General features: G+C 43.3%; 1 protein-coding gene across 1 annotated transcript; it reads right to left on the bottom strand.

Moving 5' to 3' along the window:
• Window positions 1-29,103: 29,103 nt before the first annotated feature.
• SPSB4 (splA/ryanodine receptor domain and SOCS box containing 4) lies at window positions 29,104-195,538 on the bottom strand. The gene is made up of 3 exons (XM_066599076.1): window positions 195,163-195,538; window positions 121,788-122,653; window positions 29,104-31,034 (listed from the first exon to the last, which is right to left on the bottom strand). The coding sequence occupies exons 2-3, from the start codon at window positions 122,479-122,481 to the stop codon at window positions 30,907-30,909; spliced, it is 822 nt and encodes a 273-aa protein (XP_066455173.1). The 5' UTR covers window positions 122,482-122,653; window positions 195,163-195,538; the 3' UTR covers window positions 29,104-30,906.
• Window positions 195,539-288,358: the final 92,820 nt, after the last annotated feature.

A 288,358-nucleotide genomic window follows, 5' to 3' on the forward strand; every position in this document is an offset into this window, starting at 1 on the left:
CTTCTTTACTACTTACACCTCTCCTCAACACAGCCCGAACCCGCCGTCTCCACCATGATCTATACAATTCAAACCCCTCCCTGTCCTCCATCCTCACAGTTCATTTGCTGTATGTTAGAAGCAGAACCAAAAAACGGCAACAGCACTCATATTTACTATCCGAGATATACATACCTATAATCAATACTCTAACCACATTAAATAATGCAAGGTTCTTGTTATATAATTTGATCAAATTATATTGGCTCATCTACCAACGTCCAGATGACCAACTTGTCAGATGGGTCCTAACGCCAATATCAGGTGGTTTAATCTTAACCAGGGAAAGTTGGCTACCTATCTCTCAGAATGCCCCTCTCTTGAGACTAAGCCTACAGGTAGAACCAGGGAGGGTAGGATACCATTTATATGCTCCTGTAGGCTGAGAGGAAGAAGACCAGGCAAGGAGGGAGAGGTATTTTAGTCACATGATGCTGTGACGTGCCACCACTAGGGGTCTGTTCAGCTCTGTGATTTAAGAGACTGGTGCATGTTACCAATGATGACCAGATTAAGTTGCAACACTGATTTGGTTACATGACTAGTGGGGAAATGATTGAATAACACGAATGATTACCACAATGTTCATTTGGAAGTACACTGGATAATACTTCTTAAACAAAAGTTTTTTTGGTGGAAAAACCAAAAGTCAGGAACAAGTCACACGGGGGCGGATCGGACCCGGTGCTTGGGCGGTGACCCGAGCATTACCTGCCCTAGCATTTTCTCCTCTGCTGTGATGTGCCGGCCGATGCACTGTCACACATGTGCAGTACAGAGGACGCCACGCCGTCACTATGGCAATGACGATTGCAGAATGGCCAGGGGATTGACTTCAATGGAAGCAGGACGTGCGCAGCATGCTGTGATTTCTTCCCTACGAGCAGAAAATTGCAATCGATTTCCACTCGTGAGCAGTAAATCACATATTCCCATTGCATGCTACGGGCTGGATTTGCTGCGGAGTCCAGAGGCGGAATCCTGCTCCAGATTTCGCAATGCAAATACGCCCGTGTGCAGGAGGCCTAAACCTATAATGTATAGGGCTGCTTTAACTATAGGGAAAATGGTGTTGCTGCATCGGGCCCCACTAAAGCACATCATGTGACCTACCAGTGCGGGACCACTGAAGCTGTTCAATGTTGCATGCTGAGGTATTGGGGAATTATGGATCCTTTCTGATCAGATGTGTGCTCCAGGCAACAGCCAGCAACACATAGGAGGGGCAGCACTGTGGCAAAGAATGTTCATAAGTTCACTACTACTTTAATAAAAAAGTATTTTTTGATGCAGATCTGAGCAGATTTCACCCTTCCAATTCAAGGAGTGAAATCTGCCGTGGATCCGCATCAAAAACTGATAAATTTCGCAACAATGGCATGGATTTTGATGAGCGTTTTGATGCAGATTTTGTTGCTAATTTTCCACTGTAGAAAATTGGCTCCATATTCTGCTACAGTATTGTTGTATCTTGTCTCCACCATAGGAATGGGTGGAGACTAGATGCACGCCTACGACAAACGCCCCCCACTGGATTGGCTGGGCTGGAGAATGGGTGGGCATAATCTTCTCTGCCGGCTGCTGTCAATTCCCCCTCCTCTGCTCTGCCTTGTCCCCTTGACGGCTCCAGCACTGTAAGTCTCGTCGCCCTCGCTGACATCACTGATGGCTGGCCAAATGCGAGGTCGGCAAGGAGACTCACAGCGGCAGAGCGACTGCGGCAGAGCATGGAGGACTGAAGGCAGAGCAGCAGGGTGAGTGACAGCGGAGCCCAGGGAAGTCTGTAAGCGTCGGAGACCTTGTAGCGCTGATGGCAGGCTGTCATAGACAGTCTGCATGGGATACGCATTGTGCCGAAGCTTGTATGGAGGGGACAGGTGGTGGGGAAAGACAGAAAATGACAGCAGCGGACGCTCTCTCCATGGCTGGAGGAAAGGGATGGGGGGGAGGCTGGAGGGGAGATGATGTTAGATGGGCGGCAAGCTCCTAACAGCGTCGGGAATGAGTTTTGGCTGGGATGGAGGGTTAGGGTTAGGCTTAGTTTCAGTGTTACGCTTAGATTATTAGCTGTTAATGCTTCCATGTTAATGCCGCCCAGGCTCTCACATGGAAGCATTTATATCTAATAATATAAGCCTAACACTGAGACTGACGCTAACCCTCCATCACAGCCATAAGTAAATCTCCACGCTGCTAGGACCTTGCTGCAGGCAGCCAATCAGTAGCTGCTGAACGTACAGTGGGCAGGTACAGCCCATCACTAGGTCTCCACTCATACTTGTGGTGGAGAAATGATACAATTGTACCTTCTGCTACATGTTAACAAACCTTTAGACTTCCTTCAGAGGTAAATTAAAGAGCACCAGAAAAATCGCATGTAATTTTTTCTAGATATCTGTATTTCTGTTTTTTATAGCACATAGATTTTTTAGTGTTTATTCCTATAAATTAACCTATAGGAAAATACCAGAAAAAAATGCCAGACTTATGAAAAAATATCACAGACCCAAAAAAGGCAGCAAAGTGATACAGATTTTCCATTTAATTCAAAGTAGAAAGCACATTGCTAAGGGACCACAATAGTTTCAGTAGGTTCATTAATCTATTTTAAGTACTTCATGTGATTGGGAATACTTTATATTATTGTTTTAAGACTAGTTGCCATTAAAATACATAAAGAGCTATTACTGTTACTATATTATGTGCATGCTGTCCATAATTGACGCCATAATCCGCACCCGTTAAAGGAGGTAAACTGTGACCATCACCTATCGTAAATGGTGGATCCAGTGATAGGGGTCAATCATATTTTTAATAACCTAACATAAGAAAGATAAGGAAACAGTGTAATAAATGTGACATTAGTTATTTGGTTGTATAATGTTATGTAATATGGAAATGAAAAATATGTAAAACATTCCGGAAGTTGCTAATAGAATTTGGATATAGAATCATATGTCAAAAGGTATATTCAAGCGTTTAATTGAATATTGATTTTAAAATACTAAATGTATGATTAATTAGATTTCATTCAGCCATCTTGACTACAAGTCTGAACTTTTGACAATGTACTGAATACTAAGTAGGTGGCTAAAACCAGTTTTATGTGCAAACTAGAAACAATGCCCCCTCTTTTGATGTACAAATTGTTGAACACAATGGACTTTATGATTACATTCTGGTCTGGGAAGAGGTGTAATTAAGTATATACTCAGACAGTATGGAGTCATCTTTATGATCGTATGTAACTGTTTGATGTCCACTTCACACAGTTTTGCTGATACCTTTTGTTTAGAAGGCTTTTGATTTACAGCCATATTGTAATCTGTTGGAATGAGGACTTGGTCAGCAAAGTAGATTGAAACTTGGTATCAGGTAACATTTGGAAAAACCTTCTTTCCATCTTGCATAAAAACTAGCAAATGTTCAAAAATAAACTAGAACTCATTCTGATTCACTAGACTGTCTGTGTGTAGTGGCTTATTATGGTTCTCACCTATGAGTACTCATAATTCTCCTTTGAATTTGGACTCAGGCAACATTCGCACTGGTCTGCGTTGACAGACCCCCAACAGTTTATTTGGCGCCCGACACGTGGGGCAGAGGCTAACTCCTTACCTGCAGCCGATACCTAACGACACTACCTGCCGACCAGCCGGACCAGAGGCCACGGGACCCCAGATCTACAAAACACCAGTGTACGGTAAGCCCTTGACTTGCCACTCCAGCTCTGGGCTCTCCTGACTTCAGTCCCGTGTTGACAGGAGGTGAGTTGCTGCATGTTATATAGGACGCTTCTGCCTGTTATTTACGGTGTTCTTAGTAACCGTGCTAGACGGAAGAACCCTTGTGTGTATATTGCCATGTTGCCTGTAGTAATTGTTGAAATCTGTACGTTGATAGTCTGTGTCATGTTAGCCATAATTTGCTTTTACTGAATCTGTTATAATATCACCAGAAGTTCCCTTAGAAGAGAGGTCTGGTCTCCCCTAAACCCCCCTAAGTAGTGTAAGAGACTGCTGTAGTAGTTCCGTAAAACTATTCCAGGACCAGGGACTAGGGGTCCTTAGTGTACTGTGTGAAATAAGGTCCTGTATACTTAGTGATGAATAGTGGGAAATAGAGGTCTGTGTGAGAAATAAATGTCCTGCCAGTTACGGACTTGGCAGAAGGGACTGGCCTGATTTACCCGAAGGTAGCTGTATGCATCCTTATTAGAGATGAGCGAACGTACTCGTCCGAGCTTGATATTCATGCGAATATTAGGGTGTTCGGGATGCTCGTTACTCGTAACGAGTACCACGCGGTGTTCCGGTTACTTTCAGTTTCCTCTCTGAGACGTTAGCGCGCTTTTCTGGCCAATTGAAAGACAGGGAAGGCATTACAACTTCCCCCTGTGACGTTAAAGCCCTATACCACCCCCCTGCTGTGAGTGGCTGGGGAGATCTGATGTCACCCGAGTATAAAAATCGGCCCCTCCCGCGGCTCGGCTCAGATGCCTTGTGAGTTAGCTGAGGGACAGTGGTATCGTGCTGGAGCTGCTGTAGGGAGAGCGTTAGGAGTTAGTGTAGGCTTCAAGAACCCCAACGGTCCTTCTCAGGGCTACATCTAATAGTGTGCAGTACTGTGTTAGCACTGTATTTTTTTTTTTTTTTTCAAAATTGGATCTGCAGAGCATTGCGCCCTGCAATAGGGACAGAAGTGGTGGTTAGGCAGGGAGAGTGTTAGCAGTGAGTGTAGGCTTCAAGAACCCCAACGGTCCTTTCTAGGGCCACATCTATCCGGGTGCAGTACTGTGCTGGCTGCTGTTAGCAGTGTTGCATATTTTTTTTCTTTTCTCAAAACCGGCTGTGCAGACCATTGCACCCGGCATTAATACTACATGGATAGAATTGTGTAGGCAGGGCCAGAAGACATACATTATTCATTGAATAGACGCAGTGTGGCTTGTCCTTTGAAAAACAAGGGAAAAAATTCTATTTCGCCTGCCTTTGACAGTCCTCAGGGCTCTGGGTACGTGTGTGCTGCGTGCAGAACGTTAAAAAAAATCAGACGCAGCCAGCTACGTTTTACTGCAGGCTTGCGCCATTTTTTTTCCTGCATGGGAAATCCCTGATCTGCTGGAGCCAATAACTTTGCATCACTGCAGTTCTCTGACACATTTGCAGGGCCACAACACAGTTATTAAACTTAGTAGTATTCATTGAATACACGCAGTGTGGCTTGTCCTTTGAAAAACAAGGGAAAAAATTCTATTTCGCCTGCCTCTGACAGTCCTCAGGGCTCTGGGTACGTGTGTGCTGCGTGCAGAACGTTAAAAAAAATCAGACGCAGCCAGCTACGTTTTACTGCAGGCTTGCGCCAATTTTTTTCCTGCATGGGAAATCCCTGATCTGCTGGAGCCAATAACTTTGCATCACTGCAGTTCTCTGACACATTTGCAGGGCCACAACACAGTTATTAAACTTAGTAGTATTATTCATTGAATACACGCAGTGTGGCTTGTCCTTTGAAAAACAAGGGAAAAAATTCTATTTCGCCTGCCTCTGACAGTCCTCAGGGCCCTGGGTACGTGTGTGCTGCGTGCAGAACGTTAAAAAAAATCAGACGCAGCCAGCTACGTTTTACTGCAGGCTTGCGCCAATTTTTTTCCTGCATGGGAAATCCCTGATCTGCTGGAGCCAATAACTTTGCATCACTGCAGTTCTCTGACACATTTGCAGGGCCACAACACAGTTATTAAACTTAGTAGTATTCATTGAATAGACGCAGTGTGGCTTGTCCTTTGAAAAACAAGGGAAAAAATTCTATTTCGCCTGCCTTTGACAGTCCTCAGGGCTCTGGGTACGTGTGTGCTGCGTGCAGAACGTTAAAAAAAATCAGACGCAGCCAGCTACGTTTTACTGCAGGCTTGCGCCATTTTTTTTCCTGCATGGGAAATCCCTGATCTGCTGGAGCCAATAACTTTGCATCACTGCAGTTCTCTGACACATTTGCAGGGCCACAACACAGTTATTAAACTTAGTAGTATTCATTGAATACACGCAGTGTGGCTTGTCCTTTGAAAAACAAGGGAAAAAATTCTATTTCGCCTGCCTCTGACAGTCCTCAGGGCTCTGGGTACGTGTGTGCTGCGTGCAGAACGTTAAAAAAAATCAGACGCAGCCAGCTACGTTTTACTGCAGGCTTGCGCCAATTTTTTTCCTGCATGGGAAATCCCTGATCTGCTGGAGCCAATAACTTTGCATCACTGCAGTTCTCTGACACATTTGCAGGGCCACAACACAGTTATTAAACTTAGTAGTATTATTCATTGAATACACGCAGTGTGGCTTGTCCTTTGAAAAACAAGGGAAAAAATTCTATTTCGCCTGCCTCTGACAGTCCTCAGGGCCCTGGGTACGTGTGTGCTGCGTGCAGAACGTTAAAAAAAATCAGACGCAGCCAGCTACGTTTTACTGCAGGCTTGCGCCAATTTTTTTCCTGCATGGGAAATCCCTGATCTGCTGGAGCCAATAACTTTGCATCACTGCAGTTCTCTGACACATTTGCAGGGCCACAACACAGTTATTAAACTTAGTAGTATTCATTGAATAGACGCAGTGTGGCTTGTCCTTTGAAAAACAAGGGAAAAAATTCTATTTCGCCTGCCTTTGACAGTCCTCAGGGCTCTGGGTACGTGTGTGCTGCGTGCAGAACGTTAAAAAAAATCAGACGCAGCCAGCTACGTTTTACTGCAGGCTTGCGCCATTTTTTTTCCTGCATGGGAAATCCCTGATCTGCTGAAGCCAATAACTTTGCATCACTGCAGTTCTCTGACACATTTGCAGGGCCACAACACAGTTATTAAACTTAGTAGTATTCATTGAATACACGCAGTGTGGCTTGTCCTTTGAAAAACAAGGGAAAAAATTCTATTTCGCCTGCCTCTGACAGTCCTCAGGGCTCTGGGTACGTGTGTGCTGCGTGCAGAACGTTAAAAAAAATCAGACGCAGCCAGCTACGTTTTACTGCAGGCTTGCGCCAATTTTTTTCCTGCATGGGAAATCCCTGATCTGCTGGAGCCAATAACTTTGCATCACTGCAGTTCTCTGACACATTTGCAGGGCCACAACACAGTTATTAAACTTAGTAGTATTCATTGAATACACGCAGTGTTGCTTGTCCTTTGAAAAACAAGGGAAAAAATTCTATTTCGCCTGCCTCTGACAGTCCTCAGGGCCCTGGGTACGTGTGTGCTGCGTGCAGAACGTTAAAAAAAATCAGACGCAGCCAGCTACGTTTTACTGCAGGCTTGCGCCAATTTTTTTCCTGCATAGGAAATCCCTGATCTGCTGGAGCCAATAACTTTGCATCACTGCAGTTCTCTGACACATTTGCAGGGCCACAACACAGTTATTAAACTTAGTAGTATTCATTGAATACACGCAGTGTGGCTTGTCCTTTGAAAAACAAGGGAAAAAATTCTATTTCGCCTGCCTCTGACAGTCCTCAGGGCTCTGGGTACGTGTGTGCTGCGTGCAGAACGTTAAAAAAAATCAGACGCAGCCAGCTACGTTTTACTGCAGGCTTGCGCCAATTTTTTTCCTGCGTGGGAAATCCCTGATCTGCTGGAGCCAATAACTTTGCATCACTGCAGTTCTCTGACACATTTGCAGGGCCACAACACAGTTATTAAACTTAGTAGTATTATTCATTGAATACACGCAGTGTGGCTTGTCCTTTGAAAACAAGGGAAAATATTCTATTTTGGCTGCAGGCTTGCGCCACTTTCTTTCCTGCCTGGGAAATCAAATCACTGGTAATACACCATGCTGAGGGGTAGGGGTAGGCCTTTAGGACGTGGACGTGGGCGAGGACGCGGAGGCCCAAGTCAGGGTGTGGGCACAGGCCGAGCCAGTGTGGTGGCCAGGGGTAGAGGCAGGGCCAGACCGAATAATCCACCAACTGTTTCCCAAAGCGCCCCCTCGCGCCATGCCACCCTGCACAGGTCAAGGTGCTCTACGGTGTGGCAGTTTTTCACAGAGACGCCTGACGACCGACGAACAGTGGTGTGCAACCTTTGTCGCGCCAAGATCAGCTGGGGAGGCACCACCAACAGCATGCGCAGGCATATGATGGCCAAGCACCCCACAAGGTGGGACGATGCCCGTTCACCGCCTCCGGTTTGCACCACTGCCTCTCCCCCTGTACCCCAACCTGCCACTGAGATCCAACCCCCCTCTGAGGACACAGGCACTACCGTCTCCTGGCCTGCACCCACACCCTCACCTCCGCTGTCCTCGGCCCCATCCAGCAATGTCTCTCAGCGTAGCGTCCAGACGTCGCTAGCGCCACAGTTTGAGCGCAAGCGCAAGTACGACGCCACGCACCCGCACGCTCAAGCGTTAAACGTGCACATTGCAAAATTGATCAGCCTAGAGATGCTGCCGTATAGGCTTGTGGAAACGGAGGCTTTCAAAAGCATGATGGCGGCGGCGGCCCTGCGCTACTCAGTTCCCAGTCGCCACTACTTTTCCTGATGTGCCGTCCCAGGCCTGCACGACCATGTCTCCTGCAACATTGTACGCGGCCTCACCAACGCGGTTACTGCCAAGGTCCACTTAACAACAGACACGTGGACAAGCACAGGCGGGCAGGGCCACTATATCTCCCTGACGGCACATTGGGTGAATTTAGTGGAGGCTGGGACAGAGTCAGAGCCTGGGACCTCTCACGTCCTACCCACCCCCAGAATTACGGGCCACAGCTCGGTGGTGGTATCTGCGGCGGTATATGCTTCCTCCACTAAAGCACCTTCCTCCTCCTCCAACGCAACCTCTGTCTCGCAATCAAGATGTGTCAGCAGCACGTCGCCAGCAGTCGGTGTAACGCGGCGTGGCAGCACAGCGGTGGGCAAGCGTCAGCAGGCCGTGCTGAAACTACTCAGCTTAGGAGAGAAGAGGCACACGGCCCACGAACTGCTGCAGGGTCTGACAGAGCAGACCGACCGCTGGCTTGAGCCGCTGAGCCTCCAACCGGGCATGGTCGTGTGTGACAACGGCCGTAAGCTGGTGGCGGCTCTGCAGCTCGGCAGCCTCACGCACGTGCCATGCCTGGCCCATGTGTTTAATTTGGTGGTTCAGCGCTTTCTGAAAAGCTACCCCCACTTGTCATACCTGCTCGGAAAGGTGCGCCAGCTCTGCGCACATTTCCGCAAATCCCACACGCACGCTGCCACCCTGCGGACACTGCAACATCGGTTTAATCTGCCAGTGCACCGACTGCTGTGCGACGTGCCCACACAGTGGAACTCTACGCTCCACATGTTGGCCAGGCTCTATGAGCAGCGTAGAGCTATAGTGGAATACCAACTCCAACTTGCGCGGCGCAGTGTGAGTCAGCCTCCTCAATTATTTACAGAAGAGTGGCCCTGGTTGGCAGCCATCTGCCAGGTCCTTGGAAAATTTGAGGAGTCTACCCAGGTGGTGAGCGGCAATGCTGCAATCATTAGCGTCACCATTCCTCTGCTATGCATCTTGAGAAGTTCCCTGCAAAGCATAAAGGCAGACGCTTTGCGCTCGGAAACAGAGCCGGGGGAAGACAGTATGTCGCTGGATAGTCAGAGCACCCTCCTGTCTATATCTCAGCGCGTTCAGGAGGAGGAGGAGGAGCATGAGGAGGATGAGGAGGAGGGGGAAGAGACAGCTTGGCCCACTGCTGATGGTACCCATGCTGCTTGCCTGTCATCCTTTCAGCGTGTATGGCCTGAGGAGGAGGAAGAGGAGGAGGAGGAGGATCCTGAAAGTGATCTTCCTAGTGAAGACAGCCATGTGTTGCGTACAGGTACCCTGGCACACATGGCTGACTTCATGTTAGGATGCCTTTCTCGTGACCCTCGCGTTACACGCATTCTGGCCACTACGGATTACTGGGTGTACACACTGCTCGACCCACGGTATAAGGAGAGCCTTTGCACTCTCATTCCCGAAGAGGAAAGGGGTTCGAGAATGATGCAATACCACAGGGCGCTGGTGGACAAACTGATGGTAAACTTCCCATCCGACAGCGCTAGTGGCAGAAGGCGCAGTTCCGAGGGCCAGGTAGCAGGGGAGGCGCAGAGATCATGCAGCATGTACAGCGCAGGCAGGGGAACATTCTCCAAGGCCTTTGCCAGCTTTATGGCTCCCCAGCAAGACTGTGTCACCGCTCCCCAGTCAAGGCTGAGTCGGCGGGAGCACTGTAAAAGGATGGTGAGGGAGTACGTAGCCGATCGCACGACCGTCCTCGGTGACGCCTCTGCCCCCTACAACTACTGGGTGTCGAAGCTGGACACGTGGCCTGAACTCGCGCTGTATGCCCTGGAGGTGCTTGCTTGTCCTGCGGCTAGCGTCTTGTCAGAGAGTGTGTTTAGTGTGGCTGGGGGAATCATCACGGATAAGCGTACCCACCTGTCAACCGACAGTGCCGACAGGCTTACACTCATCAAGATGAACAAAGCCTGGATTTCCCCAGACTTCTCTTCTGCACCAGCGGACAGCAGCGATACCTAAGCAATACGTATTATGCACCCGCGGATGGAAGCATCGTTCTCTCTCACCATCCAAAGCGGGGACATTTCTGCTTCATCAATCTGTGTATAATATTCCTCCTCCTCCTCCTCCTGCTCCTCCTCCTGAAACCTCACGTAATCACGCCGAACGGGCAATTTTTCTTAGGGCCACAAGGCTCACTCATATAATTTTTGTAAACAATTTTTATACGTTTCAATGCTCTTAAAAGCGTTGAAACTTTAACTTGAACCAATTTTTCGTTAAACTGGGCTGCCTCCAGGCCTAGTTACCACTTAAGCCACATTAACCAAAGCGATTAATAGGTTTCACCTGCCCTCTTGGTTGGCCATGGCCAATTTTTTGGATGTACATTAGTACTGTTGATACAGCAATTTTTGTGGCCCCTCGCCTACAGTGTAATCATAGTCATTTCTATGTTCTTCGCCTGCACTCATGGTACAGAAAGGTGTGTGGGGTTGGCCTACACTTTAGCTACATAAATGTAACTTGTGCCTTGTCTATACTGCAGCTACTGAAATGGAACGAAGACTGCGCTCCCACTATACTGCTGCTTCGGAATTGTTACTGGGGCCTGTCTTGAGTGCTACTATTACTGAAATGGAACGCATACTGTGCTCCCCCTATAATGCTGGTAGTGATATGTTAGTGGGGCCTGTCCTAATGCTACGGCTGAAATGTTACTAATTATGGGCTCTGCCTATACCGCTGCTAATGGTATGTCTCTGGGGTGTGGAAACAGAGGCTTCCCAAAGACATGATGGCGGCGAGGCCATTTCCCACCAATGCTGTTACTGTTAAGGTGCATATAACCACGGACACGTGGAGAGGACACGTAGTGCCTCAAAAACATCCCCCGCCACAGCCCACTTAATCCTGACCACATTCCGAAAACCAACAAAATAAAACCGCACTACTAGGTCCGCAGTCACCAACACATTACCACCAACGCGGTTACTGTTAAGGTACATATTACCAGTCTGACTGGGGCATGCAGTGTGGGCCGAAGCCCACCTGCATTAAGCACGACATTACTACCTCAGCTGTGTTGGGCAATGCAATGGGATATTTTTATGTACCGCCGGTGGGTTCCAGGGAGCCACCCATGCTGTAGGTGCACACGGAGTTTAACCTACCTGTGTCCACTTGTAAAGAACCCCAGTCTGACTGGGGCATGCAGTGTGGGCCGAAGCCCACCTGCATTAAGCACGACATTACTACCTCAGCTGTGTTGGGCAATGCAATGGGATATTTTTGTGTATCGCCGGTGGGTTCCAGGGAGCCACCCATGCTGTCGGTCGACAGGGACTTCACAATAGGGAGTTGTACCTGCCTGTGTCTATGAATTAAAAAGCCCGGTCTGACTGGGGCATGCAGAGACACCTTGACAGAATGAATAGTGTGTGGCACATAGGTTCCCCATTGCTATGCCCACGTCTGCAGCTCCTGATGGCGGTGGCACAGGATTCTATTTCTCATTGCTTCTGTACAGCATTGTGGGCTATCGCCCCGCCCCTTTTAAAGAGGGTCGCTGCCTAGCCGTGCCAACCCTCTGCAGTGTGTGCCTGCGGTTCCTCGTCATGGCAGACGCACTTCTAAATAGACATGAGGGTGGTGTGGCATGAGGGCAGCTGAAGGCTGGGCAGGGACACTTTGGTGTGCGCTGTGGGGGGAGGGGGGGCGGTTGGGCAGCATGTAACCCAGGAGAAGTGGCAGTGGAGTGTCATGCAGGCAGTGATTGTGCTTTGTTGGAGGTAGTGTGGTGCTTAGCAAAGGTATGCCATGCTAATGAGGGCTTTTCAGAAGTAAAAGTTGTGGGGAGGGGTGGGGCCCCACTCTTGCCGCTATTGTGGCTTAATAGTGGGACCTGTGAACTTGAGATGCAGCCCAACATTTAGCCCCTCGCCTGCCCTATCCGTTGCTGTGTCGTTCCCATTACTTTCTTGAATTGCCCAGATTTTCACACAAGGAAACCTTAGCGAGCATCGGCGAAATACAAAAATGCTCGGGTCGCCCATTGACTTCAATGGGGTTCGTTACTCGAAACGAACCCTCGAGCATTGCGAAAAGTTCGTCCCAAGTAACGAGCACCCGAGCATTTTGGTGCTCGCTCATCTCTAATCCTTATAGTGTGTGATTGAGGTAAAAACAGAGGAACAAGTCCATAGTTGTCCTGCCAGCTGCGGGCTTGGCAGAAGGGACCGCCAGATTTACCAGAGAAAGCTGTGTGCAAAGCTGTGTGCAAAGCTGTGTGCATCCTCAATACTGTGTGATAGTGGTAAATCAAGAGGTAAGTCCATAAGCTGTGTGAGAAAGGGAAGGGGGAGACGTATGCAGACAAGCGTATAAAATATAGAAAGATAGGACTTAGAAAAGCGGGAACCTTTAACTATGAGTTCTGGTAACAGTACAGGAAAAAGCATATGAAAGATATCAGAGACGCCGGTTTAGATAAATGAACAGACAATATGGGAAACGTACAGGGCAAGGAGTATGCCTATATGGAAATCAGCTAGAGAAATAGTAAAAGACAAAGAAGGCACGTTGGCTGTGGGAAGAAGAATGTAGTAAGGTGTTTAGAATTTTGGGAGTCTTAGACCAGCAAGCTTGGGAAAGATTCAGAGATAGTCAAAAGGTTGGATAAAAATATGTTAGACAGATGGATTGAGGCAAGTGTAGATACGGCAGTAAGGGGTTATCAGAGAAAGGGAATCCTTTTAGTCTGTGACATAAAGCAAGTTCATGCAAAATCTGTGGACAATTATGTGTCAAATAACCACTATTGTTTGTCTTGTATGTCTTGATATGTAAACTAATGTTTGTTGTACGTCTTAGTGTTCTTGTAATGTCTAATTTCTAAGTGTAAGAAAGTTATACCCCATTCACATCTGTGGGGGCTTTTAAGGATATAAGGGTTAAAAATGCAGAAAATGTTGCGCTGTTAAAAGCGCTTAGCAGGTTTTCTTTTCTATGTGTTTAACTAGTCGTATCCTCAGAAAAGTATACCTCTTGTCATTACTAATGATTAATGTTGTTTAAAGTCTGAATGTTCTAGCTGCTTATTAATATCTTAGTTATTGTTCTGTTTCATAGAGAGATAAAATTCAGGGTCATAGAAAGGAAGACAGACGCTGATGAAATAAGAAACTTGTAATGAATTATGTGAATTATACGGTCTTAAAAATAGAGAATATAGGGATTTTAAGGTATATTTTTGCTTTTTGTGTAAATATCAGTTCTGTGATTGGTTGGACGTCTATATCACTGCTAAATGCTGTTAGTACTGCACTGTCTCTGAGAGAATGTTCTGTAGGAGAGACATGCAAACGACCAGCATCGAAGGGGTGGAGCTAGATGATATAAAAGTACATAATGTTTCATCCTTCTTTTGTCTACAAAGGAGGGGGTGAGGAGCTTGGGCAGTTAGGAAAAGTTTTTTGTTTTTCCTTCTCAAATTTGATGAGACATTGCAGGCAGGATCAGATTAATAATGAATTTGCTTAAAGAATATCATATTTCAATGTGGATAGATGTTTGAGGATTATTCTGCCTTGTTGTAATTCATGTCTCTGTTATTTGTACTAATATTTTACAAGCCTTATCTGCATCCATCAAATTCTCATCAGATGGATCGGTACGGGTTGAGACCTCAAGTGACAGTTCAGAAGAGGTTTGTAAACTAACTGCTCTCTTGGTGGATCCGGCTCATGTGTTTGTCTTGATAGCCACTGCAGAAACTCAGCTTTCCGCAGGTCCTGACAAATAGTAAGCCACCTCCAAGACAAACTCCAATTCTGCAAAACAAAGGTTGTTTTCCTGGGTCATTGCTTAGCCCAAGGAACTGGACATCTGACATAGGTGATCCAGGTATTGCAGGTCAGCAATTTTTAAATTTTTAATTTGTTTTTTGCAACAAGGTTCTGATCTATCTTAAATAGAATACCAGCCTGATTGTCTAGCAGTAATCGGTGCAAGGGGTTTCAGGAGTGCCGATTCAGCTGGCAGAAACTGAACCGCTAGAGGTAATGTTTAAAGGGTCGCGATGCCTCATGCGCTTCCTTGTGCTGGAAAGTCCTGAAAGCATATTGGGAACCGATGTGATGGGACCCTTGGGATGTCGTATCGAACTTCACCCGTCCGGTGAGGCTCGTATGCACCCCAGGTCTGAAAGTCACCCGACCTTCGGTCGGATGGCAGCAGACCTAGCGACACCTCTCCCTGTCTTCACTCTTACGCACGCAGAGAAACAAGTTCTTAGTGTCATTCCTTCGAGCCTTTGGGCTATCAGTCAGATGGACATCGACAGACTGTCAGTATTTGTTTGCATTTACTTTCAGAGGAAAGCAGTACTGTTGGATAGTGCTGCCACAAGGGGCTCAGAATAGCCCAAAACTAGTTCACCAGATGCATGAAGCTGGTATTAGATGCCTAGCCAATTCCTGAGGGCACCGCCCTCTTGTAATATGTTGATGATTTATTTTTCTTTTCTTTTATGTACTGCTGACACAAATCGTTACCTCAATGCATCACTAAGCCTTTTGTGTTTCCTCCATCAGAGTAGAATGGCTGCAAAGCCAGCAAAGAGAAACTTCTTAGATCACACCATGGTGATCTACACCCCACATGACATACATGGAATCCTGACACAGGTAAGCCGTAGACATCTGTCCCTTGCTAGACAGATCAAAATGGAACTTGCAGTACACTCTTCATCCAATGTCTCATTTCAACGTAGCACCACTTTGAATCCGGCCACCTTATTACCATTAGGTGACACTGATTCAAATGGGGGAGTAAGTACAGAGGACCAGCTTTTTGCAAATTCTCTGACTGATGATGATGAGGAGGCTTTTGACGCAGAACACCAGCATGATTGTGCAGCGCTCATGGAGCAGGAGACAGCTGGGTTCGCACATGTCACTGACAAACCCCTCCTAAACCCCCACCTTGAAATGAGTTGTGGCTGGATCTAGATACCTGAATGACGAAGGAAGGTTTGTAACAGGTTTTGAAGTAGTCACACTGAATGAGATGCTTGTACAAAAACCACTGCCGCCATACATGTCAGCGCAGGAGGCTGAGCTCCGTGCTCCAACTGAGGCCTGTACGATTGCGAAAGGTACCACTGCTAACATCTCCACTGATTCCAGGTACGCCTTTGGTACTGCACACGATTATGGACCCATCTGGCGGTCCAGGAGCTTTTTCACGGCACAAGGCAGAACAGGTGGCCATAATAAAGGTTAAAGCACACACGCAGGGGCAGTCACCGGAGAGCAAGGGAAATTATATAGCGGATAGGGCAGCCAAGGCTGCAGCTCTCCTGGACAGGACGCAAGACCCCTTGTGCTGATCAGTAGGAGCCAGGTACGTCGATGATGTACCAGCGGCTGCCTACCCCCACCTCGCCGTCCTAGCTCATGGGAAAGTGCATGCCTCTCGGAAATGCCATGGTTTCTGTTGTGGACAAGGTATGGTATGCTCCATGGTTCGACAGGTTGGCGAAGGCATATGTGAAGGCATGTGAAGTGTGCACCCTGCCCCCGGAAGTGCACACCCAGACCATTGACCCCTTTCAGAGTTTACAAATCGACTACATCCAGCTTCCCAAATCAGGCAGGTATGAGTACGTCCTTGTGTGCGTGGACCTGTTCAAAGCCACCGCACAATGTACAGCGACTAAACGTGTGTCAGAACTTGTATGTAGATTTGGGGTACTAGAGACAATTGAGAGTGACAGAGGTACACATTTTACAGGTGAAGTGATGCGAGAGGTGATGTCAGCCCTTGGAGTGGAACAAGCATTTCACACTTCATACCACCCGCAGAGTTTAGACAAAGTTGAAAGAACTAAAATGGTACGCATAAGATAAAAGAAGTGTTGTTTGGCTCTATGCCAAGATTAGGCCTGTACCATCCACAGGCCCTACAGCAGGGGTGTGATAAGGTTATTGAATATGTACAAGAACTATGTCGTAAACTGAAAATAACACACGATCTAGTATTTTCCCCAATTCCAGACCCTCACAACCTAGAGGGAACTCACTCCTTGCAGCCTGGAGACTGGGTGGTTGTAAAAAGACACGTAAGAAAGGCCTTGGACCCAAGGTTTGACAGACCATACCAAGTTCTGTTGTCAACGCCTACTTCTGTAAAAGTGGATACACGCCTCCCACTGCAAGAAAGTTCCCGAGCCAGAGGAAAAGTGATGGGTGGGATCCCGGCGTTGTTTGGGTGGGGGGTACTGGACATTTTGACTTTGACATCTACATCTTGTCTTATTGGACTGTCCTCTTATTGGGAACACCACTACAAACGATCCACATTGAGAAGCGATGGACTGGATGGGCAAATATTTCCCACATGTGTATGCCCAACCTCAGGAGTGCAGAGGACATTTTGCAGACTTGTCTATTATCTGTCCCCACTCCTGTAGAGACTCTTCGAGACATATACTCAATAGTACACGATGATAGTGATATAGTAGATGACAATGTTGTTCAGGAAAACACCTTCCCTAATATATATGAATATTGTCCCCATTGCGTTACCGTTGAACATACACATGGGAGGAATATGACTCGGTTTTAGGTGAGAAATGTTGCGTTGGCTGAAGAGTGTTATAATTTTACTTGTGACCCTAATGAAATCGGGAAATGTCAACAAATTAAGGCAACAGAAGTAACAGCTACTAAAGATTCTCAAATACTCTGCAATCGTCCGACTAGTATAATCTTATGTGTATATATTGCAATAAAAGTAATAATTTCATGCGTAGCTAAATGTAATGAATGCCGATTTTCTACACCCATTTAAGTGTCTACTATGACGATGATGATATTGATGTTGATAAATCTAAGATTACTGTATCGTAAACTTGATTGCCTTGCAATATTTGATATTATGTCGTTTGTTTAAATGTCTTGATATCCTAGATGGACATAGAGTGCACCATTCCTACCTGGGGACCCGGCTGAAGCCGGCACCAACGTGTGACAGGACCAGGAGATAATGGTGGCTCTGATGTCCAAATGGGGGATTGATAGGGGTCAATCATATTTTTAATAACCTAACATAAGAAAGATAAGGAAACAGTGTAATAAATGTGACATTAGTTATTTGGTTGTATAATGTTATGTAATATGGAAATGAAAAATATGTAAAACATTCCGGAAGTTGCTAATAGAATTTGGATATAGAATCATATGTCAAAAGGTATATTCAAGCGTTTAATTGAATATTGATTTTAAAATACTAAATGTATGATTAATTAGATTTCATTCAGCCATCTTGACTACAAGTCTGAACTTTTGACAATGTACTGAATACTAAGTAGGTGGCTAAAACCAGTTTTATGTGCAAACTAGAAACAATGCCCTCTCTTTTGATGTACAAATTGTTGAACACAATGGACTTTAAGATTACATTCTGGTCTGGGAAGAGGTGTAATTAAGTATGTACTCAGACAGTATGGAGTCATCTTTATGATCGTATGTAACTGTTTGATGTCCACTTCACACAGTTTTGCTGATACCTTTTGTTTAGAAGGCTTTTGATTTACAGCCATATTGTAATCTGTTGGAATGAGGACTTGGTCAGCAAAGTAGATTGAAACTTGGTATCAGGTAACATTTGGAAACGCCTTCTTTCCATCTTGCATAAAAACTAGCAAATGTTCAAAAATAAACTAGAACTCATTCTGATTCACTAGACTGTCTGTGTGTAGTGGTTTATTATGGTTCTCACCTATGAGTACTCATAATTCTCCTTTGAATTTGGACTCAGGCAACATTCGCACTGGTCTGCGTTGACAGACCCCCAACACCATTAATATCTACATACAGTATATTACCTATCGTAATCCTGAATGTGAGGATCATTAGGTGACTGCTGAGTCAGTCTCTTCCTGCTGAACAGAGCAGGAAGTGTCAGACTATTACTAAGTTTAGGGGTCAGTGCAGGGGCGTACCTAAAGGCTAAGAGGCCCAGGTGCAAAAGTTCAGCTGGGCCCCCCCCTCCATCTGTACCCGTACCTATACCTAAACCATGCTAATTTACAAACATGATCTAGCCCCTTGGCGTAAGCCTTCTCATAAGGACTCCTTTCCTTGACTACGTAAAAACCTGTTGGTAATGTCTTAGGCTGCTTTCACACGGCTGCGAAAATTGTGCGAGATTTGTGCGTTACAAGACGCACAGATCACACATGAATATGAACACCATTGTTTTGAACACGATCATACACAGAAGCAATTTTTTATTTTGTTTGTTTTTTCTTTTTTCTCTGCCTCACACGAGAATATGATGATGTGATGTGAGCTGGTTTTAACACAACAACCCCTCACATCCGTGTGCACAGCACACGTTGGCGAGTGTTATATGGGGCATAGTTTCATGGCCCAATATCAGACTCACTCGTGTGAAATTAGCCTAAGGCCGGCTGTACACAGCAGGATTTGCATTGCAGAATATGGAGCCGGCATACGCCTACGGATTCCGCAGCATGTACCGCCCATAGCAAGCTATGGAAAAGCATTTTTCCTCTACACGAGCGGAAATCAATTGCAGTTTTCCGCTCACGGAGAAAAAATTATGGCATGCTGTATTTTAGTGCAGATTCTGCACGGACGGCCTCCATTGAACTCAATGCAAGCCGTGCGACCCGCTGCCCTGACATTGCGGAAAAGTCGCAGGCACCCGCGTCATCTTCTAGCGACGGCGCTGGAAAGTCAGTGATTAAAAGAAAAAAAACTGTACTGCGCGGGTCCGACGGCTTGCCTTGTGGACCATACGCAGTACAGGGAAAAGAAAGAAATTACAGGTACACGCGGATGCCAGTGGGGCACAGGGTGGGATTCCGCCGTGGGCTCACACATGCAGAATCCGACCCAGTTGTGCGCAGCCGGCCTAACACTGTGTTCATGGATTTTGTTGCATTTTTGAACCACAATTAAAATCACATCCAAAAGCCGCATGCTCTATTATAAACCGCACGTGGATTCAAACAATACATGCGGTTTTTAAACTGCATGCAGGTCTATGATGTGTTTTTAAGTTGTGTGTAAAGTGTTCAAATATACAGTATATACCCAGGTTATACCAGCTGTACATATATAATTATATACAGTATATACCCAGGTTATACCAGCTGTACATATATAATTATATAGAGTATATATCCAGGCTATACCAGGTGTACATATATAATTATATACAGTATATACCCAGGTTATACCAGCTGTACGTATATAATTATATACAGTATATACACAGGTTATACCAGCATGGTCTATATCATTATATACAGGAGATGTATAACTTATACCAACTGTACATATATAATTATATACAGTATTAGAGATGAGCGAGTATACTCGCTAAAGGCAATTGCTCGAGCGAGCATTGCCTTTAGCGAGTACCTGCCCGCTCGAGACGAAAGGTTCAGGTGCCGGCGGCGGACAGGGAGCTGCGGGGGAGAGCGGGGCGGAATGGAGGGGAGATCTCTCTCTCCCTCTCTCACCCCCGCTCCCTCCTGCTGACAGCCGCTACTCACCGCTCCCCCGCGCCGCCACCCGAACCTTTCGTCTCGAGCGGGCAGGTACTCGATAAAGGCAATGCTCGCTCGAGCAATTGCCTTTACCGAGTATACTCGCTCATCTCTATACAGTATATATCCAGGATATAACAACTGTACATATATAATTATATACAGGAGATGTATAAGTATATACATCTCCTGTATACAGTGATATCGGCCAAAATTGGATATCTTTTGTATATACGTATACATGTACAGCTGATATAAGTTATACATTCTGTATATAGTAATATAGAGCATGCTGATATAAACTGGGCCAGGTTATACCGGCATGGTCTATATCACTATATACAGGCTGTAGAGCTTCTACCAGCTGTATATATATATAATTATATACAGGAGATACACAGGTTACACCAGCATGGTACATATCACTATATACAGGATGTATATCCCCCTGTATCCCTGTATATAGTGGTATGTCCCATGCTGGTGTAACCTGTGTGTCTCCTGTATATAATTATATATATACAGCTGGTATAACTTATACCAGCTATACATATATAATTACAATGCCTTCTCTACTCACCTCTGCAGCAGTCTCTGGGTAGCCTGTATTGGGAAGTCCCGCGTACTTTGATTACATGACTAGAGCCTGGTCATGTGATCTGCAGCCACAGGTCCTCTCTCAGGTCCTGTGCATCCAGCTCTCCGGAGGTGAGTAGAGCCGCACTAGCCCCTCCCCCTGGTAATCGCTGGCTGGCAGAGACTGATAGACTGCAGCTGTGACCACTCACAGCTGCAGCCTATCAGTGGGAGGGCCGCACGCCATGGGAGTCTGCAGCCTGTAATTGGCTGCCGACTCCAGTTGTAACAGCCCTCCCCTCTGTGAGTGCCGACCTGCCAAGCTGCCTCCCGTCCCTCTCCTCTTCTCTCCCTCCTCTCTCCCTCCTCTTCTCTCCCTCCTCTCTCCCTCCTCTTCTCTCCCTTCTCAGCCATCATGTGGCTGACAGCGCTGGTCCCCTGGGCCCCCTCAGCTCAAGGGCCGAGTTGCCGTTGCGACCCCTGCTTCCCCTCACCGTACGCCAGTGGGTCAGTGTGAAAACTGTAGAAGTTTAAAATATTTGAAAACATAGTGACATGGGGAATTTTTTTTTAAATACCAAAAATTCTTCAAATAACATATTTATTAACATAAAAACCAGATTTACTCAATAGGTCATTTTCTGATGACACATTTTCTTTAAACACAAAGATGAATTGACAGTGTGCTTATAATAGAAAAGCGGAAAGGTATGATGAAGGTCGCATGCATTGCACACAGGCTGTATGGATTCTGCATGCGGAATCCTGTAGCTGAATTCGGCTCGCCATCGGACATGCGCGGTACAGGTTCTTTTTCTAAACTCCTGCTTTTCCATCGAAATATGTGACCCATCCGCAATGCCAATTGTGGACAGACCGCGGGTCGGACAGTTTCCATTGACTTCAATAGAAGCCATCCTTGCCCTTCATCAAATCAGTGTGTATTAACAACAGGATTATTCTAAAAAATGTAAAAAAAACCCCATTAATTGTCGTAGGGAGAAATTAAAAAAAAATCAATTGTGTAATTTTTTTGAGCGGAGGGGCTTAGTTTTTACAGCATACACTGTGCAGTAAAAATTACATATGAACTTTGTTCTATGGGTCAATATGATTATGACGATAACAAATTTACATCGTTTTTTTTTAAATTGCTTTTCTAGCTTTAAAAAGTAAGTACATTTTTTCCTTAACTAAAAATTGCTTTCCGTCGCCTTATTCTGAGACCAGTACCTTTTTTATTTTTCGTCAATTAGGGCATATTCACAGGAGCGTGTATCTGCCGGAGTTTTCACAGCCGGACGATATACGCTTCCATCTAAGCAGTTTCCCCCCTCTCTCCCACTCACCGACTCTCTGCCTTTCTCTTCCCCTCCAAGCGGCTTGCAATGGGAGTGGGCAGGACGGGGGTGGAGCTAAGCTCCCGCCCTATGTCCATAGCCAGCAATGGGAGTGGGCAGGACAGAGCGGGGCTTAGCTCCGCCCCATCCTCTCCCATTGCAGATGCCATAGTGGAGGAGAGAGGTAGAGAGCCGGTGAGAGGGGGGAACTGCTTAGATGGAAGCGTATATCGGCCGGCCGTGAAAACGCCAACCTATATACGCTCGTGTAAATAAACCCTTAGGCTGTGTGAGGGCTTGTATTTTGTGGGGTGAGCTGCAGTTTTTATTAGTATCTTTTTTGATCTTTCTGATCACCTTTTATTCAAATTTTTTTGTAGCCTAGATACCTAAAAATTGCATTTCTGGCATTCCATCCTTTTTTGACATGTTTTAACAGCCTCTACTATACAGGATAAATATTGTGATATCTTAATAGTTAGGACTCTTACACACACGACGATACCCAATATGTGGGATTTTTAAATTGTTTAGATTTTGTATGGGAAAAGTGGGCAAAGTTTTTCTTTAACATTTAGTATTTTTTATTTTATTTTACTGTTTAACAATTTTTATTGAAATAATTTTTTTACACATTTATTTTATTTCATCGCTTTTACTATATACTGCATTAATTTAGTATTGCAGTATATAGTATGACAGTGCAGTTAGCAGAGTGACCAGTAGAGGGCTCCAAAGCAGTCATTCTGCTAAACTGATAAGAGAGAACACCTGTGTGGGTGTGGGAGGAAGGAAAGAAAAGCTTTGATTCCTGCCACACTCAAACTCCTGAGTCTCCTCAATGCTGGAGGAGACTATCCTCTCTGGGATGAGGGCATGTTAGATCGCAGAGAGGGGCATATAGAGACCTACTGGCATGAGATAGTGATGAACTGTGCATAACGTATATGCTATGAAGGGAATAATTGCATGAAGCCTGTACTAATACTGTCTTGTGTTCAAAATTAAATGGACTTGCTTTATTTTTACCATAAACCAGCCAGAATGTGGGTTTTCTGAGTGCTGCCAACCAATTCAGAGTGAAAAGGTTTGATGGCAAACCTGAGCGGCTGATAAGCCCCCTGATTGTCACAATATGGTTTTTAAATATTGTATATGAAGCCTTGCCACGGGTAGAGCTTGATAGGCAACTATGCATGGCAGCCTTCAGTAGGCTCCAAGCTCCCATATGGATCCATCGACACCCCCCAATTGTGTTGCATTAGGCAAGAAAAGGGGTTTCTTCTCCTCTGACTGTTTAGATGTACAGTAATCTTTGACTACGGCATTTAAACATTTAAATGCCGCGATCAGAGCTAACATTAATCGTGATAGTTACTGGAAGATGTCAGCTGTCAGAGACAGCCAAGAGCTGCCAGGTATGGAGCAGACTCCGCTCCCGAGCCCGCTTCATACATCCTTCAAAATCGCATGACATAAATTTACATTAGGAGGCCATGAAGTGGTTAAACTGTATAAAAAGTATTTCCTTAAAATAAAAACTGACAGGCATCTCATTCAAAATTGAAGAAAGAGAAACGGTGTCCTTAAATCTCAAGTGAGTTCTTTGAAACCAAAATCGTCCCACAGAAATCTGCTTTGCTTTTCTTTCCAAATAAACTGGAATCAGAAGAACGGGAGACAAAAGGAGACTTTCATCATACAATAAAACAGTCAACATAGATTTCATGCTTTTTTCCTTTTCCATGTTAGCACATTAGCTAATGCAGTCAATTTCTCTGCCAGAGCACACTGCTGTGGAACATCCCGCAGACTCCTACTTAAGCTAAAGAACACATATTATATAATATGTTCATATAACACACATACTTATGTGAGGTGAGTCAGATGTCACAAATCCCAGTAGTAAAACTGCATTTATAGGGGTATTGGCACTTTATAAGGTGTTGTCATATCACTAGGATATGTCATCACTTTATGATCACTGGGACTCAACCTCTGAGCCCCACACCGCTCCTGAGAATGTAGGAGCCACAGCGCTGGTTTGGGACTGAAGCTCCTTTATTCTCAGGATCATTGTGGGTCCATCTAAGATTAAAGAGTTTATCAGGGATGTTAACATTGATAGCTTAAGATCCTTCAAGTAGGAACATATGTTCTGACGTAGCAAAGTTTAACTTAACTTTTAGTATGTTAAGAAAATATTCCTGCTACCGTTCTTTTGCTCTTTCAATAGCTTTTCAATGGTCATTGTTCTGTTAGGATAAAAATATAATAGCCCCTCAGAAAGCAAAAGGGGTATTCTTGTCAGTTAAAGTGGTAACTGATGACCTATCCCCAGGATGTTGTCATCGATGGTCAGAGGAAGCTTCACTCCCATTGGAATCAACCAAAGTTCTGCGCTACTTCCTGCTCCTTTGATGGTCAGGATGTCATATCCTCACCTGAGCAGCAAGTGTAGGGACACCGTGGTGATCCTATTGATTTGGATTGAAGTAAAGGCAGCACTCTCCCAGCTTTCTCTGACCATTGATGACAACGTCCAGCTGCTACACTCTGATTAGTTGATGAACGGGGGTCCTGCAATAGAACCGGCCATCGAGATTCACAAAAATAATTATGAATTGGGACGGATGATTCAGACTCCCGTTAAAATCAACAGGGGTAAAAATCAGGTTCACTTTTCCCTCCAAAAAAGGTCTCCAATACAGCTAAAGGCCCCCAAATTGTATAGGACAACAGCCACACATCTGAGGAATACTGTGCTCCTCTCAAAAAATGGTCAAAATAGTGATGTAGGGGTCAATCGTAGGAGTCACTTAAAACAAAATAAGGCCCACATAGGGTCTCCTAGATCAATATTGCACCAATGTAGACAGCAGGTGTGCAGCTTATTATTGTAAAAGCAAATTCAAAAATGTTACAAGGCCAAATTCTGCCAGATTAAAACAACACTTAAGCATGGGCCTCCTCCAAGGAACATGTAAGACAGCAGGTAACATAGTAACATAGTATGTAAGGCAGAATGAAGACAATGTCCATCTAGTCCAGCCTGTCTAGCCTCCTGTGTTGTTGATCCAAAGGAAGGTATGTGGCTTGTTTTAAAAGCAATGTTGTAGAGTTTGCAAAGGACAAATTCTACCAGGAGAACAGACCAGCCAAGCACGGACCTTCTCCAAGGAAAAGCTGTAGAGCAACAGTTGTTTATTGTGCTTTTGAAAATGTTGGGAAACATGGCGGAAGCAGGAAAAGGAGAACAGCAGCAGTTTTCACCACTAGCAGCAACAGCACCTTTAGGGTAGAATGTGCTCCTCGTGGGAACATGGGAGCTGTAACTTCATATTTCCATATTGACAGTTTGAAGAGGAAACATGAGGAAGCAAGAGAAGGAGAGCAGCAGCACCATTGACTACCATCGACTCATAGGCTACCCCTTGCTTTCTTCATGTTTCCTTATTGTTATTATTTCTTTACTTAAATCTTTTACTTGGTTTACATTTTAGTGTAGTTTTATGTAACTTTGTAGCTAACTTTGTAGCTTGCAGAAAACCACTGCTAGCTGCATAAGGCCTGCAAATAATTCGTATTAGCCGTACTTGTGACTGAACAACATCTGAGGCCGCTGACACGCACTGTGTGTATTAGCTGTTTTCCTGCTTGGTTTTCTTTTTGTTTTATAATTGTACAAAAAAACACCACTAACTAAATAAGCTGCAATCTCTGGGAGGCACGGGCACGAAATGTGAGACCAGAAGGCCACAGAGCACAGCTTGTATATTTGTGTACTGTCCCTGTGTGGTGCAGCATAATTGAATTCCCTAAACCCCATTGCTAGCTGTGTAAGGTCAGTTTATAATTCTTAGTGGCTGGATTGGCGACTTTGAACAACGTCTGAGGCCACAAAGAGAGAACTGCAATATTCCCCAAGCATAGTTTGTCTATCTGCTTTGCTGCTATATATGTGGACAGCAGCGGAAATATACCCTCTCCCAGTGTACAGACCACGTTTCATATAGGCATACAAAACATGATGCGGCGTCTTTCTCTGCTTCCTTCAATAGAACTCTGCTGGTATACAAGCTTTCACACCAGCTGGCTATATATCCATTGTAGAATATCTGGCACTAACAACAGACCATGTTGTATAGGCATATAAACATGATGCGGCTTCTGCTTAGTGCTAACCAGGGTTGGACTGGCTCAGTAGAGTACCAGAGAGTCCTAGGCTCTGAATCAATAGTAGACCCCTGATAGCATCCAAAAGGTCCAGCAGACATTGATTCACAAATAACCTATGAAATCTAATTGATGATGTCCTGTGTGTGCAATGATAACAACAAGGATAACTAAGGACAGGCCATCATTAGTAGATGCCCAGAAATAACATTCTACACTCTTTCAAATAAAGTTGACAATCCAATTCATGCTACCCTGGTCAAAGCCAACTTGACAGTGCTGAAGGCGTAACAAAGGAGCTTAGGGCTAGTTCACACTAGCACTAGGGGTTTCTGTATTCCTGCTCTTTTCGGGGAGCAAGAAAACAGCAACCCCTGGCTGAATGGATGCATCTCATGATGGAACCGAATGGACCCCATTGACTATAATAGGGTCTGTTCTGTTTCTGTTGGCCGTCTGTCATTGTATAAGTCAAAATAGTGCAGCATGCTATGCTATTTTGGTATATTTATTAACAGAAATCAGCGATAGAGGTTCCAAATGGATCCTTCGCTGTTGATGTGAACAAGCCATTGGCTGTATGCAAAGTGCCTTATATTATTTGATTTTGGTGGAGAACTTTTTACATTTTACACTTTTTTCATACATTGTAGTAAATTGTTCGTTGGACTAAAATGTAGTGTTTTTCCTGGGCAATAAAAGGTGTTAATAAATGCAGCTGACCCAGGAGATTGGGGACAGCTGGCCAGGTTACGTAGATGTTTGGGAGAGAGAAATAGGTAGAAGTTTTTCTATGGAACTTTGGCAAAAGACCTTTTTCCTATCACACAAATTGGCAGTAGCCTGTAGGCTGCAGAAGATTAACTTTGAAATTTTAACCAGGTGGTCCCAGAGAAACTACATAAAATGTATAATAAGCTTCCCCCCATGTTGGGGGTGCTCTGCTGAGGTGGGCAACATGCTTCACATATGGTGGGAGTGTCCTTCGGCAGCCAGTCTTTGGAGAGATATTAGGTTCCTCTCTAATCTCACTTTTGGTCTGTCTGCTGACTTGACTCCAGAGGCGGCCCTATTGTTAATGTCTATCTATCTCTAAAACTAAAAAGAGTCTGTTACGCTTCTTTGTCTTGGCAGCTAAACAGATTATTCCCCGATTGTGGCGCAACACGACTTCTCCCTCTAGTGCGACATGGGTGGAAACCCTGAACACCCTTATGAGATATGACGAAATGAGAGCTGATGCAGAAAACTTTTTCTCTGCACCCACGGCTGCACTCCATGTGGCAGCCGTGGGTGCAGATTCAAACCTTACAGAGATTTTGAAGTTGGATAAGTCAGGGAGCATATGATCTATAATGATTATACTCCATCTTAGATTAAGAAATGTTAGATATGTCTAGATCAAAGGTGTAACTCGAAGCTGCAAAATCTGGAACGGGGCCCCCAACTATAAAGCTTCATTGACAGTATTGGTTTGCAATATGGGGAAGAGAGACTTTAGGGGTCCCATAGGGCTCCTGAGCCCAGGTGCGACCGCACCCCTTATACGTACGCCCTAGATACTCTCCACATCTCCTTATTTGCTTCCCCCCTTCCCTCTTATTATAACAGCACTTATTTTATACAAAACCAACAGCAGTGTTTATTTCTGTTCGGAACGGTCCAGGTGGATGTGTTATTATTGTATGGTTTATATGCTTAATATATACTGTACATGCTTATATCAAATCTGATGTTGTCTGTCTAATAAAATACTTTTGAACATAAAAGCAGCTGATGAACCAGATACAAAATGTGTCAATATGAAAAGTCGGAAAGGTAAGGCCGCCTGCAGACGGGCGGAAATTCCGCGGCGGGATTGCCCGCAGAATTTCCGCCCTTACACGCCTGCATAGGATTGCATTACAGCACTCAATCCTATGCAGATGGCCGCGGTTTGTCTGCCCGAAATCATGCGTAGCAAACAAACTGCGGCATGTTCTAATTCTGTGCGGGCCGGCACATGAAAGAGCCGGAGCTGCGGGAGCGGGTGAGTCCGCGGTGTTCTCTGCAGGTGCTTGGGTCGGGTCCCGCTGCGAGAATTCTTGCAGCCGGATCTGACCGGCTGTCTGCAGGTGGCCTAAGGCTGGGTCCACTCATGGCTGATTTCTAGCGGAATGCATTCCGCAGCAGGCATTTCATTACAGATCAGCCACAGAAAGCTTGCTCCAAACTCACATAATTTGGTTTACATTTTGAAGCGGGTATTATCGCAAATTTCTGTGCGAATTCACCCCCCAGTGATAAAATTGACATGCTGTGAAATTGAATTTCGCACCACAAGTCAATTTCCACACTGGTTTTGTGCGGGTTATTTCTGCAGCTTGTGGAAAAGGTTTTTGAAATCCCATACACTTAGCTGCTCCTGTAAATGCCGTGGAATTTCCATGGGAGGGTCCGCATGGAAATTCAGCAGCAATTCCGCCCTGTGTGGACTCCACCTTATATTGATACACCAATAGAGATGAGCGAGTATACTCGCTAAGGCAAACTACTCGAGCGAGTAGTGCCTTATTCGAGTACCTGCCCGCTCGTCTCTAAAGATTCGGCTGCCGGCACGGGTGAGAGGTGAGTTGCAACGGTGAGCAGGGGGGAGCGGGGGGGGGGGGAGAGAGATCTCCCCTCCGTTCCTCCCCGCTCTCCCCCGCCGCTCCCTGCCCCCTGCCGGCAGCCGAATCTTTAGAGACGAGCGGGCAGGTACTCTAATAAGGCACTACTCACTCGAGTAGTTTGCCTTAGCGAGTATGCTCGCTCATCTCTATACACCAATCAACATGAAAAAGATACGTTATTGATAATAAAGGAGAAAAAAAACATATTTGAAGTAATTCTCTTTTTTTATTTATACTTTTTTCAGCAAATCCTCCAAAAATCTCAAGCATCACTGTCCAAATCCAGACAGTTCCCAAAAATGACAAACCAAAAAGATATGCATTCATACAGATGTGGAATCAGTTGGTTCCAACAATAGCCATACTAGGGTAGTGTTCTGAGTAGAGAAATTAAAAGCCATATTATACCTTAATAACATGGCTGCAGGGCATGAAAGGTAAATGTGATTTCATTGACAACAATCTAAAAATGATATCCAAGCTGTGTTTGATGCAAGTGAAGCTCTTTACAATGTCATTGTGGAACATATATGATGTCATAAAGGGAGCGGAGCCTGTTTACCGAGTACCCACAGACTGGTGAATCATTCAGGTGGTTATTGCCTTTTTAAAAATACACCTGAAATGCTCCCAACCATCCCAACAGACGTAACACCAGTGAGGGATGTAGACGTTATTCATTTACAGAATAAATTTGATATTCAGGGGTCAAAATTCAGTAGTTGTGTTTAGTATCAGTTCTAGTGGGATTTCATATGGGAAAGGCTGTACATAGATGTGATAGTGCCTCACAATAAAAATATATTATTTCCGACTGATTAGTGATGAGCAAATTTTTGAAAAGCTCGGTTTGGCCGGTTCACCGAACTTTTGCAAAAATCTTGGTTCCATGTGAATTATTTGGAACAGAACCAGAGCTTCATCAATACTCCTAAAATTAATGAATAACACTGTCTAAGAGCCATAAAAAGGCTGTATAACACTCTGAGAGAGTTATGCAGGGCTTTTATGGTCTTTACACAGTGTTATACAGCAGTGTTTAGGACTAGTGTTGAGTGAACCGAACCAGTAGAACCTTGTTCCAGGTAGAACTTTGTCAAAAGCCTGGTTTGGATTTGAGCTGAATTGAACTTTTAGCAAAGTTTGACCTGAAACAGGGTTCTACTGGTTCAGTTCGCTCAACACTACTCCCTATGTTGCTTGGTGCTACTACACTTCACGTACTGGTAGAGGAAGGCCTGATCACTGTTTTCTTCAGTATGAGACCATCCAAGTGTTAAAGGTATGTGATCCTTGGGGATACTCTCTCCTTACTTTCATTACATTATGATGCTCTTGGAGATGCAGAGCCCTGGTAAGGTTCACACCACTTATTGGTAAGACTGGCAGGACCACCTGAGCTGCGTTCCACTTCTCCACGAGCCGAATCTCTGCTATGTATGGACATTTGGGCTTCAACAAAATATCCTCAACAGAACAAAGGTTAGTATTCTAGTTGCCTCGTAATTCCTTGTGTTCATGTAGGGATAGAATAGGATCCTGTATCATAAGCTATGTCGTGCTAGTGTTCTACTAGCAACACATGAATGTCCCCACCTTGATACACAAATGTTTTCGACCCCTTGTTTATTTCCTAGGCATTCCTCATTCTGTTTTAATAGCATAAATATATGTGCCTTTTAGATGTGGAAAATGCTATAATTTTACTACATCTGATTTTTATATAGGCTATATGGAAAAAGTAAATGGCTGGACAAAGATTGGGAATCTTTTTGAGACGACAGTACTGGATGGAACATCAGACAAGATTTTTCCAGTGGTCCATTAATGCTCTGTGGCACTGCATCCAGACAAAAAAAGAACACAATATATATATATATATATATTAAAAATTAAATAATGTGTAAATATCCATCGTAAAGGAATTTTGTTTCCATGTAAACAATATCTGCTGTGTTGCATTATTTCTTCTTTTCGTTCTTTCTTGTCTTGTTGTCCGGCTGAGGATTCGAGGCGCAGTGATGATGTCACTGGTATTGTAAATAGTTCTTTAACGCCTGAGGCAAAGGTAAAGACTCGATTTGGTGCAAACGTTCTCTGCCAATGGCAAACCGAACTGATCTCCGGCACAAGTCCATCAAAGGCAACGGCTCCGCTGAAATAAAACAAGACAAACATAAATTACTACATGTCATGTGGGGATTTCATATTGGCAACATATTCGGAAGCAAGAAATGAACTGTCTGACATGAAGTTTACCCACACTATAATGTTACCAAGAACATCCCAATAATTGTACATTTCCATTGTAAGTATGATAAAAAAAGATGTTGGTTGGTGATTTTGGGTGGAAAGAGCTATTACATCGGCACACGGGCCTAAATATGCCGATACAAGACACTTAATAGTTAATGGAAACAGGAATAACAGATATAATTGAATACGTTATTAAGTCCACCCTTATGTGCTCCATGCACGACTGCAGCAATTGTTGTATATACAGTGTAGTACATTTACTGATATTGTCTAACAGTTATACAGTGCAAACTAAGCCAGAGGAGAAAGTTTACTAAGACCGGCATTCCAAATGCCGACCCAGCGCATGATGCATTTAATATATGAAGAGCTGAATGCCTCATCAAATATTAGGCGCATCGTAACACCTCCATGTGCCTTCCTAAAAATGTATGCAGGTCCAATTAGGCATAATTTTTGGTATAATTTACACCAGTTTCTAGCGTAATTTATACATAAATGCATCGGTCCAAGGTGGTCATGCCCCTCCCTCCACAAGCAATGCCCCTTTTCAGAAAAGTGGAATGATTGGCATTAAAAAAAAGGAGTTGCAAATGTTTGCACAAGTGGGACTTGCACCAAAATTTGTGACTTTTTAATGCCAGGATTCTGGCGTAAAATCCTTCCCCCAGACGATCTTAACTGCGCCAGATTTATCACAGCACTTCATGCTGGATGGTAAATGTGGAGCATCTCTAGACTGTCTAGTTCATGTTTATACCACCTATTAGTTGACTTAGATCACACCAAAAATTTGCCAAAATTTTCGTGCAATTTGGCACAATTTTGTAAAGCAATTTAGGCCATGCCCCTTTTCAGATAAACAGGAAAAAGTATCCAAAAATGTCTAAAATGCATAATAAATGTGGCGCAAAACATGTAAAACAATTTTCTGACTCAACTTCGCCACAAAAAACTTGTGTTTTGAATAGTAATTCTGGCCCAGGATGTGTTCACCCAAGGTGTTTTTAGTTTTTTTTTAAACTATGGCTAACTGAAAGGGAGTATTATATATGTGCATACACGTAGACCTAAACACACAGCGCGGTCAATATATACAGCCCCTCGGATCTGCTCTTGGGAACAAGATTACCACACAGACTATGTTACAGAATTGGGGCAAAAACAATGGCCTTTGAATTAAATTACTTGTTAAAGATGAACAACACCTTTATGAACAGATAAAAATATAAATTGCAATTCCCTAATATAATGGTATTATCAGAGTGGGTCCTTTTAGGACCAGGATAAACAGATAATACAGCGGGATGAAGAAGTGCGGTGATGGTTGGGGGTCAATGAGGTTCATCCTCCCTCGCCCATCTCTCATCTGAGAGGCAATTTCAGCATTGCACAGATGGCCTGTGGATGTCAATACGAAGTGCCTAATGATTCAAATTATCAGTCAGTGATGAATGCTCCCTCTCGAGGTTCCCAGGGGTGATACATCAGCTTGTCATTGATAGAACAGGCATTGTGCAAGATGTAAACCCCCTTTAAAGTTTTTAAGCTGGACCCTGGGCCAAGGCTTTCCTGCATATCTTTGCTGGAATATGTCTGCTTGCTCAACATAATTTCCATGGAGAATGAGGTGCTATGAGATATACAGTTGTAAGAAAAAGTAAGTGACCCCCTTATTATTACCTGGATGGAAGTTTGTTCCTGATCTACCTGTGCAGAAGGTCCTAAACCCATATTGTGGATGTACTCAATAAAAGACTTGAGCAGTACAATTGTTCGTGTGCTATTAGATTAGTAACATTGTGTTTGTTCATAAGGGTATGTTTAGACAGTAGATTTTGTCATGAAATTTGATGGTAGATTTCCGCGCCAATTCTGTGTCAAATTCTGGGGCACATCTGAATTTTTTGCCTTTAGTTGGAATCTTTTTTTCCTTTCAGATTTCAAATCTGTGTGCGGAAAAGAAATGGAAAAAAATGGGAAATCCTTGTTTGGAATTTTGCACATGGATTTGCTCATTTTTAGAAGTGAAATTCGCGTTGAATTTTGATTCCGCCATCTGAATACCAATTAAAATCAATGACATGCTGTCTGTAGTACATCTGTAATAATTACGGATGCACTGTAAGGCGAACAGATAATAAGCCAGGAGCCATTCACATGGGCGTATTTTCTGTCCGCATGCAGTCCTTATTTTTTAGGTATTCTTCGTATGGGCGTGTTTTTGTTCCGTTATGCGGCAGTGATAATCATGGCCGCATAACAGGACATAACGAGACCATTGATTTCAGTGGTTTCATTTTCATTTGCGATATAAGATAGGACTTGCCCTATACTACAGTGCGGGAAAGATAAGGCAGGACTTATCTCCCCGATGTTTCTTTCAAACTTACATGTACTAGTGCGGAGTTTGAAAAGCTAGAAAAGAAAAAAAAAACGTCCATGTACAACTGCACTCTGTAGCAGCGAGCATAGTTGCGCATAATCCTGTGTGTTTAAGCCCTTACTTACTGAAAATGGACTGAATATGGATCCATTGAATTAAATGTGTGTATTCATCCATCCGTTTTTTATGCATGCAAAAAAATTAGAGCATGTCTTATTTTAGTCCGAATCATGGACCAAAATCACCCATGTGCTGTATGTGCAACTATGCTCGCTGGTACAGAGTGTATTTGCCCATGAATTAGATTTTTTTTTCTTCGGCCATTCAAACGCTGCTGCCCTATCTTTCCAGCACAAAATTAATACTGTGGAAAAGATAGGGTTAATTGTACAGGCGAGAATCCTGAAAAAGAAACCTTTGAAAACAGTGGTTTTGTTTTGTCCCGTTATCACGACCGCATAACGGGAGAGAAACCTGCCCATGTGTTTAAGCCCTGAGAACAGTGCATTTTTCACGAACCAAAACTACATGCGCAGTTTGAATAAGGTGTAATTGTACCTTATGGCTCCTTTCGATGGCCATTTTTGCTCATGCTAAACACAGAGAATAGAACCCATTGATTTCAATGGGTTCGTTCTCATAAGTGCATTTTGCGTGCAAAAAATAAATGTCCTGCTCTATTTCCCTGTGTTTTGCGTAGCGAAACTCCTATAGAAGTAACTATTAGGCTTTAACCCTTTCCAATACACTGTCTGACGTCTGAAGACATTATGATTTAAGGCTGTACAGCTCAGATGTTGGAAGACGTCCGTCGGGGTTCTCTTACTGTATATTGCCAGCCTCTCTGCTGTCAGAGCCTATCCAACGTGTCACCTCATGCAGTACTGGCTTTAGCCAGCAGATAGCGCCGTTGTATAAGCGCAGAAAAAGAGTAAGCCCCCTAGGAAAACCAGAATATGAATTGGATTGGAAAGGATTAATAGCCAATCAATCCCATGGAAAGGGAGTGTAACGTGTGTGCATCAACTTTCCCTGCACGCGCAAAAAAGTAATATGCGCTGACACGTCCGCAAAAAGCTGATTGCCTGGCTCTTCAAACATCATTCATGCACAAATACTCTACACTGCGGCAAGCGTATTTGCGCTGACTCTCGTCTGCTGTCCTTATAACAATCAGACCACGTTTTATTAATAATCAATGCAGAAATCCAGGTGATTCCAAGGGGTTCACTTACTTCTTCTTCCAACTGAACATAGCATATATATCAAACGACCTGTTTGTCTGCTTGCATTCCCCTCCACCTCCCACCGCCGCTGGTTGGGCTATACATTTCATGTTTTATTAGGAGATGTGCCAGTCTAGGATGCGATGCAAAGGTCAGATCTCCAAACCTCTAATAATGTTCTAAGCCTCGCTGCCAAGTCAGTGTGGCAGAATGCTTTAAGGGATTTGGAAGCGGCTCCTTAAGGCTTTTGTGTGTTGGGCTGAGTACAGCGCAGACGTTGCAGCGCGGTGTGGAATTTCTACTTTCCACAGGAAACCATAGGTTTCCTTATAGGCTATGAAAATACTAGTCATGCAGATTTGTACAGTAACACTCTGTGTGCAGCTCCGAAGCTCTCCAAGGCCGGCTATGCAGCGCGACTGCAAGGACAAACTATGTGCGAATTCATGGAGACGGCCGTCTACACTTGTCATCTGTTACACACCATTCCGAATTCTCAGGTCTCGGACCTATTTGGCATTCATTACCTTTAATAAGTAATTATTTAAATTGAATCTGCAACGGGTAATAAGATTATTTACAAATTATCCTCATTAGCTCTTCTGCTGCCCTCTAGTGAGAAAATAGCCATTAAATTCATTACTTTACTTGCCTGGAGACTAATGAATGTTTTGCTTGAATTTGTAAAGACGGCTGTCTTCTGTACACGGGCGGATAACCTGCCGATGGTAGGGCTTCTTCACACCACCGTGTTTCTGCAGGTATTTGCGCACGCAAAATCTGTGCGCGTTAAACACACAGAACAGAACCCATTGATTTCAATGGGTTTGTTATCATAAGCGTTTCCCGCGCACCTGAAAAAGTAGGACCTGCTCTATTTTCCTTTTTTTCCCTGCATAGCAAAAGTCCCATAGAAGTCTATAGGAAGTGCAAAAATAGGCAGAGGAAAGGGTGTGACACTGCGGAAAACGCAGAGAAAAGACTAAATCTAGAGCTCAAATAGTAATGAAATCCACGGAAAGGGAGGGTCTAGCCATTAAATCCACGGAAAGAGTGTGTCACACACGTGTGAATTGGCCTTGCTTGTGCAAAAAGTAAAGTGCTATGCTCAAACACGTGCGCAACACACAGATTATGTACCTCTTCAAGCCTCGCTCATGCATAAATACGCTGTAGTGAGCGTTTTTGCGCATAGCCTTGTGAGAAGCCGCCCATAACAAGCGATGACTGACAAAGCAAGTTGGTCGGTGCGCGTGAACATTGGGCAGGTTATCTGTAGTATTCGGGATGAACGATCATTACTATAGCTGTTTGTCTCCATGCAGAATGCACTTGTTGAGCAGCACATCTCTCTAATTACACATGGAGATGTGCTGCCCAACAGCGGCCATTTTTTGCATGAATTACCAGATGAGTCGATGAATGAGCATTTGCTCGATCGTTGGCTGATTGCAAGGAAATCCACAAGGCTTGATGTGGATGTTTGTGCCAATTCATTGGGCAGTGTAAAATAGGCTTTAGTAATACAGCTTACCAAGACACCAGTTTTACATTTGTTGAAACTTTCTCGCATTCTACAGATATAGTTGTCAACAATATGTTCATATGTCTTAGATTTTCCACCACAGATTTTGCCAAAGCCATGACAAATATGTGGCAAAATCCACTTATGTTAAATAGATTTCACCACATATATGGAATATGCAAAAGGGAAATGAAACAATGTCTGTACAATGACGCCTATTAGAAGGCAGCTTTCCTGTAAATCAGTATCAGGTCTTTTGACATACCTTACAACAATGACTGGGCATATAAGCCAAAGCCAGAGTCTTCTCCTCAAGGAAAAGATAACCATGCACAGACAGCTGTTTCAGGGCTTTTACCTCTCATCAGTGTGGAGTAGGTTACTGGCTTGGCTGGGTGAAAGGCCTATGATGTAGATCAGGAAAGGTATAGTTTCTCCTTAGGGAAAGCACCTAAACGGTTTGAGCAACCTATTACACACTTAAAAGGGGCTGAAACCCTGAACCCAACTGTCTGTACATGGTTATCTTTTCCTCTGGCTTTGGCTTATATTCCAAGTCATTGTTACAAGGCTTGTTAAAAGATTTGATATTGACTTGCAAGAATGCTGCCTTCCAATAGATGGCACTGTACAGGCATTGTACCAACTGTATTTTGCATGGCCTTCTACGATAAAAGTCTTCTCACACCTTATAGGTGCTATCTCTAAGGTGAAATTACTAGATTTCCTGACCTACCATATACATCGCAAAGAATGAAATCCATCTGAATATTCACAACGTTGATGCACACCCTGCGGATTTAGAATCCATACCACATGTCAATTTCTACATTCAGTTTTTCCCATAAAATATCATCCACTTTGGTGTTACTGTTCTTTTTAACATACTTTTACATACAGGGCTAACTAAACACAAATACGGGGAATAATGCAGGCACAATAGGGGAGATTTTCTCATTCTAATCTCACAGACAAATTTCTGTCTATTAGGCCACTGAATCATAGGCTTTATTTCATATATTAAAACCGGGAACACAATTAAACCCTAATAGACACTAACCTCAGATAGTTTAGAGAGCACCCATCCCGAAAAAGGCAACCTTGTGAGGAACCTAACCCTAACTCGCCCTATTACATCCTATATGAGAGGAGGGCAAGGTTGAATACAGGATTTGGTTAGCAACAATTAAATATAGTACCCTTAGAGCAGTAGCATTTCTAATATTACAGTCAAATCAATAACGCAGTGACACTATTATATGTAGGTTATCCCAATTCATGTAAAAAAAACCTTCACGTTTCACCTTTGATTTTCAACGGCGCATCAAGGAACTGAATATACATGTTCCATGACAAAAATAATACACTTCAAATAGTAGTTACATATTTTAGCTATCCCGAATCCAAAGGAAACAGAAAATGATGTTCCCACTGCAAAGCCAAATAACTGGTACACATAATAGATATGTCATACAAAAATGAGTCCACAATAGGAACACTATTTACAAAAAAATTTAATTATCACAGAACATCCATCAAAAACTAAACAACCCTAATTATGGAGGTGCTGGTTGCATATAAAAACAGGTCCTTGTTTATGATAAAGACACAGATCAGAAACAGAGCAGCATGTCTGGAAGTGAGCTAGGTTTAAAGGAGATGTCCCGCGCCGAAACGGGTTTTTTTTTTTTTAAACCCCCCCCCCGTTCGGCGCGAGACAACCCCGATGCAGGGGTTAAAAAAACCACCCGCACAGCGCTTACCTGAATCCCGGCGGTCCGGTGACTTCAATACTTACCGCTGAAGATGGCCGCCGGGATCCTCTATCTTCGTGGACCGCAGCTCTTCTGTGCGGTCCACTGCCGATTCCAGCCTCCTGATTGGCTGGAATCGGCACGTGACGGGGCGGAGCTACACGGAGCCCCATAGAGAACAGCAGAAGACCCGGACTGCGCAAGCGCGGCTAATTTGGCCATCGGAGGCCAAAAATTAGTCGGCACCATGGAGACGAGGACGCTAGCAACGGAGCAGGTAAGTAAAAAACTTTTTATAACTTCTGTATGGCTCATAATTAATGCACAATGTATATTACAAAGTGCATTATTATGGCCATACAGAAGTGTATAACCCCACTTGCTGCCTCGGGACATCTCCTTTAAAGTTCTGGACAGGATCGCATTTTTCAGGGCAGATACTCTATTTGTCTATAGGGTTTATTAGGATGTAATAGTATTCCTAATTCTAAAATAATTAAATAAAGGTTATGTTTTAATGGAGTAATAAACAGTAATTTGTCTGTGAGATTTTTTTCTAAGGCTATTGGGTGTTATAGGAGTTGCCCTGGGGCTCTTATACCCTGGTTTGTCTGTGAGACAGATTTACAAATTCTGCCTAATATTTAGACAGTTTAAACGTAGAGCAAGCAGTCTAAATATGTGCCAAATGTATCACAGTGACCCACAGTGTATGATAAATATGGTTCATGTTGTTAGACACTTTTGTCTAATGTCACAGTATTTATTAGTCAGCTTACATTGTGCCAAAATTTTGTAGCACATTGTTGCATTTTAAGCCACACCTTTCTAGCTAAGCTACATTTCCATTTCTATCTAAGCCTCACCCCTTGTCTGGTGAGGCTTGGAAAGTATCTAGAACACATAATAAATGGGATGCAAGGTATGTACATGTTTTTGGAGCACATTGAACCAGAATTTTGATGCATTTAGGTTAGTAAATCACCCCATTATGTATTTTCTGAAGGTCATGTCCGGTATAGACCATGTTCTGCCAACCAAAGACCAGGTATCTGTGGAAAGTTGGTATAGAATACATTTACAGCTGCTGCCTGGTGCAGTCATTGGAATATTGGAAAGGTGTTCATTAATAGTAACAGATATGTACCATGGTGCTTGTGTAGAAACCCACACTGCAGGAATGTATGAAGAGAATACAGGTAGACTGAAATGAGAAAATTGGTGTTGTAATGACCTTTAATGACTATCTTGTAAAATTGCACCGAGATATTGACTTCTGTGACATGTGCTACTATTGGCTGTCTGGGGGTCATATATTGTAAGATGGTCGAGCGGGAAGATGGAGTGGTGCAGTAGTGTAAGGGGACTGACAACAAGCTCTAAAGGCTCTCCACTATATGTGGAATGCAGGACTCTAGAGAAATTAAGAGTAGTTGTAGCGTTCAGTGAGAAGCACCCTTGACAAAAGAGACAACAGCGGAGCAACCATGGCCAGGAACCACTATAAAAAAGAGGAAGCAGTCCCATTGTTAGCAGTCCTATCAATGAATTAGTTATTGACTATGAACACTGAAGGTTTGTGAAACGCGGCCACCAACTGTAAGTAGAGATCGGTTAGTCCAATGGCATTAAATTATGCACACTAGAGACTAACAGGACTTAAATGGTAACATTAACCATACTCAATGCTACTATTTCACTACTACTTGGTCATAAATTTACAGCCGAAGACACAGCATGAGCTTCCTTCAATGAGAGAATGAGGAGTAAAGATGTAATAGCCCTTACAATAACGAAGACTGAGAATTGAGGGCTGGCTGAATTGAGACAGGGCATTATAAGTAACTTGTGTTATTGTTGAGAGGGTTGTTGGACTGTACAGCCATTGGGGCTAAGGGAAAATTATTATAATTGTTTCTGGATACTGTGAAACTCAATTCTGTCAAAAGATCATGTGTCCTAGAAATATCTGTGTAGTTCTGATAAGTATTGTTTTGCTAAACCTATTGCTTTGCTGTGGTCCATTTTAAAACAATATATACATTGTCAACCGTTTGTGTCCATCTCCCTTTCCTCTGTCGTACCCCGATACCTACCGAGAATAGCCAGCAGCCACTACACATGCGGAAAATCGAGTGAGGAGGAGCCGACAAACTAAATGTGAAAAGCAAATTGTTCAAAAAGTTGCCATCAAATATCTTTAGTGTATGGCAAGCTTTATAGCAAATTGCATCCGTATCTGGGGCTGAATCATGATGCACCTCTGCACATAGTATAATATAAAACGGCAATCAAATAACGGCCACTTATTCACTATATGGTTGCAAATTCTGCCAGGTTTATAGGCCACTGACTTTTTTTAACTTCCACAGTCACTATAACTATAGCACAGAAAGACCTGTAAAGTATTTCTCTATTGTAGGGATGACTAGACTGCTGTCTCTATATAATGTCAATATTTCTCACAGGTCTTGTGTATTTTCTACTATATAAAGTGTGAGATGCCATGCCGAATCTTTAACAAAACCGAAACTTTATTAGCTGCGCATAGATTATGTGAAATCTCCTAATGGATTGCAGTTGGAAGACTTTGATCAGTGTAGTGTGTGGATAGTAGAAGGTTTTTAGATCTTTCGGATTCCTTTTTTCTTTCCTTAGTTGAGGATTTCTTTCATCTTCTCTAAGCATTTATTAAACTGTAAACGGAGTCGTTACCATCTGTGCCAGGCATGATCTTACTAAACTCACTTAATACTGCCTCGCTTCTTCAAGCAGCACAGTTAAAGGCAGACACACCACTTTACAGAATGAATAAGCATCAAAGTAAATGCAAGTAGACTTAAAGATAACTCGTTTACTAATTTTGTCCCAACAGACACATGGAGCAAGTACATGGTAAATAAGTCGCATGGACGGTCACTAAACTTATCAACATGCTGAACCGTTCTTGCCACCAAATAACAGCTTTGACCATTCCAGCAGAATTTTGATGCCAGCTAAGGACTACAAGATAAGCAATGCAATGTAATAACAAAGATACAAAGTTTTTAACGTAGACTACATCTATGTATCAATTATACAATGCCGTTCAAAGATGGAAATGTCATTTATACAAAGCCAAGAACAAGCACTCATTTGTGGCATATAATAGAAGTATATATCATTACTTCATCCAACCCTTTGCACCATCTCTCTGTACATGATATATACCCAACATGTCACTTAAACCCAGATTTATAATAGAAAGCTCTTTATTATCCATAGCAATTAAGTCAATAGTTTCAGGATAGGTCATTTGTAGTTGATCTGCTGGGGTCTACTGCTGCAGAACCCCAATGATTACCTGATCTTAGCCCTCGCACTCTCTGCAGCAAGACAGATTTTTATGGGGTCCGAGATGGAAGTCTAACAGAAGAGTTTGCTCCCATTGAAATCAATGGAAGCTATACTTTCTATAGCACAGACCCCACTGTAGACCGAACTGTCAAAATCTAGACCCCCGCCGATCAATTGCTGATGACCTATCTTGAGGATAGGTTATCAATACTGAATGGAATTAAATGCCCAGAATACCCCTTTAAGTATTAACTCTTCACTGGGAAAATGTAACAATAACCCAATACCCTGGGCTAGTAAACAGTAAATGCGTATATAATAGACCTTTTAGGCCCAATATCCACGGGTGGATTTGATTTGCAGAACCCACGAGGGGGAACCGCACGGGAGATCTGCAAATCAATATAGGGATGCATTAGCATTAGAGATGAGCGAGCATACTCGCTGAGGACAATTGTTTGATCAAGCATTGTCCTTAGCGAGTATCTCCCCGCTCGGAAGAAAAGATTCGGCTGCTGGCGCGGCTGCTGACAGGTGAGTTGTGGCCATGAGCAGGGAGGAGCGGGGGGAAGAGAGGGAGAGAGAGATTTGCCCTCCGTTCCGAATCTTTGCTCCCGAGCGGGCAGGTACTCGATCGAGCAATTGCTCTTAGCGAGTATGCTCGCTCATCTCTAATTAGCATCCGCAAAACAATTTAAAGCATGCGGATGTGATTTTTTTCCCCCGGTGTGCGGATCACGCATGTGGGAGAAAATCGCAACATGCTCCATTTTCTGCGGATTCCCATACGAATGACTTTGATTGAAGTCAATGGAAGCCATCCAATCCACAGCACAGCCACAGCTATGGCGGGAAAGCAAGAGAATTTGAAAGAAAAAAAAAACGCACTGGGCATGACGCATTTGCCGTGCAGAAGAAAGAAGACCCAGCCACTACGGAGGAGACCCGCGCTGGATCTGGACAGGTAAGAAGATGTCTTTTTCTGTCCATCTCTGCGGGCACGTCTGGATTCCGCTGCGGGATTCAGCAGATGGAATCTGTGTGTTACGGTTTAATTTCTGATATAATATGCATTTAATTTATTGTCAAGAAAGCCTAAATTTATACCAAGTCAAGCAGATGTTAATGAAATCTCCTAGCAGTCACACTACACAGCAACAAAAGACGGCAACCACACGCAGGTAAAGGCTGCCGCATGACAAACAGCCTCAGTAATGTCTCCCATTGTGATAATGCATGATAAATACCTGCAATTTCGCTGCCTTTTTTATTGTAATATGCTCATCTGGCTTTATCTGTGGCAGGAATGATTTAGGGAGCACTACTTAACAGTTTACGTAGGCGCTGACGACATGGCCTCTGTTCTCAGCCTATACATTGAGAATTAAAATAACATCTTGTCCCTGCAGCAGCTCGCTACGCCGTGTTCATTTATCTTCAGAGCTCCCCATGGATGGCTCAGATCCTCTGCAGACTAAACAATCTCTGGGTCATGACAGGAGTAGAAACTGCAGTGACGGCAGCTTGCATTCTAGCAGATTAAAGGTAGGGGTCTGGGAAATAGTCCTAGGTGCTGCTGGTGTGTAAGGTAGATTATTAGATTAAGTCATATGTTTTGCTTCTCCATGCGGTACATTTCCTGCCTTGAGCCAGCAATTTCCCTTGTTTAAAAAGCTGTAGATGTAAAGGAACATTGTGGCTTTCCAGATTGTAGCTGTTCGTTCTCTTAGGGCTTAAACAGATGGACGTGATTTTGTCCCGTTATGCAGTCGTGATAATCACGGCCGCACAACGGGACGAAACAAAACCATTGATTTGACTAGGGGTATTCTCGGTGTTAATACTGCGCCTGAGAAAACATAGGATTGGTCCTATCGTTCTCGCACGTAGTTAATACTACATGCAGGAAAGATAGGGAAGGATATATCTTTTTTCAAACTTGCGCGCAATAGCGCAGATTTTGAATGGTCAGAGAAAAAAAAAGAACCTGGTTCACGCGGAACTACACTCCGTAGCGGCGAGCGTAGTTGCACATGCAACTATCTGTTTAAGTTTTTAACTATACTTGCTATAGTATATAATATGTATTGGAGATAATATGAACAAGAGTAGAAGAAAAAATAAGTGTATTGCCTTAAAGGGGTTGTCCAAGGTTAGAAAAACATGGCTGCTTTCTTCCACAACGCAACGCCACCCTTGTCTGTGGGGTTGTCTTGTATTGTAGCTCAGCTCCATTGATGTGAATGAGAGATGAGCTGCAATACCAGACATGACCCATGGAGAAAGGTGGCAGTGTGTTTGGAAAAAAGCAGCCATGATTTTCTAACCCTGGACAACCCCTTTAAAGGACTTGCCACTTACAGTGTACTACAACCTGTCAGCGTTCCTGATGTAAATACTTGTACTCACCACAATATAATTTTGGAGCATCTTTTTTAGAGCTATGTTGTACCATTCCTCTGTTATTCCTCCTGAGGGCTCAGTCAGCGCTCCACGCTTTAGCAAAATGCACTTGACCGTTGCTCCACGCCCATTAGTTTCAATGGGCCAGCACTGCTGCCGCCAGCCCCATTGGAAGCAGTGGTCTGCCGACAACCCCTACAGTGATTTTAGGGGAAGGGCTTTAAATATAAGCCCTTCCCTGAAAATCATCCCTAGGTGTAGAAAAAAAAACATTACTCACCTAGCAGCACTGTCCAGGCTCCGGCGTGTCTTCTCTCTGCAATCCCGGCACTGATCTAAAGCACTTTCAAGAGGCGGGGATTCAAAAATCCCTGCCTCTTGAAAGTGCTGGTCTGATTGGCTGAGCGCTCAGCCAATCACAGCAGTGCTAAACCATTCATTGAATTCAAAATACTCAACAAAATCCACATAATGTCCTCTAGCTTTCTTAGAGTGGGAGCACGGTTCATGGCTGTCAGACAACTCTGGTGGCACTTAGCTCAACAGTTACAATAGTTTTTAATTTTTTTTTTAAATTACAAAAATTTCTAACATTCTGTTTTCACTTTGTCATTATGGGGTATTGAGAGCAGAATGATGGGGAAAACGTGAAACTTTTTTTCAGATGTGAACAAAGCCAAAACATAACAAAACGTAAAAGGGTAAAAGTTTCTGAAAACTTTCCAAATGCAGAAAAAAAACTTATGAAGAAAACACAAGCTACTGTATCGGTAAATGACAAAAAAAATATCAGGATGCAATCTAACAAATATGGATACAGATTAGTTACAAAAACTAGTATACAAAGCATATTGAAATATTTTGTCAGAGTTTTCAGCCTAGACGCTGTCAAGGACAGCCTGAACATCTGTATGCTAATTGAGTCAAGAAGTGTGGCTAACCATGACTCAAATGAATCACAGCTCAGTAAATGCTACCAGCTGTAGCCGCCACAATGTACCATATACACACAATGTGCCGAGATGGAGAAAGAAGCAGATGAAACTTTTTAACATAATGTTGCTTTTTCATATTTGTCTGGTCTCACTAATGAGTAATTATTGTCATTTGCATACAAGAGCTATACTGTACGTAAAGGATCTCTAAATAGAAATATTGGAATTTTAAGTTGTTTCCTAATTTTTAGGTTAAATCGCTGCAAAATTTCACCTGAGGTCATTCAACAAGTAGATCAAAGAATTTGCCTGGTCTATTTCCTCAAGTCCAGCAAAGGGTACATTTTTCATGCAGACAATAAGGCTGCTTGCGCACATGCGTTCAGAAAATGCAGCGCAAAACCGCAAATTTGTGCAGCGTTTTTGAGCAACTTACAGCATTTGACAGCGTTTTTAATGCACCCCATCACTGTGATGAGGTGTGATAAAAAGCACTAAAACACGTGAAAATAGAGCAAACTGTGCGAGAAAATTATGGTGTTACAAACACTGCATTCAAGCGCTGGTCTGCGAGGCCCCATTGAAATGAATGGCAGCATTGTACCACGCTGTGCTGATCGCAGTAAAAAGTGTCCTGTGTGAGAACAGCGGCCTAAGGGCTTAAACAGACGAATGTGCTTAAGCACATTTTTGCACACATGAAACTCACACCCACAAAGTATGACAAAGCAAACCCACTGATTTCAATGGGTTGGTTCTCGCACTAAAAAAGATAGGACCTGCCCTATCTTTCTGCATATTACACAGAAGGCTTTAAATAGAAGTCTATGGCAGGTTAAAAAAATCAACGCAAAGGGTGTAACTCTGCGGTCAACCCTTATTTTTGGCATCAAAATTCAAACACCCATAACTTTTTTTCCTTCGCCATAGCTCTGTAAAGGCTTGTTTTTTTCAGGACAAGCTGTAGTTTTCATTGGTACCATTTCGGGGTACATATGACTTTTTCGATCACTTTCATTGCGTTTTTTGGGAGGCAAAATAATTAAAAAAAAGAAGCATTTTGGCTCAGTATTTTAATAGCATTTGCTATACAGGACAGAAAGCGTGTTCAACTTATTGTATATTACGGTTGTTACAGATGTGGTGATATCAAATGTATTTTTTTATTCTTTTAAAGAAAAAGTGCACAAAACCTTATTCTCTATCTTTTTTTATGTCCCTGCAGGGGACTTGAACCTGTGATTCTATAATCATCCAGCTAGTATATTATGCTTTATCTTTGTCATCAGAAGCCATAGCAGAGCAGGACCTATTGGATGGTGGAAGACTGGTGATGCTTACATGTCACGATCAACGTAAGGGGTTAACGGCGGGGATTGGAGTTCTTTACACCATCAGTTAAAGCCGCCTCCCACTGCAGATAGTGCAGACTAAGTTCTGAACCTGCGCCATCTACATAAAATACATACATAGCTTTTAACCCAAACCCCTTCCCTCTAATGACACATCATGTTGCAGGAAGGGGTTAAACACATTAACAACATGCTATGCAAGTTTTGTGCATAAATGATTTGCTCATATCTTTCCATGTACAGTGAAAGCACTTTGGAAAAAAACACCAGAAATTGCATTGAGAGTGTTTTTTAAGAGAGGTGGTCATCCTAAGGGCGCCCACCCACTGGCGATTTTTTTTTCTTTGCGTTTTGCGTTTTTTCTGCAGAGCAATTAGAATTGAATGTACTCCTGTCCACTGGCGTTTTGCGTTGCGTTGCGTTTTTTAACATAGGAACTGTCAGTTGCATATGTGTCCTTATTTTTCTCCTAATGCACCCATGAAAGTCAATGGAAATTAATGGAAAAGCCGCGAAGACGCCGCGAAAACGCGGCAAAAAACGCCGCGAAAAACGCTGCGGAAAAAGCGGCGTTTTTCACGCACGAAAGTCGCAAACGCCAGTGGGTGGGCGCCCTTAAGAAGATAGTACCATAATATGTGTCATGGGAAGTCAGGTCTCGAAGGGTGGGTGGTCTTCTCACAGAGGTGGTCTTTTGGAGAGTTCACAGTATGTGGCTCAGACTTTCCATCTCCAGTAGTCACGTCTTTACCTTCCAGTTGTAATAAAAAGGTAACTGCGGTGTCGGAACGTTTAATCTTGTCATCTACTTGTTAAATGTTGAAATGGTTTTCAATCACAGACATTGAAGCATGTGAGGGTTTTTTTTCCAGCCAACTTCAGTAATTTCATCCAAATTCTGCCGTGCCGCTCCGTTTAGTTCTACAGTTTATGGGTTTTGGCTATATTAAAATGTCATGAAATTAATAGAATAGAACATTTTTATTTGCTTTTTGATTGAAACATTTCAAAAGACAGTTTTTGCTAGACTGAAACCTAAGGGTGAGTTCATTGGCGGTATTTTTTTGCGCAGAGTCTGATTAGTTCCCATCACATCTAGTGATAATTATGGCATATGAAGTTGTAATCATTTACAATCATAATCACTGCCACTGTAATTGAAGATCAATTCACACTGTAAATGTGTTCTATTGACTATGTATGCCGTAAACGAAGGGCATCCACATAGAAGAAGGCAACCCCTGTTGTTACCCTTACCTTGAAGAAGTTTGCTCAGGGGGGGTAACTATTCTATTACTCTAGGTCAGTGATACTAATAATTATCTATCTAAATTTACATCAAATCAATTAACATCATAAAATCAATGTTGCGTGCGCCAACCCATCGTCTTGATTTTAGACTTCGCTTGCCATCTGCAAGGCTGTGTGTTAATTCTACACTTTACTGTCACAGTATGATACTTCTTAATAAGCTGTATTGACTTTGACTTTGCCTCACTCTTCTGTATAAAGTCTTCAACTGTAGCCCTTCTCGCTGTCTACAGATAAATCACTATGAATCCTATTCTTGCGGCTTCCAAGCTTTTATCAGAATTGGTGTAGGAGTATTGTTCCGGGCGAAGGCTACATTCATTATAGCGTGTGAAAGTGACCAAAGTAGAAGGTCAACCTTTGAGGAAATAGTGGTATAAAATCATTTTTGAACCCTATATAGTTCATGCATTGTGATGAAGTATTGAGCGGGGCTTCCTTATGTGATCAGGTTATATCTCCTTATTTTGGTCTATTCATTAGTCCCATACAACTCACCTAGAAATGGCCTGTATCATAGGGTTTGAGCTTGTATAATATATGGACTATTATAACTCTGCTCTTCGCCTATGGCCAAAAATAGAGACACGGTGAATGTAAATTTCACGGTGTTAACTTCAGCCATAGCAACTGAAATATTTGTGAATCTCCTCCAAGTGCTTCATGTATGTGCTTATGTACATGTATGTGTAGAATTTTAATCAGAATTGGTAATTTTAAGTTGGTATGTGGTCATGAGAATACAACATCATACAATATTGACACACGGAGGGTTACAAGTCACTGCCATCTTCTTTCCTCACCGGTTTCCACTGGCAGCCACGGCATACTCTCTGTCCATGGCAGGCGCCATTCTCTGGCTTCCTGTGTGCCCTTTTTCTACTGCCTGAAGGGCGTGTGTGTTCACATGTCCTCAGACTCAAAGATAGCATGCATCCTGTACTTATGTCCCCCTTCAATCCCAAAGCGCCTCGGGCAATAGCAAGCATCTTTCCCCTAAGGAAGATGTCTTAGCTTTTGGTCTCTTAGGGCCCTTTTACATGGAACGCTAATCATAACCACTGCCAGGAACTAAATGACAAACAATGATTCCTTTGCTTATTGTTTGTTGTTCTGTTTACGCAGGCATCAATATCAAGCAAGGATTGGTCTGTGTAAATAGGTGCAACTCCGGACCCTTGTGTACCGCATTGAACTTCCTCTGTGTACCCTGACATCTGGACTGTTTCTCGTGTTGAAGTATACACCTTCTGCATCGATCCTGGACTTGCCTCTGTTCATACACTCAAGTATTACACATTGGTCTCTAGTTGTGTCAGCCACCACGTAACTGGAACTGCTTCTAGTGGAACACCCTGCAGACCCCACAGCAGAGCCCAAATTCTAACTTATGAGGTGAAAAGGTGTGACACATATCTAATAAGAAGCTAAGGCAGAGATGGCGAACCTTTTAGAGACCGAGTGCCCAAACTGCAACCCAAAACTCACTTATTTATCACAAAGTGCCAACACTTCAGGGGGCGGGGCTTATAATGACATATGATTTTTACCTCCTTCGTTATAAAAAGGAAAGGGCTGTTTTAAAGTACACATCGTGCAGATTTTGACTGCTTTTTTGAAGGCATAGTAAAAGTGAGATCCCACAGTGGCTTTAGTAGTAATAATGACATCCCATAGTGGCCCCATTAGTACTAGTGACCCCCCACAGCGGCCCCAGTAGTAATAGCTATACGCCACAGCAGCCCCAGTAGTAATAGTGACACCCCACATCGGCCCCAGTAGTAATAGTGACATCCCATAGTGGCCCCAGTAGTAATAGTGACATTCCACAGTGGACCCTGTAGTAGTAGTGACACCGCACAACGGCCCCAGCAGTAATAGTGACATCCCACTGTGGCCCCAGTAGTAATAGTGACACCCCACAGCAGCCCCAGTAGTAATAGTGAAATACCACTGTGGCCCCAGTAGTAATAGTGACATCCCACAGCAGCCCCAGTAGTAATAGTGACATCTCACCTCAGCCCCAGTAGTAATAGTGCCCCCCTGAGACCCATATACTCCCCCCCCCCCCCCCCTACTCGTGGAATCGCCGCTGCTCGGCACTGCTGCTGACGCTGATCCCAGGTGCACACTGTGACGTCAGTGTGTGCTCCTGGACGCTTCCTCCCACTGCTCTCGCGGAACCTAAGAGGAGATGTCAGGGGAGCGGGGAGGAGGATCCTGGCTGCACACTGAAGTCACAGTGTGCACCAAGTTCAGCGCAGCCGAGTGAATACCGTCAGGGAAGCTGCGGCCCCTACCGGTATTCACTAACGTGGTGAGCAGGTGATGGGGGCTCGTGTCAGCAGGGAGGGCTCTGCGTGCCACCTCTGGCACGCGTGCCATAGGTTCACCACCACTGAGCTAAGGCTTTTACCAAACCAATATCTGCATGGGGTTAGTATATGTGCTCCCCATATTTGTGAGAGTTCCCTCTTACAGTCCAAAACCAAATTATTGGCTCATGTAAATGGTCCTATCTGTGTGTGAGATATGAGACTGGGAAATTAGCCCATAAGCATCCCTTGGGATAGAGAACCATTTGGGGTAAATTAAACTTAGATGTACAGATGTAGTCTGCTACATCATTTTATGTAACACGGTAAATGTCGAGTTAAAGTTTGCTACATCTGTACATGAAGATAAGGGCCTCATGCACATAATAGGACTTTGCATATGGAACTTGTGTGGAGCTACTGCTGACATATGGTGTATCTGCAAGAACTATTTCACCCTAGCAACAAAGTTAATATGAAGAATACAACCATAATAAGGCTTGTGATTAACCAGGCCATATTTTTTTGTCAATTCATATGGAGTCCAAGAAAGAAGACCTCTGTGTACTATCTTATGAATCTGGTAGCAATTGGAGGTACACTAAGGCCTTACAGATCTTGGTACACTAAGGCCTTGTAGGACCTGTCACATCCTCTGATGAGCAGGATGGGCTGCATATCTCCTGGCTGATTCCTCCAATGGCTTGATTTCTCTTCTATTACCCCCCTGCTCATGCGCAATCACTCCTGTTACTTTCTGTCCCTGAAACCAGTCTACTGTCAAGTGGGCGGTCTCCACCGCCCAGTGTCAATGGATGATGTGACAATTGATTGACAACGGGCAGTGGAGGCTGTCCACTTGACAACAGTGTATGGGAGGAACAATAAGGATATACAGGCATGCTGAACATGAGGACCTAAAATGTGGAAGAAGATAAGCTTTATTGTTGACAGGCAATGCTTTTCTGTGCCAGATCGGCACTTTGTAGATTACAAGAAGAAAGGGAAGACATTTAAAATTCATGGTGTAATGTACAAAAAGCCAGACGAGGGTGCTGGTCCGTTCCCTGCCCATAATAAAGGTTATCTGCTTCTACGTTCCTGGTCCTTCTGTGCAGGACGTCTGTATATCCTTATTGCTGCTTTTACCATACATCCCATATGGAAATCGGGCCTGGTCCGTGGTTGTTGGCTGCTGTGGTGTTCTGTTTACACCAGTGTTGTGCTGGAGCCCAACCACTGGAGGTACCAGTATTCCAGAATTATCACTTTCTAGCCATTTTTAAAAATCTCTCTGCATTATGAAGTACTGTTCTTCCAATTCTCTTTCTAATTCTTTCACCTGACAACAGTAACTGGGGCGATTGTGGACCAACTGGGAGGAATAGATAAAAGACAGATAAAACTACTGGAGGACTGAGCGGACACATGGCTGAAAAAATTATGCAGCCTATCCCACTGGTCAGATTACATGACAGGTCCTCCTTAAAGGGGTATTTCCATCAGTTTAAGGGCGCCCACCCACTGGCGATTTTTTTTTCTGCGAAATTCGCAGCATTTTTTTCTCTGCAGGGGTCTATGGGACTTGTAATTCGCGCAAAATCGCAATTTACCGCGAAATCGCGATTTTGCGTGATCGCGATTTTAACATTACAAGTCCCATAGACCCCTGCAGAGAAAAAAATGCTGCGAATTTCGCAGGGAAAAAAAATCGCCAGTGGGTGGGCGCCCTAAAGCAGTTGTCCAGTTGTAAACTACTGAAAGCCTATCCTATAGATTGGTGGGAGTGTGCTCCTTAGAAACCCCTTTGATAAGCTGTTTGTGTTTGTACACTGAGCTGATTTCTGCAGGAAGCAGACAGCTCCATTCTCTCAGCAGTTGCAAGGTGTGGTATTGCAATCCAAGTTCCCACTGAAGTGAGTGGCCTGCAATATCAAGACTGACACCTACAGAGTGAACTGAGCTGTTTGCTTCCTGCAGAAATCAAATCAGTTCACAAGCACACTGACCTGGTGAACAGCTAATTAGCGCAGGTCCTAGATGTTAGACCTTTGCTGATTTACTATTAATGGCCCATCCTTAAAATAAGTCATCAGACGTTTACAATTGGACAATGTCTTTAAGTGATATGCCTTAACTTTATGATTGGTGGGGGTTTGACCTCTGGGACACCCAATGATCCTGAGATTGAAGGGATCCATTAGGAAATGCAGTTGACGACATTCACATCAATGTATCTGTGCTGAATCACCACTGTGACCACATCACTTTTCAGCATTGGTGGAGTCCCCAGAAGTTGGATCACCACTGTTCATAAGGTTCTGGTATATCCTACTGATATATAATCACTTAAAGGGGTATTCCCAAGATAGACTTTTATCACCTATCCATAGGATAGGTGATGAATGTCTGATTGGTGGGGGTCTCAGCAGCATTGATTCCGAGAACGGAGAACCGATGTTCCCCCTTCGGCTTGCTGTACCCACACACAGTGATATCAGATTGAATGAAGAGGCTCTTGTGCATGCACAGCACTGCTCCATTCATTAGCTGAGTACAAGCACTTGCCTACCTCTGTCAGTCCCATTGAAGCTGAATGGAGTGGTATCACACATGCGAGACTGTCACTTCATTCAATACCCTCCGGGGTGTGTGGTGAGCCTGCTGTCAGGATGAGAGAGGGACAGGGGATCTCCATTCTTGTGATCAGTGGGGCTCTCAGTGGGAAGACATCCATGCTATCACCTATCCTACAGACAAGTGATAACAGTCTATCTTGAGATAACCCCTTCAATGAGATGGGAATAACCCTTTAAATCCTAAATTGGCTTTTTGGTTTTACTCTTGTCATATATGGACATCCAGCTCAATAAATGAACCACCAAATACTTGCAAAAATCATTTACCACGTCTCTTGTGTGATGGTCTAAATATTTGACTCCGAGCAAGTATTAGTAGATTAAATTGCTTTTCTTAGAGACAGATGACTAAGGCATATTGGTATCTCAGGATTTTGGTAATGGCGCAGAAGCTTCATCTGACCTTTAGATTTCACCCTTTCGGTTTTTTTGCCTGAATTATAATAACATGTCAGTCCTCGGAAAAATTCATCCATTTCCTCTTCATGACACTCTCAGCAAGGATTTGTTGACAGGAAATGGTTCAATTTGACAAACACCAATTAATTTATGGCATAGCTCATAGGATTTTAGTTTTACATTAAGGCAGCTCTTTGCTTATTAGTTTGTGGTGGTGTTCATCAATTTCAGTAGTGAAAGGTTGACTTTTACATGCCTCAACTCCCTAACAGACTAAACAATTTATGGGTCGCTGAACACAAGGGGAAAGCACATAGAAAAGAATGCCATATTCTTTTGTAAATACAGCGCTGTTTAACCTTCCTTTCTTGTGGACGACCCTAAGAAAATCCTGACTACTAGTTATACCATCTGCAGGTCACCTCACCGTGGAGAACATTTGCAGTCTACAAAGAAAGTTTAGCAAGAAACATGGCTTTGTTAATTATTGATTTTCCTCCTACTCAAAACAAAGATTTTAGAGTTTTTTATAGATACATTACAACCATTTGCTACAATTATTTTCAGCTCATGTACTCTAGGCGGTTTTCCTTAAGTAGAGCCATGTAAGGTTGTCATTAGAAATGTCATAACTGTATCTTATCTCTTGAGTACATCTTTGAACCACTATTTAAAATCAGATAGTGATACATTTTGCCTTTTTCTAATCTGTTTTTATTTGCTGAGTATAGATTGTGTATTCTATTGTCTGTACATAACAATGGGGAGGGCTCATCTGCGTAGGAACCTCTGGCTGGAGGTTCAGTCACAGATCTGGCTCAAAATGCTTTTCTTCTGTTCCAAAGTCGGGCAGCTGGGTGGAAAGCGGATGGACCCCACTATAGTCCAATGAGGTCTATCTGGTGCTGTTTGGTTCTGTCCAGATGTGGGAATTCCCCTTTCCTGCTCCTCGAATGGAACAGGAAGGCAGAATCCCCAACACTGGTATGAAGCTGCCCTTAACAACAGCTTTTGGAAGTATGCTTTACTGCAGAAATCATGGGCAATTCACACAATGGACAAGACAAGAAGACCCATTGGCTTCTATGGGAGACTGTTCTAGGCATGCTCTGTGACCTGTGCAGAGAGGGAAGGAGGTGAGCTGTGATCATCACCTCTCGTGAATAGTGGATCCTCTATCTGTATACAAGTGTTACCTTTCATTGTAATCCTGCCTGTGGTGATAATGAGATGAAGGCTGAGTTTTCTCTAAAGAACTAGAAGTGTCAGAATATTATTAGACTTGGGGTCCTTTTAGATGGAATAACTATTGGGCGCTAGAGTCGTCCCAGTGATAGTCGCTTCTGTGCTTTCACACAGGAGTGATAATCATTTAGTGAATGGAGGCAGGCTGGATATGACAGCCTGTTTACAGAGGCTGATTGGCATTTGATTTTTATGCTTGCCTAAACTGAACGACAAATGATAAGCGAATGAATTAATGTTCGTCATTCAGTCGCTGTCAGCATTGGCACTGAACAATTACCATTCAGTTTGCTGCCTGATCCAGCGAGAAACTCAACGACAATCATGCCATGTAAAAGAGCCCTTAGTGGTCAGTATGAAAATTGCAGGATTTTAGGATTTATTTTAAGATGTAGATCATGACAATGAAAATGTAAAAAAAATCCTTAAAACTGACGTTCAACAGAAGAAATTGATTTTTACAACAGGTCATTTTCTGATGACACATTCCCTTTAAAGTATGTTCTTAGTACAAGATAATACCTACTTATTTTACAATCCATGAGCACAGGGTTATTCTGACCTCCCAGAGGATCCTCATAATGGACCAGCGGAAGATAATGCAATATGAAGGTAATTTGGAGCCCACCACTTGCTACTAGCGGATTGATTCACAAGTAACTTAAATGGTTGTGCAATGTGCGACAAGCAGGGAGAGGCCTGCACTCTCTTAGTGGTTCCTAAGATGTGGCTGAGGAGCTGTGTCACGGTGGCAATGAGTGCAGCACGCTTTTTGTAATCTTGCGCGCCATTGAAGGTATACAAAAGGAACTGGATGACTAATGGAATTGAGTGATCGTGACGCCAGTGCCTGGATTAAAAGTGCTTGGTAGTGAAATAAGACTAACACACCTATGTAGATAAATGACAGGCACACCATTTACATTCAGTGCATTAATTGTAAGCACTAGAAATTGCATATACAATGCTTACCACTTTATACAGGGATAAACAAACTTTGAGGGGTCAGCATCTGAGCTAAGGAAGAGCTATAGAGCGAGAACTCACAAGAAAATACCCCTTATCAGCCCTACTAACAGTTTTGACATTCCTGAAATACTGTGCTCAGGTTTTCTTTAGTACTCACAAACTTCTATGAAGATTCTCCACTGCTTGTCTGAAGCTGTTGTCCAGTAGACAATAGGTTACAAGCTTGAAATAGGTGACACACTAAATCCGGGGATATAAGTTTCATACAGCACTTACCTTTCCTGCTGTTCCCCTCTACGCCCAAACCTGCCACTGCAGTACGTTGAGTTACGGCGAGTACCTCAATGCATTCAGTGACGAGTTTCAGTGTTGACAATGGGGGAATGGCGGAGAAGGTAAGTATAAAACTTACATCCCCGTACTTAGCGGGTCACCTATTTCGAGCCTATAGGCTCAGCTTGTAGGACACAAAGTAGCTAACAGAGTCTCTTTGAAAGAACAGTAAACTATATTAACATTTGATGGTATTTGGAGGCTCGGCACAAGACTTTTTGTTCCTGTAACTTCAAAGCATGTTCTATCTCCTGGCGTTTACAGTTTACACGCACACATAAAGAGGAAATGAAGATGTAATTGCTTATTGATTCGTGCAACTTCTTGAAATCGTCTATTTTTAAAAGACCTTTGCTGGAAGAAGGTTATTGCTCTTCTGTGCACATTGGTCTATGATCGGAGTTACAAGATATCATTTGGATTGAATGGTGTAAGTTAAATTTTATAGTTGAGTCACAAGGAAGCAATGACTAAATGATGTTCAGTGAAACAGACCAGAGATACAATGTAACATTACACAGAATGGCCACTGTATTAGAGTCACCCATCTAATAGCGCGTTGGACCTCCTTTGGCCTTCAGAACCACAACGATTCCTTGTGGCATAGATTCTACTAAGTATAGAAATCCTTCTGCAGGAATATTGACCCATGTAGACAGGAAGCTTCTTGCAGTTGCTGCAAATTAGATGGAAGTACTGTCATTCTCTGAACAGCTGACATGAAGGGGTTATCGATTCATGCTGCTTTTACTGAGGAATATTGTATGTTAACACGATAGATTACAGATGACTATGATTACTGATTATGCTTTCCATAATATTCTAGTGTTTGATAAAAATTGGCTGAATCCACCATGCACTTTTATAGTGGAGTCAGGAGAAACCGCTGTTAACTAACAGCTATTGGATGATTATTTCCACCATAGGTAAGGGAAAACAGATTGATGGTCATCGCAATGCTCTAACACTGTCATCAGCAGGGACATATAAAGCAGCTCTATAGTATAAGGACCCTAATAACTCTTTGTAGTCACCCCACAGTATTACATAGGGTATATAAATAAACTCTTATCCAGGAGGAACAAAGCTAACTCCCTAGCAAACCCATAACTCAATCTCCAACCCTTTAACAGGACACTAAGTTATGGGTTTGCTATCCAAGAGGTGACACTTGAGAACTAACTTTCTTGTAGTATGAGAGCTTATTTGCATACCATTTTCCCAAGGAGCATTGCCTGGCCTATATGTCTCCCTAAGCTAACTTGGTAGTCTCCACTAGCAGAAACAATATTCCCCTACTTTAGACTTCTGACACCCTTGCTGGGTGTCTGATTTGTCCCCGAGAGGCTTGGGCGCAACTCACATCAGTCACGACACGGACACTTGCCGGTGTGCTGTCTGATGTACGGACGGCCGGTGCATTGACATGCATTTGCAAGTCCTAAGTTTCACGAATGATAATGGACAACAATAGGACATGCGTTGAGTTTTTTTCACATACCCCATCGATCAGCGTGAAAAAACAACAGTGTGCATAGCCCCATAAGCTATAATGGGTCAGTGTGCCATTGGTGAATTAATACGGACAACACACGGACTCAAATACACTAGTGTGCCGGAGTAAATTAATATCCGCCCCAAAATAAAATATCTTACATAATACCGCTTTCTACCGCATCATTGTCTAGCCTGCATTACTGTCTACTTTCCAACTTCAACATGAACTTGAAATGGTGAGATCAATGTGTCTTGACAGCTCTACTGCTGCTGTTTCACAGGTTTCTGATGCCTGTATGGATTTAGTATTAGATTTCTGAAACAACAGGCCTCTCAATTCAGAAGTCTGGAATGGTTAAATTATTCATGAGATGTACCCACGGCAACCTCAACGGCTGCAGAAAGGTCAGTGGTTTTTGTACACGCCAAAGGAAAGACATATATTATTAACTGCTCCCTTTGAGTTATTTGAAAGAAGTGCAATTATGCCCCTGTTTGCATTCACTCTCCAAATCTACTTTATTAAAGAAACATGACTGATTAAAATGTCCAGAAATTAATCAATTTACTTTATGTGAAAAATTATTTTTGCTTCAGAAGGGTCGACTTTGCTAAAACCGTCAGCAATCAATTTGACCTTGAATGTTCTCCTGATGTTATAACGCCTTAGAAAGTAGTCCTCTTAATGCCGCTTACCTTACAAAATTTGCTGGTGCGGATACAGCCTCAAGCCGGTAGAGAAATCAATTCATGACATGGGCTCTACCTACGGGCTGAACAAAACCGCACCTTAGGCCCATTCAGACAGGTGTATGCAAGTTGTGAATGAGATTCCTGGGTGCAACTTGCATTGGCTGTCTGAGCGTTGGGGACAGTCAACAGTGTATGTTCTACTCTCATCTGTTATATGGCCAAAAATAGGATATGCTGTGATTTTCTTACATGGACTGTAGATACGTGAAAAAAAACTCATGTCCGAAAAGGCCCATTAAAGTCAATAGTTACGTGAATACGCCCTTAAGCAACATTCACAACTGTGTCAAAGGCTCCATTCAGTTCCTCCAGTGCAGATGCGGCATGAAATCTCGGACAAAATAGTGTAGCATGCTGTGCTATTTCGTTTGGGGAAATTTCAGACAGCATGCTGAAAGCTAGATTGACCCCGTTGTAGTCCATATGGTCCATCTTGTGCCATTATGGTACGGTATGTAACAGATCCAGTGCTTCCAGTATTTTTGTTGTTACATTGGAAGACAAAAGCAGGTATTTGTATGACCTTAAGGGGCCACTCAGATTATTATTTTTTCATTCATTATATAGCTCTCCCCTGAGTATATATATATATATATATATATATATATATATATATATATATATATATATATATATATATACTTCGGTTAGTTATTAACTTATTAGATCCCAATTCTGAGCAGACTTAGGTTTATCTATTAGGTTTCTAGTCAGTTTCTCAGTCCATGTACCACATAAATTACCTAGAGGGGAACACAGATGCTCCTGTCACAAATCACATAGTTCCTGTCACATAGTTATATTAGAGGCGATCACAGCTCATTCTCCTGTGTACTTATGTTCTGTAGTTTATTTAGAAGAAAATAGAAAAGTAATGATAATTAAACTGTCCACCCAGCAGGCAGGAATGGTATAACCTCTAGCTAATGCTGCGCTGTTACATCATGAGATTGCTGAAGTGAAAACAAAAGTTTCACCATCGAGATGGTGCCTGATAAGCATCAGAGAGGTGGCTGCACTGCATGGAAGTAGCTCTGATACACAAAGGAAACCTCTAGAGTGTTGGGAGGCAGGGATGGGAAAATGTGTTTTCATTGGAGTGATCCTTTAAGCGTAGAGTTTGCATTCAAAACACTGTTGTATATTTAGCAACCATATAGTTTTTTTTTCATAGGATACCTTATTTTCAATTTGACTCCTTAGGTTACTTAATTTCAGGATTTCTAAACTACTGATTTAACGGCAGAATAGGCCATCAATAGTAAAATCAGGGGTTTGCTGCCTGGGACCGCCTCCGATTAGCTGTTGACCACTTCAGTTAAAACAGAGTGGTCTGCTTCCTGCAGAAATCAGAGTGACCTAACAGCTAAGCAGTGGGGGTCCCGGATGGCAGACCCCGCTGATCTACTATTGCTGACCTAAACTGAGCATAGGCTATCAATAGTCTACAACTGGACAACCCCTTTAATTATAGTTTTTATGGTTTTGGCACTGCAGTAAATTATCAGATGTTACATTGTAGTGAACAGGGTCTTATAAAATCTCCTGCAAACAGAAACTGCGGTTCTTAGGAATTGCAGGTTTTGCTTTTTTCCAATAAATAAAAACCACAATACAAAACTGGATGTAAAAAAATGTTGTATTTCAAAGTTTTCATATATGCAGTTCTGATAACATTTAATAGACATGATGCCTTAAGAAAAAAAAATGTGTGGGAAAACCAAAAAGCAACTCTTTGTATTTAACCTTTCTTATGGGTTTTCCTTTGTGTTCCCTTAATGGTCAGTGTCATTGTAGAGATTTAACAACCATGAAATGTTCACCTTTTTTGTGTGAAACTGATACAACAGTTTCTGGCCCCCTTAGGACGGGTATATTGTTTCATGGATTGTGGTTCGCAAGTTCAGGATGACGCAGCAGTGGACAGACGGAGGCAGCACATTTTTACAAAAATATGCTTTACTGAGCATTAACCAAATAAACATTATTTTTCTCCATAGGAGGGTTTAGGGTAGTTTAATGGTATGTAACGACTCTATGTAAACTGTGTTAAAGCACCAGTACTCTATATATCGACTCTGATAATTTTCATCACTTGGTGTCTTTCCCGACATATACATCTCCTTCTTGTCTTTATTGATCGCAGAAAGGCACATGACTTCCCTTGACTATCCAACATCGCTAAACTGCGGCATAACCGTTATATACGTACATCATACCCTGCCATAAGCCTTGACCTCAAACGCTCTGAAGGAGCGACGTCCTTCCATGCAGAAGCCTTAAACACATTGTAGACATCACTTCCATATACAAAGGACGTCACCCATTGGGGTCAATCCCTGCGTCACATTTTATTCGAGTCCGTACTACCACTCAGGCTTATGTGCCTTACTTCGCCATTACATATCCTGTGTCATAAACATGTCATATACATTACACATCATAACACTTTACATCCTAACCATTTTAATACCCAGCAAGGCCTTGCATCAACCAATACCATGGCACCATTACTACATTATGCCCTGTAAGTCCTTATATCCCACCCTGGCCACATATTTAATTGTATACAGTCCTGGGTTCATAGTCCACTCACATTCGATTGATACCCCTTTTGCTGCTCACTTTCTTTTCTTTCCCCATCTGTGCCATTTTCATAAAACAGATCTTTCAGAGGAAAAATGGCGTATCTTTGGCACTGACATCACAGCATTAGGCACCATAGGAAGGGAGGCTCCCTCTCCTCCATTGTGCTGTGGGGTGCTTCATCCCAAGTGTCTACTTGGTCTTCCATTTTTGGTCCCCAGGTCTTCAGGGCCCTTTGATTGCTCTCACTAGGCAGCTCCCCAGCATTGGGAAACTCCTCACTGTGTGGTCCCTCTGAATGGCCACCACCATATCTCGCCAGGCGCCTGTTTCGCTGGTCTCTCTCTGGCTATGTTGTGACCACACTCAGCACTGGAGTGTAACGCAGCTTTTTATCTATTTATAGTAAACTAGGAGCAGGCTCCAGATTGTTCAAGGCCTTGGGACAGCACTTAGACGAGACTCAGCCTCATCCTATCTTTAGTCCCTATCATGGGGCACTCTTCTGGTGGTGACATGCTATCTGCGTCACAGTTGTGTCAGGGAGAGGACAAGCCTCCTCCTTGCCTTACATGAGGCTCCAAGGGAATGGCACATTGTACCCTTGACACTTCCCTGATTCCTGCCACTGGTGCTGGCAGGGGAGCGGGGCATCACACTGCCGGCCATAAAACTGCGCTGGCACACAAACAGTGCTGACCACTACAGTGCTAGCAAGCACAGATTTATGGCTCAGCGACCCTCTGTACTGGCTGCATCATGGACCGGGAGGGGGCGGGGCTTCTCATCGCGGCTGTAAGACGCATCGCTCTAAGAGGGAACGCTGCAGCATTACCCCCTTGCATATTGTACCATATATTACTGATGTATTGTGGTGCGAATGTCAGTAGCAATAATATTTTCTTCTACTGGTTAACAAGGCCCCAAACTTTTTGCTTTTTATCAGTTTAAATATTACATTATTTCTACAATTCATTGCAGACCCTTTTCTCATCAGCTCTGCCGTCTTTATCCCCTTTGGTATCTTTAGGAAAACTGCTCAGCAATCATTTACAGGACATGACCTCTCTTTGGCCAACAGAGTTATTTACAGTCCTATCAAGAAACTGCCGTAAAGCCGCCCTGCGCACAAGAGATGCTATTCATGAAGCGTGACTTTAAAGTGACAGAAGTGCACATGTGAATTATATTATCCACTATAGAACAAAGGTCATAAAAGTTAGTTTGTAAAAACACAAAATGCTTGAGTAGGCAGTGTCACTCTTTATATGCTGTGCACTATGCCCTTATCTACTGGAATGTTGCTGTCCAATGTAATTGTTCCCTTCTCCCAGTGTAAACCTACCATTGGCATCCTTTTGAAGACCTCACTACATAATGCCCTGAGTTTCCATTCTCTGCCTTTTTCTATATAATTTCATAAAAGGCTACTTAACTTTTAAAAGGACTTGCTATTTTTATGCTGTTCCCTACCTGGGGCAAGTTGTTTTTAAAGGTCAGAAAACCCCGTTAATAAACAGTTGAAACACTTTAAGTTATTTGTTTATACAATTTATTTATTTATTTATTTATTTAATGGTGGCCTTGTAGAAAAATAATAAAACAGACTATATTTAACTGTCCCCACAGCTCCGGCACCACCTCTCCATTCACCCTGCTAGGTCTATTTACAAGCTTTAGAGTCAGTCTGTGAACAGGATATCACAGGCTGCTGCAGCCAATCACAGAGCCTGAACGGTTGCTGCAGCAGCCGGTAACGTCCCTTCAACAGCCTAACGTTGGCCTGTAAACAGAGCACCAGTGGGGTGAACTGAGAGGTGATGCTGAAGCTGTGGGTAATTGGGACAGGTTGGGTATAGTCTATTTTATTTTTTTTTTTACACATGAAAGTCATTTTTTTAATCACTCAAAAAACCCATTTAAGTATACTTTTATTGCACTGGTATCTATGGCAAAAAAATAAGCAACTTTGCAAATAAGTCCTCATTAAAAATTCTCTGCTGTTTTGTGTTTATAGTTCCAATTCAAAATATTGTGACACTATTGTAACCGTCTACAAATATACTCTGTGTAGTCTGATCCTGTAATCCTTCTCACCTAGAGTTATAACCTACTTCTTTCCAACCTACACAAACACACGCAAGAGCTGTGCCTTGCAAGATTCACGAATATGAACCCCATTTTGGATGGAGTCATATACATGAGCGATGCACTGTGGGAAAAAACTGCTGCATGTCTTATCATTTCGGATTCCTCGGAACCCCTCGCTTATTGTTTGCGATGGGTCAGTAAAACACATGACACAGCGTGTGAGGTGCATCTCAGTGTGATGCGAGGGTTCCTATTGAAAACAATGGGAAACACTTGCCGATCCTCTGATATGGCTGAAAGATGCGAGGTGAGCAAAAATGATGCGAGGTGAGAGAAAAATCGCACTCGTATCATATTCGGATGTCCACGCATGTGCGACGTGAATTTCAAAGAGAAGGAAGTGGCAGCATCCGTTGAGGGTTTTAAGTTAAAATATTGAAATGTTATTGCTCCATATCTAACAAACAGGTACAGGCAACGTTTCGACTAAAGGTAGTCTTTATCAAGCCTCCTTTAGCTGCCACTTCCTTCTCTTTGATGTTCGTCCTAGGGACTGGCGGTCCATAGTCCCATTGGTGGCTTGGCATATACTCATCTAATACCTCTGCGCTTCTGCGCATTTTTTGGTGTGCTGCGGGACTTTACTTTGGATGATATTGTGCAACGTGAATTGTCATTCTTTCTATTGAAAACACGTGATTTTAATGCACGTGAATAGCAGATGCTCAGCAGTGCAATTTTCTTCCAAATCGCAATGCATTTGCAGTGAACATCTCAATTTTACAAGTGTCCAGACAAGTGTATCAAACCGGGTTTCTCAGACTGATATGGCACTCACCCGCGTGAATGCACCCTAAATCAGCAATGTATGTTTAATAAAGCATTAACAAGCTTAGGAGTCTTTTTTCTTTGCCGAATGGAGGTTACATGTTATCATGAAACACACACGGGGCGGAATTGCCGTTGGAATGTCCACAGCAAACATCCCACTGCAGATCAGCTGCAGAATGCCTTGCGGAATTTGCCCCCTCATTGAGTGGGAATGAATTCTGCAGAAGAAACGGTGATACAATTTACATGTCGCGGATTTGAAGTCCGCGCCACAATGAATTTTTCCGCACGGGCTTCATTGCCGGTCATGTGTTCTTTCTTCAGCGCTGCAGAGAGATGTCTGTCTTGAGGTACGGCCGTCTTCTTCCTGCAGTGAGGGCTCAGTCACACGGGCGCATCGGGGCCTGTATACGGGTGCAGATGCACCCGTGTGACTGAGCCCTGAGGTTGAGATTTTCAAAATCTTGTCCACTTTGCTGCTACTGTAAATGCAGTGGAATTTCCATGATGAACACTGATCGACGATATCAGTGTTTAAATGGCTTACACACAGGCGATGCAGACCGTATGCGGACGAACGTCGTTAATACATTCATTCCTCCCCATACACTGTCACCATGGTCGGCAGCACATCCTCTGTTTTACAAGTTGCTCACAGCGTTGTGCTGACAACAGTGATTTTTGGCGCCACGTAAAAAATTCAATCACCCGACAAACTAGCTTGTTTGTTGATTGATCACTGCAACCTTCACACGAGACAGTGATCAAGAGCACGCACATTTCTTTCTGATCATTGGCCCCTGTTAGGGTCAATGCCCACGGACGGATTTCTGCCGCGTTCCCCGCGGCGGAATAACTCAGCTATTAGGTTCTATTGAACCTAATAACTTTTCTGCCTGTCAGTGCTCACATGCGTGATTCTGCCACGGATTTCCGCTGCGGGAAAAAAATCGCGGCATATTCTATTTCACCGTGGAGGTCTCCATTAATATAGCATTAATGGAGACCACGGAAAAACGTGCATTTTTCCGCGATCACCAGCGGGGACCTTTTTGTTTTCCATCGCGGTACTCCCGCAGCCTAAATCTGCGGGCATATCCTGCTCCGTCCATGTAGTGAGCCCTTAAAGATCCTTTCCTCACACAGAAAAGTATTGGATGCCTGCCATTTACATGCTACTATTTAATGATATTGATCGACAACAAAGCAACATTTTTCAACATGTTTCTTCAGTTAATGTAAATAGGAGATGGTATAATGCCTCTGCAGCGCCACCTACTGGAAGCATTGCATGACTTACAAGGAGAAACAGTATGCCCCATGGCTCTCTTCAGTTAAAGGGGTTGTACCAAGATTGACTTTTATCACCTATCCATAGCATTGATGATAGAAGTCTAATTTGTGGGAGATGCCCCCCAGTGATCCCAAGAATGGAAGTGCTGTGATTTCCCCCCATTTCACATCACTTTTGGTTCACTGAACCCACATACTGTGACATGGAGATTGAATAGAGTGCCAGTTGCACATACACAGTGCCACTCAATTCATTTCAATGGGGCTGGAGGAAATAGCTTGGCCATCTCCGGTAGACCGCCACTCCATTTGATCTCCTTCTTACTGCGGAATGTGTGTGTATAGTGAACTTAAGAAATGTGGAGAGGGGTACCAGGACCCCTATTTTCAGAATCAGTGGGGGCTTCAGTGGTGAGACCCCCACCGATTAGACTCTTATCACCTATTCTGCGGATAAGGTTTATTTACAACCATTGTTTTTGTATTATATACACTTCATCCGTGTATTCACAATCCTGTATGGTTGGGGCAGATCGGAAGCTGATTAAGCAATAAAATGGCGGGGTCACAATATTTTGATTATCCTTTACATTTTATATGTGCCATAATTACAGTAGTCTGTACAAACCAGATAATAGGGCGCAGATTACTTTAGTCATCACCTGCCATTTCTACCACTGGTGTCCTATGTAGAAAAGAAACCTTACGGAAAGTCAACAAGACCATGTGGAACTGCAACCAAAATGTTCCTCAAGCCCATATGAGAAGACCAGTGATATATTGTAGCTGAAGGCCGTATTATATACATTGCACTAGGGCCCAGGAGGTTTAAGTGTACCCCTCTGATCTTACTATGTGCGTTGGAAGCGATATTCATGAAAGGTAGATAGAAATACATCTTTTCATGTACTCAGGCACATTGTGTATAAGTACATTCCCAGCTTGAGATGATTGCAAATTCACCTCACTAAGAAATAGGAAGCAATCTTTTTAATGATATCTCATTATAGCCTGTTGAGATGCAATATTTCCATATGCAAACATGGAGGAGACGTGATCTGCCCAGTGATGCTTCAGCGTCTTGTGTGCAACTTCACTTTATTACTCATAGGTATAATAAGAAAACAGGCAAGGATTCCAGCATACAAAACATCTAAAGTGCTTCTTTTTACCCACTTTCTGTAGTATTTGAAGAAAACTACGCTGGTGGCAAACTAAGCCACCGAGAGTACTTTGACCCCTTAAGGACATGGCCTATTTTGGGTTTAAGGCCGCAACAATTTTTTGCGGATTTTCATCTCCATTTTCAAAAGCCATAACTTTTTAATTTTTCCGTCAACACGGCCGTATAAGGGCTTGTTTTTTTGTGTTGCGAACTGTAGTTCTTATCGGTGCCATTTTTGGGTACATAGACTATATTGTAAAACTTTTATTATTTTTTTTATGATAACAGGGAGAGAAAACGCATCAATTCTGCCATAGATTTTTGGTGTTTTTTTTACAGCGTTAATCATGCAGCATAAATGATACAATACATTTTTTTCTGCGGGTCGGTACAGTTACGATACCAAAATTCTTTTTTTTTTAGGTTTTTCCACTTTTCTGCAATAAAAACCCTTTTTTTGGAAATCTTTTTTTTTTCTATGTCGCTGCATTCAATGTCCTGTAACTTTTTTATTTTTCTATGTATGGAGCTCAATGAGGGACTTTTTTGTGAGATGAGCTGTAGTTTTTCTTTGGTACCATTTTGGGGAATATACGGCTTTTTTGATCACTTTTATTGCATTTTTTTGGGAGGCAAAATGCTAAAAATTAGCATTTTGCCTCTGTTTTTTTGCATTTTGTTAACACTTTTTGCCGAGCAGAATAAAAAGTGTGTTCAACTTTTTGTACACTTCGTTACAGACGCATCAATAGCAAAGATGTGCCATTTTAAATTTTTTTTTTATGCTAATATGAGAAAAATCACAAAAAAGGGTTTTTTAAACATTTTTCTTTTTGTACATTTTTATTATTTTTTTTTTAATACAATGTATGTCCCACTGAGGGATTTAAAGCACAGCACTGGTGATCGCTGTGATAAGGCATGGCAGGACATCTGTCCTGCCATGCCTTATCGCTTATACAGCGATCCCAGGCACTGGCAACACAGGACGCCAGTATCTGGTGTCCTGTTGGCATGGCAACAAGCCGGGCTCTCTGCGATTATATCGTGAGAGATTCACAGAGGGAGCACGCTCCCTCTGTGAACCCTTCCCATGCCGCAATCTATATAGATCGCGGCAGGGAAATGGTTAACAGTGGGGGGCGCATCTCCGATGCACCCCCGCTGCTGCAGCCGGAGGCCGGCTATGACTGATAGCCGGTTCCCGCTGCGGGATAGCGCGAAATCAGTCATGATCTCGCGCTATTCCTATGATGTAAGGGTATGACATTTTGCGGGAAGTACCCCGCTCCCATGACGTACCCTTATGTCATGGGGAGGGAAGGGGTTAAAGGGATTCTGTCATCAGAAGCATGTTCCCCGAACCATGGTCAACATGAGCCCAAGACATAAATGCCTATTAGCCGTGAATAGTCTATTGTGAAAGGCTACAGGGTTTTCAAATAAATACACTTTAAAGTTTGACTTGGAGCAGAGCTCCGAGTCACTGGTGCGGGTGGCACCGGCTTCTCCCCACCTGCTACATGCAGAGTAACAGCTCTCTCCCCATACACAAACAGTGAGAGGAGCTGTTAAAGGGGTATTCCGGTTATGAAGCGAATTTTCAAAAATTCCACATATGAGAGGTATTTGCGCCATGCACGGCTGTTTATTGGTATAAATCGCACAGCCATTACCTGCTTATCCGGCCCTCCATTTGTGATGTTTTTCCATATTGCTATTTTCCAAGGTAGCCTATGCATTGCTGCTGATATACAGCTTGAAACTACATTTCAATCAATTCTCCACTCTATACTTCCTTTCTGTGTGTGTCCTGACTACGTGCTGCCCTGCTATTGGTCAGTAATCCGGTCCCGGGACCTGAATAGAAAAACGTTGTCCCTGAGCGTTCTTCCTGAGCAAGCCTGACCTGTAATGTTGGAATGTCTACAGGACGTATCCAAGGCAACCCGTAAACAAACATTTCTGGAGTGCCAGGAGATAGTTATGGTTTATAGAGCTACAGACACAAAATCCAAAGCAGAACCTCATTGCAAACTTTAATAATATTTGATTAGCATTCATCTGACAGCAACTTTGAGTAACTGGAATACCTCTTTAATCTTTATGCATCAAGTGGAGAGAGGCCGGTGAGGCCTGCCTCCGTGACTCAGAGCTCAGCTCCGAGTCAAACTTTGAAGAGTATTTAAAAGCTGCAGCATTTAAGGTGAAAACACTCAGAGGGGCAATAGGTATCCCTGTCTCAAGTTCATGCTGTCTGTGGTTTGGGCACTATGAGTCTGATGAAAGAAAACCCTTTAAATTAGGGCTTTTGATAAATAACATACATACTGTAAGACAAGCCAACCGCTAAGTGCCATTTGGGAGTACTTTAATAGTCCATGGTATATATGATCATTTTGTGACCGGCCGAGAGGGTTAATGAGGTGTTGCAATGTTTTCTGCTATGACCAATAAGCCAAAGGAACCACAATATTTGGACCACATTGGCTTATCCAAGAATCTAATGGACACAGTAACTTAAAGACTTCCTACACCAACTTGGTGCTCTCTACAAGGAGAAACTCTATTCCCCCAGACCTATATGTGAGTGAATATGATGAACTCACACTATTATGCATATGTCCCTCCATAAAATAGATCATATACATCTTGTAGAGGCTTTTTGCTAAGAGACTTTAGTATTTTCTCAAAACAAATTCTAAGACTACTCAGCCGACACTCTTATCCTGACGCTTGAGTAGTCTTTGGCAATTACAGTGCACCGATATTCAGCTAATAAGAGCTGATACTTTAATATTCGTCTAATTAAACTTTCATTAAACAAAATGAGCATGATTAAATCTTTACCGATAATCTCATTTTAGTGGATATTTGCAGCTAATCTCGTGAACACAACAGATAAGATGGAAGCAGCACAACCTCCTGTACGACCGTATAATAGGGTTATGCCCCGAACAATAGATTTTCAATACAACGTACTAGAATAATTGATCATTTTCTTCCTTGCAGTTTGACTAGAAGAAGAACTCAACAAACAAGACTTTTTGTAGAAGGACTTTTCCCTTCTACTCCTTGCCGTATTTCATCCATACAGAGCTGACATATCATTCTGTCCTCACACCACTAATGAGGAAAATAGTTAATAGTGAGGCAGACACAAGGCCGGTCATATTGACAGCTCTCTAATGCTCGTTGTCATGCTTTACAATAGCAGGCTCTTAATGCGCTAGCAGAGTCATAAACTATACAACAGCAATGCGGGGAAATAGCCAAATCCGGGCCCATAAAATATAAAAGAATCACCCCAGACATTGTAAAATGAGTAAATGAGATCTGTAATGCAGCTCATCTCAGTTGTAGCAGACACGCATCTGTGGTCAACCAGCTCGGATGTTCTGGATCCAAAAATGAAATGAATTATGATAATTTTTTTCTTCTAAATTGCATTTAAACTGCAACGGCCAGCTGTCCTATACAAAGTACTAATATCCATATTATGACATTGGGAAAGTGGTGTTTTTACTTACACATTTTATGTTATTTATGCATTTAGTATATGCTTCAGACCGTGAAATTGTAAGACTCCTTTCTATAAATGAATTGTGAGTACTGTGGCTTAAAAGAACGACTAACATAGAAAACACATTCAAAAATAATCCTAGCGATTCCTTCCTTAATTTCCTCCTCTCTTTTAATCCTAATTTCTTCTCTTTATATTACAAATACATTTGAGAAATCTTTTATATGTGTCCCAGGAGATCAGCCATGCCCTCTCCTCCCCACAATGTGAGACAAGACAACTGGCTGAAGAGCTTGTTCCATCCTCTGTAAATGTCTGCATTAGGACACAAAGGTGCCCTTACACCTTCAACAACTGTTTCTGTCAGCTCCCCCATACACATGAATGTTTGGCTTGGTTGAGTGCTTAGGGAGGTAAGTCGCAACCAGAAAGCTCTAGTGCCTTAATTTCTGGGAAACAAAAGGATTTGGGGTTGAAATTTAATGTCCCTGAGTTAAGCTGCCCCCATACACATCAGAGAGTTGTTGGCCCCATCGACTAAAACCACTTCTGCCTTCTCCTCTGGGTTCTCGGCAGTGACGAACAGCCGAGGTCCCGACCTGCTCCTGTACACTGCAGGAGCTTTAATCCCATGCCGAATTTTTACTATCAGCTATGATTAAAGCCCAGCACCAAGCGCCGTAAATTTACTCTGCTCGGTCCTTAAGGTGTTAAAAAAGAACCGAAGAAGATAATGCAAAAAATCCTGGATAAAGAATATAAAGACTTTAGACAAGATGAGCCGTCAGACTTCTTATTCCAGGAACCTTTCTGTGCAGGAAATACTCTTTACTGGAATTCAATCCATTCCCCAAGGATGACATATTTTGTTTACAGCAGGTGCAGGGGGCATATGTGTATACGGCATTGCCCGTCATAGCCTGCAGGTGGCATCTACAAAGAATCGCTTCTACTACACTCAATCTACACATTAAATATTGAACCAGTAGGAGGTCTCACCGCTATGGTATTATGCTTCTGAGAATCTTTTTTTGTGTACTGGCAGGATTAATTTGGCACACTAATTTCCCTCGACTCTATCTGCACTGAACGTTTTGACAGGCTGCCCTTGGGCTTGAGACCAGCTTGTTTTAAAAGGGATGATGCTGAGTGATCTTTCATTTTCGCATGTACCCATTACTGGCCTCAGACTTTCCTTGTGAAGAACAAGCTGATGTGTTGAGACAGGAAAGAGGGCAGTGATGATCGTTTCCCACTCACAGCTGCCATTTATCACAGCTTTGATCAGAATATGAGTGTGTTATAGGCCAATAATAAGAGAGGAAACAAGCAGCTTCCAGAACGGTAGAGAAAAGGTCAGGTTGTCCCTTCTATAATCAACACCTTCTTACGCAGGTCCTTTAAGACCTTCATTAGCAGTGTACATTGCCTGTCTTTTTAAATAACAAATTAAAGGGCATCTCCAGCAAAAACACATTTTTCCATCCCTGTCCCCCTCACCTGATTGATTGTCACACTCTGAGAGGTCTCCTGCGTGTATTCCAGTCACTTCCTTGTATGACACCCCCAGTCTGATGCTTATCAGGCCCCATATTGAGGCTGAGATTTTTTACTTTCTGTTTTACATCTATGCCATGATGCATACCTTTTTGCCTACTAGGTGGGGGGCAGTTTAATTATCATTACCTTCTATATTCAACTAAATAAGCTACGGACCTTAAGTATATAGACAGAAAGATGAGCTGTGATCTCCTCTACTATAACTGTGTGACAGGAGCTGCGCGATCATCATCAGTAACTGTGATAGGAGTGTATAGGTCCCCCTCTAGGCAGTTTCTGTGGTGGGGATCATGTAATAACATTACACAGCCTGAGAAACTGTCTAGAAACTGAACACAAAAAACTAAGTAGATTTGAACTGGTCGGAATTAAGATCTCATGATCATCCGAGGCAGAAAGAAATAACTAACCAAGGTAACACTAGCTGACATATATACTGGGAAAAGCTGCATAATGAATGAAAAATAATCACCAAAATGGCCCTTTAAGTTTAAGGAATGCTCCTCTTCTAGCGCCTATAAGTTATAAAACTTTTATAATGGAATGAACAGGATTCCTGAAAGGATGAACTTAAGTTTACAAGTGAAGTTCTGCAAATCCTGAAGAACATCAAATACAATTGCAATCACCATTATTCAACCCCCATTGCAAAGGAGGTTTATTTGCCAAATAAAGTCTTCAGAGGGATTTAAAGAAGGTGATTTCAACATGCAAAACTCAAGCATATTAGTGAACTTGAGGCCATTACCCATAAGGAATGCGCTAAGACTCCTCAGGAATGCTGTCAAAAGCTGCTGTCTGGCTATGCATCAGGTTTAAAGCAGATTATAACAGCAGAAGGTGCTCTACTAAGGTACCTTTCACACAGGATGGAATTGTCCTCAGGATGCAGCGCAGATGTGGATTTTGTCAATTACTGTGGATTTCGTGTTTTTAACAGTGGAATCCATTCTGCAGAACGTCTCACGAAATGACTTGCAATTTCTACGCAGACGTACGAAGTTACATTTCTTGTATGTTAGAAATCCGCAACAACAATTCAGCAAGATGTCCCTAATTCAGCAGGAGAATTAAATCTTGCGGTTTTGATGTAAGAATGTGCAGATTTTAACAGGGGCGGAATTCAAGGGATAACATTGTGACGCAGAAATGTCTAATTCCGTCCCGTGAGAAAGGTCCCTAAGTGCTAAAGACACTTGTCTTGCATTGAAGCCAAGCATATGCTGGGGCCCAATGAGGCTGTGGGGCCCACTCAGTGGCGAGATCAACCCGGTCCTAGTTCTTTACCATCAACTGTATCCATATCTTTAAGGTTCTGATAAACTGACTATGACAGGAAGCCAAATGTTTCCTGTTCCACTACTCAGCACCTTCCCTGTAATGAAGGTGATGCAATTATGTAATCGTGTCACCTGCATCATTCCAGACAATCCTGGCTGAAACAGAGTATGGAGGACGCCGTGGGAGCATGATGGAGGTGAGCAGGGGCATTATTTTATTGCTGGGGTACAGTGATGTCTTATTAATTGTTTAGGGTGCACAATGGGGCCTGTAAGTGACTTGGGGCACAATGGGGCTTCTAAATTACTCTAGGTGCACAGTGGGGCCTATCAATTAGTTGTGGGTACAGCTAGTCCTATAAATGACTCAAGGGGTACTGGTCCTATAAATTACTAATAGGGATGAATGCTGTTAAAGGGGCAGAATGGTGCCTATAAATTAGTAATGTGACATTATAAATTCCTAAGAGGGCACAGAGGGACCTATAAATTACTACGTGGCCCCACTATGACTCTGTTAGCTAAGGGCCCATGCAAACCTAGGGCTAGCCCCTATTGGAGCCCATCCTTGGGACGACCATCTAAAATTGCATTGAAAATTGGTCTTGTAGTGGGGTGGTCTTCTCAAAGAATAAAGCCAGGATGCATATAGCGGTTGGAACCACAACTCTGTCACAGGAAATCTGGTCTAGATAAGAAGGTGGTCTTCTCAAAGAGGTGGTCTTTTGGAGTGGTTTCACTGTATGGCTTTTCTCTGTCTCCTATGAAATACCTGACCCAATCTTTGCCTACAATTACGTGAATTTGTGTGATCTTAAACAAGTCTGTGCAGTATTTGAGATGAAGACTGTTTTACGGGAGACAGAACGTTTTATGACCACTTCTGAATGTGTTTAGCCAGCAAGAAGAGAAATATAGCTTCTGCAAAGTATGTAAAATTAACTATGTATATGTACAAATATATAAACTGGCAACCAAATCATGAAAAGCTAGCTAACCGCAAAGCTGGACTGTGAGACACGGTTCAATTGGTTAATTGGTTTTCGGCTAAATAAGCCTATAACACAAGAAACCATTTAACTCTTGAACAAGTAGGAAAACTACAAGTGTGTAAGCCATTGTGACATCAAATAAATGTTATTGCTGTATGAAAGAAAGAAGCACTTGTACCCAAGATATTTCGTTCTCAAGAAGTGCGAAACACCTTACATCCTATTCACGTAAGTAAACAATGAGATGCCTCCTGGCGCCAGAACCTGTCTTGCGAAACAACGCTGCTTAGAAAACATGGGCTAAAATCATGCTCCTATTACAAAGGTTTGCAGTTGTAGGTTGGAAACAAGCCGACGGGCCTTTCTTCTTTTGCCAGTGCTGTTTAGCTAATGTAATCACAGTTTGGGCACAGGAAGCTACAGTCATTTTTCAGAAATACTACACTGCCTCTGTATTTGTCTGGCTCCAACATAAGCAGACTATGAAATACTGTACTATGTGACTGCTGTTTGCTTGCTTTATAAGATGCTTCCTTGGAGCATCCAATAAATGCCCAGGTACTATTCTAAATGGCGTAACTATAGGGGATGCAGGGGATGCGGTTGCACCCGGGCCCAGAGGCCTTAAGGGGCCCATAAGGCCTCTCCTCTCTATATAGGGAGCCCAGTACTATGGATAAAGCATTATAGTTGGGGACCCTGTTACAGATTTCGCATTAGGGCCCAGAAGCTTCAAGTTACGCCTCTGATCATAACTATTGTCATCGAGCAGCACACAATCATTGCAGAGAATGCTGTTGCCAACCCCAAATTGAGTATAGTTCCCCCCAGAATTGCTGAAAAGTGACTAAATAAACATGAAACAATATAAATGTGATTTGCAATGAAGCCCAGTCTCAGGAGCTAAGCTATGGGACGTACAGAGATAATAGTCACACACATGGACCTTGGTGCCTAAGGGGACACCAAGGTCCCTCTACTACATAAGAAGGCACCAGTATTATAAATGGCACATGGTCATATGCTAGGAGGCCATATTGCAGATTTTCCATTAGAGAGTAGGGGCTTCAATTACACCTTTGCCCTGTCTTACTGGTTCTACTTTTGAGTCTGAAAGGGCAAAACCTGCGTGGAGTCTTTATGTTCTTTTGGTTCTCCGTGGGTATTTCAGTATCCTACCACATGTTAAAATCATACTCTGTTTATTTTTCACAGGACCCAGGGTGTGCCAAGAAGACATTTCCCACAACATTACTCCACCTGCAACTGCATCCACTGTTGACATCTGGCAGGAAGGTTCATCGATTCATGCTGCTTGTGCCAAATTGTGCCCTCCCATCAGTATGGTAGAATAGAAACCTGGATTCATCTGACCATTTGAGTCTTGCCTTCCTCTTTCTCTTAGACAGCAATGGCATTCGAATTGGTTGTCTTCTAGTGTAGCCCATCCGTGCTAAGGAACCACAAGTTGTGCGTTTAGACATGTTAGTTAGATCACCAGTGTTGTATTCAGCTGCGGTTTGACACAGGCGCCGATAGACCCGTGTGACCAAGCCCTCACTGCAGGAAGAAGACAGCCGTACCTCAAGACGGACGACTCCACGCAGCACTGAATATTGAAGGTGGTCACATGTTCTTTCTCCCGGCGCTGCAGAGAGACGTCCGTCTCCTTCCTGCAGTAAAATGGGCACCGATGCGCCCATGTGACTGAGCCCTGACTGTGCACTGCCTGTTCATCGAAAGGTTTTTTTGACATCTTCCTGTGGCCCCTTAAATCAACGAATTGCTTAAAGGAGATGTCCCGAGGCAGCAAGTGGGTCTATACACTTCTGTATGGCCATAATAATGCACTTTGTAATGTACATTGTGCATTAATTATGAGCCATACAGAAGTTATAAAAAGTTTTTTACTTACCTGCTCCGTTGCTGGCGTCCTCGTCTCCATGGAGCCGACTAATTTTTGGCCTCCGATGGCCAAATTAGCCGCGCTTGCGCAGTCCGGGTCTTCTGCTGTTCTCTATGGGGCTCCGTGCAGCTCCGTGTAGCTCCGCCCCGTCACGTGCCGATTCCAGCCAATCAGGAGGCTGGAATCGGCAGTGGACCGCACAGAAGAGCTGCGGTCCACGAAGGTAGAAGATCCCGGCGGCCATCTTCAGCGGTAAGTATTGAAGTCACCGGACCGCCGGGATTCAGGTAAGCGCTGTGCGGGTGGTTTTTTTAACCCCTGCATCGGGGTTGTCTCGCGCCGAACGGGGGGGGGGTTTAAAAAAAAAAAAACCCGTTTCGGCGCGGGACATCTCCTTTAAGTCTCCTTTCACTGGATGTTTTACCTCAATAGCACCATTCTTGGTAGATTCTTGACACTGTTGCATGAGAAAACCCAATAAAGTTGTCAGTTTCTGTAATAATGGCCCAGCTTGTCTAGCACCAATGAACAGGGTTCATTTGAAATCACTCAGATCACTCGACTTTTTCACTCTAAAGTGTATTCACACTGAAATTGGTCCACAGAAAGCTTGCTCACTTGATTTTATGCAGCACTCTGGGGTCATGTGACTAATTTTCGCATATGGAGGCTCCAATAATGAAAAGGCAGATGTCTCTAATAAAGTAGCCATTTAGTGTGTATTTATTACATCATTCTAAAATATAGAAAAAATTGCATTTTGATGACAAATTAAAAACAGAATGCTTGGGGGCCATTACGAGTTTATTCGACGTAGTAAATGTGCTGGGATTTTATAGCTCTGTTGGCTCTATGCAACTGAGGGAAAATGAATGCATCATTAGTGTACTTATGTTTTATATGCAAATGGAGCATGTATTAATTAATAAGTGACTTTCTATATCCATAGACCCAATCCTAGGGTTATATTTGATTTATCGAAAACAGGAATTGATGGAACCTCGGAACAGAACTTTAGACTACCATTGCTTAACCCTTTCCAACCCAATTTGTATTCTGGTTTTCCTAGAGGGCTTACTCTTTTTCTGCCGATATACAACGGCGCTATCTGCTGGCTAAAGCCAGTACTGCATGAGGTGACACGTTGGATAGGCTCCCACATCAGAGAGGCTGGCAATATACAGTAAGAGAACCCCGATGGACGTCTTCCAACATCACAGCTGTACAGCCTTAAATCATATTGTCTTCAGAGGTCAGACAGTGGATTGGAAAGGGTTAAACTGAGACCAAAAAGTTCTGTGGTCGGTCATGCTATTCAATCTAGCACAAATGCAGAGAGTGATCAGAAGTTGTGCAACGTATTGGTTTCTGTTTAAGCAGTGAAAGTCTATGCTTCCATCCTGGGGTTCCATCTGAATCCCCTAAAATGGGATTTAGATGGAGGTGAAGGACAAAGACCACAGCGTGGTGTTAACATACCATACTTTGGTTTAATCAGTGACCTAGCGTAAGTGTAATCAAAGCTTAGAGTATAAGAAGGTTCCTTGAGGAACTCAAGGTTAGGATGGTTGCTATGTAATTTGGGTGGAGACCACCTCCATCCTATATTATAAGGGCAAATCCATAATGTTGTATTTCAATGTAAAGACTGATATAGGCTTAGTAGTTGGCATACATATCAATGAGCTCTAGTGTACAAGCTTTTATTGAGGAACACACCTAGCTGAAGATATGATGCCATTTCCAGCAGTGCATGAGTGATGGAGATATAAAAGAACATGTGGCTTGTTTGCAAAACTACTGCTGAGCGATGTGTCCTCTCTTGAGGCTGGCAGCTATTTTACAGAGATTACTGGAATGAAGTCTCCAGACAGGATACACACAGCACCGTCCTTTCTCGGAGCTGATTCATCCTGTCGCCTCCCTGCGCTTGCAGAAGGAAAGGATAAAGTCAAAGATTCGTGCAACGCCAGAGTGATGTGTCTTTTTTCTGCTCATAAAAAATGCATTTTCCTCTTTTAGCCTTTTGTCTCTTAGGCAGAAATCCTCCCCTCTATTTGGTAATCAAATATGTGCACGCCATTACGTAATTCAATTTAACTATTTCTTTAATTATCAATTTACATGAAAAATTGTGTTGTTAATTTAATTGAGACAACAGATCTAAGTGTGCCTAATCTATTTAATTAAATCAATGGAATTTGTTTTCTCTTGTTAACTCCTCTAAGTGCAAAATCACCCGATGCGGCAGGCTTCAAATGGCCAAACCACGCTTACCCCCGCAGTGGCCAATGGATGCACGACTTGCCAGCATGCAATGGCTGTGATTGGTTCATCGAGCGCTGCATTAATTGGCTAAGCAGTGCTGTATGAACCAATCAGAGACATCGCTTCCTGGAGGCGGAGTTTATGAATCCAGCAACCAGGAAGTGATCTTCTGTGGGTGAACGAGGACTCCAGGTCCTCCCACTACTCCACAGAGTAGTGGGTGAACCTAGAGCAAGCCTTTTAGATAACTATTCCCTTTTTTTGGAGTGCAGCTAGGGCTTAGCTTCGGGGTAGGACTTATTTTGGAATGGTAAAGTCGCATTGCACAAAAAACGCAATCTTGTGTGTTGCAATGCGACAAAAACAAAGGCTCCATAGGGAAACATGGTCTGCCAAAAAGTATGAATCGCGGCAATATAGAGTATATCTATACTGTAGAACAAACAATGTCTGGGAGCCAGGCAGCCAAATACATTTTTAAGCAAATTAGTGAACTCTTTAATGCAAATCTATTGCTCAGACCCAAGGCTTATGAAACGTATTAATGAAGAATGAAGGTATCATTAAAACAATACAATGGAAGAATCTAAGAATTGTATTTCATGCATGTTCTTATTGTTATTTGTACTATATAAGCAATGTGGAACAGTATAAAACATGCGTTTGTTCTCATATTCCAGATATAAATGGAAGCTGCTATGTAGAGCTATGAGGAGTCGTTGCACCATGATAAGCCCAGCGTAGGGTTGTCACCACTTTTCCTGATAGGTCTAGCAGATCCTTCGGAAAATAGAGGGCAACGACAACACCAACTCCAGTAAGAGATATATCTGTCATTCTGCCGTCACTTCATGTATAAGCCAGCTCAGTTAGTAAAGAGTGAACTTAACTATTAACATGAGTGCATGTGTCTGGGAATATGAAGGAGATTAATTCTTTAGTGCTTTTACTAAGTGATTTTATCACCTTTGCTAGGATTTAACTGCATTGGGACCACTGCCAAATCTTCTTTCTCACGGCAAATAGTTGCATGGAACGTCAGGTGACGGACTGTCTTTAAATCAGCAAATACATAATTGTCCTTTAATGTGTGTACGAATCGATATCATGTTCCAAATATCATAATAAGGAGACAGAGTTGTAAAGTTTGCGCCAGTAGAAACTCTTCAGTTTATTTGTAGGTTTGTAGAGATTCACTGGATATCACTGTTATCTAAAGCCCCCTGTTTAGGGGAAATGTTGGCACTATTTATGGGGTAAGTCTATTTCGCAATGTTTAAGAAGAAGCTATGGCTGCCGTTGTATTTAGAGAACTTTGGTGGCATTCTTTAAAAAGGCGTTCCCATCTTCTGATTGGTGCTAGTCCGACCTTGGTTATCCTCACAAAGCAGATGCAGTGTTGTATTGGCTTTGCATCTTCATTTGTCTTCCATGCACAGTGGCACTTCTGACCCCTTGGATGTACAGGAAATTATTTTGGGCCATGTGCTGGCCCCATAGTAATCTATGAGGCTACTAACACAAATGTTTTTTCAAACAGACCGATGGACCATGCGGAACAAATTGTGGCATGTGCTATTCTTATCCTTTTTTACAGACGAGAATGGCACATGTTTAGAATCCATGAATATCGGAAAGCACATGGATGTGTGTCTGATGCCTGTTACGTCCTAGCTGGATGTACGTTTTAGTGACCAGAAAGGATGGGTAAACACACAAAGTATAGATGCAGAGAACAAAAAATAGTTTACAAGGAAGCTAAATAGTGAGGAACAGGGGAACTGACCATAACCTACCGATACAAGGAAACCCTACCTAAAGCAGAGCGGTCGCCCTGATGAGGGCAATCCAACATCAGGAACTTGAGGCAACCCTTACTTTCCCTAGATTGCAACAGAGAATGTGACAACACTTAGATGTTACACAAAAATAAGAACCACAAGTAAACAAGGAATAAGATGCAACAACACCCCAGATAATATATAACGCCAAGCAAACTTATCTGAACTGAGACACTGAACTGGACTGCGAGCCTCTGACAGGACCTGATACACCTTCAGACAGAGTAAAACCAGTGTCCACTGTGGGAAGTAGCTCAGAATAAATGTACACAAACTAATGTTGATTGGTTGGCTGGGTCACACACCTCCCAGCCAACCAATGTATCCACACACCTTTAGAGCAGTGTCCACGTCTGCGTCCAGTGCTGGAATAACAATGAGCATTCACTGGCGTGAGGGTCAAGTGGGCCAGGGTTGACACTGTGACATCACCCCAGTCCCAATTCTCCAACATAGTCGGCGAGCCGTGACAGTGTCGTAACTTTTTTGATACAACACTCATACAGCTGTCTGAATATGGCCTAAAGGGAAACATTTGACAAACAAGGTATATAGTAGTATTTAGTTTGCTCAACCAGCTAATAGAAAATCTGGAGATCTGCTGGAACTGGCAATACAATCCTACATATTTTTAGAACAACTGCCTTGCAACACTGTGGTCCTGGGTTTGAATCCAACCATGGCAACTTCTGCACAGAGTTTATATGTTCTTAAAATTCTTGTGTGGACTTCCTCCAAGAACTCAGATTCCCTCCAGCACTCCAATAACATACTAATAGGTTAACTGGCCTCTTATAAAATTAGCCCTAAAATGAGCTTGCATTATATAGTTCTTTTTACATTTGAAATATATGTGTTAACAGAGATGGGATCCAGACAGTCTCTCCAAATCTCCCATTACAATAACAGCTGGTTGGGGAACTGGGAAGAAGAGGCATCCCCTATCCAGTTCTCCTTAATACAATTGAGTGATACTACTGAGTGGTCAGATACTGCTGAGTGCAAGGGAGTAGACTGCTTCCTTCCCTGACATTCATGGCTTCCTATGAAATGCAGGTGGCAAAATGACACCATCGTGTCACCTCTTTGCCTCCACGGGAGCCAGGTCTGTAGGAGACTGACCATGACACTTTGACAGGATAGGTCATCAATAGTTGATAGGCGGGGGTCCACCGTTCAGGATCCCTGCCGATTATCTGATTCTCCAGTCAATGCAGCCAAGTTGGATATCCACATTGGAGTCGGAGCAGGAAGTGTAATTGAAATCAGTGGGAACTAAGCCTTCTGTTACATTTTTGGCTCCGAACCCAATATGGACGTACGGCTCCAATGCGCTGACAGAAGGCTGAAGGAATCAGATGATTTGCTGGAACCCCAAGCAGCAGCCCTCCTGTTGATCAACTACCAATTTCCTATCCTGATTGTAGGTCATCAGTTGTAAATGCCTGGAAAACTCCTTTAAGCGAATGAGGATTGCTTTGGAAAGGTACACTCCGTTAACTCTGGTCTCATTAAATACTATTTTTGGAAAGCACTAAAAATATCCAATAATTCCCAGGCTTATTGAAAGTTACTGGGGTTAAATATTCATTAATAATGAAGGAAACAGGAAGCAGACCTTCAGGACCCAAGCTCGAAAAAAAATGTATTATTAAAGAAGTCAACGTCTCCAAAAACATTTGCCATCTGCTGACGTAATGTCGTTGTACATAATGCTTCTGTATAATGTGGAACATCATATTATTTCCAGCATAAAGTCTACAATACTATAGGAAGCAAGAAGGAAGCAAATGGTTAATTTAAAAAGACTAGACGGAAAAGTGAATGGAAGAAGGAATGGCTGCAGGAGACGCCTGTCTAAAAGCTGATTATTATTTGTCCGGTTCTTGCTAAATGAGGCAGATGTTCTATTCAGAGCTAATTTTGGTAGGCACCTGGACTTCATCACTACCGCACAGAGCTTAAAAGGTTTTTCCAATCTGCCAGTGCCACTTTACCATATCGTTCTGGGCACATTGTTCAGCCCACCAGGGTTTTATAAGATTGGCTCAAGGACAATACAAAACTGGGCTTGTGTAGTTATTTGAATGTATTGGCCATGGTCTGTGAAAATCACAGCTATCTGCAGCCAACAAACTTCATTAAAACAGAGCTTTGAAATACCTGCTGAGCTAAAGAGTTTTTCCTCCAGTTAGTTTTCGGTCTTTTAAGTATTAGTTTGCTTGAAGGGAGCGTAATAACAGGGTCATCAATATTTAATTGGTGAGGGTCTGACCTCCAGATCAGCAGAATTAAAGTGCCATGGCCCTTCCATTATTGACCTGGGTAAAATAGTTCATCTGTAACTGTGGCTGTGCCTGGTACTGCAGCTCAGCCTCTATTACTTAAATGGGGTTGAGCTTCAGTACCAGGAACACCCACATGTACTGAGGAGTCGCTGTGGATAGGTAACCACTAAAGGTGCCATATCACTCAAGTTCCTCATTCTGATGATCTACATGGGCTCTGGAGTCAGCCCACTGTGATAAAGCATTGACTGTCTACCTTAAATGGGTTTTTCCAACTTCACACAAACTAAGGCTATTCAATGACGTACCGTAGTACACGGCAGTTCTCTTTTAAATATAATGTCCTACCTGTTTGTTGGTACAGCACTCCCAGATATAGTCACGTGACTTGGAGCAATATCGATTTTGGGACTCCCTGTGACATTGCATTTATTCTAATCTTTAGTTCCAGCCAGGGCAATGTGTGTCACGTCACTAGTAATGTTACGTTCCTTGCCTGCTTAGCTGGATGATCAAATGGGGTCTGTAAAAATCCTTTTTCAATATGACCCCATTGTGCCCGCGCCTGGCCAACGCTAGGAATCATGGTCAGAAGCTGGAAACTGGTGTTGGAGAAAGTAAGGAACCACAACAAACCTGGTGATCGGTGGAAATAATGGAACAGGTAGGAAAAGCGATGGAGAGGTAATGGAACTATTCAAATACTATACTTAAGTAATGATATATTAGCAACTTAGAAAAAAAAAGAAATTTAAGGGGGAAAACCTCCTTTAAGGATAAGTCATCGATCTTTTAATCCCAGAAAATCTGTTTTAATAAATTAGGAAATTACACGAATCCCCCTTGGCTTTCCTGTTAGCTCATCATCATGGACCAGCCAGACAATGCCTTTTCATATGCTCTTTTAGGGTATTTAAAGCTAATAGAGGGGATCCCATACTTGAGTCCTCCTTCTGTTAGCTTGTCATAGCATATGTATGGTATGGCTCTTCATTTCAATGGTCACTTCATCTTTGTTTTCCTTAGATGCTTTCTACGCTGGGTATGCTGCGTACGTTTACCGTATGTGCCAGAATAGCTCCCGATGCATACGGTAAATGAATCGATAGGTACCCATTCCCCCAACAGAGGCCAATTTGGCCTCATTCAGGTGGTATTTGTCTGGACTGCTACCTTTTTACTGCTGGAATAGCAGAACAGACTGTGTTATTCCATTCCTTCGGTAAGGATTTCTAACAGAAACCTTGGCTGCCTGCGTAGTGTGAAAGGGGCCCTACAAAAGTAATGCAGATTAACAGTCAATTTTGTTGGTCCACTTTTGCCTTACAGCAGTGAGACCTTCCCCTGAAGAAGCAGAATATGCTTGATTCATATGGTGCAACTGACTCATGCAAACAGGCAACGGTGGTTTCACATTTGCGTCGGGGATTCTGGTTTCCTGGATGGAACCGAATAGTGCCGGACAGACCCCATTGACTATAATGGGGTGCATCCACCTTCCGCCTAGCTGCCCAGCATGCAGCACGTTTATTTCTGGCATTCTGAGCCGGATCTGTGACGGAACCTCTGGACGGATTTTTCGATGAAGATGTAAAACCGGCCTTACCCTTATAACTGTGCATGAGATACACAGAGAGATGCCAGGGGTTGTACCAAGACTGACTTTTATTCCCTATCCACTGGATAGGTAATACAAATCTGATTGGTAGGAGTCTCAGGGGGAGGAGATTGAATGGAGCACGTGCAGTGCTGCCCCATTCATCTTCAATGAGACTGCTGGAGATAGTTGAGCACATGTACTCCGCTATTTCCACCAGCCTCATTGAAATTACTAGAGCAGCGCCGCACATGTGCGATCACCGCGCCATTCAATTTCCACTTTACTGCAGGTGAGTGCTGCGAGCCAGAAGTAAACCGAAGAAGGGGAAACAGGATCCCTATTCTTGGGATGGTTGGTGGTCTCAGCGGTGAAACTCCTTCCAACCAGGCACCTATCTTCTATCCTATAGATAGGTCATAAACGTTTGGTATAACCCCTCTAAGTTACTGTAACCATTTTTTCTACTGAAGCAAAGAAGAGAATATTGGATCCCCCCATAAATTCACCCCACTTTTACTACTAGAAACTAAACCAAAAGGCTTCCTACTCACAAGGTTATAAGAAGGATGTGGATTAGCAGAAAAAGCCAATTCTCTAGCGGTAAGGAGCATCTACAGGCTGCTTTCTGGTTTCCTCCCACAGACGCACAAAAATAACATAATCAATGAATGGAGTAGCTCAGTCTGCATTATTAATGTGAATATGGCACACAATATCTATAATTCCATTAGTTGACCTCTAAGAGGGATCTTAGTGAACTCGTGTACTGTAGGTATAAAACCTCTTTACTGCCAAAAGAATCTTTAGTAGTCAATAACTGTTATGACATTTAATGAAGAAAGAGACAGAATTCAGTCCTTGCGTCAGATCATATATTCTGATTAAAAATGGCAGTAAAGAAAAAAAAAAACAGCTGTGAGTCAGCCGGTCATATATTATTCAGCTCCTCGCAGTCCCAAAATTTCCAGTAACTTCTTTTGTGCGCTGGGTGGCTGAGAACCTCCCAGGTTACGTAGCAGCATATGCCACGGGAAGCCCTTAGCTGCCATATGGTGCTCATTACATTGCAGTTTCTGCACTGCTGCCATTTAATATCCCGTCTAATCTGTCCCACAATACATGGATCCTACGGATAAACAGAAATGACTTTGCAAGTGACTTTATAGCCATAGCTAAAATGGTTCTAAACATTTGTGTTTCTCTAGGATTCCCCTGCTGCAATCCTGCTATCATAAAAGTGATTTCCTAACAATGTGAAGCTGCAAATAATGCCCAGTTGTAGGATCCATAGCTATAGGATTATTATACATTTCAGTGCAGCAAAAATATCATCAAGTAAAGTTATGTGCTGAGTAGTGTTGGGCAAACCAAAAACAATTCAACCCTGTTTTGGGTCAAACTTGGTGCAAACCCGAACCTCGGACCATTTGTCCCAACTGAACCCACTGTTTCTTCTTCCTAAAGGTGATTATTATTAAGAAGGAAGCAACACAGGGAGAACATCCAATTCCCATACAGATGTTGTCCTGGATCAGATGTGAACCTAGGACCCCAGAGCTGCAAGGCAACAGTGCTAACCACTGAACCGCCATGCTTCTTCCTCTCTCTCCTCCTTGGAAGGAGGAAGAGGTAGAAGACCCATAGTGGCTCAGTGGTTAGCACTGTTACATTGCAGCGCTGGGGTCCTAGTGTCAAATCTGACCAAGGACAACATCTACATGGAGTTTGTATGTTCTCCTCATGTTTCTGTGGGTTTCTTTATTTATATAGTGCATACATTTATTTAGATGGTGGAAGAAGATTCATGGTGACTTCATGGTTAGCACCGTTACATTGCAGTGCCGGAGTCCTGGGGTCAAATCTGACCAAGGACAACATCTACATGGAGTTTGTATGTTCTCCTCATGTTTGTGTGGGTTTCTTTATTTATATAGTGCATACATTTATTTAGATGGTGGAAGAAGATTCATGGTGACTCCATTGTTAGCACTGTTACATTGCAGTGCCGGAGTCCTGGGGTCAAATCTGACCAAGGACAACATCTGCGTGGAGTTTGTGTTTTTTTCCTGTCTTTGCATGGGTTTATTCTCCATAATTCACCTTTATTTATATAGTGCATAGATTTCTTAAGGAGGAGGAGGTGAAGAACTACTACTTTCCTGGCTCTGAGACAGTGTTATAAAACGGGTTTAGGGGTATTGGTGAAGTTCCAGTTCGATTCAAACTAATGTGGACTGAACCAATCTTTTAGCTGAAATTCGGCGAAATGGCTATGCTGAAATTTTTAAACGTTTGTTCAACACTAGGGCTGAGCAGATTTGCATTGCAAGTGAGATTATATATGACATCAAAGACAGAAGATACTATAGCTCTATAATGTGTTAGAAAGACTACAAAGGAGAGAGAAAAAATATAAAGTTCTCATTTGTTTTTTCATCCTGAATGTACAGTGCAATGATGACCTTATCAAGGAATTTATGCTAAACCAAAACCATATTTTGGGGAACTGGGCGACAATAAAAGCCCTTTACTGACCACTTAGTTTATCTCTGAGAAATGCTTTCTCCATAAAACAGTTTATTTTTCTGAAGACAGACATAACCCTTCAGGTTAAATGACATAATTGCACTAGTTAAAGGAGATGTCTCGAGGAAGCAGTTAATTTTTTTTTTTTGCCCAGTCCCCCCCATTAAGTACACATTACTAAGCCCCCCTGTAAATGACATTTCTAGCTGGTTCGTACTTACCGTTCCAGCGTTTCAGCAAGTTATAAAAGTTTCCTCAAGATGGCCGCCGGCTCTTTCCCAGTCGCTCGCTGCAGCCCGACGTGCGCGCTCCCGAGACGCTGCCAGCTGTGTCTCCATGGCAACCGGACGCATCGCAGCCGCCGACCAGACGCCCCGCAGCCGCCGACCAGACAGCAGGTAACCGGCGCTAGCCCCCGGCTCCCCAGCGCTAGCTCCCCCGGCGCAGCGACAGCCCCCCCCATCGCAGCGACAGCCCCCCCGGCCTAGCGCTAGCTCCCCCGGCCTAGCGACAGCCCCCCCGGCCTAGCGACAGCCCCCCCCGGCCTAGCGCTAGCTCCCCCGGCCTAGCGACAGCCCCCCCGGCCTAGCGCTAGCTCCCCCGGCGCAGCGACAGCCCCCCCGGCCTAGCGACAGCCCCCCCGGCCTAGCGACAGCCCCCCCCGGCCTAGCGCAAGCGCGTCTAAAAAAGCAAGCTGCCAGCGAATTTAGACGGAACCATGGAGACGAGGACGCTAGCAACGGAGCAGGTAAGTGGAATAACTTCTGTATGGCTCATATTTAATGCACAATGTACATTACAAAGTGCATTAATATGGCCATACGGAAGTGTATAACCCCACTTGGTTTCGCGAGACCACCCCTTTAATGTGGTAATGGTAAGAAAGAATCTGTTATGCATCCTAGTGGTTGTAGATGGTAATTACATAACAGTGGTCGCTAACTAGTCCGATCCAGCACTCTGCCTATAAGTGGTTCATTCAGTGAATGAACCAAATCAAGGGACAAACAGTTGCCTTCCCTGAGTTAATGGCTGGACATGGTCATTCTTCTGTACTTCATCCTGTGGATTGCATGGACAGGTGCAGGTACACAAAGATGAATGTGATCGGAGAGATTACATTTAGCTTCCTGTCACCATGGTTATAGAACTGCCGTAAGATGATCTCTTAGCTGATCTGTTGAATTGTGTCCCGCTAGACATCAGGATTTTAAATATTAAACAAGAGGATGCCAGGGATCTAAATATTAAGTTGGTTGTCTGCTTGGTGATTGTTGACCTAATATGGGTCTCTGTTAGAGATGAGCGAGCACGCTTGGATAAAGCAGTTACTCGAGCGAGCATCGCTTTTCTCGAGTAACTGCTTACTGGTCCGAGCGTGCTCGGGGGAAGGGGGGGGGGGGGGGAGCGGCGGGCGGTGGGGTGGGTGGGAGAGAGAGAGATCTCTCTCTCACTCTCCCCACCGCTACACCCCCCCCCCCCTGAGCACGCTCGGACCAGTAAGCAGTTACTCGAGAAGAGTGATGCTTGCTCGAGTAACTGCTTAACCCAAGCATGCTCGCTCATCTCTAGTCTCTATCTTTAAAGAGAACCCGTCATAAACTATAGTTTAGGTGATATGGAGTCTGGGGAATCTCTTTTCATACACCCCCAGTTCCCCGTTCCTGTGGTGTCCCCCTATGCACAGGAGCTTGACTCTTTTCAGAAGGCAACGCACAGCCTTCTACAAAGTGTCAAGCTGCTGTGCATGTGCTGACTACGTCAGGGAACACCACCGGATAAGACACAGCTTCCTGGACTCCCCATCATCTAAAGGATAAAGGCTCCTTCACACTGGCGATTGCCGTATTGCCACGAGAAAATAGCGACAAAATAGCAATTGTGTCCATGCAATTTTTGAGCGGCAGCGATGCTTTTTCCTGAGAATAATCTCACATCGCATCGCTGCGGCCCATGATTTTTTCGTATGAAAGTCAATAAGAGTTTCTAATGTTAAAAACTCGACGCACGAAAATTGCAAGTTTATGCGTTGCGATAAAAAGGAGGCTCCATAGGGAAACATGGGCTTAAAAAAACGCAGAAAGATAGGACATGCCATGATTTTTTTTCACGCTGCATCGCAAATAGGAATGAAACCATTGAAAATCATTGGTTTCATAATTCTGCGTTTTCATTCACTAATGCATCACATGATTTTATCGCCAGTGTGAAGGCGGCCTAAGAACCATAACTTAGTTTATAGTGCTTGTATTTGATGGCAAGTTCCCTTAATATAGCGCTCAGTACGAATATACAAAAACCTATTTTAACCCATGAAATTTAAGAAAATTAAAAAATATATAATTACTTAAAATGTTGATACGTTCCCTTAGGCCGCCTGCACACGGGCGGAAATCCCGCGGGATTTCCACCGCTCAAAGCCTGCATAGGAGTGCATTACAATACGCACTCCTATGCAGACGGCCGCGGTTTGGCCGCGCGAAATGTCGCGCGGCAAACAAACCACGGCATGTCCTATTTTTGTGCGGGGCTCGCAGAGCCTCACACAGAAACGTCACTCACCCGGCCGCCGGCTCCGGTCTGCGCATGCGCTGGCTGCCCGGCAGCCGGCACATGAAAGAGCCGGGGCCGCCGGGCGCGGGTGAGTACGCGCTGCTCTCTGCAGGCGCTCGGGTCGGGTCCCGCGGCGAGAATTCTCGCCGCCGGATCCGACCTGCTTGTCTGCAGGCGGCCTTACAGAAGTCCTTACTGTTCACCATGACAGCATATCATATAAAAGCAAGCAAGTTTCCTGTAGCTACCAGACCATCACTAATCTTCACATTCTGAAAACACTTCCGTCTTCTTCATTATGACAAGTGTGCATAATAGATAAAGAATCTAAGTAGCGCTACTGTTTTCCGAGTTGCTGTGGATGTTACTGCATTGTCACTTAAGCCCCATTAACAATATAAGACCTACAAATTAGTCAGCGTTCTTTGCAGCATCAGGATGGAATGACATCAGTGCTAAAAAATAAGGCAGCGCTGCATTCTGCTAAGCAATCTCCAATCAATACACATTAACGTTGTCAGATATTACACAGATCATGGATTTTATCTCTGCATACTCTGTGTAAAGTGAGATCCAGGCATTTTGCTAGATGTCACATAACAACAATAAAATTGAAGTGGCACAAAAAAAACTGACTGGAACAAAAGAGACCAAGTTCAGCATCCCCGCTTTAGCTGAACTACATTTCTCAAGGCAACCAGTCACGCTATCACATTTAGCTGGCGAAGCCTGCAGGTTACTGTGGTTAAACTAAGTATAATGCATGCTCTTTGTTGCTAGATTACAGCTTTTTTTTTTTCGTAGAATGGTAGTAGCAGTTCAACCCTCAAGACAAGGTAGAGGCTGCATCCAGAGAACAAAGGTATGAAATTATGCATTTGGCGAGCAGCGGCAATGGTTGTGTTGTGCTATGGCTCAATAAATGATATTATGGGAGCGAAGTATATGATATGTAACAAATCATTGTGGTTGTGAGGTTAACTGACTGGGGACTAGGTGACATCTTGGGCATTTAAAAAAAGGTAAATTTAGTACATTTTAAACTATTCGGAGCCTCCTCATCCATTTTATTAATGCTTGGACAACTCCCAAGGTGTGTTCACACCTAGCTGATTTACTGCGGATTTTGGTGCAGGTTTTGGTGTGAATCTTCAGTGGGTTTCACCCTTTCAATTGAACTCAAATTCAAGGGGTGAAATCTATTACAGATTGGAACAAAAATCGTCTGGAAATGGGCTAAGGCTATGTTAAGAAAAGGTGGATTTGCTGGGTATTAGTGTACCTTGACGCCACTGGAAGCTAGGGGTTTGACAGGAGGAACGCCCCTCTCACACCCCCAGCTCCCGATAGGCTGAAGGCACAAAGGTCCTTAGCCTGAGGATTATAATACTTCTTAGGCTTACATTCTTACCGATGTAACATGGCAGCATTTACATGTGAGAATGTGGGCCAAAGAACGATAGTAACCCTTAGGCTAAGGCTGCAGCACTGGGACCAATCAATGGAGACGCTGCAGCCTCTGTGCTCTGTGCCGCCTGGGATTTTGTACATGCGCGGTACACGGCCGCCCGCTCACCTCTTTTTTGTGTCCGCTGCCATCTCCCTGATGGCCGCCGGCTGTGGAGTCCATTACGGCGGACGCATCAGTGCTGTGTGAGGGCCTCAGCTCTCCTTTTTGTCTCCCGCGATCTCCCTCCAACCCGTCGGGTGTCAGGTCCCTTCCGCCGGCCACATCACTGCAGTGTGACGGCCGCTGCTGGTAAAGCTGTGTAACTTTGCTTTGCTGACCACCATTTCTACTGTGAGGGGGTTGATGACTTGTGGCCCGCCGCCGCAGCCGGGTAAGGCACTTGCTCCGGGAGGTTTGCGGCTACAGCGCCGGTGGCCACTGTATGCTTTTTGGGTTTATGTTTAGTGGGCTTGCAAGACATGCAGCCTAACACCATGTCCAGCCAATCACGTTCAGGGGGTGTCAACCCCCTGTCAATCTTGACTCCACCAGGAATTCTAATACTGAATACTAATACCGATTTGCTGTTGACCCTCTACAGCAAAGAATTTGCAACACATCCACAGGGCAAAATCTGCGTTAGAATTTCATGTGGATTTTGGTGTCAATTTTACCCTTTCATTTGAAAGTTGAAATCTGCATCACAAATCCGCTTTTGTAATTGACATGATGCAGATTTTAATTCTGCACCACATTTCAATTTCTGCATGGATTTTGTGTGGTTTCTTCTGCAAAATGTGGACAAGACTTTACTGCTACTGTAAATGCCGCAGATTTTCCATGCAGATGGTCCGCACAGAAAATCTGTGGTTTCGCCCTGTGTGAACATAGCCTGTGTGCTGAAAATAAATTTGGTACATATCCACAGCAGATTTCGCCTCTTCAATTTGAATTCAATTGAAGGATTGAAATCTACATCAAAATCCAAACTAAAATCAACATCAAATGGTGGTGATTTTGACATAGATTTTGGTGTGGATTTGCTGTGGATTTTTTCAACTGCAGCAAATCATCTACTTATTGACACACCCTTAGAGAACTGTTTGTATTGTAAGCTCTGAAGTCATGCAGAAGGACTAATTCAAGAAAGTATATTTAACAAATAGCTATGACTGAGTTTCGATAGAGCAGCTTATAAAAGGTTAAAGGGTTAAATGGTCAATTGTCAGCAGATGGACTCGGGAAAGATGAGTAGGGACCGGAGAATGCTGGAAAGCGGTGAAGAGCCAGGAAGACCCCAGGAGGAAGAAAGGGGAGGCATCTTGTTCAGTCCACCCATGTCTGAAGCTGGAAGAAGTCCACCCACCCGCCCACCTCCGGACATGGGTGAGGGTTTTCCTGAGTTGTTGACCTTTACAAAGCAGCCAGTAGAAAGTTGGTCTTTGTAGGCAGGTAGTAAAAGAGTTTTGGGTCCCATTATAGGTATGACAACCACTCGGAGTGTGGATGATTTGGTGTTGTTCTGGTAATTGCAGACTCGGGGAACAGATGTGTATGATGAGGTGGAAATGTAGTGCAACTGGGGATTACGCAATTGGGTATTGCCTAGATAGTGATTTACCAAGGCCTCCTTTCAAAGTTTTTCAGAATTTTCTTAGAAATGTTTATAATTTTGCAATGAAGACTTCATTTAAATTGCAATATTATTTACAATATTTATAGTTCAATGAAGAGGTTCTTATTATTTTCTACTACCATGCAACATGTTGGCCAGTCCACCTCTTCACCACACTAGCCAAGCAGGGCAAAAGCTCTATACTTGCACTATATGCATGTTGTGTAACTGTCCACCACCTTCAATGTGGCTACTCACCTCAGTTGTCCCATCCACCATCACCCGTTGTTGTTCTGAATTATTTAGATACTTTTTGAAAACTTTTTTAATGCTCACTTTAAACATTTCAATTAAATTACTTTCCTTTGCAAGAGAGAAGTGGAAGCATGCAAAGCAAGTGTGAATTATCTTGGTGTTAAAGAAGATGTTTCAAAAGCCAGAGGAGAAAAAACTGTGTACACAACTCTACACAATACGTCTGCACCGTGAATGAAAGGGAATTAAATAATTAATAAGTTTGTACTAAGAAATAAAAGTACGAGCATGTTACTCTAAAGGGACTTGTGTATTGTCTTTCAAATACCGAAGAAGAAGCCTCCCAAACCGATGCTAAGGCTCCATGCTGTTCCCAGCAGCTGCTGCTGAGTTTGGCAGCAGAGCATAAAAGACCTCAAGATTGAGAAAGCCATAGGAATTGTTAATAATGCAGCTGAACAAAGGCTTAACTTGAAATTTTAGACATATGCATCTGCCTGCATAAATAACAAACAATGATTTACTGCCATTTCAACAGTACGAAGCAGAGCTTAAATAAATTGGAGATGAAAACTATAAAGGGAATGGAATAGGCGCTTTGATGATGCTACAGGAAGTCAACCAGAGGGAAACATCTGGCTGTTACTTTGAATTCTTTATAAGTGTTTAATGCAGACCTGCTAAGATACAGAATGTTATTTACTGCGTTATGGTCACACCCTCCGTTACCAAGAATGAGCTTCTGGAGGTATGTTGGAGAGTGATACCCCGAGAACAAGGGAGGTGGTGGTGGGGTTACCTTTTCGACTTCACAGCTGACTAGAAATAAAATCAAAATTCAAAATTATTGGACCACAAATATAGACTACACGGTCATGAGAGACACTAAGTACACCCTCTTTGAATGCTATGGTATTACCTACCAGGACATTACAAAAAATCTGCTCCTTAGCAGGTCTTAAAACTGGGTAACTACATCCTCAGATGAATGATAAACTACACTGCGTCATTATTTAACAAAAACTAGACCAAAACGCAGAAGCAGTGTGTGAAAACACTGCTTCAATAGGAATTAAGAGGGTAAGTAGGAACCAAGTATTGCTAATCAAATGCCCTTGATTAAATAATAATCAAACCTGATGACTTCTATAAAAGCAGACATGTTGGCTGTTTGTCTGTCTGGAGCATTGAGGAGTGTGTTAAAACAATACCAAGGAGAAGAGACATCAGCATTGATACTAGAGAAGCAATTGTTGCTGCCCCTCAATGGCAGGGTTATAAGGCCATTTCCAAACAATTACCAATCTACAGTGAGAAAGATTACTCACAAGTGGAAAACATTCAAACCAGTTGATAATATTCCAAACCATGAAAGTCCTAGCAAATTCAGCCCAAGGTCAGACTATGCAATGCTCAGGGAAATTGCAAAAAGACAAGAGTTACATCCCAAACTCCAAAGGCCTCAGTTAGCATGTTAAATATTCAAGTTCATGACAATTCAATTAGAAAGAGATGGAAGAAGTATGGCTTGTTTGGAAGAGTTGTCAGGAGAAAGCCTATTGTTTCCAAAAATAAAATGGCAACATGGCTAAAGATTGAAAAGTTGCATCTGGACAAACCATAAGACTTCTGGAACAATGTCCTTTAGACAGACGAGAGCAAAGTGGAGATGTTTGACCGTAATGCCCAGTGCCATGTTTGGTGAAAACAAAACACAGCATATTAGCACAAGTCACAGTGGTGGAAGGGTGAAGATTTTGGCTTGCTTTGATAAATCCTCATCCCATGTTTGCTAATATAAACAACCCTCTTCAGGTTCTTAATAGTTATGGGTAAGAGCAATGAGACCCTGGGACCCATAAGTGCCTCAAGAGAACTTTCATGGTCTTTAAGAAGATTAAAAAGTCTTTTAATGCTAAATGAAAGAGTGCAAATTCTTATTTAGTGATGTATATAGATGGAATCAGACTCCCTTATGTTGCTGGGTAATCCCAAACTAGATAGAAGGACGTGGTGCTTGTCTTGCCCTAACTAGAGGCCCATTTAGACACAATGATTATCACTCAAAATTCGCTCAAAAGCCATATTTTGAGCGATAATTGTTGTGTCTAAATGCACGGCCATCGTGCACTGTTCATGCACTATTCGTTCACAGGTGATTTCTAGCGAGCTAGAAAACACCAATGACTGTTATCAGCGTCGCACCCTGATTTTTTCAGCGGGCGGAGCTGATAGTATTCTTTCAGCTGGTATCCAGCTGGTAGTTCTCAGCGAGACACTAGCTAAAAGCCCTGAGAACAATGCAGCTGTTTGCATATACAAAACAGCTGCTTTGTTCTCGGAGGTATCGTGGCCATATCCCGCTCTGCCCGCATTAACTCTTAAGTAGCTAATTAGCTGCTTAGAGTTATGTAAAGATGATCGCTCAAAACTGTCCCTCAAACTGTCGTTTGAGCAATTTTTGAGCAATTATCTTTCAGTGTAAATGGGCCTTAACCTCTTTCCATGATGCATGCACAATGTAAATAAAGGTAATTAGGTGATTATTATGACTCTTGTGTTGTTTCCTTCAGTGCCTATGGAGAATGGAACCCTTTAAAGGTTCTTACCATTCAATAGTGTATCCAAACCCCATGGGTTTCCTTAATATTTTTTAGTTTATAAATAACCTGCTTTACGAAATGTTGAAAACCTCTCTATTGTAATCTTCCATGTTCTTATCGAAGCCTCGTAGCAAATTAATAGCTTGTATACTTAAATATATCCTTTACTTATACTAAAAATAATTTCCCAGTAATGAGTATTTGGCAATAATTGTGGATAAGCGTATCCTAAATGATAGATCTTACTGAAGTAACTTTAAGTATTACACTCAATTTAATAATGTCTCCAGAGCTTTCCAACATAGCAGATGCAAGGAGAAACCTCATTTATTCAAGCATGCCAATAACGCTCCAGACTAAATGAACTGATAATATACACACTAAATTACATTTTTGTTTTATCCTATTCAAAAATTCAAAAACATCTTATCCCTATAGATATAAGCATTGTATTGCAAGATATTGCAAGCAGACCGGCAATACCATGCCAGATGTTTGCAGACTAAATAGGCAGACTATCTGCATGTGTGTAAGGACATATCAGTTTACCTAGCAGGCCAAGGTCTGTTTCTTGTTATATTTGCTCTTCTCTGACATCTTGTGAACTTTTTTCCCTAATGTGTTTATAAGACATCAGACAAAGGTCAAACCTTACTCCATCATCTATATTATGAATGGCAACTGGGAAATATGCGGACTGAATGTCTACACGAATGGTCATGAAGTATTATTAGGTTTTCTGGAAATGCCTGCAATCTTACGGCCTATTCGCATCTGCGTTGGAGGTTCCATTTGGAGCCCCCAAAGAAGATCTGGCTGACAAAACAGTGCAGCATGTTGTGCTATTTTATCTTTGAAAATACTAAAACCCAGGTGAACCCCATTATAGTCAATGTGGTTTGTTTGGTGCCGTTTGGCTCCAGCATGCGTTGGATCCAGCAGTTCCAATATTTTCATTATTTGGTTCCGAGGATGGAGCCGAACTGTGGAAATCTGATGACGTCCCAGGCGCAGATGTGAATGGGGCCTTATATGAAACACTTTAAGTTTATGTACTTTTTAAAAACACAAAACATAAAGCAGTAAAGATTCAGACATAATGGCATGTTCACTACAAAAACTTCAATTATTTTTATAGTCCTAAAGTCCTGAATCATTGGAAGTATTTCGGAGATTTAAAAAAAAAAAAAAAAAACATTACAGGGGGCAGATAAAGGTATAAAATGAAGAAAAAAGCCAAACATGTTTTACAGGTTAATGTAGAATGACAGTGTGATTCAAAAAGAATGCTGCAAAGCCAAAGCTCATTTATTCATACATGAATAGACATACACAAGCTACAATGATACAAAAAGATAGAAGAACTCCAACTTTTTAATGCATCTTACAGATGTTCAATGTTGGCGCCGTTGGTGACATGGCAGATGCCAATCCAGTACTCCAGTTTTGTCCAGAAGCATTTTGGCATAGCCTTTGTTATCGATTCCAATGTAACAGAGATGCATTGCTTTAGGACATCTTGGTTCTGTGGTTAACATTTGTAAAGGCCCATTTATACACAAAGACAATCTTTCAAACCATTGAAAGATTGACGGTTTTCGCAATCGTTTTACATAAAGTGTTAATGGACACTAATGTCCTTTAGCACTTTACTTGCCTCATTTGCATGTACAAGGGCCTCCGGGGGGTGTTTGCAGAGCACAGAATGTGGTCTGAGCTCTGCACACAATTCCATTGTTCTTGCACGGGATGTTGGCAGAATACAATGTAATCCTCAACTCTCGTGCAGAACACAGTGTGCGGTCCCTGCTATCTTTCTCCGGCTGAACGATGGACTTTAAGCTCATCTTAAAATCATTGTTCAGCCAAAGAGTGAGCGATGGCAGCGTTTACACGCAACGATTATCACTCATATGCCATTGTTTAAACAAATTGTGAGCGATAAATCGTTGCATATAAATGGGCCTTAAGTTGCATTAATAACTTGATGAGCTCTTCTTTCTTTTCATGTCATGATGGCTGCCGATTGTCATTTCATGTAACAATAAATCGGCTTTACTTTTACTCCCTTCTTTTTGAATCACCTTGAATATGAAAAAGTTAAAAAAATGTAACAAAAGGAAACTTGGATGCAGAGATTCTCTTAAGGATCCCCAAGTCCCACATCTTGTCTTTTTTTCCAGTAAGTGACATGCCCCTATCCTGTATACACCTGATAACCCCATATGAACAGGACATGCGGGAGACATATAGGTGTTTTCTGTATGTCATGAACAGTGTTTTGTGGAGTCACCATAGGTGACATGTGCATCCATTCTGCAATACAATGTAAAATTACGGGAATTCTAGACAAGGCACATACGTCTTAATCTGTATTACAGGAATGAAGCAAACAGCAGTCACAAATCAATGCATCCAGCAAAAGGTCTTTGTCAAACAGTTCTTCAATTTGTCTTGTGTGACAGAGTAAACATCGGTAAACATGCTCAAATGTTCACAGATAAAAAAAAATCGTCTTTCACTAAGCCGGAATTTGACATTACGTCTTGTGATATTTATCAGAAGTGCAAAGATACTTAAGGCGTGCTTTACATTTAATGTACAAAATATATGGTTGTGCTCTGCTATTCCGCTTTTACTCATTTACATGTGCATACATATTCCATAGTGCACCTTTAAGCGCCAAAGATACAAAATGAGATTGTAGGCCTGTTGGGGAAAGAGACTGATGTTAATGAACTCCCTGCACATTGCTACATGCTGTATAATGAGGACTACATAAATGAATATGTAACCAGCAGCAGTTTGTTCACACAATTGTACATTCAAGAAATAAGGCTTCATCTTCCACATGTGGATTCTAATACTGATAAAACAGAAGTTAGTTGGTTTGCTCTTTGTCAGAGATGGGTGGCCCAATTTGCAAACTTGTCACTCTGAACCGGACTTCTAAGACCGCTTTCACACGGCCGAGAAAATTGCATAAGATTTGTGCATTGCGAGACACACAAATCTCACACGAGTATGAACCCCAATCTTTTGAATAGGGTCATATACATGAAAGAATTTTTCCTGCATAGTTTTCAATTGGGGGGGGAGCATGACTCGGCGTGTGAGGTGCACGCAAATGTGATGCGATGTTTGCCATTGAAAACAATGTGGAACACTTTTCTATGGTTTGGCACGAAAAGGATTCATGAAGTGATGGGAGGCATGTTCCTGAGCGTGATATTGGGCCTAGTTTCATGGCCCAATATCGTGCTCGCCCATGTGAAATTAGCCTAAGGGTATGCTCACACAGAGGAATCCAACGCAGAATTTTCTGCATGCGCTCTACCTCTAAAATGTCAGATTCACACACAGATTTAGCCTTATTTGCAAGGATCCAAACAGATCTACATGAAAAAGTGACACGTCAAAATCTTCACCCGGAATCACGTCAGAAATTCTGCATGCAGATCCGAGGTAAAGTACACAACAGGAATATGTGGCATGGAAAATCCTGCATCGGATTACACTATGTGAACCCTTATTATTTCCTCTTTGAATAGAAAATGAACAAGCTTGCGGCTTTGTGGAAAGTCTACTTCTTCAGTCATTGGTTTTCACTACATTTGCCTTCCTCGTGGGTGGTGTGAACCTTAATAGTTACTTAGTCGATTAGGTTGAAATAGACATGGGTTCTACAAGTCCAACCTACGATCCTACTGTGTTGATCCAGAGGAAGGCAAAAACCCTCCATGAGGTGAATGCCGATTGCCCCATATTAGGGGGAAATAAACTTCTTTCCAACTCCAAAAATAGTAATCAGAATAAATCCTAGGATCAACAGCTCATCTTCAGAAATCTAGTCCCCATAACTTGTAATATTATATTTTTCGAAAAAAAAGGAAACCAGAGCTCTCTTGGATGGGACTTGAATAAGGCTCTATCTCTTAACAAGCACCATGATATGCGCCACCAAGTATAGAGCTAATGCCCATATCATTTCTAAAATATGTAGCAAAAAGGGTTGCCCAACTTATTCCAAATCATTGACGTCAATATTTTTACAAACATATTGGAAAAATTAAAAATGAATCATCATATCGACTATTACTAATATATGTTTATAGCTCAAAATGCTTAAATGATGAAATCAGCATCTTTAATTGTGACCTGGTGATAATTACAACCACAATAACCTGTACAAGTACTGCCCAACAGTGGAACCATGTCGGGGACGGAGTACACATGGCACTACTCATATCACTAGTAGGATAAATGTAACTGCCCATGCTGGTATATTGTGAGTCATGTCTAAGAGCTCTCAAAAATAGACAGTCAATTGCTGAAATTTCCAATCTGATAGCAACCAATCCATTTACTTCTTTATTTCCAAAAAGGAGCTTGGAAAATGCCACCTTTTCAGAAATGTCCTCAAAAAAAAAAAGTGGGCACATGTACTACTCCATATGGGCAATGATTTCTTTGTGCATGGCGCACAACTTTAGTTAGTAGACCCTGACTTTAATCAGCACCAGACCTCAGCACCTTGATCTCAGCATCCAGACCTTAGATCTGAGATGGTGAACCTACACACTCCACAACACTTACCACCGCTTAACAGCAACACCTATCAGCTGAGTGTTTCTTTTGACTGCCCACAGTGGTGTGGACAATTAAAGAAAGCCCCTGTACAGAAGATAAGCCTAGTTTTCCAGGAGTCCCAGGTTTCTCTTTTATGGTGGTCCCACAGACATTCCAGCACAGTAGGCAACATGGAAATCTAAGTAGTTGCTTTAGGCATCACTTATAGTTCGCCTTGCAGTAGTTTTGATAGCCCTTCCCTTTTAAGCATATTCCAAATATTGGTCTATCGACAGTTCCTAATAGAGGTCTGCTACATCTGTTGAACCGTAAAACCTTTTATTTTGTATATAACGAAAACTAAAGAAAAAAAAAACACCTCTTTTTGTATTTCCCATATGTAAAATATTTTTATGACCTGGAGGCTGGAAGCGTGAGAGTAAAGTTGGAAAATAATTTACTACCACATAAAAAGTTAACGTCTTCCTGTAGACCCTGTAACCCAGTTCATGTAATCAAAGTTAAGCCAAGGCAGACTAAATCACACAAACTTTTCAGATATTTGAGGAACGCTTTCCGGAGGAGAGAATGGATGGATAATAGCCTTTGAAACCAACTGATCCTTATGTGATTAGCAAGGCCATGAAGCATGGAATACGATTAACCTTCCTGGTGTGCACATATAAAGCTTTGCCACCCACATTTAAAACTTCAATAGCCCTCTCTAGAAACAGCAAAACAACTCAATTGCCTGTATTTGCAAATGAAAAGGGCATACTTTCTACCTGTCCTTTACAACCGATACTGAAGTGGTAATCTTATTACCAGCATTTCATTGTTTCACAATTGGAAAATGACATGGTATTAGAAATAAGACAGCCTACAGTTTCATTCTAAAGTTTTCATGGGTTGGAGGGGAAGAAGCAAACCTCCTAGACCTTGTCTATCTTAAAGGGGTTATCCCACTAAGAACATCCATCACCTATCCACAGGATTGCTGATCATTGTATGATCACTGGGAGTCTAAGTGGCGGGACCCCTAACAATAGGAAGAATGGTGCACCACATGTCCCCCCCTAGAGAATGGAGTAGTGGAGCACATGCATGACCATTGCCCTACTCTCTTCTATGGAACAGAGGGAGATCCTAATAGACAGTGATTGGAGCGGCGATCATGCATTTAGACCGCTGCTCCATTGACTAATGGGATATGCTAATCTTGTGATCCCTTGGGGTCCTCTTGGTCAAACCCTCTGTGATCATACATTTATCCCCTAATGCTTAAAAAAATATGGACAAAGAATGAAAAACTGATTAAAATATGCACATTTAAGTTGGCCATGCACTTTTTGACCATAGCTGTCAGCTATTTCTCCCGTCCCCACATATATATTCACACTCAGCTGAGCCTGCATGTGTTTTTAATACGAAGAGAGAGAAACAAGCTGCTGATAGACACCTCTGCTGATGGCTTAAAGGTACTTTTATATGGGATAAATGTTGGGCGCATAAGTGCCCGGCAGCCGTTCTATGGAATACACAGGTGCAATAGTCATTCTAAACAGGCAGTCGTTCATAGTTGAACAACTACCTGTTTACACAGCCCAACAGTCACTTGGTTTTTAGTTTTGCACAAAACCAAGTGACACCGACAGGCGAGTGATCTCTCGCTCAGAGACCTGTCAGCATGTACACAGGACAATTATTGCCCAAATTTGCCATTTCCAGCGATAAGTTGGGTTATAATCACCCTGTGCAATCGTATCTTTACTCTTATGAGAACAAAGGATTGGGCAATTTGAAATCCAACATGCCTGACCCTTCTTTCCTGTCATCAGGGGAGTGTTTGACAGTTTCATTTGGTGTTCATCCTAAGTGTAAAGCTACTTTAAAGGACTCTGTACACATTAGGCTAAAGTTGATGAAAATGGACAATATCAACCAAAATGGTAGTTTCTCAGGTGAGATTAAGCAACATGATCGTTCACCCGACAAATAATAGACAGTCATCATCTGGAAAGAAATTGGGCGCCTTTGATGCTTTCATTTCACAGACATCTTTATTCAACCAAAGATCTTTTTAAGAAAGACTTTTTTCACCCTTTTTCTTTGAAAGAAGGTTCTCAGAAAGATCTTTTGCCCCTTGGTCAGTTTAAACAACTATTACAGCCAATATTGACTAAAATGTGGAGGGCTGCATCTTTTCACGATTGCTCATTCAACAGTTATTCAACTATCAACCTACTTCTACCTAATATGTATAGTCAACTATATCTTGTACAAGTGAAAAGGTTTTGTCATTCCACACTGAATACCAATGACGTGATGACAGTATTTCAACGGATAGATTTGTGGAGTCATACCATAAAGCCACCTCCATACCTCTTTAAACCCAATACCACTGTTTGTATGACCGGCTCTTCTTCCATAGTTCAATGTAATGAAATCTTATTGAAAAGAGTAAGGGGCTTACCCCATTGCCGTATTTTGCCTCCATTTTACATATGAAGTAAGGAAGTGTTTCCTGGCCTGACTGTGGGTTAATACATTTTTGAAATCATGACAATAGCATTGGAATATAACCTAACTAGAGATGAGCGAGCGTACTCGCTAAGGCAAATTACTTGAGCGAGCATTGCCTTTCGAGAGTACCTGCCTGCTTATCTCAAAAGATTCGGATGCAGGCGGGGGTGAGCGGTGAGTTGTGCAGGGGTGAGCGGGGATGGGGGGAGGGGGAAGGGGGCGGGGGGGGGGGGGGGGAGAGAGAAAGATCTTCCCCCCGTTCCTACCCGCTCTCCCCTGCCGCTCCCCGTCCCCGCCGGCACCCGTATCTTTTGAGACGAGCGGGCAGGTACTTGCAAAACGCAATACTCCCACAACTAATTTGCCTTAGCGAGTACACTCGCTCATCTCTAAACCTAAAGTGTCACATCACTGTATATATGTATACAGATGCTTTAGTTTTATGTTCCGATAACTTCACACATTTCAAGTCTATAACAAAAACAGCGAATAAATTATTCTTCCCATACAAGAAGAAGTTTGGTTGAGTCAGACAAGAGGCACAGACTGTTTAGTAAAGCAAAAAGGGGTTGTCTCAGCTCTTATCGCAGGGAAAAGCCACAATCAGCCACACATTTTAAGAGGGGTATAGTTTCTCCTTGTGGAGACTGTCATGTGGACGTAAGAAGAGTTATAAGGCCATGCAATGCTCACTGGGAAATTTGGTATGCAAATGAGAGATGGTACAATGCCTCTACATAAGGCATGTAGACAAGGGTTGTCCAGATGGAACAAACCTTTTAATACTTGATAAATCATAGGGAATTAATAGCTGTGGGCTTACCATAGTCGTGCAGCTTCTGGCCGGATGCACACAGGTGTAAGGGCATTTGCGCTGTGTACTTATACATCAACCATTGTGTGTTTGTGCCCATCTCTGCTTTTTTTACTTTACTAGTTGCGCGCACAAATTGCGGGCAAAAACGCATATAAAAACAGGCAAGCAACAGTCGCAGCCATTGAAATGGCCAATTAATGTAATAACTTTCATATGTTCTATTTCCTTGCACAAATGAACAGGAAAATGGGACATACTGCATATTTTTTTGTGCAACAGAATACTTACTGCATGCAAAATAAGCTTGTGAATGAACCAATAGAAATGCAAATATGATCCTGTAACTCCAACCCAGTCCTCAGTCAAATAACTGATTTTGCTGGATAACGTTGTTGCCACCTAATTTAATGTAGTATTACAAGGCGGCCATTTATGTGAAGTCTAAAGTCTGCAAGGACAAGAATTGCTGCATGTTAGCAGCTGTTACCACCAGCTCATAGAATGGGGTTCCGAGCAAGGGATACTCTCAATGACCATAGCCATAAGCTATAATGGTGCATTAGCACAGGGTTTTCCGGATGAGACAACCCTATAAATTTTCAATGGGTGGGCAGAGTTTCTGCCCTCTTGCAGTTCAGGGAAGTAGACAAAAGTGTTCATTTGCAATCATGGATGGTGAGCCCATGTGTAAAACCATACATTTTGGACAAAATATATTTAGATCACTTAAAACTAAAGGGTTTTACTTTTCCCCACAAACAAAACTTAAAATCTATCCACAAATACGTATAAAATATAAATCAGTAATTACTATGCTGAATCAATACGGTTTTTACTTGTACCAGGTTCGGAATAATCCATCAGAAATGGAAGTATTAGTAAATGCTGCCACAGGCAACACTTGACTGGTTTGGAGTGCAAATGAAGTGGCAGCTGGTGCACAACGGAAATTCTTTTAGAAGTCATTTCAGAAAATGTAGAAGGAATGCTCCAGTGCCCTTCCTTCATTAGATCTGTAAATCTTTACTATGCAGATACTAATACAATCACAGGTCACGCATCTCATTTGTAAAAGATCTTAGCCTTTCCAGATAATTTAATGCGATTAATACATATCATTAGCTGTCCCGTGTACATTTGTAAAAAGCTTGGCAGAATGCTTATGAAATATGCATCATATGATTATTACCTGCTGTGATTGGAGCTATTAGAGCTATGAGCGGCTATTAAAAGGTCTACAAACAATGACTCAAAAGATCTCCATTAAGGGTGTACTATGGAGGGTGGTGTTATAGGGTTAAAACATCATCCTTACCCCCCCCCCCCCCCCCCATCCCCTGGTCATTACTGCAGCTTTCCTCCTTCCTGTTTAGACCAGGGCTTTCTACCAGCCAGAAAATGATGATGCTTGGACCCCAAGATTGGTCATACTATAAGGCAAAATTAAAGCTATAGCTCAAAGTATCTTTCCGTTGTCTCCTCAATCAAATATGACATTAAATAAAGTACACAATGAGTCAACATTCAACAACGTCACTAAACCTAAGTAGGCAGCGTTCATAGAAAGACCTGTAAAGCTTGTGATCACTCTTGTCGAAAATGCCTTCCCAGTTGCCCCTCACCAATAACTTAAAGGTACCTCACCAGTACAGCTTGCCTTACAATATAAGAAGCACTTGTTTAGACAGTCTGTATGCTTAGTAATAAACCCTACTGTGCAAACTAAACATCTCCGATTGTAAGTGTCAACATCGAGGTCCAGCATACCCCCATTGTTAACTGCCAAAGTGGAGGTCTGAGGACACCCCACAACAGCAATCACATGATCCCTAGAACACCAGTAATGTCAGATCTACTAAATTAAACGTCTTAGACTCCTTGACCTACTAAAAGAAATGAATGATACCAGTTGTCTACCATCAAGGCTGCTGGCTTTTTCATCATTTATTTTCTATTTTATTGATTTTGCCATCTAGATAGCTTCTTAGTGTAGGCCACGGGCCCGCACAGTTTTCCTGTGCAGAATCACACAGCGGATTCAACCTAGCTCGCAGACATGAGGCCAAAAAATACATTTTACTCACCTGTCAGGGCTTTCCTCCGTCGTGGACGGATCTTCTTTCTTCTGCGTGGCATATACGCTCGGGCTGCCGGCGACATGCCTTGTGCCTTCTTTTATTTTTTTTTAAACTCCTGCTTTTTCATAGTCCACGGCATAGACACAGCGACAGCAAAAGCTGGTGGCCCCTCACTATCTAACGGAGGTGGTTTCTGGTACGTCTATCAGTCCCGATTCTGCAGGAACTGGTTTGAACTGCCTGGTGTGGCCTTCTGCGGCAACCAGAACTCGAGTGCAATCGGTTTTGCACTTTTTGGAAAGTACTCTCTGTGTTGTCACTTCTCTCTCTCCAACTACTGCACATGAATGCACCCCTCTCTCTATTTATATGCCGCAGCCTAGCAGGACCTACTAGGGTCTCTAATACTAAACCAAAGGGATGCTAACAGTGCCATGAGCTATGCCATTATATGGGTGTATTTACAAGGGCGAGAAACCCATACAAGTTCCGTCTAATGCTATACGGTAGGAACTAGCACACAAGCGGCGATTTTTCTCTCGGATTGAAAGTCCAAGATAGAAAAATCGCTGTACATCCTATTTTTGGGCGATTCTTGTTCAATAATCATCCATTATTTCCTATGGGTGCATGAAGGAAAAAAAAATCGCATCACACTTGCATGCCATGCGATTTGCATTCAAGTGTGGTGCAATTTTTAAAATTATTTAATTTAATTGAATGCGTAATTTTAACTGTTGGAACAACCTGCAATTTTTTCACGTACATGAAAAACGCATGTGAAACGTGCATGTACAGCCATGTAATTTTAAAGCTGAAATGTATTGCAATCGCTGATAAACCATAGGTTTACAAGAGCAATACCAATTCAATGGATTTCGATAGGGTTTCGAAAAAAAGGAAAGCAAACAGAAGGGCTTCAATTTGCTTCAATTCCGTCAGGTTTCTGTTTTTTGGACAGAAAAATAACACTGCAGACTGCATTAAAATGCGCTATGTATGGCTAGCTGACGAAAGTTGGATCTTGTACAACTTGGCTGCTTTTGGTTCCAGTTGGCAGTCTGCCAAAAGACACTACAACAAACTTGGCTGAGCTCCAACAAGGTTATACAATGCTGTAGTACATTTTGCGAGAGTGACATTTTTTTTACATAAGAGTACCTGGCATATTACGCTACCTGTCACTTCACCAGCTGCTTGTAGCCAGATTATAGGGTCTTTCCAGCTATGAATAATGATAACCTATCCTCAGGATAGGTCATCAATAGCTGCCTGGCACCATTGTTTGCTGGGGGCCAGCAAGGTATTGCTCCCATGCACTGACAAGTGGCGTAAGGATAGGTCATCAATTTGCAGAGCTGGCTAATAACTTTAATAACTGAATAAAGGTACCTTTACATGGGCCAACAGGTCACTGAGTGGGAAATCATTCAGTTGTCACTAGTCATTCCGTTTCAACTCCCTGACCTTGGTATAGTGGCCGCCCGGTGCCGTTGACGTCATAGGTGAGGGGCGGGCTGTTGGTTCATTACCACCAATGCAGTGATAGAAAGAGGGACTTGGCTCATTTTAATATTTAGGCAAGTCCCTCTTTCTATCACTGCATTGGTGGTAACGCGGGACAGCCCATCCCTCACCTACAATGTCACCCACATCGGATGGCTGCAATACCACGTGACACACCAATTGCTGGTTTGATTCTGGGGTGTCGGTAAGTAATTTAAATCCCCAGATAGACCTTTTAAATGTAGTACATCACATAACCTCTCCATGGCACATAGCACCTCCGTGAAGCACCCTGCCGAATCGGTACATCTTACACAGCACATCATTAACTCCTGCATACTCAGTACACTATAATATCCTAATGTATACTCAAAACTAACAGCCAGTAAACCCCCACAGAACCAGTACACATACCCTTTTGGAGCAAAAATTAATATAAGACACTGTCTTATTTTCGGGGAAACAGGGTATCAACTAACCATGCCCGTCCATCATAGCGCAATAGTCCATCAAGTGTGCATCCACTTAGTTACAAGAGGCTAGCCTCATGTGTCTGGCAGCTTTTGATGTTCAGGATCCATTTCGCCATCATCTACTTCCAGACCAAGTCCGAGCACGAAAGAAGCCTCTTTCGACATAGTCTGTTTCATTCTCATTTTTTCCATGTTCATTGGGCCCTTTCGTTATCCTCAGAATCTGCCCTCTGATCACCAGGGCTATTCCGTTGACCCCCTTTTGCGCTGCTTCCCAAGCCTAGTGGCAACAGTCCGGTCACAGTTCTTAATTGCTGCCGCCACGTGGCCTATCTCACTATATCAGCTGCTGCTTCTCTAGTCTGCTGCGTCACCTAACACTGTTCTGTGACGCAGCTACAAATGTATTTGTAGTCCTGCAGGTCTGCTATTCACCTTGAGGGACATGGGGGCTGGTGGAGGGCTTAGCCCTTCACTATGTAATAATATGGAGAGCGTGTGCTCAACAGTCCTTCTCCACACACACAACCTCTAGAAGAGCGATACAATATGACGCTGTCCAGCTTTTGTACCCCAGCATTTTGTGCCTCCTCGCTGTCTCCCCTCCCCAGTCGTGGCTCTGTCCAGCACAGGGGACCACTACATAGAGCCGCTCCACTCACCAGATTAGCACTGGCAGGCACCGGTGTCCCGTCTACCCACTCCCCTTCCCTGCTGGGCACCGGACTGTAGGGAGCAGGGCTTATGGTGCAGCTGTCCGCCGCAGATTCTGAGCAGCTGAGCTGCTTACGTTGTAAGGGATGGTGCAGGACACCCCCTTACACCTAAGCTTTCACACAGCAGTGATGATCAGTCACTGAATGGAGGCAGATCACTCTGAAAAACTCTTCTGGCCACCAGCATTCTTTCAGAATGTACATAACTACCTGCTTAAATGGGATGATAGTAGTGTGGGTTTTAGGTGAGCTAAAAACCAAGCAACTCCATGTGTGAACATTTCATCCTATTAAACCTCACACAGTTAATGCAGCAATGAGTGACCAATGTTCATCACATTTCATCATTACTGCTTTATGATACTGGAGATAATGTTTTTAGGGAACCGGGGATACAATTAGAATAATAGTTGATGCTACCAGCTTATTGCCCTGCTGCTCTCTACTCAGCTGACACTTATATGTCATTTTGCAGGGAGCAATTTTCCATAACATCACTGGTTTTTAAATCTACTGCTTTCAGACTGTGCCGTTCAGAAAGAACACAGTAATGCTGACATTATGGTAAATCCACAGTCATTGCTGTCTGGAGGGAGAAACAACACAAAATGAAAAAAATCATTGAATGGAATTGGCTATTAGTGTTATCAGAGAGGACGTGCACTTTGCTTAGAGGCATACAGATGTTAATGGGAGAACACAGTCAAATGCGAGCGATGTTTAGTTCTTGGTATCAGTATGTATGTATTGATCACAGTCTGATCGATCTATCTGTCTCATATCTATCTATCTATCTAGCTATCTATCTATCTCATATCTATCTATCTCATATCTATCTATCCCATATCTATCTATCCCATATCTATCTATCCCATATCTATCTATCTATCTATCTATCTATCTATCTATCTATCTATCTATCTATCTATCTATCTATCTATCTATCTGTCTCATATCTCTCTATCTCTCTATCTATCTGTCTCATATCTATCTATTTCTCTATCTATCTCTTTATCTATCTGTCTCATATCTATCTAGCTCTATCTGTCTCATATCTATCTATCTCTATCTGTCTCATATCTATCTATCTATCTATCTATCTGTCTGTCTCATATCTCTCTATCTATCTATCTATCTATCTATCTATCTATCTATCTATCTATCTATCTATCTATCTATCCATCTATGTATTTCTATCTGTTTCATATCTATCTATCTCTCTGTCTCATATCTCTCTATCTCTCTATCTATCTGTCTCATATCTATCTATTTCTCTATCTATCTCTTTATCTATCTGTCTCATATCTATCTATCTCTATCTGTCTCATATCTATCTATCTCTATCTGTCTCATATCTATCTATCTATCTATCTATCTATCTATCTATCTATCTATCTATCTATCTATCTATCCATCCATCCATCCATCTATCCATCCATCTATCTATCCATCTATCTATCTCTATCTGTTTCATATCTATCTATCTGTCTCATATCTATCTATCTATCTATCTATCTATCTCTCTATCTCATATCTATCTATCTATCTATCTATCTATCTATCTATCTATCTATCTATCTATCTATCTATCTCTCTATCTCATATCTATCTATCTATCTATCTATCTATCTATCTATCTATCTATCTATCTATCTATCTATCTATCTATCTCATCTATCTATCTATTTCAGAGGAAGCCAGTTGTGGTAAAATTGGAAAAACCTTTCCGAAAATGGCACTGTTTTAATTGTAGATTTTAAAATTACATCTCATGTAAATATATTTAACGCAGAATTCAGTCGCCTTAAATACGTTTTTAGCCCCTTAGTGACATAATTAATTTTAGCCTTATGAGCCTATAAATCGTTTCCCCTTATGTGTTGCAGGCGTCATAACTGTTTTATTTTTCTGTTAAGTGTACCTGTATGACGAATTGTACTTTACGGGATGAATTCTAGTTTTTATAGGAACCAATTTCGGGTACATGTAATGTATTGAATAACTTTTATTATTATTTTTTTTGCTGGGGGCAATGGAAAATAGCAATTTCACAGTTGTGTTTTTGTGATTTATTTTTATGGCATTCGCAGTGTGGTATAAATATAATGTTACCTTTTTTCTATAGGTCATTATGATTATGACAACACCAAATTTATATCTTTTACCACTTTCATGTAATATAAATAAGAAAACATCTATTTTGGATTATCAAAAAAACTTTTCAATGGAATTGTATGTGCTTGATAAACAATCTAATATTTTATTGTATACGTTGTTATGGATGTAGACATACCAGTTATGTGTAGTTTTTTTTTTGTTCTTTTTTTTTCAATATTGAAAGCCTTATGTAATAGGAAAAAGTTTTTACATTTTATTCTATAAAATGTTTAAGATGCCACAGTCAGCAATGACTACAGCAACATTTCACTCATTTCCTCATCATTTCTTTCCTTTCCTGGGAAAAAACCCATATGTGACAATCAGGCCTTAGTCACACGGGCGTTTTTTGCAGTGATTTGCGGATCGCATGACGGATGCGCATCTGCAAATCGCGTGACCAGGGCCGAAAAATCGCCCGAAAAAACTGCTCCTAGCCGCGTTTCAATAGAAACGGGCCGGAGCTGTCCAGCGCATTGAATTCAATGGAGGCGGCAATACAGCCGGCTCCATTGAAAGCAATGCGCTGCGGGCGATCGTGGGATGAATTGTCGGGAAGGGCTTAAATATATAAGCCCTTCCCTGCAATTCATCCAGAAATGTGTAAAAATAAAAAAAATATATATACTCACCTTGTCCCGGCAGACGAAGTTCAGCGCGGCCGGCCTGCAGTGGGTCTGAGTGGGTGTGAGTGAGAGCTTCCCCTGATTGGCTCAGTGCTGAGCCAATCAGAGGCAGCTCTCACTCACACCCATTCATGAATTCATGTCACCCCTTTCCTGTGACAGGGAGATATATATTAGAATCACAGATCTTCTTTCTGTACGCTTGCCCCTCCTCACCGCATTATTCCCTTCCACACACACCGACTAAAAAATTATAGCTGTAAATTCAATATTCCAGACTCCACTTCAAACAGCTGTAGCTGCGGTTCTATAAGGGCTATGAACATGCTTTTGGTGTCATTTTAAAGAATCTTATTATTAAAATGTCACTAAAAGCATGTTGGCAGCCCTGATAAAACCGGAGCTATAGCTGTTTAATCTTGAATGACCTCTGTCAATCCAAAACTGAAATATCCTTTTCCTGCAGAAGGAACAGAGCTCCTTCTAAACTGCTGGTTAGAAAAAGTAACAAAAGTAATCACGCAAATACACTGGCCTGGTCTCTCTCTCCACTAGATCTGGTTCTAGTTGATTGCAGTGCCCATGGACTACAACTACCTTGCAGAGGCCAAGGCAGAACAAGGACCGAAGTCAGACTACCAGGCCTGCCTCTAGAATGCTGGTATGTTCTTCCCTCAGGTATATACCCATCCTGAACCGCTGACTGAGGTGCCGTTACAAATCCATCACAATAACCCCCCCCTTCAGTGTGGCATGGAAATAGTATTCATCTCATCGTTTTACTATATGGGTAGAGTATGTTAACACAGAAGTTTCTGTAACTCCATTCTGTGCATCTGAATGGGGCTGTTTCTGCAGCATGTGCCTGGATTTTTACAATCCCCATTTACTTAACTCACAACCATCCTGTTTTGTGTGAGACTGTCTGGTGAATACGGCAATGAAGTGGGCAGGGCTTACAGAACTTGGCATAAAAGTAGGCTTTCTGGGGTGTTTTGCGGTAGTTCTTGGGTGGATCGGGGACATCCCAAAAGTGGACATACAAATGTTGAAAGGTGTGTATTGGAATCTATGGAAGAATTGCGGAAATTTGTGCAATAATTCTGCCACAGATGAGCAAACCCTAATTGTGGTGCAGTAATTCAAGTGGGTGAAAGTATTCCGATCATACAGAAAAACAGCTCTACATAAAACACTGATGGAATGTTTAATAATTAGAAAATGACGAGTAATTAAATACTGTACATACTATATACCCATGGACAGTTCCAAGTTCTGTCTATTCTTCTTGGATCTGAATCTCACTTCAGGACTCCCCTAAGCTATTCATAAACGGACTATATCACCAACATTTTTATTAATTAAAAGCAGATAAGAGAAACATATTACATTTTTCTAATCTGTTTTAATTTTCGATTGGAAAACTTTTTATTCTGCTCTCTGTACATGACTATGGGGGCGGCCATCTTACATTGACTTGTATGGGAAACTGTTCTAGAAATGCTCTGTGACCTGCGCAGAGATCATTTTCCAGGGAGGGGCAGTAGATAGACACAGCTTATTGTGAATGGTGAATCCTATGGTATCTACATGTAGGTGTTGCCTTTCAGTGTAATACTGTGATGTTAGTGAGATGACTGCTATAAAACTTTCTCTATAGATCGGGAAGTGTCAGTCTATTATTAGGCTCATTGGTCTGTGTAAAAATGCTTTTTTCTTTAAAATACAAATTATGACCGAAAGTTTACAAAAAACACCAAAAATTCTTTAAAAATGTTTAACACAAAAATGTGATTTATGTAATAAGACATTTTCTGATGACACATTCCATTTATTGTACCATTGTTGGCCTTGCATGTTACTCCCATAGGGCATAATGTAAACCTGCTGTAGGCGAGGGGTCAGGGAAGCAGTGTATTGCTTGTCTAGTCCTAAGGGGAAACTATGAGAAAACTGAAGATTTGAGCTATTTCCACCACAGCTGTGTAATATAATTTATAATATAATTCCTTTGCTTTGAGCACTTAAATGAATATACAGAGAAGACCTTTAGCACTGCTCCGGTGACACAGCAGGATCTGGTAGTAATACAATGAATATTTGGTAAAATTGTCAATTCTTCTGCAAAACCTTCTTTTTTTTAAGTAAACCCCTATCATTCTTGTTCTGCAAAAAGGGGAATTTTATTGCAAACATTTCTTTTTGTTTCATTTCACAAAAATGCGATTAAGGGCAAAAGTACTGCACCTGAAATGAGGGAAATTTTCTGTCCCTCACTAGCAGTTCAAACTCTGCGCCAGAGTGCAGGAGTTTGAAAAAAGAGGCAGGAAGATAGCGGCTGCCCGATCTTCCTCACACTATGTATTCACTACATGCAGGGAAGATAGGGCAGGTCCCATCCTTTCTCGGTCGTAGTATTCATGGCTGGGAAATCCCAACAGTAAAGAAGAAACCACTGAAATCCTATAGAGATCAGTGGTTTTACTTTAGCCCGTTATACGGCCGTGATTATCACAGCTATATAAAGGGAAAAAAACACATCCATGTAGTTTTTGCCCTAAAAGGGGTTGTGCCTAGATAGAGAGTTATCCCCCGTTCATACGATAGGACATAGCTTTTTGATTGGTGGCGGTTCAACTGCTGAGACCCCCACCAATCCTGAGAATTTGGATCCCAAAGGTTCCCACATGAATGAGCCAGCGATCGCACATGCACACTGCTGCTCCATTCATTTCAATGCTCCTCTGCAAAGTCAACATCTAAACTGAAAAAAACAGAAGCTGACATAGTTTCCAGTACAGAGACAGCCAAAGATGCGCCAAATGTATTACGAAGTGTACATCTGAAATGTCAGTCTCAGACTCGAGTCACATGGGGCAGTTCGGCTACAATAAAAACCGTACCAAAAAGTGCATTGGTGAAACCATGTGTGTTTTTACTATATTTGTAGTAAAAGTGGGCAAAAAACGCACATAGTTTTGTAAAGGCACTTTTTGGTGCGGTTTATATTGCAACCCAACTGCCCCGTATGAATGGAGCTTTAGCCTGGATTCACACGAGCCTAAACGTATTTGCGTGCGTTTTTGTGGCGCATTCTTGCGGAATGGGTGTTTCGTATTTTCTTGCACATTGAAATGGCCAATAGCTTCATAGGTTAAAAAAAAAAACTGTTCATGCGCTACTACGCTACGTTGCAGTGAGCGTAGTTGCGCATATGCCCATGTGTTTTTGCCCTAACTGATAGCCGTCTTTTTGCAATCTGGATGATCACTTAGATAAAATCACCCATGTTGTTGTTTTTTCCCTGCAATTAGGTCACAAAACTCCCTCTAATTGAATGAGAATCTCCCCAATACATTCTTTTGGATGGCTCTCATTATACTAGTTGCCATTGGGACAAATTGACCCATTCCGACATGACATAGAAGTGTTAATTAAGAGCACTTAAGGAAGTTACTCATAACATCCATAATGTTTCTAAACGTTAGGACATTTATGAGTCAGACCAGAGAGAAGCAAATGAATTGTGAATCACTGAATACTCGCTGTAATACTTGGCAAGAACAGCTGACCGCACAGAGAGTACTGTACCTAGCATACCCTACTCCGTAACACTGCGCAGGAATGTCAAGCCTTGTTTAACACCATGGTCTCTATGGTGATTATTTGATTGGTTGAAGTCAAATTGTTACCGTATGACTCATTTTCCAGATTTTTGAAAATGTATCTCAGAGTCATTTTTATGCAATTTCTCTGTACAAGGAGATTTCGTGATACATCACAATGTGAAAATCAGAACATTGCACAGCACTAGCCTCTGTACTCGCAGAGTACAGGCTGTAATACACAGTGCGTATATTCTGCTGTCAGCACCTACAATCCGCTAGACGTAGAGGCAGTCTATAGACATAAATGTAGTGTAATATACAGTTTGCATCTTATGGAATGGATGTATATTTCTGGTGCAGAAAATACCTTCCATTGAAGTAAATGGGATTTTGAGGTCCTATCCAGACCTCTTGGGAAAAATGATCATTGAGTTTAAGATACAGTATGTCCTAGTTGTGATTTTCACTTGGAGATTTTGCGTAATTTATCCATTTCGTCGTAATGGAGATATCACCCTTACAATAAATAGGTTCCGTCAAGAGCTGTTCTTTTTTTTTCTTCTTAATTGCAAAATGATTAGAGTGAACCCAGCTTTCCAAGTAACCCCTTGATGAGGTCTCTATTACTGCAATGCAGCTGTGGGTCACATAACACTGACAGCCTAGAGAGGAGGGGGCGATCGCTGATACTCATCCCATGACATTCTAGCTGATCTAGCAGCTATGGGAGAATGTGCATGCACATGGCTCTCAATGCATATCCTGCTCCTTTTATCACTGGACTTAGATGTTTCCAAGTACAGCGAATTCCTGTATTTGTAAGCAGTTGTGGATGAGTCCACTACACCAGAAGTTCAACAATATGGCATACTTAAAGATAACCTGTCAAGTTGAACCTGCAATTTGATCAGCCAGCAGCACACTAAAGAGCAGGAGTAGCTAAATAAATTGATATATAGTTTTGTTGCAACTGATATAGTATAACTTGTCATCTACTGATTGAAATCCCTGCTTATTTTAAGCTTAAGGGGCCTTATGTGGTGCAAAGAGGCCTTGTGTGGCGCAGAGTGTTAAGGTTCTCGTTCACGACCTGAAGGTTGGTGCTATACAAATAACAAGTCCCTTTCCACACTGTTTAGGAGTCCAGTGGGTGGTCCTTCTCAGTGATTGAAAACCATCTTAGGCATGCTCCTGCAGGTTCTTATACTGATTAGGACATTCCGCTAGACTCCTAAGCATAAAATAAGTAGGGATTTCAATCAATAAATGACAAGTTATACTGAATTATTCCCAACAAAACTATATCGTCAGTCCTGGCCTATTTGATCCTCAAGCCAGCTCACTGTCATCTCAGTAGTAGGTGCCGACGGGGACACTTCTCTGCCGGTTAATGGATTGGTTGGGTGAGAGGTGGCATTCCAACTGGTTAATCAGCTGTAGTTTGCATATATTTATTTTGGCTTTTCCTCACAGAGGACACCGGTTACACTCCTGGTCTGAACATGTTTCTGGTCCTGTCAATGGCTTCTTTTTCCTGACCTGTGTCTTGGTTCAGACTTAAGTCTGCTGATCATTTACTTATTCATCTATTGCTTGAACCCTATACTTTAGTGTTTAATGATTTATTGAGTGTCATCTTATCCTTGCCACTATTCCCTATCAAGATCTAGGGAAAGTCAGGGTTGCCCCAATTTCCTGATGTGGGGTCGCGCTCATCAGGGTGAGTGCTCTGCTGGTAGGCAGGGTCTTTTCGTATCAAAGGGTTTCAGGTCAGTTTCCCCATATCACTGCCTTTTACATTTTTGTGTTACCTGTGTTTATAGTTAAGGTGTATATACTCATTCGTTTAGGATGCAATTATACATGCAGGTTGTTTGATGCATAGGTTACAATCTGCTCGGCTCTTCGTGCTCTGTAATATAATGCTGGTAGAGTGGACTGCAATTTCATTGTGACCGATTCCCTTTAATGCTAAGGCATTGCTTGCCAATCTATATCTATGGATGGTTTACCACTTGTAATACCCTATTGTGGAGATAGGCTTAAAGGGCTTCTGCCACCAGGTTCATAAAGCTTAACTCAGAGCTGAGCTCTGAGTCATGAAGGTGGGCTGTGTCAGCTTCTCCCTGCCTGCATTACGCCGGATGACAGCTCTCTTCCCTTTTGTATATCTTGCAACAATCTGTATGTTGTAGGCGGGGATAGGCCAGCTAGGTCCGCCTCCATGACTTGGAGCTTAATTCTGAGTCAAACTTCATGGACCTGGTGACAGAACCTCTTTAATTAATATTATAGACAGGAAACACTTTACATGTTTTACATAAACCCAAGTGCAAATAATGTGTACCATAGCCAATGGCAAAATCAATTAGCTTCTAGTTGTTACTTTGCAAGTGAAGAAAGTATCTGATTAGTAGCTATAGCCAACAACACTATTTTTCCATAAGCCGCATGCCTATTTAGTCCCTAAACTGACAGATACAATGCCTTTTATAGTTAGCAGTAGATGTCATAGGAATAACTATTGTAATAGCATTGTCATGGTAAAAACTTGAAATGCAATAGTGCACATTGTTATAGTGCGAAGCATTGTGTGTTTTGCATCAGCAATTAACCTATTCTCCATACTGCATTGTATACAAGACGAAATGGTTATCATCCTGTACTGTTCTGCAGGCTATAATTCTATTCTGCTTAAATAACATACAACCCTTTAGAGATAATGTGAACTTGGTTGTAGATAAAAAATACTGCAATACGAGAAAAGCAGAATTCACATGCAAATGGACATCCAAATTGAGCTCCAACTGGTGCAGTGACTTCCTACGACTATGTCCTCCCCGCACATTCTGGCATGCAGCTTGATTACTCCATTAAAGCCTGAATACAGAAACAGTATCTATGTGCTAATGCTCCAGGGGCTGCATCAGATCACTGAGCTAAAAATAAAGCGTTCAGAAGGGACCTGGGACTAGTGGTTTATTCACTGTACTGCAAACAGTTTAAGGGCTCATCAGCAGATCAGGACCGAGTGCTATAATGTATCTACCCAGTATATTCTGTAGTGGAACAGCCTGGATTAGGCTGCAGAAAACAACTGCATGCAAATGAGAGCTATTATAATGCCTCGGCAGCACCACTTTGCCTTTTAAATGGGTTTTCTGGGAAAAAACTATTGATGACCTATATTATTACATTTCTGTGTCCATCCCCCATACGCAATAAATAATGCATTACTTTGATAGATCGGACTTTTACGGATTCAATGATACCAAATATGTTTTGTTTGTTTTTAAATTATAATTATGGGAAACTTTTTTTTTTTTTAAGTTGTATTACCCCTTTTTTCTAAGTAATAAAACCTTTTTTTAGTCATTTTACATTTATTTTTTTTTAATCCCCATAAGAGACTAGAACTTACTGATCATTTGATCACACCTGCAGTATAATGTAATAGGCAATCTGGGAGCCTTCAGAAGGCCCCTGGCTGCCATGGCAACCGAATGGCATCCCGCGAATGCATTGCAAGGGATAGGAGGGTAGGCGTTCGAGTTCCCTAAACTCTGATTGGGGCATTTAAATGCCACTGTCAGAATTGCTGTCACCCATGTTATATGGAGTTGGATTGACTCTCGATCCCGTTCCACACAAACCTCAAATGTCTATGACGTAATTGTACATCATGGAGTGTTAAGGGATTAAAGGGGTCTTCTGGGGCATAAAATAAGTTAAAAGGGATTAAAATAAACCAAAATTAATACTCATTTATCTTGGTCACTCCCTGTCCAGCGCTGTAGCCCAAGGGCTCGCTGAACAGAACCCAGAAGAAGCGGCATGACTGCTAAGCCACTCACAGGCTTCAGCAGGCAGCGGGGTTGCAGCACTAGACAAGGAGCGGCCTGGATAGATGAGCATTCAATTTTAATTCAGTTTAAGAACCTTTTACTTTTTTTTAAACCCGGGAAACCCTCTTTAAATTTATGCATAAATATATTCAATAAAAATTAAAGTACATACTCAATCATATATGCAAAGATGGGTGAACTGAGAACTACTGTGGTCTGGTCCAAGGCAGCTAAAAAGTTCTTTATGCACCTTGTATAAAGAAAACCAATTCAAACTCCTAATGACTCAGTACCAGAACCGTTCCATAAACTCAATCCAAGCATCCCAAATGTCTATTGGCCTTATTATTATCCAGGTGGCTCATTATACAATATGCTTTAGAATTGTCCACTAATAATTCCCATCTGGGAGGAGGTCAACACTTACATTTAGGGGCATTTTTTTCCATTTCCCTAGATCCATTAACTTCCCTTTTTAAATATGTCCCCCTAAACCAGACTGCTCCTCCATATACTGACTGTATCCAAGTGCCTTATTGCTTTAATCTGAAGACACCCACCTCCACCCTCCAGGTCAGATCTTTACACATGCATTAAGGACGTTTGCAGTATGAACTATTTAACTACTCTTATCTGCAACCCCATGGATAAATTTCTAGAAACTTTTTAGGACTCATAAAGTCTTATGACTCGTCTCTAAAATATACAGCTATGTACTTTCTATGGTAGATTCCTGTGAGAGCTGTTTTCCTCATCCCATCTGTCTTTCCTTTTTCTCTAATATATGCAGACAAATTGTCTACACAAAATAAACTGAATGATGTTCCCTTCCTCCCTCCTTCTCTTCCGTACCCCTAAAATTTATTATCCAAAAGATGAATAAATATATTGTATATAAAAAAGCACACTTTAATGCTATATATATATATATTTATTTATTTTATTTTTTTACATCCGACAAGGATGCAATAATAATGTCCTATATAAACTTTAGTACAAGCGCAGATAACACACAAAAAACAGATAAGGAAACATGAAGGGGGGGGGGGGGGGGATGGGGAACTGACCCTGATCTTACAGATAAGAAATTACCCTACTTATAAGTGGGGTTATCGCACTGATAAGGGCGGCCCCACATCAGGAATCAGGAACTTGGTGTGACCTTGGCTCTGCCTAGATGGTAACAGGAATGTGGTAAATAAAGGTGATTATTATTATCTGGCAACAGTTGGATGCTAAGCAAATGTATGAAGCACAATTATCCAGGAGATAAGATGTAACAACACCCCAGATGAAGAGTAATAGTAAATGAACAGCAGACTTAGCATTCACTTGAGACTCAGATCAGGCAGAGAACTGTAGACCAGATCAGATATACCTTCAGACTTAGAGTCTACAGCAGAGTCATACAGGAGTCAATCAGACAGGGAGTCACAGACCAGACCAAATCTTCACTAGTGTGATCAGACAGGGTGTCAGACCAGACCACGTGAATAACCTGCGCCCTTTGTGAGGGGGAGCTAGAATAAATGTATGTAAACTAATGCCATTTGCTTGGTTGGGTTGTCCCACTCCTCACCCAACTAATCTGCCCACACACAGGAGGAGAAGTATCCCTGTCAGTATCTAACGCCAAAAATGACAGTGAGCATGTGCCAGTATGACAGTTCCGTAGGGTGGGGCTGACATAGTGATGTCATCTCAGTCCCAATCCTCAGTCGTGGCCAGTACACCATGACATATACAAATGGGTATGTTGTGCAGCAAGGCCACCAAATGGAACGACTCATGGCAGCATCATGCACCTATGGTCACCTTACCACCTCAGATACTCTTTTCTACAGTTCCACACTGGGGTCAAGAGACTCTATTTCACCAATACTTAAAGGTCCTAGAAATGGCCACCCAATGCACCATTAGCACTTACCCATCTCTGCTCCCGTACTATACGCCATTTCCCTTTGACATATGGAAAATACATGTGTGCAGACACAGACAAGCATGTCTGTAACCAGATCTTTGGAGCCACAGAGTATGGCACCTTGAGTCACATGTTCTGCATTACCCTCCACCATCCCAGGCAAAAAAGTCCAGTGGTTAAAGTCTTTTGTGCAACCCAATGCAGGGTCTCACAGGCAATAAGGGGTATCTATAGTAGTATTAAATGGGTTGTCCAGTTGTAAACTACTGAAGGTTTATCATTAGCATAGGTGATCAATAGTAAATCAGCAGGTGTCTAGTGCCTGGATTTCCCACCAATCAGCTGTTTCCTGGGCCAGTATGTGTGTTAACTGAGTTGATTGCTGTCAGAAGCAGACAGCCCCATTCTCAGTGCAGTGGCTAGGCTTGGTATTACAGGCAAAGTTCCCATTGAAGTGAATGCAAACTTTGCCTGCAATACCTAGCCTGACCACTGCGCTGAGAACGGAACTGTCTACTTCTTGTAGAAATCAGATCAGCGCGTGATCACAATGAGCAGCTAATTTGCAGGGATACTGGGTGAAGGATCTCTGATAGGCCCACAGATAGGCCATCAATTGTATTGTTTACAATTTCTCCTCTCCTTTCTCATAGGCCCATAGAAACTGCAAGGCATGTACCCCTTTTTATAAATACTCTGTGCACTGAATCCACTGCATAGAGAAAGCTTTCTGCACTTGCTATGACTGACATAAGGGTTGATTACTGCAATTAAGAAAGGGCATACCTCTGCATTACAAACACAAACCCCTTAAATGAGACAGTGCTGAGGACAGCCTTCCAGGCATTACAAATATAAACTACTTTAGCAATCAACCTTACTGAAAATGCAGCATAAACAACCATGAAATTAGTCACTTGTTAAATCAATCAATCTTTCCGCTGGCCTAGAGATATAATTCAGGTACAGGACAGGTTATTTCCAGCCCTGTCCAACATTAATAATAGATCTCCTACAAGCAAGCTGGGTGTATCTTTTACAGAAACCTGAATGGAAACTCTTAAGATAAGGAACTGGAGCCTAAATTGTTTTCCCTTTATAAAACAGGTGCCTAAATATAAAGCAACGTGTATTTTAAATATAGTTGGTTAACGCATAATGCCCACAATACATGGTATATACACATGATAAGTCTGAGATCGTGCAAGGTCTAACAGGAGCACAAGTTACATTCACAGGGAGGATTAAGCACAGCATCATTCAGTTCATTAAATATTAAGCCTCCGGGTAGATTTGACTATGTTCAATACCTTAGTTAGCTAGTTCTGTCTTCTGGCTAATACCAATGTGTTATCAGATCTGGATAATAATATTTTACTGCAGTAATTCTTGATTACAATTCAAGATCTCTTTTATTACGAGAAAGCCTGGCACCTTCCCTGGTAACCATTCGAATCCATCATAAAATCTGCTAAACGCTAATCCTTCTAGAAACACACATGGAAATACATTTTGTTCAAGAGCAAACAGAGGATAAAAAAATTGGCGTCTGTAAAGTAGCACAATCCTTCAGAATAAAGTAACTGCAAAATAATCTTAACTTTCCACAGTGCAGCAGCATTCAGGAATTTTGTTTACTGGCAAATGAGATTAAACTAAAAGCCAAAAAAAGGGTAACCTTGCAAACCCGACACTATTCCGGTCACTGCCTCCACAATCAACCTGTGCGGGGTTAATTTAGGGGAACTAGAGAACAGATAACAGTGTTTTGCCGACTTGCTTAATGTACCTACCCCACCACAGAGTTCTTTGTGTATTCACAGCATGCAATGCAGAAAGCTGACAAAAAAACGGTGTGGTGTGCGTGTGTGGGACTAAAGGACTTTCTAAGAACAGGCTCTTTGTACATTCGTAGTTCTCTATTATTCCCAAAGCAACTGTGGAGCGTCTTGCGGATTCATATAGTACCATGTTTGCAGTAGCCCAGCGGTTGGACATACCGGAGTACTGAGATGCCAACATGTTACTGGAACTATAAAATGCTTTAGGGCCATTATTAGTTATTCTTGCTTTTCAGTTACCTTTAAATTTCGGAATGCATTGGGCATGGATTTCGAAGCTCACTTCTCAGCTGTAGAGATATTAAGGGCTGATTCACATGGGTGTTTTTTCTATGCAAGTAAAAATCGGACCATACTTGGACAGAAATAGAACATTGATTTCAATGATTCTGTTCACATGAGTGTTTCTTTACTTGGATGGGTAGTCCGAGTAAAAAAAGTACACCATGTCCTGTCTTGGGCTAATTTTTGGATCACCCATTCAACTCAACCCGGTGCATTAGAAAAAAATGGATTGTAATCGCATGATGTGAGTTTGATCCATTTTTAACGCATGAAGCTATGGGAACAGTATAAAAAAAACAAAACCACAGGAGTGAAGAGGCTCTGTATATGCTGCATCACAGTATATTATCTGTCCATCTAGTCCAGGCTAAAAGATTAGCACTAGAGATGAGCAAGCATACTCGCTAAGGGCAATTGCTCGAGCGAGCATTGCCCTTAGCGAGTACCTGCCCGCTCGAGAGAAAAGGTTCGGCTGCCGGCGTGGGTGACAGGTGAGTTGCGGCAATGAGCAGGGAGAGCGTGGGGGGGGGGGGGGGGGAGGGAGAGAGAGATCTCCCCTCCATTCCTCCCCGCTCCCCCCCACCGCACCCTGTCCGCTGTCGGCAGCTGAACCTTTTCTCTCGAGCAGGCAGGTACTCGCTAAGGGCAATGCTCGCTCGAGCAATTGCCCTTAGCGAGTATGCTCGCTTATCACTAATTAGCACCAAAAAGCTAAGGTGCCACAACATGTGGACGAAGAGCGTCTCATTGCTGTAGTGTAAGATCAGCCTATTCTCTGGGATCCCCATACAGAGGACATAAAAAACATCATTTGGGCCACCTTCCTTTTTTTTAACATGTAGAAGAACACGGATGACGCTCAAGTGTGAAAAATGCATGAAAATGCATAAAAATCAGCCCATTTTTTCACAGATTGCATTCGCTCGAATACCAATATTAGCAATATCAATATAACAAGGTAAATTGTGTTCACATTCAGGAACAGTTAAGAAAAGCTTGTGAATGTTGCTATAGTACATTAACCATTTGAAAACATAGAACTGTTTTATATGTATATTACTACAGTATTAGATTAGTACTTACGATCAAGTCCATTGATGTATCGCATTGTAATTTCACAGTGACCCCATACAGCGCTGACAATAGGGTAAAGTTTTTTCCCTTTGAGTCCTCTGAAGGCAACTCCTAAATATTGTCCATCAACTATGAAGCTAAGAGTCCCCTCATCCATATCTAACACTACCAGCAAAGAGTCTGGGAGTACAAATGATTCATCCGGTTCCAGAAAAGCTGGATACGTTACACCAGGTTGGTTTTTACAGTTGTGATAGAGTTTGTTTCGTCCCAGGTCCCAGCCCCAAGACTCACTATTGCTTCCTACCAATGAAGTATATCCAACTGAATGTAAAGGGGCATCTGCGGTTGATACCCCCACAACAGCATGTGTTCCTCTTTGTCTAGTAGGCCAATGAATTTGCCAAACATGAAGGCCTCTTGTGTAGCCAACTTTCCCTCTGATGCAGTCCGTACTTTGCGCAACGGGGTGCCGATGGAACGTCATACGGTCGTCCTCCTTCACAAAGATATTCAAAGACCGGTCCTCATTGTTCCATGCGTGTTTGTGCTGGACGTCCATATTAACCATTGGCATATCCAGTAGCATATCTAGTCTAGCAGGCTTACAAAAGTCAGGACCCCTTAGTTCTCTTTTGACTGGTCTATAGGGGGGGTCCCGAACATCCACAGACTTTATACTCCCTGAGATCTTTTGACCCATTTCTTGTCTGTGGGTTGATAAAAAGGGGATAGGGTAGGGGAAAGGGAAGATGTTCCTTTGTTTCCTTCTGTTACCTCATTAAAAAAAATGTATATTGAGGCCAATTACTTGTGCACCACAAGCAACCTACGAAGACCAGTCAGCAGATCAGCAATCTTCTGGAAAGCTTTTCCTGGAAGAAAGGAGAACAATATATTAGCTCAGAATCAGTGACATAAGTGGGTTTGTACCGTACAGAAAATCTTAAATCAAGTTTCTCAGCCTTGGACCTTATGTTCCTAAACATTGTTTATCTGATATGTGTATAATGTGTTGCTAATTAATTCTTCCTTTCGCATTTGTCGCATAAAACTTTCATTCCACGCTTTATTCAGGAAGCCTAGAAAGAAGGAATTTTAAAAAACTTCATAGCAAAGAATTCTCAGGCAACATGTAAAAAGTTTAAGATATAATTGCTGTAGTTTAGGTATGTTATAAACATTGTACAAAAAGTTTCTACTCGGCAAGGTCATGTTCTGGGATACCTTGTAGCTGCTAGGTTTGAAATTCTACACAAGCTATAAAGACTTCATTGGCCTATTCTATAGACATAGTTCCATATATTTCCGAGGCATCAGTAGTAGCAACTGACAGGTTTAGACACCCTGCACAGACTCTGACTAACTAAAAACAAAATGTGCCTGAGAATGTACAGAGCTCACAGTGTGCTACACAGACAATAACTTCCTCTGATTCATAATGGGATACAGACACACACCGCTTTCCTTCCCTCCACCCCTCCACATAAGTCTAGCCAAAGCCTCGCCTTTGGATGTAAGAACATTATTCACATTCTTTTAACTAACGGTCCTGCACAGGAGATCAGAGGACATATCTCTCTGACTCATTGTCAGATATCATACTTTGCTTATAAATCCTGTACGTCAGAACATGGAGGGATTTTTATTTTTCCATATAAGATGTGGCTAAAATGTGTAACCTTTCCAAAATTAAAATACCTCTCTGCAAGTTCCATCAGTTAGTTTGAAATGTAGATTTTTTATATCACCCAAATGTCCCACTTTATAAATCACTTATTTAGCTCCTTATTTATATTCTCTGATCTAATATAGGGGCCATAATAGATAAGGAGTCCTTATCTATTATGGCCCCTATATTAGATCAGAGAATATAAATTATAATGAAAAAAACACACAAGGGGAAAGGGACTTGTTATTTGTATAGCGCCAACTTATTCCACAGTGCTTTTAGGTAATTTATTTATTTATTACCCCCAAATAAGCTGGGTACTCATTTTACCGAGCTCAGAAGGATGAGTCAACCTTGAGCCAGCTATCTGAACCACGCGGGGATTGAACTCGCAACCTTCAAGTCGTGAGCGTGAGTTTAGGACTGCATACTGCTGACTTAACACTCTGCGTCATAAGGCTTCATTCACATCTCGTTTTTGACTCTATCCAGGGGTCCTTTCAGGCTGTTTCTTTAAAATCCCGAAAACAGGATTGCTTTTTAGAAGTTTCCTGATTTCCAATCTCTTTGCATTTAACCTCCCCTTTTTTGTACCCTCCTATCCTATTTACTTCCCATCTTCTGCTTACTGTCTTGAGCGATACAATATTACATGTTATAATCAATGACTTCAGAAGGGTCGGTGATCCGGGGATTATTCTGATAGGCTGAACGGAATGAATTTATGTCTTTTTTCGGCCTTACATACTATGTTACTCTTTTTCTCTCTCTCTCTTTTCTTTGTATTCCTCTTTTCCTTCTTTTCATCTCCTCTGTTTTTCTGAGGGCTCTGCTTATCCTACAACATGTATAACAATAAAAGGAATAAGCAAAGCTTTGCCTTTCTCCTTGGACTTTTCTTGGTCTTATTATGTTACTCCCAATCTCTCAGATATATTATAACTGAGTGGGACTATAGTTTTTGACATATATTTGCCTTGACTTTTTATTTTCTTTGTCTAGTAACGTTTTTAATTTCTTATAATCAATTTCTTAAAACCATTAAAAAATGATTAAGCATAAAATCCGGAAAACAGAACCCCTGACCTAAGCCTGGATGGAACCCATCTCAGCCATTATATCAAACTACTAAATCGAAGAGCTCTACTTCTTTGTTTCGGTAGGTTTCTGTTCATTTCTGACATTCTGAGCCGGAACAAAAACGTGGTGGAATGCGGTTTTCTTTCCGGCACACAATGCTTAAAGTGAACAGAAACCTGTCAAAACCGGTAACTTTTGGTCTCTATTTCTACAGGTTTTTTTGATAGCTCAGATAGGTTCTATCCAGACTCCATCTAGGGGTTGCGTTTTGGGGATTTAAAACTGACAACCTGATGAGATCCATGGATGAGGCCAAAAACAAGATATGAATGGAGTCTAAGACTTCTAACATCCATATGTAAAAAAAAATACTATTTTTTTTTTAGATGGGACCGATACCTCTTCTTCTACAAACCCATTCACTGCAAGTGCATGTAGGAAACTGATTGCATAAAGATCAGCTATTACAGCTAGAGATGAGCGAACGTACTCGTTTAGGACATTTTCGCAATCGAGCACCACTTTTTTCGAGTAACTGACTACTCGGGCGAAAAGATTCGGGGGTGCCGGGGGTGAGCGGGGGGTTGCAAAGGGGAGTGGGGGGGGGGGGGGAGAGAGAGCTCCCCCTGTTCCACACTGCTACCCCCTGCTCCACCACGCCGCCCCCCGAATCTTTTCGCCCGAGTAGTCAGTTACTCCAAAAAAGCGGTGCTCGATTGCGAAATTGCCCTAAACGAGTACGTTCGCTCATCTCTAATTACAACCTAGATAATAAATGGGTTATCAAGACAAAATAAATTTTTGGACATCTGCTAAACTTGCTGGAAAGACATAACAGAAGTCATACTCACCTCACCCTGTCCTCCACTGCTCTCATTCCTCATTCCCGCTGTTCTCTATTTCCTGCTGCAGTAGAAAAGACCTCTTGACAATAGAAGATATAACCACTGCAATTAATCACTGGTCGAAGTGAGCTGGTGATTGACTGATGTAGTCACATGTTCCTGTATCAGTGATGTCATTGCTGCAGGAGGAAGTAGAGAGCAGCAGGGGATCGGACCACGTCAGAACGGGAGCAGCAGAGAATGAGGTAAGGAGAGTATGACTTCTTTTATGTTTTTCCAGCAAGCTGAGCAAATTGCCAAAAAAATATGTTGCCTGGATAAACCATTTAAAGGGGTTGTCCCGAGGCAGCAAGTGGGTCTATACACTTCTGTATGGCCATAATAATGCACTTTGTAATATACATTGTGCATTAATTATGAGCCATACAGAAGTTATAAAAAGTTTTTTACTTACCTGCTCCGTTGCTAGCGTCCTCGTCTCCATGGTGCCGACTAATTTTTGGCCTCCGATGGCCAAATTAGCCGCGCTTGCGCAGTCCGGGTCTTCAGCAGTCTTCTATGGAGCCGCTCGTGCCAGAGAGCGGCTCCGTGTAGCTCCGCCCCGTCACGTGCCGATTCCAGCCAATCAGGAGGCTGGAATCGGCAGTGGACCGCACAGAAGAGCTGCGGTCCACGAAGACAGAGGATCCCGGCGGCCATCTTCAGCGGTAAGTATTGAAGTCACCGGAGCGCGGGGATTAAGGTAAGCGCTCCGGTAAACTTTCTTTACTTCCCTGCATCGGGGTTGTCTCGCGCCGAACGGGGGGGGGGGTTGAAAAAAAAAAAAACCCGTTTCGGCGCGGGACAACCCCTTTAAAGCATTATTACTAGTGATGAGCGAACGTGTCCGTTACGGACACATCCGCACCCGGACACCGGCTTTGCCGAACACTGCAGTGTTCGCGCGTAAAGGTCCGGGTGCCGCCGGGGGGCGGGGAGATGCGCGGCGGCGCGGGCGGCAGTAGCGGGGAACAGGGGGGAGCCCTCTCTCTCTCCCTCTCCCCCCCACTCCCCGCCGCACCCCCCCGCGCTGCCACGGCGGCCCCCGAACTTTTTCGCCCGAACACTGAAGTGTTCGCAAAGTTCGGTGTTCGGGCGAAAAAGGGGCGGGGCCGAACGTGTTCGCTCATCTCTAATTATAAATTGAGATGAGCGAACACGTTCGGCCCCGCCCCTTTTTCGCTCCGAACACCGAACTTTGCGAACACTTCAGTGTTCGGGCGAAAAAGTTCGGGGGCCGCCGTGGCAGCGCGGGGGGATGCGGCGGGGAGTGGGGGGGAGAGGGAGAGAGAGAGGGCTCCCCCCTGTTCCCCGCTACTGCCGCCCGCGCCGCCGCGCATCTCCCCGCCCCCCGGCGGCACCCGGACCTTTACGCGCGAACACTGCAGTGTTCGGCAAAGCCGGTGTCCGGGTGCGGATGTGTCCGTAACGGACACGTTCGCTCATCTCTAATTATTACCCATCTTCAGGAATGGCTAATGGGGTTAATTTTTTCAGGGGATAGTGTTGAAAAAAAAAAAGAGCCGGGCAGCTGAGTAGCTCTATTGAGTTATTTTTGTTTTAATTTACATTTTGTCTCGTGGCATCTCAAGAACGAATGCTTATATGGAAGCATTCTGCTAAGAGTTGTCTTACAGCCTTAGGTTTCTTCACACCTCTGTCAGAAGCTTCCAACAGGAAATTCAGTCATAAATTCCAGAAAAGAAGAGCACAGCATGCAGCATTATTTTTTCCAGTAAAATGACGGACACGATGATGGAAATCTGACAGAATACATTATAGTCAATAAAGTCTGTAGGGCACCATTACTGTCACATTATAGATGCAACATTCCATTATTTCAGTTTTTCTGCTTCTATGATAGAACATAAAAACGGAAATCTTGAAGGAAGTGTAAACAGAGCTGCAGTAGGTATTATTTGATGTTGTGTTTGGTTTTTTAATAGCGAAACAACAACACAAAATAGGTATTGGTAAAAAATAACAACTGCAGATTGTAAAGACTCTTAAAGGCGCAATGTCCGCTTGCACGCACGGATGGCATCTGCTCTATGCCGCAGCGGAATCCAGCCATGCCCGCAGACTTAGACAGAAAAATACATTTTCTTATCTGTCCAGATCTAGCGCGGGTCTCCTCCGTGCCAGCCGGATCTTCTTTCTTCAGCGCGGCGGATGCGTCCTGACTCACTGGCCAACGTGCCGGACGCATGCGCAGTGCAATTTTCCTTTTTTAAATCTCCTGATTTTCCGTGGATCTGTGCCACGTCCACAGTGACAGCTGTGGCTGTGCTGCAGAATCGGACGGCTTCCATTGACTTCAATGGAAGCCGTCCTTGCGGAATCTGCAGAACAATGGAGCATGCTGCGATTTCTTCCCACGCGTGCAACCTGCACGCTGGGAAAAAAAATCTTATTCGCATGCTTTGCATTGTTTTGCAGATGCTAATTCATCCCTATGGGCGGCTTGATTTGTGGATCTCCAGTGTGGGGCCACAAATCAAATCCGCCAATGGACATTGGGCCTAAAGGCTATAGAAACCTTTGTGCGTGAAAAATCAATACATATATCTTACTAAGTCCCTACAGAAAAAAATGCTACACTTATCTGTATTGATCTTTTATTTTGCATTGAGATGTCCTTCTAGTGCATTTGAAAACATCATTCCTGGTTTTCATGCTGTCCTACGTTCAAGTTTCTGTGGGCATTCCCAGCACTGATTAGCTGGTCTCTCTCACGAATGCACACAAGCTCAGCTCCCCCTCCCCTCTCCTCTTTCAGAGGCTGTGTAGTATAGCCATGCCCACTCAACACTACACAGCTATCTCTCATGCTCTCTCTCTGAGTAGTTGCCAGTCCCATTTCCTCATCTGCTGTGAATTATAGTCCGTTGCTTTCTCTGCTCTCTGTCCTCCTAATCTTGTCTACTGTTTCCCAGCATACTGCCCTCTGTAATAGCTCAATGGAAAGGCAGTGAATTTACATTCACAACAAGGGACCAGGCTGAGACCCACACAAATTATTCATGTCTGATGTGCAAAGGTGTACATAGCCTTTACCTCCTTAACATCACAGGATGTAAGTTTAATGTCCTAGGCACATAGTACCTAATGCAACAATCCCCACTGTTGACCCTTTTAAAATAGGTTGGGGCTTGTAAAAGGTTCATGCAGGGAGCACGCTCCCTCTATGGCACTGTGCAATCATGGAGGGCTGATGGGTTGCTATGGCAACTGGATGCCAGGCAATAGTGTCCTGCCATGGTCTCCAATTGCTACTATAAGCATTAATGCAAAAAAAAAAAAAGTAAAAAACACGTAACAACCCTAAAAAATGGAGCCGAACTGCTTATGTTGTTCCTTTTGTCTCTCAAAAAACTCAATAAAAGTGATCCAAAAGGCAGTATGTACCCCAATATGGTACCAACAAAAACTATAGCTCGTCACCCAAAAAAGAAGCCCTCACAGAGCTCTGTTCATGTAAAAATAAAAAAGTTATGGGAATTTGAATTTGTGATACAGAAAGAATTATATTTAAAAAAAAGGGGGGGGGGGGGCTTTTGAAAAGTGGAGATGAAAACCCTTCCAAAAATTGTTGTGTCCTTAGGCCCAAGATCCACGGGCAAAATAGAATTAGTAAATCTGCGTGGCTGTCCCACACGTGTATTCTGCACCCATAGGGAATCGTTGGACACCCACAGGTAATTAAATACCTGCGGATGTCATTTTTCCCTGGCGTGTGGATCACATGTGCGGGAAAGCACCCGCAGAATGCTCCATTTTGTGCCGTCCAGTCCCGCAGCACCCCCGCCACTGTTTTGTGCTATGTGGTAGAACTGCAGGAAAGCAGGAGTTAAAAAAAAAAGTGTGCATGGCTCATACGCACGATGGGCTACCAGTGTGCCGAGCACATCCGCCGGGCAGAAAAAAGGAGATCCGGCCGTGATGGAGGGAAGACCTGCAGCTTTTGGACAGGTGAGTATTATCTATTTCTTGGCATCATGTCTGCGGGCCAGGAGGGACCCGCTGCGGGAATCCGCATGGGTCCAAATTTCCCCATGGACATGAGGCTTTATGGTAAAAATAGGCCGTGTCCTAAAGGGGTAAACATGACCATAACACTACATACTGCAAAACTATGGTAAATATTGCCAGATGTAACCACAGTGCTTTTCCTACTTCTAAAACATCTTTTTTCGGAAACTTTGTGGTCCCCATTTATTTGCAAGTCATTGGAGATGCAGCTTGTGGCATCGTCACATTACAGTTACCGTCTTGTCCACGGACAGGCTGGCCATGTGGACCACCAATATTGTCACATGACTGTCACCTACTGTATACAGCCATATGCTACAATGAGGCCCGGACAGCAGGTTAGAAGAATATGATCTGATGTGTGATAATCACTCTCTGGGTTACAGTAAACAGGGAGGGAGTCATTCCGAAAACATGTTACTCAGTATTACACACAAGGATAAGAAACATTAGTAACATTTACTACTGTACATCATAAGGAGACATTCGCTTCTGACACATCATGTCATTTCAACACTGCCAAGGATTGTTGCCGCGTTTGTCATAAGTGAAAACAGAGCCTGTACTTGGTGTACTCTTCACCTGATATCCTTCCCTCTCACTTCATCTGCTGAACATATTTGTGACAATAGTGCATTCTTGCAGTGATCTGATAGAACTTTGCTGCCAGATATTATGTAACAGTTTCAATAGTTTACAGTTTGAAACATCAGTGTTTGGGTTCTGTCTCACTGATTTACCAACAGTGACGCAACACTGTTACATGCAGGGCACATGATGTGATTAAACGGTTTATGGCAAGTCACCTAATGAAAGGCAGAGGAAAGGATTTTTTTTTCTTTGCAGCTATTTTCTAATTATTACTGGCAAGTCATGCAATACAGTCATTTATAACACAAGGCGTATATAGAAGAAATGGAGACCCATAGCAAAGAACCACATTATGGTGTCGAATTTTGCCACCCACCCCACCCAGGACAGGAGGCCTGGTGATTGTTTCCCATTCCATGCACTTTAAAATGACCCTTAGGCCAATTCTCCCCTAGCTCCCTGTTTGCCAACAACACAGTTCCTCTTTGGAGTCAAGTCCTGATTCTATATATCTCTTCAGTACCCAGTAGCAAAAGGGATAGAGCTGGGGCCCCCTCTCTCTATGGACCCCATAGCAGTCGCATGGTCTGCCTCTATGATAGATACGCTCTTTTATGAGGCTATATCCATCGGTTATAGGAATGGGTGAGGAGGGGTAATGTTTCTGCTTAGGGAGAGCAACTAGTAGGTGTGAGCAGACTTATAAGGCCATGTATGCTCCTCTGGGAAATTTATGCAAATTGCACAGCACCACCTATTAGGAGGCAGCATTCCTGCAAGTCAATGTTTGACCTTTTTACAGGCTTTGTAACAATGACTGTGAATATAAACCAGAATCTTCTCCAGAAGGAAAAAATAACATGTGTAGACAGACTGGAGTTTTTTGCCCCTCATCAGTGTACGGTAGGTTGCTGGCTGGCTGGGTGAGAAGCCCATGATTTAAGTCATAAAGGGTAAAGTTTCTTCTTAGGGAGAGCACCTAGTAGGTGTGAGAGAACTTATAATGCCATGCATGCTCCTCTGGCTTTGGAAAATATTCCTAGTTAAAGCCTGTTAAAGGTCAGACATTATTATTTGGCTTTGTTAAGAACTATGTCCAACCCAGAACAACTAAAGTAAATTCCAGAAGCTTCTTTTACCTACAGGAAAATTAGTTTAGATACATTCTTGACAAATAAAATGTGCCTTTGCTGTGCAGGCTAATTAGTAGTGAAGAACAGTATAGAAGATCTAAACTTTAAAAAAACATTAATTTTAAAGGATTTGTAGGTCCTGCTTTTCCTTAAATGGGTTATCCAGGAACAAAACATTTTTGCAATGCTGCTCAACAGGCTATACAAATATAAAAGAAGCCCCAATCCAATGCTGCTCCCATTCAGTCAATGCCTGTTCCCCAACTGCTCTCCACTCCATGCTGTGCCAGCAGTCCTTACACAGAGACATGTGACCACTGCAGCTAATCACTGGCTGAAGTCAGCTGGTGAGTGGCTAGAGTTATCACATGTCCCTTGTGTTGGTGACATCATCACTGCTTAGGGAAGTGCATCGGTGCCAGTAGAACAGGAGCAGCTGGGGAACGGGTGAGGTGGAGTATCAGTTCTTTTATGTTTGTACTGCCTGGTGGGCAGCTATTGAAAACTTTTTTTTGTACCTGGATAAACTCTTTAAATGCTATAGGTACATCTGAATATTTTTTTAAAATTTAATTCCTTGTATTTTGTTAAAAAAAACTACTACTTTTTTCTAATTGGTTTTAATTAAAAATGCTGTTTTGCTCAGCTTCAGCAGCTTGCCAGTATGCTAATATATTGCAACTGCAGAATGCCACTCACAGTTATTCCATGAGACAGGCTTTCTTACGACTTGTCTCCAGCCCTTCTCTCTGCTCCCCTGAATGCTCATTAATCTGAATTTTGATCAAATCAATCAGTGTTCTCCAATCAATGAACCATCAGTCAAAAATGGCTTTAGGACTCCCTCTATGTAACTTCCTACTTGTTGGTGGTTCCAGATACTACTGTGCACTAGTGGCACCACACCAGGGAGATTATAGCCTAATGAGCACCAACGCTAAAACCATATCATTGGTATTTAACACTAGGGATACAGTTATATAACTTCGGTATAACAGGCTTGGCTAATGGTAGGATCTAGAATGAACACCAATAACCAAAACGTATGACGGAAAGAAGAAAATAGAAATGAAAGTACAGCTCAAGAATTTTTTAAATATATTTCTTACTTCCAGGAAACTTTTGAGTTTTGTATTTAGTAAGATAAGTTGCATGTTTCACCTAGCTAAGAACAATGTAAAAGGACATTTTCTATATGGCCTATGTAAGATATTGAAGAACTGTGGGGAGCTCCCTGTATAGCATTAATACATTTAGTAAATAAGTATATGGCCAATTTACAATAAAGATCCTCGATTAAATTTTTGTTCCCGATCATTTGAAAGAAAATCATGTCTTCAAAAACAGGCCTAGATTCATGGCGCAAGAACCTTCCAAAACATTTTTATCTGCCAAAAAGAGAATATTTTCCACAGTGAGTATACTGTGCTGACAAAACAGAGACACTGTCCAATATCCAGCTCAACACTAAGAACATTATGTAGTTATCCTTGAAGACAAACTTTCACACCATATTGTGACATCTCAGTTGACTAACAATTATTAATAGTAATTACTAATATAAGATCATGGGAAATCTTTGAAATATTTACCCAAATGTTTTCTTTGACTATAAATGGTTTGTGCAAACAGCGGCTGATGTAAGCGATGTACTCTCTCTATACTGAATGAATTGTTTAGTTTTAGGTAAATATTGATGATCAAATTATTATTCATTCATATGGACCAGTAACTAGTTATGGGTCAAAAAAACATCAAACTACTAATGACCACTTGTCTTAATGTATGTGTGAGTGGTTCTCATGCTTCGCCCCCTGGTGATGCCATCGAAGGTCCTACAACATATATAAAACACAGAGTCTGACCGACCGAAGAACAACACAGTTAGGGCTCTTGGAAGGGGAGGACAAAAATAACACACTGAGAATACAACTAAGCCGTTATTATCTCAGAAGACACAACTCAACAGTGCTGTCAGAAGACAACAACCTACCACCACCACAGAGATCCAGTGGGCTGAAGGGCCTGCGGTGATGTCACTGCTGTGGGAGGAGCCAAGCTGTGTGTGCGATGTAGTAGAGCTGTGTGTGTGCACATACTATGTAGCAGAGCTGTGTGGCACATTGCACCACCAGAAACACTGGCACTATAATTTCCTACACAACTCAGCAGTCCTGACAGAACACACTGACCTACCACCAACACAGAGATCTGGTGGGCTGAAGGACAGTGGTGATGTCAGTGCTGCGGGAGGAGCCAGGCTGTGTTTGTCTTTTGTGTAACCAAGCTACTGTGACTGTGTGTGCCACCAGAAACACTGCTACTATAATCTCCTAATACTTACTAGTTGTCTTTTAAATTGCACCTGGCACTGGATAAAGTTAGAGGAGTTGGCTTCAGAGGACTAACTTAAGGCTTCTGGGCCCTATTGCAAAACCTGTAACAGGGCCCCCAAATATAATGTTTTATTCATAGTATTGGGCTCTCCATATGGAGAAGAAAGGCCTATGGGCCCCCTAAGACTCATGGCCCCGGGCTGACTGCAGCACTTGTGCTGTCCCACTGGCTTCCCAAGGCAGCCCCAACACCCAGCAAGGCAGTTGTTGGCAGTGTGGACCATCAAAGGAGGCAGAGTGGCACTTCCACAAGGGCAGTTAAGAGATAGTGCTTCACCAGCAGTCTGGCCAATTTTGACAGTCTACTGCTCCCGCCCAAGACATCAAAGGGCGCCACTTTTCTATAGAAGTCATATAAATCACAAAGCTTTGTTATACCACAGGACATCTAGCCAAACCTAGCCAGACCAAATCACCACCCAGCACCACCTCACAAAAGCTGAAATAAAGAAAATGATAAAGAGGCAAGAGAAGTATATTAGTGACTGCAGGAATGCCATAAGAGCATCCTGAAATCTGACAATATACCAAAGGTTGCAGAGGTAATACACATTACTATAAACTGGCACTATAGCTGAAAATCCTACCAGACTTCAGAGAACACCACATCCTGAGCCGCTATAGAGAAAGTAGACACAGCCTAGCCATCAAATCAAGATGGCACAGGTAGAACTACAAGTCAAGGGAAAGCAGACTGTGCCAATAGTGCCACCAGAGCGCCATGGAGGATGAGGCCCACTTCCTGTTTTGATACTCTAGATACTCAGTGGTGGGGCACACTCACTTCAGCAGACTCTCTGATCTCTGCCCTAACTTCAGCAGAATGGAGGAGGAAGAAAAACTCCACATCCTGCTGGGGAAAGAGGAAGATACAGCAGGCATAGCAGCACAATATGTCAATACCTGCATAGACTGAAAGGAGCATGCTATGCCATGGACTCCTATACCCCCTATATGATATACCATTAACCTCTATAAGCCCCCACTCCAGAAGTATACCAAACGAATCCTTATTTTCTAATTACCTCGGCAATACTGATGTCTATTTAGTCCTGCCAGTTAAGCTTATTTGAATCTTGATGTTAAAGGGGATGTCCCGCGAAACAAAGTGGGGGTATACACTTCTGTATGGCCATATTAATGCACTTTGTAATGTACATTGTGCATTAATTATGAGCCATACAGAAGTTATTCACTTACCTGTTCCGTTGCTGGCGTCCTCGTCTCCATGGTGCCGTCTAATTTTCAGCGTCTAATCGCCGGATTAGACGCGCTTGCGCAGTCCGGTCTTCTTCTTTTCTGAATGGGGCCGCTCGTGCCGGAGAGCGGCTCCTCGTAGCTCCGCCCCGTCACATGCCGATTCCAGCCAATCAGGAGGCTGGAATCGGCAATGGACCGCACAGAAGACCTGCGGTCCACCAAGGGAGAAGATCCCGGCGGCCATCTTCACCAGGTAAGTAAGAAGTCACCGGAGCGCGGGGATTCAGGTAAGCACTATCCGGTTTTCTTTTTTAACCCCTGCATCGGGTTTGTCTCGCGCCGAACGGGGGGGCTATTGAAAAAAAAAAAAAACCGTTTCGGCGCGGGACAATCCCTTTAATGAGTCAACTACAATCTGCAGGTTCCTATAGTCCATGTGATTGCAGTAAAGCATATCTCTGAATGTTGTTAACAGCAGCTCATATATAGAAAATAGAATAAAAATATACAATCAGAGAACAACAAACTGAATAGTAAAAAGATTTTTATATCTGGTTTAAAAGCCCCTATACAAATTAGTGTTTAGTAGTCAGATCCAAAATGTAATTGTTCCCAGCAAGAGAAACCACTTAATCTTGTAGATATGATACCTTGTAATGGCTAACAAAAATACATGATGTTAATGTAAGCTTTCGAACCTACGCAAGGTTCTTCTTCAGGCTTAAATAAAATAGATCTGAAGAAGCATGCATATTTATACACACATACTTATGACAAGGCACAGGCATGGGTGTGAATAATTTGCATTTAACAGAATACTACAACATAAATACAGACATCTTGAAATAGTCACTGATAAGAGAGTGAAGGTTTTATGGTCCCTGAATTAGTGTTAGGGGGTTACCAGGTCAGCAGTGTTATCTGTGCTATAGATTTCTCATACTTCCCAGTCACGCATGAATCCTCATGAAGAATTTATTCTATTGAAAGTGTCAAACGTTGTCATAAATTTATATTCCTAAATTGTTTTATGGCTTTGTGACTTGAAATTGTATTTCAGTATCATAACTTTCATATCTATGTTGGGTCTGTGACTAGAAAAGTCCTCCACCACACGGAATCCCAAACAGTTTGTCGGAGCCAGATAACTTTCTACTGTGCATGGAGGCTACTCAACCTAAAACGATGTCAGGGAAAGGAAGAATAGGGGACATTGATATTTAATGTCCAGTCCTTTTGCACCCAAGGAAATAAGCTGCTGCCAGCGTTGTCTGGCTGTAGCTTACCTGCCTAAATGCATGAGGGTTTGGCCAAACTGAACAAATGGGGAAACTGGAGAAAACATCTATCAGTTGAACTATCATTTGGTCGACAGCTGTTGAAGGAGTATTTAATTAACTGTATACTTAAGTTAATTGGACTTGATCAGCCAGTCTTTTTAATTTCCTTCTGCTAACTGTACATTTTTCCTCTCTATGCTTGCTGGGCAGACTCTACTGGATGTGCTGTATAAGAACTATATTCACTTTTGTTTCTCTCTCCTCCTCATCCCGCTTCATTTAAATATGGCGCGAAAAACTTCAGCTGTATCTCCCTCCTCCTCACTCCTTCTCTCTGTCTTCTAGTTCCTATCTTACACTTGATGACTGAACATACAAACCCTATAAGTGAGGAAAGAGAAATTGAGTGCAGCTGAAAGGCAAGGAACAAACAGTTTTTCACTAGTTATATGTTATAAATGTTCAATTTATTCACATGTCTTGCTGATTTATGAAACAGTATAGCGATAAGTATTCCTTGAGGTAGAAAATTATGAGCTTACATTGGATATCAGTGATATCCAAGTTCTCTAAAAAGAACTTTTCATGTAGTCCATATATTTACTGCATGCAAAAGTTTAGAAAGTATACTAAAGAATCTATTATACAATTACCGTGTGGTGCATTGAGATATGATAATACAACATTAATTACCGGCTAGGTCATTTTTCATTGCACGCTATTAAAGCTTGCACATCCATCACCGCTATTAATTCAGGAAAAGACTTCAATACAGTCTGCATGCTGGAGCAAGTCCAGGGGTCCAAAACGATTGCTCATAAAGTATAATAGAAAGTTGAAGGTATGTGGACTGGGTAACCACACAACTACTTTTGTTACTAATCATATAATAGCAGAAGGATGATACAGCTAATTTACATTCTGATTCAACACTACATGTCTGGCAGCAAACAGATACAATGGAAATTCAAATTGGATAAGTAAAGAATCCCCAAACTAACAGACAAAGGAATATAAAGGTTTAGGGTTCAGTCGAACAGCCCCCATAAATCAGCTGGCTGAAAAAAATATCACATCCGCGGCTGAATTCAGCAGCTGATTTTACACGGGGATGAAAAAGATAGGTCTTGCCCTATCTTTGGGCCGCGATCAACTGGCAGCTCCCATAGTGCTGCTAAACTATGTCAGTTGGCTCTAATTCCGGGCTGCGGCATCTATACGGGGCACCCGGCTGTGTGAATGGGAGAGAAAACGGGAGATTTGGACACTTATTGGTTGCGGCTTTCTCTCGTCCACACATTTTTTGGATGTGATGCGGTCAGTCGAAAAATGCATTGCCCGTGTGAAAGAGCCCTAACAGGAACTGGTCATGAAGATGGGATAGCAGACAGACTCTCTGATACATCCCACCTACAACCCTGAAAAAAAATCACTAGACAACAAACTTGGTGAGCGGTCACATTATTAAACTACAAACACAATTATCCAATAATGAATATTGTTGTAATTACCATTATAATTAACAATATAACTAACCTTATTATAACCATATCCATTGTCACGCTGACGACCGAACGACGAATAATAATTGTTCACTTTTTGTTCATCATTCATATTATGCCGACATAAAAGTCATTCTTGGCTCGTTCACTTATCGTTCGGTTGAAATAATGCTTGTTCAGTTGTTCTCAATCACTTATACAGCGAATGTGAACGACTGAACGATTTCTTGTTTGAACGAGCCAATGTTGTATTTGCTTATCTAAGCAGGCTGCACAAGCGAACAAGTCAACTCTGACATCATTTGCTCGTTGAAATGATAGTTGTTTGGTGTAAACAGACCCCTCGCCATGTCAGCACCTGATTCAAGGACACCCAATATCCACCTGACCTAAGCTCCTCCTGGGGCATTGCCCACCGGATTCAACCTAGGTGGGTGAATGCACCACCTAAGCCTTCAAAATTAGACAAATGTGTGGTTTGGGTTTAGATGCCGCAATTTTTCATGTAGTCTGAAATCTGTAACTCTCTACTTTCAAAGGCTCCTCTCTTCCATGCTGCCACAGCTGGGATGTAACCTATGACAATCCCATGAATAGCAGTTTATATTGAAGGTGAGTGGAAAACTTCTTCTTCGTGGCCCTCACTTGTAAGGGCAACTCTTTTATTCACTTCCTGTTGAGAGCTTCTGACTTGTCCCAGACCCCTGAACTTGTATTAACCACCTCAACGACAGTCAAACCAGGGGCGTAACTATAGAGGACGCAGGGGATGCGGTTGCACCCGGGCCCAGGAGCCTTGGGGGTCCCATAAGGCCTCTCTTCTCCATATAGGGAGCCCAATACTATGAATAAAGCATTATAGTTGGGGGTCCCGTTCCAGGTTTTGCATTGGGGCCCAGGAGCTTCAAGTTACGCCTCTGAGTCAAACTATTAAGTGCTGTCACAGTTGCTCATGCGCTTTCTCCTTTACACCTCTGGCTTCACCTCACTTTACTCAACTTGCAGGATTTTCCATCAATATCAAATCTTATAGAACTTGGTGTGAGGTTGATTGCAATCTTGGGGCAGAATAACTAGGTGTTACATCTGATATGACTAGGAAACTTGATCAGAGCAGACAAGTTTCGGGTCCAATAGATGGGAGTCCAAAAATTAGCCATAATCCAAGTTTTCTGAACTACCTAAGAGCACTAGATGGAATGCAGAGAGGATTATAGAAATATGGAAACTAGCTTACCACAATCGCCCTAACCAGACGAATCCCTCAACCGGAGTACCCATCTTGAAAAGGGCAACCCCACTGTAACCTAATGAACAAAGCTGACTTTAACTGGTATAATGAACAAATGATCACTAGATTCTAAGCACTCAGGATACAATGGCACAGTGAGTTGACCAGTACACAAGACATAACTGGCAACCCTTGTATTAAGGGGTTGGTTTAAATACCTTTACATGTAAATTAATAGGTTAACTGGGCTAAAACACAATCCAGCCAGCCTATCAGTGCTGGCACCTAAGGTAGATGTTACTGCCCCGGGCATCACATGGTCCACGGCTGCGGTGCTGATGTCACCATGGACCTGTTACAAAAGCCGGAAGTCACAGCACTGTCAGAGCTGTGCCACCAGGCTCATGATGCTTCTCTGGCTCCTAGTCACAGCCAATGCTAATAAACTGTTGTAGTCATAGTCTTTGGTATACAAGCCAACATGGTTTAAAAGTGTAGCCTAGAATTGGTGGAGTTCATCTCTGTAGTAAAGCCCATTCACCAAATAGAAGTTGGGGAGATATCATAGTAAATTGTTCTAAGCTGATAGAAATAACTAAAAATGTATCATCCTACCAAAACAAGGACCTTTTATCTGGAATGTCCTACCACTACTTGTAATATTCAATCTGTTCTGAATAAATGTGACTTATATTTGAAGACTAAAAGGGCCACATAGGTTTTGAACCCATTTAAAATGCCTTTTTAAGGTTATTTTTACTAATAAAGAATAGGGATCTAGCAGAACCACTGTAAAAGTCCCTGTGCAAAAACCTAAATAAGGGTATTGCCAGGGTGTGTTTGTGTGTGTGAGGGGAGGCATTCACACTTTATTGTTATAACCAGCATTCCTATAACCCCACCAACCCCACCTATCATGGGGTTGCTAAAAGTATACAATCCCTTCATAGAACCATATGCAAGACATATGCAAATACACTTCTGTGCAGCTGTCACCAATATGGCTTAATTTCAATACATAGATTTTCTTTGATTATGTACTTGTCATGATGATGATCCTCTGGACTTATTTGTTTTGCTAATTGTAGAAAGTTTATGCAATAGAAAACTATCATTCTTGACGATTAGGAATGCAACTTTTTCTTATGCAATGGAAAACATTAAAAGGGTTCCATGGCACACTGTGAAGTGCGGAGGCTAATCTGATCAGTCTACTAATCTAGCAAATTGTGGTCTGGATGCCTGTTGCTAATTGCATGTTCTGTCCTCTGCAGATAGCCCGCTGGGTTTTGACCAGACAGGCAAGACAAATAAGTAAAGCCCGCAAGATATTTCATCCATCTCTGAATATAAGATTTCTGTTTCCTGTCAATTGCACCAGACTAATTTTAGCTGCAGATGACATAAGTATACTGGAAAAAACTAAATGTCTATGGGGCTGACCCATAGACTATGTGCATCTCAACTATTAAGAAACTGAAGAGTAACGGTCAACGATCAAGGTAACTCTTCAGGTGCCGAAAGAGAAGCAAAATCGCCTAAATGTTCTAAAAACGTATAAAATAAGCAGTGGTCATAGTTGTCGTAAGTGCTAAAATTGCATATCCCAAACATTAAAAAATAACATGTAAAAATAAGTACTGGACTTGAACTACAGGTTATCATTCAGTATTTGCAAGGACAGGTTAAAAAAAACCTGCTCAATAGTGATGTTTTTACCCGCCCTTGTGTGTCTATGTATTAGAATCTTGGTAAATATGGCCACTGGCAGTGATTTTGAGTTGATTTTTCCCTTTGCGGTGATACTTTGCAAATGTTAGTGTGGGGACTCACAAGATAGCGTAGACCCTTAAATAGGGTTGCAAGCTTACATATTTTGGTCAAAATATTAACTAATACTTTGCATTTAAAGGGATTTATTGTTGTTTTTGCAGTGAGTTCGTCTTTACATGTCGGTGGAGCCTGGGGAGTTCAGTGTGGTTCACTTTGAGGAACAAGGCAACCCACTGGACTGAGTTGCATGCAGCGTCATTGATAGGTTGTAAACCTGTATGGTGCACTACACATACCAATGGGCCGTAGGAACAGCCTTTGTATGCCTTATCTATATGCAATAATCAGCCTCCCCCCATTATGCGGTAGGTGGGTGATTGGGTTGTCCATCAGTATCTTGCACTTGTGCAATGCTCCTCCGTGTTTGTCTATAACTGGGACTTACATAAAACGTAGACAACATTTTAATAGTAACCAATGCAGACATCTAGGTATTTCCAAAGGGTTCACTTAATTTTTCTTGCAACTTTATATTCTAATGAGTCATATGAAACGGCTAGTCTAAAGCTGTCTCCTCAAAGCCCATTCCGTGATGTTAGAAAGAAATGCTCTTTGTGTAATCTTATGAATTTATCTTTCTGTGTTCCAATGATTCACTAAGTAAATGGCAAAATGTGAGAGATAAAACATGACTCGAAATATTAAGGAGCAACTGTGTAAGATATCCAGTGACATCATGCTGGAGGAAATTTTTATTTCCTGTTCAGCCTTACTCTTAAAATAGCAAAAGAACTTGATAGATATCACAAATGTCATGGGACAGGCCACCAAGTTACTCATCACTGTAGGGCTGATCCGGTGAACTTGACGATGAGTTCACATCCTTATGATAACATCAGTATTGGTCGGTATTATTTATAACATGTTTTATAGCCCAGAGTTGTAATCGTAATTCTGCTTAATTCTTCATATTTGAAGTCTCTAAGCATCCCTTCCTGGATGTCGGTGCGGAGCTCTGCTCATCTGCATTCGGAGAGATTATGTGAGATGTTTTCTGAAGATTATTGGAACTATGTTTGGATCTTAAAGTGTGGCTTTTAAGGACCAAATTACTTACACACTACAATACAATACAAACTGAGAGCATGCACAGAGCTATTTTCAATTTCTGTATCAAAGTAAACAAATTACTCTTGCAATTATTGCTGCTTTAGGTAATGCAATCAGTTGCTCAACAGAAAATGTCTTTTTCACCTGGAGTATAAGCGCTGGATAATTTTATTCTTTAAGGAGGTATTCCCATCTTGCAATGTAATGGCACAGCACTAAGACATGCCATAGGATTATAAACAGTGGGGTGTACACTAATCAATCCTAAAAACACAATGACCAAGGTACCTCTGCAATTCCTCCAGTGTAATGGAGCCTCTGGCTGACCGCTGTGCAGGATGGAGCAGCACAGCTTCATTCAAGTGAATGGGCACAATCAGGGGCCTAACATATCACTGTGACGGAAAAAAATGGCAAGGGGCAACAGTACTTAATAAGCACTGTGGCAACTTCATTCTAAGGATAAATGGGTCTTCTGGCCACCAGAAGAAAGTGATGATATATTCTTTTGAATTAACAGTTTAAGAAACAAGTCAGGGCAAGTCATCAATAGATGATGGGCAGGGGTCCACCAATCAGCTGATTTCCAGCCCTTCTGTCAACATAGTCAGCGCTGCAAGCAGATAGCAGTAACAAAATTGCAGCGGCCTGGATCTGCAGGCACAGCTGCCATTGAATTCCATAGGAGCTGCACCTGCAAAACCATTCCCTGGGTGCTGCACTATGGACATTGCAATTTGCTTTCTGCGCTATTAGTAGTGATGGCAGGTCCAAGAATCAGCTGATTCGGGGGGTTCCCAAGTGGTGAACCCCCACCAATCATGTATTGATGACCTGTCCTGGAGATAGGTCATCAATAGAAAAAAATCCAAAAAGTTCCAGACATTTCCCTTAATCAAAATATAATATTAGACCATGGAAACCTGATTGAATGCACAGCTTTTTTTTTTCTCCCAAAAAAGTCTCAAACAACCCCAGGAGAAGTGTTAAATGCATGATCACTCCCAACTGCTGGGATATCAAGCGATCATGACAATGGCAGCCCACAAGTCCCCCGTGTGAATAGAGTGGTAGTGTGCATTCATGTCTATGAGACTGATGGAGATAGCTGAGTGCTGTACTTCACTATCTCCATAGACAGTGAATGGAGCGGTGGTCCCTGCTCTTTTCACAAGAGGGAGTTGAAGTGCCCCATTTTTGTGACCTATAGGAGTCCAAGTAGTAATAACCTCAGTAATTATACACCTATCTTGTGGATAGGCAATTAAAGGCTTCTTGCTGCAGGAAGCAGACAGCTTCGTACATTGTGCAGTGGCCTGGGTTACTACTGCAGACTGATTCCTATTGAAGTGAATGGGACCCAGCCTGTAGTACCAACCTGAGCCACTGCGGAATGTATGGAGCTGTCTGCTTTCTGCCGCAAAATGAGCTAGACGTGAGACAACCCCTTTAAGGTGGTGGTGATCAATAAGCACAAACGGTGTGTCCCAATGTGCAAAGGAAACAAAACCGAACTTATCCAGTATGACCAAGACCACATGGAGAAAGGACATCAAATTAGCTCATTGTATAAAATCACAAGAACATTATGCTCTTGGGACTGGCTGGTGTTTTCTATTTCTGTGGCAGGATGGACAAAGTCTGCTCACACCATGGCATTGAGCACTCATGACGCTGGTTGAGCTTCTGCTCCTGCCAGGGACATATTATTTAGAGAATGTGAGGGGAATACACGTGTGGTTAAATGTACTGTTCTACAAGAATTCCTAGAAATACTGTAAATCTCCGTGTAACGAGGAGTTTCCTGTTATGTCACACATAGTTGGAGAACAGTCAAAAAATATGATGTACGGCAGGAGTGGGCACACACTTTGTTTCTGTGTAACAAATGGAAACTATTACAAAGCTCGCCTCCCTTTTTTATACATCGATGTGCAAATCAAAGGAAGTCGTGTGTCTAAAGGGGAGAAGGACTGACTTTAAAGTTCATCTTAGGACGTGTCTCTGAACGGTTACTAGTCATTACGTCTGGTATGGCTCACTGGTTTCCTCTAGGTCTGCTGAAGACTTCAAAAGGACAATGCACACCCCCTTCAATGTGTTTTACACATTGCTATCATGTGAATGGCACATATCAATAACAAACACAAAGCAAACTACATAAGGGATTTAAATATATTTTATTGGTCGAGGCTTTTCACGTCTTTACTGGCAGTTTTTGAAGCGTGAAGCAGCATTGATTTAATAAATCAGCTCTCAAGAACAGATAAATGCTCCATATGTCCAGTGCATTAGGGAAACTCTAAAGCTACCTTCAAGAATATGGTGGAATACTTACATTTTATAGCTATCATGACTGTCCCCTGCTAAACTCTGTTTTTAACACAAACTAATCTTGGATGCCTTCACGCTAAAGCTGGCCATACAAGGGGCAACTGGTCATCAGGTTTGACGAAGATTGGATAGTATAAAGTGTTCTAAAAACGGTTATTATTTATTTTAAAGTACCATTAATTTCTGAACGTTGTACATAATGTATGTTGGAAGGGGTAATATTTCTCCTTAAGGAGAGCACTTAGTAGGTGTGAGGAGACTAAAGGCCCATTTAGACACAACGATTATCGCTCAAAGGCCGTCTTCTGAGTGATAATCATTGTGTCTAAATGTGCCCATCTTTCACTGTTCGTCCTAACGACGGTTTTCAGTTCTGCTTGAAAACCATCATTCAGCAGAACAGCAGATAAGCAGGACCGCATGCTGTGTTCTGCCCAGGGACTGCTGATAATAGCTGATAACATTGTTACAGCTGTTTTCAGCTCTCAGCCCCACCAGCAGAACAGCTGATAAGCAGGACCGCACTCTTTGTTTGCTGTCCATGGTGCTGAATTCTTCACGGGGAGCCTGTGGCTGAACAATGGAGTTAATTACAGAGCTCAGACCTCCTGCTGAGTTCTGCAACAGTTCCCAGAAGCTCATTTGCATGCAAATTAAGCTAATAAAGTTTTAATAGCAATTAGTGCCTATTATTACTTTATGCAAAATGATCGCTGATCTTTCAATCTTTTGAAAGATATCGGTGTGTATGTAAATGGGCCTTTACAAGGTAATGCATGCTCCTCTGGTAAATTTATGCAAATGGAAAGATGGAACTCTATAATGCCACCTATTAGACGGCAGTATTTTTAAAAGTCAATGTCTGACCTTTTAACAGGCTTTGTCAGAATGACTGTGAATATAAGCCAGAGTCGTTTTCAGAAGGGAAAGACAAGCAAGCACAGACAGATTGTTTCAGGGTTTTTGCCCCTCATCAGTGTGAAGTAGGTTTCACGTTGTGCTCCTGGAAACTGTACTTCTTTGTGTTTCAAGGAACACACTTCCACAGGTGTGGGATGATTGAGCTGGCTGGGTGTGTATTGCTCCAGTCAGCCAATCACTACCCTTTCTGCTGCATATAAATTCTGGCAACTCACTAAAGAGAGCTGGTTATTTATCCTTCACTGCATTGCTTCTTAGAACCCTGGTGTTTTGAGTCATGCATGTTTTGATTGGGTTACTGCATGCAAGAGGTTGTGGGTGGGATTTCCTCATCTGTTGGTGTGAACAGTGTCCAGTTCTACTTGTATGCTGTTTACCATCCATGGCGAGCCTTGCCCCTAGGCTCCAGCATGGAGCCGTCCCTATTGGGACGATTACCCTGCTTGCAGGCAGAACCCCAGAGGTAAGTTGTCTTGTTAGAGTAAGGATTCATTCGACAATGAGGACCCTTGTCTTGGGCTCATGAGCTTAAGTATCTTGGCCAAAATATGAACCAATACCTTTTATGTACTTTAACTATTCCATCTGCTTATGCATGTTGGTATTTTAGAAAAGTGTTTTGGTGGTTGTCAGTTGTTGTTGGATGTCTGCTTGCAAGTCCAATTTTCAGTTCATTTTACTATGGTGTTCAGCATGTATGCACATTCCCCTATCCCAATCTTCTCCCTTCAGCCTCTTATTTGAGTTTGTCCTGGGCGTGGTGTGCATTACGCTCAGGTAGGATGTGACAGTAAGTTGTTGACTGACTGGGTGAGAGGCTGCAAATGGAAAGATGGAACAATGTACCTACAGTGCCCCTTTAAGAAGTTAGCATTCCTGTAAATTTATATGTCTGACCTTTTAACAGACCTTATAATAATGACTGGGAGAAACATTTCCCCTTGCGACTCACATCATAGGCCTCTCACCCAGCCAGCCAACAATGTCCTGTACGCTGACAAGGGGCAAACCCCTAAAACAACAGTTTATTTCCTTCTAGAGAAAACTCTGGTTTTGGCTTATATTCCCAGTTATTGTTACAAGGCTTGTTAAAAGGTCAGACATTGACTTGCATGAACGCTACTTTCTAATAGGTGGCGCTGTAGAAGCATTGTTCCATCTTCCCATTTACATGCTGTATGAAAAAGGGGGTTTAAATACATTACATATAATGAACACAAATACAATAAACAGTCTTTAAATGAGTTGAAGGCTGGTACAGAGGAAGAGAGGATCTTGTCCCGAAGAAGGAGACATTAGGTGAGCATAAGGGCTGCTCATATGGTAATATAGTGGCATCAGGGTTACTGTAAGTTGTAGACTTTTCTAAAGTGGTGGCTATTCAGGTTGTGGGGGGGGGGGGATCTAATGTGTTTGGGTAGTGGAGTATGGGTGGATGTACAAAAAAATGTTGGAGACCGTTATAGGAGGAGCAGACTACAGGGGAAAGTGTAAAAGGAGGTCTTGTGGGGATCAGAGATTATGTGTGAGGAGATATCAGGATTTTAGGACAGAGATGATGTCCAGAGAGGACAGATTGTGGACTGTTTTGTATGTCATTGATAATATTTTGAACTGAACTCACTGGACAATAGGTAGCTAATAAAGGGAGAGGTTGAGGAGAGGCAATTATTGAAAATATTTGTTAAATCTTTGTTCTAACTAGATAAAAAGTCAGTATTTGTATGGTCATCTGAAATGGATAATCTAGTTTAGAAATCCTATTTTAATACATTATTAGAGGATAGAGGGGGTCACCAGTGGAGGAGCTTCATCTACTAACTAGATGGAAGAGTGGCTACAAAGAGTACAGAAAACTCACAAATTTCAAAAACTGTGTAATATGTTATTTTTCCTGCAGTGGTGCTGTAGAGAAACGTAAATTGCAGTGTGTCTGAACAGCCTGACAGGGAACCCATCTCACAAAAAAGAAATTCATTCTCCAGCAGTGGTTTGCCTTTTTATTAGTACACCTCCTTTTAGGTGACCATATACCTTCAATAGCTGTCGGACAACTGCTCAATAGGCCGACAGATATTTTTCCCAGCTTATTAATGCATGTGAATGCTTGGTTTGGCTGAACATTTGTGCGTTTTCACACACAATGGAAATAGTGGAGTTAAGGCCCATTTACATGCAAAAATAATCTTTCAAACGACTAAAAGATTGAAAGATTTTGTGACCTTTTTGCATAAAGTGTTAATGGCCATTAACACTTTATCATCTTCATTTGCATGTAAAAGGGCCTCCAAGAGCTGTTTGCAGAGCCCAGCGTGTGATTATTCACATGCCTAGTTGCATTGTTCTCTATGTGGCTGCCGGCAGATAACATGGAGATAACAGCGTGCTGTCTGTTGAGAGATACTTTTTCTCTCACTAGCTGAATGATGGATTTTAAGTTCACCTTAAAATCATCATTTAAGCAAAAACTGCACGATGCCCGCATTTACATTAAGGGGATGAGAGAAGTTGGGGGCCCCCAAGATAAATTTCTGCACCTAGGCCCATGAGCCTTTGCCTAAGCCCCTACATGTAACGATTATCGCTCATTTTCAGTTGTTTGAACGAATTTTAAGTGATAATCGTTACATGAAATTGGGTCTAAGTTGCTACCAGATACCTCCAGTGGTGGTTTATCACCAGGCAGAACAAAAGAATCAAAAGGAAGTGCTAAAAGTCAACATGCCCAATCCTTCTTTCCCCCAACATCATTTGATAGGAGATGTTTGCTGGATCTTCTGTGTAAAACAATATTGACAATCAACTTTGATCAAGTTTACCAATAGATATAGTCGATCTACAGAAATCATTTTCCTATTATGCATACTGTGCTCATGGCTCATGGGTGGCACCATGATTTTTGAATATTTTGACAAAGTTTTTGCATGGGCAATTTACTTCAGCTGCAATGTACTAAAACTACAGTAACTCCAAGGTCCAGACTGTTCGTGCAAATTGTACCCAGAGTACCAAGAGGATTTGGAGTCTGCATTATTTAAATATAATACTTGCCAAGCGCCGACTGAAATCCAGCTACATAACTAACTTCTGAATGAGAACAGAGAATTTTAATAAGAACAGATGTTTGTGCACTCATCCTCCTAGATGACTCACTTCACCTGATATAAAATGTTCTGCTCTCAGTTTTTGTATGTAATTTCCTATAGCGGCATAACAGACCGAAACCATTAATTTATGTGTGTTTTCCTCAGATGATTAATTCAGTGGGAAAACAAGTGGGAAAATCTGTGGCAGAAGATATATTGTGTATATAATACAGCCACTCAATTCATCCAAAACCTTTTTGTTAAATAAAACATGTCTCCCAAGCAAGCATTTAAGTACCATACGGGAAGACTCTACAGCTGCTCGAGAGTTCCCAGCTCAGGTTGGCCACTCTCCCTTGGAAGACTTCAAAAACTGAATATAAGCAAGGAATCCTGCCAAGGACATGCCACTCTTCTTCTGATATCTTTGGATACAGATACCTTAGGAAATAAAGTGAATATGGTATCCGAATATATTGGTGTACCAGGGTACACTATTGCTTAAACAAAACTTTTGGACGGTCAGGACTTTGACGTGTTTAATTTTGACCTTGCCGCAATAACCCTTTCCAATCCCTGGTCTGACGTCTAAAGACATTCTGATTGAAAGCTGTACATCTCCAATGTCAGAAGATGTCTGGCAGGGTATTCTTACTGTAGATTACTGGCCGCTCTGTTATCGGGGGCCTCTCCAGCATATCCCATACTGCAGTACTTGCTCTAGCCAGCAGATGGCGCCATTCTATAATGGCAGAAAGAGAAAGCCCCCTAGGAAACCCTGAATCAAAAATTGGATTGCAAAGGGTTAAATATTGAAATGTTTTATCTAGAAAATAAAGTAGTTTCTGTGGTCTTTAGTTTATGCAGCACAAGAGATATATAGCCATGTAGGGGCTTGTTATTGGCAGGGTGGGTTGTATCTTTGAGTGGCACCAAGTTGGAGTAAATACAATATATTGGAAAAACTTTAATTTTCGCAGGGATTGCAACCCCCAAATCAGCAATTCTGCAATTTTGTTTTTCGAGTTTAGTATTTATGATGTTTACCATGTGGTATAACTTACGTGAACTTTATTCTGGTGGGCAGCACGATTACTGCAATATTACATTTATATGTTTTGCACAATTATGACAAATAATTTGTTTTTGTCTCACCATATTTCGGGATCCATAAAGGTTTTTCTTTCTATTCTCGGAGCTGTGGGGAACCTTGTTTTTTAGGGGATGATTTTTTTTAATACTAGCATTTTGGGATATATATAACCTTTTAATCACTTTTTATCTCCTTTTTGGTAGGGGAAATAAACAAAAAAAGAGCAATTTTGTCATTGCTTATTTTTGTTTATGGTATAAATGATGCAAACTTTATTCTGTAGTTCAGTGTGCTTACGGTGATATGAAATGTATACAGTTTTTAATGTTTTACAACTTTTGCATAATAAAAATTACAAAAAATGCCATGACAATCACTGGCACCCTGTGATTGCATCATTTGGGAGACGGGTGATGGGGTGCTTGGGAGAGTTCTCTCCCTTTGTAAACCACTTAGATGCTGCAGTCAACATTGACTGAGGCATCTAAAGCATTAAATGGGTGGGATCCAACTGGGCTCCCAAGGTAATCCCATGGGCACAGTTGGCGTAGCCTGTGAGCACACATGATATACTATTATTACTTATTGGCTTATTATGTATTTAGGAAGATGTTAAAATTTGGTGACCTATATGACTGTCAACACTGAGTTTGAAGGGATCATATTTCCACTTAGAGTTGCTGTTCACTACAGTTTTATCCCATCAAAGTAAATGGTACTGAGCTACAACCACCACTAAAAGTATGGAGCTATGCCTGGTAAACAATGAAAGTTACATGGTGCTTGCCAGAGTGCTACAGCCCCTTTAAAATGGTTGACTGGCAGTAGTATAGAGAGTTGGAGATCCAACGATCATATATGGATTGCCTTTCATAAGCCATCCTTAGCCATAATAATCTCCTGCAAATGGGCTTTAGTTACCCCAACACCTATAAAGTCAGCAGAGTTGACCCTTGCTAAAAAATCGTCAGTTTCCGTTTACCACTAGTTCCAGCCTAGGGACTTAGGTCTTCCCTGAGTAAATCCCATATATGCAAAATTCTGGTTAACTACCGCTGAGGTTTTAATATGATTCTGCAGGGGCAAGATGCCTTTAAAGTAACTAACATACACCTCTTCAAACATTAGACGTATCTTTGGCCATATTTGTATCAAAGAATGAAATTTAGGCCAGCTATAAGCTGCAGTAGATTTCTGGTACAATTTATGGCAGCATCTGGTGCAAATGATATACTTTAGGCCTCCCTTTACACGACCATATGCGTTTTTACGTTCGTCCGTACGCGCAAAAAAAAATTGCATGAATGAAGAATAGCTGCGATCAAGTCCCGATCTTTAGCTGTGCATTTTCTGCCAATCACACAGGTGGCTGCAGTGTAATGGCAAAAAAATATGCTGCAGCGCGGAAATCCCCCAAATCGGCAGAAATCATCAGAATAACTACAAATGCTTAAATAGAAGCGTCTGTCTTCATTTCTCAGCGCTGGATGCCACTTAACTCCCTCCTTCTCCCTTTTTCCAGCTTCCATAGAAGCCTATGGGAGCCTCCAGGATATCTTGGCTAAAGATAGGGCAAGACTTATCTTTGCAAGCAGCGTATAAAATCGGCGATTTTTCGCGCTGCAATTTTTTTTACGTGGCTAGAAATCGGCCATCTGAATGAATACATTGCTTCAGATGGTCGCAGCTTTGCCTGATATTTGGACATAGCTAAACAGCTATGTATATAAGGCCGTGTGAATAAAACCACAATCTGTGGGGCCAGGGTGACCACGTCCTCGCAGGATAAGCCTCACCCACTTTTTTTTTAAAGATTTAGGCAGCATAAATTTAAAAAAGATGAACTTTTTGTACAAGCACCAAAATTTGCAGTTTTTCTATGCCACTTTTCCCCTCTGAGTGATCTTTCTCTGCATATATTCTGGGACGATCAGGAACAGCACTGCGCTTGAAGCAACACTTTGTTATTTTTGAAGAACATATCACAAGGGACCAATGCTAATTATTCAGTCTGGATGCTTTGCAAATATATTAATATTAAGCTTCCACTCATAATTACAGTAGGAAAGGAGAAAATGATTACTAAAAAGAGATGAATGACATCAGTAAATGTACAAACAGTGTGAAAATAGTTTATATCATTGCATCTTTTGGAACTGGAATAAGCGTCATTTCCACTAAAAGTGAGTAATTCATAAATGCCAGTGCCCATTACCTCTACAATGAACATTAATTAGTGTTTTGATTGCTAGGAGCAAAATATTAAAAGTTCCTTTGTGACTTTAACACGCTCAACTCCCATACACTAAAGCAAAGTTCTGTCTAGACACCATGTCACCATATCTCGTCTACATGTGCTTCATGTTCCCACCCACACAGTTGAAAAAAATAACCTTATTAATAGCCTAGTTTACTGTATGAGTTGACTGTTTAGTTGGAAATGTGTCTATTTTTTTAAAAATCTCTTTAGTCTTATTGTATCTATAAAAATAATAATGGTTTTATATTTGGCAATGTAAAGGATTCCATTGTTAAGGTTAATAGCGTTCAAGGGGTTTTCCTACAACACAATTCTAGCAATTCGATAGAACCTGACAATAGGGATCCACTTACAGAGCCGTATATGGGGCCTGCAGGGTGGCACACTGACTATCACTAATATTATGGTGAAATTCGCCTCTAACTCCTAGCAGAGAATACCTCCATGATATGGCATAAAATGGATCATGTCACTAATTTGTAGACAGAAGAAATACTCAGTATACCGCCATATGAAATTTAAGGCATATGGAGGTACAGTAAGGCCCAATGCCCTGTGTAGCCAGCAGGAGTTGGGGATGTCAACTTAGGTTCATGGGGGTTAAATATCCTGACTCCCATCCACTAAGCTACAAGGGAAAGATGAACTAGAGCAGTGATGGCGAACCGTATAGAGACGGAGTGCCCAAACTGTAACCCAAAACCCACTTATTTATCGCAAAGTGCCAACACGTCAGGGAAGGGGCTTATCACGATGTATGACTTCTACCTCTGTCGTTCTTAAAAGGACAAGGCTGTTTCAAAATAGACCGGGTGCAGATTTAGTAGTAATAGTGACATCCCACAGTGGCCTAAGTAGTAATAATGACATCCCAAAGCATCCCCAGTAGTAATAGTGACATCCCACAGTGGGCCCCAGTAGTAATAGTGACATCCCTCAGCGCCCCCAGGAGTAATAGTGACATTCCACACCAGCCCCCAGTAGTAATAGTAACATCCCACATCGGCCCCCAGTAGTAATAGTGACATCCCACACCAGCCCCCAGTAGTGACGCCCCACAGTGGCCCAGCAGTAATAGCACCCCCTCACCTACCCCCCTGCCCTCCCAAGACCCATATACTTTACCCTCTCCTCTACCAAGTAGGAGCCATCAAGAAAGGGGGGAGGAGGATCCCAGCTGCACATTGACGTCACAGTGTGCGCCGGGATCAGCGCCGCTGAGTAAATGCCAGCCCCTGCCAGTATTCACTAATGTGGTGAGCGGCCGATGGCGGCGTGTGCCAGCAGGGAGGGCTCTGCGTGCCGCCTCTGGCACGTGTGCCATAGGTTCGCCACCACTGAACTAGAGGTTGATGGTGGTTGAGGTGTTCAGTGCAGGACAAACAAGGCAGAGGCAGGGAATTTGGGAAAACAGAAAATAGAAATTTACTTAACATTTGGTGACAGGTTAAGACTAATATTTACCACTGCAATCACAATACTTGTAACATCCACAGTATCTCTATTATGTGTATCTCAGCAAAAGCCCAAGCAATTTTTCTTGTCTGTCTCTGACAACAGCCTTGTCGGAATGCCTTATTTAAAGTGATCCCAGCTTTTCTCCTGTACTAGCTTGTATCTTCTCATAACAGTGCTTGTTCCTTATCCAAGACTTGGGGTGCACTTCAGGTCCAGGCTAGCTGCATTTTACTCTTGCTGTTCACATTCAAAGGCTGGCAGCAATCCTGCAGTTATCAGATGTCATACGGTGCACCAGCGGAGTAGGGATAGATAAATCACGTCCCCCTCTGCTCTGCTCCACACTCTCTCTTATCTCATTGGCTCTGTCATCTGCCCCTAACAGGAAGTGCAGAGTCTTAAATTACCTCCCCCTTCTAGAAGCTTCTAGTACCTTCTAGATCAATCCCTCCTCAGCCAATCAGGGCTCAGGTAATATAAAGGGACTGACTCATAACAGGGGATTCCCCAGTTGCTAGGACCAGGCAGAGATACTGGAGATAAAGACAAATGATCAAATACAGTATAATGAAATATATATGTTGCCACAATCTCCCTGAGATGGTAATGTTAACCAGTGGTGCCAAGACTGGGTCACTACAACTGCTTCATCCCTGTGAAAGAGTGATGTAATACAGTACTTCCCTTCTATATACTGAATATGTAAGTTTGTCTTAACCTGGGTTTACAGATACACATTCCTGACCAATCAATGTCTGTAATGGTTCTTTTACATGGGCAGACTTCCTGGCCTAACAAGTGCTGATTGATGAAGTATATTGGTGCTTGATCAAAGTGCCTTCTACCCAGGCCAATGCAAACTATATGGAGACAAATGATTGCTAATACAGTCATTAGGACCCCATTGCGCTTGCATGTTGTTGACACGGGAAGATGTGCTGCCAACAAATTAATATTTTTAGCCTGCATAAAGGATATGATCTTCTGACAAATGAGTGTGTACTCATTTGTTGGCTGATCGCTGCCTTGCTTACCCGGTGCAACGATCAGAAACAAACGTTCCTATAACCTTTGTTCAGCCAGTTTTCGGCCCATGTAAAAGGCCCTTAAGATTGCTCTAAGTTAAGGTCCTTTTGCACAGACAAGACACATTTCTAAACAAGCACCAATTGCCGATACAAGCAAGTATTTTAATAATCACAAGACTTGCATTTATACTACAATAATCAGAGGGGTATTTCGTATTTGTGACTGCTTATGTGTTGAATTCTCTTTCCTCCTCCGATGCTGTTTCCATTCCAAAAGACCGGCAGATGCCTGTTTACATAAGTGGATGTACTGTGATTTTTCAAGTCAGCATAAAAGATGCAATTAGCGACAATCAAGTGAATTAATACTGGTGTATCTTTATATATAAGATCTACAAGGCATCTATAAAAATATAGAATTTTATGAGATTTTTAGTCTTTGAATGACAACAATCATGGATATTTTATTGTAAATTCAAGAATTAAATCAGACTAATCAAATAGAAATAACTGAAAGACTAAACATTTGCATCTTCCAGCACAGAAAATTCACAGATGATCACCGTAAAAATGGTGAAAAACAAAAAGTCAGCTCAATAATCTTTTCAAGAAAGGCACATTTTAGCCATCAAACAAAATGTGGGTCATCTGGGTTGAAAATTGGTGTCAAGGGTCTTTGGTGCCCTGTGTCTGTGCTTTATCACTTTTGTACCTTTAACCTCACTAGTATAAATTTTTTGCAGGGCTCTGCACAACTTTGAAAAGGTCAAAGAGTTCTGTGATAAAAACAAGATAATTTAGTGGTGAGACCCCATGACCCTCCCCACCCACAGTGCAGAAAAGGCGCCAAAAGCTGCATGCAAAGAGTACAATCTGTTAACTCTTTGAATAATATAGTTGATAGAAAAAGACACAATGATACAAAACAAGGGCACCATACAAATACAAAATCCCATACTTAGCCACGTAGTCTCCAGAACATACATACTAGACGTAGATTCTTGCCATGAATCGTGTTGCACGCTGGGAGTTGGAATTTAACAATGGCCTCGGGCAGTGTAAACCTGAGGTAATGTGTAGAAGACTGGAAGCAGCGAGCTGAGCTCACCATCTCCCAATTTTAGAGGGTAAAGAAAGCAAATGCAAATAAAGCACAATATATTATATTAACTATGACTATGTAATAGTCAGAAAGGATTCCATTAATTCTACAACACTCTAAGAACTATTTTAAATTACTTCATTTACTTCCCCATGTGATGAAGGAAAGTGAATACAGCCAGGTTTCATCATTTACCACCCACCATGCTCAACTAAGGCCTTTCTCTATCACTCCTCCTTCCAATGGCTATAACCAAGATGTTTTAGGGAGTATCAGAGATATGTGGGCACTATATGATTTTATGACCTTGCTTCATTATATATGTGATTTTACATCTAGGAAATGAAGTCAAGAAAACTCTTCATTGGTTGCCGTGATCTTTTGTGTATTAGGATCAAGCAACACACCATATATAGCCATATGGGGACTTGTTTTGGTGGGATGGGTTGCTTTCAATGGCACCATGTTGGATGCAATGTATTAAACAATTTTTTTTGGGGGGGGGGGCATGGAGTGGGGGCATTGCACCCATCAGCAACTTTGCAATTCTTTGGGTTTTGTTTTTCAGGTTTAGTTTTTATGATGTTCACTGGGAGGTATAACCGAAGTGAGCTTTATTCCGTGGGTCAGTACGATTATGGCAATATGAAATGTGTATGGTTTTGTGTGTTTTTCATATTTTCTACAATTAAAACGTAAATAATTTTTTTTGTGTTGCCATGTTCGAAGACTATGACTTTTTTTCTATTATCACAACTGTTTGACGCCTTGATGAGTTGTCCTTTTCATTGGTACTATTTTGGGGTAACTATGACCTTTTAATAACTTTTTATCCCATTTTTTTGGAGGTGGGATGAAGAAAAATAACTGCCATTTTGGCATTGCTTTTTATTCATTTTTTGTTTAGGATATAGTAACATAGTATTTTAGGCTGAAAAAGACTTGTGTGCATCCAATTCAGCCTATTACCCCCCAATGATAATCCAGAAGACAGCAAAAAAGACCCAATGAGGTAGAAATTCAATTTTCCTCACTTAGCGAAAACAAATTCTTATAACTCCAAATCTGGCAATCGGAATAACTCCTTGTATCAACAACCCTTCTGAAGTCATCAGTGATTGTAACATTGACTATAACATGTAATATTGTTACACCTAAGTAATACATCCAGGCCTCTCTTAAAGGGGTTGTCTCGCGAAAGCAAGTGGGGTTAAGCACTTCTGTATGGCCATATTAATGCACTTTGTAATATACATCGTGCATTAAATATGAGCCATACAGAAGTTATTCACTTACCTGCTCCGTTGCTGGTGTCCCCGTCTCCATGGCTCCGTCTAATTTCGGTGTCTTCTTGCTTTTTTAGACACGCTTGCGCAGATGGGTCTTCTCCCTTCGGCTCGGCAGCAGCTGCGTTTTGGCTCCGCCCCCTTGTACGCATCATCGCGTAGCTCCGCCCCGTCACGTGTTCCGATTCCAGCCAATTAGGAGGCTGGAATCGGCACATTTGTTTGGCATCACCACGTCCTTAGGCAGAGAGTTCCATAGTCTTACTGCTCTTACAGTAAAGAACCCCCTTCTTTCTTCTACACGTAGAGGGCGTCCGCTTGGTACAGACACAGTCCTGGGTATAAATAGATGATGGGAGACACCTCTGTATTGATCCCTAATATAGTTATACATAGTTATTAGGTCAGCTCTCAGCTGTCTTTTTTCTAAATTAAGTAACCCCATTTTTGATCACCTCTGGGTGTTGCGGTCGGCTCCATTTATGGGTGAGGATGATGGGGTGATAGAGAGAGCTCCGCTCTTTCCACCTGTAAACCACTTAGATACTGTAGTCAGCATTGAAGAAACAAAACAAATGCAAATAAAGTACAATTTATTATGTTAGCTGCTGCTAAATAATAGTCATAAATGATTCCATTACTTTTACAGCAATCTTTTCTATAGAACATCATGACTTAAAAACACTTTAAGAACCATTTTAAATGATTTTATACACTTTTTCCATTCCATGTGTGATGAAGGAAAATGACTACAGCCAGGTTTCATCATTTACCACCCACTGTGCTCCGCTAAGACTTGCACCTTCCTTTCTCTTTCACTCCTTTCCTTTCTGTATCACTCCCCTTTCCCATATCAAGAACCAGGAAGTTTAAGGGGGCACAAAATATTTCAAAATATTATTTGCTGTTGAATGATTGCCACATGACTGCTTCTGTCTATCAATGGCTACAGTGGTGATTTTCAGTAGATATGAGACATGACCACTGCAGACAATGATAGGCTAGATCCATCATGTGATGCAGGGGTGTTGCTAGAACTGGAGATCCAGGATATTTACCATAGATCTCTAGTGTAGTGCCCCAAATCCCCACATACCGATACCGGTGATAACAGCTCTCCTCTGCCCCCTGAGCACAGCTCTCCTCTGTTTCCTACACTGTCACAGTCCCGGGACAGGGAACATGATATAGTGATGCTGGGACTGTGACAGAGCAGGTAAGGGAGGAGGGCTGCACTAACTGGGCTTTAGGTGAATTTGATGTTAATTTTTCTTTTAGTCCATATTCTGTGTGATTCCTGGTGATGGAGCATGGTAGAATGGGGAGCCTCTGACTCCCTTCTCTACCCTCGTTATCACCTATATCAGGCACTTAAGGGGGCACTATTATACAAAGAGTCTCTCGGGAGGGATGACATTACAGCTATTTATGGGTGCTCTAAAGTGAGGCACTATTACTTTATAACAGTGTGTCCACACATGGAAGATTTTGGTGCAGATCCACACCAAAATCCGCAGCATATTTTGCGCTGCAAATTTTGGTGTGGATCTACACCAGAATCCACATCAAGGTCCACGCCATTTGGTGCAGATCCACAGCAAATTTCACTCTTTTAATTGAAGGGGTTAAGTCTGATGCAGAACCACAATTTTCTTGATAATTAATACCTTCAAGAAGGCACACAGGGGTTAATATTTATGTCTAGGGGACAACAGAGGGCACTATTTCTAGGAGGTGTACAGGGGGCATTATTACTTTCAAGAGAGCACTACTGTGGATATTATCACTATGTGGAGGCAAATAAGTGGCATTATTAGTGTGTAGGATCACAGAGGATGCAATATTATAGTGTAGGTTATTAAGAAGAGTGCTACAAATAGTCACATTTTTACTGTGTGGTGCAGTAATAATGTCTGTGATGCAATATGGGGTACTATCTATCTGGCATATTGTTTTCAGGGGTACTGTCTGCGGATCACTATTTTTTTAGTAGTGACAGCTGTTAACCCTGACACAGTATAGTATTTGGGGGTACCGTGCCACACAGCTGGTACAGTAATAGGAGCAGATAGGGCAATAACAGGTAAAGAATTAGGGGTAGCGGTAGGATGAGCAGTTGTGTATTTTGGTAAAAGTTTTTTGTATGTGGGAAAAACATGAAGCTAAAGATGTCTGTGTTGCAAACTTGCCAAAACAAGTTGTGGCTAGAAGAATTGGTCATGGTGCTCTGGGCTGGATAGAAAAGTCAGGAAAAGTGACCAACTCCAATCAGAATGGATGTCAACTGTAATCACTGGCTATACAGTACTGTAATCAGTTATACAATGTGCAGAGCACCTGTATAGAACTGGTATCTACCACTATATTGCGGTGATATTAATCTCTGTACAGTGTTTTTCATAAGTAACAGTATAGGAGTCATTATGTAGTGGTAATGGTGTGGTGGTATTATTTGGGCCTTGTATAGTGGTATTGCTAATATTGCTCTTTCTATAGTGGGGTGTTTCACTAACAGTATGGTAATATTAATCACCCATTACAGTTTAGTAGAGGTAATGGAGTGACATTATTTTGGCTTTGTATAGAGGTAACATTGTTCAGTAGCCGTATGTAGATAATATTTTCTGTATGCTGGTAATATCTGCTAAGGGAAGGAACAATATATGCCTTAGGGCTTGTGCCCCTGGTTTTTTAGGACCCAGCAATACCCCTGATGTGATGTGATGTCAATGGCATATCTCCAACCAATGTAAGCAGATACCAGTGGGGGACCCTGGAAGGGTGGCTCTGGGGAACTAGCGATTTGGAGGTGAATATCAGCTTTTCTATGCTAAATAAGATAACTTGCAGATAAATTATGGTCTTTATAAAGGCCACACAACTCCTTTAATCAAACAATGAAAAATGAATAGGAAGTCCCTGATCCACGTAGTCTAATAAATAGAGTAACTAAAGCATCAGAACCAATAAGAGGGAATTACCCCAAGCTAGGGACAAAGCAACCTACTCAATCCAAGCTATTTCACTGCAGGCAGAGAATGGGTAGAGACAAGATGAAAACCTTTCATTGCTCTTTGCATGCAATACAAAACTGTAGATAGAACAGTATATAATACTTCTCGTAGTATTAATGATTTTTGTTTCGTTCTTTTAGAGCCTCTTTTTGCTAAAATTCCTTTGATAATAGCTGCTCTAATTACAATGCCCACATCAGCATATGTTCTGTTTGAAACAATCACAAAAGTAACAGTTGCGCTTTTCTCTAGCAAATCTCAAGTGATTTGCAGAGAAATCATCGACAATATGTGGCATTTGCCTTTACTGACATTCATATTGTTGTTTTTGTTACTAATCATGAAACCTGATTCAGAGTCTAGGAGTTTCCGATTTCTTAGATCACAACCTTCCAGGTAGTCTTCCATTGGCTTACCTGCAGCCCATCTTCTGCTATCCAACCCATTCTTTAAAGTAGTTTCATACATTCCGTGCCTCATTCGGACATTGACAATTCTAGACCAATGGGATTAAAGTAGCATTACTGTGGATACTGAAATCAGTTGTCGGGGCCAAACTCCTAATGGAGAACGTAGGCTGTTGCAAGTTTCACTTTTTCAGTAAATATGAAGAAAGTGCTTTTTAAGCAATTTTCTAACATAGCTGCATTTGCAGACATGCTCTTTTAAGGCAGTATATCTAATGAAATATACTGTCTGACCAAAAGTAAATGGACATCTGAACAAAAATTAAAAGTAGTATTTATTTACATTTGTTAATACTTAGTGGGGTCCTAATGACATTGGATACTCTCTGTAATATACTTTCTACTAACGTCTGATACAATTCAGCTGGTATTTCCCTCCATTCATCCTGCAAACATCTGAGGGGTTATCTCAAAGAAGATCCATGCTGTTCATAACCTGACCCGACATTTAGTAGAGTTTAGGTCGGGACTCTATACAGGTCTGTACATCCATATCCTCAAACCAATGTAAAACAGCCTTGGACTTTTAACACAGCATGTTGTCTTGTTGGAAGTATGGCTGACCATACCCAGAGAATTGCCATAGTCAGTAGTACATTATTGTCTAGGATGATGAGGTATACCTCCATGTTCATAGTTCTTACCCATACAACCATCTAACAGAGACCATGCCATGTAAAACATCCTCAGAGCATAACAGAACCAGTTCCTCAGGCATCTTCCACACCCAAATACGTCTATGTGATTTAAAGATGGAGTAGCAAGATTCATCACTCTGTAGAACATTCTTCCATTGTTAAACTGTCCAATGGCGATGCTCCTTTCACCATTGTGATGCATCTTCTTTGAGGGAACTTGCCAGACATTTGCAGGATGAATAGAGGGAAATACCAGCTAAAGCATATCAGATGTTAGTAGAAAGTATGCCACGGAGACTATCTGATGTCATTAGGGCCAAAGGAGTATTAACAAATGTAAATTCATTTTTCTTGTTCAGGTGTTCAGTTACTTTTGGTAGGATAGTGTAGAACTGATCTGCTGCAAAACTTTGCTGCATATTCCCTGCTGACTACAGTTTATTGGGCCATATAAATTATATGTATGCTAAGCTGGTTCTGGGGTGCTGGTAGAGCGAAGTACTGAATTTTTTTAGGTTTGTTCAGAAAGTTTCTTTAAGACAAGATGGGGCATCATGTCAATAATTTTTTTTATTTTTCATTTTTTTATTGGTCTAATACAATCTCTGCTACTTGGTCCCTTAACTGATTTTCATCCTAAAAATAAGACAGTGGGGAATGATAGGTTTAAGTCTATTGGGGGCACAAAACACGACCCCAGCATTGTTCTTACAAGTACAAAACACTGAAGATGATTTTCCCCTCCGCAGCAGCGAGCTCACACCAGCTACACACAGCCGTAGTTGTTATGTGGTTTGCCTAATGAGTGAACAAGCTTGCGACCCAAATATTTAAAGGCGTTGAGGAACCAAGCAATTTTATTTCTAATTTTACTGAGATGAAAAACACATTGTAACTGGTACGAATTAAATATGATTGAATCAATGTGGCATGCGGCTAAGCATTAAATATGTGCGGACAAATATTTACCCATTATATTGGGAATCTACTGTTATTGTCCCCGTTGTGCAGGGGTAGTCTCTATTACCTCTTATAAACTCCCCATAGGGTAATCTATCATCCAGACATTAGACTATAAACTCTGCAGGGCTAAATAAATTCAACTGTACAAAGTTGTGGAATATGAAAGCGCTGTTAAAGGGGTTTTCTGGGACGAACATATTGACCTATCCTCAGTATAGGTCATCAATATCTGATGGTGAGGGCTCACTGCTCGGAACCCAGTCAGCTGTAGCTGAGATGCTTCGGTGAGCACTACTGTCTCTTCACTGCATACTAAGCACAGCGCTGTACATTTCATAGTGACTGTGCCTGGTACTGCAGCTTAGACCCATTCACTGGAATGGAGCTGAGCTCGCCTCAAGCCATGTGACCAACGAACGTGACGTCAGAGGCCTGAGAAGAGGCCGTAGCGCTCACCTGAGCGCTGCCGCTTCCTCAATCAGCTGATAACCCTAAAATATGCAAGTGTGCCATAGGCCTTGTACTGCATTTAGAGTGATTTTTTTTTATTCTAGTTGGACTGGCCCAACATCGGCACTTGTGTTTTGCAGTTTTCATTTTACATGCAAGGACATATATTTAAACACATTTTATATAAAAATGACAATGTATCGTCCTCTGAAGTTCACCTTTACAATCTTTGACTTCAAAACTATGGCTTGCTTCCGTGAAACAGCAGGATGTAACAGAGAAGCCTGCACTGTACTAAGACTAATGTCACCAGCATCCCAGCAGGAGACATGACTGTGTCAGGAAGACCTGCCAGCTAGAACACGCAATGTCACCGGCAACCCGGCAGGAAAAAAACTCCAGCAAGAACAAAGTAAGGAGATGTAGCAGAAATGCAGAATTTAGTTACTATAATGTGAAAACTGGATTTACAGTAACATTTTCATACTAACAACCTACAGTAATATTATAGGAACTATGAATCAACTGCTGTGTAGCTACATGAACATTTAAAAATGGTCATGCACATCAATTGAAAGGGGTTTTCCAGAGACTGCGTGCAAATTTACTCGTGTGAATGAGCCCTTATGGTGGTGCTAGACAGTTGCAATGCAGACACATTTTAGTATTTGTATTTGGGAGGGGTAACATCACTCCTTAGGAAGAGCACCAAGAAGGTGAGCGAGGAGACTAATAAGGCCATCCATGCTCCTCTGGGTAATATGCAAATAAGGGAGATGGAATAATACCTCTGCAGCGCCACCTTTAGGTGGCGCTGCAGAGGTATTGTTCAATCTCCCTTATTTGAGTATTTGTATTGTGACACCAATATGCTGACATCCCACAGTTCTACTGACCCAATTCTACATTCCTCCTAATATTGCATTACTGTGACATATACAATAAGTAAGGTAATCTGGAAGGAAACAGGAAGCCTGCGTATTGGACCTTTCTATTCTGAAACTTTAATCTACAATATTGCAAGATTTTAGAGAGATAATTTTGACTGAACTTTTATAAACCAATTAATCATTAAATGTCACATATCAAGCATTTCTACAGCGGAAATGTTGGTATCTGGTAGATCTTCTATTCCTTCAAAGATCAACTCAGGAAGAATGCATTATATCTCATGGATAAGGGAATTAATAATTTAAGGTGTTAAATGAACTACTCGGATAACGAAAAAATAAATATGAGGGAATGAACCTGCATGTGCACATTTCCTGACAAGCATGACATTAGTTATACGTCCGTCTCACTGCAGCCTGCAGATATAACTTTTTAATGGAACTCATTATAGGTTAATACAGACGTGTCAAAAGACCGCAGCGGCCCTCTCCTCTAGTTTCCAAAGGGAAGCTGTCTCAAATCTCTTCTCAAACAACTTTTAAGATTTCCAGCAAGGGAAATGACTGACATATACTGAAAAGGCACTTTCCTTAAAGTTTCGGTTTCTTAAGATATACGGTAGATACTGTATGATATGAGATGGTACCAAACTTTTTTTATTAGTATTTACTCCTCTGCTCTCTGTTCTGGTATTGTCAAGTGCAAATGAATCACACAATCTCTGTCCCTTGTCATATGTGTATATATATATATATATATATATATATATATATATATATATATATATATGTACACCTCTTCGGATCTATTCCATTTAAGCCTGAGGAAGAACCTTGCATAGGTTCAAAAGCACGCTATTACATATGTATTTTTGTTAGCCATTAAAAGGTATCATATCTACTGGATTACGTGGTTTCTCTTACTGGGAACAATCACATTTAGCATATTCAAAAGCATGCAGGATTTTCCAATAAAGGGTCCAGGCATATTTACTACTATAAATCAATGCCTCCCCCATAATTATATTGAGGCCACTCAGACAGCCACTCATATTGAAAATAAGAGGCCACTCAGACAGTCAGTATAAACACAAATAAGAAATATGAGGCCAAAGAATTAGTTTATGCAATGATGTCAGGGATTGAACCTGGGCCCTCCTGTGCTTCAGTCAGTAGCTCTCACTACTGAGCTATCCAGCCTGTGGCAATTCCCATGCATGACTCTCAGCTGTGTTTCTTGATCCCAGTTACCTAGTTCCTGTCTCTTGGTCCTGACCCCTCCTCTGTCTTGATTGCAAATCTTATAAAAGCCTGGCCTTGCCACTTCCTCAGTGCGTGATTATTTGCTCCACAGCACCGTTTGATCAAGCTCCACTTGTCTGTTTCTCTGCCTTTTCTGCAAGAACACCTGATACTGACTTCTGGCTTCCCTTCCGACTATGCTACCCACCTCATCCATCTGAGCTGCAAACTGAGACCTCCCATTACGGACTCCTGGCTCTTCTTTGACTACTCTCCAGACCGCCAGCTATTACACCTGAGGCTCGACCCCGGTGCCTGAAATTGCTACAAGGGATTTAAAGTACATGACAAATTGTAGTGCAATTTTTTGCGTAAACTGAGCAAACTAATATGTGGTATAAAGCTAGAATAGACAGCCTTAAAATCAACAGATTTACTATCTAGCTGTGATGAACTGACGCATTTTAAGACTGTCTTAGTTTGCACTGTCTAACTTTTAGACAGAATTAGTAAATGTGCCTCATAGAGATAAAAAATGAGTCCTGTAAATGGAGTCTAAGTGATGGCAGTTCTACTGCATACTAATTCTGACACTATCATTAAATCGTCTTTTGGACCTTTGACATGTAAAAACAAACTAGACAAGGGCGTCCATTAATTGTCACACCTTACATATGGACTGGTAAAAGGGCAGTTTTCGTGGAATTTTTCATGCTTTTGAGTTGCCAGAACTAACAAAACATAATTCTTAGTTATGTCAGGAAAAATGTGCCAGTTGCATAGTTATAATTACACAGTACGTCAGTTAATAAAATACAGCTGTTCAAATGTAATCAGTGGGAACACTCATCAAATAGCCGTACAGAGAGGAAGGGAACGCTTTCATTGAAATTCCATCTTTGCGTGTCTTAATTATAAATTATAGCTCCAAAAAAGTTGACATTCCACTGAGATGATCTGCAGATTACACGGGTGTGACCCGGGACTGCTGTGCGACCACCTTTAGGTAAACACTAGCAAACTACTATCGCACTCAAAGCATACCATATAAATTGGTATATATATCAGGCCATAAGCACACATCAGAGTTGTGCCGTGATCTGTTGAGCGTCACATGTGGGAGATTACTTAATGAGAAGAGCTTGGTAATGCCCCCTGTAATGGAGCACGCCAAGTTTATACTCTCAGATTCATGCAAAATCCGACAGAATATAAAGTTTTGTATGAAATGCAAAGCACAGCAAGTTCCAGTACGCTCTATTTCCCTTCCATGGTTGCCTTAAGATTACCTTCACACAGTAGAAAACCACTGCAAATCCACAGTGGCTAAATCTGCACCGAAGCCCCCATTCACACAAGAATTTTTACGCAGCTATTTTGCCGCCATAAAACATCGGCCGACAATCACGACCATGGGAAGCATTGGATTCCAATGCATTAATTCACATGCGCAATTTGCAGGTACGTGAAAAAAATCGCACCGTCAAAACGTCATCCATAGTAGGCTGCAGATTTTTCATGCTGCGCCATAAGATCGGTTTTGACCTATCTTTTAATGAAATACACTGGCGACTCCTGTGTGAATGAGGTTTAAGGCTTCTCTCACACGTGTTCACAAAATGCTGCTTTTGAAATCGTGGCATTGTACCACAATTTTGCGCAGCATTCTTGAACACATTGTACGGCGCTTTTTTAATGCACTCCATCATTGTGATGGGTGTTAGAGTGTATGAAAAAGCGCTAAAACGTGCAAAAATAGAGCTGACAGAGCTCGAAAATCATGGCATCAGCAGACCTTCACTCGACTGCAGCTTTTCTAAGGTCTGAAGGTGTTGTACCACAATTAGCATGGCGTTTGAAATGCTGCAATAATCGCTGTAAAAAGCGGGATGTGAGAGAGCAGCCTAAGGACTCCTGTCCACGGGTGAATTTGCACTGCGTTTCCCGCGGTGATAATCTGGCGGAATTATGGAAAGCGCAGCCCCCCTGTCCACAAGCGGCCTGTAAATCACAGCATGCTGCGAATTGCCGCTATTCTCCGCAGTGAGCCTATCTGTCAGATAGGCTGACAGCGGAGATCTGTCAGCTGGCTCCTGCTCCCCGGCAGTGGAGATCGGCTGCTGGATATCGCAACGCCCGTGGACAGGCAGCCTAAATGGTGTGGATTTGACCAAGTATATTGTTGCGGATAAAAGGGTTCAAAACTGCAGCATAAATCCGCGGCATAAATAGGCATGCTGAGACTTTAGAGTCGGCAGTGTTTTTCAAAATTTTTTTAAATCATATAGCTTGTACTGTAAATGCTGCAAAATTTCTGCAGCAAATTCCACTGCTGAAATTCCGCAGTATTTGTGGCCTATGTGAAGCTGACCCAATACTATTCTGTGCAAAAGGGCTGTGTGCATGGGGCCTTTAAGCGTAACTCCCGAGAAAAACATCTAATTTTTGCATGAGTTTTATTTCATTACCCCCAAATTTTTATTACTAAGTGTCCCATGATCCAGAGATTTCTGCCATTGCCTTTGTCAGAACCTTCAGGCTCAGGACCTCTGCAACCAGATGGACTCACAATCAGGGATTTTGTCAAGCTTTCTGTATTTTTGGTGGAAGTCTGCAATGCTATTTTTGCTTTCTACTTTACTGGAACCCATAGTGTGGGTCTGGGTCTGCTTATATATATTGGGAAATGGATTCATCATGCCATCATGGCTTCTATTTATAATGGAAGGCATGACGGTAGTGTGAATAGAGTGTAAAGGTAGTAGAAATTTTCCCTAATCCGATGAGTATCCAAATCATAAGAAAAGTTTTCAGGAAAGAGGCATACACAAATGTAAATAATTTCACTAATAGAAAGTATTAAATCTTGTGTGTAAAAAAACCTTCTGCGCTCATTAAAGGGATGGTGGGAACACAACCCCCCTCCTAAAGGTGATGTCCAGATGGTCAGAATAGAGAGCCAAAATCAAAAGGCTATTTTATTAGTAACAGATCCTGCAGGAGGGCTTGGCTCTCCCATCCCAGGAAGCCAAACAAGCCACACCATAGGTGAGGATACATTCTTTATAAAGACTGCTCTTTGCCACTGTCAAACTTAGGGCGCCCACCCACTGGCGTTTGCGATTTTCGTGCGTGAAAAACGCAGCGTTTTCCGTGCGTTTTTCGCGGCGTTTTCGCGCCTTTTCCATCAATTTCCATTGACATTCATGGGTGCATTAGGAGAAAAATAAGGACACATATGCAACTGACAGTTCCTATGTTAAAAATCGCAACGCACCGCAAAAAAAAACGCCAGTGGACAGGAGTACATTCAATTCTAATTGCTCTTGAGAAAAAACGCAAAACGCAAAGAAAAAAAAATCGCCAGTGGGTGGGCACCCTTAGGCTTGAAAAAGGTGTTGGAAACATACCGAAACACGTTATACCTGCCCCTGTATGTTATACCTGTTACTAATAAAAAAAACTGTTTTAATTTGGCCTCTTTTTTCAAGTAAGTGGAACTCCACCATCCTATCTATCCCTCTTATGAGTGCAGTTTTTTTTTCTCACTGTTTTCTTACTTATAGAGAGCCCCGTTTGGCACAGAGTGTTAAGGCAGCAGAAATGCAGTCCTAAGCTCTCGCTCACGACCTGAAGGTTGTGGGTTAAATGAGTACCCAGCTTGCTGGGGGATAAAAGATGACTGGAGAAGGCAATGACAAACCACATAAAAACATCACCCTAGGAGTCAGTCATGACTTTACCTACCTTCCTTAACTTATACCAAGCCCTCATTGGAGCTTTGGACCCCACTGCGGGTCTGGACCTTCATTGGATGCCCTTCATGTCTGCCAGGACTGCAGTTGTGACAGCTGAACCTTCCACCAAAGGATCTGGTTGTTCACACCAGGTAAGTCCATTTTTCCCCCCCCCACTCCATTACTTTCATTCACGTTTTATTGCTTTTGGGCCGCTGTGCTGACCACTTATTTGCTATTAATGGAAATTGCTCATTAGAAGCCCATTGTCTGTGTAAAAGCACCCTAAGTGACTTGTGGTTATATTGTGATGCAACTCGTTCCCTTAAAGTGTGTGGGGGCTCAGTGTATATTCTGGGACACTCGGTCCCTGGGAGAGGTCTACTGCAGAACTCTTGATGATGCCTGATGAAGCCGGAAACTTGACAGGGGTGGACAGCCCCTAGGTTGACACCGTGGATGGGTATGATGTGATGGAGTTTATGCAACGTGTTTGAAACACTAGGCTTGTACAGCAGCTTTTAACTTTAAGACTAGTCTTCAAAGTACTATGTATAAATGCATTTTAAGAGGTAGCTATATTATAAGTAGTTCTTTCAAGTACATAGTAATTATCCTTAAAGATCACTCGCTTATAGGCTGAGGATCAAAGGAAGAAATGTATTTATGTAAAGTGCCGGTTGTGCTATATACGATAACACATCTATGTATAGACTGGTTCAGGAAGTAGTTTGACGACCTTATCTAAGAACAACAATTGCAGACAAACACTTGAACATTGTAAAAACACACTAGAGACTTGGATAACATTGTACTACAATACTGTACCAAGGATAGATCATGTTTAAGGCCTCCTTCCCACGAGCGTGACGGGCTCCGCCGCGTAATATTACGCAGTCAAGCCCGTCACGGCGCCCCCCAGAGCCCCTATACTTACCTGCGGGAGATAGCGTGAAATCGCTTCCCCGCCCACCGCCGCCGCGTCACCGCCCGTCACCGCCCACCGCCGCCGCGTCACCGGCCGTGTCACGTGCACGGCCGGCCGTGTCACGTGACGCGGCCGGCCGCGTCATATGGCGTCATATGACGCGCGGCGGTGGGCGGGAAAGCGTTTTTTCACGCTATCTCCCGCTGGTTACAGCGGGAGATAGCGTGAACGGACGGCTTCCATTGACTGCAATGGAAGCCGTCAGCGCGTACAGCCCGTCCTCACCCGCAGAAAATAGAGCATGCTGCGGGTGAGGACGGGAGAAATCGCGGTGCGTAATTCCGCGGTGGAATTACGCATCGTGAGCATTGTGCTATTAGGTTCAATAGAACCTAATAGCAGGGTGCAACGCAGCGGATTTTTGCCACGAATTTACGCGGCGTAAATCCGTTCGTGGGAAGGAGGCTTAAAGGGGTTGTCCCGCGCCGAAACGGGTTTTTTTTTTTTTCAACCCCCCCCCCCCCCCCGGTCGGCGCGAGACAACCCCGATGCAGGGAGGTAAAGAAAGCTTACCGGAGCGCTTACCTTAATCCCCGCGCTCCGGTGACTTCAATACTTACCGCTGAAGATGGCCGCCGGGATCCTCTGTCTCCGTGGACCGCAGCTCTTCTGTGCGGTCCATTGCCGATTCCAGCCTCCTGATTGGCTGGAATCGGCATGTGACGGGGCGGAGCTACACGGAGCCTGCATTCTGCACGAGCGGCTCCATAGAAGACAGGAGAAGACCCGGACTGCGCAAGCGCGGCTAATTTGGCCATCGGAGGGCGAAAATTAGTCGGCACCATGGAGACGAGGACGCCAGCAACGGAGCAGGTAAGTATAAAACTTTTTATAACTTCTGTATGGCTCATAATTAATGCACAATGTACATTACAAAGTGCATTAATATGGCCATACAGAAGTGTATAGACCCACTTGCTGCCGCGGGACAACCCCTTTAAGTTGCAGTATTCTAACAAATAGCATATCAAGGAAAGTAATTTTTTGCCACTACCCTACATGCCATGGAGCCCTAGTTTAAAGCCCCATTTACACTCAACAATCATTGCTCAAAATTCGTTGAAGCAATGGCATTTGAGCGATAATCATTGTGTGTAAATGCTTCCATCTTTCACACTTCGGCTGAAGGATTATTTTTAGGTGATCTTAAAATCCATGTTCAGCTGGAGAGAGATAGCAGGGACCACACGCTGTGTTCTCCAGCTGATTACATTATATTCAGCTGACAGCCCAAGGCACACCATGCAAAGACAATGCAACTGAGTGCAAAGTCCAGACCACATGCTGGGATTTGGAAACAGCTGCTGGTGGCTCATTTACATGCAAATGGAGGTAATAAACTGCTAAGAGACATTAGTGTCCCTTAGCATTTTATGCAAAACGATCATTAAAACTGTTAATCTTTCAATCCTTTGAAAGATTGTCTTTCCGTGTAAAATAGCTTTTAGGGTATCACCCGAATTATTACTTAAATATAATGTGGCCACTAGTCAAAGGGTTAATCTAATTTTACATTGTCAATTATTACCAGGATATGCTGCCTCTTTATGATTGCTGGGGGTCTAACATTTTGGACAACCCCTGATCCTGACAATGAAGGAGCAGTAGGACTGGTTTAGCACAGCCCAGTTTAAGTTTCCCAGGCTGTGCAGGGAACTGCAGTCAGCCCAGTTCTCTTGAATGGAGCTACTCTGGTTCCAAGCACCACAGCTGGTTTGGAGTGCAGCTGTGCAGGAAAAAACAGTGAAGGGGATGCAGCACTATACCAGCAGCACATCCACTATATTTTTGGCCGGGAATTTGTGTAAGCCGGACATGACCTGGGCAATTTCAGCGTCTAAAACCCAATTCCAAAAAGACCCCAGGACTGTTGAGCAGCTAGAATCTTGTATCAGATGAGAATGGGACAACATTCCTCTCATAAAACTCCAGCAATTGGTCTCCTCACTTCCCAGACATTTACAGACTGTTCTAAAAAGAAGAGAGGATGCCACACAATGGTAGGCATGGCCATTGCTGCCATCAATTTCTAAATCTGTTATTTTTCTAAAATGAGATGGAAAAATGTCTGACGTTCACCTTCTGATATGTGTTCTATATTCTAGTGTGAAAAAATATGATTATATGCGATTTCCAAATCATTGCAAATTTTACAACTTTTGGGGAATTACGGTTTTATACAATAACAACTCTGTTCACTAACAAAGTTAATGGAAATGGGAAACTGAAAGAGGAATTGCAGCACAGAGCATATTAGGAAGTTGCTTCACTTTTTGTTAAACAGTGTTTAAAAAGTTTCTCTGATCAGGGGTTAAAAAATGATATATAAATCAATAGGATAAATCAATGGAGGATGGTCCTATGAGCGCGGGACTTTTTATACTCTAGTATATTTCTTTCTTTGTACGGGGGTATCCCCTATTGTGAGGACCTCTGTAACTCCTGCAGCTCTTCCCTGGTAAAGTGGATGCCATCGGGGATAGGATCACACTGGAACAATTCCAAGGTGAGACAGCTGGTACCACAGGGTACAAAGCTGTCTACACCAGGTGAGACTATTTAATTTATTCTATCTTTTATTCTATATATTGTTCAGCAGTGCTTGGAGCTTGTCTGCTTTTCAGCTAATTTCTATTAGGCCAGAGCTGTGATCCACGACTATAGTTTAGCTACAGTGCCTAGTTTGAGGTAGTCTGGGACACACCCCCTGGCTCATTATTGATTCTGGCAGCAGAGGAGGCATGCTGAACCAATGTTGAGACAGGGAATGTGTTGCAGACTACTTCATATTAAGCTATGTAGCTAAATTCTAGTCACAGATCACAGCTCTGTCTTAATAGAGCAAAGCGAAAAAGCAGCCGAGGAGCAAGATATGAAGAAAAATAAATAGCAGGTAATTATCCCCAGTAAGTACTGACTTGCATATCAATTTTGAGCTCCTCACAAGAGGATTGCTTTAAGCTCTGTTTCCATAAGACCTACAACTCTATTAAATCACAATCTATTCTAAAAGTGAATGCACTGATAACCTTCTATTGAATAAAGATCAGAGAGAGAAAAAAGCTAACTATTGATTAAATACACTATCCTTTCAAAGTATTTGGCCAACTCTATCAGTAGAATGACACTACTCCATCTTCACATCAGATGGACGTACCTGGTGTGGAAGATGCCTTGGGAATGCTTTTTACCTAAGTGTATTGTGCTAACAGTTAAGAATGGTGGGGATTCCGTTATGGTCTGGAGATGTGTTACATGGCATGGTCTCAGTCAAATGGTTGTAGTGACAAGAACCATGAACACGAAGGTGTACCTAGACAATAATGTCCTGCCGACAATGTGGCAATTCTCTGGAAATGGTCTGCAATACTTCCAACAAGACAACCCGCCTTGGCACAAATCCAACGCTGTTTTAAGTTGATTCACGTATGTATGGATGTTCCACGATCGAACCGGCCTGCATGGAGTCCTGACCTGAACACTACTGAATATCTTTATGATGATCTGAAATGTCAGGTCAGGAAATATAAACAGCATCCATCTTCTTTGAGAAAACTTTCCAGACATTTGCAGGATGAATGGAGGGAAATATCAGCTGAAGTATGTCAGACCTTAGTAGAAAGCATGCCACGGAGAGTATCCACTATCATTATGGACAAAGGAGGCCCACTTGTAAGTAAGTACTACTTTTGATTTATGCTCAGTTTTGGTCTGATAGCGTATAATATTATTTTTAATGCATATACAAAACACTATTTTGCTGTTAATTTTGTGTAAATAAAGGTCTTAATGCATGAGATAAAATCAGTACCGAGTCATCATTTAAAGGGGTCTACTGGGTTTAGCTAATAAAGGTTATATTCTGAAACACTTCTACAATCTTCCAATATACGTTCTGTATCAATAGCACAAGTTTTCATAATCGCTGCTTGCAATCATTACATAGGACTGATTACTTCCAGTGAATACAAATCTTTCCCGGTTATGTAATAAACACAGCTGATCAAAAGCATGTATTATTATAATCCATATTGTACCTATGCGGCACATAACCAGGACAGATTTTTATCTATTGAAATAGTACTATGAAGAATCCTGTTGAATGACAGCAAGCAGAGGCCTTGAAACCCATGAAGAATTGATACAGAAAGTTTATTGAAAAACAGAATAACTTTTCATTATACAACAAACATAATGTGTGTGTGCAGAAGCTGGAATTCCCAGTCTGCCCAGGTATTGTATGAACAGCTTCATAAGCAATGGGTTAGCAGTGCTGCTATTACTTGGAGTAAATTCTGATATGTTCCATTGTGAGCAAATAATTTGCTTCAAAAAGAACAAGCCTGCTAGCTGAATGACAGTCATTTATACCGCAGTGTGCTACTATCTACCTTTTAAGGTCCCCTTATCATTATTATAAAGGCTCCTGGTGCAGTCATGCGCAGCAAAATAAAGACAATTTGTGAAGTGTCGTTCCCTCTTTCCAGTAGCTCGGCTTTGTGTTCTCAAGACAATGGAAATAAATTAGCTCTGCAAATGAATCAAAAGTGTCTTTTGCAGAGATTGAGTTCTTTGCGCCTCAGTGGGCACACGTCAAAGTTTATTTCTTGGCTTACATAATGCAAACGGGAGACTTTCCCCAGCCCTGAAACCATTACTATTCCTCACTGCATCTGTCTCATTTGCCTAGAGTTGGCATGAGAAATTGGCATGCAATTTGTGTCACAGCAGCATCAAACAGGCTCATCCCAGAGCTCATTAACCCATCTACGGGCCCCAAGAGAAAAGGGTTAAACTTGCACATGGCTACAATGCCAGGTGTATTTAAATACATGGTAATTCAAGAATGAAAACATTGTTTTATACGGTATATAAATGTTACCAATACTTTTATAGTAACGGAATAGGTTTTATTGCAACCCTTTTACAGTCTTCTTCTATAGGAGTGCATTATTACACATGTACCTTTCCTGACTTATCCAATTAATGTACAGGGTGATTCAAAAAGAATGGTACAAAAGTAAAGCGGAATGTCTTTATACAAGAATCGACATACAGCAGCCAGAATGACATGAAAAGAGAGAAGAACTCTGCAAGTTTTAATGCACCTTACAGATAGTCAATGTGGGCGCCCTTGGTGACACAGTTCTGCCCAAAGTCGTCCCATCATATCCTCTCCTATGGATTCCGCGGAGATGTCTTGTTTTAGCTCATCTAGTATCACCAACATCAAACATCTGTAAGATGCATTAAAAACTTGAGGTCTGAAACAAAGACTATACTTTGGCCACCAATGAATACATGTCCACCATGTAACAAGCAGCAGTGAGAGGTTGATGGAAAAGACAAGGCTGGTGTAAATACATATCGCTGTTTAGAAAGTATGCCTTAGAAAGTCAAGAAGTAGAAATAGTCAATAAAGACTCTGTTGAGAAGTAGGATCAACCTGCATGGGATAAAGTTGGGTTTTAGACATATAATACATATCAGAACCTGATATTGGCAAACGGTCTTATGTGCACTGAGATGTCCCGTCTTCAGGTTGCAGATGTTAGCTGAAAGATGTGGCATATTAGATCTTAACTTGTTCGATTTTTTTGCTCGCACGGGAGATAAGCTGCTGTCAGCGGTTCTGAATGACTTACAGCCCTCTTCGCATTGAATTTAACAGTCATGTGTAGTCAAAGATGCATGTTTATGGGGGTGTCAGGGAAAATTAGATGTTGATCAACAACTACTTCAAGTGTGTGGCCACCTTAATCTGTACACATCCTTTTCTACTCTTTTGTCACGGATTTCCAATATTTTTTTTATGGCAACAGCGTGCAGTGCATAGAAAATACTGGGTTCAGAACATAAGCAAAGTCTGAACAGAGGTTTAACAGCTTGTCTGTCATGTTGGAGAATCAAGACCAGGGTGACGTCACAGCATCAACCCCAGCCCATGTAATTATCACACTGGGGCATACTCATTGTCATTTCAGCTCTGAACACCAACAGAAACACTTCTCTGCTAGTGTGTGGCTAGATTGGTTGGCTGGGTGGTATGTGACCCAGCCAGTCAATCGACGTTAGTCTGTATACATTTATTTTGGCTCCTCCCCACAGAGGACGCTGGTTATATTTCCAATTCTGGTCTTAGTCCAGTGTCTTAGTTCTGATTAGCCTGCCTGGGATTATACCTTATCTGGGATGTTGTTATATCTTATTCCCTATATTCTTATGGTTCTTACTGTTGTATAACATCAGATTCCACATTCCATCTTGCAATCTAGGGACAGTCAAGGTCACCCCAGCTTTCTGATGTGGGATCGCCTTCATCAGGGCGAGTGCTCTGCTTTAGGTAGGGCTTTTTCATATTAGTAGGTTAGGATTAGTTTTCCCGTTACCCTACTTTTTATTTTCCTTATAAATATCTTATGTTCTCCTCATTTGTACAAAGTGTGTATATCTGTCTTTTAAGGACACCAAAATTATGTCTTGCTCAGAAATAACAGGCAGGTAATCAGGTATACATCCTATGCATGCTCTGTAATGCACCAATGAAATGACATGTACGCATGCATAGGTTAATATTAACAGTAATACTGCATTAAAAAACCCCGAAACAGCTGTCTGTATATGGATTCTAGCTTTGTTTTCAATTCCATATCATTGCTCTACAAACCTGTATAAAAAGTTAAGCATTGATTTGAAGGAATGCTTCCATCCAATAGGTGGTGCTGCAGAGGTATTGTTCCATTTCCTTATTTAAAAAAATGCACTGGCACTATATTAATAAAGGTTATTAATATTAATTAAATGGGAGCTCCACTTGATATATTTTATAGCCTAATCTATGAGTGTTATGTCCAGCTTTCTAAAACTGATTTAATTAAACTATTGAACATTGCTAACTGCATGGACCTAAATAAATATTAAACCACGCGTTAGACCATTACAAAGTTGGCATGTGTCCTGTACACCATGATGCAATGCCTGGGCTTCTACACTATGATGAGCAGCTGACAGCACACTAATTTATTAACATAGCACAAACGGCAGTCCGATTCATTTCCATGATCTCATCAATTATTACAGGAAACCAAAAAAGTCTTAAACATGATTCATATGAGCAGCTAATTATGGTTTAGTGACACCCACTTCTATTTTACTCTCCATCATAACGCAGCATCTCTGCCAGTACAGCAATTAACACATACACTGCAATTCAACGAATGCTGGCCCACATAGTGCTGACAAATTGGCTCCATCTCATCATGATGAGACTAAACCTTTTCCTAGCGCTGACCCCATTCAGCATGACTGCTTAATCTATTGTAGCTTTCTTACAAGCTTCATAGGTCTCTAATGGAGATACGCCAAGAGAATCTCTTTTTTTACCGGGAAGACATTCATCTGGGTCAGTATTCCCAATTAAGAAATGAATATAGAGTCAATAAAGTAATGGATGTCTTTGATGAGTCTAACATGTAAAGTCAGTTATCATTTATCAGAATGCTGAGTAAATGTGTACAGTTTTACAGACAGTATAACACAACTCTATATGTTGAGTACATTTGAGAATTGCTGATCCCAATGTTTGCTGACTGGTTTCTAGAATGAATAAAACCTTTAAGAGGATATTTCAACAAAACATTTATCCCCTATCCTTAAATAGGAGGTCAGACTGCTAGGACCCCCAGAGATTACGGGAATCGTGCATCTTGAGTCCCCTGAGTGAATGGACTGGGGGTGCAAATGCACAACCACCGCTCCATTCACTTCTATAGGACTGACGGAGATAGCTGAGCAATTTGCTTGACTATCTCCTGTCGACTGGTCACGGCACCACTTCATACACCTGGAAGTCTCGGGGTACATCATTCTTGTGATCCCTGGAGGTTCAAGCAGCCAAACCCTTAATGATCCCGTGGCAATGAAAAGAAGTATCCAGGTATTTTCACCCCATCAGAGGAAATCATTCATTTGCAAATAGGGTATATTTCATATGGGTTAAATAGAAATTATTAATGATATTTTCCATGTGTCCAATGCTAAAAATACCTTATGATGGAGTTAAAAATGGATGTTCTGCATAGATGGAGGTTGGATATTCAGTATTATTTCACTGTTGGAACCCAGAACCCTAACCCACTGACGTAACTATAGGGGATGCAGAGGGTGCAGTTGCACCCGGGCCCAGGAGCCTTAGGGGGCCCATAAGGCCTCTCTTCTCCATATAGGGAGCCCAGTACTATGGATAAAGCATTATAGTTGGGGGCCCTGTTACTGGTTTTGCATGGGGGCCCAGGAGCTTCAAGTTACACCTCTGCCCTAACCCAATGCTGTAAATGGCACAATTAAGAAAATTAACGCACCCTAACAGAACCCTCAGTTTAAGATACATTTTTCTAGTATTGGATCTCTTGGGCTTCTTCATAGTTGGGCTGTGCTATCATGTAAGAATGTAAGCCCTGGTGAAGATTATCTGGTCCTCCACTAAATCAGTCTGAACGTAAAGGGGTTTTTAACCATAGATTCAAATCAGCAAAAAACAATACAACTTGTGGTGCTTACCCATCCTCAGGACCAGTGATCCAGCGCAGCAGCCCCACGATCTTCCCAGTGTTTTTTGGGGAATGGAAAGCACCTTACTGCTGCAGCCAATCAGAGGCCTCAGTAGTCAGGTGCTGTTTTCCTGGCATCACAGATTAGATGCCCAGAACCATGATGCCAGGAGAGTGGCCTGACCGTTGATTGGCTGCAGTAGTCAGGTGCTTTCCATTCCCAAACATCGGGAGGACTTCGGGGCTGCAGTGCTGGATCGCCAGGACTGAGGACAGGTAAGTACTGTTAGTTTTACTATTTCACTGGTTTGGATCTATAAGGCCCCCCTGTCCACGACCGTGAATTAAATCGCCGGCGAATCACACAGGCTGAAGCTTTCCACAGTGTTGCTATGGAAAGCGCCAGTTCTGTGTCCACGAGCGGAGAATCATTGCGATTCTCTGCGGTTAGCCTATCTATTAGATTAGGCTGCCCGGCGGAGATTCATGTGCACCTCCTGCTCCCGGGCGGCGGCTCCTGCGGCGGAGATCTGCTGCGGGACTTTGCAACGCCCGTGAACAGCGGGCCTAACTAAAATATTGTATTGCACCCGGACAACACGTTTAAAAAAAACATAATAAAAGTGTAAGTGAGAAATTCTGAACCTGATAAAGCTCCCCTGAATTGTCATACATCACAGCAACATTAGTAGGGTTCTGTTCACACGAGCATCATGGGTTCTGTTCATAATGGGACCATAACAACTACGACACATCCAATTTCTAATGCATCCTCATGAGTCCAAATGGACTTTACTGGCTTATAATGGGATTCATTAACTTTCTGTTGTGGCACTGAGTATACCTGCACCCCAGTATCCCCAAATCTGTTGAGTAAGTAGTGAGGGGTTGTAGGAAGTACTGCTTGTCTTCAGGCTAATGAAGAACTCACATCAGTATTTACAGGCCAGTTTATCTGAGGGTGTGTTAACTCTACAGTAAGTGAATCAATTGGCCACTGATTCAAAGGCCCTTTTATGTGGGCATATAATCAGGCATGGAGGGTTCCAAAAAGCATAAGAACATTTGTTAACCTGATCACTGGGCCGAGTAAACATGCCACCAATCAGCCGACAAACGAGCAAATGCTTGTTCATTGGCTGATTGGATCTTTTATGGGGACATAAAAATGTTGGCTCGTGGGCGACACACTCCCCCATGTACACAGAGAGGTATGCTGCTGGTGAATAAAGCTGTTTGGGGACAGACGGTCATAGTAAGGATCATTCTTCCGCATGCTGGCAATCCTCAGTTGCATATGAACTGTAGAACATAATTGTTCGACATGCTGTGTTGTTGATCAGCGCTCATTGAAAAGGGCCCTAACCTGTTATATACAGTAATGTGCAAATGCTTTGGGCAGATGTGCAAAAATGCTACAAAGTAAGAATGCAATCAAAAATAGAAGTGATAATAGTTTATTTTGGTCATTTAACAAAATGTAAAGTGAATGAACAAAAAAGAAATCTGATCAATATTCGATGTGACCGCCCTTTACCTTCAAATCAGCAGTTCTTCTAGGTACACTGGCATACAGTCAGGGATTTTGTAGGATTATAGTCAGGTGTATGAGGAACCAAGAAACCCAAAGTAATGGGCAACATTTAGAACCATATTCACAGCGGCCAAACAAAGAAACTTAGTGCAGCAGATGAAAGACACATCATGTTTACCTCCCTTGGAAATCAGAAGATGTCCCGCAGTGCCATCAACTTAGAAACCAGTGGGACTCAGGTATACCCATCTACTGTTCATAGACATCTGGCCAGAAGTGGCCTTCATGGAAGAATTATGGCCACAAACCCATAACTTTCACATAGGAGCAAGGCCAATCGACTTAACTATGCACAAAGACATAGGAACTGGGATGCAGAAAAATGGCAGCAGATGCTCCGGACCGATGAGTATTTGAAATATTTGGCTACAAGAGAAGTAGTTTGTTCACTGAAAGGCTTGAGAGCGGTACAATGATGAGTGTCTGCAGGTAGCAGTGAAGCACGGTGGAGGTTCCTTGCAAGTTTGGGGCTGCATTTTACCAAATGGAGTTGGGAATTTGGTCAAGATTAACAGTATCCCCAATGCTGAGAAATGCAGGCAGGTTATTATACATGATACTGTACAATCAAGGAGGCTTCTGATTAGCTCCAAATTTATCCTGCAAAATTCTATTATTACCACTGTGTATGGGCTGCAGGTACCTGCATCATTACTAAGCGACGGCGTGGGAAACACAAAACATTCAAGAAAAAAAACCTACTGTACTGCGTATGACCGATGGCAAGCCACATTACAGAATAAGCATGGTCGCAGGCCAGCTTCACAGCCGGAATCCCACTGTGGGATCTTGCATGCGGAATCCGATCCGGTTATGTGAAGTTGGCCTAACACTTTTGCACAGTGCTGTATCTTCCAGTCATCTCTAGCTAGAGAGCATTTGTCTGATGTCACATAAACTACAAGGAAAAACCAATATGAATCAACACGCTCTGCACACGCTGCAGAATGCGATGGCACTAGAGATAGTAAATATACATGTTGATTTTGGGACCAAAATGTCAGAATGTACAATAACTAGCAAATGATCGGTTACAAAACACTGAGGATTCTTAAAGCCAGCCAAATCCTAACCCAACAGATTGCAACTGCCATCGACATCTTAATTATTTACCTAGATTTGCAAATACAAAGGCGCTTCCTAATTCCATGCCATGAGAGCTGACTGCTGAGAAGGGATGTGTCTTCGCAATGGGAGTGACAGCAGTCTAAAATGCAAAGACTGGGATCCTTCTACATTTTCCAATGGCCTTTTAATACGAGCTGACAGTCGTTTTAATGGCTGCACAAGCGCTGATGTCACCACTAAGGCTATTAGCGTTCGTGCAGTGTTCACACTGTAAGACTTATCGCTGAATCGCGGGCTTCTCACTTAGCGCTTCACCTTCTATGTGAAGTGCTGAGCGGGGAGCGCTTACATGTAACAAGAAGCCAGTGATCCAGTCTTAGACAAGTGAATGAATAGTGAGTAGAGATGAGCGAACACCAAAATGTTCGGGTGTTCGTTATTCGGAACGAACTTCCCGTGATGCTCGAGGGTTCGTTTCGAACAACGAACCCCATTGAAGTCAATGGGCGACCAGAACATTTTTGTATTTCGCCGATGCTCGCTAAGGTTTTCATGTGTGAAAATCTGGGCAATTCAAGAAAGTGATGGGAATGACACAGAAACCGATAGGGCAGGCGAGGGGCTACGTGTTGGGCTGCATCTCAAGTTCACAGGTCCCACTATTAAGCCACAATACCGGCAAGAGTGGCCCCCCCCCCCCCCTCCCAACAACTTTTACTTCTGAAAAGCCCTCATTAGCATGGCATACCTTTGCTAAGCACCACACTACCTCCAACAAAGCACAATCACTGCCTGCATGACACTCCACTGACACTTCTCCTGGGTTACATGCTGCCCAACCGCCCCCCCCCTCCCCCCCCACAGCGCACACCAAAGTGTCCCTGGGCAGCCTTCAGCTGCCCTCATGCCACACCACGCTCATGTCTATTTAGAATTGCGTCTGCCATGACGAGGGACCGCAGGCACACACTGCAGAGGTTGGCACGGCTAGGCAGCGACCCTCTTTAAAAGTGGCGGAGCGATAGCCCACAATGCTGTACAGAAGCAATGAGAAATAGAATCCTGTGCCACCGCCATCAGGAGCTGCACACGTGGGCATAGCAATGGGGAACCTATGTGCCACACACTATTCATTCTGTCAAGGTGTCTGCATGCCCCAGTCAGACCGGGCTTTTTAATTCATAGACACAGGCAGGTACAACTCCCTATTGTGAAGTCCCTGTCGACCCACAGCATGGGTGGCTCCCTGGAACCCACCGGCGGTACACAGAAATATCCCATTGCATTGCCCAACACAGCTGAGGTAGTAATGTCGTGCTTAATGCAGGTGGGCTTCGGCCCACACTGCATGCCCCAGTCTGACTGGGGTTCTTTATAAGTGTACAGATGTAGTAAAAACTCCGTGTGCACCTACAGCATGGGTGGGTGCCAGGAAGCCACCGGCGGTACATAGAAATATCCCATTGCATTGCCCAACACAGCTGAGGTAGTAATGTTGTGCTTAACCCTTTCCAATCCAATTTGTATATGGTTTTCCTAGGGGGCTTACTCTTTTTCTGCTGTTATACAACGGCGCTATATGCTGGCTAAAGCCAGTACTGCATGAGCTGACACGTAGGATAGGCTCCGACAGCAGAGAGGCTGGCAATATACAGTAAGAGAACCCCGACGGACGTCTACCAACAACGGAGCTGTACAGCCTTAAACCCTAATGTCTTCACAGGTCACACAGTGGACTGGAAAGGGTTAATGCAGGTGGGTTTCGGCCCACACTGCATGCCCCAGTCAGACTGGGGTTCTTTACAAGTGGACACATGTAGGTTAAACTCCCTGTGGACCCACTGCCTGGGTGGGTGCCAGGAAGCCACCGGCGGTACATAGAAATATCCCATTGCATTGCCCAACACAGCTGAGGTAGTAATGTCGTGCGTAATACAGGTGGGCTTCGGCCCACACTGCATGGCCCAGTCAGACGGGTTCTTTAGAAGTGTACAGATGTATTAAAAACTCAGTGTGCACCTACAGCATGGGTGGCTCCCTGGAACCCACCGGCGGTACATAAAAATATCCCATTGCATTGCCCAACACAGCTGAGGTAACGTCAGCTGTAATGCAGGTGGGCTAAAAATTAATTTGATTACACTGTAGGCGAGGGCCCACAAAAATTGCTGTATCAACAGTACTAATGTACATCCCAAAAATTGGCCATGGCCAGCCAAGAGGGCAGGTGAAACCCATTAATCGCTTTGGTTAATGTGGCTTAAGTGGTAACTAGGCCTGGAGGCAGCCCAGTGTAACGAAAAATTGGTTCAAGTTAAAGTTCCAATGCTTTTAAGCGCATTGAAACTTATAAAAATTGTTCTGAAAAATTATTTGAGTGAGCCTTGTGGCCCTAAGAAAAATTGCCCGTTCAGCGTGATTACGTGAGGTTTCAGGAGGAGGAGCAGGAGGAGGAGGAGGAGGAGGAATATTAGACACAGATTGATGAAGCAGAAATGTCCCCGTTTTGGATGGTGAGAGAGAACGTAGCTTCCATCCGTGGGTGCAGCCTACGTATTGCTTACGTATCGCTGCTGTCCGCTGGTGGAGAACAGAAGTCTGGGGAAATCCAGCCTTTGTTAATCTTGATGAGTGTTAGCCTGTCGGCACTGTCGGTTGACAAGCGGCTACGCTTATCTGTGATGATTCCCCCAGCCGCACTAAACACCCTCTCCGACAAGACGCTAGCCGCAGGACAAGCAAGCACCTCCAGGGCATACAGCGCTAGTTCAGGCCACATGTCCAGCTTCGACACCCAGTAGTTGTAGGGGGCAGAGGCGTCACCAAGGATGGTCGTGCGATCCGCTACGTACTCCCTCACCATCCCTTTACAGTGCTCCCGCCGACTCAGCCGTGACTGGGGAGCGGTGACACAGTCTTGGTGGGGAGACATAAAGCTGGCCAGGCCCTTAAAGACTGTTGCACTACCTGGGATGTACATGCTGCTCGATCTACGCACATCCCCTGCTACCTTGCCCTCGGTACTGCGCCTTCTGCCACTAGCGCTGTCGGCTGGGAATTTTACCATCAGCTTGTCCGCAAGGGTCCTGTGGTATAGCAACACTCTCGAACCCCTTTCCTCTTCGGGAATCAGAGTGGGCAGGTTCTCCTTATACCGTGGATCGAGCAGTGTGTACACCCAGTAATCCGTCGTGGCCAGAATGCGTGTAACGCGAGGGTCACGAGAAAGGCATCCTAACATGAAGTCAGCCATGTGTGCCAGGGTACCTGTACGCAACACATGGCTGTCTTCACTAGGAAGATCACTATCAGGATCCTCCTCCTCCTCCTCCTCCTCAGGCCATACACGCTGAAAGGATGACAGGCAATCAGCCGGTGTACCGTCAGCAGCGGCCCAAGCTGTCTCTTCCCCCTCCTCCTCATCCTCCTCATGCTCCTCCTCCTCCTCCTGTATGCGCTGAGAAATAGACAGGAGGGTGCCCTGACTATCCAGCGGCATACTGTCTTCCCCCGCCCCCGTTTCCGAGCGCAAAGCAGCTGCCTTTATGGTTTGCAGGGAATTTCTCAAGATGCATAGCAGAGGAATGGTGACGCTAATGATTGTAGCATCGCCGCTCACCACCTGGGTAGACTCCTCAAAATTACCAAGGACATGGCAGATGTCTGCCAACCAGGCCCACTCTTCTGAAAGGAATTGAGGAGGCTGACTCCCACTGCGCCGCCCATGTTGGAGTTGGTATTCGACTATAGCTCTACGTTGTTCATAGAGCCTGGCCAACATGTGGAGCGTAGAGTTCCACCGTGTGGGCACGTCGCACAGCAGTCGGTGCACTGGCAGCTTAAAGTGATGTTGCAGGGTGCGCAGGGTGGCAGCGTCCGTGTGGGACTTGCGGAAATGTGCGCAGAGCCGGCGCGCCTTTACGAGCAGGTCTGACAAGCGTGGGTAGCTTTTCAGAAAGCGCTGAACCACCAAATTAAAGACATGGGCCAGGCATGGCACGTGCGTGAGGCTGCCGAGCTGCAGAGCCGCCACCAGGTTACGGCCGTTGTCACACACGACCATGCCCGGTTGGAGGCTCAGCGGCGCAAGCCAGCGGTCGGTCTGCTGTGTCAGACCCTGCAGCAGTTCGTGGGCCGTGTGCCTCTTATCTCCTAAGCTGAGTAGTTTCAGCACGGCCTGCTGACGCTTGCCCACCGCTGTGCTGCCACACCGCGCGACACCGACTGCTGGCGACATGCTGCTGCTAACACATCTTGATTGCGAGACAGAGGAGGAGGAGGAGGAGGAGGGTGCTTTAGTGGAGGAAGCATACACCTCCGCAGATACCAGCACTGAGCTGGGGCCCGCAATTCTGGGGGTGGGTAGGACGTGAGCGGTCCCAGGCTCTGACTCTGTCCCAGCCTCCACTAAATTCACCCAATGTGCCGTCAGGGAGATGTAGTGGCCCTGCCCGCCTGTGCTTGTCCACGTGTCCGTAGTTAAGTGGACCGTGGCAGTAACCGCGTTGGTGAGGGCGCGCACAATGTTGCGGGAGACGTGGTCGTGCAGGGCTGGGACGGCACATCGGGAAAAGTAGTGGCGACTGGGAACTGAGTAGCGCGGGGCCGCCGCCTCCATGATACTTTTGAAGGACTCAGTTTCCACAACCCTATACGGCAGCATCTCAAGGCTGATGAATTTTGCTATGCGGACGGTTAACGTTTGAGCGTGCGGATGCGTGGCGGCGTACTTGCGCTTGCGCTCGAACACTTGCGCAAGCGACGGCTGAACGGTGCGCTGAACTACACTGCTGGATGGGGCCGAGGACAGCGGAGATGAGGGTGTGGGTGCAGGCCATGAGGCGGTAGTGCCTGTGTCCTGAGAGGGGGGTTGCATCTCAGTGGCAGGTTGGGGCACAGGGGGAGAGGCAGGGGTGCAAACTGGAGACGGTGAACGGCCTTCGTCCCACCTTGCGGGGTGCTTGGCCATCATATGTCTGCGCATGGTGGTCGTGGTGAGGCTGTTGGTGTTGGCTCCCCGGCTGAGCTTTGCGCGACAAAGGTTGCACACCACTGTTCGTCGGTCGTCAGGCGTCTCTGTGAAAAACTGCCAGACCTTAGAGCACCTCGGCCTCCGCAGGGTGGCATGGCGCGAGGGGGCGCTTTGGGAAACACTTGGTGGATTATTCGGTCTGGCCCTGCCTCTACCCCTGGCCACTGCACTGCCTCTTGCAACCTGCCCTGCTGATGCCCTTGACTCCCCCTCTGAAGACCTGTCCTCCTGAGTAAGCGTTGCACACCAGGTGGGGTCAGTCACCTCATCGTCCTGCTGCTCTTCCTCCGAATCCTCTGTGCGCTGCTCCCTGGGACTTACTGCCCTTACTACTACCTCACTGCAAGACAACTGTGTCTGATCGTCATCGTCCTCCTCACCCACAGAAAGTTGTTGAGACAGTTGGCGGAAGTCCCCAGCCTCTTCCCCCGGACCCCGGGAACTTTCGAATGGTTGGGCATCAGTGACGATAAACTCCTCTGGTGGGAGAGGAACCGCTGCTGCCCAATCTAAGCAGGGGCCCGAGAACAGTTCCTGGGAGTGTTCCCGCTCCTGAGCAGGTGTTATTGTAGTGGAGTGAGGAGGCTGGGAGGAAGGAGGAGCAGCAGACAGAGGATTCGGATTGGCAGCAGTGGACGGCGCAGAACTGCGGGTAGACGATAGGTTGCTCGAAGCACTTTCTGCCATCCAGGACAGGACCTGCTCACACTGCTCATTTTCTAATAACCGTCTCCCGCGTGGACCCATTAATTGGGCGATGAATGTGGGGACGCCAGAAACGTGCCTCTCTCCTAATCGCGCAGCAGTCGGCTGCGACACACCGGGATCAGGAGCTCGGGCTGTGCCCACACCCTGACTTGGCCCTCCGCGTCCTCGGCCACGTCCACGTCCTCTAGGCCTACCCCTACCCCTCAGCATGCTGTATTACCAGTGATTTGATTTCACAGGCAGGAAATAAATTGGCGCAAGACTGCAGGCCAAATATAATTTTTGCCCTTTTTGGAAAACGAAAGGCCCCACTGCCTCTAGTGAATGAATTATCTAAGTTTAATAACTGTGCTGTGTCCCTGCTTATGTGTCACAGAACGTGAGGGTAGCAGAGTTATTATAACTCTTGGAGAGCAGGTATTTTTTTCCCAATTAAGGAAAGCAAATGGCGAAGCCAGCAGTAAAGCGTAGCTGGGTGCGTCTGATTTAGCAATGTTGTTCAAGCAGCTCACACGTGTCCACCGCCCTTAGGACGGACAGAGGCTGGACAAATAGATTTGTTTTCAGTTTTTTTCCACCAAAAGGCAGCACTGCGTATATTCTATGAATAATAACTGTGTTGTGGCCCTGCCTATACAATTCTTTCCCTGCAGTATCAATGGAGGGTGCAATGGTCTGCAGAGGCGATTTTGAGAAGCAAAAAAAAATGCAGCACAGCTAACAGCAGCCTGGACAGTACTGCACACGGATAAATATGGCCCTAGAAAGGACCGTTGAGGTTCTTGAAGGCTACACGCACTCCTAACACTCTCCCTGCCTATGCAGCACTTCTGTCCCTAATGCCAGGTGCAACGGTCTGCAGAGGCGATTTTGAGAAAAAAAAATTTGCCACTGCTAACAGCAGCCAACACACAGCTATCAGTGGCCCTAATAAGGACCTTTGGGGGGTCTTGAAGCCTACACTAACTACCAATTCTTTCCCTACAGCAGCTCCGGTACAAACAGCACTGTCCCTCATCTAACTCACAAGGCATCTGAGGCGAACCGCGGGAGGGGCCGACTTTTATGTTCGGGTGACACCTGATCTCCCCAGCCACTCACAGCAGGGGGGTGGTATAGGGCTTGAACGTCACAGGGGGAAGTTGTAATGCCTTCCCTGTCTTTCAATTGGCCAGAAAAGCGCGCTAACGTCTCAGGGAAGGAAGTGAAAGTAACCAGAACACCGCATGGTGTTCGTTACGAATAACGAACATCCCGAACACCCTAATATTCGCACGAATATCAAGCTCGGACGAACGCGTTCGCTCATCTCTAATAGTGAGCGATTTTTTTTTTTATTTGAACTATTTTTGAGCGATATCGTTATGTGTAAATGGCCCATAAGGAACAATGATATTGTCAGGTTTTACACTTTCATTTTTACCACTATTGATTTCAATGGCTTTCCATTTGCTTCCGTTCCCTTTGGTGTTTTTTTAAATGGAACAAGTAGCACTGCAGACTGACGGAACGGAAGCAAACGTAAATCTTTACTGCGCCAAATGAAGATTATAAAGAGAAGTTCTTGACATCTTAAACGAGTCTGAATTCTCCTTTGTACCTCCATCCAAAGCATTGGTTGCACTGCAGTAATGTTTCATCCATAGTAATGTGATGCCATGTGTCCTCTTGTCCAATGGCTGGAGGCCACAGTGATTCCCATTAGCTCTGTATTACGTTCCCCTCAACACGGACCTTGTAGGTAGCAAAAATATGATTGTCTGCAAGCGGCCTTACTTGTGCGCTTCACATGCAGTTTCTCTAATGACAGTGAATAGACGGAGTGGACCTCAATTGTCATTCTACAGAACACTCAGATCCATGAGGCCATATTTACACAGGCGATTGGGATATAGGTCTGAGAAAATGAGACCCATGTTGCACTTGTAAACATATGATTTGCAGGCTTCTGCAATGTGTTTCCACGTTAAAAACACGCGATTCACATCGCTGTATTATGCGTTTTTTAACACACTTGTGAAAATGTTTGTATATTCTTCCACTAGCAGAAATAGGATAAAACACATTTCAAGCTTCCATTTAAAATAGCAAGCTATTATCGCAGCGGAATCACCCAAAATAGGGCATTCTGCAATTTTTCCATCTTAGCAAAAATCTCGTCCACACAGGGCGGCCAATCCATCCTGGCGATGCGGCGCAGAATTTTAAGCCGCAGCATGTCATTTCTTTTTTTTTCCGCTGCAGCCTCTCTATAGGGAGAGAAAGCCGCAGTGGAATGCCTGCGGTAAAAACCGTTCCAAAACTTGCAGCGGGTTTTGAAGCAGTTTTTCGATGCAGCTAAACTGTAAGATTTCCGCTGGATTTCCGTCTTGTGGAACTTAACCTAAGTCCATCCAAGTATATCCAAGCAATTAAAAATGCAGAAAGGTAATCATTAGATTTATGCACTGATATTGCAGTTTCTGTGAAGTGTATCTGTTTCAAGGTAGCCAAATGTATACGTGATGGTGTAATTCCAGTACATATATCTGGGTTCCCGAAAGCTCAATGAGGTCATCTGCGGTGACCACTATGCCTTTACAGTATCTATTGTATTTTCTCATTTAAGCCATGTCCATTGCTATTGGAAAACCCTACAATACCTCGTAACCGCCCTGGCAAGCAGCAGAGGCATTAACAATTCTGCCAAGTCTAAGTGAATTGACAGTTTAGAAGAGGCTCAGCTTTGTCAACAAGAGCACAGTGCTGCATTATATTGCAAAGCAAAAAGAGTGCTGCGTGTGTTCTTCACGAAGAAAATGCTATCACAAATTCAATCTTACCATGGAGAATACACTCTATCTGATTACTGCAGCTGACTGGCTCTCCAGCTTCAATGTTCATTACACTGATGAGAAGTCCACATAGAGGCCAGCAATGTACATACACCATGTTGACAAAAGTATCGGTACACCACCAGTACTGTTAGATGCAAATCAAGTGTGTGAGCATTAGGTATAAGGGAGAGTATCATACAGGCATATCCCAATACAGAAACCATCCATATGCCTCAAGGTATAGAGTTACCAGGGTGATTGAGGGGGATCAATGAGTGGAACAGGTTACCATGGGAGGTGGTGAGTTCTCCTTTAATGGAAGTGTTCAAACAAAGGCTGGACGGACATCTGTCTGGGATGATTTAGTGAATCCTGCACTGAGCAGGGGGTTGGACGGATGACCCTGGAGGTCCCATCCAACTCTACCGTTCTATGATTAAACAGACTTCCAATGGAGTATGATGGTGGGATGTCACCTGAGCAACCAATCAGTACAGGAAGTTGCAGAGCTTTTGGACCTTCCAAAGTTCACTGTTGGCAATATTATTCGGAAATGGAAAACATTTGGTGTGTGCAGTGCAGCCATGTTCAGGAGACCTTGTAAACTGACAGAAAGTGGACAATAAAGCCTTATACAAGTATTGAAGGCATCACCCACATTATTTGCCAAAACACTTGCCCAGGAGGTCTAAAAGGCTATTGGAACCTCCATTAGTAACAGAACCATCCATAGGGAACTGCATGCAAAGGGTTACCATGGATGAGCTGCAGCACATAAGCCCAACATTACAGTAGTGAATGTACAGAGGAGTCTGCGATGGTGCTTGGAGTGTCATTCTTGGGCTGTAAGTGAATGGAAGCAAGTGTTGTGGACAGATGAATCACGGTACACCATCTTCCGTTCAGAAGGCCGCACTTGGGTGTGGCAGGTGCCTGGAGAGCGGTTTCGACTTGACTGTATCATCCCAACAGAGAAGGTTCTGTTATTGTGTGGGGGTGTTTCTGCTGGGAAGGACTAGGGCCTTTGATTATAGTGAAGTCCACGCTCAATGCCAATGGGTACAGAGACATTCCAGATAATGTAGCATTACCTACCCTGTGGCAATGCGTTGGTACAGATCTGTGTCTCTACTAACAAGACTGAGCACCATGTCATACAGCACGCAGTATTGGAACTTAGTTTGAAAAGCAGAACATCTGCAAGCTTTATTGGCCAGCCCAAGGTCCAGATCTCAATCCCATTGAGCATCTTTGGGATGAATTAGAATGCTGTATCCATGAATGCCTAACATGCCCATCATCCCGCACATCACTATCTGAAACTCTCTTTAAGGAATGGCAGCAAATTCCTTCACACATCTATCAGAATTTGGTGGAAAGCAGCCAAGGAGGGTTACTGCAGTCATTGAGGCCCAACACTATATTGGAAAATGTGAATAAAATCAAATATCATCACCCTCCTTATGAATCCCAATATTTTGTTAACATAATATATATACGCCACACCCTGCTGTTGTGATGCGTTTTTGAAACTGTGTTGATTACTGCAGCATTCAGGCAAGCAATACTGGAAGCTTTGCAAGTGGCTGTTTAAGCAGTTCAGTTCTTATTACTATGATTTTGTGTTGTTCTGCACTCAGATCCATGGGGCCTCACCAGCCAGAATATGGGGATGTTGGGCCTCACCGAAAATCAAGAATTTTGCTCAACCTACCTAGTTATTGGTCTTCTAAAACCAGTATAACATTTAAAAAGTAAAAAGACTCAGACTACTGTAATAAAGTACTGTCTCAGCTAAGCCTTACCAACTAGGGGGCACCAAGTGTTAACTTTGGGTTAAATGGTACCCCGTGCAGAATTCTTTTTAGTTCCCGCCCCATCATAAGAAAAAAACGGAATATATTGCACTAATAGGCAGTCTGCTGTATTCTGCCTGTGCAGAAAGCAATATACATTACCACCCCAGAACAGTTCAGTGAATACAGCATCAGGACCAAGCTCATAGCAAAAATACTGCTCCAGAACCAAGCTCAGTACATAAATACAGCTCCAGAACCAAACTCATAAAATAAATGCAGTAGCATAACTGTACTCATAGGTAGTCTGCCCGTATTCTGCTTGTGCAGAAAGCAATATACATAACCACCCCAGAACAGTTCAGTGAATACAGCATCAGGACCACGTTCATAGCAAAAATACTGCACCAGAACATAAATACAGCTCAGTACATAAATACAGCTCCAGAACCAAACTCATAACATTAAGCATAACTGCACTCATAGGTCTGTCTGCCTGTATTCTGCTTGTGCAGAAGGTAGCAGCATACCCACACCAGAACAGCTCATTAAATAAATACAGCACCAGAACCAAGCTCAGTAGATAAATACAGCTCCAGAACCAAACTCATAACATAAATGCAGCACAAACCAACCACAGTACATAGATACAATTCTAGAACGAAGCTCACAACATAAATACAGTAGCAGAGTTAAAGGTGCATTTACACACAAAGATGATTGCTCAAAAGATGGCTTTTGAGTGATCATTTTTGCACAAACTACTACTTGGTACTAATGCCTATTAGTACCAAATAGTAATGTGTGAGCCACCATGAGCTGTATTCCGAGAACAGACCACCCGCTGTACTGGGCTGACAGTTGAGACAATGTAATCAAGCACTCCCTGGGCAGAACACAGCGTGCAGTTGGTCTTATCAGCTGTTCTGCTGAAGGATGGATTTCATGCAGAACTGAAATCCATCGTTTGGCAGAAAAGTGAAAGATGGGCACATTTACACGTAACGATTATTGATCAAAAGATGGCTTTTGAGCGGTAAATACTGTGTCTAAATGGGCCTTACGTAATCATGTTACAGAGGTACTGATGGATTGACAACAGCACCTTGGAATATCAGAGTGAAGAACTAGGAGAGGGATGAACTACCTAGCTCCACTAGACACTGCCACACAGAGGAAAAAGATTCAATTTTTATTCTATTTTCTATACATTACTATAGGACTGCCATCTTCCTGAACATTTACAGTTTTATTTTACAACAGCCATATGGACCATAGAAATCTGTAGTTGACTTGTTGACTTCTATGGTAGAGCATTGTGGGCATACTCTGTAACCTGTGCAGAGGTCATTGTGCAGGGAGGGGGAGGGAGTAAGCTGTGACATCAGAATGGCGACGCTATGGCCTCTGATTGGCTGCTGTAGTCATGTTGGGACCGTTCTACAACAAACATTGGGTGGACCACAAGGCTGCAGCAGTGAATCACCAGGGCTGAGGACAGGTAAGTACCGACAAATTCGTTGTTTTAACACATGTGCATCTGTCATTAAAATTTCATATAGTAACCAGACAAACTCTTTAATTTAGTTGCTCCTATGCGGTCTTCGCCATTTATATAATCTGCTTTACTCCCTTTCTAAAAGGAATTGATCCCTACTGGTTTATGAATAGAATGTCAGGACTACAGTGAAGACTGACACTTATAATGGAGGGAGCCAGGACAATATAGTGCTACTTGCGTTAAATGCCTGTAAAACTGCACACGTGTAATCTAGGCAAGTTGACAACTAGAACCTCCACAGAAGTAGGCAACTTGGATGCCTGGTTGAAGTTATTGGTGGAACAGTAGCTCTACATGCGTAGTTATACGGGAGATGGGAGACAGAGCTAGGGACCTTTCACACGTGCGGAACATTCTGCAAGACACACCAAAAGGCCCAGAAAATTCCAAAATCTGCATGTCTACATGAGGGTTAGGCTTCTTTCCCACAAGCGTATATCAGCCAGCTGTTTTCACAGCCGGCCGATATACGCTATGTTTTGAGAGATAAAATTGGTGAACGGGCATACAAATCAAATGTTTGTGCACCCGCTCAGACAGCATGGGTTCCGGTGAATATGTGCCGAGACTACCATGCCGTCGCCCCTTTTTCCCTCCCTCCCCATTGCAGGCTCACCTCTCTTCTCCTCCCCGCTCGTTCTTTCCAATGGGAGGAGGCGGAGCAAAGCGCCATCCCGTCCCACCTCCTCCCTTTGATGGCTATGGACAAGGGGCAGTGAGAGGGTGGGAGTTTAGCTCCGCCCATGTCCCACCCCTTGTCCACAGCCAGAAATGGGAGGGGTGGGACGAGCCAGTGCTTAGCTCCGCCCCCTCCCATTGCAGAGAACCAGCGGGGAGGAGAGGACAGGTGAGCTTGCACGGGGGGAGGAGAGTAGAGGAAGTGGTTTAGCAGCCTCGCTGCTAAACTCCCTACCACCTGCGTCCGCTGCCATAGGCTACCATAGGAGCGGAGTTTAAACGGCCAGCGAAGAAAAAAGAAATCCTTGTTCATGTGAAACTACGCTCCATACCGGCAAATGTAGTTGTACATACAGTAATCTGAAACAGCCCCGAGGCCCCTTCACACAGGCGTATTTGTGCTTGTATTTGCGCACATTACGCAGGGAATAGAACCCATTGATTTCAATGGGTTCGTTCACATGTGCGTATTTTTCCTGTGCATTTTGATCATCCAAAAAACAATGCAGCATGCTCTATTTACCTGCACATTTGCGCACCCGAAGTCTCCATGGAATTCAATGAGGATATGTAAATACGCTAGGAGATGCATGAAACACTGCATAATTGCGCATGAAAAAATGCCACATCTGGAACTCATTAGACTAATTACTCATTTCAATTGCTGCATCTTTGTTTGCTGTGCCCAAATAAACATGCCTTGCGGGCGCAAAAGGGAACACTAAAATACGCCAATGCATGCGCAAAAAAGCATTGTTTGTTTCGCAAGTATGCAGCGCTCAGGTGCACGCACATATACATGCGCTTATGTGAAGGGGTCAAAGGGTAAATGCACATGGACGATTTTTCCATTTGATTTTTGGACTGAAAATGGGATAGAAATAGCATCCATTCATTTGAATGGGTGTATCACATGGGCTTTTTTTTTAAATTTGGACGAATAAACTTGCAGGATGCCCTGTTTTTGGCCGTGTGCTGTCCTATCCAAGTTGCGGCTGAGAATCTTAGGTGCAACTTTTAACACATTTGTGTATATGTACCCCATGCTGCGTCTTTTGGTGCATCCTGTGGAAATATTCTGCATGTGTGAAAGGTCCCCTGGCAGACCGCACCTTTTATCCTAAGAGACTAAGATAACTTAAACATAAATAAAGAGACTTTAAACACTTCACAGAATCATATTGTCAGAATTTACAGACTATATAACACTTCACGCCCTTTTATATCAGCACATTTTATAAAGTTTTCTGCATTTGTCCTAAAACTACTGCATGGGAAGACACATATTTTCAGTGATACATAATCCCTGTCTAAATGTTTTCTCATTAGTATTACCATAAAGCCAGAACTAGGAAGTGATGCTTTCCTTACTAATTATTGTTGTGCTCCAAAGATAGAACTGTCAACATTGCCCCATATCCACTCTAAATATAATCCACAGTCATAGCCCCCTGGCCTAAACCACAAGGACGCTTGTCTAACTACATGACCTCTTGCTGCTTCAAAACTCAGAGACGGACAGCTACAGTATATATTCCAGGCCACATTATGCACACATAAAGGGTTCAGTTTATAACACCCTGCTAGGTAGTAGTCATAATGGATAATTGCACATTGTAGTTCAATAGACAGCGCACAATTGTCACAATGTATTGCTCTGGGCCCAATTCCTGCTTGTCTGAAAGAACTGTTAATGTGCCACCTACTGTGTGCCCTCACGTCAATGTAGTAACAATAGGTAACAATGTATCTTTCAAGTGAGGGCAGGGACTGACAACAATGGATATAAAGAGCAAAAAAAATAGAAAAGAAAGACCCTAGAAACTCCCTACATGTTCTTAGGTGGGTCCTGAGATATGATGAGGCCAACATGGTAATATTGTAACATATTATATATGTTAGACTATTACAATGTTGCAAAGTTTACTATTGAACATTGCATTCACAGTAAACAGGAATGGTAGTGATAGGTTTGGACGTGGGAAGATATTTAAAAAACAGAGGGTTTATATAAGCAAATCTAACTGATCCAGGAGGTACAGGCTCAGGAGACATGTGGCATAGGATGGGCACACCATAAAATGTCATGATAAGCACACAGCAGACCATGTGCAAAACAGGAACATCATCATCCTGTTTAAAAGACCCAGAACACAAAAAAAACTTCTAAGTAAACACATAAACATTGCAACACTTTCTTAAAATACATCAGCACATGCCACTTTTCTGCAGAGCACAATGTGCCTGGGGTGCATTTTAGGCCCCTTTCGCACGAGCGTTTTGCTCTGTTGAATCTTTGGTGCAGAGAAGCAAAGAAAAACGGAATTAATACAGGAATAAACTGATCCGTTTTTCCCCCATTGATGGATTTCTGAATGCATTCATTTTGCTTCAGTTCCGTTTCGCTTCCGTTATTCTACTGGAACAAATAGCACAGCAGACCGCATTATATATTATAATGTTACAATGTTGCAAAGTTTATCACTGAGCATTGTATTCACCATAAACAGGAATTGTAGTGATAGGTTTGGACCTTTTTAAAAAACAAGAGGACAAGAGGACGTGCATAAACAAATGTAACTGATCCAGAGGCTCAGGAGACATGTGGCACAGGATGGGCACACCATAAAATGTCATGATCCTGTGGAATAGATGAATGGTTAGAAGATAAAGGTGGAGCTGTGTGCTGTACATGGGCTCATGTGTATATGCTGTATTCAGAGGAGACACAAAGCACTTACCTTACAATGAGCAGATAAATCCAGTACTTGTCATTTAAAGCCCTAAGACACAATATAAACCAGAAAAGATAAAAAAAATAGTACAAAGGATCCTTGAAAAACGTTAGAATCCCCTTATGCGCTCCGTCTCCAGATGTGCAGTGCGTAATGCCACCGCCAAGATGTTGCTCCTGGCACGACCTGGGTATCCTGGTAAAGTTACTGCTGGAATGATACTCCCATATTAGGCGCAGGGCACAGTTGTACCCCTTTTGGATCCACACATGTAGTTGAAGGCACAGCTAACTGGCACGCCTGCTCTTCCTGGCAGATCACAGGGCAGCACTAGTCCAGCCATCAGTCATAGAAGAGGATTCTCTCTGCAGCTCCTTGTTTCCCCCCCCCCCCCCCCCTTTGGTGAAGCCCTATGGGGGCTGTTTTGCTTTGTGTTTAAAGATTACCTTTGTCACCCCCACCCCCTGCATAGGAGAGAGACAGCCCAGATGGGAAGAGCCTGCTGCTGAAGCAATGCCCCATCCTGAAAGCTGATCCCTGCTGATCTCATCACTTACAACTCACTAATCCAATGGCTGGGGAATGAGGAGCAGATGGAGACGCCCATACTCTGCCTCCTCTTCTTCCAGGCATCGCAGTCCTTGTATGAGAGCAGAGCACACAATGAAATGAGCCCACCAGCTGGCTGAAAGTGGAAGTGGTGCTCTGCTGCAAGCTACAGGGGTGACAAGAGTGCATGCTGCAAGATACTGCTATGTAGTCGGATTGCATCTACTATAGGCTTCATTGCAACCTATAGAACTGGTTAAATATATGTTGCATGTCATTAAAATGGTCTTATAGCTCATATAAGATATATCTAAGAGTACTATTACTAAATCTCATGATTTAGTGCTAATTGCTGCACTGCAACTGACCTGGACATGCAACTTCAACCCAGCAATTATCAGTATTTTGTAAGTCAACAGCAGGAGCGGGTCCAAAATACGGAAGAAATGGAAATCGTTCCATTATACTTTCTCTTTGTAAGGTTCACTTTTGGTTTTAGCTCACAAGATACTGATGAAAAATTACGACTTGTGAAGGAGCCCTAAGGGACCTTTCACGATGGTTGAATATTTCTGCATCAAAGAGCTCTGACAGACGAGCGCATGCACAAATACGCTGGCTGTTACGAAGTGTATTTGCGCATGAAGCGGTCTAAAGTCTTTTTTTTGCCATTCAAACTTCATGCTATTGAGTATAAAACATAGCATAGGAATATCGCGGGAGAAACACGCTCATGAAAACGAAGCCATTAAAATCAATGGTTTCGCTTTGTCCCATTGTAAGGGCTTATTCAGACGACCGTATATCGGCCGCGTACTTAAGACGGCCAATATATGGCGTCCCTCGACGCAGGGGGAGGAGGCTGGAAGAGCAAGAAGCAGTACACTGAGCTCCCACCCCCTCTCCACCCCCTCTGCACTATTTGTAATGAGGGGAGGCGGATCAGGGGCGGAGCTAATCTCTCTCTCTCTCTCCCCCCCCCCCCCCGGAACATAGCCCTGCCCCGTCCCACCTCCTCTCATTGCAAATAGTGCAGAGGGGCGGAGAGGGGGTGGAGAGTTGGCAGAGAGGGGGTGGGAGCTCAGAGCACTGCTCCTGCCTCTTTCAGCCTCCTCCCTCTGCAGAGAGGGACGCCGTATATTGACCGGCGTGAATACCCGGCTGATATACGGTCATCTAAATAAGCCCTAAGGGTGTGATTTTGACACCCACAAAACGTTCCGAAAACACAATTGTGTTTAGAAATATGCTCATGCCTGCGCAACGTTTTTGTGCAGAGAATGAGTGTATTTTGCACACGTGCTTGCACAAAAACTGTGTGTCTGCACAAGCACCGTTCGCTCACATGGGTGGGGGCATGACCCCGCCCGGATTTAAATGCGTTTTATGCATACCCACATGTACAGACCTATATGGGTCTCTTTGGTGCGCAAATATGCACAAAATAGAACAGGTGGTACTTTTTTGTGCTTGTAAAAAAAGTTTGTGTGCATACAGTATACCCATTCAAAAGAATTTGTGCTATTTCTGTCCAATTTTTGGACACTTATCCTTGGGGCCTCTTCACATGAGACGCAGCGCAGATGCAGATTTTGTTAAGTAATGCGGATTTTGTTCTGTTTTTAACTGTGAAAGGCTTTCTGTGGAACGTTTTATGGGATTTCTTATGTTTTTTTTTTCGCAGACTTTAATTGCAGAATTACATCTCCAGTATATTTGAAATCTGCAACAACAATTCTTCAAGCCTTTCCGCTGTGAAATTTAATCTTGCGGTTTTAATGTAAAGAAACACGGAATTTAACAGCTGCAGAATTCAAGCCCCATAGGGATAACATTGTGATGCAGAAATGTTCGCTCATCCTAATTCCTTCCCATATGAAAGGTCCTTTAAGCGCAAAAACACACATGCGCATGCACTAATACGCTACGGAGCAGCCTATTTTTGTTCAGACTATTCAAACTCGTTTTCGCCAGCTCTTTTCCCGGCCATGATATGTATGGCTGGGAATAGGAAGGACCTGCCCTATCTTTCCAGCATATAGTTAAACCACGTGGGAGGAAGATCAGGCAGATCTCCCATCTCATTTTTTCAAACTCCTGACGTAGAGTTTGAATTGCCAGCGAAGGGGAACAGATACCCCTCATTCGGGCACAATTACACTCCATACTGCCGAGCGTAGTTGTACCTATGGTCATCTGAATAAGCCCTAAGGGCTTATTTACACACGCGTATATCGGCTGGCGTTTTCACTGCAGGCTGATATACACTTCCATCTGAGCAGTTCCTCCCTTTCCCTCCCCCTCATTGTCTCTCTGTCTCTCTCCTCCCCTCTGAGCGGTTTGCAATGGGAGTAAGTGGGACATGGGTGGAGCTAAGCTCCTCTCCCCCTTCCCGCAGCCAGCAATGGAAGTGGGCGGCACAGAGCGGAGCTTGGCTCCACCCCATCCCCCCACCTATTGCAAACGCCAGAGTGGAGGAGAGAGGCAGAGAGCCGGTGATGGGGAGGAAAAGGGGGAACTGCTCAGATGGAAGCGTATATCGGCTGACCGTGAAAACACCGGATGATATACGCTTGTGTAAATAAGCCCTTAGGCTGTATTAACATGGGCGAGAAACTCATGTGAATTCGGTCCACAAACTCGCATAAGTAAAGAACTGGTTATTTTTAGTGGATTCATACACCAAGAGTCCAAGATAGAAAAATCATCCTTTCATTCCTATGGGTGCTTGAAAAAAATCACATTGCACTCGCATTCCTTGAGATAAGCATTGAAGTAATGCATTTTTTCAGAGTTTAACAACATACGAGTTTTTAATGCACATAAAAACGTGTGAAAATTGCATGTACAGCGATGCGATGTGTTTTTCTCACTAAACGTATTACAGGTTTACGAGTGCTATATTGGCATGATGTTCTCAGATACCGCACTCGCTCATGTAAATACAGCGTTTAAATGAAGCACCACTATTATCTACTGGTATCTATCTATCCAGAGGCATAGCTAAAGGCTCATGGGCCCGGGTGCAAAAGTTTATCTTGGGGCCCCCCAACTTCTCTTAACCCCCTTAACGTTGTAACAGGGCGCCCAACTATAATGCTTTATTCATAGTACTAGACTCCCTATATAGAGAAGAGAGACCTTATGGGCCCCCTAAGGCTCCTAGGCCTGGGTGTAACCGCATCCCTTGCATCCCCTATATGTACGCCAGTCTATCTATCTATCTATCTATCTATCTATCTATCTATCTATCTATCTATCTATCTATCTATCTCATATCTATCTATCTATCTATCTATCATCTATTATTCTATCTATCTGTCTATGTCATATCTATCACCTATCTATCTCATATCTATCTATCTATCACCTATCTATCTCATATCTATCTATCTATCTATCTATCTATCTATCTATCTATCTATCTATCTATCTATCTATCTATCTATCTCATATCTATCTATCTATCTATCTCATATCTATCTATCTATCTATCTGTTTATGTCATATCTATCACCTATCTATCTCATATCCATCTATCTATCTATCATCTATTATTCTATCTATTATCTATCTATCTCATATCTACATATCATCTATCTATCTAATATCTATCTATCTATCTCATATCTATCTATCTGTTTATGTCATATCTATCTCTATCTATCATCTATTATTCTATCTATCTGTCTATGTCATATCTATCACCTATCTATCTCATATCTACATATCATCTATCTATCTATCTCATATCTATCTATCTGTCTATGTCATATCTATCTCCTATCTATTTATCTATGTCGTATCTATCTATCTATCTATCTCATATCTATCATCCATCTATCTCATATCTATCTATCTATCTATCTATCTATCTATCTATCTATCTATCTCATATCTATCTATCTATCTCATATATATCTATCTCATATCTATCTATCTATCTATCTATCTATCTATCTATCTATCTATCTATCTATCTATCTATCTCATATCTATCTATCTATCTATCTATCTATCTATCTATCTATCTATCTATCTATCTATCTCATATCTATCTATCTATCTATCTCATATCTATCTATCTATCTATCTGTTTATGTCATATCTATCACCTATCTATCTCATATCCATCTATCTATCTATCATCTATTATTCTATCTATTATCTATCTATCTCATATCTACATATCATCTATCTATCTAATATCTATCTATCTATCTCATATCTATCTATCTGTTTATGTCATATCTATCTCTATCTATCATCTATTATTCTATCTATCTGTCTATGTCATATCTATCACCTATCTATCTCATATCTACATATCATCTATCTATCTATCTCATATCTATCTATCTGTCTATGTCATATCTATCTCCTATCTATTTATCTATGTCGTATCTATCTATCTATCTATCTCATATCTATCATCCATCTATCTCATATCTATCTATCTATCTATCTATCTATCTATCTATCTATCTATCTCATATCTATCTATCTATCTCATATCTATCTATCTCATATCTATCTATCTATCTATCTATCTATCTATCTATCTATCTATCTATCTATCTATCTCATATCTATCTATCTATCTATCTATCTATCTATCTATCTATCTATCTATCTCATATCTATCTATCTATCTATCTCATATCTATCTATCTATCTATCTGTTTATGTCATATCTATCACCTATCTATCTCATATCCATCTATCTATCTATCATCTATTATTCTATCTATTATCTATCTATCTCATATCTACATATCATCTATCTATCTAATATCTATCTATCTATCTCATATCTATCTATCTGTTTATGTCATATCTATCTCTATCTATCATCTATTATTCTATCTATCTGTCTATGTCATATCTATCACCTATCTATCTCATATCTACATATCATCTATCTATCTATCTCATATCTATCTATCTGTCTATGTCATATCTATCTCCTATCTATTTATCTATGTCGTATCTATCTATCTATCTATCTCATATCTATCATCCATCTATCTCATATCTATCTATCTATCTATCTATCTATCTATCTATCTATCTATCTATCTCATATCTATCTATCTATCTCATATATATCTATCTCATATCTATCTATCTATCTATCTATCTATCTATCTATCTATCTATCTATCTATCTCATATCTATCTATCTATCTATCTATCTATCTATCTATCTATCTATCTATCTATCTATCTCATATCTATCTATCTCATATCTATCTATCTATCTCATATCTCTAAATTAAATACGAACATTTATTAAATTGTATTTTAAAAATGACTATATCTCTCCCAGCAGTGGTTATGATAGGTACATGTACAAGTGCAGGGTTACTTCTAGTGTGGTATACTAAACCCCTGAGAATTGAGTAACTATTAAGTTTCATATGTTATAAGTTTCATATGAGATAAAAGTTTGAGCCATCCACACTTTTCCAACCATGTCTAATTACTTATGCGCACACCCGTCCAAGCATGGCTGTGTGAGGTTTAGTCTTGTGCAAGACTGGCGCACGGACCCCCTCTGCTCTCTACATTGCCATTCTGTCATACTGATTATGTAGACCACCTTCATTCTACATTCTCCGGTTATAACATTAAGTCTGGTTATTACATAAAACAAATGATGACTGATTCGTCAGTCGGGAGAAGGATAGCAAGGATAGGTCATACACTCACTCTTCATAGAAAGTTGTACTTTTTCTGTGAAAAAGTCGTACCATTATGATTATTTTAGAGTACTCCCAGTAACAACCAGTGAAAAATATCAGACTATTGGTCAGCCTGGCCCAGTGTTCCCCGTCTTATTATTTGATATTGATCAATGTACGGGGGATTTTCCTCTGCTTCACATATCTTGCTTATCCTTGCTGAGTCAATGAGCTCTGGCTATAATACTAAGTAGATAGCAACCTGCCATGTTACTTGATCCTTATGGCACACCCAGAGGATCACAGGCCCTTTATCTGGCTCTGAGCATTATCTGCAGTCACAACTATACATATTTTACGCTGTGTCTGTCTGCTAAGCCTCAGATTACTTTCCATTTCTGTCATTCCTCTTCCATTTAAAATTGATGGTGTTATATCCTTCAATTATTCTGAAATGAGCATTAGGCAACAAGCACAGAAATAGAGCCGCTATCAGTAGTCTATCCATTTACACCTACATATTACAAATGTAGCATTTACTATTCAATTGCTTTTTCTTGGCACCATGACAACTCCTTCAATTAAGATAACATAGTAGATTCAAAATGGACTATTAGCCTCTGATCAAATCATTGTTCTAATACTTTTCACTATTGCCGTGCTGGCTGTTAACACTAGAACTGCTGTGGGAGTCATTGATGAGCACAGCGGTTATAGCGTTAAATTGGTGTACACTGCAATAATTGGTCTGATCACTATAAGGGATGCAGAGGATGCAGTTGAACCCGGGTCCAGGAGCCTTAGGGGGAGCCCTAAGGCCCCTCTTCTCCATATAAGGAGCCCAGTACTATGAACAAAGCATTACAATTGAGGGCCCTGTTACAGATTTTGCATTTGGGCCTGGAAGCTTCAAGTTATGCCTCTGGGTCCGATTATACCTGTAGACAAGAGCACCTAAGGATTCCTACTATATATATGTATACTGTTGATCCTTATGAATCTGACAAAGACAAAACATATTGTGGCTGTATACCTATCAGATGCTGTAAGAAGCTGTCATGGAGTGCCGGCGCCATTCATGTTGTGGTACGACGCCTGTACTGTATCACAGAAGTAGGTCCTGGCTGGTGTCATGACTTCAGTCCAGTCTGCTTGACAGTGGCGTTGGCGCATGTGCCCTGTCACTCAGCACTGCATGCCAACCTGTACACAGCAATAATATAATGAAGAAGTAGAATAAACAGCCAGCGAACCAGGATACTGTAAACAGGAACAGCATGAAGGATTCAGAGTTTATTGACAGGCAACACATTTTAGTATCAAAATGGCACCTACCTCAGGCCAGTTACCTGTGTTTGTCTACTTGTGATGTACACAACATTTAGATGGCAAGTTGAGGATAACACCTTCTAGCCACTGTTATAGGTAGTATATATATTCCAGCCCCTCCTCTAAGAGGGTGACAGTTATTCCTCTCTTGATGGAGTTCTGATCTTGTCCACGTCTCTGGTGTCACCCTACATTCAGAAAAGTCCCTGGTGTTCTTACTTGTAATTCAGGTGTTACATCTGCTCTGTATACTGTTTAGACTATTGCTATTAAACATATGTCTATTGTCATTCTATTATCCATTTAGGATCAGTTTAGCAATCCATGAGCTTTCTGGCATGGGGTTGCCCTCATCAGGGTGATCACCCCACGTTAGGAAGGGTTTTCCGTGTTAGTACATTAATGTGAGATTTTCCTTTTGTTTAGTTCTGCTATTGGTAGCTTACAGGAAGAACAAATTTGCAAAGAACCCAGCGTTCCAGGTGTGTAAGTGGATGATAATAAACGGTAGGAAAGACACTTACTTGAGTGCGGAGTTTATAGGCATCGGCGAGCCTTTTCAGATATCCATGTCCGCTTAAAAGGTATGACACATTTGTATGGTTTGGTATGAAGGATAGGAACGATTCCAGTTTATTCCAAAACAAAGTGTGAACAATACAGGAAAGTGCAGTGCGTTTTGGTGGACATACAAATCGATTAACCTCTTTTTTCAAGCACTGTACATGATTGAATGAAACATATTGCATAGATACATATAATGAATGACCGGAAGACCTTTCTTCTATGGAAAGTTTATGAAGTTCATATCGGAAGTGCGTGTGTTAGGTGATATTAAAGGGGGAACTTTCCTTACAGATAACATCTCAAGTCACCCTCAAGTGGTCTTTCAGAGGAATAAGACCCTCAGAGACATACCGGTTAGAAATACCTATCTGACTGTGTCTTCGGGAGCCAGCTGATTGCCCCCAGGGCTGAATTGGGAAGAATCTTTGATGGGGCTTTAAGTATTTCTTTATTTGGACTCCATACTGGTATCGTATATTATATAGATTCTAGGGGGAATCTTTCATGGTCATCCGGAGTTAACATTTATTTCTACTTGCCCGTACAAGAGGGAAAGAATACATACTGTACACCAAGAGTTCAGAAATCTTCATAACGTTCTTAGGTCACCGGAGAGCCAGTAAAGGCCCATTTAGACACAAAGATTCTTGCTCAAAACACATCTTTTTGAGCAACATGATCACTCAAAATTCGCTCCAATGGCAGTTTTGAGCATTCACTTTGCATAAGTGTGTAAATTGGCTCACACTGTCTGCAGAAGGCAAGCGGGACCACTATCTTTTGCATACAGCTGTTGTCTTCTCGGAGCCCTCAGCTGGTATACAGCTGAGCGCTCTGAGCGGTGTATACAGTAGACAGCTGGAGTGCTTCCTTCTGCATACTGCTACTGTGTTCTTGGAGCACACAGCTGGTATACAGCGCTCCGAGCGGGGTATGCAGAACACAGCTGGAGCACTGTCTTCTTCATACTCAGGCTGTGTTCTCTGAGCGGGATACCAGCTGAAACAATAGTAACAGCGGTATCCCGCTGAGAACTAAGCGCATGGCCCTGATAAGGCTCATCGTTCTCTTTCAGCTTGCTCAAAGACAACGATGAACAACTCGTTAACAAAAACTGCAAATTGTCAGTGCAGTTAGACCCAACGATTATCGCTCAAAAGACGGCTTTGAGCAATTTTTGAGTGAAGATTAGAGATGAGCGAGCATACTCGATAAGGCAAACTAGTCGAGCGGGTAGCGCCTTATTCGAGTACCTGCCCGCTCGTCTCTAAAGATTCGGCTGCCGACGCGGGTGACAGGTGAGTTGCGGCGGTGAGCAGGGAGGAGCGGGGGGAGAGAGGGAGAGAGAGATCCCCCCTCCGTTCTTCCCCGCCCTCCCCCGCCCGCCGCCGGCAGCCGAATCTTTAGAGACGAGCGGGCAGGTACTTGAATAAGGCACTACTCGCTCGAGTAGTTTGCCTTATCGAGTATGCTCGCTCATCTCTAGTGAGGATCATTGGGTCTAAATGGGCCATTACAAAAAGCCGATCTCCATTTGCAAGACCTAGCCTGTTTTTGTATTACGTGGGTGAAAGGCCATCATGTAGTACTACCTGGCTAGCCTAAGCTTTCCATGGATATATTTTTTTGCATTTTTGCAGCTGCAAACTAGTGGAACACTAAACTAAACGAGAAAATAATCAACTGATGAATAATATAATCCCCGCCATATATGTTACCTTCAATGAAGACATTTTTAGCAGTTACTGTATTCATTCCATATCCTGTAAACTCCGTACAGTATAAGATCAGGTGAAGTTCTTTTTCTACATTGTTTTAACCACTCTCGTCTGTTTGCTCGAGGCTGATACTCCCCATAGCTTCCCCTAAAACAGATGCTACTTGTTGACAGACACGACAAAGGCGAACAGTTAACAATTTTCGACTACACATGTAATTGCAGCCATACTAATATAGGTCTGTCCTGTGCTCAAACCTTCCGTTCCCCTCATGACCAAATTGTGCAGCTGCACTAATCCCTACACAATAACAATGCTTCCACTGCACTCATTCCCTTCCCCCATCCCCACACATATCTCCCAATAAAAGTTTTTTTTCTTGAAAAGCACACTGTAATAATGTAAATTTATTCAGTAATATTTTAGTATCTCACTGTGGAATACCTGAGCTGAATACAATTGTAGTAAGCCCTCAGCTGTGGGAAGTATTAGGTCTCTAAGCTGAGAGGTAACTTGAAGTTCTTGAGCCCCAATGTAAAATCTGTAAGCACTACATGCAACTTTGTAGCGTTACTAAATTGCGGTGTCACGGCGAGAAACCGCAGCAATATTGCATGGACCTGTGATGCGATATTGCTGCGATTTTCTCATAGCGATGCCGTGTTGCCTGTGGGAACGAGTTCTTAGGCCTCGTGCACACAGGGTACAAAGTCTCGCTGCAAAATAATCGTTATCGTTTGTAGCCTGAAAGAACCCATTGGAAACCATGGGCTTCACAGACACGCGTTTTGTAGCAATGATTTTGTAGCCCGTGTGAACGAGGCCACAATGTGAAGCCCATGGTTTCCAATGGGTTCTTTCACATGAGAGATGTTTTGTAGCCTGAAAGAACCCATTGAAAACCATGAGCTTCATTAGGCTGTATCCGCATGGGCTACAAAATCTCGCTACAAAGCATCGCTCATGTGAAAGAACCCATTAGAAACCACGGGCTTCACATTGTAGTGATGATTTTGTAACAAGATTTTGTAGCCCGCGTGAAAGAGGCCTTATTGTTCTAATGCATAGGGGACCCAGACATGGTTACACAGTGCACCCTTAGTACTTGCCTGTTCCCCTGCATGTTGTGCAGCCCTGTGCTAGAGGAAAACATGAGTCTGTTAGAAGGTTGTTTAATAGAGATGAGCAAGCGTACTCGCTAAGGCAAACTACTCGAGAGCGAGTAGTGCCTTATGCGAGTACCTGCCCGCTCGTCTCTAAAGATTCGGGTGTCGGCGGGGGGCGGAGAGCGGCGGGGGAGAGCAGGAAGGAACGGGGGGAAGATCTCTCTCTCACTCTCTCTCCCCCGCTCCTCCCTGCTCACTCCCGCAACTTACTGCTCTCCGCCGCCGGCACCCGAATCTTTAGAGATAACCGGGCAGGTACTCGCATAAGGCACTACTCGCTTGAGTAGTTTGCCTTAGCGAGTATGCTCGCTCATCTCTATTGTTTAACTTTTCATTTTCATAGTTGATGATTAAAAATGACTGTATGTTCTGTTATGAAAAATGTGTACAAGTACGGCCGTATGACGAAACCCTTATAATAGAAAAAGCTCCAGCCTTATAACTTGGTGAATAAACTCTGTACACAATAGCCTCAGGCATCTGGTTTGCCTTCCATATGAACCTCACATCTTGTGCTGCAGGAAGTAGAATATAGGGTCAGTTTAATTATGGTATATTATTCACATCCGACAGATCTATTGCAAAGCTTTCTGCATCTGTTCTCCTTATCTTAATTGGGTTTGCATAAATCCATGCACATGCTAAACACAGGGAATAGAACCCATTAATCTCAATGGGTTCGTTCTCATAAGCGCGTTATGAGAAGTAGAACCTGCTCTCTCTTTCTGCGTTTTGCACAGTAAAAGTCCCATAGAAGTCTACGGGAGATGCTCAAATACGCAAGGGGAAGGGTGTAACACTGCGCAAAACACAAGAAAAAGAAGACAGCTGGCCCTTGTTAGACTTTAATAGTCATTCAATTCCTCGGAAAGGAAGCGTCACGTATGTGTATGAACTGGCCCTGACAGTAATAAGGGCAGACGTGCGCATAACTCTGATTATAGCCGTCTCCAAACCTTATTTATGCGCAAATATGCACAAACGCTCGCGTGAAGCAGCCCTTATTGTGTATTTCCTCATATCCGAATAGTCTAGGTTGCATTATAGAAACCATGCAAAGTTGTAAGCATGTTTTATGGACTGATATAAAGAATATAGCGAAGCAAAGCATCTAATCACTAATTTCTCAGAAGGGTTAAGAGTCGGAGAGAATATACTGAACTGAATATTAATGGAGCTGTCAAATAGAGAAAACCCATTTTCAAATATAAAATTGAGGCGTTTTGAATTCATAAACAGGGGTCCCTAATTCAGAGCCTCCACCATTAGCCAGAGCAGAGAGTGGCTACAAAAAGTGCCTTTCCGTTATTGCAATGTGCTCGATGTGATGCTTCATTTCTCTTGTCGCAGCACTGCAGGGAAATTAAACACTTGCTGCCAGGTTTCCATGCAGATAACAGCCAGATATCTGAAGGTACCAGCACTGGGGCAGACAGTGATATATATATTTTTAAGGCCCCTTGGTGACAAAAAGATATTCTAGAATAGGGGCAAATCCTTTAAGCTATTCTTTATATACAAAAAAAAAATTGTGAATGCAATATAACAAAATGTGATGGTTATTCAGTGTGACATCACTAGGAAAGAAAAGCATTCAGAGACATGAAATGTCAATGACAGAATTCACTCTGGGCTGCAGGTATGCAGTACAATGATCTAAGCTGAGGGTTTAGACACATGTGACCCAGAAAGATCCAAAGGAAAAAAAAAACAAGATTATTGGAGTTACTACCTGTATGCGCTCATATTAAAAAAAAATGGGTCTACTTTGTACATATAAGGGGGAATATATTAAGACTGTAGTTGCATGCACTGCTCTTAATACACGGTGATTCAAAAAGAATGGTGCAAAAGTAAAGCTGACTTCTTCATACATGAATTGACATACAACAGCCAGAATGACATGAAAAGATAAAGGAAATCTTCAAGTATTTAATGCACCTTCCAGATATTCAATGTGGGCGCCATTGGTGACAGCAGATGATGACCTAAACCAATGCATCTCTGCTGGAGTGGAATTGGTAACAGAAAATATGCTGGGATGGTAGAACTGGACTACTGACTTGACATCTGCCGTGTCACCAACAGCGCCCACCTTGAACATCCCTAAGGTGCAATAAAAACTTGAAGAGTTCTTCCATGTTTTCATGTCATTTTGGCTGTTGTGTGTTAATTCATGTATGAATAAATCAGCTTTATTTTTGCACCATTCGTTTTGAAACACCCTGCATAATCCTTAGTGGAATAAGCTGCATCTAATGTATAAAAACGCGCACAGCTCTTCCATCATTCGGCACATATCAAGCCTTCTGTGCACCTAACCAGAGGTCTACGCCAGTTACAAGCTTGAGTAGATTTCTGGTACATTTTATGCCATTTGGCCTTTAGCACACTAGCATATTTGGGGATGTGTCTTGTCCATGTTAATTCACAGGTGGCACACAATCCCATTATAGCCTAAGGGGCTATGCAGATTAATGTTTTCATATGCCTGAGTCCTGTCTTGTTTGTTCCACCCATCCCATAGTGATGACTGAATCTAGTTCTGTCTGCTTCCTCTGGCTGATGGTGGTCAGATGTTTGAAGTATATGTCCTGTTTGAATCCCCTCTGTGTATTGGTGTGCAGACGACTGTACCATGTCCTGTTTGCTGTGCTTGGTGTCTATTACTTGCCTTTTCCTAGCTCTGTTGCCATTTCCAACCGCTGTATGTCCTTCCGTGTACTCCATCTAGCTGCATACAAGCTCCCTTAGGTTTGAGACGTGAGGCCGCCCTTATCGGGACAATCACCTTACTTTTAGGTAGAGTCTGCCAAGCTGTAGTTGGTTAGATAGAGCATTCTCTCTCTTGTGTTTTGGGTTTCCCTTCTCTTGGTAATATTATATGTGTATATGGTGGTCCATTGTTGTGATATTATGGGGACATCCATGGAAGGCCACTCTATATTCATCCCAGGAGAAAATATCACATCGAGCCATTGTTCATTGCATTGGCTTCGTATTTTAAAGACTGTTACCTTACTGTTATGCTTATGCTTTTTATTATCAGCAAGCAGTCAAGACTAAGTTTAAGGTGTGTTTATAAATGGCTGATTTTGGTGCCAATTATCGCAAAATCCACAACATATTTTCCGCTGTAGATTTTGGTACAGATGTGCACCAAAGTTCGCACCATTTTGTGCAGATTTTGACATGGTTTTTGACTTGGATCAGCAAAAGGTTTTCACCCATTCCATGGAAATCTGCTGCGGATTCACATCAAAACCTGCACCAAATGGTGTGGTTTTTGAAATGGATTTTGGTGCAAATTTTCTGCTGGGCAAATCCGCTATATGTGCATGCATTCTTAAGGAGTAACTGCATTTTTGAGAAACTTTTGGCGGTCCAGACTTTAAGATTCGGGTGCTGTGTTGCTGGAATGAGCAGGAGGGAGCGGGGGGGGGGGGGAGATCTCCCCCCAGTTTCCCTCCCACTCTCCCCCGCAGCTCCCCGCCCCCCACCAGCATCCGAGTCTTTGCGGGCGAGCAGGCAGGTACTCGAGTATCCGTCCTTACCGAGTACACTCGTTCATCTCTAATCATGAACTCCTTTTCAATTTTTAATGGGACTGAATGAGGACTTAAATATATCTGCTGTGCCATTGGGGTTCAAAAGAAATAAGGCAAAAGATGTAGACCACCATAGTTCTAGTAGGTCCAACAGTATAAAGTTTTTGTCCACAGTAATAGGGGTGTTTTGTGATGAAGGAGATAAGTAACCACCCAACAATAAGTATTATAATTATCATGGCTGATGGCCCTATCCAACGATCCCCGTATTGGTCACAACTAATGGCATCTTCAGTGTCCCCAATGCTGCAGATGTTACACCATCTTCCTTGCTGGCAATACTGCCTGTAGGGTGCCAGTGCATGCCTGATCTGCCTCTTACATGACCAGCTTTCCCATCCACAACCAATCTAGATGTTTCCCTGGCTATTTAAGACATTCTTCCCTTCTAGAGGGTGCTTGAGAAATAGGCTCTGTTCGTTCCTGGAAAGGTATTTCTGATTTTGCCTGATTCCTGTTTCTAAAGGCCCTTTTTCATGGAATGATTATGGTTAAGATGCCTGCTGGATCATGGGAATCTGAATGATAATCTGCAGTGTAAATGCTTCCAGTGACTGAACTAATTTGTTCACTTATTGCTCATCCCTCAGTTTCTGCAGGCATACAAATCTAACGACAACCAGCCTATGTCAACAGGCAGTCATTCATCTATCAGTAACTGTCTGTTAACTGTGAATGGAGGCAGGCAGGTGGAAGAAATCTTCGGCTTGCTTGATCCTCCTTTGAGGTGCCCAACAATCATCCCGTGTAAAAGGCCTCTAAGCTGTGCCTAATTTACCCAGTTTTCCCACCTTGTACTTTAACCAAGATATATCTGTTTGCTGCCCGCCCTTGATCTGCCCAAGAACTCTGTCTTGACCTCAACATGAATGCTAACTAAGTCTCTGCCTGTTCCTCTAGTACAATGCTACGTTGCTTTTGACCTGTCCATGCATCAGAGATAGATCCTGCACTCCAGCCAGCAACTCTCTTTGCTGAGCCATCCAGCCCTTGGGCAGCTTCATTGCTGGACTTTAGCCTAGTTCCCATATCCCTGATGCAGTTCCCTGTCTTAGAGACACTATGTAAACCTGGCCCTTTCTCTCCAACAGTGCGTGATTATTGTGCTGCACAGACTTAGTCAAGCTCATCTCCTGCATGCTCCTCTGCAAACCTAACTGAGACCTACCAATACCAACCTCTGGCTTTCCTCCTGACAATGATACCCACCTCCTCCTTTGTACCGTGACCTCATACCAGCTATTGCCAACACTTGGCTCTCCTTTGACTAATCTCTGGACCTACACGGCTACTACACCAAGTATCAGCCTAAGATAATGGCCTAGAGATCCCTGCAGATAACGACAAAGTTCCAATTAGAAGAGATACAGGGTGAAAACTAAGAGTCTCCAAGGTGCTGCCCTCAGGATGCATTCAAAGTAAAATCGGTTAGTGGTATGATAATACGCCATTACTCCGCTCAGGATATTGATGTTTGCCTCTTCCTTTAGGTTGTAGTTAGTGCACAAAAGAATATAAGAAAAATGCTCACAATACATGATGATCACTGGCTACTAGAGATGAGTGAGCGTACTCGGAAAAGCACTACTCGCTCGAGTAATTTGCTTTATCCGAGTATCGCTGTGCTCGTCCCTGAAGATTCGGGTGCCGGCACGGAGCGGGGAGCTGCAGGGGAGAGCAGGGAGGAACGGAGGGGAGATCTTTCTCTCCCTCTCTCCCGCCCGCTCTCCCCCGCTCCCCGCCGCGACTCACCTGTCAGCCGCAGCGGCACCCGAATCTTCAGGGACGAGCACAGCGATACTCGGATAAAGTACATTACTCGAGCGAGTAGTGCTTTTCCGAGTATGCTCGCTCATCTCTACTGGCTACATGTCATGGTTTTTCTATTATTTTGTTACTAAGGCTGCGTTGACATCAGGGGCTTCGTTCAGAGATTCCGTAACTGATTTCCGCAAAAATCCCAGATGAAATAGTGCTGCATGTAGGGCTAATTATTGTATGAAAAGGCCAGAGTACATAATGGCAGCTGAATGTATCCTACTACATAGTCAATGGCTTCTGTTCAGCACCATTTGGATCCAGCATACACCGGATCTGGCACTTCCACTTCTGATGTTATTTGGCTCCTAGGATGGAGTCAAACAAATACATAGTCAAATGCCAGTGTGAACAAACCCTGAGCCCCAGTTGCAACAAGTTGCTGTATATGTTTATCTATAATGCATAAATTGTTCTGTGCTAACTCTCTTGTGAAATATTTTATTAAAATTTGAGTGTTAAAGAACAAAAGTATCAAGTTAATGTTGACAGCCCAAGCCTTTAGAATTCAGAAGTAGAAAATACGTCTCTATGTTACATCCGAGCAGGACGTAAAACATCTCTTCCGAATCAGATGTTATTTTATGTCCTTAAGGGTGGGTTCACACGAGCGTGTTTTTGTGCGTGCATACACACGCACAAAAACACGCTTGTATTTACAACACTGCATTCCCTATGGTGTGTGCACATGTCCGTGCTTTGCAAAGTACGGATATGCGTGCACCTGCAAAGTACGGACATGCGTGCACCATTGGGAATGCACGCATTGTTTTCAATGAAGCCATGGCTGCTCACGGCGGCTCCATTGAAAACAATGCTCTGCCGGCACCCCTGCATTTTTTTTTTAATTATTTTTTCACACTATTTTAAATGGCTTTTCAGGGAGGGGCTTCTGAAGCCCTTCCCTGAAAAGCCATTGACGGGATGTCGGGGCTCAGCGGCGACTTCTGCCGCTGTCCCTGGCTCTGTAGATCTCAGCTATCAGCATGCAGGGATTTAAAATCCCTGCCTGCTGGTAGCTCTGATTGAGATTAGCTGAGATCTACAGAGTCAGGGACAGCCAGGAGAAGACGTGGCTGAACCCGGCAGCCGAAGGGAGGTGAGTATTTATTTTTATTTTATTTTTTACACTATTTTAAATGGCTTTTGAGGGAAGGGCTTATGAAGCCCTTCCCTGAAAAGCCATTGACGGGGATCCTGACATGTGTGACAGCTGCGGTAGAGAATTGAAGAATTCCTCTGCTGCATCTGCCACAGATGTAGCAGCGGGGAATTCTTTTAAATACCGGGGGTGAAGGAATTTTTTTTTTTTTACACTAAAATGTTTCTTTTCCAGGGAAGGGCTTATATGTAAAACCCTTCCCTGAAAAAGAATGCAGGGGTGCCGGCAGAGCATTGTTTTCAATGGCGCCGCTGGCAGCAGACGCGGCTCCATTGACAACAAGCACGCAGCTGTGTTCACACGTGTTTTTGCTTGTACCTAGGTGCGCATGTATGTACGCACCTAAGTACGCAGAAAAACACGCTCGTGTGAACGCACCCTAAGGGAGATACGCACACAATATTTTAATGCGAATAACACAATATAGCGGAACCAAAAAGTGTGGAGAAGGGAAATATGACCCTAACCTTGTGAGGAGACCCAAGCTAAAAGCAGAGCACTTGCCCTGATATGGGCAACCCCATGCAGGAACTTGAGGCGACCCTAACTCTGCCTAGTAGAAAACAGGGATATTGATATCCATAATGTATATAACAGTATATTCAGAGAAAAATGTTATACAAGCACTATGAACTAGATGATACACCAACATGTTATGGTCCTTTTAAACGGGACAAGCTGTCGGGCAAATGATGCCTGACACTCATCCCACTGAAGCTTGCTGCTGTGCTTGTCTCTGAAAGCATATTCATAGGTTAATTGGCCTTAATTCTTAGAATGTAACCATAGAATGTGGGAGATACAACTTAGGGTGCTTTAAACACGGACAACTGCCAGCTTTCATTTACAATGAATAAGCAGTGACCGACTGAGTGAGAAGTCACTCATTAGTTGCTTTGTTTTAATGTGCTGAAACGGAGTGACTAATGAGGGATTTCTTGCTCAGCACCCTGTTGGGTCCCGCTTTTACATGGGACGCCTATCGGTCAAAATCACTAATTTGGACAATTTTTAACCCGATAGTTGGTCCATGTAAAAGTATTCTTAGATGATGAACCCCATTGGGGACAGGGAATAATGTGAGTGAAGGCAATGTCTACACAATGCAGTAGACTATGTCGGCACTATATGAGCAGCAGGGAATAAATATAACATTTTTCTCTTCTAAAGATAAGCACATTTTTTGCCAAAGATTCATGAAATGCTTTGTGATGTGTCAGTCTTTGGGCAAATCCATTTGCCATGTTTCATAGTCACTTTCGGCGAAAACCCGGTGAATAGTAACTCCTATTATATCCTATGGATGGAGAACCAGCAAAAGAAAAAAATTTGCTCATATTAGCAACATTAAAAATTTTCCATTAATGTCCTTTGATATTCATCATGATCTTTCTTGAAACTTTGTATCCCAATTTGCCCCAAACAAATTTCCCAACGACATCTGCCTCATTCAGAAGTTTGCACGGAACATTTTCCGTAGTTAGTAGAAAGTTAATCCATTGGTTAAACTGATGAGAGCATTGATGAAATCCAGTCATGGATTTCCCTACTGTCTTGTATTGTGTGAATGCCCCATGCTGAGGAAGCATTAGCAGGAGATTTCGAGAAGAAAACACATTTCTAGTTAGAAAGACCACAGGGAAGTCTATTGAGGGCAGCTTGTTGCCCTCGCTGGTCTTTACAATTCATGGGGCAATTCTGAATGCTGTTAGTCATTTTAACAGGGGTCCAGAATGGAGGACATACCTAAAATAAAACAATGACTCATTCAATTTGAGTCCCAGTACAGGAAGTGAATATGATAATTGTTGGACAATGTTTTTTTGGTTTTATTTGAGTGTTTTATCTCGAACCTTGTTGAATTAGCTGTATACATTTTGTATCTTCCTATTTTATCTTTGTTTTGCTTGTGTTCAGCTTGGTGATAATTCTCTTCAACTTCTGTTGAACTGCTCATCTGCTTCTGAAATACCCACTAATTACGACCTAATCTCTATTACCCATTTTCAATGCAAGTTCTTTGACAATAGGCAGCAGAGCTGCAGGCTTCCATCTGGGGTCTGAATTCACAAAAGGCTGCTTGGTAAAGATGAATATATAAAGGGCACCTCAGGGACGAAGGAAGTATGCATCAGATACAAAAGGTCTTACCACTTCTTTTGTTTTGCAGAGCAGCCTTGAGCATGCCCAAGGCACTGGGGAGGTAAACTCAGCTGGCAGACGCCAATTTACCCTGGAACAGATGGTTGACAAAGGCAAATAATAAATAGGCAATAAAAATGGTCACTTCAGAAACAAAAGCTTCACTAACCTTCCAGTATTTTGACACCAGCCTACGCATAACAACCAAATTCACATTTGTACTCATAATAATATTACAATGCTGTCTATCACATTATATCTGCTGACAGGCGCATGGTCCAAGGGCTATGGACTTAACGGCACATTCAGCCAAGAAAAATGCAGAAATAAATGTTGTGAGCTATAATATTGATATGTAATGAGCTGACAGGCTACCCTTGAATTGGTAGACATTGTACACAACCAGGTGTCTTTATAACAATGTCTATGCAAGTCTTTATAACAATGGCTGGGAATTGAAAAGCAAAAGGCAGAAATCCATATATATACAGCTGTTTTGAGTTTTTTGGCCCTCATCAGTCTTTTAGTTTTCAAAAACCCAGAAACAGCTGTATGTGTATGGATTTCTGCCTTTTGCTTTTCAATTCCCAGTCATTGAACTCAATGAATGGCTGAGCGCTGCCTGTGATTGGCTGAGCGCTGTGACCAATCACAGGCAGCGCTCAGCTGTCAGTTAATGGCTGAGCGCTGCCTGCGATTGGCTGAGCACTCAGCTAATGAGACCAGCACTTTCTGGGGGCGTGAATTTTTCAATCCTCGAATTCCAGAAGTTAGAAGACGACTGCCGTGGCCAGACAGGAGAGCCGGACGGCTCTTCTAGGTGAGTATAATTTATTTTTTTTACCTTTTTTTTACAGCTAGGGATGATTTTCAGAAAAGGGCTTATAATTCAAGCCCTTCCCTAAAAATCATCACTGCAGGGGTTGCCTGTAACCCACTGCTTTCAATGTGGCCGCAGCAGTGCCAACCCCATTGAAACTAATGGGATAGCTTCACGGACTTCTGCCGCAGCTGTGACACCTATGGCAGAGGATTCCTTCACCCCTGCGAGGATGAGGGAATCCCCTGCCATAGCTGTCACAGCTGTGGCTGAAGTCTGCGATGTACTCCCTATGTTTTCAATGGGACTGGCGCTGCTGCCGTTGGCCCCATTGAAAACACTGAATGATATCGCAGAGTTTTCACTGCACTGCAAGGCACTCACTCTCGCATAGCAAGAAAACATATCGCTAATGGGTAGGCACCCTAAGGCAGCAGCCCACGGTACATTTTCCCTCTGCAGTTCTTATGCCTTTTGCAGGCCGTTACTCTTCAGCCCAGCAGACTATCACTCTCCCCACAGCTTACAGGCAACACCTCTGCTTTGTCACTTAATCCCAGGAGTCCCAACCTATCATAAAACAGCATTTCAAGCGTGCTCAATTCTGTAGCGCCAAAATGCGGCACAAATTCTGGTGCGCGAGTAATTTGGCGCACCGTTTGGTGAAACTCACAGTCCATCACTATAGCATTTAACCCTTCAAGGCATCACTTTACATTTGCATATTGTATTCTGCACTTGCTGAAAAGTGCAGCATATAAAACTGCATTTCTAGCTACACATTTAGAGGACAACATAATTTGCCGGGGTTCCTAAGTAAATTGCAGCAATAAAAGCTGGGACTCTTTGGAGCTTTTAGCTTGTGGAAAGTTAGTTGTGTGAGTATAGCCTTACAGTCTGTATGGCTAGCAGTAGTACAATGCTATCCATTTCCAATCTGCAAGGACCACATGTGCTGTCTATAAGTCTAGCAAGCTACAAATTGTCCGAGCAGAATACAAATGAATTCTGAGTGATTGTTTTAGATAGAAAATCCCAGAGCACCTGCTCCTGAAGCCAAGAAAAGTCATCTTAAATGAAGCAATTGTGTGAAGTGAACTGCAAGGAGAGTGAAAAGAAAAGGCAACCAAATGAAAAAAGACTATAATTCAGAGAGGAGTTTATCTTTCATAGGTATAACAAATGGCTTCACCGTTGCCACACAATGGTGTCTGCACAGGACATTTTTATTACCAATTTAGAATTTTCAAATTAAGATCTAATCACCAGGTGAATTAATTTATATTTGTATAGACTTGCTCCCCTAGTGTTCACATGGAGGTACTGCAGTCACATCTACACTTAGATTTTGATACAGTTTGCAATATTGATGATTTTTCAACACATATTTCTTGTAAATCTTGCCGCAAATGAATCAATTTTCATTGTTTTAGTTGTATTTACAAATATCTTCCCTTATACTGGAAGAATCTGCTTGCTAATTGCTATTTTTCAATATAATGTAACAATATTTTTTTTTCTGTTCAGGCTTTGTATATCTTATTATGAACAATGTACTGAAGAAACATTGTTGTATGTGAAAGATAAAATGGAACAGAGAAGCAAGAGCTCTTTTATAGGAGAGTACTATACAATGTTCAGCTGCAGAGGTGGTGGAACTGCCTATAAGGCCACATCCACACGGCGACGCAATTTTGACATGAGAAAATCACAGCGATATTGCATCAGTCATCCGTGTGCGATATCACTGCATTTTCTCACAGCGATGATGCGATTTTATGTTGATACAAAGTCACACATGGTGCTACAAAGTCACGTGACTTTGTAGCACCCCGTGTGAAAATTTTCAGGGTTGTCGGGAGGAAAGGGGCTTGAAATATAAGCCCTAGCCTGAAGATAAGCCCTAGTTGCAGTAAAAAAAACAAAAAACAATAATACATCACTTAAGAGGCGCTGTTATCTCCGGCGCGTCTTCTCCCCTGAAGCTCTCCAGCACTTGTTTGAAGTCTTCTGTCAGCCCTTCCTGGATGGGAGGATCAAAATCCCCACCTTCAGGAAAGGCTGCCTGTAATTGGTTCACGACCGCAGTGGCTCAGCCAGTCAGAGCCGGCGCTTGACGAACCAATCACAGCCATTCATTCAATTATTGATTGGCTGGAGCCATGGCACTCGTGAACCAATCGCAGCCAGCCCTTCCTGGAGCTGGGGATTTTGATCCCCCAATTCAGGAAGGGCTGGCAGAAGACTAAAGACAAGTGCCGGAAGTGAAGAGCAGACATGCTCCGGAGATGACAGTGCCTCTTAGGTGATGTATTATTATTATTATTATTTTTGATGTGGCTAAGCTTAGTTTAGGGCTTTTACAATAGGATTTCCTACTATAAAAGTTGCATCACATCGCACGAAAACTGCATTTTTGTGCCATGCGTTGCAACAGAAAGAAAGGCTCCATAGGGAAGCATGGGCTACAAAAATAAATCGCAAATCCCGACTGCTGCAATTTTGTATTCTCGCAATGTCACAAGCTGCAAAATATCGCTCGTATGGAAGAACCCATAGGAAAGCATAGGCTCTACATACATGCGATTTGTAGCACTGTCACACTGCGACAAAATCTACCAATAAAGTCGCACCGTGTGGATGCGACCTAAGAAGACATTGATGGATCTCCAGATGGTGATAACTAGGTAAGCATATCTTTAGGAGTGGTGAAATTGAAATCAGATTACAGCCATCCACTGACAGGTGGCACCATTATTATAGGCCTTCGTGTCTATTGAAACTATTCCTAGGTGCTTGGCTGAAGGACAATTGGTCTCATGGTGCCCATTACTTGTACTGCCTTTGACAGCCACCATCACCTCCATTTGCAGTTGTGCCGTGAATGACAAAACTGGACTGCTACGTAGTGGAACCAGGTTGTCTTCAGCGATGAACCCCGGTTTAGTTTGGGCGCTGGCGGTGGCTGTGTTTGTGTCTAGAGACCTCAGGGTGATCACCTAAATTCTGCCTTTGCTGTGGAGCAACACACTGCTCCCATTGCTGGTATGATAGTCTAGATGGGGGGGGGGGGGGGCGGTGGCATCGGATACAACAGTCGGTCTTCCCTAGTAGTGATATGAGAGACAAAGACAGCCCAGTGATATGTTCAGGACATCCTGCAGCCAAATGTGTTCTTCTCATGGCGGCTTCCAAGAGGCAGCAGGATAATGCTCGGCCGCTCATAGAACATATATTAGACCATATATATTATAAGAGCAGGTCTGTTACTGTCAAACCATTTAAAGATTTATTACATTCTATGGGTGGGGGGGTCAAACTGAGTTAAGTTCTAGGATGTTGTGTGTACATGATGGAAGAGAGGCGACACCCTGAATCTTTGCCCTTGGTGAAGGAAATTCTAACTACAGCTCTGCTATTAACATCATAGCTAATTTCCAGTGCTTTTGCATGTGTGAGATCAAGCAATGTAGAATATCATAACTGCTATTTTATATGTATTTCCTGTCCTGTAGTGTGAAAATACCTCTGGATTTCTAGTGGCTCTCATCAGCTATCCTGTCACGCTAAAACATTGCTGTAATTGATGATTATACACTAACTTTCCATGAAGTTAAGATGAAACTCCTATGTACAAGTGTTTACTTTAACTGTGCAGCTGCTAGATTTGTCTGTGATACATTGTAGTCTATGAAGTTCCAAAGGGATTAAAACAGTTCTGTCTAATGTAGCATGCAGGTCTGGTAAATGATGTCTGCTCTACGGAAATTGTTTCATTAGGCTCAAGCACCACCTGCACCCATATCCCATCAGTTGAGAAACAGCTATAGCCCAACACCAAGAATGGAAAGTAGAATAATAGCCAAATAATCTGAACCGTGTGCCAAATTTGTAATTGGAATGGATTATAATAGACAAAGTTTTTTTTAATAGTGTTTTTATCCATTAAAAATCTGTGAATGGAGCAACGGTCCAGCAGTGCATCGCAGCTACATTCACGTAGGGAATTCGGGTGTTCTGGTCTTGCGATGCAGTCAAATTCTTTTAATCTCACATGAATAGGTCTTGGTAGATGCTGGATTATGAAATATTCCATACCTTCTCTAGACAACTGGCTGCTGAACTCTTCCTTCACGTTGGTGCTCCTTCCATTTGACCCTTGCAGGTACAATTGAAACCAATCTGGGTGTTCTATTGTACCTATTCCAGCTAAACTGAGGAAGGGGCCCTACAGTACACCCCGAAACAGGTTTTTATTGCTGGTTGTTGAAATGAAAGAGAAGTAGCATTTTACTCTGTCTTGTCCTCTCGTTGTTTTTGGAGAGTTGTGTTGTGTCCCTAGATTTTGTTGTGTATTGCTTTCACTTCAGCCCTCACCCACCTAGGGGAGCGTTCGTCTGGTTGGTAGCACCTCTGTAATATCCCATACCTGTTCTCACTTCATGGGCTCGACACTATATTTTAGGCCCTACCTGTATTACGGGTTTGCTACATCCTTTTTTGTTCTGCACCTATGATAGAAATGTATTCACTATTTGCAGGTTAGGGGATCATTTTCTGATCATTGGGGGTCTGGCTCTTGGGTCCCTAATGATCCAATAAATGGGAACCCCAAAGGTCCCTGCATGAATGAAGCGGTGGTCACACATGCACTCAACCACTCCTTGAATTTTGATGGGAGCACCAAAGACTGCCAAGGGCTTGAACTTGTCTATTTCCAATGCTCCCATTAAAATGAACAGAACAGCAGTGCTTATGTGCAACTACAACTCCATTCATGCAAGGACTTTCAATACTCATGTTTTCAGAGTCAGTGGGGATCTCAGCAGTTAGACCCCCACTAATCAGCTAGTTATTCCCTATCTTGTGGATCCGAGATAACTTTTTATCTTGACACATCCAATTTAATAACAGTTTGAATCATCCTTTTTATCACTCTACATAATGACTTTCCTCCTTTACTACATAGCTAGGCAGACTTTACACTCCGGACTCTAGAACGGCTGGGTGATGACCATTTTGGGTCCTGTCTGTGTTGGCGATCATTTCCCTATTGCTAGTTTTAAAGAAGGCTGAAAGAAATTTTTTAAACTTAAAAGAAGATAACTTTTTAAGATCACAATAGACTATGATAGTTGAGACACAAGACCCTTTCACATATGCTGAATGCTATTCTTCCATTGTAGCCTGAAATGAACTGTTATTACATATAACAAGCCTAATAGCTGAAGCCCAGTAATTGTAATAATCCTGCAAGAATACATCATAGTGTTCATCTATAATTCATCAGTTTCTTTGTTCATTTTGTGTCTTCTCAAGGTGATAATTGTTGCGATCTGTTTGCACCGCTGTAGGCTGCTGATCAATTCCTGTGTATTATATGATACAACAATAGAGTTTCATGACTATAGACAGCACGGTGGCATTCTGGTTCGCACTGGAGTCTTGTTCCGTCTGGGAATATAACCATTGCAACATCTGCATGCAGGAGCAGAACAATTGGGGCCCCATTGCAAATTTTAGAATAGGGCCCCATTCCATTATGCCCCCTTAGCAGCAAATGAATTCAGAACATGAAAATCTTATTTTTATTTTTTCGTTCAAGCCGTAATCTGCATCTTTTTCCAAAGCCACAGTTTATTAATCATGCCAACAGTGATGTCCCAATCCAAAGATAATTCCCACAGTGATGTTAAGGACCTTTAACATAGCTGATCATTGGGCAAGAAATTTCTTAGGATCCCTATACATATTAGATTTTAGCTGTTTGAATGGGCTAATAATTGCAGGGCTGGATGACTATCGGATGTGAATGAGGGGTGGCTCAACTTTCTCCCAACAGATTATACCGGGGGAAAGGAGGATCAGGGATCTTGAATACCTGATTCTTTTGTTCAGCTACTGGAGATAAAGAAAACACATTTATCTCTCAGTAGACCACAGGCTGTTATCTCCATGGGGAGCTGGGACATTGAAACCAGTCAGCAGCCGAGCCAAGAACAATGCAGCTGTGTGCACAGCTGGACATGTGATTAATCACATGCTGGGCTCTGCAAACAGCTCCTGGAGGCCCTTTTACATGCAAATGAAGATGATACAGTGTTAATGGCCAATAATGGCCATTAACACTTTATGCAAAAAGATTGCTAAATCTTTCAATCTTTCAGTCATTTGAAAGATTATTTTTGCGTGTAAAGGGGCCTTCAGTTAACAGAGTAAAGTGTGATTGTTCCCAGCAAGAGAAACTTAGTACTCTTGTAGATATGATATCTTATAATGGCTAACAAAAATACATGATGTGATAGCGAGCTTTCAAACCTCTCAGGATTCTTCCTCAGCTATATCATCATGTAAGGTATCATGTCTACAAGATTACTTGATTTCTCTTGCTGGGAACAGTCACATTTGGGGTTACTTCAGAAATGCTCATTTACCTGATCATCGGACTGTGTGAACCTGCATCAGATCAGCCAACAAATGAGCAAAAGTTCATTCATCCCACCTTTTGTGCAGCCAATAAAACTATTGTTGTTGGCAGGCCATATTCTCATGTGAGCGGGGCATGTACTACTGACCATAATAAAACTATATGGAGATGAAAGCTTTTATGCTTGATAGTTTATTCCCCATGCATTCTGAATCAGCCTGTGTGAAAGCAAGCTAAGGCTGCTTGTCCATGGGCGTAGCGATATCCCACGGCAGATCTCCGCCGTGGGATCCACCGCCGGGGAGAAGGAGACAGCTGTCAGGTCTCTGCACTGAGCCTATCTGACAGATAGGCTCACTGCGGAGAATTTCGGCAAATCGCAGCATGCTGCGATTTGAATCTAGCGAGCGGAGAATCGCTATGATTCTCTGCTTGTGGACGCCGTGGCTGTGCTTTCCATAGCAACACTATGGAAAGCTTCAGACAGCATGATCGCTGGCGATTTATCAACAGCAGAAACACGCCCGTAAACATGCAGCCTAAACCAGTGTCGATCTAACTGATCAGTGCTTGTGATTGGGAAGATACAGCGGAATGTAAGAGGACCCTTACAGTAGATAATCCATCCAGTAATAATAAGTAGGGATAATATTTGAAAGCAGCGAAATTTGTGCAGCTGCTGATATATCTTGCTGACAGAGCATGGGCCAGACTGAATACAATGCTAAACATATAGTAGATTAGAAAGTTGGAGAACTCTTTGCTCAAACAGTGATTAAAGGGGTTGTCCCGCGAAAGCAAGTGGGGTTATACACTTCTGTATGGCCATATTAATGCACTTTGTAATGTACATCGGGCATTAATTATGAGCCATACAGAAGTTATTCACTTACCTGTTCCGTTGCTAGCGTCCTCGTCTCCATGGTGCCGTCTAATTTCAGCGTCTAATCGCCCGATTAGACGCGTTTGCGCAGTCCGGTCTTCTCCCTTCTGAATGGGGCCGCTCGTGCCGGAGAGCTGCTCCTCGTAGCTCCGCCCCGTCACGTGTGCCGATTCCAGCCAATCAGGAGGCTGGAATCGGCAATGGAACGCACAGAGCCCACGGTGCACCATGGGAGAAGACCTGCGGTCCACCGTGGGTGAAGATCCCGGCGGCCATCTTCGCACGGTAAGTAAGAAGTCACCGGAGCGCGGGGATTCGGGTAAGTACTATCCGGTTTTTTTTTTTTAAACCCCTGCATCGGGTTTGTCTCGCGCCGAACGGGGGGGCTATTGAAAAAAAAACAAAAAATGTTTTGGCGCGGGACAACCCCTTTAAGCTTATTTACATAAAATTGGAATCCTCTTTAAATGAACTGTCACAGAGCACTCCTACTTGGCTCATTTCATCTTATGGCAATGGAAAAGGAGGTGAAAGTTAACTGGCCACTTAAGAGCCATTTACATGGGGCGATTATCACTCAAAAATTCGTGCAAACGAAGTGTAAATGCAAAAAAATCATTTACTTTTCATTCGCTTCTCGTTATCGATGACGTTCAGTTAGCATAAAAAACATTGCCGACTCTCTGCTGCGTGTAAATGCTCCCCGCTCTACATAGAAGGTGAAGCGCTAAGCAAGAAGCCCGCGATCCAGCAGTGAAATCTGCCTGTCTAAATGCTCTGCACGAGTGCTGATGACCTTAGCGGTGATGTCAGCACTTGTGCAGTTGTGTAGATGATTGTCGTCCCGTCTATATGGGACAATAGACTAACTTGTTCTATATTGTCTGGGGTTTTTACTTCTGAGTCTTCTCCTTTTAGGCCAAACATGGGTGCGTGTGATATTGGTACGAGAAATTCGGAGTGATATCACACTTGTAAACTTCTAACTTTTCAAGAGTAAAAATAGAAAATCGCACTTGCTTGTAATTTTGCATTTACAGGTAAGTGCGATTTTATTTGCCTCTCATAGGAAATAGGCGATTCCTGAACGGAATCACCCAAAAATGATGGGTTCTTTTTATGTGTGATTTCTGTGCATCTCGCAATATACAGAAATCGCACACAAAAATCGCCCGTCTAAATAAACCCTCAATGCTGTAGGTTGTCCAGGATTAAAAATTGCACCATCTTTGCTCATGGTGTGTTCTTAGTATTGTAGTTCAGCCCCATGTAAACTATAACTGGCTGTAATAGCAGTCTATGGACAAAAATATTGAATAAAAGTCATATTCTATACAAAAAACTGACTTTTTTCCAATCTTCAACAACCACTTTATAATAAAAATCCCCCAAATTAATTTGAAATGTTGCTAAATTTCTAGTTCAGTCGCATCTTTCCATATTACTGGCAGAACGTGACCAGATGGGCTACATATATTTTCATAATCATCACCTGAGTGTGGAATTACATCGTTAATAGGAGGTGGACAATGTTTACAAATCATCCATGAAAGACTGTTGAAATCATTCAGTGAACGGCGCGGCGCATGGCGGCGATAATGAGATGGATCATGAGGGATTTGACAATGTGTTAAGCATTTGTTTTTGTATGTAGATTGCTTCAAAAAGAACATATGTGATCTATCCTCTCCGGGGGATTGTCTGGCCCCTTCCCTCTTCACCTTTAGGGATTTATCAGTTTAGAGGCTGATACATTGTATATCACAGACGCTGGACTGCTCCAGTTATTACAGCAACATGAAAGCTTTGCTACAATTGATATTTTCCATTGTTTGTGAGTTATTTCAAAGCTTGTCTCTTGCAACTGTTCTTGCACTGACCTCTACCTCTTTGTTATGATGGAGATGGCCTATCTGCCTGACCTCCTTATCCCCGCTGCAGAGACGATCTCTCTCTGCCATCACCATCTGCCATCCAGATGGAAATGATGGCCGATCTAGGGCACGTGCACAGACAATAGATAGGAGCCTCCCAGCTATAATCATGAAGATTTTACTAGGTGACTGAGGATTAACTATTATCCTCTACACTTCATAAATGTATATACTACTTGGCCTTAAAGGGATCCTGATCACTGTGTTATATCTAGTGAAGGGTCTAAGGCGGTGGGGCTTAGCACAAGGATACTCAGAGCAACAGATCAGACTATAAGGAGGGCTAAAGGAATAATTTCCCAGGCGCTAGACCACCTACGTGAGCTTATCTCATAGTTCCCTTTAAGCACTAACTGGAAAATCCAAACAGCAAGACATTGCAATATGGAAATTGTAAATGTTTTAGTATGCGACCGAAGAGGCGATGATGCACAATTTACTAATATACAGTGTACTAGTAAGGGTACTTTTTGATGGGATGACTGTTGGGTGCTTAAGCAACTGACAACTATCCCAATGGCCATCATTCCTGTGCGTTCACACAGGAATGATAGTTGTTTGATAAATGGAGGCGGAGTGTGCCAGAGACATCTTCCATCTGCCTCCATTCACTGTGAACAGGCAGTCACTCAAAGATAAGCTACTGCCTGTTTACACTGAGTGAGAAGCCGCTCACTAGTCACTTAATTTCAGTGAGCTGAAGCGACGTAGCTAGCGACTAATGAGCGATTTCTCACTCAGCACCCTGTCGGGTTCCGCTTTTACTCGGAATGACTATATAGGTCAAAATCGCACATAAAAAGTACTCTAATGATGTTTTTAGATGTAACGATTATCTTTCAAAAAAACATTCAAATGAGCAAAAGTGAACGATAATTATTTAGGTCAAAACGTGAGCCACTGACTGAACGATGAGCGAGAATCGTTCACTTTTCATTCGTCGTTCATTTTAGGCAGGCATAAAAAAAACATCGTTGGCTCGTTCGCTTATGGTTCAGTTTAAACAGCAGTTGGTCAGTCCCTCCCATGCGCTAATACAGGGACTAAATGATTGTGAACGATTCTCGATGAAATGACCCAATGATGCCTCTGCCTCTGTAAATAGACTGTACGAGTGTTGTGGTCACGCTCATTCAAACGAGAATCGGCCCATCCAAAAGGAGCATAAGAGTTAAGGGCCATTTACACGGGACAATTAGCACTCAAAATTCGTTCAAATGAACCAAATTGAGCAATAATTGTCCCGTGTAAATGCAAAAAAATAATTTACTATTCGTTCACTTCTCTTTATCGCTGACTTTCAGTTAGTATAAAAACCATTGGTGGATCGTGGGGTTTCTCGCTGAGAAGGTGAAGCGCTGAGTGAGAAGCCCGTGATCTAGCGGCGTTCTTTGCCTGTTCAAGTACTCTGCATGAGTGCTAATGATCTTAGTGGTGACATCAGCACTCATGCAATCGTTTAGATGACTGTCGTCCCGTCTAAATGGGATATTAGAGCTCTCATCCCTTTGTTCAGAGTCCCAATGCCCTATCTGTCTGCATTGCTAAGAAGAAGGAATCCAATAGGTGATTATAGATGTTTATTGCCATAGGGAGCATGAGCTAAGCATCAGATAGGCACTTCTGACTCAGGTTACCTTTGGGGGAACAAGGGTATGCAAATCAGTGATGGAATAATCCTATACAGCACCAATGTTTCGGCAGATGCTACCTTATTAGTCAATATCCAACCTTATAGTCATGTTGCCAGGCCTTTTTTTAACGTCAGATCTTGAATCCTAGGGTACTTATGATACAGTGGAGTATTATTCCACCAGTGATTTGCATAGCTTTTTCCCAGACAGCATTGCATAACCTATATTAGACTCCCTACAGCCTTGTGCTGCTCTCCACAAGGAGAAAATGCATGTTAAACTCCAATATGCTCAATTCTTGTTTTTTTTCCCCAAAACCGTACATCTCACGGATGACCAGGCTGCCCACACGCACATTATATTGTTTGTGGATCTTGTTGACATCTGTAGGTACTAATAAAACTATGTTCTATGGCAAGCTTAATTTAGCCATGCATTATATGACACTATTACTTTCTTTTCAAGCTCGGTGCCATTTCCACACGGCTGGTTATTAGGATTCCCTGCAGCATTCATTTAATGTCAGTCTTCACATAACTGATGGGGCCACATGATTAGTGCCAAATTTGAAAGGAAAATAAATTAGAAATTTTTTTTACCCTTTTATGCAGTTTGCAAGCAATTTTTACTGGGTCGAAAAAACCCTTAAATCATTGAATGCATAAGTCTAGACAGGTCCTTTAAATCCAGTGTGCAGTCACCTTTAGGGAATGATGTTACCATCCAACAAAACACATATAAAGTCTCTAACTGTAAGAAATAAAGCAGCAATAATTCATCAAACTGGTCAAGTGACATTTCGCAAAACACATGGCGGCTCCGAACAAAGCAGTCTCTAAGGTGAATAATTATACATTTTCTGACATGTAGCTATAAACGTGTGGAGATAATTACGTGTGAAAGCGAAAATATAAAACGTTTGCACTTTACTAAATTACATTCTTCTATATATTTATAAACTTACACATTTTTATTTGCTCAAACAATGGCAACAAAGTTTTTATGAACGAACACATAATGAAGGCAAGACCTGACACAATGAGAGCATCATGATGAGTCAAGAGAAGCCGGCTGTGGGTTCATTGACATTGACGTGGCTTTGTGACTTCTCAACCTGCCTGCAATTAATATTCAGCCCTTCTTTGTTCATTTTGGATCTCTAACCCAGGAGGATCAGTGAGATGGAGTTCAGTACGAGGTCAGGTGGATTAGCTGAGAGAAGGTGAAATGCTGGGCAGAGAGCCAGGCAATCACTGGGAAGTTCAAGCCCAGGACCTTACTGTGCGTAATAACAGGAACCGGGGACTTGTGTCCCCCAAGTCCGTATTATCACAACTCACAATGAAAGTCACTTCTTGTCTGAACTACTGGGAATGGAAGGCAAAAGAAGAATACTTCTAGCAATTTAGAAATATTGAAATGTACAATAATTACTTTAGACACTAATAGCAGTTGTAAGGACCATCTATGGGCAGTGCTGGTCTTAGGACAGATGGCCTACTGTGCAGAACTTTATTTTTTGGCACCCCTACATCTTAACAATAAAAATTATATATGTTGCACTGATAGCCAGTCTGCCTGTATTCTGCTTGTGCAGAAAGCAGCAAGAGAGCAGCCCACAGGAGAACAGCTCAGTGAATAAATATTGTACCAGAACCAAGCTCATAACATAAATATAATACTAGAAGCAAGCTCACAACATACATACAGCACCAGAACCAGCAACAGTACATAACTACAATACCAGAACCAAACTCATAACATAAATACAGCACCAGAACCAGCAACAGTACATAACTACAATACCACAACCAAACTCATAACATAAATACAGCACCAGAACCAGCAACAGTACATAACTACAATGCCAGAACCAAGCTTATAGCATAAATACAGCACCAGAACCAAACTGAGTACCTAAATACAGCACCAGAACAAAACTTAGTACATAAATGCACAACCAGAAATAAGCTTATAACATAAATACAGCACCAAAATCAAGCTTGGTACATACATGCAGAACAAGAACCAAACTCATAACATAAATACAGCACCAGAACCAGCAACAGTACATAACTACAATACCAGAACCAAGCTCATAGCATAAATACAGCACCAGAACAAAAGTGAGTACATAAATGCACAACCAGAAATAATCTTATAACATACATACAGCACCAAAATCAAGCTTGGTACATAAATGCAGAGCAAGAACCAATCTCATAACATAAATTCAACACCAGAACCAAATCAATACATAAATACAGAGCCAAACTCATAACATAAATACAGCACCAGTACCAAGCTCAGTAGCTAAATACAGCACCAGAACCAAGTTTAGTACATAAATGTAAAACCAGAATCAAGCTCAGTACATCAATACAGAACCAAAGCCAAGCTAGAATGAAAATCAGTACATAAATACAACAGCAGAACCAAATTCATAACATGAATACAGCACAAACCAACCTCAGTACATAGAGACAATACCAGAACCAAGCTCATAATATAAATACAATGGCAGAACAAAGTGCTTGTGTGACAGGGGTGCTGATGGGCTGACAATGGTGCCTCGGAATATCAGAGAGGAGAAGAAAGATCCAGGAGTATGATTATTTATGTAGCTCCACAAAATGCTACAGTGCAGAGGAAAAACATGACTGAGGGCTCACACCCACTGGCGTTTTTATTTCTTACGCTGCAAGAGTGAGTGAAAACACTCGCCTCCCAGCGCAAGAAAAATGCTGTGATATCGCTAGTGTTTTCAATGGGGCCAGCGGCAGCAGCGCTAGCTCTATTGAAAACATAGGGAGAATACCGCGGACTTCTGCCACAGCTGTGACAGCTGTGGCAGGAGTTTCCTTCATACCCACAGGGACCGCGCTGAATAGCTAAGTGCTAAGCGCTGCCTGTAATTGGCTGAGCACTCAGCCAATCAGCGCAGCCCATTCAGGAGGCAGGAATTTTTAAATCCCCGTCTGCCTGCTGAAAGTGCTGGACAGCAGTGCAGGGGAGCCAGCTAGAGGATACGTCTGAGTGGCGTAGAGGTGAGTAAAGTTTTATTTTGTTTTTTTAACCAGCTAGGGGTGATTTTTAGGGAAGGGCTTATATTTCAAGCCCTTCCCCGAAAAATCATGCTGCGGGGGTTGCCACAAAACCACTGCTTTCAATGGGGTTGGCAGCAGCGGCAACCTCATTGAAAACAATGAGATAGCATCCTGGACCTCTGCCACAGCTGTGCTTAGTGACTGTGCAGAAAGTGTGGTAAGTAGTAAGACTCTTAAATCATCACCCATGGTAGAGGCAGTCATCATAAAACTGGGTATACTTTGCAAAATCACTGATGTATTGAAAGATGTAATTTTAAAAAAGCATGTATTTTCTATGTCTGGTAGTGTACAATTTATTTTTTTGTCTACTATCTAATTTTAAAGAGGACTTCTACTAAAAAATGTAAAATTGGCCATGAAATGTTAAATTAGAAGTTAGACCAATAGCCAAAGTTGGAAAATTCAACTTGTCCTTATAGAGATATAGGACATTTTTACGACATTTTTTGACTTTTTTTGCTTTCTTGTGGCAGATATTTTTGTGTAAGAAAATGCATTCATATTGGATAGAACTTGTGAAGTAGCTTCCAAACATAGGAATGAACATTAGAATATGAACAGCTAATGCTAACGGTTCTGGTTCATAACGCAAATAAGGGAGATGGAACAATACCTCCACAGTGCCACCTTTTGGAAGGCAGCAATCCCTAAAGTCAATGTCTGACTCTTTATACAAGTCTTGTAACAATGACCAGAAATTGAAAGCAAATCTGGAAACTATATACAGACAGCTGCTTCAGGGTTTTTAATCCTCATCAGTGTGCAGCAGGATTCTGACTTTAATAGACAGAGGCCTGTGACGTGGATCAAAAATGCTATCTTTTCTCCTTAGAGAGTGCATCTAGATGGTGAGTGAGGAGATTTAAAAGGCCATCATGCTCCTCTTGGTAATATGCAAATAAAGGAGATGGAACAATACCTGCACAGTGCTACCTATTAGAAGGCAGCAATCCCTAAAGTCAATGTTAGACTCTTTATACAAGCCTTGTAACAATGACCAGGAATTGAAAGCAAAGCCAGAACCCATGCACAGACAGCTGTTTCAGGTTTTTTGCCCTTCATCAGTGTGCAGCAGGATTCTGGCTTTGCTAGAGAGAGGCCTATGGCGTGAGTAAAAAACGCTATCTTTCTCCTTGGGGAGAGCACCTAGATGGTGAGTGAGGAGACTTAAAAGGCCATTCATGTTCCTCTGGGTGATGGAACAATTCCTCCACAGTGTCACCTATTGGAAGGCAGCAATCCCTAAAGTCAATGTTAGACTCTTTATACAAGTCTTGTAACAATGACCAGGAATTGAAAGCAAATCTGGAAACTATATACAGACAGCTGCTTCAGGGTTTTTAATCCTCATCAGTGTGCAGCAGGATTCTGACTTTGATAGACAGAGGCCTGTGACGTGGATCAAAAATGCTATCTTTTCTCCTTAGAGAGTGCACCTAGATGGTGAGTGAGGAGATTTAAAAGGCCATTCATGCTCCTCTGGGTAATATGCAAATAAAGGAGATGGAACAATACCTGCACAGTGCTACCTATTAGAAGGCAGCAATCCCTAAATCAATGTTAGACTCTTTATACAAGCCTTGTAACAATGACCAGGAATTGAAAGCAAAGCCAGAACCCATGCACAGACAGCTGTTTCGGGTGTTTTTGTCCTTCATCAGTGTGCAGCAGGATTCTGGCTTTGCTAGAGAGAGGCCTATGACGTGGGTAAAAAACGCTATCTTTCTCCTTGGGGAGAGCACCTAGACGGTGAGTGAGGAGACTTAAAAGGCCATTCATGTTCCTCTGGGTGATGGAACAATTCCTCCACAGTGCCACCTATTGGAAGGCAGCAGTCCCTAAAGTCAGTGTTAGACTTTGTACACAAGCCTTCTAATAATGACTAGGAATCGAATGTTAATGTTAAAGGACAGCCACATACTTCTACATAGGTCCAATTCTATGAATATGCTTTGTAAAGGGTGAACTCTGTTGCAATTTTGAGGCAAATCTGTCTTAAAAATCCCTGTGTAACGGGGATTCTGTGGTGAGTTTGTCCATGATGGATTTTTATGCCACACATGAAAGTACTTTTATATTAGTCTTGCCTGAGCATTAACTTCCCAGAGATGTCAACCAGAGAGAGCCCATCACAGGGTGATACTTCAGACTGTGGAAAAACAGGAGCGGCTTTTTAGAGGTGTGACATACATATAAAAGGATGTGGCTAACCTACAGCAAGTGGAATACTTAAGGATATAGTAGTAATACTGCCTATCTAGCATGGTTCAGCAAGAAAAAAAAGTGTCAGAATGATAATATGCCTAATACATTATTAAGTATATCTTAGTTGTCACCTCTGCTCCAAAGTTCAGAATGGGAGACAAAACCATTGATTATGGAATGTTGCTTTCCGGAAATATTTAGGGTTCCATAATTGAGTTACTAAATGAGAAAGCAGCATAATAAATATCCAGTCACTGTCCACCAGACAGCTTGGTGCCATATCAATAAATAACCTTCTGGACTGCGCCATTCTCTGGCAAGAACAAGCTCACACTTAATGCCAGAGTCCATATAGCAGTCCCAACTTAGGTGAAGTCAAACAGAAAAGCACAGCAAAAAGAAAGTGACATTGTCATAAGTGGAAGAGACAGTCAGGTCTAATATAAATCACTTCATTAGTCAGCATGGCCCAATTAAATGGGTTTTTCAGGCAGCTGCTGCTCCGACCCATTGATAGTGGCCGGTGCTCGTAATTGCAGGCATAGCTCCCATTCATTTCAATGCAATAAAGAGCGCTGGCCGCTACACACGGGGCCGAGCAGCAGTTTCCGCTCCAACCCTGGTGTATTCCGGCACTGACAGCCTGTGCTGCCTGGAAAACCCCTTTAAGTTTACTATGCACCCTGGGCTATATGAAGATTATGGGACCCCACTAATCTAAAGTTTTGAAGTGATCTAATACAGTTACAAAACCAAACTTACTTCATTTATATATAACTCACAGAAAAAGAAGCCAAAATATGCATCCCCTGATATGTTGTAGGACACACCCCAATCGCCATGTTCCTTAATAGTATGCAGAGGGCCAGATTGCAACAAGAGACAGCAACTGCTCAGTGCAGACTAAATTGCAGCCACACACCTCAAACCAAACTGGGTGAGGGGTGATTGCAAACAAAATAGCCTGCACATGTGAACCGATACCAAAGATGTCAGCCATAGATAAATGCGCCACACTCTATAGGATTACAGCCCATGCTGGCAATGCAGTGTATTGCCCTGTATTACCGCAGTGCACCACACTGGCATGAAATCCCAGGCTGCCTCAGCATCTATAACAGACTGTATTCAAAAATTACTGATAAATGCGGGTGTTGGTTAGCATTTTGGCCAAGACACATAAGCTGACGGGCCACGGCCAGGCCACCACTTACGTCAGAAGATACATTATCTCACTATTAACTAGATTAAAATCACAGAGGTGGGAGAAAAAATTTACAAAGATATAACTCACAGAAAAGGAACCCAAAATGTACATCCCCAGATACGGGTGTTAGTTAGCATTTTGGCCAAAATACATAAGCTGAGGTGCCATGATAAGACCATCATGTGTATGTCAGAACATACGCTATCTCACTATTAACTCGATTAACATCACTAACACCCGCATTTATCAGTACTTTTTGTGTGCAGTCTGCTATAGATGCTGAGGCAGCCTGGGATTTCATGCCAGTGTGGCACACTGTGGTAATACAGGGCAATCCACTGCTTTGCCAGTATGGGTTGTGATCCTGTACAGTGTGGCGCACTTATCTATTGCTGACATCTTTGGTATTAGTTCACATGTGCAGACTATTTTGTTTGCAGTCACCCCTCCCCCAACTTGGTTTGAGGTGTTTGGCTGCAATTTAGTCTGCACTGAACAATTGCTGCCTCTTATTGCAATCTGGCACTCTGCATACTATCAAGGAACATGGCTCAGCTGTAGTATACCTCTATATAATGCAGTCACCATATAATGGGCAGATACCAGCTCTACACAGTGGTAGTGATTAAAGTGGAGTTACCTCCAGTGATCACATCTTTTCTTATTGAAGTCATCCACTTGCATTTTTCTTCTCTCTGAGCCCAGACTGCAATGTAGATTTCTTCTAACCATGACTCACACATACATGCTACCTATGCCTCTCTCAGTGCTCTCTACACAGTAATAGTGCCCCCTTTTATGCCCCCAAAATATTAGAGATCCCACAGAATAATATTCCCATTTTGCCCATCAGAAAATCATAATACTGCCCTCTTAGTGCTCCACAGTCTTCTGTTGTGCCCATCACATAGTAGTATTGCTCCCTTGAAGCCCCATAATTATAATGCCCCTTTTATAAAAGAATGTGACATTAGCGCTCCAATAAGGGGTGGAGAGAATGGCAATATGTGGAGAGAAGAGGGAGTAAGATGGAACTCACCCCAGACGTAACCGGACCCTGTGAAAAGGTCATGGTTCATCTAATGATCCTGGATGGCAGATGGGGTCAGATGTTGCTCCAAATTACTGGTCCAGAAGACATCCCAAGGAAAAGGAGAGCATCACAAGGTGGCTCTAGGCAAAAGATTACCAGAGGCAGCAAAAATGCTTGATAAAGGCTATTGCATAGCCGAAACGCGTTGTGTACATGTTCCAATAAACATTGCCCTCTGAGAACTCAAGAATCCATTTTCTACACGCCTACCAAGATTTTAGGGGTGTCAATTCCACTGACACCCCTACGAAGTAAGTCAGCCTTTTACCAATCACTTTTTTTCCAAATCTACTGGAGCACCAAGGTTTTTTCCTTGTGTATACATTGCTGAATGCCCCTTTTATGCTACTCACAAGATAATAGTGTCCATTTTTGCCCCCACAAGGTAACTCTACGCAAACAAAAAATGGCCCCTTTGTGTCCTGCACAAGTTCATCATGCCTCTCTGTGGTTGCACTCCTAATTGTTTAATCAATTGGTTCCCTATTTCCATTGCAATGTGATATTATCTTCAATGGTCTTCTTCTGTCTGTGCTTGTCTTAATGCGATTTATTCTGTCTATGGTTGTCTCATATCTACAATCGTTCTCATCTATCTAGAGAATGCAGAAGAGAGCAATTGCAGATATTGTACAAAGAGGAGCACAGAAAAAATAAATTGCACGAGAGCACATAGAAAACAATGACATGAAGAGGAGCACAGACAGAAGAGGACTATTGAAGATAATATCACACTGCAGTGGAAGCAAGGAACCGATTGTTTACCTGGGTATGTGGAGGTAGTCACCAAGAGACCGGGTGAAGGAAACCAAACCTGTGTGACTCCTGGAAAAACGTTGAAACTTCACATGCCTGCATAGCAACCAATCAGAGTTCAGCTTTTATTTTCTAAGATCAGTTTGAAAAATTAAATCTGTGCTTTGATTGGTTGCTATGGTCAAGAAAGATAGTTTTTCTCTTTGATAGTTTTGGTAAATGAGGTCCATATTATGTGTGAGATGTTCTGTATTTTTATTACTTTGCAGTGCTTGTTTTTCTTTAGTTTTATGATATCATGTAAAATAAGGAGTAAGGCTTCTAGCAGTCCTTTGAAGTATTTATTTCTTTTATTTTCTAGATACGCTGAATTTTATCCCATATCAAAAGTTCTCACAGAGCATTTGGTACTTAGCTAAGATATAAACAAACAAATATTACAGCCTGTGAATATCATTTCCATATGTGATTCCTGGTTCATTATACCAACAGAAAGCAATAAAGAAATTTCCTTTAATATGCATTCAGCTCTTCCATGTATGTGGAAATGAGATTACCAATGTTCCAACATGTCTATTATGACTTATGGGATATAGAGAATGCACAGAGCTCTTATTTGCATACTGTTTGCATATAGAGTGCAATGCATGTTTGTTGACTGTCATAAACAAATAATGTAGTAATTATATGCACACCATTTATGCATAGATGAGTCATAGACAGTGAAATGTGCATTTAAGTAGTTAAAATTATAAAATTGATGAAAATTACTGAATGTATAATATTATAAATCAGAAAGATGTATTCATTCAGGATGCCATAGTGTTGAAGAATTAAAAATCGAATTCTTGGTTGGTGGATCTTGGTGCTACAGTGGGCTACATGGTGAACGATGTGGTGGAAATTAATTTCTTATGACAAGCGGGAAGAGACCTGCACTCTCTAAGCGGTTTCTAAAATGTGGCTGAGGAGCTGTGTCACAGTGGCAATGAGTGCAGCACGCTCTTTGTAATCTTGTCCACTGTTGAAAGTATACAACAGGATCTGGACGACTAATGGAATTAGGTGCTCGTGACGCCAGTGCCTGGATTAAGAGCGCTTGGTAGCGAAATAAGACTAACACACGTATGTAGGTAAATGACAGGCACACCATTTAGGTGATGGGGTCCTAGGTTGAAATCTAAGTAAGTACAACATCTGCATGGAGATTATATGTTCTCCCTGTATTTGCATGGGTTTCTTTTTCATAATAACCACTAAACCACCCTGATTCCTCTTCCTCCTCCTCAGGAGGAGGAAGAAGAGGCATGTTGACTCAACTGTTAGCACTTTTGCCTTGCAGCACTGGGCTCCTAGGTTCAAATCTGACCAAAGACAACATCTGCATGGAGTTTGTATTTTCTCCCAATGTTTGTGTAAGTTTCTTCGCCATAATCATAATCATCTTTATTTACATAGCGCGTATAATTATTAAAGAGGAGGAGGAGAAGAGATGAACCGCCCAAAGTTTGAGTTTAGACTGAACCAAGTTTTGAGTAAATTTCAACTCAAAACAGGATGCGTTTCAGTTCAATCAACACTAGTTTTATGGATAATACACTGCAGGAATCCATAGCCAAGACTTGTGTTTCTGCCACAGTTTGACATAAGATTAGTTCCATCGAAGTGTTATTTTAAAAAAAACACCCATTCACATGCATTACTGGAAGAATGGTTTATGAATCTGCACCAAATTCCTGCCAGAATCTACAATTTGTGAAAATGGTCTTCTACCTACAGAAGTTGTCCAATAAATCCACTTTTCAACAGCTATAGAGGGCTAGTAATAATAAATAATAATAATAATAATAGTACAGTAAGGGTCTCACTAAGAGGTGAGCATCAATTTTTTCACTGAATTTATGCCTTAGGAGTGGTCAATAATTAAATGGCTGGGTCAGATAAGCTCATTCAAAGGCTACTCCTGCTACTCCATGCCTGCCCCCAACACCTGATTGTCTTTCACACTCTAGAGGTCTCCTCTGTGTACACTAGCTACTTACATGTCTTTCTGATACTTGTCAGGCACCATGTTGAGAGTCAGTTTTTTTCACTTTCAATCAATTTCATGATGCATCAGCCCAGCCTTAGCTAAAGCTATACCATTTTTGCCTGCAGGGGTGGAAGTTTAATTATAATCACCTTCTATATTCACCTAAATAAGCTACAGACCATAAGTATATAGTATGAAGGATGAGCTGTGATCTCCTCTATTATACCTGCGCGACCATCATCAGTAACTGATAGGAAGCATGGTATCCCTTGCAGGCAGTTGCAGTGATAGACCTATGTAATAGAATCCCACAAACTGAGAAATTGAGTAGAAAATGAACACATAACCTCAAGTAGATCTTAGCTTGTCAGAACTGAGATCACATGACTATCTGAGGAAAAAGAGTCTGATAGATTGAAACAAAAAGAAAAAACTAAGCAAGGTAACACTAGCTCACTTATATACTGTACTTAGCTATTCCTCCCCAGGCAGCCTTCTTACTGCATCTTCTCCACGCTAATCTTCTCCTGGCTCGTTCTGTCCCCTGGGTCACATTACCTCTAGACGGATCATCTTCTTCTAGTAAGAAGCATACATTGCCGGTATTCTCCTTCCTACAGGAGAATGTATGCTACGTCACTAATGATGTAGCTTTCACTGCCTAGCAGGGAATGCCAAATCCTCGTCAGCCTGCTTTCGTACACAGGCGTGGGGTCTCGCCGCTATACATACTATATGAACACTAGCGGCGAGTCCCAGCGCATGCGCACTAAAGCAAGCTGCTGAAGATCAGCATTCCCTGCTAGGAATGTAGCGTTCATTGACCTGCAGGAATGAGAATGCCAGCAATGTATGCTTCTCCCAAAGACAGTGTAATCATTAGCACACTCTTAATAAAGCAAATTATGCCAATGCTTTTTTTCCCTTATGCAGCACGCCACCAGAGAGCCAGGCCCGGTGCTCCCAAAAGTCAACATCAATCAAACTCCAAGAAAGGGTGGCAGCATAAGTGATGCGAAAGTATAAAAAGTCCTTTATTTCTCTAACATGCGCTTTGGAGGAATAAAGGACTTTTTTATACTTTTGCATCACTTACAGTATGCTGCCACCCTTTCTTGAAGTTTGATTGGCAATGTACACTTCGTCACCGGAACAAGAGGATCCCTCCGGCTTTCGATGAGGTGACCCGAGAGACTGGAGGAGCCAGGAGAATATCGACGAGGTGAAAATCAGGTAAGAAGACTGCCTGCGGAGGAATAGGTAAGTACAGATTTTTTTTTTTCTAATGACAAAACGCCTTTAAAGAAGGCGCTCATTCCCTTAACCCCTTGAGTGGCACGCCCGGAAATTTTCCGGGACGAGCTCCACTGCTCATAGCAACATAGCCCGGAAGATTTCCGGGCTATGTATCACTATGGGGCTGCAGAGCACAATGCCACAAGCTGTGACAGTGTGCTCTGCCTGCACAGACCCACACAGAGCAGTGCAAGGGCTTTGAAAAACCAGCAGAAGATATTGCCGGCATATCGGCAATCTCCTGCACTGGTTTGTTTACAGGTTGCCATAGAGACCATCGGCTTGTCAGAAGCAAGCCAATGGTCTCTGTGGCAGGGAGAGCTTGGTGCTTGGCTGTCAGAGGACAGCTAGGTACCTGCCCTTACAGCAGAGATCAGAGAAAACCTCCGATCTCTGCTGTGTTAGCCCTTTACATGCTGCAGTCTATGTGACTGCAGCATGTAAAGGGCTGTCACTGCAGCATGTAAAGGGCTGTCACCATCGGACCCCCGGAATGTGATCAGGGGTCCTGATGGGTCCCTGTGGAAGTCCCCTAAAGGGACAAAAAAAAATTTAAAAAAAAAAGTTAAAACATTATAAAAACACTTGTCTCCCTTTACTTTGTAAAAAAATCAAAAATACAATCACACATGTGGTATCCATGCGTCGTAATGACCCAGAGAAGGAAGTTAATACATTATTTAACCCCTTAATGACATGGCCCCTTTTTTTCTTTCTTCCCCATTTCTTTTTTTCCTCCCCCCTGTTTAAAAAATCACAACTTGTCCTGCATGTCAATGAAAAAGTTATGGCTCTTGAGACGCAACTGCAAAATTAGTTGAAATTCAATGATTAGACGATTTTAAAAAACCTGCCCTGGTGGGCACGACAGGGTGGTAGGAAACCCGCCACTCAAGGGGTTAAGACTGATCATGTCTAATTAAGGTCTTGCAGCAGATTAAAGACACCCGGTTGAAAGATGGGTAATTGATCTATGATACTTTAATCATCGGCACATTTTCTGATATTTAGCCATGGTTGATGTGTAGTGAAGCCATCATATATATTTCATTAGAACACTGGAAAAGTAGAAAGCTATTAGACCATAATTACTAGTTTCCAAGCAACATCCAGATAAAGGAAATCTATAAAATATAGTTAGGAAACAAGATAAGATAATTTCATCCAATTGGCAGGCTTAGTCAATAGAGCAAAGAGTGACTGGGTTCAGTTAGATGGTGTTACAATTCCTTTAGTCTTCCAGCCCCTTCCCATAAAAAAAAGTAAAAATAAAAAGTGCCATGGCTCTAAGATCCGAGGCAATGTAGGTGGAACTTGCAGTGAAGACAGAGATATCCAGATAGCATTAAATTTGAGAGCATGCAGATGATGCCATACCACAGAGACCATATAGTAGCACATACCAGTTCTACAGAATTGCTTTTCAGACCCTATAAGGGGTTACAGTGCAGTTAAATCCAGAGACTCACAAGTGAGATCTCTGATTGCAGAATTTATTCTCCTTTTCTTCTCCATTTGGCCCAGACCACTATTAGAAGTTCTCTTGAAGACTGCAGAGTTTACTGCCAAGACATCTTTGGCCCCTTGCTTCTGTAGCCATTCCCAGCCTTTACACCAATAAATTCAGAACTTTGACCAAATTCCCTGTGTCTCTATTTACCACCCATAGGCTAAAGTCAGCCTGTGACCCTATATGCCCTCTTAGTCAAGTGCTCTTATATATCTCTCATAGTCTAGTGAAGCTGGAGCCTCTATATACCCCTCATAGCCTATGCCTCTATGCACTCCTCATTTATGCTCCTGTTTTGCCAATGTAAAACTTCATGGTGAGCAGTTGGATGAATACTTATATCCAAAAATTAAAAGCTTTATTACCAGAGTGAGGGTAGAACAGGCATTTTAACCCTAACATTAACCTATTCATTCAGTCTATTACCACAACATCCAATCAAGATGGGCTGGCTACTCAGCACTTTGGCATTGTCAACAGAGGAAGCAGGAATTTAGCCATGGAAAATATCGGGAACTAGTCTACACAAGCCACTATGGCATTGCCAAATACACCTGCTTGAGACTGCGGATACTTGTCCACCATAATACCTATTGTAAATACAGCAATCTACCCAAGTCACATGATACAACTCTTGCATGGCTCAAGTTAATGCTACCAAGTCAAATGGAAGGGTGAGAAAATCTTGCAATCATTTACACTTCCCACCAATTGCCAGGATCAGTTTCTGTTATAATTATGGTCAACATCAAGAATGGATTAGTGCATATTGGGCTACTCCTGCCGTCATGGCAAATGTTGTTACCAAGCCCTAGCATACCACAAATATACTAGTAAAATAAAAAGCACAATTTATATTGTCACTTTATTTATATATATCAATTCAAATAATATGCGCAAGGTTGTTATCCTCCCTACATCCTATAGGGGTTATGACAGTGCAGATAGCTATAGGAGCCAGTATGAATAAGTGTATATTGTTGCATAATATTAAGCATGCAAAGCTGTTAAAGCCATTGATATCCCAGTAATTTCCAGTACCTACCAATTAAACATCTTTCAACAAGCACCTTGGTGCCTGCATCAGAGTTTATGCAATTACATTGTTATCCTCCTCCTCTGCCTAGATGCATCTCTAGTTTGATATAGGACAGTGCAAGAGAGGAGGACCTACACTACATGTGTGCCCTCCAAGCCACTCCCCTCGAGCTCCAAATGGAGGAATAGAAATGGGATGCGGAACGAGGTAAAGTATCCCAGATAACCAATGGAGGCACCAGTCTGTCAATCAAATTAGTTAGCAAACAAGTTCTGTATCCACCTACTTACATCAAAGGTGAAGCGACCCTCTTCAGTTTCTTTGGGGGGTTGTGGGTAGCAATAGAAAATTTCAATAAAAAAATAGAATACAAATCGCAAGGAGCTTCTTATCAGATTGCCATGCTGCATCCTGGCAGCCAAAAAAACTGCCAGGGTGGTGCCCTGGTTTGATCTAGTTCAGCTATACCCCTGGATGTTACCATGTATGATATGTCACATGACGTCTTTGGGGGTATTTTATCTCAATGTAGTAATCAATGGAAATCTAATTCTACTGACATGCACCAACAGCAATTTCCAGTGTCTTCTATGTATTGGGAATGTCATGCAACAATGTTGAATCATGAAAAAAAAAGTTGACCGGAAGTGGGGTTCAGTTTTTCCGCAACAATGAAAAGCAGTAAAAAGTGATAAAAAAAAGAATTAAAAAATTTAGTCATCAATGGAGATATTACAAAATGGAAGAATTATCTGGACAAATACAGTCAATATACAAATCAATTGTAGTTGAAGTCATAAAGAATAAGGGGAATAATAACAGGATAAGACACAAAAGGACAAAAACACAAAAAATATGCTTAGAATTGACAGGTCCCAAACACCAATGAACTGATTCACTCTGTTTTGGTCAAGAGCAGTATAATACTCTAAATTCCAAAAGTCTTTAATCCATACATATAAATTTAGAATAGAAGGTAGGGAAGTTTACTTCCAATGGCGAACAATTAAGCATCGTACTACAGATAATGTGTGCAGTAATAACTTAGGACAGTTTTTTTAAGACACTGAAGAAAATATTCAGTAAATAGGTTTTTGGTATCAATGGCATAGCAAATCTAAAAATTTGGGGGATAAGTAGTTAGACCTCTGTCTAAAAAGTGCCTGTTATCTGAAGTGGGACTTCTAAGTAAATAGTTGAAATTAGGCCTTTGAAAGGGGAGCTAAATCTACACAAGTTTTCAAATGGAGTAGGCATAGATTCCTGGGTACCACCAAATTAAGAGATGGCAAAATGTTGGATCTGGAGTTAGTGGAATGTTCTTTGGGCAGGAAGCTAAAACATGGGTTGTAGATATGCCATGGAAATGTTTTTTGTTTTTTTTTCTCATTAGCTGTGTTGCAAAGTTAAACATGGTTAATTCATTTCAACAGAGAATTGTCTGCAAAGTGCTGCCACCGCTTCTGGAAAATCTACCATAGGATGAATTGGTTCTTGATATTGGTATAGGTGTAGCTGTAGGATGCCTATTGATATCGGTTCTTTCTCTTTTACATGGACCGAAAATCTCATGATTCTTGTTTGCCCAGGCGAACGAACTGGTGATGTCATGTTGGTGCTCATGCAACCTATTTAGACCGCACAATATTCGTTGCGAATCATGTAAGTGGTGCTGATTAACATGCCGGCTGAAACTGAGCGACGAACAACAAGCGCACGATTCCGGCTCTTCGTTCAGTCTTTGGCTGCATTTATCGATTATTTTCAATTTTGATAGTTTTAACAATTTTTTGAACAATGATCTTCAGTAGAGATGAGCGAACGTGTTCTTCCGAGCTTGATATTCGTGCGAATATTAGGGTGTTCGGGATGTTCGTTATTCGTAACGAACACCATGCGGTGTTCTGGTTACTTTCACTTCCTTCCCTGAGACGTTAGCGCGCTTTTCTGGCCAATTGAAAGACAGGGAAGGCATTACAACTTCCCCCTGTGACATTCAAGCCCTATACCACCCCCCTGCTGTAAGTGGCTGGGAAGATCAGGTGTCACCCGAACATAAAAGTCGGCCCCTCCCGCGGTTCGCCTCAGATGCCGTGTGAGTTAGATGAGGGACAGTGCTGTTTGTACCGGAGCTGCTGTAGGGAAAGAATTGGTAGTTAGTGTAGGCTTCAAGACCCCCCAAAGGTCCTTATTAGGGCCACTGATAGCTGTGTGTTGGCTGCTGTTAGCAGTGGCAATTTTTTTTTCTTCTCAAAATCGGCTCTGCAGAGCGTTGCACCTGGCATTAGGGACAGAAGTGCTGCATAGGCAGGGAGAGTGTTAGGAGTGAGTGTAGCCTTCAAGAACCTCAACGGTCCTTTCTAGGGCCATATTTAACCGTGTGCAGTACTGTCCAGGCTGCTGTTAGCTGTGCTGCATTTTTTTTTGCTTCTCAAAATCGCCTCTGCAGACCATTGCACCCTCCATTGATACTGCAGGGAAAGAATTGTATAGGCAGGGCCACAACACAGTTATTATTCATTGAATATACGCAGTGCTGCCTTTTGGGGCAAAAAAACGGAAAATAATTCTATTTGTCCTGCCTCTGTCCGTCCTAACGCCGGTGGACACGTGTCGGCTGCGTGTGCAACCTGTAAAAATCAGACGCACCCAGCTACGTTTTACTCCTGGCTTTGCCATTTGCTTTCCTTAATTGGGAAAAAAAATACCTGCTCTGCCACAGTTAATAACTCTGCTACCCTCACGTTCTGTGACACATTAGCAGGAAAACAGCACAGTTATTAAACTTCTCATGTTCATAGAATATACGCAGTGCTGCCTTTTGGTGCAAAAAAACGGAAAATAATTCTATTTGTCCTGCCTCTGTCCGTCCTAACGCCGGTGGACACGTGTCGGCTGCGTGTGCAACCTGTAAAAATCAGACGCACCCAGCTACGTTTTACTCCTGGCTTCGCCATTTGCTTTCCTTAATTGGGAAAAAAAATACCTGCTCTGCCACAGTTAATAACTCTGCTACCCTCACGTTCTGTGACACATTAGCAGGAAAACAGCACAGTTATTAAACTTCTCATGTTCATAGAATATACGCAGTGCTGCCTTTTGGTGCAAAAAAACGGAAAATAATTCTATTTGTCCTGCCTCTGTCCGTCCTAACGCCGGTGGACACGTGTCGGCTGCGTGTGCAACCTGTAAAAATCAGACGCACCCAGCTACGTTTTACTCCTGGCTTCGCCATTTGCTTTCCTTAATTGGGAAAAAAAATACCTGCTCTGCCACAGTTAATAACTCTGCTACCCTCACGTTCTGTGACACATTAGCAGGAAAACAGCACAGTTATTAAACTTCTCATGTTCATAGAATATACGCAGTGCTGCCTTTTGGTGCAAAAAAACAGAAAATAATTCTATTTGTCCTGCCTCTGTCCGTCCTAACGCCGGTGGACACGTGTCGGCTGCGTGTGCAACCTGTAAAAATCAGACGCACCCAGCTACGTTTTACTCCTGGCTTCGCCATTTGCTTTCCTTAATTGGGAAAAAAAATACCTGCTCTGCCACAGTTAATAACTCTGCTACCCTCACGTTCTGTGACACATTAGCAGGAAAACAGCACAGTTATTAAACTTAGATTATTCATTCACTAGAGGCAGTGGGGCCTTTCGTTTTCAAAAAAGGGAAAAAATTATATTTGGCCTGCAGTCTTGCGCCAATTTATTAGCTGCCTGTGAAATCAAATCACTGGTAATACAGCATGCTGAGGGGTAGGGGTAGGCCTAGAGGACGTGAACGCGGCCGAGGACGCGGAGGGCCAAGTCAGGGTGTGGGCACAGGCCAAGCTCCTGATCCAGGTGTGTCGCAGCCGACTGCTGCGCGATTAGGAGAGAGGCACGTTTCTGGTGTCCCCACATTCATCGCCCAATTAATGGGTCCACGCGGGAGACGGTTATTAGAAAATGAGCAGTGTGAGCAGGTCCTGTCCTGGATGGCAGAAAGTGCTTCGAGCAACCTATCGTCTACCCGCAGTTCTGCGCCGTCCACTGCTGCCAATCCGAATCCTCTGTCTGCTGCTCCTCCTTCCTCCCAGCCTCCTCACTCCACTACAATAACACCTGCTCAGGAGCGGGAACACTCCCAGGAACTGTTCTCGGGCCCCTGCTTAGATTGGGCAGCAGCGGTTCCTCTCCCACCAGAGGAGTTTATCGTCACTGATGCCCAACCATTCGAAAGTTCCCGGGGTCCGGGGGAAGAGGCTGGGGACTTCCGCCAACTGTCTCAACAACTTTCTGTGGGTGAGGAGGACGATGACGATCAGACACAGTTGTCTTGCAGTGAGGTAGTAGTAAGGGCAGTAAGTCCGAGGGAGCAGCGCACATAGGATTCGGAGGAAGAGCAGCAGGACGATGAGGTGACTGACCCCACCTGGTGTGCAACGCTTACTCAGGAGGACAGGTCTTCAGAGGGGGAGTCAAGGGCATCAGCAGGGCAGGTTGCAAGAGGCAGTGCGGTGGCCAGGGGTAGAGGCAGGGCCAGACCGAATAATCCACCAAGTGTTTCCCAAAGCGCCCCCTCGCGCCATGCCACCCTGCAGAGGCCGAGGTGCTCTAAGGTCTGGCAGTTTTTCACAGAGACGCCTGACGACCGACGAACAGTGGTGTGCAACCTTTGTCGCGCAAAGCTCAGCCGGGGAGCCAACACCAACAGCCTCACCACCACCACCATGCGCAGACATATGATGGCCAAGCACCCCGCAAGGTGGGACGAAGGCCGTTCAGCGCCTCCGGTTTGCACCCCTGCCTCTCCCCCTGTGCCCCAACCCGCCACTGAGATGCAACCCCCCTCTCAGGACACAGGCACTACCGTCTCCTGGCCTGCACCCACACCCTCACCTCCGCTGTCCTCGGCCCCATCCAGCAGTGTAGTTCAGCGCACCGTCCAGCCGTCGCTTGCGCAACTGTTGGAGCGCAAGCGCAAGTACGCCGCCACGCACCCGCACGCTCAAACGTTAACCGTCCGCATAGCAAAATTCATCAGCCTTGAGATGCTGCCGTATAGGGTTGTGGAAACGGAGTCCTTCAAAAGTATCATGGAGGCGGCGGCCCCGCGCTACTCAGTTCCCAGTCGCCACTACTTTTCCTGATGTGCCGTCCCAGCCCTGCACGACCACGTCTCCCGCAACATTGTACGCGCCCTCACCAACGCGGTTACTGCCACGGTCCACTTAACTACGGACACGTGGACAAGCACAGGCGGGCAGGGCCACTACATCTCCCTGACGGCACATTGGGTGAATTTAGTGGAGGCTGGGACAGAGTCAGAGCCTGGGACCGCTCATGTCCTACCCACCCCCAGAATTGCGGGCCCCAGCTCGGTGGTGGTATCTGCGGAGGTGTATGCTTCCTCCACTAAAGCACCCTCCTCCTCCTCCTCCTCCTCCTCCTCTGTCTCGCAATCAAGATGTGTTAGCAGCAGCATGTCGCCAGCAGTCGGTGTCGCGCGGTGTGGCAGCACAGCGGTGGGCAAGCGTCAGCAGGCCGTGCTGAAACTACTCAGCTTAGGCGATAAGAGGCACACGGCCCACGAACTGCTGCAGGGTCTGATACAGCAGACCGACCGCTGGCTTGCGCCGCTGAGCCTCCAACCGGGCATGGTCGTGTGTGACAACGGTCGTAACCTGGTGGCGGCTCTGCAGCTCGGCAGCCTCACGCACGTGCCATGCCTGGCCCACGTCTTTAATTTGGTGGTTCAGCGCTTTCTGAAAAGCTACCCACGCTTGTCAGACCTGCTCGTAAAGGCGCGCCGGCTCTGCGCACATTTCCGCAAGTCCCACACGGACGCTGCCACCCTGCGCACCCTGCAACATCACTTTAAGCTGCCAGTGCACCGACTGCTGTGCGACGTGCCCACACGGTGGAACTCTACGCTCCACATGTTGGCCAGGCTCTATGAACAACGTAGAGCTATAGTCGAATACCAACTCCAACATGGGCGGCGCAGTGGGAGTCAGCCTCCTCAATTCCTTTCAGAAGAGTGGGCCTGGTTGGCAGACATCTGCCATGTCCTTGGTAATTTTGAGGAGTCTACCCAGGTGGTGAGCGGCGATGCTACAATCATTAGCGTCACCATTCCTCTGCTATGCATCTTGAGAAATTCCCTGCAAACCATAAAGGCAGCTGCTTTGCGCTCGGAAACGGGGGCGGGGGAAGACAGTATGCCGCTGGATAGTCAGGGCACCCTCCTGTCTATTTCTCAGCGCGTACAGGAGGAGGAGGAGAAGCATGAGGAGGATGAGGAGGAGGGGGAAGAGACAGCTTGGGCCGCTGCTGACAGTACACCGGCTGATTGCCTGTCATCCTTTCAGCGTGTATGGCCTGAGGAGGAGGAGGAGGAGGATCCTGAAAGTGATCTTCCTAGTGAAGACAGCCATGTGTTGCGTACAGGTACCCTGGCACACATGGCTGACTTCATGTTAGGATGCCTTTCTCGTGACCCTCGCGTTGCACGCATTCTGGCCACGACGGATTACTGGGTGTACACACTGCTCGATCCACGGTATAAGGATAACCTGCCCACTCTGATTCCCGAAGAGGAAAGGGGTTCGAGAGTGTTGCTATACCACAGGACCCTTGCGGACAAGCTGATGGTAAAATTCCCAGCCGACAGCGCTAGTGGCAGAAGGCGCAGTACCGAGGGCAAGGTAGCAGGGGATGTGCGTAGATCGAGCAGCATGTACATCCCAGGCAGTGCAACAGTCTTTAAGGGCCTGGCCAGCTTTATGGCTCCCCACCAAGACTGTGTCACCGCTCCCCAGTCACGGCTGAGTCGGCGGGAGCACTGTAAAAGGATGGTGAGGGAGTACGTAGCGGATCGCACGACCATCCTTGGTGACGCCTCTGCCCCCTACAACTACTGGGTGTCGAAGCTGGACACGTGGCCTGAACTAGCGCTGTATGCCCTGGAGGTGCTTGCTTGTCCTGCGGCTAGCGTCTTGTCGGAGAGGGTGTTTAGTGCGGCTGGGGGAATCATCACAGATAAGCGTAGCCGCTTGTCAACCGACAGTGCCGACAGGCTAACACTCATCAAGATGAACAAAGGCTGGATTTCGCCAGACTTCTGTTCTCCACCAGCGGACAGCAGCGATACGTAAGCAATACGTAGGCTGCACCCGCGGATGGAAGCTACGTTCTCTCTCACCATCCAAAACGGGGACATTTCTGCTTCATCAATCTGTGTCTAATATTCCTCCTCCTCCTCCTGCTTCTCCTCCTGAAACCTCACGTAATCACGCTGAACGGGCAATTTTTCTTAGGGCCACAAGGCTCACTCAAATAGTTTTTCTGAACAATTTTTATAAGTTTCAATGCGCTTAAAAGCGTTGGAACTTTAACTTGAACCAATTTTTCGTTACACTGGGCTGCCTCCAGGCCTAGTTACCACTTAAGCCACATTAACCAAAGCGATTAATGGGTTTCACCTGCCCTCTTGGCTGGCCATGGCCAATTTTTGGGATGTACATTAGTACTGTTGATACAGCAATTTTTGTGGGCCCTCGCCTACAGTGTAATCAAATTAATTTTTAGCCCACCTGCATTACAGCTGACGTTACCTCAGCTGTGTTGGGCAATGCAATGGGATATTTTTATGTACCGCCGGTGGGTTCCAGGGAGCCACCCATGCTGTAGGTGCACACGGAGTTTTTAATACATCTGTACACTTCTAAAGAACCCCAGTCTGACTGGGGCATGCAGTGTGGGCCGAAGCCCACCTGTATTACGCACGACATTACTACCTCAGCTGTGTTGGGCAATGCAATGGGATATTTCTATGTACCGCCGGTGGCTTCCTGACACCCACCCAGGCAGTGGGTCCACAGGGAGTTTAACCTACATGTGTCCACTTCTAAAGAACCCCAGTCTGACTGGGGCATGCAGTGTGGGCCGAAGCCCACCTGCATTAAGCACGACATTACTACCTCAGCTGTGTTGGGCAATGCAATGGGATATTTTTGTGTACCGCCGGTGGGTTCCAGGGAGCCACCCATGCTGTAGGTGCACACGGAGTTTTTAATACATCTGTACACTTCTAAAGAACCCCAGTCTGACTGGGGCATGCAGTGTGGGCCGAAGCCCACCTGTATTACGCACGACATTACTACCTCAGCTGTGTTGGGCAATGCAATGGGATATTTCTATGTACCGCCGGTGGCTTCCTGGCACCCACCCATGCTGTGGGTCCACAGGGAATTATAAATGCATCTGTTTCCACTTATAAAGAAACCCAGTCTGACTGGGGCATGCAGTGTGGGCCGAAACCCACCTGCATTAACCCTTTCCAGTCCACTGTGTGACCTGTGAAGACATTAGGGTTTAAGGCTGTACAGCTCCGTTGTTGGTAGACGTCCGTCGGGGTTCTCTTACTGTATATTGCCAGCCTCTCTGCTGTCGGAGCCTATCCTACGTGTCAGCTCATGCAGTACTGGCTTTAGCCAGCATATAGCGCCGTTGTATAACGGCAGAAAAAGAGTAAGCCCCCTAGGAAAACCATATACAAATTGGATTGGAAAGGGTTAAGCACAACATTACTACCTCAGCTGTGTTGGGCAATGCAATGGGATATTTCTATGTACCGCCGGTGGCTTCCTGGCACCCACCCATGCTGTAGGTGCACACAGAGTTTTTACTACATCTGTACACTTATAAAGAACCCCAGTCAGACTGGGGCATGCAGTGTGGGCCGAAGCCCACCTGCATTAAGCACGACATTACTACCTCAGCTGTGTTGGGCAATGCAATGGGATATTTTTATGTACCGCCGGTGGGTTCCAGGGAGCCACCCATGCTGTGGGTCGACAGGGACTTCACAATAGGGAGTTGTACCTGCCTGTGTCTATGAATTAAAAAGCCCGGTCTGACTGGGGCATGCAGACACCTTGACAGAATGAATAGTGTGTGGCACATAGGTTCCCCATTGCTATGCCCACGTGTGCAGCTCCTGATGGCGGTGGCACAGGATTCTATTTCTCATTGCTTCTGTACAGCATTGTGGGCTATCGCTCCGCCACTTTTAAAGAGGGTCGCTGCCTAGCCGTGCCAACCTCTGCAGTGTGTGCCTGCGGTCCCTCGTCATGGCAGACGCAATTCTAAATAGACATGAGCGTGGTGTGGCATGAGGGCAGCTGAAGGCTGCCCAGGGACACTTTGGTGTGCGCTGTGGGGGGGAGGGGGGGCGGTTGGGCAGCATGTAACCCAGGAGAAGTGTCAGTGGAGTGTCATGCAGGCAGTGATTGTGCTTTGTTAGAGGTAGTGTGGTGCTTAGCAAAGGTATGCCATGCTAATGAGGGCTTTTCAGAAGTAAAAGTTGTTGGGAGGGGGGGGGGCCCACTCTTGCCGGTATTGTGGCTTAATAGTGGGACCTGTGAACTTGAGATGCAGCCCAACATGTAGCCCCTCGCCTGCCCTATCCGTTGCTGTGTCGTTCCCATCACTTTCTTGAATTGCCCAGATTTTCACACATGAAAACCTTAGCGAGCATCGGCGAAATACAAAAATGCTCTGGTCGCCCATTGACTTCAATGGGGTTCGTTGTTCGAAACGAAGCCTCGAACATCGCGGGAAGTTCGTTCCGAATAACGAACACCCGAACATTTTGGTGTTCGCTCATCTCTAATCTTCAGTCTAGACGCAGCATTACTTGTGAACTGATTGTTATGGTATTATCAGTAAACTTCTATCATGGGAATCTTCATTATGCAAATGTTAATGTGGTTACTGGAAACCCTATTCAAAAAATTGATCTAAAAAGTTGAAATTTACAGTATAACAAGTGTATTGATGACAGTCAGCTCCCCCTTTAATTCCAGATTCTGTGTTATTTTTATAAAAGGCCACTGTTAATATCTAAATATAGTAAGACACCTTCATGAACCTTCTGCGGGTTAACACAATGCCAAAATTATCCTGAAAATGTGCCAGCTTCATAAACAGACACACGACGGTGTCCTGAAACCTTGAAGAATAGCACTTAGGCTATCTTTAGCACTGAAGTATTTTCTTTTCTTACTTGTTCTTAGAAGAAAATCTTTATATCCTGAATTAATGAAAACTATTTCCTGATGCGTTAAGCTAAGCTCTGTTGTTAATAGAGGCTGATCCGCATAGCATGATTAGTTTTTGATCAGGTAGCTTGATTTATTATCCATTATCACTGAGAAAATAGACCAAATCTATCTGGCGCTTTGTTTGTATATTACATCTATTAATGGATGTTTATTACCTCCAGTAATCCATTTCACAAACGTCCCAATGTGTAAATTCAAGTTGTTATCTAGAAATAAAAAATCAGTGATCAATATTGTTTCTTAGCCTCATTTACTTGCAGATTGCACTTTAGTATGGGCTAGAGTACAAGGAGTCTGGAATTACTGGAGCCCTTTACTTTCTCCCTGCTGAGATGAGAGGGATATTATTTCGGCATTCTCAAATTATAGGAATTTCCAGATCTGTCATGTTGTAGAGCAAAAATAGTGTGGTACCATGTCAGCCAGAAAAATGTCTGTAATGTTAAATACTTCTGTAAAAAAGTATTTTAGAGAGGTGATACCTTTATTGACTAAGCGCAAAAATTATATATGCAAGCTTTCTTTTACATGTCTCGCATATTTACACAGCACAATTATCATGCAAATTGCTAGCTATATTGAGTGGTTTACAAAATAATTTTGCTGTGTGAACACATGCAGTGAAAGACCGATCATGCGAACCTAAAAGTCATTATTGGCCATTCTATATAAACATGAGAATGGCCTGTGAATGGAGGTGGGCAGGCTGGAATGATCCCCAGCCCGCTCAGCCTCCAGTCACTGAGCGATGATCGCTCCTGTGTAGATGCACAGGAGCGATTATTGCTGGGACAACTGTCAGGCAATGAAGTGCCCAATAGTGCACAACAGAACAGAGACATAGTTGGAATAATTTCCATAAAAAAAAGGCCGGATGACAAATGGGAGGAAGAGCGCATCATCTAAATAATAAACTAGAGATAGATGACTTAGGCTTGGTTGGAGTCAACCATGCAGTTGATCAGGTTCGTGCTCCATCATAACTACGTCTCATTTTGGAAGGACATATACTTGCATTGTATGGGTAGTGCCACGGGGAGCAAAATGTCGCCACAATATACTAACCATTTCAAGGACAAACTAGAGGAAGAAATCTTGTCTACTTGTGTGGTTAAAGTTCTAGCATATTTCTATTAAATTGATAATCTACTAATAATCTGGACTGGCTCTGAAGACAAGCTGCTGACCTTCAACAAGTTCCATCCAACTATCAGTCTCACTGCAGCCACTCACATATATTTCATGGACATGACCGTATACATAAAAAACAATACCATGCAAACATCAATCTATCACAAACATACGGGCCATCTAGCATATCTAAGGTTGAACAGCTTTCATCCATGACACATAAAGAAGTCCATCATCTACAGTCAAGCTCTACAATACTCGTACATCTCGATCTGTTCAGACAGAAAACAGTATATGTTGTCTCTGAGGAATACATTCCTACAACAAGGATACCATTCTCTGGTTATAGATTAGTCGATCTTCAGATCCACAAGGATTCCACATAGCAATCTGTTGGAATACATACAGAAAGAAGAGAACAGCAGGGTGCCCCTAGTGATCATGTACAACCCCCAGATGAACGTCTTGAGAACAACCACCGCTGATCTCCAACCCATACTTCACAAAGGCAACAGATTTAAAGAAATATTCCCAGACTTACCTCTCCTCATACAATCAGCCACCAAACTTAAGAAATCTCCGTGTCAGAAGTGCCTTTTCATTGCTTTCAAAGGCTGCCATTTTTCCTTATAACAGAAAATGCATGGTTTGTACCCACATCCTACCAATGGAGACCGTTTCCATACCCAACACACAACAGGACTATCACTGACACTTTCTGCTGTACATCCCCCAATGTGGAGTACATGATGCGGTGTACAAGGTGTCCTGATGGAATTTATATTGGAGAAACAAAGTAGAAACTACAGACCAGGATGAATTTGCACAGATGCACAATAATGAAGCAACTGGATTCACAGTGCCGCTCCATTCATTTCAATAGGACTAACGAAAATAGCAAACCGCTGTGTTTGGCTACTTCGGTGTAGCCCTTTGAAATGAATGGAGCCATGGCCGTGCATGTGCCCTGACTCTCCATTCATTGCAGTGGGGAAACACAGAGATAGCTAAACACAACGCTCCGCTATCTGTCTGCGCTACTGAGAGAAAGGGAGCTGCTGCCACACATATGCAATCAGTGGCCCATTTGGGGCTACACTACAGAAAAGTGAGAATGGATTGTGAATCCTCCCAATCTATCAGTTTTCACCCATCGAGTGGATGGGTAAAAACGAAAAAAAGGTCCCATCACCAGAATACCCCATTAAGCGCCCGACAATCACCCTTAGGGCTCCCATAGACAAGCGTGTAACGCAAAACACTCGCTCCTGCGAAATATTTTTGCACAGTGAACAAGTGTATTTAGCCAGCGTGCCTGCGCAAATACAGAGAGTATTTACGCAGACGCGGCTCATTTGAATGGGCGGGGGAATCACCCAGTCCTGATTTAAAAGGCTAATTTGCTTAACAAGGTGTCGGTGATCACTGGTATGCCCTGCGTTTAATGCATACCCGCACAGACAGATGTGTGAACTTCCCATAGGCCTCTATGGGGCTCCTTGGTGCGCAAACACGCACAAGATTGCTTAGTGAAAAATACAGGCGCAAGGGAAGAAAATGAGAATGAACCCATTGAAATCAATAGGTACTATTCTCCACATTAAGTGCATGGGGATCTTCTGCACATAATGTGGCGTATCGTGCTCATTTGTTTAAGCCTTAAGTCTGATTAAAGGGCATTAATTAGCCTAGGGCTTGTATATGTCATTTTTCTGGTTAGCCAATAAGGGTATCACCTCTATAATACGTTTGGTATGTTAAAAGATATAGGATGCCCATGTACTGGAACAACCACCAAACACTAAAACAATGTTTTATTTTAATGAAGGTATGATTCTGCTAGTTAGGCTTTCCCAATAAAGACAATAAGACTTCTTGCACATGCGCATAACAGTCCCTTTGACTTTAATAGGAAAACCTAACTATAGACCCAGAGATCTGAGGACCTGTAAGCAAAAAAAGGAATAGGAAGCCGTGGTTATTAGCACCTTTGTAGCCCCTTTGTTCTAGTAATACAGTGGTTGTACCAATACACAAACTCTGGTGATTACGTCTTCCAATGTGTTAACAGTATGTCTATAGGTGATGCATGATGAATCTTCACAGATGCCACTTTTGGGAAGTGCTAGCCTGTAACTTTTTTACTTCATTGGCTCTGGTAAATGTACCGTTTTCTGATGGATTAATCTCTAACCTTACATGCAATTTATAGCTTCTTTTTCAAAATGAATGGGGCTAAGGCTCTCTATAATTTTCACATTTTGTTATTTGCCACAATTAACTCCTAGAATGTTTTAGATTTTTATGGTTTTTCACATGTAGTATAATTTTAAAAGTTTGGTACCGTGTTAGTCAGTAGAGCTTAAAGGGGTTGTCTTGCGGCAGCAAGTGGGGTTATAAACTTCTGTATGGCCATATTAATGCACTTTGTAATGTACATCGTGCATTAAATATGAGCCATACAGAAGTTATTCCCTTACCTGCTCCGTTGCTAGCGTCCTCGTCTCCATGGCTCCGTCTAATTTCAGCGTCTAATTGCCCGATTAGACGCGCTTGCACAGAAGGGTTTTCTCCCTTCTGGTCGGTCCGGGCACAAGTGGCGTTCTGGCTCCGCCCCCTTCTAACCGTCATCGCGTAGCTCCGCCCCGTCACGTGTGCCGATTCCAGCCAATCAGGAGGCTGGAATCGGCAATGGAGCGCACAGAGCCCACGTCGCACCATGGGAGAAGACCCGCGGTGCACCATGGGAGAAAACCGCAGTGCAGCCCTGGGAAAGGACCGGCGGCCATCTTTAAAGATGAACTTTTATAAGTTCATGAAACGCTGGAATGGTGAGTATAAACCATCTTTAAAAACGCTTTAAACGTGTAAATTGTAATGTTTGCTTTAGAAGGGGGACTGGGCAAAACAAAAATTTTCACTTTTGCCTCGGGACAACCCCTTTAATGCCTCAGAAAGAATCTTGAAAGATTCAAAAGCTCGCTATTACATCATGTATTTTTGTTAGCCATTAAAAGATATCATATCTACAAGATTACTTGGTTTCTCTTGATGGGATCAATCACACTTCACATGTAGTTGATTTGTGTGACTGTCTCATTCATCTGAATGGGACTTGTAGAACTCCAGGTACATCTTGCAGAAACAACCCCATTCTCAGGCATGGAATAGTTTTTTTCAGTGGCAGAAACTTCTGTAACAAATCTGCCATCCGTGAACCTTACTATGGGCAACAGCTCCAATTTTCTGATGCATTAGTTGCAATAAATCATTACTAATGTTCATTAGTTGTGTGAGGTGCTTCTTAATGATGCAACCAGCTGTTTTATTACTGCACTGAGTACATTGCTATAAGCAGTGTAAATAATTCCCTATTTTAATGCTTGGGTCCTGATGTAGCAGTTATCATAAAGTTATAGCTGAACAGAAATAAAAGGAATACAGTAATATATTTCCCATGGCTGTGAGCTTGTAGATCTGAGACACCCACATTTATAAAAAAGAAATGCAAGCTGAAATACAAAGTCTTGGAGCACTGTGAAAATCCTTCAATGTAGGTCACATAGATAAAAAATAGGTTCCTTCCCTCGCTTCCCTGTTGTTTTTACAAGTTTTAGTGAATTATTATTCTTCATCTCTTATAGGCAATTCAAGAAAATCAAACTTTGTAGCTGAGTTATAGAGTGTCTGATTGGTGGGGGTCTGACTGCTAGGTAGGCCATAAGTTATTTTCATGGGACAATAATGTTTAACACTAGGCTGCCTTCACATCTGCGTTGGAACGGTCGGAGGTTCCGCCACAGACCTGGCACATAATACCGGAAGAAATAGTGCTGCATGCAGTGCTTTCTCCTCCAGTAAAGTGCCGGGCAACTGAGCGGCAACCAAATGGACCCCATTATAGCCAATAGGGTCCATTGGGCGCTGTATGGTTCCATCATAAGACGGACCCTTTCGGCCAGAGGATTCTGCTTTCCTGCTCCTTGAGCGGAGCAGGAAAATGGGACTCCCGACGCAGGTGTGAAAGCAGCCTAATTTAACCGGGTTGTCTGGTTTATAAAACTCAGTTCCATAACCCTATTAGGGTTCTATAATGGTTAGAAGAGGGCTTTCAGCATTCCGGACCCTTTTGAAAAACCCCATCTGCATGTATTGTATAGATTGTCAGTACTGTATCAACACTAAAACCTGCGATGTGTGAATTCACCAAAACAGACCAAACACAATCATTCATTACATAGGCAGTCCCTTGGGATGAACACTATGTAAGACTACCTTCACATTGTGTTTCTTGCTCACGTCCAGGAGTCCTGTCTTAGCTCGTTTCCGAAATCCCAAACATAGGATAGGGCAAAAAACCCCTGGATGGAATGTATCATCACCACCATTTTTAATAACTGCTGAAACAGAGACCAGAAGGTTTCCATTCCAGAAGATTAATTGTCATTTCTGTCATTATGTACTGGAATAGTGTGGTTGAACATGCTATTCTTTGCAACATATAATGCCAGGATCTAATATAAACCTGCCGAAAGAGAGACCTATTGATCTCCACTCTAGCAAATGGATTCCATCCAGGAGTCGCGTGTTGATTCCATTTTTAGTACTTCTTGACCTCTATCAATAGAAAAAGCTGTGTGAATGAATGAATTGTCCATATATATATATATATATATATATATATATATATATATATAAACACATACATATATTTTGTGGCAAGTTAGGATCTTTCGCCCATCGGATTGCCACCTTTACGTCAGGATGGTTGACACACGTGCATAAAGGCTCAGGAGACTTGCAGTTTCTTTAAGTTCTGGCGCCTGCCAGTATTTATTTCACATACAGCAGTCACTGGTACATACAATTCCTCAGAATTCACAACCCACAAGGTCGCCATCTTCATTCCACACTCGGGGCATTTAGAGGGTATCCTCCTATGTCAGACTGTTGTGATGGGCCCAGACTGGTCCACACGAACCGCAGGCTCCAAGTGCCTGATGGCTGCAGCACAGCCTTTCACTCTGACTGGCAGCCAACTTCCCCCTGAGTGTGGCAGGAACCAATCCTTTTATCTTACTGCCTATCATACCCACAGGTATTTTCTTTCCTTTCAGGTATCAGAATGCCTGTCTACAGCCTCCTACAGGTCATTCGGTGTACTACCCTTCTACAATATATATAGATGGATATGTATACATCTATCTATATATATTAAGGCAAAAGCCTTCATTGACTAACTGACTCATTCATTCATTCATTCACTTGCTGACTGACTCGCCACTAATTCTCTAACTTCCCTGTGTCGTACAAACTTGAAATGTGGCATGCCCATTCTTTAGGTCCTACATAGGAAAAGTAAAGGGATCACAACTCAATTATTCAATGCTAAGAGAAAAAGTAAGTGCATCCCTATGTAATGTACCTAATCTAATTTTCTAACTTCCCGGTGTTGTACAAACTTGAAATTTGGCACGACCATACTATAGGTGCTAAATAGGAAAAGTAAATAGGTCACAACTTGATTACTCAATGCTAATTGCAAAAGTAAGTAACCCCCTATGCTATGTAACTTCCCGTTGCCGTGTAATTTGACAGCACCATTCTATAGGTCCTAAATAGGAAAAGTAAAGGGGTCACAACTTGATTATTCAATTCTAAGTGCAAAAGTAAGTGCCCCCTTATGTTATGTGACTAATAACACACATCTAAACCGCACAAACATGAAATTTTCCACAATCATTCTTTACGTCCTAATAAAAGTAGTAAAAGGGTTGCAACTTCAATATTCAATTCTAAGCATGAAAAACTGGGAAAACCCGCAATGCATGACATAGTTCTTTTCTCAGAATACATAAAGCCTAGGGAAACTATTTGTATACTGAGGAGAATCTACCTTACCTCAATGTGTATATACTGAGGAGAATCTACCTCACCTCTATATGTATATACTGAGGAGAATATAACTGACCACTGCAGGAATTGCAGGAATGGAGCAGGTCTTTAAGGCTAGGAAGGGGCTGCAACCTCCAGTCTGGGGTTAAATTTGAATAAAGGGGGCATTACCTTTAAGGGAAAAAAGTGTGAGAGTGGGGAGGGGGGTGGCACATTATGCAGAGGGACATCAGTATATGCAATCTGAGGAGAATCTAACACTCCTCTATTTGTATACATATTTTATTCCTCCGTTCCTCTGAAGTAACCATGACTTCATAAAATTTTCTGTGTGAGCAAAACAGGTAAACACCTGTACTAAATTAACCCGGGCGAAGCTGGGTATATCCGCTAATATATATATATATATATATATATATATATATATATATATATATATATATATATATATATATATATATATTTATTTATTCATTTAAATAAAGTACCATCACACCACTCTAACAGACCTATGTTTAGCCTGATTCTCTTCCCAGACAGGAAGGAATTATGGGAAAGGATCACTTCTCTCTTACAGAACTATCTGGCCTGGCTGCTAATTCCCTTTATTTAATAGCCCAGCTTCTCTGGATTGTTTTCTCTCACCCGTCTTTCGCACGAAGAGACACAGCTAAAACGTCCAAAACTGTCACTCAAGTAACTGCATTACTACAGTATATAGAGATGTAGCAATCGTTAACATGATGGGCACATCATGATAAAACTCAATTCACAGCATTGTAGTTGAATCATAATTCTTTAAATGTCAAGTTAACAGAAGCAGTAAATTTAAGTTTGATTGTGATACCTTATCTTACCCCACCAAAAAGCTATTCTCTTATCTTAACACAACAAAACTCAAATCAAGGTGTAAATAAACCATCCTGATAGCACCTTGTACAGTTATATCAGATGGCGTTAAGGCCCATTTACACTGAGCGTTATCACTCAAAATTCGTTCAAATGAGCGAAAGTGAACGATAATTGTTAAGTGCAAACACGTGCGCATCGGGCACTATTCATTCACTTGTCATTTATCACTGAGTTTCAGCCTGCATAAAAATAGTCGTTAGTTCATTCGCTTGTCGTTAGGTCTAAACGGCATTCATTTAGTCGGTCAGTCTTTCAAGGGACTTGAGGGGAGGGGGTGACTGTTTGCCCCGCTAAACACAATGACTCGTGCAGCACTAGACAATTTCTTTCTCTTCACACTAATTAAAGACCTGCCGCCTAGAGATTCTTCACATAAACACACACCCACACATATACAGTGTTTACATGACTAATGAGGGATATGGCAAGGATTTCAAATGATTATCTTTACGTGTAAACGCTCAGCATTTGAAAGCAAAAAAGTTGTTAAGTCATTCGTCTGTTCATTCTATTGACAATCGTTTCATGTAAATGGGCCTTCAGGGCACTTTTATGGCCCTTTTACACAGGATAAAAGTCGGCAAAATGACTGCATGAGTGCTGACGTCCCCCCTAAGTTCGTTAGCGCTTGGGCGTTTACAGAGGCATAGTTCGCCGCTGGTTTGCTGGCTTGTCGCTCAGCGCTTTACCTTCTACGTGAAGCGCTGAGTGGAAAGCATTTACATGGAATAAGAAGCCAGTGATCCAGCAATGGTTTTTATGATGACTGAAAGTGATAACGAACTGCGAACGAATAGTGAGTGATTTTTTTTCATTTACACTACACGATTCTCACTCAAATTCATTTGATTGATCAAATTTTGAGCGATAATCATCCCATGTAATTGGCGCATTAGGCTCCTTTTATATGAATGGATTCTCGGTTGAACAAGCACACAAGCAAGTAACGTCATCACTTGCTCACTGGCTCTTGTGCAGTCTGTTTCGACAGGCAGAGGCATCGGCGGGCTGGTTCAAATGAAAATCGTTCAGTATCTTCATTCTTTCACCTTCGCAGCATAAGCAAATGTGAAAGACTGAATTATTGCTATTTAAGTAGAAGAAAAAGTGAATCAGCCAATGATGACTTCTATGCCTATCTAAAATAAACGACGAGCGAAAAGCGAACAATTCTCATTCGTCGTTTAGTCATCGGTGGGCGTTTAGACTGATCAATTATCGTTCGGTTTCGCTTGTTTGAATGATTTTTTTGAATTATATCGTTTAGTGTAAAAGCACCCGTACACATGACGAGAAATTGTTCAGCTGAGCGAATGAGCTAATGATGACACAGTTTGCTCATTCGCTCGAGCGGCCAGTTAAAGCACAAATGTAAATCTTTTTATTTTTTTTAACAGGGTCATTCAGTTGTCTAGATTTGCTATATACATGAATGAGAAAGATTGAATGATCGGTATTTAAACTGAACAATTAATGAACGAGCCAACGATAATTCTTATGCCTGAATGGAATGAATATTAAACAATAAGTATACAAATTATACTTCATTGTTCAATCATTGGTTGTGTTTACACTGAACAATTATCATTCAAATTCAAAAGATCCAGTGAAGTTTTTGAATGATAACGTTCTGTGTAAAAGCACCCTTGAGGCTCGATCAAATGAGTGTGTTTTTTGAACCAATGGGTTCCTATAGAAGCGTTCATATGCGTAGAATTTGAAGCGCAAAACAGCGCGCACCTAAAAAAGACAGGACATAGGTGCGCATTGTGCAGGAGTTTACATTGACTCCTATAGCTTCCCCGCTGCTTACAGCAGGGCATTTAATAGGTGCTTCTGGCCAGAAGCACCTTTTAAATGTCCCACTGTTAACCCCTCAGCCCCCGCGGCGATGAGGGGACTCCCCGAGAGGGTTCCGTTAATCCCCGCGGGGAGTCCCATCATCACTGAACACTGTGACAGCACTGTGCTCCTCTGCTACAGCTGTGGCAGGGGATTCTTTTGTCCCCACTGCAGTCCCCTCATCACTGAACACTGTGACACTGCTGTCACAGTGTTCAGTGATGAGGGGACCTTCGTGGAGCAGCTGCGCTTCTACAAGCGCAGCTGCTCCAGTGAAAGGCAAAGTCTCATGTGCTGCGCATATGAAACTTTGCCCGTTCACATGTTTTACGCTAATGCATGGAGCACATTTTTTTTCCGCGCACATAGATGCGCAAAAACACGCGCTCGTCTAACCGTGGCCTTAGGAGTCAAGCTAAAGAAAAATGTATCTGTACAAGTTGACACAGTAAGCTTTGTAGTTAAGCACTGATTGGACAATTTCAGACTGTGTGGTAACACCCCCCAATTGGTAATATGGAGGTGTCAATTTATAGTAAATTACTAGGAGGAATAACAGAGGAACAGTACGGTGCTGTTATAAAATAGACATGTCAGCATGTCCTCAAGTTAAACCTTCCTTATAAACTGGACATATTGCTTTCATCTGCTCTAATAACAGGTTAACCTGTTAGGTAAAGGTGAATAGACCTTCATTTCTTCACAGGAGCCATATTTATTACACAGTCTCCTTCACTGATAAGAGATAACAAACATCAAATAGCTGTATGCATAAAAGCATAGTTGGCACAGAGGCATAAAAGAATAATGCAGATTTAACACTTTGCTTTCTCTCATTATATTGAAATGAGCTTTTCTAAAAACACAGGAACATGTGCATTATTTTTTTCTACATCAAATTTTGGGTACAAAAGTCAGAATTTTGGTGCTTGGTGCAAAATTGCAACTTTTTAAAATTTTACGCCAGGCCCTGCCACTTTTGCAAACAGTGGGCAAGCTAAAGTGTTCAGTAGCCTATGTTTTGGAGAGAGAAAAGGACCGTTCGTCAAAATTCAACATGCCCAATCCTTCTGTCCCCAACGCATATATCTATATTACACTCAAGTTCGGCACTAACAACCAATCAGGTTGAATTAGCGAACCCAAACAACCAATCAGGTTGAATCAGACAAGCCAAACAACCGATCAGGTAGCTGGAATTGTGAATCAGAACTAGAGATGAGCGAGCACCAAAATGCTCGGGTGCTCGTTACTCGAGACGAATTTTTCGCGATGCTCGAGGGTTCATTTCGAGTAACGAACCCCATTGAAGTCAATGGGCGACTCGAGCATTTTTGTATATCGCCGATGCTCGCTAAGGTTTTCATTTGTGAAAATCGGGGCAATTCAAGAAAGTGATGGGAACGACACAGCAACGGATAGGGCAGGCGAGGGGCTACATGTTGGGCTGCATCTCAAGTTCCCAGGTCCCACTATTAAGCCACAATACCGGCAAGAGTGGGCCCCCCCCCTCCCAACAATTTTTACTTCTGAAAAGCCCTCATTAGCAATGCATACCTTAGCTAAGCACCACACTACCTCCGACAAAGCACAATCACTGCCTGCATGACACTCCGCTGCCACTTCTCCTGGGTTACATGCTGCCAATTCCCCCCCCCCCCCCCCCCCACGACCCAGTGTCCACAGCGCACACCAAACTGTCCCTGCCCAGCCTTCAGCTGCCCTCATGCCACGCCACCCTCATGTCTATTTATAAGTGCGTCTGCCACAGGAAAAGCAGGCACACACTGCAGAGGGTTGGCACGGCTAGGCAGCGACCCTCTTTAAAAGGGGCGGGGCGATAGCCCACAATGCTGTACAGAACCATTGAGAAATCCAATCCTGTGCCACCTCCATCTGGAGCTGCACATGTGGGCATAGCAATGGGGAACCTATGTGCCACACACTATTCATTCTGTCAAGGTGTCTGCACGCCCCAGTCAGACCGCGGTTTTTTATAAATAGTCACAGGCAGGTACAACTCCGCAATGGGAATTCCGTGTGCACCCACAGCATGGGTGGCTCCCTGGAACCCACCGGCGGTACATAAAAATATCCCATTGCAGTGCCCATCACAGCTGAGGTAGTAATGTCATGTTTAATGCAGGTGGGCTTCGGCCCACACTGCATGCCCCAGTCAGACTGGGGTTCTTTAGAAGTGGAAACAGATGCATTTACAACTCCCTGTGGACCCACAGCATGGGTGGGTGCCAGGAAGCCACCGGCGGTACATAAATATATCCCATTGCATTGCCCAACACAGCTGAGGTAGTAATGTCATGTTTAATGCAGGTGGGCTTCGGCCCACACTGCATGCCCCAGTCAGACTGGGGTTCTTTAGAAGTGGAAACAGATGCATTTACAACTCCCTGTGGACCCACAGCATGGGTGGCTCCCTGGAACCAACCGGCGGTACATAAATATATCCCATTGCATTGCCCATCACAGCTGAGGTAATGTCATGTTAAATGCAGGTGGGCCTCGGCCCACACTGCATGCCCCAGTCAGACTGGGGTTCTTTAGAAGTGGAAACAGATGCATTTACAACTCCCTGTGGACCCACAGCATGGGTGGCTCCCTGGAACCCACCGGCGGTACATAAAAATATCCCATTGCATTGCCCAACACAGCGGATGTAACGTCAGCTGTAATGCAGGTGGGCTAAAAATTCATTTGATTACACTGTAGGCGAGGGCCCACAAAAATTGCTGTATCAACAGTACTAATGTACATCAGAAAAATTGGCCATGGCCAACCAAGAGGGCAGGTGAAACCCATTAATCGCTTTGGTTAATGTGGCTTAATTGGTAACTAGGCCAGGAGGCAGCCCAGTTAAAATAAAAATTGGTGGAGGTGAAAGTTTCAACGCTTTAATGAGCATTGAAACGTATAAAAATTGTTTAGAAAAATTATATGACTGAGCCTTGTGGGCCTAAGAAAAATTGTCCGTTCGGCGTGATTATGTGAGGTTTCAGGAGGAGGAGCAGGAGGAGGAGGAGGAATATTATACACAGATTGATGAAGCGAAAAGGTCCCCGTTTTTGATGGGGATACAGAACGATGCTTCCATCCGCGGGTGCAGCCTACCTATTGCTTAGGTATCGCTGCTATCCGCTGGTGGAGAAGAGAAGTCTGGGGAAATCCAGGCTTTGTTCATCTTGATGAGTGTAAGCCTGTCGGCACTGTCGGTTGACAGGCGGGTACGCTTATCAGTGATGATTCCCCCAGCCACACTAAACACACTCTCTGACAAGACGCTAGCCGCAGGACAAGCAAGCACCTCCAGGGCATACAGCGCGAGTTCAGGCCACGAGGCCACGTGTCCAGCTTCGACACCCAGTAGTTGTAGGGGGCAGAGGCGTCACGGAGGACGGTCGTGCGATCGGCTACGTACTCCCTCACCATCCTTTTACAGTGCTCCCGCCGACTCAGCCGTGACTGGGGAGCGGTGACACAGTCTTGCTGGGGAGCCAGAAAGCTGTCAAGGGCCTTAAATAGTGTTGGCCTGCCTGTGCTGTACATGCTGCCTGATCTCCGCGTCTCCCCTGCTACCTGGCCCTCGGAACTGCGCCTTCGGCCACTAGCGCTGTCGTATGGGAATTTTACCATCAGTTTGTCCGCCAGGGTCCTGTGGTATAGCAACACTCTTGAACCCCTTTCCTCTTCGGGTATGAGAGTGGAAAGGTTCTCCTTATACCGTGGGTCGAGCAGTGTGTACACCCAGTAATCCGTAGTGGCCAGAATGCGTGTAACGCGAGGGTCACGAGAAAGGCATCCTAACATGAAGTCAGCCATGTGTGCCAGGGTACCTGTACGCAACACATGGCTGTCCTCACTAGGAATATCACTTTCAGGATCCTCCTCCTCCTCCTCAGGCCATACACGCTGAAAGGATGACAGGCCAGCAGCATGTGTACCCTCACCAGTGGGCCAAGCTGTGTCTTCCCCCTCCTCCTCATCTTCCTCCTCCTCCTCCTCCTCACCGCGCTGAGATATAGACAGGAGGGTGCTCTGACTATCCAGCGACATACTGTCTTCCCCCGGCTCTGTTTCCGAGTGCAAAGCGTCTGCCTTTATGCTTTGCAGGGAACTTCTCAAGAGGCATAAAAGAGGAATGGTGACGCTAATGATTGCAGCATCGCCGCTCACCACCTGGGTAGACTCCTCAAAGTTTCGAAGGACCTGGCAGACATGTCTGCCAACCAGGCCCACTCTTCTGAAAATAATTGAGGAGGCTGACTCCCACTGCGCCGCCCATGTTGGAGTTGGTATTCCACTATAGCTCTACACTGCTCATAGAGCCTGGCCAACATGTGGAGCGTAGAGTTTCACCGTGTGGGCACGTCGCACAGCAGTCGGTGCACTGGCAGATTAAACCGATGTTGCAGGGTGCGCAGGGTGGCAGCGTCCGTGTGGGACTTGCGGAAATGTGCGCAGAGCCGGCGCACCTTTCCAAGCAGGTCTGACAAGCATGGGTAGCTTTTCAGAAAGCCCTGAACCACCAAATTAAAGACGTGGGCCAGGCATGGCACGTGCGTGAGGCTGCCGAGCTGCAGAGCCGCCACCAGGTTACGGCCGTTGTCACACACGACCATGCCCGGTTGGAGGTTCAGCGGCACAAGCCAGCGGTCGGTCTGCTCTGTCAGACCCTGCAGCAGTTCGTGGGCCATGTGCCTCCTATCTCCTAAGCTGAGTAGTTTCAGCACGGCCTGCTGACGCTTGCCCACCGCTGTGCTGCCACGACGCGCGACACCGACTGCTGCCGACGTGCTGCTGCTGCTGACACATCTTGATTGCGAGACAGAGGTTGCGTTGGAGGAGGAGGAGGAGGAGGAGGGTGGTTTAGTGGAGGAAGCATACACCGCCGCAGATACCACCACCGAGCTGTGGCCCGCAATTCTGGGGGTGGGTAGGACGTGAGCGGTCCCAGGCTCTGACTCTGTCCCAGCCTCCACTAAATTCACCCAATGTGCCGTCAGGGAGATATAGTGGCCCTGCCCGCCTGTGCTTGTCCACGTGTCCGTTGTTAAGTGGACCTTGGCAGTAACCGCGTTGGTGAGGGCGCGTACAATGTTGCGGGAGACGTGGTCGTGCAGGGCTGGGACGGCACATCGGGAAAAGTAGTGGCGACTGGGAACTGAGTAGCGCGGGGCCGCCGCCGCCATCATACTTTTGAAGGACTCCGTTTCCACAACCCTATACGGCAGCATCTCCAGGCTGATAAATTTGGCTACGTGCACGTTTAACGCTTGAGCGTGCGGGTGCGTGGCGGCATACTTGCGCTTGCGCTCCAACACTTGCGCTAGCGATGGCTGGACGCTGCGCTGACAGACATTGCTGGATGGGGCCGAGGACAGCGGAGGTGAGGGTGTGGGTGCAGGCCAGGAGACGGTAGTGCCTGTGTCCTCAGAGCGGGGTTGGATCTCAGTGGCAGGTTGGGGCACAGGGGGAGAGGCAGCGGTGCAAACCGGAGGCGGTGAACGGCCTTCGTCCCACCTTGTGGGGTGCTTGGCCATCATATGTCTGCGCATGCTGGTGGTGGTGAGGCTGGTGGTGGTGGCTCCCCGGCTGATCTTGGCGCGACAAAGGTTGCACACCACTGTTCGTCGGTCGTCTGCACTCTCAGTGAAGAACTGCCAGACCTTTGAGCACCTCGGCCTCTGCAGGGTGGCATGGCGCGAGGGGGCGCTTTGGGAAACAGTTGGTGGATTATTCAGTCTGGCCCTGCCTCTACCCCTGGCCACCTCACTGCCTCTTGCAACCTGCCCTGCTGCTGCCCTTGCCTCACCCTCTGAAGACCTGTCCTCAGTAGGCATAGCAAACCAGGTGGGGTCAGTCACCTCATTGTCCTGCTGCTCTTCCTCCGAATCCTCGGTGCGCTCCTCCCTCGGACTTAAAGGGGTTGTCCCGCGCCGAAACGGGTTTTTTTTTTTTTCAATAGCCCCCCTATTCGGCGCGAGACAAACCCGATGCAGGGGTTAAAAAAGAAAACCGCACAGTGCTTACCTGAATCCCCGCGCTTCGGTGACTTCTTACTTACCTGGTGAAGATGGCCGCCGGGATCTTCTCCCTCGGTGGACCGCAGGTCTTCTGTGCGTTCCATTGCCGATTCCAGCCTCCTGATTGGCTGGAATCGGCACGTGACGGGGCGGAGCTACAAGGAGCCGCTCTCCGGCACGAGCGGCCCCAATTCAGAAAAGAAGAAGACAGGACTGCGCAAGCGCGTCTAATCCAGCGATTAGACGCTGAAAATTAGACAGCACCATGGAGACGAGGACGCTAGCAACGGAACAGGTAAGTGAATAACTTCTGATAACTTCTGTATGGCTCATAATTAATGCATAATGTACATTACAAAGTGCATTAATATGGCCATACAGAAGTGTATAACCCCACTTGCTTTCGCGGGACAACCCCTTTAATGCCCTTACTACTACCTCACTGATAGACAACTGTGTCTCATCGTCATCGGCCTCCTCACCCACTGAAAGGTCTTGAGACAGTTGCCGGAAGTCCCCAGCCTCATCCCCCGGACCCCGGGAACTTTGCAATGGTTGGGCATCAGTGACGATAAACTCCTCTGGTGGGAGAGGAACCACTGCTGCCCAATCTGAGCAGGGGCCCGAGAACAGTTCCTGGGAGTCTGCCCGCTCCTCAGAATGTCTCATTTTCATGGAGTGAGGAGGCTGGGAGGAAGGAGGAGCAGCAGCCAGAGGACGGCGCAGAACTCTGGGTGGACGATAGGTTGCTGGAAGCACTTTCTGCCATCCACGACAGGACCTGCTCACACTGCTCATTTTCTAATAAAGGTCTACCGCGTGGACCCATTAAATGTGCTATGAATGTGGGGACGCCAGAAACGTGCCTCTCTCCTAATCCCGCAGCAGTCGGCTGCGATACACCTGGATCAGGAGCTCGGCCTGTGCCCACACCCGGACTAGGGCCTCCGCGTCCTCGGCCGCGCCCACGTCCTCTAGGCCTACCCCTACCCCTCAGCATGCTGTATTACCAGGAATGCAGAAACACAACACTGTAATTAAATGTGCCGCTTATTGGCCTGTGGTTGGAGGCTGAGTTCGCTTACGGAACGCCAGGAAATAATTTGGTGCAAGCCTGCTGTAACACTTAGCTGGCTGCGTATTTATTTGGAGAAATACTACCCCCAGCAGACACGGACCCAGAAGACTGAGCAGAGTGACAGGCAGGCCAAATAGATTTTTTCCAAATATTTTTTTCTAAAGGACCACTGCGTATATTCAATCTATAATATGTCTTCTGGCCCTGCCTACACAATTCTGTCCCTGATGTGTGTGTCACGGAACTGCAGTGTTGCACTGTTATTAACTGCAACAGACCGGTGATTTCAGAGCCAGGAAATAATTTGGCGCAAGCCTGCTGTAACACTTAGCTGGCTGCGTATTTATTTGGAGAACTACTACCCCCAGCAGACACAGACCCAGAACACTGAGCAGAGTGACAGGCAGGCCAAATAGATTTTTTTCAAATATTTTTTTCTAAAGGACCACTGCGTATATTCAATCTATAATATATGTCTTCTGGCCCTGCCTACACAATTCTATCCCTGGAGTATTACTGCATGGCGCAATGCTCTGCACGGCCGATATACCAAAAAAAAAAAAATGTGCAACACTGCTAAAAGCAGCCTCCACACTACTGCACACGGTTAGATGTGGCCCTAAGAAGGACCGTTGGGGTTCTTGAAGCCTACAATCACTCCTAACACTCTCCCTGCCTTACCACCACTTCTGTCCCTGTAGTATTACTGCAGGGCGCAATGCTCTGCACGGCCAATATAGACAAAAAAAAAAAATGTGCAACACTGCTAAAAGCAGCCTCCACACTACTGCACACGGTTAGATGTGGCCCTAAGAAGGACCGTTGGGGTTCTTGAAGCCTACACTAACTCCTAACACTCTCCCTACAGCAGCTCCAACACGATATCACTGTCCCTCAGCTATCTCACAAGGCATCTGAGGCGAGCCGTGGGAGGGGCCGATTTTTATACTCGGGTGACACCTGATCTCCCCAGCCACTCACTGCAGGGGGGTGGTATAGGGCTTGAACGTCGCAGGGGGAAGTTGTAATGCCTTCCCTGTCTTTCAATTGGCCAGAAAAGCGCGCTAACGTCTCAGAGAGGAAAGTGAAAGTAACCCGAACATCGCGTGGTACTCGTTACGAGTAACGAGCATCTCGAACACGCTAATACTCGAACGAGTATCAAGCTCGGACGAGTACGTTCGCTCATCTCTAATCAGAACCAATGAGGTTGCTGGAATTGCTCCATAGTGCAGAACTTGAGTGTAATATACATATATACATCCCCAACATCATCAGTAGGAAGAAAGTCAGGAAGCCCCCATATACATATGAGAGTTGTCCAGTTCCGCCAAAATAGGCATATTTTGACTGTTGTCTAATGTGTATGGGACCTTATCCCATTATTATTTGAGTTTAGCTCATGTTACACCGCAGCAGTTGGTGAGAAAAACATTTTTTTGCATGCAGACCTATAAAATGTAGACCTTCTTCAAGGACTCTCTAAATCACTTCCAATGTTGACTTGTTAATTATATACATAAATGAAACATGCTGGACTTGAGATCACAGTAGCTATGTACTCAGACTACCATCCAGCTAAGTTACAAGTAAAATTAATGATGGTTGTAGTTCGTGACGCCGAATTGTAGTAGGCCAGAGTGAGGGACAGCAATATACTCTGACTCCCACCCAGTCATGCTACAAAAAAGCGATACATGATGGTGGTTGTGGTCTCTGCTCCTGGAGGACGGTATAACATGTTATATAGTGCAGATGTTTGCTAGTGGGAAGGAGCTCTTGCAGGATTCACTAAATCATCCCAGAGAGATATTTGTCCAGCCTTTGTTTGAAGACTTCCATTGAAGAAGAACTCACCACCTCCCGTGGTAACCTGTTCCACTCATTGATCCCCTTCACTGTCAGAAAGTTTTTTCTAATATCTAGTCTATGTCTCCTCCCTTTCAGTTTCATCCCATTGCTTCTGGTCTTTCCTTGTACAAATGAATAGGGCTGATCCCTCTACACCGTGACAGCCCTTCAGAGCCCCTTTAATAGGCAGCCTGTTGAAATACAACATAGCATAATACCATACTTTTGCATTAGGGCTCATTCAGATGAGCGTATTTATGTGCATACAATCGTGCGCACATAACCATGTGTCTATTGGAACCATTGGTTCCCTATGCTGTGTTCACATGTCTGTGTTTTACAGGCATGCAAACGCGTGTACCTGCAAAACATAGGACATGCATGCATGCATAGCTCCATGCTGCGCTCAATATTCCCCGTGGGGAGTCCTCTTGTCAGTGAACACTGACAGCACTATCACAGTGTTCAGTGACAAGGGGACTCCTCGTGGGGAGTAAAGAATCCCCTGGACAGCTGTCACAGCTGTGGCAGACGATCGTGATGTTTTCCCATTGATTTCAGCCCTTCCCTGAAAATCATCCCTGGCTTGAGTAAAAAAAAAAATATATATATACTCACCTCTCCGCTGCTATCGGGGCTCAGGCGCATCTTCTTTGCTTGGTCCCCGGCAATGTAGTAAAGTTCTTTCAGCAGGCGACCAATCACAGGCAGCGCTCGGCTGTCATTCAATGAGTGGCTGAGTGCTGCCTGTGATTAGCTGAGTGCTCAGCCAATCATATACATTTTAAATCCCTGCCTGCTAAAAGAACTATACTACACTGCCAAAAGATCAAGCAGCTAGATGTGCCTGAGCCCTGACAGCAGTGGAGAGGTGAGTATATATTTTTTTTATTTTTTACACAAGCCAAGGATAATTTTCAGGGAAGGCCAAATGCGTGCTCGTCTAAACGAGGCCTTAAACTGTATGAGCCACTTGTGTCAAACACAAGGCCCACAGGCCAAATCCAGCCCACCACCTCATTTTATGTGGCCTGCTGGCCATGCAGCATCCCTACGAGCATTCCACTCACCCAGCCTGCAGCTCCATTCTGTAATATACATAGCACAGACACTGTTGAGAGAAGTCAGTGATTGTCACTGCCGGCGGACAATACTTGTAGAGATGCTGTCTGGCCAGAAGCCAATAGGAGGGTTACTATTACTACTGGGTTTACTATGGGGGTCAATATTACTTTTGGCGCCACTATGAAACACACTTTTACTACAGAAGCCACTATGAGGGACAATATTACTACTGGGGTCAGTATTACTACTAGGGCCACTATGGGAGTCACTATTATTACTGGGTTCACTATGGGGGTCAATATTACTACTGGGGCCACCATGGGAGACACTAGTACTAGTGGCCACTATGGATGTTACTATTACTCTACGATCTTAGGCTATGTCACAGAAGAGGAAATATAAAAGCATAAAAAGAATCACAGAAAATGGCCATATGCTTACTGACTAAGGAGGGCAGATTGCTGCATCCTCTCATCATGCAGGTAGCAGACTACCAAATGAGGGAGCTAATTACACCTGTGCAGCACACGGATGAAACAGCCACTCACACAGCCTCTTAATATAGAACCCTGACATGGTTGGTGAGCTGATGTATCTTGGCCAAAATCCAACTAATACCTTGCATTTATTATCTATCATTCACATGCAGCGGGGCTTTGAAACGCCAGGGGGAGCCCAGGGTGGCAGTACCAATGTGGTTCCCTGTTTGAGGTGCAGAGCAAACTACCAAACTATTATGGCGTCGTTAATAGGTTGGTGGTCTACATGGTGAACTACATATATCAGAAGGTCTGCCACTTTGTATCTACTCTGTGTGGGAGTGTACACCAAGCAGCCACCCCTCTCTATATTAAGAGGCTGTGTGAGTGGCTGTCTCATCAGTGTCCCTCACAGGTGTAATTAGCTCCCTCATTTGGTAGTCTGCTATCTGCATGATGAGAGGATGCAGCTATCTGCCCTCCTTAGTCAGTAATGATCTTAGGCTAGATTCAATTGAACACATTTGCACAGCCTATTATGTATAAAAAACTTGATTTTAATGGTTTTGTTCACATAAGCATGTTTTTTGTGTGTATTTTGTTCGCTCAAAAAAATGCAGCATGCTCTATTTTCTTGAGTACTTATGCAGGAAAATAGAGCACATATTAAACTAATTACCAATTTTAATTAATTGTAGCAAAGTTAAGTGTATTGCTTGCGCACGCAAATGCACACAATTTGCACTTTCAAAAGGTACAGTGAGGGTTTAAACAGATGGGCGTGTTTTTGCCCCATTATACGGTTGTGATAATAACAGCTGCATAACGGGACAAAACGAAACCATTGATTTCAATGGTTTCGCTTTCACTATCGGGATTCTTATATTCTCACTGCGTTTTTAAAACTCCTGCGCTACTGTGCGGAGCTTGAACAGCCAAAGAAGAAAAACGTTCATGTGCAGCTATGCTCTGTACCAGCGAGCATAGTTGCACATAAGCCTGTGTGTTTTTGCCCTTATACACGCGCATGCGCGTACAAATACTCAACACTCATTGCACAAATGCGCATGTGAATGTGCTTTTGCCTGTATGACAACAACCTTACAATCACAATCAGCCCTTTGAAAGCAACCATAAGACTGCCTTCAGATGGTCATCAAAATTGTGCAAGATTTGTGCGCTGTCAGACGCACAAATATGAACCCTATTCTTTAAAATCGTTCATACACATGAGCAGTGTTTTGCCATCTGGCACAGCGCTGCAGGAAACAAATAGCAGCATGTTATATCTTCCTGCTTGCTCTCGAATCACCACGCCCATTGTAGTCAATTAAGCTGGCAGCAGCATTGCGAAGTCTCCCATTGAACAGGGGTGGGAGCTCAGTGCACTGCTCCCGGCTCTTCCAGCCTCAACCCGCTGCAGAGAGGGACACTGTATATCGGCCAGGCGTGAAAACCCGGCCAATATACGGTCGCCTGAATTCGCCCTTAAATTTATAGTTGTTTATTTTTAAAATTAGTATATTTACGCTAAAATAAAGTAAGGAATAGGTTTCTCATTTTCTTTCAGATATTTTCATATAGAATTTGTATAGTCTCGGATTGCAGGGTGTATATGGCGACCGTTTATGTTGTCGTCAGCAGTGGGTCATTTTCTTTTTCTGTATATATTTTTATTTTATTCGGTAATATTCTTTTTTTATTATTTATGTAACTATTTTTTTAACATCTATGTTTCCTACAATGTCATATAAGACCCCTGGAGGACATTCACATTGTCATTAACCCTTTGCAATCCAATTTTGTATTTGGGGTTTCCTAGGGGGCTTTCTTTTTCTGCCATTATACAATGACGCCATCTGCTGACTAGAGCCAGTACTGCAGTATGGGACATGCTAGAAAGGCCCCCCGACAACAGAGCGGCCAATAATATATACTAAGAATACCCTGCAGGACGTCTTCCGACATCGGAGCTGTACAGCCTTCAATCAGAATGTCTTCAGACGTCAGACAGTGGATTGGAAAGGGTTAAAAACCACTTCTGCCTTCTCTGGGTCCTCGACTGTGACTAACAGCCAAGGACCTGACCTGCTCCTGCTACATTGCAGGAGCAGTAGCTTTAATCTCACGCTGTATTTTTACTATCAGCTGGGATAAAAGCCCAGGACCAAGTTCCGTAAATTTACTGTGATCAGTCTTTAAGGGGTTAATAACTCAATAGACAAGTCCATAGCGTGCTTCTTTTTTCCATCTTGCCATTTATTAAAATATTGCTTGACCATAAGCGAAATTGAGTAGGAATAGCAGAAAATATGCTTGTCAGAAACAAACCAGGAGGGAAAACTGTACTTCACAGGGTTAATGAGTCTGTTCTATTATTTCAACAACCATCTGCTTGCTGAAATGATTACTGATTTGTTGAAACACTTTTATCAGTGACATGATCGTATTAGGCTGGCTTTTAATGCAGATTCAGCTATGACTAAAGTGTGGCCTAGAAACGTCCCCGATAAGGAAAGTGGCATCTAGTTCAGAAATATTGAGTTTAAAGTAAAAAAAGGGAAAGTAATTGAATTATGCTGCAACTCAAAGCTGTCTTATCGGGGAGATACATTTCTCCACATGTATCAAGTTGGGTATTACCGTACTATACATTGTATCTAGGGGCAATATGTACTTTGACTTTCACACTCCTTAATTCATCTCTACTGTCATTGCTGCATTATATGGAGACCTGGGCTGCATCTATCGATACAAGAACATTGTTACAAAAAGTCAGCAGCATAATGTAAATTATTTGAACATTTTGCTAATAAACTTAAAGCTACAGTGCCGTTCTTTATCATAGCCCCCACAGACTACTTGTAAAAAAACTTTGCCTGTAGCTGGAGGCAAGTTCTCAAGCAACTGTGTCCAGACATTGACAGCCCAGTACTAAGTGCCCCGTGTGGTTCTGTATTTTTCACTAAACTATAGACTGTAATGTATACACTTATGTAGATGAGACCTTATACTGGGTGTTTTGCAGCCATCATCTGGGTGCACGAAGATTGTTTGCAACCAATTAGGTGCAAATTCGTGACATATTCAAAAGTGACAATTAACTGCCCCAAAAGAACAAGTGCACGGAAGTTATGAAAAGATAACCCTTTTAGTTACAAAAAGACTTTTTTTTTAAATTGCCTGTTTATGGAAGAAATGTATATATCCAGAGAATTGTCAAACAGATGTACAAACAAAGACATTTTCCAACAGTACATTAGAACAGTATTGTAGCTCCGAGATTCGCTATGTAGAGAAATAACAAGAAGATAAGACAAAGGAAAGACAGAAGGAGAAAGCAAAAGGCATCAGCAGTAGAGACAGAAAAGAAAAACTGTCATAGGAAGGTCCCATCTGCAGGAGAACGACCATTAACTTCTACAAGATCTATGTCCCAGTAATCTTCCCATAGAGCCACGTAAGGTAAAAACGGCCCAAAGAGTCATTTAGGCCTCATGTCCACTAGCTAAATGGAATTGCGGATTCCGCAGCGGATTTTGCCCATAGGGAATCATTGGCCATCCACGGTCCATAAAATTGATTTTTGCACCCACGGATGGCATTTTAAAAGAATTGCGTTTTTCACGTGCGGGAGAAAAAACGCGGTATGCTCCATTTTTGCCGCGGATTCCGCGTGGATCGGTAACATTGCTATCACATTGATAGCAATGTGTGTGGATATCTGCATGCAGAAAAAATACCATTTAAAGCAAGTGTTGAGATATTCCTTATTCCGAATGTTTTTGGGCGTATGAATACAATCATGTGTAGATGGTGGAGAGGTTTTACAAAAAGTTTTTTCTTGAAGAAATGTTTCTATTTGCAGTCATGATGCCACCACTATAACCAGCCTTAGCAGTGTGTGACTTGTGCGGTTGCACAGGCCAACGGCCACCAGCTTGTAGGGGAGGAAGGAGGGTTCCAGGTGTAGGTGGATGTAGGCTGAAGGCAATTGCCCCCCTTAGGTTCACCTGGCCAGATGATGTTTTTCTTCTATACAGCAGCATCTTGTGAAGCTATATGAATCATTCTACTTCTGGCTCTGTCGCTGCCCCACTGGTGTTCCAAGACGCTGCTGTGAGCCCATCAATGGCCCTCCAACAGTATCGCTTAGTTCTGCTACTATATTTATGTTATGAGTTTGGTTTTGATAATGTATCTATTTATTGAGCTTGGTTCTGGTATTTATGTATGTTAGTAGCTTGGTCTGGTGCTCTATTTATATTATGAGCTTCGTTCTGGTAATGTATTTATGTTATGCACTTGGTTCTGGTGCTATATTTTTGTTATTCTGGTTGCTTAATTCTGGTGCTGTATTTATGTTCTAAGCTTGGTTCTAGTGCTGCATTTATAATATAAGCTAGGTTCTGGTATTGTACTGGTATATGTACTGATATTGGTTTCTGCTGTAGTTTTGTTATGAATTTGGCTCTGGTGGTGTAATTTTGTTATGAGGTTGGTTCTGGTGCTGTATGAAGGGCTGCTGATAAGTCTTTGGCTTTATCCACATACTCTCCACTGATGTCAACACACTTCTTACATCGGTATTCCAAGTTCTGTAAGCCTTGCAAAAAGGAGGATTTCTGTTGTGCCTCAAACCAGTCATCCGTAGCAGCCATGGCATCAGAAATGGTGTGAAATTTGGTACCCTTGAGGTGTTTCTTCAGGTTTGGAAACAGATGATAGTCGGAGGGAGCTAGATCTGGTAAATAAGGTGGGTGGTCAACCAGCTGGAAGCCTAGCTCCACCAGTTTTGCCGTGGTTGCTTGTGCAGTGTGAGCAGAGGTGTTGTCTTGCAGGAACAAGATTACTTTGGGCAGCTTGCCGCAACTTTTGGCCTTCAGAGCAGCCTTCAATTGCATTGATGGTGGAACCATTTTGAACGTAGTCCACTAGCAGGATGCTCTCCTTATCCCAGAACACAGACGCCATCACCTTAGTGGCTGATTTTTGCACCCTGAACTTCTTTTGGGCGAGGAGAACCACTGTGCCTCCACTCTTTTGACTGCTCCTTGGTTTCAGGGTCATACAAATAAATCCAGGTCTCATCCATAGTGACCAGTCGATTCAGGAAGTTCTTATCAGTCCGGAAACGCTGACAAATGGACCGGGAAGTTTTCACTCGCATGCTTTTCTGATCTGTTGTCAAACATTTGGGGACCCACTTTGCAGATAGCTTCTTTATGTTCAAATGTTCATGGGTAATGACACAAACACGTTCACCAGAAATCTGAAGTGGCTCATTTTAAATTTGGCAACCCAGTTCTTAACTGTAGAATATGAAGGGCATTGATCCCCAATGTCTGCGACATATCACCATGAATATCCTTCGCGGACTTTCCTTGCAGAAACAAGAATTTTATCACTCCTCTGCTCTCATTTGCTGTGAATATTGCCTTAGACTCCGCCATTTTGTTTTCCCGCATGCCTAGATCACTGTTGCCATAAGCTACAAACACAAAATTTTGAAAACATATATTAGACACATAAGGCTTTCATGTGATGTAACATTCGTTACCATAGAAGCAAAAAAAGAACACAAAGCCAGACTTATCAGCACCCCCTTGTATTTTTCTACTGAGCTTGGCTTTGGTGCTTTATTTATCTTAAGAGCTTGGTTCTGGTACAGTATTTATTAGCCAAGCTGTTCTGCTGTGGGTATGCTGCTATCTGAATAAGCAGAATACAGACAGACTATAATTAGTGTAATATTTTTGTCCTATAATGGGTGGGTGCCAAAAAAAAATAAAAATCTGCACATCTAACCTGAGGTCAGCACCGGCCACTATATCCTACGCAGGAGTTGTCAAAATACATAGCTGAAAACTGGACATAAAATATCACGTGACAAGATAACCCCTTAATATAGGCAGATTATTACGGCTATTATACATATCATGTAAAGTGTTTTATGCCAATATTCTTCTTTATGATTAATGCACATCTACATAGGCAGACAGGAAGATCATATATTTGCTTATGAATGCCAGCAGGGTATGCAGTCATCTCTTGAAAATTGCCCTGATTTATGCTCTAAAATTAAAAGTCACAAGAAGCCGAGATTCTAAATTTGGGTCATCTTTCCAGTATTTTGCATTATGCACTCATTGCTTTGTCTCGGAGCTTTCAGGCTTGTCACATCATACCAAGCAGGATTGAAAATCCATTATTCATTTACATAAAAGTCTTAAAACTACAGTGTATGGAGTCCAGAATACTGAATTGACACTATTTTATTATTTTTTCTTTTTAAATTGTAATGGTAATTCACTGTCCTCTTCTTGCCAATATGCTAAAGATCTCCTTCCCATGACTATCATGGCATTGGTGCAAAATAATCAAAATCAGCTGAGTTGCCTCAGAATTTAGTAGTAAGATTTTTTTCATCAAGTTATGGCTTTTGAAATGTATAAGCTGTATGCCATCCAATAGGTGGCGCTGCAGAGGTATTGTTCCATCTTCCTTATTTGCATATTACCCAGAGGGCCATGCATGGCCTTAAAAGTCTCCTCACTCACCTTCCAGGTGCTCTCCTTAAGGAGAAACAATACTCTTCCCGACCCACATCATATGGCCTCTCACTAGCCAAGCCAGAAACCCCGAAACAGCAGTTACAACACAAGATACTATCCAACAGCCTAACTGGTGCTTCTAGAAAAGGTATTCCCTATGTGTAGCCATTGAAGTTTAATAGTCAAATTTAAACTGTGCAATGTTGAGCTATGTCTCCCTGCATTGTCTGATATTGGCGACTTTCACCACTACATTGTTTTATCTGACATCTGTTATAATGGGTGTATGATCGCATAGGCAAATTTTCTTTATTTTAGAAAGATGTTTATTCACTAATTTGATTGCTTAAGCGATCAAATTACGAATGTCAGATGACCTCTGATATGGTGACCTGATTGGTCTATTAATGGGTATGCTTGTTGATGACGTCATGATGGCATTCTGTAATGAATGTTGTGAACAGTGGGCTCTTGTATCCCACATGAAGGTAGATTTCTACAGATGTTTCTCATTGAATGGCTGAGAGCTGCCTGTGATTGGCTGAGCGCCTCAGCCAATCAGAAGCAGCACTTTTAGCAGGCGGGCATTTTATTTCCCCGCCTGCTGAAAGAACTTCAGTGCAGTGACGGGGACAGCGCAGACAGGATGCGGCTGAGCCCTGGCAGCTGAAGAAAGGTGAGTATGATTTTTTTTCCCACCAGTTTGGGTTGTTTTCCAGTGAAGGGCTTATATTTAAAGGGGTGCCGGCAGCTGGATCCTCTACCGCAGCTGTCATCTATGACAGCTGTAGTAGGGAATTCTATATTTCCCATGGGGATGAAGAATTCCTTTGCCGTATGTGTCACATCTATGACAGGTGCAGCAGGGAATTCTTTATTCCCCGCGGAGATGAAGAAAACGTCTGCCGCATGTGGCAGATGTGTTCTTCATCCCCGCGGGGAACATGGCAGCGGTGGAAAGGTATATATATATATATATATATATATATATATATATATATAATTTTATTTTTATTTTTTTTTTACACTAAAAGGGATGATTTTCAGGGAAGAGTTTATATTTAAAGCTCTTCCCTGAAAAATCACTTCATGGGTGCCGGCAGACCATCACCTTCAATGGAACCGCCGGCAGTAGCTGCGGTTCCATTGAAGGCAATGCGTGCAGGACCTATGGTGCACGCATGTCCTAACTTTACAGGCGCACTCCTGTGAAACACAGACATGTAAACACACCATAGGAAATTCAGTGGTTGCAATAGACGTGTTTTTGAGCGTGCATATGCACGCACATAAACATGCTGATGTGAATCCACCCTAAGGGCAGATGCATACGAATATGTTTGCGGAGGTGTTTCTGCACGTAAAAATCTTGCCCATAGAAAATGCCAAAGTAATGCCTTCGATATCAATAGATTTGTTCAGACGAACCCGTTTTTCCTGCGCAAAATCTTTGTGCGTGAAAAGAGAGGTCTAACTCTTTCTCTGTCCGTTTTATACAAAAAAAGTGAGGTGAGGTAATTATCCTGCATACACAGCAGGGAAAGGAAGACAGCTCGCCCCAATTAGGCATTTAATTACCATTTTATTCCATGGGAAGGGTGTAACATGCAAACTGTGTGAACTGGCATTTTGAACGGAAAAAAAAAGATCTATCTGCTAGCACAGACGTATCAGCCGGCTTCTTACCATCTCCCAACCTCGTTCATGTGAAAATACGTTCCACACCAGTGAATGTATTTACTAGAGATGAGCGAGCACCAAAATGCTCGGGTGCTCGTTACTCGAGACGAAAATTTCGTGATGCTCGAGGGTTCGTTTCGAGTAACGAACCCCATTGAAGTCAATGGGCGACCCAAGCATTTTTGTATATCGCCGATGCTCGCTAAGGTTTCCATTTGTGAAAATCTGGGCAATTCAAGAAAGTGATGGGAACAACACAGCAACGGATAGGGCAGGCGAGGGGCTACATGTTGGGCTGCATCTCAAGTTCCCAGGTCCCACTATTAAGCCACAATAGCGGCAAGAGTGCCCCCCCCTCCCAACAATTTTTACTTCCGAAAAGCCCTCATTAGCAATGCATACCTTAGCTAAGCACCACACTACCTCCAACAAAGCACAATCACTTCCTGCATGACACTCCGCTGCCACTTCTCCTGGGTTACATGCTGCCCAACCCCCCCCCCCCCCGCATGACCCAGTGTCCACAGCACACACCAAAGTGTCCCTGCGCAGACTTCAGCTGCCCTCATGCCACGCCACCCTCATGTCTATTTATAAGTGCATCTGCCATGAGGAGGAACCGCAGGCACACACTGCAGAGGGTTGGCATGGCTAGGCAGCGACCCTCTTTAAAAGGGGCAGGACGATAGCCCACAATGCTGTACAGAAGCAATGAGAAATATAATCCTGTGCCACCGCCATCAGGAGCTGCACACGTGGGCATAGCAATGGGGAACCTATGTGCCACACACTATTCATTCTGTCAAGGTGTCTGCATGCCCCAGTCAGACCGGGGTTCTTAATAAATAGTCACAGGCAGGTACAACTCCGCAATGGGAATTCCGTGTGCACCCACAGCATGGGTGGCTCCCTGGAACCCACCGGCTGTACATAAATGTATCCCATTGCAGTGCCCTGGACAGCAGAGCTAATGTCAGATTAAATGCAGGTGGGCTTCGGCCCACACTGCATGCCCCAGTCAGACTGGGGTTTTTTATAAGTAGACACAGGCAGGTACAACTCCCTATTGTGAAGTCCGTGTGGACGAACAGCATGGGTGGCTCCCTGGAACCCACTGGCGGTACATAAATATATCCCATTGCATTGCCCATCACAGCTGAGGTAATGTCATGTTTAATGCAGGTGGGCTTGGGCCCACACTGCATGCCCCAGTCAGACTGGGGTTCTTTAGAAGTGGACACATGCAGTTACAACTCCGTGTGGACCGACAGCATGGGTGGGTCCCAGGAAGCCACCGGCGGTACATAAATATATCCCATTGCATTGCCCATCACAGCTTAGGTAATGTCATGTTTAATGCAGGTGGGCTTGGGCCCACACTGCATGCCCCAGTCAGACTGGGGTTCTTTAGAAGTGGACACATGCAGTTACAACTCCCTGTGGACCGACAGCATGGGTGGCTCCCTGGAACCCACCGGCGGTACATAAATATATCCCATTGCAGTGCCCAGCACAGCTGATGTAACGTCAGCTTTAATGCAGGTGGGCAAAAAATTAATTGGATTACACTGTAGGCGAGGGTCCAAAAAAATTGGTGTACCAACAGTACTAATGTACCTCAGAAAAATTGCCCATGCCCAACCAAGAGGGCAGGTGAAATCCATTAATCGCTTTGGTTAATGTGGCTTAATTTGTAACTAGGCCTGGAGGCAGGCCAGTTAAAATAAAAATTGGTTCAGGTGCAAGTTTCAACGCTTTAATGAGCATTGAAACGTATAAAAATTGTTTACAAAAATTATATGACTGAGCCTTGTGGGCCTAAGAAAAATTGCCCGTTCGGCGTGATTACGTCAGGTTTCAGGAGGAGGAGCAGGAGGAGGAGGATGAATAGAATACACAGATTGATGAAGCTAAAAGGTCCCCGTTTATGATGGTGATAGAGAACGATGCTTCCATCCGCGGGTGCAGCCTACGTATTGCTTAGGTATCGCTGCTGTCCGCTGGAGGAGAAGAGAAGTCTTGGGAAATCCAGGCTTTGTTCATCTTGATGAGTGTAAGCCTGTCGGCACTGTCGGTTGACAGGCGGGTATGCTTATCCGTGATGATTCCCCCAGCCGCACTAAACACCCTCTCTGACAAGACGCTAGCCGCAGGACAAGCAAGCACCTCCAGGGCATACAGCGTGAGTTCAGGCCACGTGTCCAGCTTCGACACCCAGTAGTTGTAGGGGGCAGAGGCGTCACAGAGGACGGTCGTGCGATCGGCTACGTACTCCCTCACCATCCTTTTACTTTGCTCGCGCCGACTCAGCCTTGACTGGGGAGCGGTGACACAGTCTTGCTGGGGAGCCAGAAAGCTGTCAAAGGCCTTAGAGAGTGTTTCCGTGCCTGTGCTGTACATGCTGCCTGATCTCCACACCTCCCCTGCTACCTGGCCCTCGGAACTGCGCCTTCTGCCACTAGCGCTGTCGGATGGGAATTTTACCATCAGCTTGTCCGCCAGGGTCCTGTGGTACAGCATCACTCTCGAACCCCTTTCCTCTTCGGGTATGAGAGTGCAAAGGTTCTCATACCGTGGGTCGAGCAGTGTATACACCCAGTAATCTGTAGTGGCCAGAATGCGTGTAACGCGAGGGTCACGAGAAAGGCATCCTAACATGAAGTCAGCCATGTGTGCCAGGGTACCTGTACGCAACACATGGCTGTCCTCACTAGGAAGATCACTTTCAGGATCCTCCTCCTCCTCCTCCTCAGGCCATACACGCTGAAAGGATGACAGGCAAGCACCATGGGTACCCTCAGCAGTGGGCCAAGCTGTCTCTTCCCCCTCCTCCTCATGCTCCTCCCCCTCCTCCTCAACGCGCTGAGATATAGACATGAGGGTGCTCTGACTATCCAGCGACATACTGTCTTCCCCCGCCTCCGTTTCCAAGCGCAAAGCATCTGCCTTTATGCTTTGCAGGGAACTTCTCAAGAGGCATAGCAGAGGAATGATGACGCTAATGATTGCAGCATCCCCGCTCACCATCTGGGTAGACACCTCAAAGTTTCGAAGGAGCTGGCAGATGTCTGCCAACCAGGCCCACTCTTCTGTAAAGAATTGAGGAGGCTGACTCCCTCTACGCCGCCCATGTTGGAGTTGGTATTCCACTATAGCTCTACACTGCTCATAGAGCCTGGCCAACATGTGGAGCGTAGAGTTCCACCGTGTGGGCACGTCGCACAGCAGTCGGTGCACTGGCAGATTAAACCGATGTTGCAGGGTGCGCAGGGTGGCAGCGTCCGTGTGGGACTTTCGGGAAATGTGCGCAGAGGCGGCGCACCTTTCCGAGCAGGTCTGACAAGCGTGGGTAGCTTTTCAGAAAGCGCTGAACCACCAAATTAAAGACGTGGGCCAGGCATGGCACGTGCGTGAGGCTGCCGAGCTGCAGAGCCGCCACCTGGTTACGGCCATTGTCACACACGACCATGCCCGGTTGGAGGCTCAGCGGCGAAAGCCAGCGGTCGGTCTGCTCTGTCAGACCCTGCAGCAGTTCGTGGGCCGTGTGCCTCTTCTCTCCTAAGCTTGCCCACCGCTGTGCTGCCACGCCGCGCGACACCGACTGCTGGCGACGTGCTGCTGCTCACACATCTTGATTGCGAGACAGAGGTTGCGTAGGAGGAGGAGGGTGGTTTAGTGGAGGAAGCATACACCACCGCGGATACCACCACCGAGCTGGGGCCCGCAATTCTGGGGGTGGGTAGGACGTGAGCGGTCCCAGGCTCTGACTCTGTCCCAGCCTCCACTAAATTCACCCAATGTGCCGTCAGGGAGATATAGTGGCCCTGCCCGCCTGTGTTTGTCCACGTGTCTGTTGTTAAGTGGACCTTGGCAGTAACCGCGTTGGTGGGGGCGCGTACAATGTTGCGGGAGACGTGGTCGTGCAGGGTTGGGACGGCACTTTGGGAAAAGTAGTGGCGACTGGGAACCGAGTAGCGCGGGGCCGCCGCCGCCATCATGCTTTTGCAAGCCTCCGTTTCCACAAGCCTATACGGCAGCATCTCCAGGCTGATCAATTTGGCTATGTGCACGTTTAACGCTTGAGCGTGCGGGTGCGTGGCGGCGTACTTGCGCTAGCGACGGCTGGACAGTGCGCTGAGAGATATTGGTGGATGGGGCCGAGGACAGCGGAGGTGAGGGTGTGGGTGCAGGCCAGGAGACGGTAGTTCCTGTGTCCTGAGAGGGGTGTTGGATCTCAGTGGCAGGTTGGGGCACAGGGGGAGAGGCAGTGGTGCAAACCGGAGGCGGTGAGTGGCCTTCGTCCCACCTTGTGGGGTGCTTGGCCATCATATATCTGCGCATGCTGGTGGTGGTGAGGCTGGTGGTGGTGGCTCCCCGGCTGATCTTGGTGCGACAAAGGTTGCACACCACTGTTCGTCGGTCGTCTGCACTCTCAGTGAAAAACTGCCAGACCTTTGAGCACCTCGGCCTCATCAGGGTGGCATGGCGCGAGGGGACGCTTTGGGAAACAGTTGGTGGATTATTCGGCCTGGCCCTGCCTCTACCCCTGGCCACCGCACTGGCTCTTCCAACCTGCCCTGCTGCTGCACTTGCCTCCCCCTCTGAAGACCAGTCCTCAGTAGGCTTAGCAAACCAGGTGGGGTCAGTCACCTCATCGTCCTGCTGCTCTTCCTCCGAATCCTCTGTGCGCTCCTCCCTCAGACTTACTCCAATTACTACTACCTGAGTGATAGACAACTGTGTCTCATCGTCCTCCTCACCCACTGAAAGCTCTTGAGACAGTTGCCGGAAGTCCCCAGCCTCATCCCCCGGACCCCGGGAACTTTCCAAAGGTTGGGCATCGGTCATGACAAACTCCTCCGGTGGGATAGGAACCATTGCTGCCCATTCTGGGCAGGGGCCTGAGAACAGTTCCTGGGAGTCTGCCTGCTCCTCAGAATGTGTCATTGTAATGGAGTGAGGAGGCTGGGAGGAAGGAGGAGCAGCAGCCAGAGGATTCAGAGTTGCAGCAGTGGACGGCGCAGAACTCTGGGTGGTCGATAGATTGCTGGATGCACTTTCTGCCATCCACGACAGGACCTGCTCATGTTGCTCATTTTCTAATAAACGTCTACCACGTGGACCCATTAATTGTGAGATGAATGTGGGGACGCCAGAAACATGCCTTTCTCCTAATCCCGCAGCAGTCGGCTGCGATACACCTGGATCAGGAGCTCGGCCTGTGCCCACACCCTGACTTGGGCCTCCGCGTCCTCGCCTGCGTCCACGTCCTCTAGGCCTACCCCTCAGTATGGTGTATTACCAGTAGTGCAGAAACAGAACGCTGTAATTAAATGTGCCGCTTATTGGCCTGTGGTTGGAGGCTGACTTCGCTTACGGAACGCACAGCAGAGCCAGGAAAGAATTTTGCGCAAGCCTGCTGTAACACTTAGCTGGCTGCGTATTAATTAGGACAACTACCCCCAGCAGAGACGCAGTACACTTAGGACGGTCACAGGCAGCCTAAATAGAATGTTTTTTCCCAAATTTTTTTGGAAAAGCCCCCTGCCTATATACACAGTATATCTCTTTCACTGTCCCTGGCTCACCACTACTGGCCCTGGACTATGTAAAATTACTGCAGACTGTTTCCCTCTGGACAGGATGACAGCGGTGATGTGTAACGCACAGCAGAGCCAGGAAAGAAATTTGCGCAAGTCTGCTGTAATACTTAGCTGGCTGCGTATTAATTAGGACTACTACCCCCAGCAGAGACGCAGTACACTCAGGACGGTCACAGGCAGCCCAAATAGAATGTTTTTTCCCAAATTTTTTTTGGAAAAGCCCACTGCCTATATACACAGTATATCTCTTTCACTGTCCCTGCCTCACCACTACTGGCCCTGGACTATGTAAAATTACTGAAGACTGAGGACGCAATGCTCTGCACGGCCGATATACAAAAAAAATGTGCAACACTGCAAAAAGCAGCCTCAACAGTACTGCACACAGTCAGATGTGGTCCTAAGAAGGACCGTTGGGGTTCTTGAAGCCTAAAGTAACTCCTAACGCTCTCCCTATAGCAACTCCGGCACCAGCAGCACTTTCCCTGAACTATGTCAGAATGCATCTGTGGCGAGCCGCGGGAGGGGCCGATTTATATACTCGGGTGACACCTGATCTCGCCAGCCACTCACTGCAGGGGGGTGGTATAGGGCTTGAACGTCGCAGGGGGAAGTTGTAATGCCTTCCCTGTCTTTCTATTGGCCAGAAAAGCGCGCTAACGTCTCAGAGATGAAAGTGAAAGTAACTCGAACATAGCGTGGTACTCGCCTCTAGTAACGAGCATCTCGAACACGCTAATACTCGAACGAGTATCAAGCTCGTCGAGTACGTTCGCTCATCTCTAGTATTTACGCATATGCTCGTCTGAATAAGCCCTTAAAGGGGTTGTCCCGCGAAAGCAAGTGGGGGTATACACTTCTGTATGGCCATATTAATGCACTTTGTAATATACATCGTGCATTAATTATGAGCCATACAGAAGTTATTCACTTACCTGCTCCGTTGCTGGCATCCTCGTCTCCATGGTGCCGTCTAATTTCAGCGTCTAATCTCCTGATTAGACGCGCTTGCGCAGTCCGGTCTTCTCCCTTCTGAATGGGGCCGCTCGTGCCGGAGAGCTGCTCCTCGTAGCTCCGCCCCATCACGTGTGCCGATTCCAGCCAATCAGGAGGCTGGAATCGGCAATGGAACGCACAGAGCCCACGGTGCACCATGGGAGAAGACCTGCGGTCCACCGTGGGTGAAGATCCCGGCGGCCATCTTAGCAAGGTAAGTAAGAAGTCGCCGCAGCGCGGGGATTCGGGTAAGTACTATCCGTTTTTTTTTTTACCCCTGCATCGGGTTTGTCTCGCGCCGAACGGGGGGCCTATTGAAAAAAAAAAAAACCTGTTTCGGCGCGGGACAACCCCTTTAAGGTGCATTAACGTAGACATATTTATGCAGCGTTTTATGCAGTGAATAAAGCTCATTGATCTCAATGGGTTCTTTCACAGCTGCATATTTTGTATGGGACTCTCAATCTCGTGGAAAAAAATACAGCATGTCTTATCTTTGTGCGTGTTAAGGCTCATTTAGACAGGTTTATTGCTCGAAATTCGCCATCCATTGAGCGATAATCGTTCTGTCTAAATGTGCAGCCATCATGCATTGTTTGTGCACTATTCGTTCATCGCTGATTTCTAGCAAATTAGAAATCCCTGATGACTCTTATCAGCGCCGCACGCCGATTTTCTCAGCGGGCAGCATTGATAGTATTCTTTCAGCTGGTATCCCACTGGCAGTTCCCAGCAAGACACCAGCTGAAACCCCCGAGAACAATGCAACTGTTTGCATATACAAAACAGCTGCTTTGTGCTCGGAGCTATCGCCATGGTATCGCCTGCATTAACTCTTAAGTAGCTAATTAGCTACTTAGAGTTATGCAAAGATGATTGCTCAAAACTGTCACTCAGACTGTCATTTGAGCAATTTTTGAGCGATTATCTTTCAGTGTAAATAGGCCTTTACTTACCATATTAGTCCATTAACCCCCTTCACGCTTTAGGGCGTAAGTTTACATCCTGGCAGCGGGGCACTTCCTGCAACAGGGCGTAAACTTACGTCCCCGGTATAGCGCAAGATCACTTATGATCTTGCGCTATCCCGCAGTGGGAGACTGCTGTCAGTCACAGCCGGCCTCCCGCTGTTAACCCCTTCGCTGCTGCGATCTATGTGGATCGCGGCATGGGAAGGGTTCACAGAGGAAGGCCGGCTGTCATTCAGCTGAGAGCTGCCCCTGATTGGTCCCTGCGCTGAGCCAATCAGAGGCAGCACTCACTCACCCATTCATGAATTCATGAATGGGTGAGTAAGAGCTGCCTCTGATTGGTGAGGGCTGTGACCAACCAGAGGCAGCTCATTCAGCAGCCGGGGATTTAAAATCCCCGGCTGCTGAATACTACTCACAGCAGTTCAGGAGAACTGCCGGCCGGCCGCGGCTGAACTCCGTCTGCCGGGACAAGGTGAGTATATATTTTTTTTTACTTTTTACACATTTCTGGATGAATTTCAGAGAAGGGCTTATATTTTTAAGCCCTTCCCGAAAATTCATCGTGCGATCGCCGGCAGCCCATTGCTTTCAATGGAGGCGGCTGTATTGCCGGCTCCATTGAATTCAATGGGCAAACATCATTCTTCTCTGCCACAGCTGTTACAGCTGTGGCAGAGGAGAATGATTTGTCTAGTATATGTTCTCAATGGGGTCGGCGCTGCTGCCGCCGGCCCTATTGAGCGCATATAGAGAAGAGAACAGGAATCGCAGATCGCAGATAGGTGCGATCTGCAATTTCTGTTCTATAATTTATCGGACGAGCGCATAAAGAGCGCTCATGTGTCTGATACCATTGCAAAGCAATGGTTTTATAAAATCGCCGGATGCATGCGCATGCGCAAATCGTACGGAAAATCGCCCGTGTGACCGAGGCCTTATGCTGCATGATTAACGTTGTAAAAAAAAAAAAAATCTATGGCAGAATTGATGCGTTTTCTCTCCCTGCTATCATAAAAAAATAATAAAAGTTTTACCATATAGTCTATGTACCCAAAAATGCCGCCAATATAAACTACAGTTCGCCACGCAAAAAATAAGCCCTTATACAACCGCATTAACTAAAAAATAAAAAAGTTATGACTTTTGAAAAATGGAGAAGAAAATCCGCCAAAAATCGTTGCGTCCTTAAGCCCAAAATAGGCCGGGTCATTAAGGGGTTAAAATCCATGGGCATGTGTAAATACACAGGAAATCTGCATATTCGCTGGTTATTTACTCACTAAATCAATTGAATTTTGTACATTT

The sequence above is a fragment of the Eleutherodactylus coqui genome, chromosome 1 (genome assembly GCF_035609145.1).
Source record: "Eleutherodactylus coqui strain aEleCoq1 chromosome 1, aEleCoq1.hap1, whole genome shotgun sequence".
NCBI classification, from domain to species: domain Eukaryota; kingdom Metazoa; phylum Chordata; class Amphibia; order Anura; family Eleutherodactylidae; genus Eleutherodactylus; species Eleutherodactylus coqui.

Coding starts and splice junctions, on each gene's coding strand:
- SPSB4 (XM_066599076.1), bottom strand. CDS start 122,481: ATGGGTCAAAAGATCTCAGGGAGTATAAAGTCTGTGGATGTTCGGGAC. Junction 31,035..121,787: donor ATACATCAATGGACTTGATC/GTAAGTACTAAT, acceptor GTTTTATTTCAG/CGGAGCCGTTGCCTTTGATG.